The sequence below is a fragment of the Pseudophryne corroboree genome, chromosome 1 (assembly GCF_028390025.1).
Source record: "Pseudophryne corroboree isolate aPseCor3 chromosome 1, aPseCor3.hap2, whole genome shotgun sequence".
Classification (NCBI taxonomy): Eukaryota; Metazoa; Chordata; class Amphibia; order Anura; family Myobatrachidae; genus Pseudophryne; species Pseudophryne corroboree.
In genome coordinates, this window is record NC_086444.1 from 287,390,834 (window position 1) to 287,679,191 (window position 288,358).

At 46.1% G+C, this 288,358-nt stretch overlaps 2 protein-coding genes and 2 pseudogenes across 4 annotated transcripts in view; 2 read left to right on the forward strand and 2 right to left on the reverse strand.

The window, feature by feature from the left end:
- The first annotated feature begins 14,058 nt into the window (after positions 1 to 14,058).
- On the forward strand, positions 14,059 to 169,829 carry TESC (tescalcin). 3 transcript variants are annotated; one of them, XM_063964340.1, is made up of 10 exons: positions 14,059 to 14,643; positions 57,014 to 57,115; positions 57,733 to 57,811; positions 92,117 to 92,186; positions 125,172 to 125,252; positions 137,912 to 138,051; positions 140,336 to 140,397; positions 140,509 to 140,616; positions 149,675 to 149,722; positions 169,130 to 169,829. In XM_063964340.1, the coding sequence occupies exons 3-10, from the start codon at positions 57,778 to 57,780 to the stop codon at positions 169,205 to 169,207; spliced, it is 621 nt and encodes a 206-aa protein (XP_063820410.1). In that variant the 5' UTR covers positions 14,059 to 14,643; positions 57,014 to 57,115; positions 57,733 to 57,777; the 3' UTR covers positions 169,208 to 169,829. The 3 variants fall into 3 exon arrangements, with proteins under 3 accessions (XP_063820410.1, XP_063820409.1, XP_063820408.1); XM_063964339.1 differs by lacking the exon at positions 57,014 to 57,115 and having other exon boundaries at positions 14,060 to 14,643; XM_063964338.1 differs by lacking the exons at positions 57,014 to 57,115; positions 57,733 to 57,811 and having other exon boundaries at positions 14,061 to 14,643.
- On the reverse strand, positions 22,679 to 22,797 carry LOC134934351 (5S ribosomal RNA; annotated as a pseudogene).
- Positions 24,203 to 24,321, forward strand: LOC134934366 (5S ribosomal RNA; annotated as a pseudogene).
- Positions 169,830 to 210,150: 40,321 nt separating the features above from the next.
- Positions 210,151 to 288,358, reverse strand: part of FBXW8 (F-box and WD repeat domain containing 8) — a 435,985-nt gene continuing 357,777 nt past the window's right edge. Inside the window, exons 8-11 of the mRNA XM_063964341.1 lie at positions 280,454 to 280,581; positions 246,173 to 246,346; positions 231,499 to 231,615; positions 210,151 to 210,774 (exon numbers count right to left, since the gene is read on the reverse strand). Coding sequence (XP_063820411.1) covers positions 210,630 to 210,774; positions 231,499 to 231,615; positions 246,173 to 246,346; positions 280,454 to 280,581 — 564 coding nt within the window. The 3' untranslated portion in view covers positions 210,151 to 210,629. The remainder of the gene's footprint in view (positions 210,775 to 231,498; positions 231,616 to 246,172; positions 246,347 to 280,453; positions 280,582 to 288,358) is intronic.

A 288,358-nucleotide genomic window follows, 5' to 3' on the forward strand; every position in this document is an offset into this window, starting at 1 on the left:
TTGGGAGCAGAAGGCAAAGGGTGACACGGAGTGGCTGACAAGGAGATAGTGGGTTACAGGAAAGGCAGTGGGTGATAGTGAGATAGTCGGTGACAGGAAGATAATGGGTGACAGGAAGATAGTACTAGACAGGGAGATAGTTGGAGGCAGGGGTGACAGGTAGACAGTGGGTGACGGAGACAGTGGGTGCAGGGAGAGAGTGGTGGGGGAGTCAGTAGATAACAGGGAGGAGCAGATGGGGAGAGGCAGTGGGTGAATGGGGAGGCAGAGGGGGTTGAGATGCAAAGGGTGATGAAGAAGCAGAGGGTGATAGCAGAAGGCAGAGGGTGACGGAGAGGCAGTGTGAAGGGAGATGGTGACAGGGAGAGAAAAATATGGGTGAGACAGAGGGTGACAGTGGAAAGCAGAGGGTGACAGGGAGATAGTGACAAGGAGATAGTGGGTGATGGGATAGTGTGGAAGGTAGATAGTGGGCAACAGGGATAGATAGATCCTGGCATGAAGTGATGCTCTCATGTCCCTGGTGTCCAATAAGAGGCGCATGTACGTAGTGGGGGGAGGGGGGAAGGGGGAAGAGGCGGAATATAAATAGGAAGAGGGAGGAAGGGGGAAAATATGAGAGCGGCCCTTTTCATCAGCGGCACTGTAATAGGTCAGGATGAAAAAGCAGTAAGAGAGAGGCCCCTCCTCCTATTTCAAACGGACAGTTAGCCCCACAGTCAGCAGTATGTGAGGAGGAGGCGCTCAAGAGGAAAGGGGTGGAGATGGAAGAGCGGCCCCTCCTCACGCTTCATAATCATCAGGAGCACCAGACGCTCGAGATGGGAGGAAAGGAAAGAATGGCCTCACCTTCTACTCTGGCTGCCCGGGACCCGAGTATGCGCTGCTGCCACAACGCTGGTGGCAGCGGCATACAATGAGCCGGTGTGACTCATTGTAATGCTGGCAGCTGTGGGCCCCTTCACTGCGGCGGGCCTTGGTGCAATGCACCGCTTGCACCGCTGCTAGTTCCGCCACTGAACAGCGGATTCCATGTGCACGTCCCCTTTCTCTTGATGTCCCGCACGGCTGATACAGACACTCACTCGCATCCCATTGACAGCCGCTGGCATTCTGGCACTGCGCTGTAGCGCTGTCTGTATGACTGCTGTCAGAGAGTTAGTGGATGCCAGCTATAGCGCTACATATCGGAACAGCAGGGCTGTTTCTAGCCAATTTGGCTCCCAGTGCGAGATTTACAAATGCGCCCCCCCCCCTGACATAAAAAAAATGCCCCCCCCCCCCCCCCCCACACACACACACCTAGATAAAAAAAAAAATCTAGCGCGTGGCGTGGTGTCATCTAAATGGGTGTGGCCTCATCTGAAAAGACTACCTCACAATCCACTTTTTGACCCTGCTCCAACAGATCACGACCACCACAGGAAAAAAAAATTCTACCATATTAAGCCCCACACAGTAATGCCCCCTGCACCATATTATGCCACACACCGCAATGCCCTTGATACATTAAATCCCCACACTACGGCAGGCAAGAGTCCCCATTTCACACATTACGGCAGGTGTCCCCATTTTACACATTGAGAGAGAGAGAATACTTACAGAGGCGATTACCGCTCTTCGGCCCGCCTCACCAGTCGCTCCTCGCGCCGGCCTTTCCCTCTTCCTAACTTGGGTCCCCCTCTGTACTCCGCTCGGGGATGGGGAGTTTCGCGGAGTGACGGGGTTGCGTCGTGACGTAACGACGCAACCGCGTCATTCCGTGAAACTCCGCCCCCCGAGCGGGTTACTCGGGGAGAAATAGGAGGGTGCGGTTGCACTGCTCGCCTGCCCCAAGAAACGGCCCTGCGGAACAGCAATTAAGGTCCGAACTGTGGTGGATGACGGGGGGCCCTGTCAGGGAGGGGACCCGGGGTACTTATTCCCTGGCCCCCCCCCCCTTAATCCGGCTCTGGAGTCGCTTTCGACGGTACTAGATTGGCAATCTATCGCCGGTACTAGATTGATACTAGATGTACAATCTAGTACATCGCTCACTTCACCGCAGGGGGAGAGATGTGTGCTGAGCGGTCTGTGATAGATTGCGCAGCACGCATCTCCATGTGTGTACCTCCCTTTAGTTAGTTCTGTGTCCAACGGAGAGGAACTCCTGTGCCTGTGGCCACTTGCAGTGTGCTGATGTGTTTGTTCCGCAAGCAGTGGCTCGTGCTTGCCACTTAAGCGTGCTGCTCACTCCCGGTGCTGGCCTCTTGTGGTACGACTCTGACTCCTGTCAGCGCAACTGTTAATGTCCGGTCCCAGATGCTTCTGCCTGCGTCCCGGCTGCGCTGGTCTCTTTCCGTCACCTGGTGTGAGTGCTTAGTGCCTACTTCCAGGTTTCAGGCTAACCATGCGCGGATAGGCAGTCGGGTCAAGTGATGTTCCTTGCTGTGGTAATCCTTGCTGTAGTACACCTTGTTGTAGTACAGGATTATGGCAGGATACATGACATAGAAGGACATGTACTAAGCAATAAAAGTGGAGGAGTGAGCCAGCGGAGTAGTGGCCCATGGCAACCAATCAACATTGACGTAACATTTCTAATTTGCATACTATAAAAGTATACAGAGCAGCTGATTGGTTGCTATGGGCCACTTCTCCACTGGCTCACTTCTCCATTGTTATCACTGCTTAGTACATGCTTAGTACATGTCCCCCGATGTCCAGAAAACAAATAGCAGACAAGAGCAGCAACCTCTTTCTCTAAGACCAGAAACAACAATGACCAGCTGTGACCTGCCAGTGTACACATATGTACGAGGTGTGGCTATAACGAGACTGTACTTGTAAAAAATAAACCATACTATGCAAATTAAAAGGGAGTGGTGGAACATTGACCTTGGACTATCCCAAAACGGTTTTGTAAGTTTCACCCCTCTCGCACAGATAGTTCGCTGTCACACAGCATTCGAAGAAGTTGTGTTTTTCCTGTGCATCGTAAAAATGCCTAGTTCAAAAGTAGAGCAACATGTTAACTTTAAATTTTGTTACATTAAACAAAACGCCCACCGAATCTTTCCGTATGCTAACCGTGACGGTCGTGAAGGTGTCAAAGATGATGAATTCTCTAGGAGGCCTTGTACATCAAAAGCAAACAAAATGTGAAACAAAACTGAGAAAATTGTTCAAATAGATTATCGACTGCCAAATGATAGCAGAAATGGTAACCATGACAAAGAAACTGTTAGGCAAGTTTTGTATTAATATCTTACCATGACAAAGGTTTGTGCTAAGATGGTTCCAAGGCTTCTCACTGCTGAGCAGAAAGAAAATAAAAAGCATTTTGGAACAAATTTAAGCGGATTTGCATATGTTAGATAAAGTTATTACTTGTGATGAAACCTGGATCTTCCAGTATGATCCTGAGACAAAACCCCAGTCCATGCACTGGAAAACACCATCATCACCATGAATGAAGAAAGCTAATAAAAATTCATAGCCATATTAATTGTTTACTTTGATATCAAGGGTGAATCAACATTACTAAAAAAATGTTTTAGCAACTTTGCAGGAAAGAATCAGAAGAAAGAGATCAGAGTTGAGGAAAGATGGTTTCATCCTCCATAGTGGTGAGCGGGTTCGGTTTCTCGGAAACCGAACCCCCCCCGAACTTCACCCTTTTTACACGGGTCCGAGCCATACTCGGATTCTCCCGTATGGCTCGGGTAACCCGAGCGCGCCCGAACGTCATCATCCCGCTGTCGGATTCTCGCGAGATTCGGATTCTATATAAGCAGCCGCGCGTCGCCGCCATTTTCACTCGTGCATTGGAAATGTTAGGGAGAGGACGTGGCTGGCGTCCTATCCGTTTATGTTGATGCATTGCAAATATTTTGTGCTTGCTTATTACTTAATTGTGGGGACTGGGGAGCAGCTGTATATAGGAGGAGTACAGTGCAGAGTTTTGCTGACAGTGACCACCAGTAATACGTTGTCTGCCTGAAAAACACTCCATATCTGTGCTCAGTGTGCTGCATATATCTGTGCTCACACTGCTTAATTGTGGGGACTGGGGAGCAGCTGTATTATATAGCAGGAGTACAGTGCAGAGTTTTGCTGACAGTGACCACCAGTATACGTTGTCTGCCTGAAAAACACTCCATATCTGTGCTCAGTGTGCTGCTTTATTGTGGGGACTGGGGACCACCAGTATAATATTATATAGGAGGAGTACAGTGCAGAGTTTTGCTGACCAGTGACCACCAGTATATAATATATAGCATTACGGTACAGTAGGCCACTGCTGTACCTACCTCTGTGTCGTCATTAAGTATACTATCCATCTAGATTCTATACCTGTGGTGCATTTCAGTTGTGCAGTTTGCTGACACAGTGACCACCAGTATATATAGCAGTACGGTACGGAAGGCCACTGCTGTACCTACCTCTCTGTCACATTAAGTATACTATCCATCTACATTCTATACCTGTGGTGCATTTTAGTTTTGCAGTTTGCTGACACAGTGACCACCAGTATACTATATATAGCAGTACGGTAAGGAAGGCCACTGCTGTACCTACCTCTGTGTCGTCATTAAGTATACTATCCATCTACATTCTATACCTGTGGTGCATTTTAGTTTTGCAGTTTGCTGACACAGTGACCACCAGTATACTATATATAGCAGTACGGTACGGAAGGCCACTGCTGTACCTACCTCTGTGTCGTCATTAAGTATACTATCCATCTACATTCTATACCTGTGGTGCATTTTAGTTTTGCAGTTTGCTGACACAGTGACCACCAGTATACTATATATAGCAGTACGGTACGGAAGGCCACTGCTGTACCTACCTCTGTGTCGTCATTAAGTATACTATCCATCTACATTCTATACCTGTGGTGCATTTTAGTTTTGCAGTTTGCTGACACAGTGACCACCAGTATACTATATATAGCAGTACGGTACGGAAGGCCACTGCTGTACCTACCTCTGTGTCTTCATTAAGTATACAATCCATCTACATTCTATACCTGTGGTGCATTTTAGTTTTGCAGTTTGCTGACACAGTGACCACCAGTATACTATATATAGCAGTACGGTACGGAAGGCCACTGCTGTACCTACCTCTGTGTCGTCATTAAGTATACTATCCATCTACCATTCTATACCTGTGGTGCATTTTAGTTTTCCAGTTTGCTGACACAGTGACCACCAGTATATATAGCAGTACGGTACGGAAAGCCACTGCTGTACCTACCTCTGTGTCGTCATTAAGTATAGTACTATCCATCTACATTCTATACCTGTGGTGCATTTTAGTTTTGCAGTTTGCTGACACAGTGACCACCAGTATATATAGCAGTACGGTACGGAAGGCCACTGCTGTACCTACCTCTGTGTCGTCATTAAGTATACTATCCATCTACATTCTATACCTGTGGTGCATTTTAGTTTTGCAGTTTGCTGACACAGTGACCACCAGTATATATAGCAGTACGGTACGGAAGGCCACTGCTGTACCTACCTCTGTGTCGTCATTAAGTATACTATCCATCTACATTCTATACCTGTGGTGCATTTTAGTTTTGCAGTTTGCTGACACAGTGACCACCAGTATACTATATATAGCAGTACGGTACGGAAGGCCACTGCTGTACCTACCTCTGTGTCGTCAAGTATACTATCCATCCATACCTGTGGTCCATTTCAGTTTTGCACAGTTTGCTGACCACCAGTATATAATATATAGCATTACGGTACAGTAGGCCACTGCTCTACCTACCTCTGTGTCGTCAAGTATACTAGCTTAGTCACACAGCGACCTTGGTGCGCCTTTTTCTTTGCATCATGTGCTGTTTGGGGACTATTTTTTTTGAAGTGCCATCCTGTCTGACACTGCAGTGCCACTCCTAGATGGGCCAGGTGTTTGTGTCGGCCACTTGTGTCGCTTAGCTTAGTCACACAGCGACCTTGGTGTGCCTCTTTTTTTCTTTGCATCATGTGCTGTTTGGGGACTATTTTTTTGAAGTGCCATCCTGCCTGACACTGCAGTGCCACTACTAGATGGGCCCGGTGTTTGTGTCGGCCACTTGTGTCGCTTAGCTTAGCCATCCAGCGACCTCGGTGCAAATTTTAGGACTAAAAATAATATTGTGAGGTGTGAGGTGTTCAGAATAGACTGGAAATGAGTGGAAATTATGGTTATTGTGGTTAATAATACTATGGGATCAAAATGACCCCCAAATTCTATGATTGAAGCTGTTTTTTAGGGTTTTTTGAAAAAAACACCTGAATCCAAAACACACCCGAATCCGACAAAAAATTTTCGGTGAGGTTTTGCCAAAACGCGTCCGAATCCAAAACACGGCCGCGGAACCGAATCCAAAACCAAAACACAAAACCCGAAAAATGTCCGGTGCACATCACTAATCCTCCATCAGCCTGCACAGCTCTCTCTATGAAGCAGTTTTTGGCCGAGAAACAGATTGCAGTGCTATAATACCCTCCATACTCACCTGATCTAGCACTGTGCGGCTAATGCAAAATAAGAATGCAGCGGTCTGTGGATGCAGAAGGGGAGTGCATAGAAGGGGAACAGAGTTAAAATGGACTTAATATAATTAAACATAAATTGCGAGTTGCATGGTCATGTTTAAATGTATTTGACAAGGGTCAAAGCAACTACCAACCTAGGGCCACACTTGCAGATTGCACTAATTGAAGCATCCACAATAAAGCTTTACTTGCTTAAACATGTAATATACCATTTACTACTGCTTACAGCATTTTTTAAAGGTCCCCATGGAAACAGAAGTGTGTGCAATGGTGGAAAGCAGGATGCCCCAGTACTGGGAGTGCAGCCATCCCATGTAGCAACATATTACCCTTTACCTCTGTAACAACACATTTCCTCACCTCTGAAGAAACACCATCACAACCACATAGCAACAGTAGTTGTGCCCCTTACACATAACGCCCACAATAATAGTGCTCCTTACACAAAATGGCCACAATAGTAGTGCCCCTTACACATAATGCCCACAGTAGTGCTCCTTATACACATCTGCCTCTGTCCCTCCACCTCTCTTGTCCCTCCAGCCCACTCTCATCTTCTCTTCAAGATGCACAGAGCCTGCTCCCTTCATGGCTCTTCTTTACTTCAGCGGCAGTGACAGATAACATCACATATGCCGTGCTGGAAAAGGAAGCCACTGGGACTTGAGGAGAGTACAAATACTGTCCAACAGACACCGCATGTGTGTGAGTACCAGGAGGGGTGGGCTTAGATTGAGGACAATGAAGCCACCAGGACCTGAGGAAGGGCAGGAGGGGGCTGGCCGCAGCTAATCAGTAACACTAGCACCGCCTGCATCATCTATTGACATAGGAGATGGGGTGGGCTTTTCTGTTGACATTACTATGCAGGGCCACGGAGGTGGAACTAGTTCCCCCTACCATTACAGGTGGTGGAACTCAGTTCCACCTTGTCTCTCCCCCCCCCCCCCACATTAACCTGTTTGTCTATAATACAGGTTCTCAAACTCGGTCCTCAGGACCCCACACGGTGCATGTTTTGCAGGTCTCCTAACAGAATTGCAAGTGAAATAATTAGCTCCATCTGTGGACCTTTTAAAATGTGTCAGTGAGTAATTAATACACCTGTGCACTTACTGGGTTACCTGCAAAACATGCGCTGTGTGGGGTCCTGAGGACTGAGTTTGAGAACCACTGGTCTATAATATCTCAATAGATTTTGCTATATATATATCACTGTCATAGCGCTAATTTTGAATGAGCAGCATTTTACTCTTGTTAAGGTCCATACACACTTAACGATATAATGAGCGACGTCGCTCATTTTCCCCCTCCTTGAGCGATGTCGCTCATTTTATCGTTAAGTGTGTATGCCGCCAGCGACAACCGATGCGCGGCCCCGCGGGTCGGCAACGATCGTCGCTGTCGGTAGGGCATGCATGAAGGATGTGGACTGTCGTCCACGACCTTCATGCAGGGCTGGCGGGGGCGTGACGTCACTGAGCGATATGAGCGGTCATATCGCTCAGTGCGTACAGGCGGCCGCCGACCGGCCGGCCTGGGAGGGGGAAACGTTAGACGATGTCGCTCACAGAGCGACATCGTCTAATGTGTATGGGCCTTTAGAGTGGAAATTATATTCCATATATACACAAAATGTGACAATTGATTTGTTTATAGAAATATTGTGTACACATTAAGTGGAATATCATTAAATATTTGCAATATTGAAAACAGATGCTTTCAGGGTGGTACCCACAAATATTAAGGATCCCTCCGATGTACCATGTAGGAGTCACAGCAGATCTATCTGATATCTTCCACGGTCCCTCTAAGTTATACGTTTCTTTGGGGGCTGCTATGCTATCAGATTTACCATGCTCTGGAATGCATTAGCCTATGGATGGCGTAAGCCTATAATAGCCTTTGGGCTACTGTTTTACAAAATGTTCTGGCTCTCTCTCCACCAGCTGCTGGTGATGTATGCGCACATAATGCACATTTTCTGCAGAGGACCCAAACCAGTAAGCACTGTGATAGGTTCCAGCTCTTCTCCAGGATGGGTTCTTATAGGAGCCATCTCCTGACAAGAAAAAAATTGTAAATTCAGGTGAAAATATTGTTTTTAAGTTGTGATCTTACACAAAAATATTTTTCGTATCCGCATTAAGGGGGTTATTCTGGTTGCATCGCAAAGCAATATGACCGCAATTTCCCTGTTGGTGGCACCAGTGCACTCGTGCAGATCCCATCCTGCATGTGCGCGGCCCCTCCAATGTGATAGTATTGCATTGGCTATGAATGCCTCTACCTGATTGACAGGTAGAGGCGTGCGAGTGTTGGGCGGGGGTGGCGACCGACTGTTGCAGGGGCGGCGAGGGGAAAATAGGGGACTTACGGGGTTATTAGCAAAACAAAAAAGTTAGCAATTGGGCAAAACCATGTTGCACTGCAGGTGGGCCAGATGTAACATGTGCAGAGAGAGTTAGATTTGGGTGGGGTGTGTTCACACTGAAATCTAAATTATAATGTAAAAATTAATCAGTCAGTATTTACCCTGCACAGAAACAATATACATACCTCCCAAATGTCCCAATTTTGGCGGGACAGTCCCACCCGCGAGTCGCAGAGTCCCGTGGTGGGGGGCAGTTGGGAGATCCCTCCCCCCCCCCCCCTCCCGCGCCACTCGCTGCTCTGCTTCCCAACAAAGAGGGACAGGGGGCATGACCAGCAGCTGAGCACTGTCCACACCCCTATAGTGATAAAATGGGGGCACTGTGTGCGATCGCTGCGCATGCCGTAAGGCCACGTTCCTTACCGTGAGGCCACGCTCCCTTGCTGTGAGGCCACACCATGTTTTCAGGTGCACGTAAGTGTCTGTCCTTTTGTGCCACAGGAGTTGGGAGGTTTGAATACAACCCACCCAAATCTAAGCCCCTTCTGCACATGTCACATCTGCCTCACATGGTTTTGCCCAGTTGCTAACTTTTTTGGTTTGCTAACAACTCTGAATAACCCCTTTAGTTTTTGATATGGGACTGACTGAGGAATGATTTACTTTGGAAGTCTAAAATAACAATATTAAAATGAAGGACAATTTACCTGTCTTACTGACAATGATTTCTATGTTACATGATATAATAGATATAACTTTGGGTTTTATAATTAGCTGTTTACTTAATAATTGAATAAAGGTTATATTTTGTAACATCACTATTTAATGAGTGTGCCCCGTAGATAATACCTTTTCTTCTATTCTGATGATCATTTGCCAGGAATTACTCAGCTTTTTAGGCAACAACATTGAATCAGTTTTGTATAGCTGTCAGCAGAACAGGTTTTGATTTTATGTATTAAACGCCAAAATGGATTCTCTTATCCTGGTATCTAGCACAGAAAACAGGAGGTGCCCCATTATATCTAATGGCAGCCCTTTATGTTGTGTTTTGAGTTGTGCTGTTCTGTGTTGCTTTCATTGACAGTAGACATAAATTAAGCTGTAGAATTTTTTTTTCTTCCATGATCAGGCACATTTCTAGTTATGTCCTTGTAATTATATATGGTAATGTTACATATATTTGCATATAGTTATTATTAACTCCTTAATGACTGCCAGTGCCAACCACCTTTTTATACCATCAGATGGAAATAGCAGACAGGACTTTCAAACGTAGTTGTCTTTTTTACAGGGCACAGCGATGTCATTCATGTACTGCAAAGTGCAGGTGCAATGCCAGCCCAGCTCTCCAGAGAGACGGTTGCCAACTGTTATTAATGGTTCCCGATTGTTCTGTCATTTCTACACAGTGGGGGTAATTCTGAGTTGATCGCAGCAGGATTTTTTTTAGCAGTTGGGCAAAACCATGTGCACTGCAGGGGAGGCAGATATAACATGTGCAGAGAGAGTTAGATTTGGGTGTGGTGTGTTCAATCTGCAATCTAAATTGCAGTGTACAGATAAAGCAGGCAGTATTTACCCTGCACAGAAACAAAATAACCCACCCAAATCTAACTCTCTCTGCACATGTTATATCTGCCTCGGGTTCACTACGGCTGGCCGGCGGTCGGGCTCCCGGCGACCAGCATACCGGCGCCGGGAGCCCGACCGCCGGCTTACCGACAGCGTGGCGAGCGCAAATGAGCCCCTTGCGGGCTCGCTGCGCTCGCCACGCTACGGGCACGGTGGCGCGCTACGCGCGCCACACTATTTTATTCTCCCTCTATGGGGGTCGTGGACCCCCACGAGGGAAAATAAGTGTCGGTATGCCGGCTGTCGGGCTCCCGGCGCCGGTATACTGAGCGCCGGGAGCCCGACCGCCGGCATACAGAAGACCACCCTCTGCCTCCCCTGCAGTGCACATGGTTTTGCCCAACTGCTAAAAAAAATCCTTCTGCGATCAACTTGGAATTACCCCCAGTGTTCAATAGAATGCTGTGCGGTGTATACAAAAAGTAGTACTTGCACATCATTCATCCTCCTGGTGATAAAGAACATGAGGAAACACAACTGTTGTTTTTTTTTTTTAAATAGCTTGAAGCAGTGCTGGTATGTCAGCTCCACTTAGACAAACAGTTGCTGCAAGTATATCTAGGGTGCAGGGGCTAGCTGGCAACTTTAACTCTGGTTGGCAAACAAAAGTAAGGGGCCCTGGCTTTCTACTAGTGCATTGCAATGGAAAAATGTGCGTGACAACAACCTGTAGGCTTGGCTTATCTAATGTGGGGATGGTTTAAATAGGTAATAATATATATGAAAAATTAGTGTCAAAGCACTATAAACAAATAGAACATCTATGAGCCTGATCTGAAAAAAATACACCAGAGAATATTGTAGTGACCAGTGATAAAAACAGTGCATTCCTGGAACAATACAGGAAGCATTCTAGTGGCTGATGTATACCGTACAACACAGGGACAAGGCTAATTATAAATATACAGGGACCGATTGGGAATTTAGAGTAGTCCTGGAAAATATTCTAAATACATCCACGCATTATGTATGTATTCATGGTCCCCTATTATATATCACACCATTCAACTTACTGTACTGTATGTTGCCACTGGTGAGTGTGAGGCTTTCCACTCTCACAATGTTTGTGTAAACCAAGGCACACAAGCTAAACCACGTGGTAACAATTGTAGAGTTAAAAATGATTTATTTCAAAAGGTCACTTGAATATATAAAATAAAATTGAATGAACAATTAATGTAATTGCAATCAGTCAATACATGGAATTGACCATAAAGCATAATGAATAAACATACACGGCAGTAAACATGAGACAAATTTTAAATACATTTAGGCAGAATATGTATAGAATAATATTCAAGGTAACATAAATAAATAAATGTGTAGGTAATGATGGTGAAACGAGGTAGAAAATTGATACAGTGATTCCTAATGCTCCCATTATTAAAAGAAGGTACTATCTGTGCAAAAAGGTCCAATTAGCTAAACGTATGTCCAGAAAGAAACTGGGGGCATGAAGCTGTGTGGTACTAAGAGTCAGGGAGTCTAGGATAATACATGGGTTCAAGTAGTAGGTGAAAACAGGGGAAAGTCCTTAAAGTCGTTTTTCATCTGCATGCATCGCTTATCTATCCAGACAATCCTTGCTCACCTTGCACGACTCTAGTGGTTCCCCACTCTGCGTCCCACGGGTTGCTCCTGGGCCATAGTTCCTGATGCCCTTCCTCTGGGCCTACTGTTTGTATTATTATTACAGGGAGGGAAGGAACAGATGAACCCAGGCACTGGCGTGCGCAGCACATTTTATTAGGGGGTGCACCGTCGGAGGGGTGTGTCTAGCACCGCCTTTTGGGCGTATCTAGCACCATCTATTGATGGTCAACGCATATAAAATATCCACCTTTGTACCAATCCTAATAAAGCAGATACATTGTCAGATGTTGTGGTGTGCTCCAAACAAACACCCCTGATGGCACTCACTGCAATTACACTGTTCCTCCTCAGCCTGGTCTGGCTCTCCCTCTCTTTCCCCTGCAAGATGCAGCAGCTTACTTACAAGTCAGTCTCTCACTGACACTGACAGTCGCAGACTAGTATTGCCGCTGCTGGAAAAACAAGTGACGTGTCCATGCTGCTGCCGGCCGTCTGCCAGTATTGAATTTGTCTTCCTAAGAGGAACGCTGGCTGCATGCTGCTCCTCATCAGTGGCTGGCGTTGGCATAGCATAGAAGGAGAGAGGTGGGCGTGTGGCGGGTGTGACGGATGGGCGTGCGAGCAGCATGACGTCACATAACACTGTTTTTATACATGGAGGTGGAGCTGGGAATTTGAAAGCCGGTGTCAGTGGCACCCTTGATTAACCCAGGCGTCCGGTCAGTAATGCAGTCCTGACAGGGTGCAGTGCAGAGGGGACAGTAATCAGCCTGCTCGGCGATCGCTGCATCAGGCATGTGAGATTGGGGTGCCGGACATTAGGGGGTGCCTATGCGCACCAGGCACCCCCCCCTGCGCACACCTATGAACCCAGGGCTGATCCTCACAGCCCTGTAGTAGGAAGATAAATGATGGAGCACTTATCAACAGCCCATCTCTTCAAATGAAAATACTAAATTCCACCCTGGAGCCAGCAACGCCACCCTCCTTCCACCTGTAACTTTGGCAGTGATCATACTGTCAGCGTTATATGTCCCTGTTCATATGCAAGCTGAGTGCATTGGCAGCCCCAAAGTTGCAGATGCCACCCTGCCCCCCAATCCATCACGTCCCTGCTGGGATCAATATACACACTCACATACAGCAGGTCAGAAGTCAATTAACCTGGACTGTGGGAGCAAATTAAAGAGCATACAAACTCCACACGGATATATCCGTCCCCGACCTGGGTAATTGTACACAGTTTCAAGCCGCATTGCAGCGGGTCTTACCTCTGCCGATGTTGGAGATGACACCACAAAATCAACTTTTTCGTTAGTTTATGTACCCCAAATTTAATGAAAGTATTTCAATGAAAATTGTTTTTTAAATTATTTAAAAATGAAAGTGGCCTCAAATTCCTTTTTTTTTTTTTTACTTTTTGAAATCCGTAAGCTTTTTACATTATTTTATTTTTTGTTATTATTTTTTTTTAAATGCACAAATCAGCTTTCCTTATGCCCACTAACAGACTTCTATATGGTCCTGCTAACGAAGTTGCCACTTTCGGGGTCCAGAAAGGTCTACCCCACTTTTTCTTGCTCTTTTCCATATTACCTACTCTCCTGGAAGTCGCGATAGACTCATTAATGGGTTTACAGCAGCATTAAGTGGGCAACAACTACTTAGTTATTATTAGATAAGGTTGCTTTAGAAAAGTAAATAAACATACAATATATATTTTCCTGGGAATTTATTTTATTTTTAAAGCAACAGGTTCCCGCAGCCCGGGCACACACCGACATTACCTGCACATACTGCACAGGAGGAGCCAGTAAAACTTGTTCAGCCTGAGCGCCAGCTCCTGGGCTATCTGGCAGGTATGTACATGTCTGGTATCTTCCCCTGTACCTGGAGGCTGCAGTGCTATGTATTCTCTACGGGTCAGGGATGAGGCAGGTGTGTCTGTGTAGACACAGGCGAGGCTGAACACGGCAGGCACTGGGACCCATGGGATATGTTATCTCTGTTCTAATTAGTACTGCAAGTACTGCAAGAAGCTTCCTGGACACAACGCAAACCTATAGAAAAAGACAGAGAGGAACTGCACTTGTGTAATGCTGGACTGTGACACGGAGACGGCGACACGGATCAGGGGGCTCCCGTGCTGCTGGATAGGGACACAGGGGAAGTGCCCGGGGGGCTTCTGTGCTGCTGGATAGTTACACAGAGGAACTGCATCTGGGACTGTAGCTCTGCCCCACAAGTAGCACCGACAGGAGTCATAGGACCGCCCCGTGTTCTGCTCTGCGGGGGACACAGCACCCTGGTTGCTACTTGGCACGGCAGTGAGTCCGGGGGCCGCTCCCGCGCTGCGACCCTGGGCTGATAAATCAGGATAGACCCTCCTGCGAGATCTGTTTGCAAGGTGACCCTGTCCCCGCTTCTCCCCACCGGACCACGGCATGGGGCTGTCACAGTCTCGATCTCTGGTGACCCGGGAACTGATGGAGAAGACGGGCTGTAAGTAGCACACATCTTACTGGGACATATAGGTACAGCGGCTGCCTGGCATGTGGCCACACATCCATCACACACATCCTGTCACTGTGCCAGCCTTACATACAGTACCCCGTGTTATGTGACTTCTCTTCCCTACATCTCATGCTATGCTGTATGGTGCCAGTAAGAGTGCATGTGTCTTGATGTGAGTACTACTGTATAGAAGTAGCCGAGGAGCTTACATGACATTATACAGCTGGGCTTCTTCTCAGTACAGTACGTAGCTGTTTCCTTTACACTGCACTACATTCAGTGGTATAAATGATCTGTCTGTGATATTACACGTAACTTGTTTTACAGTGTATATAATAGGATTTAGCACTGCGGTCACATTGGTGAGGGGATGGGGGGGGGGGGGGGGGGATCAGTTGGTGAAAGGATAGGAGAGGTGTTACTTGTACCCCTTTTTCACCAACCCCTCCCCCCAAAAAAACCTGATTTATGTCCTAGGTGATTGAACAGGTGGTCTTCTGTATGCCGAATGTTGGGATACCGGCGCACAGTATACCGGCGCCGGAATCTTGACACCCGGCATATCGACAACTATTCTCCCTCATGGGGGTCCACGACCCCCCTGGAGGGAGAATAAAATAGTGTGCCCGCAGCGTGGCGAGCGCAGCGAGCCCGCAAGGGGCTCCTTTGCGCTCACCACGCTGTCGGTATGCCGGCGGTCGGGCTCCCGGCGCCGGTATGCTGGTCGCCGGGAGCCCGAGCGCCAGCATACTGTACAACACCCGATTGAACATGGTTTCAAACTTGAAATCCCCTTCACACCGCTGAGGGGCGGCTTTAAGGGTGAGGCCGCCCCTCGGCACAACAGTAACGGCCGCCCCCACCTGCCTAATTATATTATTTTTAATGATTAGTTATAAGTCCTAATTTGATAATAGCCAAATTAATAGAATAATAAAGCTACTATGAATTTTCTTTATGTTTAATTACGCTCACATATTTACTAAGCTTACACTCCATTCATGATGACATATGGTACAGTACAGTAGAAATATTTTGCAGTTACTGGTAATTTTTGGGCTGACAGTACCAACACAAGCATCCAAGTGCTGCTCCCAAATAAGTGCCATCCCTAGGCATGTGCCTCACGTGACTAATGGGAAATTCGCCACTTACCGCAGTCTGGACCCGAGTTATCACAGAGTCTTCCCTGACATCATCTCCAAGCACCGGTAATCCGGCTCTCCCTCGGGTGAACCGAGTCATATGTTTACACCTCACCATTTCCCTGGTTTGTGTCAGGTTCGACCCTGCTAGCTACACGGATCGTATTCCTGGGTAACGTGACCCAAGTTATTTTTCTCAGACCCTTCCCACCGGCAATAACCCGAGTTATAAGTTTGGTGGAAAAGGGGTATTGGTGAGAAGATGTTGGAGGATTCAGCTGAGAAGATGGGGGAGGAGTCAGTGAGAAGATGTGGGAGGAGTTGGGTAGAGGAAGGGGAGCAGTCAGATGGTGAAATGATTGGAGAGGAGTCAGTTGTTGAGAAGATGGTTGAGGGGTCAGTTGGTGAGAAGATGGGGAGGAGGCAGTGTGAAGATGAGTTATTTGGTGAGGATGAGAAGTCAGTTGGTGGGAGGATGGGGGAACACTAAGGCCAGGTACACACTACGCCGATATCGGCCTGATTTGTTGTTTCCTGGCAAATTGAACATCAAATCACGCATATTGGGCAGTGTGATGTCTTCTGGTCGGCCCTGCTGCAGGGTCACTCAAAAGACATACAGTAGCTAACGATGCCATGCTGCATGGCATCCTCCATCACTCCGTCGACTCTCTGCATCAGCAAGTGTGTATGCATTTGACGATACAGGGTCCCGTCACCCACCGGATTGGCTTGCTGCACATCGTTCTGATGTGTAGCCAGCCTTAGTTGGTGAGAAGATGGGGAGGAGTCATTGTGAACTGATGAAAGGATGAGAAAGCAGTTAGTTGGTGAAGAGACAGGTAGTAGTCAGTTGGGGAGGGGGAGGAGTCAGAATAGGGAAGAGTTATTTGGTGAAAGAATGGGGAAGAGTTATTTGGTGAGAGGGTGAGGGAGGAGTCAGTTGCTTAGAGAGAAGGCAGTAAGTTAGAGAGTTAATAAGAGTCGTTTATGAGGTGGGAGTGAGTTGTTAAGGGGTTGGGGAGTTGGGGAGCGGAAAAGTGCAGGAGTATTTTGGTGAATGGGAGGTAAGAGTTCATTAGTTGAAGAGTTAATGAAGAGAAACAGGATGTTTGGCAGGTGAAGTAAGTGAAACAGTTACCTAGAGGAGATATTAGGAGGAAATATAGACAGTCATGAGGTTGTAAATGAATAGTTGTAAGTAAATCAGTAAATTAACAGTTGTTAGTTAGCTAGTCATTAACGGTCAGCCAGTCAGAGAAAACAAAAGTGGTTAAGAAAAAGTGACAGACTAAAAAAAAATGATGGTGCGTAAGAGGGAGAAGTAAGATGATCAAGCGGGAGCAGTTAGTAGTAAAGAGCAGAGAGGAAGCCACAGTAATAGTGTCAAAGGACGTCAGAACCAGGGCCGGTGCTAGGGTGTTTGGCGCCCCCCTGCAAACTATAAATTTGCGCCCTCCCATATTCCTTTGGCACGCGCCGGGAAAAGGGGTGTGGTCTCACAAGTAAGGAGCATGGCCACACAACAGTACCCCCATTTAAAATTACGCCACAATGTAGCACAATCTTATTAATCTTGTACGTAATGCCCCACCCGTAGTAGTAGCGTCCTTATATGTAATGCCCCCCAGTAGTAGTAGCGTCCTTATATGTAATGCACCCTAGTAGTAGTAGCGTCCTTATATGTAATGCACCCCAGTAGTAGTAGCGTCCTTATATGTAATGCACCCCAGTAGTAGTAGCAGCATCCTTATACATAATGCCCCCCAGTAGTAGTAGCAGCGTCCTTATACGTAGTGCACCCCCAGTAGTAGTAGCATCCTTATACATAATGCCCCCCCGTAGTAGTAGCGTCCTTATACATAATGCCCCCCAGTAGTAGTAGCAGCGTCCTTATACGTAGTGCACACCCAGTAGTAGTAGCATCCTTATACATAATGCCCCCCGTAGTAGTAGCGTCCTTATACATAATGCCCCCCAGTAGTAGTAGCAGCGTCCTTATACGTAGTGCACCCCCAGTAGTAGTAGCATCCTTATACATAATGCCCCCCGTAGTAGTAGCGTCCTTATACATAATGCCCCCCAGTAGTAGTAGCAGCGTCCTTATACGTAGTGCACCCCCAGTAGTAGTAGCATCCTTATACATAATGCCCCCCCGTAGTAGTAGCGTCCTTATACATAATGCCCCCCAGTAGTAGTGCACCCCCAGTAGTAGTAGCATCCTTATACATAATGCCCCCCGTAGTAGTAGCGTCCTTATACATAATGCCCCCCCCCGTAGTAGTAGCGTCCTTATACATAATGCCCCCCCAGTAGTAGTAGCAGCATCCTTATACATAATGCACCCCCAGTAGTAGTAGCATCCTTATACATAATTCCCCCCCGTAGTAGTAGCGTCCTTATACATAATGCCCCCCCAGTAGTAGTAGCATCCTTATACATAATGCACCCACAGTAGTAGTAGCATCCTTATACATAATGCCCCCCGTAGTAGTAGCGTCCTTATACATAATGCCCCCCCAGTAGTAGTAGCATCCTTATACATAATGCACCCACAGTAGTAGTAGCGTCCTTTTACATAATGCCCCCCCAGTAGTAGTAGCGTCCTTATAAGGGAAGGTTAGGGTTGGGCAGTAAGGGGGGGAGAGTTAGGGTTAGGCTGTGGTGAGGGAGGGTTAGGTTGTGGAGGGGTGGGTGGGACGGTTAGGCGGTGGAGGGTTAGACAGAGAGGGTTAGGATACTTGCCTCCCATGTATCGGGATTCTGTGTATGGGGGATGCCGCTGTCGGTCTTTTGGCCGCCATCATCCCTATGTCATCCCATATAAAGCATATGCCACTACAGTATTGTGTGAGTAAACATAATAATAAATACATTTTTGTAAAAAGCAGTCAGAGTGTGCAGTCAGTTGCATAATATACACTGTATTCTGGTGCAAGCGGACTCAGATCCACAGTTCAGGCCCACATACATAAGTTAATATCTGACACTGCACAGGTAAGCACTGGCTGGTTTTTGGTCTATTGCTATTTACTACACTTGCAAAAGCTGGTACCTTGCGGTGGCCAGATGGATTTGCAGAGTCCGTGTGTTCTTGAACCCCACTATGCTTCCAAGTGCTAACAGCATGGTCCACTACCCGTACACCCCCAAGAATCTAGCGGTCGGGGGAGGGGTGGTTGCTTTAAGCAGCGGCTGTTCTGTCTAGCGGGTGGGAGGGGGTGTTCTATCCTCCGCGCTGCAGTCTCCGTTCTCCAGCGAGCAGGGATTGTTCTGTCCAGCAGGGTGGGTGGAGTACGTCCACAAGCCTTCCAATGGAAGAGGCAGCCTAGCTCTGCCCAGTGCCCTCTCCTCACTTTTTGCGCCGGGGACGTCATGATATCAGACGTCAGCTGCCGGCCAGAAGCCACAGTGTCAGAAGCGAGAGGGGAATGGAAAGAAGGGGAAGCCCCGGACCACCTCCTTCCGCTTCGTAGAGTCCCGATGCCGACTGCGTTCCGCCGCTGACAGGCACAGGGGGGACAGGCCGCTGACAGCAGCAGGGGGGATAGGACGGCACAGCAGCAGGGAGGGGATGCAGAGCAGGGGGAGCGCCTCTCCGTCCCAGCGCCTTCCTGCACTGCATCCCTTCGCTGAGCGGGTAGCGCCGGGCCTGGTCAGAACCACGGGAAACATAATCTATTGTAGAATGTAGTCTTCAAGCCACATTCCAGAATGTTCTAGTGTGAACAACAGGACATGGGCCTGCCATGCCAACTTGACACTACTGATGCTCCTGTACAGCTAGGTGGTACTACCAGTGCAAAAACACATCTAACTGCAAAGATCTGAGTGATATAATTACTGTCCCACTGACACATATCAAATAGCTTGCTGTGTATAGACAGGCCAACTAACAAGACAACAAAACTCACATTGATTTTGAAATGGGTGATAGGTTTGTTCTAATTAAGGAACCACCTCACACAAACTATGCTAATAGTGAACTAAACTTATCATTTAACAATAATCCCTTAGGATAGAAACTGTAAAGGATTATTTTATCAGTTTCATTGCCTATGTAAATTATTGTGATTATAACAGTGATTTTTTAAATATTTATTGAAGCAGTAATCAGCAAAGTCTGCTCCCTTTTGCATTTTTATTCTCTGTTTTTAATCCCCAATCCAATATTGATTACAGTGGCGTACTCAGGATATTTCCAAGTAACCAACTTTCCCCCCTCCCTCCCCATAAAGGACCAAACATTTTTAGATGGAGGCAGCCTTGTCTCCATATTACACACTGGCTGCAAGGTCCCCATCAGGCAGTGCTGCAAGTAGAAATATTTTCTCAGTGGTACTGAGTGCTAAAAAATGGGCATGGCCATGTGTTGTGAGGGGGCATGTCCACATGCTGCTAGTGGGAGTGGCTACATGACACTAGTGGCATGGTCACATGACAGCCCCTTATTTGGGGGGAATCTGGAGGCAAGGCTAAAAATATATATATTAATGCCTCCAGTATAATAGAAATATATAGTGATACCTCCAGTATAACAGAAATATATAATAATGCCCCCAATTTAATAACAATATATAGTAAGGTCTCCATTATACAGGAAAATACAACCACTGTCGCACTCTTAGTAACCCTGACAAAGTAGGAGGAGCTGTCAATTCTGCCAAGCACTATGGTCTTGTTGCATTGTAGCACATTATAATTGTGGTAATGGCAAAGTGTGTGGCAGGTGGTACTGCGTACCCGCTGCCAAATTCTTAATGGTACTCCGTACCCGAGCGTACCCACATACTTGCACCGCTGCCATCAGGGTTCAGTATGTTTGACCGGCAGACGGGTTGCCGGTGGTCAAAATATCGACGCCAGCATCCCAATCCTTGAAATCCCGAAAGGGGTGAGGTAAGTATGTTACCAACTCTGCCCCAGCTTCATAACCCTAACCTTCTATACCAGCAGCCTAATCCTAATCTCCCCCCTTAGTGCCTAACCCTAACCACCCCTCGGTGGTGTTTAAACCTTACTCCCCCCTTCCTTGCAGTCTAATCCTAACCCTAACCTCCCTTCTCCGCTGCCTTACCCTAACCCCTCCCCGACCACCGCCACCACCGTCCATAACCCACCTGCTATACTTACAGTCAGGATGCCGTAAATTGGTGTGCCAGATGTAGGGATTCCGGTGTCAGTCTCCTGACCCTGTCGGGATTCCGGCATCTGCATTCTGACGGGTGTCGGGATTCCGACAGTAGGCATCTTAACCACATCAGTCAGATAGAGAGCTGGGATCAGCAGAGCTCTCTGTAGTGCACAATTTACAAGTACATGGTCAAGCTGCTCCTACCATGCTATGGGACACTGTCATCCAGTCTCCTCCACTCCTCAGCCCCACGCAGTTGTGTGTTGAGTCCTGTGTGAATAAATAATATAAAGGATCTATACTAAAGGATCTACACGTTCATTTAATAAATATATTTCAGGGTCATCAGTATAGCTATGAGAAGTTAATATGTCTCCATAATCCTCCAACTGTATGGTGTAACAACCAGAATGTACAGTAAGGGGGTTATCCAGAGTTGCTAGCAAACCCAAAAAACATGTTGGGGGATAGGGGGAGGAATAAAGCATGCTGGTGATAGGGTGGCATATACTACATTGGTGGGATAGAAGTCATAAAACATTGGGGGATAAGGGAAGCATAAACACATGTGGGAGGGATTTGGAGAGACATAAAACATGTTGGACGTTATAGGGGAGATTAAAACACATTGGGGGTGTTTGGGGGGAGGGGGGGTTAGGCATAATACACAGACCTAATAATAAGGTTTCTCTGACGTCCTAGTGGATGCTGGGGACTCCGTAAGGACCATGGGGAACAGACGGCTCCGCAGGAGACTGGGCACAATTAAAGAAAGAGTCAGGACCTACTGGTGTGCACTGGCTCCTCCCCCCATGACCCTCCTCCAGACCTCAGTTAGATTTCTGTGCCCGGCCGAGCTGGATGCACACTAGAGGCTCTCCTGAGCTCCTAGAAAGAAAGTATATTTTAGGTTTTTTATTTTACAGTGAGACCTGCTGGCAACAGGCTCACTGCAACGAGGGACTAAGGGGAGAAGAAGCGAACCTACCTAACTGGTGGTAGCTTGGGCTTCTTAGGCTACTGGACACCATTAGCTCCAGTGATCGCGCTGAGCCTAAAAAAAAGTGGGTCCCAGGGACCCCTCATTTTTAAAAATTGGGGTCCTACCTGTCCTATTCTGGGTCCCATCGGAATGAAGGTTATTATTAATCTTATTAATGATTCAAATATGAAACCCCACAACTTGATTTGGACACTACAAAAGTGTTATGCAATGGGAGAGAACAGAAGGCTCTTGTGTGGGCGCACTCTTAAATAGAAGAAGATACTTGAAAATATTAAGGAGAATATTTCAAGATATAACTTTTAATAATAAAGTTAAAACAAGATGAACTTCCCACAAATCTTGTAAAATAACCGGAGATTATTGAGAAAATAAAAATGTTCTGGTCTCTTAATTCATAAGAGTATGGAAAGGGTTGTAGACATAGAATAGTCATACCCCCATTTCCCCTGACCAGTACAGTAATTCTGTATTAATGGAACCGGGGGTTTTAGTCAAAACACAGTTTCAAAATAATTAGGCTGGAACTAGCTGGAATGGTAATCAGTGGTCACCACTCAAGGAATTATACACCTGAGTATTATTTGCATGCCATAGCCCTATTTGCGGGCAGGAATTGTGAGCAGGAAGTTATGGTCAGTTGATATAGATATTGAAAGCAATATATGAAAGAGAAAATAGAATTAGTGGTGATACTGCTGTTGGTGTATGTTGGTCACATAAGAGAGGAAATTAATTCCTAACCTACCACACCAGGTATTCACAGGCAGTCACCTCTCCTGATACTAACCTGGCCCAACGCTGTTTGGCTTCCAAGATCGGACGAGATCGGGCACTGACAGCGTGGTATGGTCGTAGGGATTTATGTGTACACCAATGAGAGTGCACCTATATAAGAAATTGAAATTGAAAGATGATAGAAAAGGGAATTGCGGATGAGATAAGTACGTGAAAATATGTGGATCTGCTTTCCACGTTAGACCCGGTTTAAGAGATTCCACTGGTGTGGTACTCTATCCCGAGAATCGTGAATGAGAGTCCACGAAAATTGGTGAAAAAAAAGGATTACAAAGATTTAAGGTTAGTATCTGTAATTGGATGATGCAAAGGTTAAGCTGTAATTAGGAGGTATAAGAGATACAGGTGGGGCTGAGCCCAATAACCGACCTCAGACGTTCTTAGGCGTCAAAAAATTGTAACCTTAGGCAAATAATGGTTTTTTGTTAACCTTGAGCGATAGAGTGTATATAAGGTTATTTATGAAGATACAGATAATATAACCCCTAAAGAGTAAATAAACATACAAATAAACATAAAAGTGAAAAAAATAAAATTGAAACTGAAGATGAAAATGAAAATGAAAAAGTAAGCTGTATTGGGTAATATGACCCGGTACCGGCAGCATAAAACGAACTGCTCGGTGTACTGTACCATGCAAAATGATGATATTGTTAATACAAATAATGTATCCCTTAAAGATAAGTGATATATGAGATACACATAAACGGAATCTGATGTAAATAATATAACCCCTAATAGAGGAAGCTATATGAGTTGATATAACTGGGTTATATCAACTCATATAGCTTCCTCTATTAGGGGTTATATTATTTACATCAGATTCCGTTTATGTGTATCTCATATATCACTTATCTTTAAGGGATACATTATTTGTATTAACAATATCATCATTTTGCATGGTACAGTACACCGAGCAGTTCGTTTTATGCTGCCGGTACCGGGTCATATTACCCAATACAGCTTACTTTTTCATTTTCATCTTCAGTTTCAATTTTATTTTTTTCACTTTTATGTTTATTTGTATGTTTATTTACTCTTTAGGGGTTATATTATCTGTATCTTCATAAATAACCTTATATACACTCTATCGCTCAAGGTTAACAAAAAACCATTATTTGCCTAAGGTTACAATTTTTTGACGCCTAAGAACGTCTGAGGTCGGTTATTGGGCTCAGCCCCACCTGTATCTCTTATACCTCCTAATTACAGCTTAACCTTTGCATCATCCATCTACAGATACTAACCTTAAATCTTTGTAATCCTTTTTTTTCACCAATTTTCGTGGACTCTCATTCACGATTCTCGGGATAGAGTACCACACCAGTGGAATCTCTTAAACCGGGTCTAACGTGGAAAGCAGATCCACATATTTTCACGTACTTATCTCATCCGCAATTCCCTTTTCTATCATCTTTCAATTTCAATTTCTTATATAGGTGCACTCTCATTGGTGTACACATAAATCCCTACGACCATACCACGCTGTCAGTGCCCGATCTCGTCCGATCTTGGAAGCCAAACAGCGTTGGGCCAGGTTAGTATCAGGAGAGGTGACTGCCTGTGAATACCTGGTGTGGTAGGTTAGGAATTAATTTCCTCTCTTATGTGACCAACATACACCAACAGCAGTATCACCACTAATTCTATTTTCTCTTTCATATATTGCTTTCAATATCTATATCAACTGACCATAACTTCCTGCTCACAATTCCTGCCCGCAAATAGGGCTATGGCATGCAAATAATACTCAGGTGTATAATTCCTTGAGTGGTGACCACTGATTACCATTCCAGCTAGTTCCAGCCTAATTATTTTGAAACTGTGTTTTGACTAAAACCCCCGGTTCCATTAATACAGAATTACTGTACTGGTCAGGGGAAATGGGGGTATGACTATTCTATGTCTACAACCCTTTCCATACTCTTATGAATTAAGAGACCAGAACATTTTTATTTTCTCAATAATCTCCGGTTATTTTACAAGATTTGTGGGAAGTTCATCTTGTTTTAACTTTATTATTAAAAGTTATATCTTAAAATATTCTCCTTAATATTTTCAAGTATCTTCTTCTATTTAAGAGTGCGCCCACACAAGAGCCTTCTGTTCTCTCCCATTGCATAGTCTATGTACCTCTGGCTCTGGGTGCACCACCAACCAGGACTGTATATTATTGATAACATATATTGTTATCTCCCTATTTAGGTCAATACACTGTCCAATTTTGGTCCTTTTTCTGCTATTTTTCTAAATACTGTATGGAAATCAAACCTGTGCCCGATCGCCCCCTGTCTACTTCTTACTACAAAAGTGTTGCAAGGGGAAGAAGGGGGTGACAGTGCTGCTGGGCTGTGTAGTATACAGAACACTGCTCCAGAGCTGTACCTAGACATTTTGGTGCCCTTTGGCAGAAAGTGAATTGGTGGTCCCCCTCCCATATTGGAAAGCATGGACAGTGCGCGCCGAAGGCGCGCATAAAAAATGTAAGGGTCTGGCTTTGTGGGGAAGGGGCTTGGCCACATAATAGTACCAATTCACATTACACCACAGAGTAGCGCCGCTTATACACATTACACCATGTAGAACCACCTATACACACTGCGCCAGGTAGAGCACATTAATACACATTGCACCAGTTAGAGCACATTATACACATTGCACCAGGTAGAACCGCCTATACACACTGAGCCAATACACATTGCACCAGGTAGAGTACATTATACACTTTGCGCCAGGCAGAGCACATTATATATACACATTGCACCAGGTAGAAGCACCTATATACACACTGAGCCAGGTAGAGCACATTATACTCATTGCATCAGGTAGAACCACCTATATACATTGCGCCAGGCAGAGCACGTTATACACATTGCGCCAGGCAGAGCACGTTATACACATTGCGCCAGGCAGAGCACGTTATACACATTGCGCCAGGCAGAGCACGTTGTACACATTGCGCTAGGCAGAGTACATTATACACTTTGCGCCAGGCAGAGCATGTTATACACATTGCGACAGGTAGAGAACGTTACACACATTGCGACAGGTAGAGAACGTTATATACATTACGCCAGGTAGAGCACGTTATACACATTGCGCCAGGTAGAGCAGTATATAATGGCCACTGTGGGTGTGCATGTGATGGTCACTCTGTGGGTATGTGAGGGGGGGGGTATGTTGCCCACAGTGGAAGAATTTGGTGTGTTTATAATGGACACTGAGGAGGTATGGGCAGAGTGTATGATGGGCACTGCCCCATCCTCCATATCTGCATCATTAGCTGCCGACACTCTCTTCCCTCCCACACACATACGCTCCCTATGTTAGTTGATTATAAGTATAACTTACTTAATCCCCCAGGGAGTGCAGCCGTATGCAGCCAGAGAGACACAGGCTTCCTCAATGATTGCGCTGCGCTGGCTAGTGAGCAGCCACTGTGTGTCATAACACAGCCCGCCCCGGCGCCTGCTCGCAGCTGCTTCTTACTGTAGTTTGGAGCAGAACGGCGAGTACGCTGGCGGACAGGGAGGAGGGACGTCACGTCTCAGCCGCACTTGAATGGGGAGACATTGCCGGCAGCGCGATTGGATGGGGAGAAGCTGCGGGCAGCGCGATTGGACAGGGAGAAGCTGCGGACAGCGCGATTGGACAGGGAGAAACTGCCGGCGGCGATTTAATGGCGAGAGAGGCACTGAAGAACGGTATTGGCAGAGACGCACTGGTCAGTTAGAGACAGCGCGTCCTACAGGACCCGCTCATTTAAAAAAAAAACAGTCCCCCTCTGCTTGTAGCACGTAAAAACGCGCCATAGCACGTATTTTGCAATCACTGCATCATACACATTCCACCAGGCAGAGCACAGGGGAAGGGGGGAAGTTATTACACACACAGGGGAAGGGGGATGGGGGGGAGGCAGTTATACACACAGGGGAAGGGGGGAAGTTATTACACACACAGGGGAAGGGGGGAAGTTATTACACACACCGGGGAAGGGGGGTGGGGGGGAGGCAGTTATACACACAGGGGAAGGGGGGAAGTTATTACACACACAGGGGAAGGGGGGAAGTTATTACACACAGGGGAAGGGGGGAAGTTATTACACACACAGGGGAAGGGGGGTGGGGGGGAGGCAGTTATACTCACACAGGGGAAGGGGGGAAGTTATTACACACACAGGGGAAGGGGGGAAGTTATTACACACACAGGGGAAGGGGGGAAGTTATTACACACAGGGAAAGGGGGGTGGGGGGGAGGCAGTTATACTCACACAGGGGAAGGGGGGAAGTTATTACACACACAGGGAAAGGGGGGTGGGGGGGAGGCAGTTATACACACAGGGGAAGGGAGGAGGGGGCAGTTATTATACACACTGGGGAAAAGGGGAGGGGGGCAGTTCTTATATCCCTCCAGTATTACCCTGCTCCTGTGCCCTGTGGAGCTTCAACAGAGTATCGTGGAAGAGGGGAGCGGGTGACAGGGTTTAGATTACAATACAGAGCGGCAGGTTAGAGGGAATGAATGGGGCGGGTCTGGTCCTGCAGGAGCTTCCCCCTACTCCTCTCCAGCCCATATGACCCTCATGCTGTAGCACCCGCAGCCGCCTCTTGTCCCGCCACTTACCGCTGGCATCTTCCTGCTTCCTCCGCCGTCTGACTCCTGTAGCTCGCTGGAGGGGCACCGTGGATTTCCTCAGCCCGCCCGCGGAGGTCACAGCCCTAGCTACGGCCCACACACACAGCAGCATGATTCCTGTCATGTGCGGCGCGCGCGGAGCAGACGGTGAGGGGAGGCGGGGCGGGAGAACACACACACACTCTCACAGGGTCTCCTCCCCTTCCAAGTTCCTCCCTCTGCTGCCGTGGAGACGGAATCTGACTGACAGCGCAGGACAGCGCTGCTGGTCAGAGCGCGTCCTGAGGGACCCTGGGTGTTTTTATTTTTGAGTCCCCACAATCAATTATTGGGTAAAATACGCGCCATAGCGCGTTTTTGCGATCACTGAGCTACAGAGGGATCGCACACAGGACCCGACCTCGTCGTCCGGTCCCGGAGCCGCGCCGCCGTCCCCCTTACAGAGCCAGAAGCAAGAAGTGTCCGGAAAATCGGCGGCTGAAGACTTCTGTCTTCTCCAAGGTAGCGCACAGCACTGCAGCTGTGCGCCATTGCTCCTCATGCACACCACACACTCCGGTCACTGATGGGTGCAGGGCGCTGGGGGGGGGGCGCCCTGAGCAGCAATATTAACACCTTGGCTGGCAAAACTGACACCGTATATAGCCCTAGAGGTTATATAGGTGTAAATTACCCCTGCCAGATTTACACAAACAACGAAAGAAAGCCCGCCGAAAAAGGGGCGGAGCCATCTTCCTCAGCACACTGGCGCCATTTTCCCTCACAGCTCCGCTGGAAGGATCGCTCTCTGGCTCTCCTGCACTACAGAAAGGGTAAAAAAGAGAGGGGGGGCAATAAATTTAGGCGCAGTATATATAATACAAGCAGCTATAGGGGAAAACACTCTGTATAGTGATATCCCTGTGTTATATAGCGCTCTGGTGTGTGCTGGCATACTCTCCCTCTGTCTCCCCAAAGGGCTTTGTGGGGTCCTGTCCTCTGTCAGAGCATTCCCTGTGTGTGTGCTGTGTGTCGGTACTGCTGTGTCGACATGTATGATGAGGATAATGATGTGGAGGCAGAGCAAATGCCTGTGAATGTGATGTCACCCCCTGCGGGGTCGACACCTGTGTGGATGGATTTATGGAAGGAATTACGTGACAGTGTCAGCTCCTTACATAAAAGGTTTGACGACATAGGACAGCCGGCTACTCAGCTTGTGCCTGTCCAAGCGTCTCAAATGTCATCAGGGGCTTTAAAACGCCCGCTACCTCAGATGGCAGACACAGATGTTGACACGGATACCGACTCCAGTGTCGACGACGATGAGACTAGTGTACCTTCCAATAGGGCCACCCGTTACATGATTGAGGCAATGAAAAATGTATTACACATTTCTGATAGTACCCCAGGTACCACAAAAATGGTATTATGTTTGGTGAGAAAAAACTACCAGTAGTTTTTCCTGCATCTGAGGAATTAAATGAGGTGTGTGAGGAAGCGTGGACTTCCCCCGATAAGAAATTGATAATTTCTAAACGGTTATTGGCAGCGTACCCTTTCCCGCCAGAGGATAGGTCACGTTGGGAAACACCCCCTAGGGTAGATAAAGCGCTTACACGTTTATCAAAAAAGGTGGCACTACCGTCTCCGGATACGGCCGCCCTAAAGGAACCTGCTGAGAGAAAGCAGGAGGCTACCCTAAAAGCTATATATACACACACGGGCATTATATTGCGACCAGCGATTGCATCGGCATGGATGTGCAGTGCTGCTGCTGCGTGGTCAGATTCCCTGTCGGATAATATTGATACTCTGGATAGGGACAATATTTTGCTGACAATAGAGCATATAAAAGACGCTGTCTTATACATGCGTGATGCACAGAGGGATATTTGCCGGCTGGCATCAAAAATAAGCGCAATGTCCATTGTGGCCAGAAGGGGGTTATGGACTTGGCAGTGGTCAGGTGATGCCGATTCAAAAAGGCACATGGAAGTTTTGCCTTATAAGGGGGTGGAACTGTTTGGGGATGGTCTTTCAGATCTCGTTTCCACAGCTACGGCTGGGAAATCGACATTTTTGCCACAGGCTACCCCACAGCAAAAGAAAGCACCGTATTATCAAGTACAGTCCTTTCGGCCCCATAAAAACAAGAAGGCTAGAGGCGCATCCTTTCTGCCGAGAGGCAGAGGTAGTGGGAAAAAACTGCAGCATACAGCCAGTTCCCAAGAGCAGAAGTCCTCCCCCGCGTCCGGTAAGTCCACAGCATGACGCTGGGGCTTCACAGGCGGACCCGGGTACGGTGGGGGCCCGTCTCAGAATTTTCAGCGCGCAGTGGGCTCTCTCACAGGTGGATCCCTGGATCCTTCAAGTAGTATCTCAGGGGTACAGGCTGGAATTTGAGGCGTCTCCCCCCCGCCGTTTCCTAAAATCTGCCTTATCAGCAACTCCCTCTGCCAGGGAGGCAGTGTTGGTGGCTATCCAAAAACTGTATTCACAGCAAGTGATTGTCAAGGTACCCCTCCTTCAACAAGGAAAGGGTTACTATTCCACAATGTTTGTGGTACCGAAACCGGACGGTTCGGTGAGACCCATCTTAAATTTAAAATCCTTGAACACATATATCAAAAGATTCAAGTTCAAGATGGAATCGCTCAGGGCGGTTATTGCGAGCCTGGACGAGGGGGATTACATGGTCTCCCTGGACATCAAGGATGCCTACCTGCATGTCTCCATTTACCCTCCTCACCAGGAGTACCTCAGGTTTGTGGTACAGGACTGTCACTATCAGTTCCAGACGCTGCCGTTTGGGTTATCCACGGCACCGAGGGTCTTTACCAAGGTAATGGCCGAAATGATGATACTCCTTCGGAAGAAGGGGGTTTTAATTATCCCGTACTTGGACGATCTCCTGATAAAGGCGAGGTCCAAGGAACAGTTGTTAGTGGGGGTAGCACTTTCTCGGGAAGTGCTGCAGCAGCACGGCTGGATTCTCAATATCCCAAAGTCACAGCTGGTCCCGACGACACGTCTTCTGTTCCTGGGAATGATTCTGGACACAGACCAGAAAAAAGTGTTTCTTCCAGTGTAAAAAGCCGAGGAGTTGTCATCTCTAGTCAGAAACCTCCTAAAACCAGGACAGGTGTCGGTACATCAATGCACGCGAGTCCTGGGAAAAATGGTAGCTTCGTACGAAGCAATTCCATTCGGAAGGTTCCACGCAAGGATTTTCCAGTGGGACCTGTTGGACCAATGGTCCGGGTCGCATGTCCAGATGCAGCAGCGGATAACCCTGTCGGCAAGGACCAGGGTGTCACTACTGTGGTGGCTGCAGAGGGCTCATCTACTAGAGGGCCGCAGATTTGGAATACAGGACTGGGTCCTGGTGACCACGGATGCCAGCCTTCGGGGCTGGGGAACAGTCACACAGGGAAGAAATTTCCAAGGGCTGTGGTCAAATCAGGAGATTTCACTACACATAAATATCTTGGAGCTAAGAGCCATTTACAATGCCCTATGCCAAGCAAGTCCCCTGCTTCAAAACAAACCGGTTCTGATCCAATCAGACAACATCACGGCGGTCGCCCATGTAAACAGACAGGGCGGCACAAGAAGCAGGAGGGCAATGGCAGAAGCCACAAGGATTCTCCGATGGGCGGAAAATCACGTGCTAGTACTGTCAGCAGTGTTCATTCCGGGTGTGGACAACTGGGAAGCAGACTTCCTCAGCAGACACGACCTTCACCCGGGAGAGTGGGGGCTTCATCCAGAAGTCTTCCGATTGATTGTAAACCATTGGGAAAGACCACAGGTGGATATGATGGCGTCCCGCCTCAACAAAAAGCTAAAAAGATATTGCGCCAGGTCAAGGGACCCTCAGGCGATAGCTGTGGACGCTCTAGTGACACCGTGGGTGTACCAGTCGGTTTACGTGTTTCCCCCTCTGCCTCTTATTCCCAAGGTGCTGAGAATAATACGAAGGGGAAGAGTGAGAACTATACTCGTGGTTCCGGATTGGCCAAGAAGAACTTGGTACCCGGAACTTCAAGAGATGCTCTCAGAGGACCCATGGCCTCTACCGCTAAGGCGGGACCTGCTGCAGCAGGGGCCCTGCCTGTTCCAAGACTTACCGCGGCTGCGTTTGACGGCATGGCGGTTGAACGCCGGATCCTGAAGGAAAAAGGTATTCCGGAGGAAGTAATTCCTACCCTGATCAAGGCCAGGAAGGATGTGACTGCAACCCACTATCACCGCATTTGGCGGAAATATGTGGCTTGGTGTGAGGCCAGGAAGGCCCCAACGGAGGAATTTCAACTGGGTCGTTTCCTGCATTTCCTGCAAGCAGGGGTGACGATGGACCTCAAATTGGGGTCCATTAAGGTCCAGATTTCGGCTCTGTCGATTTTCTTTCAAAAGGAACTGGCTTCGTTGCCTGAAGTTCAGACTTTTGTCAAGGGAGTTCTGCATATTCAGCCTCCTTAAGTGCCTCCTGTGGCAACTTGGGATCTCAATGTGGTTTTGGGATTCCTGAGGTCACATTGGTTCGAGCCACTTAAAACCGTGGATCTGAAATATCTCACGTGGAAAGTGGTCATGTTGTTGGCCCTGGCTTCGGCCAGGCGTGTATCAGAATTGGCGGCTTTGTCGTGTAAAAGCCATCATCTGATTTTCCATATGGATAGGGCAGAGTTGAGGACTCGTCCTCAGTTTCTCCCGAAGGTGGTATCAGCGTTTCACTTGAACCAACCTATTGTGGTGCCTGCGGCTACAAGGGACTTGGAGGATTCCAAGTTGCTGGACGTAGTCAGGGCCCTGAAAACTTATGTTTCCAGGACGGCTGGAGTCAGGAAAACTGATTCGCTGTTTATCCTGTATGCACCCAATAAGCTGGGTGCTCCTGCTTCTAAGCAGACCATTGCTCGCTGGATTTGTAACACTATTCAGCTTGCGCATTCTGCGGTAGGACTACCGCAGCCAAAATCAGTAAAAGCCCACTCCACAAGGAAGGTGGGCTCATCTTGGGCGGCTGCCCGAGGGGTCTCGGTACTGCAACTTTGCTGAGCGGCAACTTGGTCAGGGTCTAACACTTTTGCTAAATTTTACAAATTTGATACCCTGGCTGAGGAGGACCTTGAGTTTGCTCATTCGGTGCTGCAGAGTCATCCGCACTCTCCCGCCTGTTTGGGAGCTTTGGTATAATCCCCATGGTCCTTACGGTGTCCCCAGCATCCACTAGGACGTCAGAGAAAATAAGAATTTACTCACCGGTAATTCTATTTCTCGTAGTCCGTAGTGGATGCTGGGCGCCCATCCCAAGTGCGGATTGTCTGCAATACTTGTAAATAGTTATTGTTCCACAAATCGGGTTGTTATTGCGAGCCATCTGTTCAGAGGCTCCGTTGTTATCATACTGTTAACCGGGGTTCATATCACGAGTTGTACGGTGTGATTGGTGTGGCTGGTATGAGTCTTACCCGGGATTCAAAATCCTTCCTTATTGTGTCAGCTCTTCCGGGCACAGTATCTTAACTGAGGTCTGGAGGAGGGTCATGGGGGGAGGAGCCAGTGCACACCAGATAGTCCTGAATCTTTCTTTAATTGTGCCCAGTCTCCTGCGGAGCCGTCTGTTCCCCATGGTCCTTACGGAGTCCCCAGCATCCACTACGGACTACGAGAAATAGAATTACCGGTGAGTAAATTCTTATTTTAAGCAGCATTGCTGCAGCCTGCAGGGCATATAAGCATGAGTAGAAGCACGCTTCAAGTGTATTAGCCTAGGGTGGCCAGAACCCATAGGTTTATGATGCTCCCTGACCACCTGACCATGTTTAAGCCCTCCTCGACTACCGGAGGCATAAATAAATAGGGGGAGATGTACTAAGCAGCGATAAAAGTGGAGACGTTGCCCATGGTAACAATCAGCATTAATGTAACCTTTATCATTTGCATTCTATGAAAGTATGAAAGCAGCTGATTGGTTGTCATGTGCAACTTCTCCACTGACTCACTTCTCTCCACTTTTATCACAGCTTAGTACATCTCTCCCTAAGTTAAGGGATGTACTCACGGAGAGATCCATGCTTAAAATCTAAGCAATCTGAATAGATTGCTTAGATTTTAAGAACAGATCACTCGTGTGTATCCCGCACAGCGATAGAGCGCATCGCTATCGCCGGTGCTAGATTGGCCTGCATGCAGGCTCAATCTAGCACGTCGCTCATTTCACCCGCTGGGTGAAATTAGCGCCCCCCGTCCTCCACCGCATCGCTCAGCACACATCGCGCTGTGCTGAGCGGCGGGAGAGGTTGTGTGCTGAGCGGTTCGCTCAGCACACATCTCTCCCATGTATGTGGCCCTTTATATTGCTACTAGAGATCTGAGTTCTGATTTTATCACCAGTAAAATACTAAATCTGGGTTCTGCATTAAGCTGTAGATTTTAGCAGTTTGGACTTGAACATAACCAGAGATGTGGGAGTTAGCATTAGCTAATGTTCTACAGAACATGCTTAAATTGCACATATACGCCTGAAGTGTGCATAATTTTGAGTCACTCTTACTGTTTCTGTGTCTAGAGCATGTGTCATGCGGGAACACGCAAGCTATGCTCCGCAAACAGAGACACGTTGAACTCACCAGTTGGAGAGTTTCTTTTTTTCTCCCTTAAAATACTGCTAGAAGGTATAAGATGTGTTCTTTCAAAAATCTGGGACACGATTGCCAGTGCTGGTGTAAGAAAGCAGAACCTTTTGTACAGTGGAATGCCTGTGCACGCTCCGCACAGCACAAAATTACCATTACAATGCTGCACAAGATGAAAGACTTGTTTCTGCACTGATCTGCAAACCTAGCTGCATCTTGCAAAAGGGCACACTCACTTCATCCTGCTTCTCTGATCAAGCGGTGGCAACAAGCTGCTGCTATCTTGTCCTGTAAACCTCTATACTTTAATGGAAATGGCTGTTCTCGTAGAGAGCAGCACTTCCAAAGTACTGTATGTTGTGTGGTGCACCTTTACCGAATGCTTTAGTAAATAACCTCTATAGTGTATTCATAGCCTTAAGACATGCAGATGAAAATATACAGTTAATAAAAAAACACTGGGGCATATGTAATAGGGTCTGAGTTTGCTGACGGTGCGGGATGCCGGCTGATATCAAACTTTTTTTTTTTTTCAAACGGCAATCATTTACAAGCCATGGTTTTGCCTTGTAAATAATTGCTGCTGTAAAAAAAGGCCGAGACCGACCGGCATCCAGCACCTCCGGCAAACTCAGACCCTATTTCATATGCCCCATCAAATTTGAACTGAATTTGCTGGAATATGTAAAAAGTTTTTTTTAAAGAATATTAGTTCTGTAGCATAAAGAATTGGATATTGTGCTGAGAAGTGCATGCAGGACTTTAGACGTAGTACTGAGCATTTAGTAAATTTTAAAGAAATGTATGCGACCTGGGGCTACGTCTGAGCTCAGTTTCGTTATATTGACTATTTATGTGGCACAGATAGGACTTTGAGGTTTAAAAGGAGTCACATGTACTTTGCTAGATAATACTGTATGCGCATAAGGTAATTCCGTAGTAAAGGCCAAACAGAGTACATTTTAATAATTTAATAAGTAAACAATAGAATGCTTGTTGGGAGGTTGCGAACTCAGTGGCTTATCACCGTGACACACAGGAAAGAGGCATCAGGGAACTATTGTTGGGAGACACATGTGTAGCCGGCCTGGTAAAAGATCTTTGGTAACCTGACTCAGTGTAGGAAAGACTTTTTGATACTGTACATCCAACAGTTTTGAGTAGTTATTAACTGACTCTAGAACTGTAAATAAATATCCTGTCAAAGCTCAACTACTGCAACATAACAGCTGCTGTTATATACATCCAATGGGTGGTTTATATTCTGCAAGTACAGTACATTGTGGCATGACTGTGATTATCTTGACCATGTGACTATGATTTTGTTTTACGGAGTTACAATACAATAAATCTGTGGAACGCAATCTTTCTTGATACGCTGTGCCTGATTGTGAGGTGGGAATAAAGCAAAAACGTACTGTAACTATGCTCCTTGGTAAAACCATGCTGCACTGCAGGTGGGGCAAATGTCACATGTGCAGAGAGATTTTAGATTAGCAAGGAGTATGTCCAAGCTCAAATCTAAATTACAGTCTAAAAATAAAACTGTCCAGCTTTTGTGGCTACATGCAGAAGCAGCCAGTATTTACCCTGCATGGAAAAAATTAAATGTATATGCTCTCCCGGCATTGCAGCATGGTTTATCCTGTTGCGCAGTTACGTACTCTTTCTTGCTTTACTTTACACAGGACCGCACATGGATGAATGTGAGCAGTTTCTATGGAAGAACCTGTGCTGTAAGAGTATAGGGAATATACAGTGTCTGTTGTTAAAAGTTTTCAATCCCCTAAAATGTTTTTCTTTTTTCAGTTTTTTATTTTTTATCGTTTTCAAATCTGCAGACAAATAATGAGTTTGAAACTTGATATAAGAGCCTACTGGTTTGCAATAGCAATACTGTCTGGAACAATCAATACAAGTGTCATTTGTAATACAGACACATCTTGACTATTTAAGGTGTTGACTACTTGTGCAAGCCAGGCTATATACATTTCTGTATACCTGTATTATACACAATGTTTATTTGGAGAGAATCCAAAAATTAGTTTTTACCCCACCCTACTGTATTTCACCCATCAGTGATTTGCAGCTTATCACAGTCACTTATACCCCTTTTACACCTACGAGCACGGGTCGCAGCCGGGAGCCTGACACGGGAGCTGCCCCCTGCTGCGACCCGTGCTCGGTCCCTTTCCCATTAGCAGTCACAACCCGGCATATGCCGGGTTGGTGACGCTTCTAGCTACACGGCAGGGGCGGCGCAGGGAGATCACATGATCTCCCAGCGCCGCCCATCCATACAGTGTAAACGGGAGCCGTGTCGCATCGACACGGCTCCCGTTTACACTACACCCTACCCGGATCATTCCCGTGTCCTACCCACGTAAATAGCCGGGTAGGATTCACGGGTCACTTGATCCGGGTTTACCCTTTTCCACTTGCCAAAAACACGGGTAAATGCGCGCCCCCGTGCATTTACCCGTGTTTTTTGAGCTAGTGGAAAAGGGGTATTAGTGACTTCTGGATTGGGAAAGGAAGAGCAACCACTTCCTTGTATTTTACAATCACTATAAAAATCTTGCTTGAAGTCATCTTCTAAATTTTGTTATAATCAAATTGATATACTCGTGTCCTCGGGGAGCAATGTGCTGTAACACTGCATGTAAAATGTGTGTCCCAGACAGACTGCTGCCATGAAGGTTTGCCCATTCTTGATAACTATGAAGTTTATTAAATTGAGTTTCACAGTCACTTTAAACCTTTTTAGACATCTACTCTAGACAGTGTTAATTTTAACAAGGATTTTTTCAATTTAGTTTTAGTCTTATTCGCTTAATTAAAAGTGTACATGGTTTATAGTCACATTTTAGTCTTTTTCTTTTTCTTCGTTTTAGTCAAGAGTTAGTCAGTGGATCTCAGTTTTAATTTTAGTCAGTGTTTTAGTCATAACGCTTGCAAACAGTTTAATGATACTGCGATAAATTTTGATGAAAAACACGTCTTCTAAAATTCCCTTGAGACGTTTGCATACCTTTAACTATGTGATAAGTAATCTAGGCTCAGTAGGCAGAGAATGTGATACATACTGAGTTTGACTTACCGTAGTGCTCCTATATATCATTAGTAATCTAGGCTCAGTAGGCTGAGAACATGTGACATACTGTGTCTGACTTACAATAGTGCTCCCATATATCCTTAGTAATCTAGCCTTAGTAGGCTGAGAATGTGGTACATACGGAGTTGGACTTGCTGTAGTATATACTGTAGTATATACTGTACTGTATATAATAAGTGAACTATTGGGGTAATTCTGAGTTGATCGCAGCAGGAATTTAGTTAGCAATTGGGCAAAACCATGTGCACTGCAGGGGGGGCAGATATAACATTTGCAGAGAGAGTTAGATTTGGGTGGGTTATTTTATTTCTGTGCAGGGTAAATACTGGCTGCTTTATTTTTACACTGCAAATTAGATTGCAGATTGAACACACCACACCCAAATCTAACTCTCTCTGCAAATATTATATCTGCCTCCCCTGCAGTGCACATGGTTTTGCCCAATTGCTAAACAATTTCCTGCTGCGATCAACTTGGAATTACCCCCTATGCTCAGTAGGCTGAGAATGTGTTACATACTGTATGGAGTCTGACTTTTTATAGTTCTCCCGTATATCATATACAAATGAATGCCTTAAGTTTGTTAGAACAAATAAGTGCAATACACAATCCTATTTCTTTGATAACTATGAAGTTTATTAAGCTGAGTTTCACAGTCACTTTAAACCTTTTTAGACATCTACTCTAGACAGTGTTAATTTTAACAAGGATTTTTTCAATTTAGTTTTAGTCTTATTCGCTTAATTAAAAGTGTACATGGTTTATAGTCACATTTTAGTCTTTTTCTTTTTCTTCGTTTTAGTCAAGATTTAGTCAGTGGATCTCAGTTTTAATTTTAGTCAGTGTTTTAGTCATAACGCTTGCAAACAGTTTAATGATACTGCGATAAATTTTGATGAAAAACACGTCTCTAAAATTCCCTTGAGACGTTTGCATACCTTTAAATATGTGATAAGTAATCTAGGCTCAGTAGGCAGAGAATGTGATACATACTGAGTTTGACTTACCGTAGTGCTCCTATATATCATTAGTAATCTAGGCTCAATAGGCTGAGAACATGTGACATACTGTGTCTGACTTACAATAGTGCTCCCATATATCCTTAGTAATCTAGCCTTAGTAGGCTGAGAATGTGGTACATACGGAGTTGGACTTGCTGTAGTATATACTGTAGTATATACTGTACTGTATATAATAAGTAAACTATGCTCAGTAGGCTGAGAATGTGTTACATACTGTATGGAGTCTGACTTTTTATAGTTCTCCCGTATATCATATACAAATGAATGCCTTAAGTTTGTTAGAACAAATAAGTGCAATACACAATCCTATTTCCTTCACAGCAGGTCATATTTATTTTCTGCAAATATCTAGAACATATAATTTAATTTAAAACCCTACTTCCAGTGTTAATTCCAGTGTCCTCTGACAAGGATTTTAAATGTAGTTTTAGTCTTAGTCGCTTTTTTTTGCTTTGTTTTAATTAAGATTTACGGGTATATTCAAGTAGTGCTGGTATTTTCGGCATGCCGATAACCCGGCACTAATTCGACTATACTTTTCCGACCATGCAGATTCTTTTATATTTGTTGAATCCGCATTGTCAAAAAAGGGACAGCAAACTGTCGAAAAAACTGCGCTTTCATTGAATAGGTCGAATGCAAATTCGACCTAAAACTTTCGGAAAGTGCTGTTTTTTCCGACTGTTGGAAAAACCGGCACAAATTGAATATACGTCTTAGTCAGTGGATCTCAGTTTTCATTGTAGTCTCATTTTAGTTTAATTTTAGTCCTGAAATAAACTGAAGTCGATGAATACTTTTAGTCAAAGTTTTCGTTGACAAAATGAACACTGATTCTAGAGACATACAAGCTGTCCAATTTTATTCCAAACAGTTGAGCATTGGAAAGTCCACAGACATAAATATATTGAGAGCAGTTAAATACAGTAAATGACAGAAAAGACGAGAGAGAGAGTTACTGTATGATGTAGATGGGAAATTTCCATTTCAAAGAAGCCAAGACAAAGGATTAGAAGGAAGTGGCAGGTGTTTGGAGTGTACATCTATAGAGATTACAGCGCAGGCTCTGTTACTGCTGCTATTAGATAGAATATCATTTTCAAAGCATGTTGGGGTGCACAAGTGTAGGAAAATGACTATGTAATGTATATGTGGATTATGTGCACTGCAACATACGCCTGACATACTGTACATCTCTTGTTTACTTGAATGTGATTAGGTGGGATCATCTGTAATAGACTTAAGGGGGGTACACACGGAGAGATCCGTGTTTAAAATCTAAGCAGTCTGACTAGATTGCTTAGATTTTAAGCACGGATCTGTTGTGTGTATGCCCCCCAGCCGCGCATCGCTATCGCCAGTGCTAGATTGAGCCTGCATGTAGGCTCAATCTAGCGGGTCACTCACTTCAGCGCTGTGTCAAGTGAGCGCCCACCCGTTGTCGTCCCCACTCGCTCAGCACATCACGCTGTGCTGAGTGCGGGGAGAGATGTGTGCTGAGTGGTCTGTGTTAAGATCGCTCAGCACACATCTCTCCCGTCAGTACTGGCCTTTACTGTACACCCAATGTTTCTTTCATAGACTGCTGTGTAACAATACAGTATATACATTGCATCATCGTCCCCTCTTGTTTGCCAAGGGAACAGAGATTTTATTCCATGGGCACGATTCAATTCTGTGCAATGTTAATAGCATAGGGAAGGTGGTCCTGGAGCTATTTAATTGTCCTCGTCAGTAGTCGGGAGATGCCAGTCTTTGCAACTTAAATTGGGTGTTTAGTCACAAGAACCGGCATTATCTGTAACTGCTTGCCGCAATGCTGTTGCGCTAATGGCAGAAAGCATTACACTACTGCTCGCACCTCTGGAGGGATGCAAGCATAAATCCTCTAGTCAGGCGTAACAGAGCGACCAATTGAATAGCTCTGTGTCCTCCTTCCTGGGGCTATTAACATCGCACAGAATTGAATCAAGTCTCATGTGTGTTACACATATCTGTTAACACATACGTGGGTAAGAAGTCTTCCATTAAAAAGTGCACCTTACCTTGCATTATGAGTGATGAATAGTAATGGATTTAGCTTTGGAAAGCATGTAATGGAGCCTGAGGTGTATTATTTAAATTAGGAATCTTTCCATACAGTACATTTTCTTTATTTTGTGATGTGTATTTTTCTACTGGTGCTGATAAAAAGGAAGGTATATCTTTTTATGTTTACTTTTGAATAGTAAGGGTAAGCAGGAGAAAAAAACCATAGTATTTATAGAAATAATTGTAGTTAAGCACGATTATTCCCGTGTACCTCTATTAGGTTATGCTCCACTGTTTTGAAGATATTTTTCCTTATCAGTGATTTCTTTTGATGCACTCTAATAGCCTTTATATCTTTATAGTACCCACATGTTCAAAAGCCTTGTTCAACCTTAGCTGGTAGTTAAGGCGTATCAATCCTCTCAGTGAAGCATACAATAGAACTGCTCCAAAACATGTAGGCAAATACTATTGTCTATGTAGGCAAAACCTATATATCCTACCAGCGTGTCTTTGGACTGTGAGAGGCAACTGTAGCATTTGGAGAAAACCCATATAGACAGAACATGCAAACTCTACGCCGGTAGCACCCCAAGCATTATTATTATAACTACGTATTATCCTGTGATCACTGATGGTGCTCTGGCTGTATGGGTCTGTTGATAGTTGGAAATACGGTAGATGCTTATTTGTGCCTGATTAATGGGGGTCATTCTGACCCGTTCGCACGCTGCTGTTTGTCGCAGCGGTGCGAAAGGGTCGGTTCTGTGCATGTGCGGCGTCCGCATTGCGCAGGCTCATTGTTGCCCGGCAACGCCCGTCGCAGGGCAGCGACGCCACTAACGACGAAAGCGCAAAAAGTTTGACAGGAGGAAGGCGTTCCGGGGCGTCAACTGACCGTTTTCTGGGAGTGGTTCGGCGAATGCAGGCGTGTCCAGGTGTTTGGAGGGCGGATGTCTGACGTCAATTTCCGGAACCTGCATCGCTGGAACGATCGCACAGGGTAAGTAACTCTTACCCTGGTCTTCTTTTACAGGAAACTTTTTTTGCATAGCAAGGCTGCACAAGCGTTCGCAGCCCTGCTATGCAGGTATACACTCCCCCATAGGCGGCATCTGCAACTCGGAATGACCCCCAATATGCGTTGGATTACATTTTTCCTATATTAAGAGTCCCTGAAAGAGGTTTCCATTGGTTATTGTTCAGTTTTTTTTAAGAAAAGTTATTTAAAGTCAGAAGAGATATTGGGGGTAATTCAGAGTTATATCGCAGCAGCAAATTTGTTAGCAGTTGGGCAAAACCATGTGCAATGCAGGTGAGGCAGATATAACACTTGCAGAGAGAATTAGATTTGGGTTATTTTGTTTCTGTGCAGGGTAAATACTGGCTGCTTTATTTTTACACTGTAATTTAGATTTCAGTTTGAACACACCCCACCCAAATCTAAAGGGGGGTACTCACGGAGCGATATTCTAAGCAATATGACTAGATTGCTTAGAATTTAAGCATGATCGCTCCGTGTGTACCCCCTACAGCGATAGCGATGCGCAGCCCCGCGCATCGCTATCGCTGCTGCTAGATTGTCCTGCATGCAGGCCAATCTAGCGGGTCGCTCACTTCACCTGCTGGGTGAAAGCGCCCCCCCCCCCATCTCCCCCCGCACGCTCAACACAGATCGCGCTGTGCTGAGCGGCGGGAGAGATGTGTGCTGAGCGGTTCGCTCAGCACACATCTCTCCCACATCGGCCCGTCTATATAGGCCTTAACTCTCTCTGCACATGTTATATCTGCCTCCCCTGCAGTGCACATGGGTGGTCATTCCGAGTTGATTGCTAGCTGCATTTGTTCGCAGTGCACCGATCAGGCTAAAAACCGGCAGTTCTGCGCATGCGGCGCAATGCGCACGCGCGACGTACGGGCACAACAAACGATGCAGTTTTGCACAGGGTCTAACGATGCATTTCAGTCGCACTGGTTGCCGCAAAGTGATTGACATGAAGTGGGCGTTTCTGGGTGGCAACTGACCGTTTTCAGGGAGTGTTCGGAAAAACGCAGGCGTGCCAGGGGAAACGCAGGCGTGGCTGGGCGAACGCTGGGCGGGTGTGTGACGTCAAATCTGGAACTGAAAAGTCTTAAGAGATCGCAAGCGCTGAGTAGGTTTTGAGCTACTCTGAAACTACACAAACATTTTTTGCAGGCGCTCTGCGATAAAAACGTTCGCACTTCTGCCAAGTTATAATACACTCCCAGTGGGCGGCGGCATAGCGTTTGCACGGCTGCTAAAAACTGCTAGCGAGCGATCAACTCGGAATGAGCCCCATGGTTTTGCCCAACTGCTAACAAATTTGCTGCTGCGATCAACTCTGAATTAGGCCCTAGTAATAGTCTCCCGAGCTAATGATGGATTGGGGGCGATTCAGTTGTTTTTGTACAGTCGGGATGTAATTGTTTTTGGGGGCCCATGCATATCGCGCCCAAACAGACATGGTTTATCTGCATAAACCGGCTATACCCATCTAAAGTCCTGCTTTGGGTGACCTAGCGCACCTTTCTTCTTGCACCTCAAGAGGCTGCGAGAAGAAATGTCACCTGGCAGCTAACTGGCGTCTAAATGGAGCAACAATTGAATTGCTTTCATTTGCGCCCCCGAGTAGTCATTGCAGGGGGAAACAATTGAATCGCTCCCATTGTTTCTTATCTTGAAAATAAGTCAAGGTTCATGGTTGACTGTCCGTATATTATCTAGCCGGACAACCTGATTAAAACTGATTGCGCATAATGGGCTATTTTGAGTAAGTTGGATTCAGGATATTTTTAGTTTCTTTTGAACTACAGTACACTGCATAAATCCAGGGACGAGGGAGCAGGCAAGTATTAATTTAGGGAATTATTAGTTTTTTCTTTGAAAGAGAGCCCAAGTTTATTAATATTTAAAGAACACCAGAAAATATCATAAGGGAGCGACATTTTATTTATAACCTACAGCCCAGGGGCACCAGGGTAGGCCCAGTGGTAGTCAGCACTGTGCCACTCATTAGGTGTTACATAGTGGTCAAAAATGTATTTTTCATGTCTAACCAAAAATACTGCCTACGGTCAGCGGCATAACAAGGGTGCGGAGTGCACTGGGTGACATCAAAGGCAGTGCAGTGGGTGAACAGATGCTGTGTGCTTGTGAGTGGCATCTTCATAGTGTGGGGAGAGTCTTCAGTCTGGGAAGACTGGGAGTCTTCGGAGATAGCTTCCCTTGCTTTGCATGGGGAAGCTAGTTATCATCTTGCTAAACAAGGAAAATGGTGGCACTCCAGAAGGTGCAGAAGGCCCTACTGCCAGCATGTATTGCCATGGTGCATTGCATTGCAAGCATTTCTTGTTATATTGACGCAATTAGGTGTCAATATAAAATCTTCTATCACCACACCATGCATGATAAATAGACCTCTTGGTCATTTACAGGCAAATTGTTATTTACACAGTTTGTGGGGAACATCTGCTGTCCATATTTTTCATGTAGAATGATTCTATTAAATCAGAATTTGATTGAACCAACTTTCTTACCAGCTCATCCAGTTGTTTTAGCTGATTACCAAATAACCAGCAAATCATCCACAGAACCGGTAATTTGGTGATGTAATGTATATGACCATGTATGGAAATATTCACTTTTAATACATTTCTTGGCTTCCATTTTAGATAGCCTGAGCTGATAATGTTGTGGTAATATGGTAGCAGTGCTTGTGTCTTGTGCATATATTTTCCTTTTTAACTGTCTTTAAAAATGTATAATAAAATCTCCTTAAATGTCAGTCTAGCAGATGCACACTAGAGCTTAGAAGAGGCTCCATCCCCAAGGATAGAAGGAGAGAGTCCCATCCCCCCATCTGCCCTAGCGCTAATATGCACTGGGGACTGAGAAATAGAAGCAGTGAAAGCAGAATGGAGGTCTGTACCATCCTGAAGCTACCACTACTGTGCGTTGTGCCCTCTCAGGACACCGCTCTCAAGGGGATGGGGAGTCGGGGGTAGGGTTCGGATAGTAGGGTACATATCCCCATTCTGCTTTCACTGCTACCACTGATCTGCCCTCTGTGTAAGTGGGGGGGATCATAGGGGCTTTTTCTGTAGGGGGGCAGAGTTGAGTGAGAGATGGGGGTAGGAGCAGTGGCGTAACTACTGCCCCCGCAGTCCTCGCGGTGGCTTGGGGGCGAGGGGCTGCGGGGGCGCCACTGATTACAGCAGACTGACATGCGGACGAACGTCCGCATGTCAGTCTGCTTTATTGGAGGGACACGGCGGGCGCAGCGTGTGCCTATCCTGTGTCCCTCCTGAGCCCTGCATCATCTCCGGCGGCCCGCGGGTCTAATAGGGGGAAGTGCCGTCCGTGAGCCAATTAGAGCTCACGGACGGCACTTCCCCCTATCAGACCCGCGGCCGCCGGAGATGATGCAGGACTCAGGAGGGACACAGGAGAGGCACACGCTGCGCCCGCCGTGTCCCTCCAAGTTCTCCAACAAGCGGCGGCTGCACTGCGGCATATCTGTCACGGGGGGGGGAGAGAGGAGAGGGTGTCTGGCACCGGGGAATATATGGCCATTGGGGGGGGGGATGTCAGGCACTAGGGGGGATATCCGGCACTGGGGCATATATGACACTGTGGGGGGGGGCGGGGGATATCTGGCACTAGGGCATATCTGGCACTGGGGAAGGGGGGGGGGGGATATCTGGCACTGGGGCATATATGGCACTGGGGGGGGGGGGGGATATCTGGCACTAGGGCATATCGCACTGGGGGGGGGGGGATGTCTGGCACTGGGGGGGATATCTGGCACTGGGGCATATATGGCACTGGGGGGGGGATATCTGGCACGGGGTGGATATGTGGCAATGGGGGGGGGGGGATATCTGGCACTGGGAGGGAATATCTGGCCCTGGGGCTTATATGGCACTGGGGGAGAATATCTGGCACTGGGGGGGAATATCTGTCACTGGGGATATATGGCACTCGGGGGGAATATATGGCACTGGCGGCATATCTGGCACTGGGGGAATATCTGGCACTGGGGGCATATGTGGCACTGGGGGGGAATATATGGCACTGGCGGCATATCTGGCATGGGGGGAATATCTGGCACTGGGGGCATATGTGGCACTGGGGGGGAATATCTGGCACTGGGGGCATATCTGGCACTGGGGGGGTATATGTGTACCTGGCACATGGGGGGGGGGGCTATATTTGGCACCGGGGGCATGTGAGTACCTGGCACCGTGGGGAAATATCTGGCACTGGGGACATATGTGGCACTGGGAGCACAGCCCTAGCAACAAGGACTACCTCCTAGCAACGAGCATGACACCCAGTGCATGAAACACCTGACAACGAGCATGACACCCAGTGCATGAAACACCTGGCAACGAGCATGACACCCAGTGCATGAAACCCCTGACAACGAGAAGGTAATTGAAAAGTAATTAGAAGCCTTACTGTAGGACTTAATGTGTAATGGGCATTACGGTGTGTGGCATAATGTATCACGGACATTGTGGTGTGTGTCATAATGTGTCACAGGCATTACGGTGTATGGTATACTATATCGCGGGCATTGTGATATGTGGTATAATGTCTCAGGGTCATTGCAGTGTGTGGCATAATGTATCACGGACATTGCGGTGTGTGTCATAATGTGTCAGGCATTACGGTGTGTGGTATACTATATCACGGGCATTGTGGTATGTGGTATAATGTCTCAGGGTCATTGCAGTGTGGCATAATACATAACGGGCATTGCGGTGTGTGGCATAGGGTATAACGGGCAGGGCATTGCGGTATGTGTCACAGGCATTACGGTGTATGGTATACTATATCACGGGCATTGTGGTATAATGTCTCAAGGTCATTGCGGTGTGTGTCATAATGTGTCACAGGCATTGTATGTGCTATAATGTATCAGGGGCATTGCAGTGTGTAGCATAATGTATAACGGGCATTGCGATTCCTGTCATAATGTGTCGGGGGCATTACGGTGTGTGGCATAATGTGTCGGGGGCATTACAGTGTGTGCATATTGTGTCATGTGCATTGTTGTGTGCGGCATAATGTCTAAGGGCCATTGCAGTATGTGGCATAATGTATACTGGGCATTACTATAAGGAGGAAAAATGACAAATAATGTAAGGGGCATGAATCAGGATTATTTTTCTTTCCTGTGGTGGCTAACGTCTGGGCGTGCAGGTTGCAAAACTGGGGTATAAGGTAGTCTTTTCCTGCAATACCACGCCCCTTTACGAGAAACCACGCCCATTCCAACAAAACCACGCCCCTTTTTTTGCAGCGCGCGCCGAAGGCGCGCGCATATTTGTCCCTTTCTTGCTCCCAGTTATGCAGCGGGGGGGGGGGGGGGGGGGGGCGCCAAAAAATTTTTGGCTTGGGGGAGAAAAATTGCTAGTTACGCCACTGGGTAGGAGAGAGGTGGACGGAGAGGGGCAGAGATGAGAGATAGAGATAAATAGAGGGAGGGAGGACAGAGATGAGACAAAGATGGAGGGTTGTTACAGAGATGAGAGAGATACAGATGGGGAGGGCGAAAGAGATGAGAGAGAGACAGACAGACAGACAGACAGGAGAGACAGATATGAAAGAGTGGGACATGGGTGGGAGGGGGACAAAGATGGAAAGGTTAGGGAAGACAGGAAAAAACCCCCAACAAAACCTGCAACTAGAGGCATTTAAATAGCGGCCTGGTGAATTCTGGGTCCAAAATGCCAGTGAAGTTTAATAGATTTATAGATAAAACATAGAGAATCTCTATTTTGTTGATGCAGTCACTGGCTCTTGTGTTCTGTAAATGTCTGCATTTTCTCTGGTACCTGCTGTAGCTGTTTCTCTTACAGCTTTGACAGCAAAATCTATTTATAGTTATTTTGTCGACAGAAAACATATTTTTCTAGGCTTCCAGCATCTATTTCTGACATCTTTAGTAGAAACATTTTTGTAGGAAGACAGTCACACATTAACCCTGACACTAATGAATATATATTTTGTTCTCTTTTGCTTATTTTATTTAGCATTACATTCATATTGGGCAGCTTTGGGTATCTGCTACTGATGATACAATAGGACCAATAGCAATAGCTCTCTACACATAAGCGCCTTGCCTAATATTTAATTGGACAGCTGTAAGCTTTTGTTATATGAGGACACACTTGTCTTAGGCATCAAGACAAGTAATAAACTTTGTACGGCAGCTTACTAGTCACCATGGTCAGTGGTAGATTTCGCACTAGGCATGTGAGGCACGTGCCTAGGCCCTAGGGGGGCAGCACAGGCCCCTTGCATAAGAGCCCTGTTAGGCTGCTGGCCAGATGAGGTAAAGGGACTCTTTTTTTTTATTTTTTTTTATTTTGCAACTGGCAGAAGGGGGGGGGGGCAAATGGCAGCAGGATCATGAAAGGGTTGAAGGGAGCTGTGACATGTTGGGGGGTGACCAATAATGTTCTGTCTAGGGAGGGTCTGGCCCCTAATTTCGCCCCTGTGTATTGCCTGTAGAGCATATTTTAGTTGTCAGAAAGACCTTTGCTAATTTCACTTCGAGGCTCATTAGTCCCTAAAGAAAGAACTGGTTGCTTCTATGAAGTGCTATCCAGTAAGCAGATGCAGATATTAATAGTGTCGGACTGGGGAATAAAGGGCCCAAAGGGGGAATGCAGTGGTAGGGGCCCATGTTGAGGGGGTGTGGCCACTCACCACAGAGGCTTGGCTAACCATTAGCAAGTTCATGGTCTGGGCCCTTTAAAAAATATACACAGTAATTACTGCTAGTGCATGCGTGTTAATGTACCAGATTAATAACAGCAATGCACTGTAGAAAATACATCGTAGTTCTGTGCAGTATAATATAACATATGCATAATGTATAATTAGTGCACAGTTTGGAACCTGATCCCTAGGGGTTGAGGAGGGCCCACCAGGCAGTGGGGTCTACCGGGGGTTTCCCCTGTATCCCTGTGGGCCAGTCCAACCCTGGATATTAATAGTATTGAGTCCCTCTTTATATGATGCACTGCCCACTGGGGGGCAGGGGAGTGGTCACCCTTTCTTGAGGGTGTGGCTGTGCCTCCTCTGCAGCCTAGTCCGTCAGATAAACACAGGCCTGGGTACTTTGTACCTGTTCCATGCCACCTTTGCACATAGCTGTACTGTCATATCTAATTGCTCTAATTAATGCATTATTTGGGACTCCATTTCAGTCACCTGCTTATCAGGTGTTTATTACTATGTGAAATGGGATTTCTATAGAGATAGTTTGAAATCACAATCTTCTTGTATTGGTTTTGAATTAATCACATCCCTAGTCTGTGCTCTAGGAGGAACCTGCACCTTCCACTATCCTAATCTCAATCTGTATGTGGCTTCCTCCTTGCCTCCAGAGATTAACCCATAAACCTCCCCATACTATTTATTTATCAACAGTTTCTATTATAGCGCAGCAAATTCCGTTGCGCTCTACAGTTGGATCCTAAGCACATGAGTATAGATGCTGCAAATAAATAATGAAAAAATATCACAAGCGCGAAAATAGATTCTTTCTTACCCCTGTTTTTAATTAAACCACTGCAACCCTCATGGAACATAGGGGGTCATTCTGACCCAATCGCTCGCTGCAGTTTATCTCAGCGCAGCGATCAGGTCGGAATTGCGCATGCAGCGGCGTCGCAGTGCGCAGGCGCATGCCGGACAGCCGAAGCCCGTCGTTCAGTAGCGATCGCCTCTGCCTGATTGACAGTCGCAAGGCGGGAGGGGGCTGGATGGCGACACCATTTAGGGGTAGCGGTCCGGCCCGTTGGGGGGGGGGGCCGCAGCGCTGCGGCCAGTGGCAGCGACGATCAACTCCCGGCCAGCCACAGGAGCTGCACTGACCGGGAGTTACTCCACAAATACAAAAGCATCACCGCTGTGCGATGCTTTTGTATTTGTGCGGGGGGGGGGGGGGGGGACTGACATGCGGTGCGGACTTGCCCTGTGCTGGGCGTCCCCCCGCATGTCAGGGAAGATGATCGTAGCTGTGCTAAATTTAGCACAGCCATGATCAACTCGGTATGACCCCCATAGACAATGCAGTTAGACATAGACACTTCATTGCACAACAAATATATAGTGAACTGGGAAGATAATGGTGTGTTCAACTTTGTTTACAGGCAATGAGAAAGTGCTAATTAATATGGGTTTCTGGAAAGTTTACAACGTCTGTGATATGTATTGCATAGCCAGCTCCACATGTGGATCTGTTGGGTCCGTGGGGGCGTGTCCAAGTGCGCAAGGTCATGAACCTTACATTAATAGTATTGGGGCATCTTTATATAATGCACTGCCCACTGTGGGGCAGTGAGGTGGTCACGCATTCTTGAGGGTGTGGCTGTGCCTCCTTTGCAGCCTGGGCCCCCGGACCATCACAGGCAGCGGTGCAAGTAGAAAAAATGTCTTACAATGTCTGCCAATGAAAATAGGGGGGGGGGATACCCATACAGGGGAGGGGGGCAGATACACTTATGACCCAATAGTGCCAGATACACGTTGCCTCACAGTGCCAGATATACATTGCCCCATAGTGCCAGATACACAAATGCCCCCAGAGTGCCAGATATAAATTGCCTCACAGTGCCAGATATACGTTGCCTCACAGTGCCAGATATACGTTGCCTCACAGTGCCAGATATACATTGCCCCACAGTGCCAGATACACATTGCCCCACAGTGCCAGATACACAAATGCCCCCAGAGTGCCAGATATACATTGCCTTACAGTGCCAGATATACATTGCCTTACAGTGCCAGATACACATTGCCCCACAGTGCCAGATACACAAATGTCCACAGAGTGCCAGATATACATTGCCCCCCAGTGCCAGATACACAAATGCCCCCACTGTGTCAGATATGCCCCCAGTGGCAGATACAGAAATGCCCCCAGTGCCAGATATGCCCCCAGTGCCAGATACATATGTCCCTGCAGTGCCAGATATGCCCCCAATGCCAGGTACACATGCCTCCCCTTCCCCTGCTGCTTACCTCGCGCTGCTGCTTCCTGTGTGTGAAGGGAGGAGAGTGCAGCACGCGCCTCCCCTGCCACTCCGTGTCTACCTTCAATTAGGCGCCGATCCGTGATCACGGGCCGGCGCCGAATTGAAGGTAGCAGCGGCGCGTGAGCAGCAGCAGGGGAGGGATGGAGCAGCGGCGTGGGTACGGCGCACCCACGGCTAAATTCTTAAGGGTACGCCGTACCCAACCGTACTCGCACACTTGCAGCGCTGAACAGGCCTGGGTACATTGTACCTGTTCCATGCGCAGAGCTGTACTGTTGTCATATCTAATTAAAATAACTTAAAGTTAATGTCTGTAGGTAGACTTCAGGTGTATTATGGCACAAAGGGGGTCATTCGTTCGCTGTGCAGTGATGAGGCAAAAAAACGGCACTTCTGCATATGCGGGACAATGCGCACGCGCGACATACTTTTACAAGGACCGATGTAGTTTCACACAGGGTCTAGCGAAGCTTTTCAGTCGCACTGCTGACCGCAGAGTGATTGACATGAAGTGGGCATTTCTGGGTGTCAAATGACCGTTTTCAGGGAGTGTTCGAAAAAACGCAGGCGTGCCAGGAAAAACGCAGGCATGGCTGGGCGAATGCAGGGTGTGTTTGAGACGTCAAAACAGGAATTGATCAGTCTGAAGTGTTCGCAAGCGCTGAGTAGGTATTGAGCTACTCTAAAACTGCACAAAAAAACTTTGCCGCTGCTCTGTGATCCTTTCGTTCGCACTTCTGCTAAGCTAAAATACACTCCCAGTGGGAGGCGGCATAACGTTTGCACTGCAGCTAAAAACAGCTAGCGAGCGAAAAACTCGAAATGACCACAAAAGACTGCACACGCATGTAAAACATTACATCAAGAGAATTATGGTACACCAGTGGTGCACATTTCCCTGTGCAGCACTGTGGAGGGACCAGAGAAAATGTGTCATGTTGGTGGCTACAAAGTACCGGCATTCCGTCAGTTTCTCTGCTGACAGATATCACTTCTGATTGCATTGCTCTCTTAAAAAGTACTAATGGGAGATTCACAAACTTTTCTTCAGCTCAACCAGCCCCTGGCATCCATCCACATTGGGGGACACGTACTTAACGGTGATAAAAGTGGAGAAATGAGCCAGTGGAGAAGTTGCCCATGGCAACCAATCAGCATTGATGTAACATTTATAATTTGAATATTATAAAAGTATTCAGAGCAGCTGATTGGTTGCCATAGGCAACTTCTCCACTGGCTCACTTCTCCACTTTTATCACTGTTTAGTACATGTCCCCCTAAGTATAGCCAGATGCCAAATGATAGCTAGATCACAGCCGGGTAGTTCTAAATTATCACTTTTTGTTTTTATCAACATTAAGAGGTCTATGTACTAAGCCTTGAAGAGAGATGAAGTGGACAGAGATAAATTACCAGCCAACCAGCTCCTGTCATTTGTCAAAAACAGCAGCCTGTGACATGGCAGGTAGAAGCTGACTGGCTGCTACTTTATCTCTTTCCAAGGCTTAAGGCCCGTATTCACGGGCCGATTTGGGGAGAGATGTGTGCTGAGCGGTTCGCTCAGCACACATCTCCCCCCCGCTCAGCAAAGCGCGATGTGTGCTGAGCATGCGGGGGGAGATGGGGGGGGGGGGGGGGTGAACCCAGCAGGTGAAGTGAGCGACCTGCTAGATTGGCCTGCATGCAGGCCAATCTAGCACCAGCGATAGCGATGTGCGGGGCTGCACATCGCTATCGCTGTGAGGGGTACACATGGAGTGATCGCTGCTTAAAACCTAAGCAATCTTACTAGATCGCTGCTTAAAATCTAAGCAATCTGACTAGATCGCTGCTTAAAATCTAAGCAATCTGACCAGATTGCTTAGATTTTAAGCAGCGATCTAGTCAGATTGCTTAGATTTTAAGCAGCGATCGCTCCGTGTGTATCCCCCTTTAGTTCACTGACCCCTAAATTACAAAAAAAAACACTATACTGTATTCAAATAGCATAGTGCTTAATTTCTCAGTGTAATATTCTCTGGGATTGCTTGTAATAATGTTATCACAGTATAATTGGTTAAGTGTAGTTTTCAGTCTGCTTTTGGTGATGGTTCTGTGGTGACTTCTGAGAAAGGGACAGTATCCTGAACGAAGCACAAAGGTCAGAGGTAACTGTTTTGGAAAGTAACTGTGGGAAATATCTATCCTTTCTCTAGTGAGACCTATAAAAACATAATCACATAGGAATGCACACACTATTAATGATCTCAGATTGTTTTCTCAGAGGCAAAGAGCTAAATAAAGAAACAAGAAAGGAAAAGCTTACTGGAACGTTCCGATAATGCTTCTATCTGTAAATGTAAACTGTAAAGAACATATCTATTGGGAAACCTCCAATAGATCACTATTAGGTAAAAGAACGTAAATGAAGTGTTCAGAAAATGATTGTTTGGATTGCCTAGTTTATGGTCACATTCCTGGAATGCCTGCATACAGTATATGGATGTAATAGTTACTGTATGTGTCTGACAGAGCTCACATAATAGAAGATTTTCATTTTCCTTAAAGTGCTATCAGACTCATTTTTTTTGTTTTTGATCGGTTATTGCTCAGCCTGTGCTACTGTAGTTGATAAGTTCATTATTGAGCATGTTCGCAAATACCGTTGGAAGATTACTACTGATGGACTCTTGCTGCTGATGACACTAAAAGGCCCTAATGATGTATGCAGTAATCTGGCTGTATCTAGGCCCTCATTCCGAGTTGTTCGTTCGCTAGCTGCTTTTAGCTGCCCTCTGGGAGTGTATCTTAGCTTAGCAGAAGTGCTGAACCACTCCTGCGTTTTTATCTGGTACGCCTGCGTATTTTCACACACTCCCTGAAAACGGTCAGTTACCTCCCAGAAACACCCATTTCCTGTCAATCACTCTGCGGTCAGCAGTGCAACTGAAAAGCGTCGCTAGAGCATGTGTAAAACTGCATTGGCTTTTGTGAAAGTACGACGCGCGTGCGCAGTGCGCCCCATACGCATCCGCAGAAATGCCGTTTTTTGGCCTGATCGCTGCACTGCGAACGAAAGCAGCTAGCGATCAACTCGGAATGAGGGCCCTAGTCCATTCTGGCCACCAGGTGTGTACGTACTTAGCTTTCTCTAGTCAACTTGATGAATATATTTTCTTGTTTGTTGTATGAAGTCACGCAGTCCTAATGTCATTTCTGTGAACTAGGGTTATTGGCTGACATGGAAGGCAGTTTTTGGCAGGAGTTTATTTCTTCTGCTTGTAAAAATGTTAGGGGCTTTAGAGTGAAAGATAGGACAAACAGCACCAAGCCCTGGGGTAATGGATTGTGTTGTCAGCATTTGGCATCTATGCGTGAATATGTGCTTGTGCTATAAAGATCGTTCAACCGATTAGTTTTTTATTTGTTTTCTTCTGTGTCAGAGTAAGTAATTCCTGTTCTGTGGCTACGTTTATATATGATTACGTAACTGATGATTGTACAAGTCATGGGAAAATATGTAGTCATGTTAGTACATAAGGCTGTTACTAAGGGCCTGATACAGGTCAGAGAAGACCCAAGGTCACTCCTGATCTGTACATCTGTATAAAGGTCTTTCCAGAAATAGCAGATGCATACATCAGAAGTACTGTAATGCTGTCAGACTGGGCTATAGCTGGGGCCTCTTAAGGTGTATACACACGGTGAGATTCGGGCTAACCCCAATTCTCACTGTGCGATAGGGACTAGGTCGGTATCGCAGGCCTAGATGACTGTGCTTGCGATACTGACTATGTATGATTTTGGCTGTCAATTTTGACTATACTTTTATACTAGATACATACCCTCCAACTGTACCTTTTTAATAGGTACAGTACCTTTTTTTTATGGTCTGTACCTATTTTTGGCTCTCCAAACTTCCATTGAAAGTATAGGAAAAGGGGCGTGGTCACGCCCCCCCCCCTTACCCGTGGCCACGCCCCCTTTTCTGATTTGTACCGATTTTTGTGTGTAAAATGTTGGAGGGTATGTAGATAGTCAAAATTGACTTGCCTGCACAGTCTATCTAGGCTTGCGATACGGACCTCACGGGACCGCGCCAAGGTATTGCATTGGGATCGCAGGGTGACTTTCACCTTGCGATCTGTACTAACTTTTCTTGTGATTTTGACTATATAGTCAAAGTCAAAAGCAAAAAATCTTACCATGTGTACACACAACTGTGATCTCAGGGTGGATGGATGGCAGAGGCTGTGCATGGTGTGCTTCAGGGATTGCAAAGTCACGTTATCTTGTGTGTTGGGCAAATGAGTAGCATTCTTTTGGATACCAATATTGAATTAGCCATAAAGGCAGCTGCATCCCTGCTGTCTCTTCAGTTCAATTTACTGTATGGCAATTACCATACAAATGCTGGTTACATACCATATATCCCTATATAAGTTTTATATGTAAAATCTATCTATCTATCTATCTATCTATCTATCTATCTATCTATCTATCTATCTATCTGTCTGTCTGTCTGTCTGTCTGTCTGTCTGTCTGTCTGTCTGTCTGTCTGTCTGTCTGTCTGTCTGTCTATCTATCTATCTATATATCTATCTATCTATCTATCTATCTCCTAATTGAATCCTGTGCTGGTTGTTTCCTACTGTCAGCACAGCTCACTGTAACTGCTTTGCCTTTCTCCAGAGATAAAATGTCTCTATCCTGATGTGCGGCCCTCTCATCTTCCTTTCAGAATATGCAGGATTACCACACTACAGAGTGTGAAATAGAAAATGATGTTCACATAGATAAGGGAAGAATGGATATGGAGAAATAACAACAGGGAAGAGGAGTACAGCACACTGTGCCTTTATTGATTAGGCCAACAGAGAATACAGTCTGTCCTCCAACTAGAAATATGTACAGAGATAAACATTTGTACAATACTGCATGTGCCTATGCGAGGCCCCACTCTGTGGAAAGGACACTTTGTGCCACAATTAGAGTGGCACACTAACAGAACACATGTAACAGTTTTTATTTTAAAGAAAAAGTGAACTCAAATGTATAAGCATACTGTATGTTACATATACAGTATATGGTGACAAAAGGGTAAAAACAAATCTTACATTTACACAAACATTTACCTTTGAACGTTTCAACCTGGGGATTTGAAAGTAAAGGTGCATATACACAGTGCGATATATCCTTGCGATTTTGACTATATAGTCAAAATCGCAAGGAAAGTTAGTGCAAATCGCACAATGGGGGTAATTCCAAGTTGATTGCAGCAGGAATTTTGTTAGCAGTTGGGCAAAACCATGTGCACTGCAGGGGAGGCAGATATAACATGTGCAGAGAGAGTTAGATATGGGTGGGGTGTGTTCAATCTGCAATCTAATTTGCAGTGTAAAAATAAAGCAGCCAGTATTTACCCTGCACAGAAATAAAATAGCCCACCTAAATCTAACTCTCTCTGCAAATATTATATCTGCCTCCCCTGCAGTGCACATGGTTTTGCCCAACTGCTAACAAAATTCCTGCTGCGATCAACTTGGAATTACCCCCAGTGTGTACACAGCTTCCGATAGCGATGCACGGTCCTGCGGGGGTCAGTATTGCAAGAAAAAAATAGACTGTGCAGGCAAGTCAATTTTGACTATCTAGTACAAAGCATAGTCAAAATCGCACATAACCAAAATCGCAAGCACACATAGACAATATTGAATAGTCAAAATCGCACATAAGCCAGTATGCACCTTAAATTTTAGTAACCAGTGCTGGTGGTTACAGCAGACATTGTGCATGTATTGTGAGAGGCTGCATAGACTTCTCTGGGAATTGTAATTAGACTGATTGTTGTAACTGGTTCTAATTAAACAATGTGATTTAATGATGATAGATCTTGGTAAGGTAATCACAGGAGTCAATGGTTACACTACAACTACTCTACAGTAAGGTTTCATTTAAAGACTTGTTTTTATCTATAGCTGTCTGGCCTCTATAGTTCACACTACTGAGGTTATTTTACTAAGTGCAATATGCAAAACGTGAGCCCCTGTGCAACATCAGCTCTGCACCCAAAACTAGATGATGACATTTGTAGAGCAGTGTGAATTTGCATGGGCCTAATGGAGTTGTATGGAGTAAGCCGGGTATGGAGTAGGCACACTGCGGTACATGGTTTTGCAGATACTGTAAGTGCACAGGGAACACTTGGATAAAAGGATTGAGAGGCCTCTTTATAGAGACATTCTTTACTGTGCTGAGAGAGGCTCAACCAGTCCCACGCTGCAGAAGGACTTGAAGTTTACACCAATAGTGTTCCAGTTTTTTGTCTTTTCATATATTTTTAATGGGATCCATGATGTGCCTCCTATTGCACATCAGCGAGTTTTGTGGGGTGCACCATAAACGAGCCCCCCCTAATAATCGCTCACCCTTTTATTCTCCTAAATCAGTTCAGCAAACGTAAAAAAAAATTCTCTTACATCCTAGAGGATGCTGGTGTCCACATTAGTACCATGGGGTATAGACGGGTTCTTTGGGAGCCACTGGCACTTTAAGAGTTTAATAGTGTGGGCTGGCTCCTCCCTCTATGCCCCTCCTACCAGACTCAGTTTAGAAAATGTGCCCGGAGAAGCCGGTCACAGCTAGAGGAGCTTTTAGGAGTTTTTCTAGTTTTATTTTTTTTCTAAGAGTGTTAGGTACAAGGAGACTGCTGGCAACAGCCTCCCTGCTTCGTGGGACTTAGGGAGAGAGTAGGAACCAACTCTAGAAGTTAATGGTTCTTTATCTCCGCTGACAGGACACTGAACTCCTGAGGGTGCTGATCGCAAGCCCACGAGGCGACCACTCACTCCCACAGCACGGCCGCCACCCCCTAACAGAGCCAGAAGAAAAAAGAGTGGTGAGTACTGTGTCGGTGGCCTGGTTAGCGGGTGGCTGGCGGGAATGGAGGCACAAAGATGGGAGCGCAGCTCTGGCAGGCTGTGCTCCATAAAGGCTCAGCAACATGTGTATGTAGACGCTGCTGAGGGGCGTCCTGGGCCAGCAAGATCACCTCAACACTGGTGTATATAGCTAACAGGGGCTAATCCCGCTGTTAGCACCATGAGACATCAGACCAGTATAATCATTGTGCGGGAAGCCGTACAGCCTTACAGGGGGCGGGGCTTCTCAGAGCGGATCCAGCACTCACCAGCGCATTTTCTCCCTGCAGAACGCTGATCAGGACGTTAACAGGGAGCGCTGAACCCCACATAACTCCAGTTACTGCGGTACCAGGGTGTTATAGACAGGGGGGGGAGAGTGTAGTTAGTACTATTCAACCTATTAAGGTTGATTAGTCAGCGCCTGGCTTTTATCATAATAACTGTCCACAGGTGCGCTGTGTGACTAACTCCTTATACTCTGTGACTCTCTGAAGGTACTGTACTCTGGGGGAAACTGACATTTTCCTGTATGTATGTGTGAGTGTATATATCCACATTACCATGTCTAAGGGCTCTGTATCATGTGTTGCAGAGTGTATCTTCTCCAGAGGAGTCTATTCTATGTACTCAGGATGCAATGTGCTTTCCCAGCCTTCTGGATCTGAACCCCGGTAGGTGGATTCTTTAAGGGAAATGATATCCCAGGTTTCATCAAGGATGTCCCATAATGAGAAAGAGACGCAGTTTTTGAGAAAATCTGTTGAGGGGTTGCAGCATTCAGCTCCCACTACTTCCTCTACTAACACACCTACATACCTAAAAAAGAATACACTTGCCCAAATCATGCAAGTTGATACTGATACCGACTCTGATACAGGGGACGGTGATGGGGATATGCAGGGGGGGTGATGCATCCCTTGCTAAGGGGCTGCAGCTAATGATTGAAGCCATTAGGGATGTTTTACATATTTCTGAGACTGTTCCTGAACAAGTAGAGGAATCTTATTTTACGGAAAATAAGAAATCCTCGCTCACCTTCCCGGCTTCTAAGGAGTTAAATTCTTTGAAAAATCCTGGGAAACCCCAGAGAAAAAATTCCAGATCCCTAAAAGAATTCTCATTGCTTTCCCATTTCCTGAGGAGGATAGAAAGAAGTGGGAAAACCCACCTATAGTAGACGCTTCTGTTTCTAGGTTGTCTAAAAAGGTGGTTTTACCTGTCCCTGGTTCAACCGCCCTAAAAGAGCCGGCTGACCGCAAGATTGAGACTACGCTCAAATCACTATACACTGCTACAGGCATGGCTTTAAGGTCCACTATTGCTTGTGTGTGGATTTCTAAAGCCATAGTAAAGTGGTCAGGCACATTACTAGAGGACTTAAATACTATGGATAGGTGTGACATTGAATTGTTTTTGCGTCACATACAGGTTTCTGCTGGGTTCATGGTGGAGGCCATGAAGGACCTTGGCATGCTGAATGCGAGGGCTACTTCCATGGCGGTTTCGGCGCGCAGAGGACTCTGGCTACACCAATGGACTGCGGATGCAGAATCCAAGAAAAGTGTGGAGAACCTACCCTTCACAGGTCAGGCTCTGTTTGGGGATGCATTGGATGCATGGATCACCACGACAACTATGGGTAAGTCAACCTTTCTCCCCTCAGCAGCACCACCAACTAGGAAATCTTATCCTATGTCTACACTGCAGTCCTTTTGGACCGCAAAATTGAAAAAATCCAAATCCCCTTCCACCTTCTTTAGGGGTGGTCGGGGAAAATACAGAAAACCTGCACCAACAGGTTCTCAGGAATAGAAACCAGGTTCTGCTTCCTCAAAATCTTCAGCATGACGGTGGACCTCCCAGCCTGGACATCGGGCAGGTGGGAGCGAGACTAAAAAATTTCAGTCCCATCTGGGCGTCATCATGCCTACCCCAGGGTGACAGACATTGTTACCCAGGGCTACAGACTGGAGTTTCATGAACTTCTTCAAATCAGGCTTACCAGTTTCGCTGACAGAAAGTGCTATCCTGCAGGAAGCCATTCAAAAATTGGTCCGAACAAATGTTATTGTTACAGTTCCACCTCACCTAAATCACAAGAGCTATTACTCAAACCTGTTTGTGGTACCGAAACCGGACAGTTCGGTAAGGCCGATATTAAACCTAAAGTCATTGAACCCCTACTTGAGGGAATTCAAATTCAAGATAGAGTCTCTGAGAGCGGTGATCTCAGGTCTGTAAGAGGGGGAATTCCTAGTATTCCTTGATATCAAGAATGCGTACCTTCACATTCCGATCTGACCGCCTCACCAGGCTTACCTCTGATTTGCTCTGCTGGATTGTCACTATCAGTTCCAGGCACTGCGTTTTGGCCTCCACAGCACCGAGGGTGTTCACCAAGGTCATGGCAGAGATGATGCTACTCCTTCCTTATCTGCTGATAAAAGCATCTTCCAGGGAGAGGTTGTTGCAGAGTATTGCTCTCTCAGCTCGACTACTCCAGGATCATGGGTGGATCCCAAACCTTCCAAAGTCACATTTGGAGCCGACAAGGAGACTGCCCTTCCTGGGGGTGATACTCGACTCAGAAATGCAGCGGGTGTTTCTGCCAGTGGAGAAAGCGTTGGTGATCCGATCAATGGTTCGGGATGTCTTGAAGCTAGCCTGGGTGTCGGTTCATCAGTGCATTCACCTTCTGGGGAAGATGGTAGCCTCCTACGAGGCTCTACAATACGGAAGATTCCATGCAAGGTTCTTCCAGCTGTATCTCCTGGATAAGTGGTCAGGATCACACCCTCACATGCACCGGCGGATACGCCTGTCACCGAAAGCCAGAATTTCACTCCTCTGGTGGCTGCAAACTTCTCAACTACTCGAGGGCTGCAGGTTCAGGATTCAGAATTGGATCCTTCTAACCACAGATGCAACTCTCAGAGGTTGGGGAGCGGTCACCCAAGGGGAAACTTCCAAGGAAGGTAGTCAAGTCTGGAATCCATCCTTAAGATAAACATTCTGGAGCTCAGGGCCATATACAACGGCTTTCTTCAAGTGGCGCATCTTCTGCAAGATCGGCCCATTCAGGTTCAGTCGGACAATGTAACAGCAGTGTCCTGCATAAACCGACAGGGAGGAACGAAGAGCAGAGCGGCAATGTTTATTTTGTACTTTCTTGACATGGCTACTAGTAACAAATGCACAGGCCAAATTCTTAAAGCTATGTGTGCAAATGCTAGGAGTTTAGGAGACAAAATTCCAGAGCTAATTGCAATAATGACAAAGGATAACCTGGATATTGTGGGAATTACAGAGTCATGGTGCAGTGAGAATCATGACTGGGACATGGCTATACCAGGATACAATTTATTTAGGAAGGATAGAATGGGAAGAATCGGAGGAGGGGTAGCAATGTATGTGAAAAAAGCATAAATGCTACTTTAATACAAAATATTGAAGACAAAACTGAGGTCCTTTGGGTCACCATAGAAACCGGGGAGAAGGATATTATTCGCATTGGAGTGATCTATAGACCACCAGGGCAGGATTTGGACAGGAACCTATTGTTGGACATCACTAAAATGGCTTTAAAGGGAGAAGTCATAATCATGGGAGACTTTAATTTACCTGATGTATATTGGGAAGGGTCTTTTGCAAGTTCAGCTACAAGTGGCAAATTTCTAAATTCCTTACAGGGAGCATCTCAAGCAATTGGTGAGGGAGCCCACTCGCAAAGACTCAATATTAGATTTAATTCTCACAAATGGTGACAGGATATCAGACATATATGTGGGTGAGCACCTGGGATCCAGTGATCATCAAGCAGTATGGTATAGTATAAAGACAGGATCCAACTCCTGTCACACAAAAACAAAGGTGTTGGATTTTAGGAATGCTGACTTTGCAAAAATGGGGAGATGTTTAAGTGATTCATTGGCGGACTGGAGGGACTTGAAAGGAGTGCAGGAGAGGTGGGAAAACCTGAAAAGGGCAGTACTAAGGGCAACAGACCTTTGTATCAAAAGGGTTAGGAAAAGCACCAGGAAAAGGAAGCCAGTGTGGTTCACAAAAGAAGTATCAACTAGTGTGAAAGCAAAAAAGATGACTTTTGGGAAATACAAACAGACTCAAAATAATAACGACAAAGAGGTGTATCTTGACAGACGGCAGGATGCTAAGAAAGTGATCAGATGTGCAAAGGCAGAAGCTGAGGACAAAATGGCCCAGTCAGTAGATAAAGGGGGCAAAACTTTTTTATTAAGTATATAAATGAAAGGAGAAAATCAAATGGAGGAATAATAAGACTCAAGACAGAGAGTGAGAATTTGGTGGAGGGAGACAAGGCAATAGCAGATCACCTAAATCATTGTTTTTTTGCTCAGTATTTACTACAGAAGGAGAAGGGAAAGGGCCACCGTTAATCTGCAAGGACATTCATAAAAATAAGGTAGATGAAACTACATCTACAGAAGAGAAGGTCTTAACAGAACTTTCAAAACTAAAAGTGGAAAAATCAATGGGGCCAGATGGGATACACCAAGGATACTAAAAAAGATGTGCTGGTGGCACCATTAACAGAATTATTTAACCAGTCACTAAATACAGATGCCATTCCAGAGGACTGGAAAAGAGCGAATGTAGTTCCACTGTACAAAAGAGGAAGCAAGGAAGAAGCAAGTAACTACAGACCAGTAAGCCTTACATCAGTAGTAGGGAAAGTAATGGAAAAACTATTAAAAGAAAGAGTTGTGGAATATCTTAAATCAAACAACTTACAAGATCCAAAACAGCATGGATTTACTGGTGGGAGATCATGCCAAACAAATCTTATTGACTTTTTTGACTCTGTGATGAAAATAATAGATCAAGGGGGAGCTGTAGATGTAGCATATCTAAACTTTAGTAAGGCATTTGACACTGTCCCACATCACAGACTACTAAATAAACTTGAAAGTGTGGGGGTGGATTATAAAACAGTTAAATGGATAATAACCTGGTTGCAGGATAGGAAACAGACAGTTGTAGTAAATGGAGTGCAATCTTTGGAAAGAAATGTTACCAGTGCAGTGCCCCAGGGATCTGTACTTGGACCAGTTCTCTTTAATATCTTTGTTGGTGACATTGCAAATGGTATTAAAGGGAAAGTATGCCTTTTTGCAGATGATACAAAGATTTGCAACAGGGTAGACACACCGGGAGGGGTAAAACAAATGATTGATGACCTAGCTAGGCTTGAGAAACGGTCAAGAACATGGCAACTACAGTTTAATGCTAAAAAATGCAAAATCATGTACTTGGGTCTCAAAAACCCAAAGGCTAAATATAGTATCAAGGGTACTATAATGGAAACTACTGAAGAGGAAAGGGATTTAGGAGTCACTATTTTCAAGTGACTTAAAGGCAGGAAAGCAATGCAACAAAGCAATGAGAAAGGCAAGTCAGATGCTTGGTTGCATAGCCAGAGGAATCAGTAGCAGGAAAAAAGAAGTAATAATGCCACTGTATAGGTCATTGGTTAGGCCTCATCTTGAATACTGTGTCCAGTTCTGGAAACCATATCTCCAGAAGGATTTAAATACATTAGAGAGTTTACAAAGAAGGGCAACTAAAATGGTGCATGGCCTACATCACAAAACTTAGGGTGTGTACACACGGTGAGATAAATCTGTGAGATTTTGACTATATAGTCAAAATCTTATGAAAAGTTAGTGCATATCTCATGGTGCTAGGCAGCTTGCGGAACAGATTCGATCTCGATGCGCGCTCCCGTGGGGTCGGTATCGTAAGGCTAGATAGACTGTGCAGGCAAGTCAATCTTGACTATCTAGTGTACAATCTAGTACAAAGTATAGTCAAAATTGGCACTTAGTCAAAATCGTACATAGACAAAATCTCAAGCACAGATAGTCAAAATCTGTACAATCTGTGCTATCTGGACTCTGGGGGAGTTCAAGGGAAATCGCATAGTCAAAATCGAACATAGCAGGGATCTCACCATGTGTACACACCCTTACCCGGAAAGGCTCAAAGATCTTAACATGTATAGTTTGGAGGAGAGAAGGGAAAGGGGGACTTGATAGAAACTTTCAAATATACCAAGGGTTTTAACAAAGTTCAGGAGGGAAACATTTTTCAAAGGAAGAGGAGTATTAGAACTCAAGGACATACACTAAAACTGGGGGGAGGCAGGTTCAGGGGAAATTTAAGGAAAACTTACTTCACAGAAAGGGTAGTGGACAAGTGGAATTGCCTCCCATCAGAGGTGGTAGAGGCTAAGACTGTAGAGCAATTTGAACATGCTTGGGATAGGCATATGAATATCCTTACAAAGAATTAAGGTTCAAAAAGGGTTGAGATTACCTAAAGGATAAAAAAGGGGCAGACTAGATGGGCCAAGTGGTTCTTTTCTGCCGTCAAATTCTTTGTTTCTAATGTCAGAGGTAACAAGAATCCTCCTCTGGGCAGAAAAGCACGCGATGTCGCTATCAGCAATCTTCATTCCGCGAGTGGACAACTGGAAAGCGGACTTCCTCTGCAGACACGATCTCCATCCAGGAGAATGGGGCCTCCACCCGGAGGTGTTCGCAGAGGTGACAAGCCGATGGGGTGTACCTCAGGTAGATATGATGGCCTCTCGCCTCAACAAGAAGCTTCGGAGGTACTGTTCCAGGTTGAAAGACCCACAGGCAGTGGCGGTGGACACACTGGTAACTCCGTGGGTGTTCCAGTCAGTGAATGTGTTTCCTCCACTTCCACTCATCCCAAGGATTCTCAAACTAATAAAAATAACAAGAGTTCAGGCGATCCTCATTGCTCCGGACTGGCCGAGGAGGGCTTGGTATGCGGATCTTCTGAAATTATTGCTGGAGGAACCGAGGTCTCTTCCTCTTCGTGAGGACCTTCTACAACAGGGGCCGTTCGCTTATCAAGACTTTCCGCGGCTACGTTTGACGGCATGGAGGTTGAACGCCAGATCTTAGCTCGGAAGGGCATTCTGAAAAAGGTAATTCCTACCCTGATTCAAGCTAGGAAGGGAGTTACGTCTACACATTACCATCGGATTTGGAAAAAGTATGTGTCTTGGTGTGAATCCAAGAAGTTTTCAATGGTGGAGTTTCAACTGGGACTGTTTCTCCTCTTTCTGCAAGCAGGTGTGGACGTGGGCCTCTGCTTGGGCTCCATAAAGGTTCAGATTTCAGCTTTGTCCATTTTCTTCCAGAAACAATTGGCTGCCCTCCCTGAAGTTCAGACATTCTTGAAAGGGGTTCTGCACATCCAACCACCCTTTGTGCCTCCTACGGCACCTTGTGATCTTAATGTGGTGCTGCAGTTCCTGCAATCGGATTGGTTCGAAAGTTTGCAGGAGGTAGACGTCAAGTTTCTTACGTGGAAGGCAGTCATAGAGGGAGGAGCCAGCCCACACTATTAAACTCTTAAAGTGCCAGTGGCTCCCAAAGGACCCATCTATACCCCGTGGTACTAATGTGGACCCCAGCATCCTCTACGGACTACGAAGAAAGGATTTACCGGTAGGTAATTAAAATCCGATATATTTTTTTTTACCTTGCAAAGTGAAAGATCAGATTTATATATATGAGAACAATTCTTTGTAAAGTAAGATCCTGTACGCTGCTTGGGGCTTCTTACCTGAGGTATACTGTTGTGCTTGCTTTTGTACCGCCAGCTTATAAAGGTCAAACTGATATTACAGTGATGTTGGGGTAGTAATAATGAATAGTAATAATACATTATTATGCACTTTTATGCAAATAATACACTTAGTAGTAGTCACTTTGGTGCTATAAAGTGGGAATACTGTATATTAATATTTTTGTTACAAAATGGCACTTTGCAGGAGACTGTGCTGTTGTATCTAGAAAGATCATTAGGAAAGCACATATCCTCTGTGAAATGCTTTGACAGAGCCATGAGGCATTATGTCATTCTATGCATTTACCATCAGCAGCCCATTGTTATGTATGATTATACCGATACCATGAGTGGTTACAAAGTACAGCTATGTTATTTAGAAAGTTCTAATTGTACTTTCTGTAAATGGCAGCTCTGTCATACACCCTAATTAAGGCTGTTGTTCACTACATAAGCCCTAATAGTAGCAGCAGCTGCCTTTGTCTGACCAGCATATAAAGAGTTATTTAGGTGTGGTTTTAGAAACCAGTGATTGAAGTGAGGATCAAAATATAGGTGGTCATTCCGAGTTGTTTGTGCAAACGCTAGGCCGCCTCCCACTGGAAGTGTATTTTAGCTTAGCAGAAGTGTAGAAAAGTTTTTTTGTGCAGTTTTAGAGTAGCTCAAAACCTACTCAGCGCTTGCGATGACTGCAGACTGTTCAGTTCCTGTTTTGACGTCACGAACACGCCCTGCGTTCAGCCAGCCATGCCTGCGTTTTTCCTGACACACCTGCGTTTTTTCGATCACTCCCTGAAAACGGTCAGTTGCCACCGAGAAACGCCCACTTCATGTCAATCACTCTGCGGTCAGCAGTGCGACTGAAAAGCTTCGCTAGACCCTGTGTGAAACTACATCGACCGTTGTAAAAGTACTTTGCGCGTGTGCATTGCGCCGCATACGCATGCGCAGAAGTGCCGTTTTTTTGCCTTATCGCTGCACAGCGAACAAATGCAGCTAGCGATCAACTCGTAATGACCCCCATAAAGCAGTACCTTACATTTCTAGTGTTCTAGGTAGTTTCTAATTTTTTTGGGTAAGGGCAGGCTGTGGAAATAGCTGTTCTTTTTTTATTCATATAGGGAGTCACTCACACCTGATCGCACTCTAGGTTTTTTCGCTGTGCTGCGATTAGGTCAACTGCGCATGCATATGCACCGCAATGCGCAGGCACGTCATACGGCTACAAAGCGAATCGTAGCTGTGCGATGGGTTTTACGAAGAATCCATTCGCACAGCCGATCGCAAGGAGATTGACAGGAAGAAGGCGTTTCTGGGTGTCAACTGACCGTTTTCTGGGAGTGGTAGGAAAAACGCAGGCATGTCCAAGCGTTTGCAGGGCGGGTGTCTGACATCAATTACGGTCCTGAACAGGCTGAAGTGATCGCAGCGGCAGAGTCCTGAGCTACTCAGAAACTGCACAAACTCTGCTTGTACCACTCGGCTGCACATGCGATCGTACACTTGCAAAGTTAAAATACACTCCCCTGTAAGCGGCGACTATCTGATTGCAGCGCTGCAAAACATAGCTAGCGAGCGATCAGGTCTGAATGACCCCCATAGTTCGTGTACAGTATATTGCCGCTGCACAGCTGGTCGCCTAATAAACTAACATTTCCCTCACATTTTAGCCTTCTAAGCAGTGAGACGAATGCACTACAGTATGATCAAATTATTATTAGCCAGTATCTAATATTTCTCTAACGTCCTAAGTGGATGCTGGGGACTCCGTCAGGACCATGGGGAATAGCGGCTCCGCAGGAGACAGGGCACAAAAATAAAGCTTTAGGATTAGGTGGTGTGTACTGGCTCCTCCCCCTATGACCCTCCTCCAAGCCTCAGTTAGGTTTTTGTGCCCGTCCGAGCAGGGTGCAATCTAGGTGGCTCTCCTAAAGAGCTGCTTAGAAAAAGTTTTTAGGTTTTTTATTTTCAGTGAGTCCTGCTGGCAACAGGCTCACTGCATCGAGGGACTTAGGGGAGAGAATTTCAACTCACCTGCGTGCAGGATGGATTGGATTCTTAGGCTACTGGACACCATTAGCTCCAGAGGGAGTCGGAACACAGGTCTCACCCTGGGGTTCGTCCCGGAGCCGCGCCGCCGACCCCACTTACAGATGCTGAAGATTGAAGGTCCGGAAACAGGCGGCAGAAGGCTCTTCAGTCTTCATGAAGGTAGCGCACAGCACTGCAGCTGTGCGCCATTGTTGTCACACACTTCACACCAAGCGGTCACGGAGGGTGCAGGGCGCTGCTGGGGGCGCCCTGGGCAGCAATATTTAATACCTTTATGGCAAAAGAATACATCACATATAGCCATTGAGGCTATATGTATGTATTTAACCCATGCCAGTTATCTAAAACTACGGGAGAAAAGCCCGCCGAAATAGGGGGCGGGGCTTATTCTCCTCAGCACACAGCGCCATTTTCCTGCTCAGCTCCGCTGTGAGGAAGGCTCCCAGGACTCTCCCCTGCACTGCACTACAGAAACAGGGTAAAACAGAGAGGGGGGGGCATTTTTTTGGCGATATTTTGATATATTTAAGCTGCTATAAAGAACAACACTTATATAAGGTTGTTCCCATATATATTATAGCGCTTGGGTGTGTGCTGGCAAACTCTCCCTCTGTCTCCCCAAAGGGCTAGTGGGGTCCTGTCTTCGATAAGAGCATTCCCGGTGTGTCTGCTGTGTGTCGGTACGTGTGTGTCGACATGTATGAGGATGATGTTGGTGTGGAGGCAGAGCAATTGCCGATAATGGTGATGTCACCCCCCAGGGAGTCGACACCGGAATGGATGGCTTTGTTTATGGAATTACGTGATAATGTCAGCACATTACAAAAATCAGTTGACGACATGAGACGGCCGGCAAACCAGTTAGTACCTGCCCAGGCGTCTCAGACACCGTCAGGGGCTGTAAAGCGCCCTTTACCTCAGTCGGTCGACACAGACCCAGACACAGACACTGAATCTAGTGTCGACGGTGATGAAACAAACGTATTTTCAAGTAGGGCCACACGTTATATGATCACGGCAATGAAGGAGGCTTTGCATATCTCTGATACTGCAAGTACCACAAAAAGGGGTATTATGTGGGGGGTGAAAAAACTACCTGTAGTTTTTCCTGAATCAGAGGAATTAAATGATGTATGTGATGAAGCGTGGGTTAACCCAGATAGAAAAATGCTAATTTCAAAAAAGTTATTAGCATTATACCCTTTCCCGCCAGAGGTTAGGGCGCGCTGGGAAACACCCCCTAGGGTGGATAAGGCGCTCACACGCTTATCAAAACAAGTGGCGTTACCGTCTCCTGATACGGCCGCCCTCAGGGATCCAGCTGATAGGAGACTGGAAACTACCCTAAAAAGTATATACACACATACTGGTGTTATACTGCGACCAGCCATCGCCTCAGCCTGGATGTGCAGTGCTGGGGTCGTCTGGTTGGATTCCCTGACTGAAAATATTGATACCCTGGATAGGGACAGTATTTTATTGACTATAGAGCAATTAAAGGATGCTTTCCTTTATATGCGAGATGCTCAGAGAGATATTTGCACTCTGGCATCGAGAGTAAATGCGATGTCCATATCTGCCAGAAGGAGTTTATGGACGCGACAGTGGTCAGGTGATGCGGATTCCAAACGACATATGGAAGTATTGCCGTATAAAGGGGAGGAATTATTTGGCGTCGGTCTATCGGATCTGGTGGCCACGGCAACTGCCGGAAAATCCACCTTTTTACCTCAGACCCCCTCCCAACAGAAAAAGACACCGTCTTTTCAGCCGCAGTCCTTTCGGTCCTATAAGAACAAGCGGACAAAAGGACAGTCATATCTGCCTCGGGGCAGAGGAAGGGGTAAGAGAGGGCAGCAAGCTGCCCCTGCCCAGGAACAGAAGCCCTCCCAGGGTTCTGCAAAGCCCTCAGCATGACGCTGGGGCCTTACAAGCGGACTCAGGAGCGGTGGGGGGTCGACTCAAGAATTTCAGCGCACAGTGGGCTTGCTCACAGGTGGACCCCTGGATTCTGCAGGTAGTATCTCAGGGTTACAGGTTGGAATTCGAGAAGTCTCCCCCTCGCCGGTTCCTAAAGTCTGCTTTGCCAACGTCTCCCTCAGACAGGGCGACGGTATTGGAAGCCATTCACAAGCTGTTTTCTCAGCAGGTGATAGTCAAGGTACCCCTCCTACAACAGGGAAAGGGGTATTACTCCACGCTATTTGTGGTACCGAAGCCGGACGGCTCGGTAAGACCTATTCTAAATCTGAAATCTTTGAACCTGTACATACAAAAATTCAAGTTCAAGATGGAGTCACTCAGAGCAGTGATAGCGAATCTGGAAGAAGGGGACTTTATGGTATCCCTGGACATAAAGGATGCTTACCTACATGTCCCAATTTGCCCTTCACATCAAGGGTACCTCAGGTTCGTGGTGCAAAACTGTCATTATCAGTTTCAGACGCTGCCGTTTGGATTGTCCACGGCACCTCGGGTCTTTACCAAGGTAATGGCCGAAATGATGATTCTTCTGCGAAGAAGAGGCGTATTAATTATCCCTTACTTGGACGATCTCCTGATAAGGGCAAGGTCCAGAGAACAGCTGGAGGACGGAGTAGCACTAACCCAACTAGTGCTGCAACAACACGGGTGGATTCTGAATTTTCCAAAATCTCAGTTGACCCCGACGACACGTCTGCTGTTCCTGGGAATGATTCTGGACACGGTTCAGAAAAAGGTGTTTCTTCCGGAGGAGAAAGCCAGGGAGTTATCCGAACTTGTCAGGAACCTCCTAAAACCAGGGAAAGTGTCTGTGCATCAATGCACAAGAGTCCTGGGAAAGATGGTGGCTTCTTACGAAGCGATTCCATTCGGCAGATTCCACGCACAAACTTTTCAGTGGGATCTGCTGGACAAATGGTCCGGATCGCATCTGCAGATGCATCAGCGGATAACCTTATCGCCACGGACAAGGGGGTCTCTTCTGTGGTGGTTACAGAGTGCTCATCTGTTAGAGGGCCGCAGATTCGGCATACAGGACTGGGTCCTGGTGACCACGGATGCCAGTCTGAGAGGCTGGGGAGCGGTCACACAGGGAAGAAACTTCCAGGGAGTATGGTCAAGCCTGGAGATGTCTCTTCACATAAATATACTGGAGCTAAGAGCGATTTACAATGCTCTAAGTCTGGCAAAACCCCTGCTTCAGGGTCAGCCGGTGTTGATCCAGTCGGACAACATCACGGCAGTCGCCCACGTAAACAGACAGGGCGGCACAAGAAGCAGGACAGCAATGGCAGAAGCTGCAAGGATTCTTCGCTGGGCGGAAGATCATGTGATAGCACTGTCAGCAGTATTCATTCCGGGAGTGGACAACTGGGAAGCAGACTTCCTCAGCAGACACGATCTACACCTGGGAGAGTGGGGACTTCATCCAGAAGTCTTCCACATGATTGTGAACCGTTGGGAAAAACCAATGGTGGATATGATGGCGTCCCGCCTCAACAAAAAACTGGACAGGTATTGCGCCAGGTCAAGAGACCCTCAGGCAATAGCTGTGGACGCTCTGGTAACACCGTGGGTGTTCCAGTCAGTGTATGTGTTCCCTCCTCTGCCTCTCATACCAAAGGTACTAAGAATTATACGGCAAAAGGGAGTAAGAACGATACTAGTGCCTCCGGATTGGCCAAGAAGAACTTGGTACCCGGAACTTCAAGAGATGCTCACGGAGGATCCGTGGCCTCTACCTCTAAGACCGGACCTGCTTCAGCAGGGACCGTGTCTATTCCAAGACTTACCGCGGCTGCGTTTGACGGCATGGCGGTTGAACGCCGAATTCTAAGGGAAAAAGGCATTCCGGAAGAGGTCATTCCTACACTGGTAAAAGCCAGGAAGGAGGTGACTGCACAACATTATCACCGCATTTGGAGAAAATATGTTGCGTGGTGTGAGGCCAGGAAGGCCCCCACGGAGGAATTTCAACTGGGTCGATTCCTACATTTCCTGCAAACAGGATTGTCTATGGGCCTCAAATTGGGGTCCATTAAGGTTCAAATTTCGGCCCTGTCGATTTTCTTCCAGAAAGAATTGGCTTCAGTTCCTGAAGTCCAGACTTTTGTAAAAGGAGTACTACATATACAGCCCCCGGTTGTGCCCCCAGTGGCACCGTGGGATCTTAATGTAGTCTTGGATTTTCTCAAATCCCATTGGTTTGAGCCACTCAAATCGGTGGAGTTGAAGTATCTTACATGGAAAGTAACCATGCTACTGGCCCTGGCTTCAGCCAGGAGAGTATCAGAATTGGCGGCTTTATCATATAAGAGCCCATATCTGATTTTCCATACGGACAGGGCAGAACTGCGGACACGTCCTCATTTTCTGCCTAAGGTGGTGTCAGCGTTTCACCTGAACCAGCCTATTGTGGTGCCTGCGGCTACTAACGATTTGGAGGATTCCAAGTTGTTGGACGTGGTCCGGGCATTGAAAATATATATTTCAAGAACGGCGGGAGTCAGAAAGTCTGACTCACTGTTTATATTGTATGCACCCAACAAGATGGGTGCTCCTGCTTCTAAGCAGACGATTGCTCGTTGGATTTGTAGCACAATTCAACTTGCACATTCTGTGGCAGGCTTGCCACAACCTAAATCTGTCAAGGCCCATTCCACAAGGAAAGTGGGCTCATCCTGGGCGGCTGCCCGGGGGGTCTCGGCATTACAACTCTGCCGAGCTGCTACTTGGTCAGGGGCAAACACATTTGCAAAATTCTACAAATTTGATACCCTGGCTGAGGAGGACCTTGAGTTCTCTCATTCGGTGCTGCAGAGTCATCCGCACTCTCCCGCCCGTTTGGGAGCTTTGGTATAATCCCCATGGTCTTGACGGAGTCCCCAGCATCCACTTAGGACGTTAGAGAAAATAAGAATTTACTTACCGATAATTCTATTTCTCGTAGTCCGTAGTGGATGCTGGGCGCCCATCCCAAGTGCGGATTGTCTGCAATACTTGTACATAGTTATTGTTACAAACAAATTCGGGTTGTTATTGTTGTGAGCCGTCTGTTCAGAGGCTCCTACGTTTGTCATACTGTAACTGGGTTCAGATCACAAGTTATACGGTGTGATTGGTGTGGCTGGTATGAGTCTTACCCGGGATTCAATATCCTTCCTTATTGTGTACGCTCGTCCGGGCACAGTATCCTAACTGAGGCTTGGAGGAGGGTCATAGGGGGAGGAGCCAGTACACACCACCTAATCCTAAAGCTTTATTTTTGTGCCCTGTCTCCTGCGGAGCCGCTATTCCCCATGGTCCTGACGGAGTCCCCAGCATCCACTACGGACTACGAGAAATAGAATTATCGGTAAGTAAATTCTTATTTTCTGTTATGCCAGACACATTCTACTTTATACTGATAGCTACAGTATGTATGTGTTTCATCTTCATGCAGGGAAATTCTGTCAGTGTCAGTATTTGTCACTTCTGCATTATACACATAATTCACTTTGTATATAATTTCCCTATAAATAACTTTTGCCATGCATTACACAAAATAGATTTAAATGAGATGATAGTGCTTTTATATTAACAATATAATCAAAAATAATAGTACATTGCATATGGCCAAATGAATAGTTTAAAGTGGAATGCCCACCACCAAAGCATGAAGGAATGTATTCAATAAAATGTATTCCTTATGTGCATTTACAGTAACTGATCCCTACCATTTTGTTCCCTTCTTTTTTTCTGCTCTGGCAACCTATTATTTCCTAGACATACTCTCCCATCCCATGTATTGTCAATACGACAAATGGGCCCTACACACTGGGCATTTTTCTCAGAGGTGCCCGACGGCCGATACGGCTGATGGGCGACTTGGCGGTGTGTGCGCGCGGGGGGGAGAGTGAAGTTTCTTCACTCCCCCCCCCCGTCACCTGGCCCCATAGCCCTACATGCTAATATGGACGAGATTGTCCATATTGGCTTGCAGGCATTAGCGAGCTGGCACCAACGATGAACGAGCGCGGGGCCGCACATCGGTCATCGTTGGTGCATACACACTGAAAGATATGAACGGTATCTTGTTCATTAATGAATGAAATCATTCAGATCTTTCAGTGTCATCAGCCAGTGTGGCTGTAAGGCGTGTCTTAGATCATGGCAGCTGGAGAATACAAATGCAGTCACAACATCTCTGTGCTGTTCATCCTGTACTGCAGGGGTTCCCAACCACATCCAAATGGCACACTAACAGTCCAGACTTTAAAGATATCTATACTTGAGCACGGGTAACTTTCATTGGTACCTCAGTTATTTTGATTTAACCATATGTGCTCAAGCATTGATCTCACTAAAACCTGAACTGTTAGTGTGCCATGAGGATCGAGGTTGGAAACACTGCTCTAGTGCAGGGGATGTGGATACTGTGGGGCATGGCAATGCCAATGTCTTTTCCCATTATTCCCAATATGATATGTCCCAAGGCCATAGATGGCGCTCTAGTCCCCTCTGGCCTCTAGCTCTGCTCTCAAGACTGCCCTCTTGTCATGCTAGACTACCTATAATTACTTTTGGGTCCTGCTATCCAGTATCAATTATTAAGAAGTCTTTGCTGTCTCTTTGTGATGTGCGTTAGTTGCCCTGGTGACTTGACTGCATTTTGCTCTTACGGCCTTATGCATCAGGGAATCAGGCAGGGAAAAGACTAGCGGGTACTCAGCCGCTGGTACAAGTTGTGAAGTGATGATGATGATGACCGAGCTGGCAGTATATGAGTCACTGAAAGTGTCTTATAGGCCCTACACACTGGCCGATCCGCCGACGAGCTGCCCGACGGCGGATACGGCCGACGAGTGACCCGGCGGTGGGGTGGGGGGGGGGGGGGGCAGTGACGGGGGGAGTGAAGTTTCTTCACTCCCCCCCGTCACCCGGCTGCATTGAAGTGCAGGCAAATATGGACCAGATCGTCCATATTGGCCTGCATGTACAGCCGACGGGGGACCAGCGATGAACGAGCGCGGGGCCGCGCATCGTTCATCGCTGGAGCCGCCACACTGCACGATATGAACGTTATCTCGTTCATTAATGAACGAGATCGTTCATATCGTGCAGTCATGTCGGCCAGTGTGTAGGGCCCTTTAGACCCACCCAGTTATACAAATATAGCATAATTGCTACTGCTGCTATCTAATAGTGGAATTACAGCGTACTGAACACTTCTGTCTTCCCAGTATGGGAAGGAAATGGATGCTGATATGTTTAGTATTGTGGGCTCTAAGAAACAAAAATTTGATATTTGTGTCTTGTTTGATTTGTGGTAACATGCTCCCTGTTACTTGGCTACTTATTATCTAAGCTATCCGGCAAGTTACAGTGATGTGTATGCATTGTGTGCTGGGTTTTTGAGCATTTATGTACATAGTGAAGTCACAGCTGCTGTCCTAATCCCGCACATCTGCAGGGGACGGGAGGCACATTTGCTGCCTGTGCAGAATTTGCTACATCTCACGTGTACAGACAACTCAGCATAGCTGGCAAAATGCATTTGTGTACCCAGGCACATTTTACATGTACACTGCATCCAGCTCTCAATAAGGTCCAAACTGTCTTCCTGACATGCCCTGCCATCTGGTTCCCTGCCTCAGCCATCTCCCTTTCCCCTGTACTTTCCCCTCTCACAGCCTAGCACTCCACCAACTCACAAACATGAATCAGCATTGAGAACTACCATCAGAAGGGTAGGGATCCCCCTCTCAGCAGCAACCTGATTATATCCCACAGCATGTACAGTATCTGCTTGATGTTATGGGAAACCATATCAAATATCCTAAAGAGTGAAGAGGATAAGTGCAGCAGTTGCCTGTAACATCCAATCAGCTTCCATCTATTGTGTTATAGACGCTGCTGCTGATTGGTTGCTATGGACAACATGTCCACTTGTTTATTTTCCACTCTTTAGAAGGTTTGATACATTTCTTCCTTAATGTGAATGTTTTGACTCCTCCTTAATACTAAATGGAATGGCCAGCCATAATGACATGTTAACAGGTGATAGACAGTTCATGGTTAATCAGATTTATCATAAAACCCAATTTACATGTGAACAAGTCAAAATGTATGGTATAAACTGTTGTTATTACACATTTAGGAATTACACAGATGAACCACTGGTGGTTAGACACACATATCTATATCCCAGGCCCAGAAACAATTTGTGCCAAGTGCATATACATCATGATGGGTGGTAGACATGGCCTATTATCCACCCTGTGCTTGTCCCACCGCTTGAACTTGTAACATCATTATGTCACATTGAGGAGTTAGGGCCAATAGCACCAGGAAAAAGAAGAGTGCCGGAGCACTGATTGACGCTTTGGTTGGCTCTTAAGGCTTCAGGTTGTGTGTTCAGAGCTTCCTCAGGTGGCTGTATAGGCTGCAGGATGTCATTGCAAGAACTATGGAAGCCAAATGCAGGTGTCATGGGGCAACACAGGTACCGGCCTCTAGGCCCTGCACTATGGGCGGTGGCTCCTCTAATAATCGCTCTGGGGGTAATGCAGCTCTAAATTCTGATTTCACATTCATTATTCCTCTAAGTCAGTGTTTTTTCAACCACTGTGCCGTGGCACACTAGTGTGCCCTGAGCAGTCTCCAGGTGTGCCGCCATAGAAGCACAGCCAGGCCCGTCAGTGTTTTACCACTACTGAGGCCCTGGAACGATCAATACCGGTGGGTTTAGTGGTTGCAGAGCCAGTTCTAATTTTGGACCCGGGCAGTGTTGGGTTCTTCTGGCTTTCTCAGATGTGGCTCAGGCGTTACCTATGGAGAAGCTGCGACATGACATCCTAGGACACGCAACTGCACCATGCATCACCATTATATTTGAGTGTGCCTTGGCAATATTTAGATATTGTTCAGTGTGCTGCGAGTTGTAAAAGGTTGAAAATCTCTGCTCTAAGTTATTGATAAAATAAGTAATATGTATTATTGCAATCTGCCTTAAGGATAGATAATAAGTAGAGGATTCATACTCCTAGCTAGATGCATCATCGCTTGGAGAGTGATAAAATTGAGAAAGAAAAAGTGTCAGCCAGTCAGGTCCTAACTGCCATGTCACAGGCTGTGCGAACAAAGGAAGTTATCTAGAACAAAAACTAAGGGCCAGATGTAATTAAGGGGGTCATTCAGATCTGATCGCTGCTGTGCGTTTTCGCACAGCGGGTGATGAGATCCAAACTGCGTATGCACCGCACTGCGCCGGTGCATTGCACGGCTGCAACGGGGATCGCCGGTCAGCAACAGGATTGTGCGAAGGATCCATTCGCACGGGCGTTTGCAAGGAGATTGACAGGAAGAGTCCGTTTGTGGGTGGCAACTGATCGTTTTCAGGGAGTGTCCAGGAAAACACAGGCGGGATCAAGCGTTTTCAGGGTGGGTGACTGACGTCAAATCCGGTCCCGAACAGGCTGATGTGATCGCAACGGCTGAGTAAGTCCTGGGCTGCGCAGAGACTGCACAAAATCAGTTTGTGCAGCTCTGCTACACATGTGATCGCTCACTTGCAAAGCGAAAATACACTCCCCCTGTAGGCGATGACTAACGGATCGCAGGACAGCAGAAATTGCTGCCTAGCGATCAGATCCGAGTTGGCCGGAGGTGCGGGTTCCTGGCCGGACTATGACGTTTTTTTTTTTTTAAAGTGGCAATCATATACAAGGCAAAATCATGCCTTGTAGATGATTGCCGCTTTAAAAAAAACGTCTGACTGTCCGGAAACTCGAACTTAATTAGGTCTGAAGGAGAGTTAAATGTTTCCCTGGTTGCAGAGCGTATCCTGTGTGCATGCTCTGGAGTGGAGTACAGGTGATGCGGAGTTGTACACATTTTAGTTGCATCTCCACTTATGACTATAGAGGGATCAATGGGCTGTAACAGGGTGTTCTAACTTCTAACATAGGAAAAATTCAGGGAAGACGTGTTGGTAGAACTGCGGGCTATGCAGCGTTGGAGGTAAGTGTAAATGCAACTTTTGCAACTAATATACAGGCTACTACACGTGGGCACAGATAATGATGGTGACCAGTAGAAATAATAATGGGAGAGTGCACCTTATCAGGAAGCATCTGTAGATGGGAACATATACACATTTTTTCCAATCAGGGCAATGTGGAAGTGCATATATGCCCTGTTTACACGGAACTCAATGTGGAGTGCAAAACATTTTTGCTTTGCATGGTAACATCTCGATTGTTTGCCGGACCATTCTGGGAAAGTAGTCTAGTACTGTATATACGATACAAAGTCACTGACACTCACATAACTTCTTTACTCTTCTCATGCTGCTCTCTGACCATCTGCATATCTATTATGAGTGCAGGGTTCGCAGTGGACACAGACCCTTGAGATCACTGGGGCCCACACCATGCACCTGTGCTCTTTAACGCCTTTTTTTTATTTTTTTATTCAACAATTTTTATTAGATTTTTTATAGAAATACAAGAACAGGGAAGACCTTCATGATACAGACATACCAAAAACCGGAGAAAAACCGGTATAGTTACAATAATCCATCGTAAGGTGCTTTTAAGCCACATCAGTGAAACCACAGATACATAGTCGGTACTTGTAGGCTTGAGTAAGAGGTAAAGGATAAACAATCTTAACCTACATGAGGTCTAGGAAATGATGAAAACATTACCGACGTGCGTCTTAGCATAAGAAATCACCATATACCTAAGGCTAAGCATACAATTCTACCTGAGGATTCACAGGACATTAGTATACCCGAGAGGTCAATAAAGAAGACAGACAGGAGGGGGGGAGAAACAAATGGGGAAAACAATACAAGTATAATCATATCATGAATGAGTGGCGGCCAAAGAAGTCCTAAGTAAAAATATTAAAGAAGTAATTCAGGCATGGTTAGCCATTCTAACCAAAGAGAAGGTTCAGTACCCATATGGCATCAGACTAAACATACAGCATGAGGGTATTAAAATTAATATAATTGCATTTCCTAAGAAAACAGCAGGGGGTCCCAAAGGAACAGTACATGGCCTAGGTTGTCAAGAGGCCCTATCGATTTGTCTATATAGATACCACGTTGTGGTCTCAAAAAGTTTATAGATGAACGACTGTACATCCGGGTCTAGAGTATCAATATACCTCTCCCACTTCTTGGCAAAACGCCTGACCCCCAATTCAATATCAGGAAGAGTAGCACGCTCTTTAACGCCTTTAAATACCTACCTCTCTCTAGTCCCGCGGCAAACATCGACGTTCTGTGCAAGTGAATCTGTAAAATGGCCACTGTGTCATTTTCCCAGACACCTGCGCAAGCGCAGGAGACTCTAGTACAGCGCCAGAGTCTACTACTAGCTTGTGCTGCTGTTTACTAGTGCTAGAGAGGAGGGTGCTCGAATAGTGACTGCACAGAGGCACCCTCCTCAGGTAATATGCATCTGCCTCCAAAGAAGTACGTAGTTGACTGAAACAAAATAACATCGGTGTTCCAGAACCATTGTTCAAGGATTAAACAACGTTTTGTGACCAATGTTAAAAAATCTGTACCACTGAGGTTTTCTTTTGATGTCCCATCCCTAAGACTGGAATAACTTATTTAAAAGCTGGAACTGTATAAATACTTATTGCTCATAAGGCACAGTAACTGGGTGACAGACAACCTTGATCATTTTGACCTTAGTAAATATGGGCCCTCATTCCGAGTTGTTAGCAGCATTGCACACGCTAGGCCGCCGCCCTCTGGCAGTGTATCTTAGCTTAGCAGAATAGCGAACGAAAGATTAGCAGAATTGCTACTAAATAATTCCTTGCAGTTTCTGAGTAGCTCCAGACCTACTCCTAGATTGCAATCAGCTCAGTCCGTTTAGTTCCTGCTTTGACGTCACAAACACGCCCTGCGTTCGGCCAGCCACTCCCCCGTTTCTCCAGACACTCCCGCGTTTTTCCCTGACACGCCTGTGTTTATTAGGACACTGACGGAAAACGCTCAGTTACCACCCAGAAACGCCCCTTTCCTGTCAATCATTCACGTTCAGAAGTGCGACTGAAAAGCGCCGCACGAACAACAGCAAAACTGCTAAGTTTTTAGTTAAATAACTAAGCGCATGCGCGCGGCGTACCATGCGCATTTAGCAACAAATCGCAGCATAACGAAAATCGGCAACGAGCGAACAACTCGGAATGACCACCGTGGACCATTAGTTACTTCTCAAAATACATGCATTATGCAGGTATCAGTTTGCTTTTTACGTTTGTTTTTCTTAAATTTGTCTCAGTAGATTATGTTTAAATGGGACAGAGCATGAGGGACTTATGCTTATAGCCAGAGCCGAAACTAGGGGAGGGCTAGGGGGGCATGTGACCTGGGCGCCAGACTGGAGAGGGCGCCGAGACTGTCACTTTAATCCCCCCTAACGCCCCCTCCCTTTGCGGCAGCGATACCTTACAGCCGGCGGAGCTCGAACTCTAGACTCTGCTAGTCTGCTAGCTCGCGGGACAAATTACTACTCCCCCCCCCCCCCCCCCCTCACCCCACTGCTAGAGCCTTTAATCATTGCAGCCACTGCTGCAGTGAACAAGAAATTCTAGGTCCGAAAAGGGGGCGGGGCTAAACGGCACTGCCAGCAACAGCGTGGGAGAGAGGAGGGGAGAAGAGCAGCACAGCCTTAACAGTGAGTATAACTCAGGGAAGGGACACTGTATGTTTCTGTGACTGCTATATGTGTGTATGAATGTGTGCATGTGTGTGATTGTATGTGATTAGGTGCGTCACTACATATCTGTATGGGTGTGGTATGCGTGACCGGGCATACCGACGCTGGTATCCCGGGAGCGGAATGTCGTCGGGGGGATGGCGAGCGCAGCAAGCCCCTTTGCAGGCTCGCTGCGCTCGCCACGCTGGGGTGGGAGTGGTCCCTGTTGGTCAGCATACAGGTGTAAGTATATACAGAAGTAAAAGGTGCGGCACTGAAGCTGATTCTCTGTAATTAAGAGACACACACGGTCCTGCGTTTCAAATGCAGGACCGTGTGTGTCTCTTAATTACGGAGAATCACCTTCAGTGCCGCACCTTTTGCTGATATATATATATACACACACACACACACACACACACACACACACACACACACACACACACACACACACACACACTTGAATGCGAGGGGGGGGCGCTAAGTTAATGGCTTGCCCCGGGTGCCAAAACTCCTAGTTTCGGCCCTGCTTATAGCTACCACATAAGGATAAGGTGCAGGCCTGGATCCTCCCTCTCTGCCGCTTGGTCTGCATTCATATTTATTCAGTTCCACAGCTAAGTTAGAGCTAACTTCCTTCACAGAGACTTTTCAGGAAGCTCTCTCTTCCTTTGTGACTTAAAATTGCCGTATTTATCTTAATACGTGCTCAGATAGTACAGTGGAGGAGCTAGATGAACATAGTATGAGAAGTGTTCATATATATCTGTGGGGCCCCTCTTCAGTCACCCCACACAGCAATGACCTGTGACTTCATTTTCATTCCAATTATCTACAACAGACTGGGCCCATGCACCCTTAATTGCTAATATGTATCTCTGCCCCTAGCACAACACCAGGCTTACATCCTGACCTCTATACCCTGCATGTGTCTGTTAACTTCTGGCTATGATTCTATGTCAGGGACGGTTCTTGCCCTTTTGGCACCCCGGGCGGGAAATAGGGGCGTGGCTTCATAAGGGGGCGTGGTCAGTTACGCCCACTGTACAGTAGAGTAGCGCCGCTGAAAAAGAAAAAAAGAATACTTACTATCCCCTCTCCCGACCGCTGCAGACCTCCGCCGGCGCCGCTCCTCTCCTCTCTTCGGATCTGCCATAGACAGACACTAGAGATCAATTATGACCCCTAGCGTCTGTCAGTCCCACAATGCTGTGCGGTGTGCGATGACGTCATCACGCCCTGCACAGCAAAGGTCCTCTCCACGAAGGAAAACTAGACGCGTAGCGTCTAGTTCCCTTCACAGCGGGGAACCAGGGGGACGCAGCGGGGGCACAGCCCGTGGCAAGATCCGCTACTGTTCTATGTGCGTATGTCTGCTTATAAGAAAGTGTCTTCTATATACAATATGCTGCCATCATTTGTTTTTAAATGCAGTGATATTTTCTGTGTGTCCTTGTTCATACAGTGCTATCAGTCTATCTCATTCCAGTGTATCCCTGTGCATCCAGTCTTATCACTATCCCAATCCAATGTATCCATGTGCATCCAGTGTTATCCATCTGGGATGCAGTTAATTTCCCAACAGTCGGGATCACATCGGTCGAAATACCCACGTCGGAATCCCGACAAAAGTTAAAATGCCGGCCGTCGAAATCCCAGCCGCCGCCCATTATTCCCACTAGGGCGTTGGTCCACGCCACCACCCGAGGGGGAATATAATAGTGTGGCGAGCGAAGCTCGCCACCAAGCCTGAAACACGGCAAGCCCGAGAGGGGACATGCTGCGCTCGATGTCGGGATTCTGACTGTCGGGATTCCAGCGTCAGTATTTCATTCGCCGGGATCCCAACTATAGGGAAATCCTAATGAATCCACACCCTCTGTCCCAATCCAATGTTTCCCTGTGCATCCAATTATGTATTTCAATCCATGTACAACGTGCTCCCCCTATCCCAATCCAGTGTATCCCTGTACATCTACTGTTTTCCCTTATCCGTATCCAGTGTATCCCTGTACATCCACTGTTTTCCCTTATCTGTATCCAGTGTATCCCTGTACATCCACTGTTTTCCCTTATCCGTATCCAGTGTATCCCTGTGTATCCCTGTACATCCACTGTTTTCCCTTATCCGTATCCAGTGTATGCCTGTACATCCACTGTTTTCCCTTATCTGTATCCAGTGTATCCCTGTACATCCACTGTTTTCCCTTATCTGTATCCAGTGTATCCCTGTACATCCACTGTTTTCCCTTATCCATATCCAGTGTATCCCTGTACATCCACTGTTTTCCCTTATCCGTATCCAGTGTATCCCTGTACATCCACTGTTTTCCCTTATCCGTATCCAGTGTATCCCTGTACATCCACTGTTTTCCCTTATCCGTATCCAGTGTATCCCTGTACATCCACTGTTTTCCCTTATCCGTATCCAGTGTATCCCTGTACATCCACTGTTTTCCCTTATCCGTATCCAGTGTATCCCTGTACATCCACTGTTTTCCCTTATCTGTATCCAGTGTATCCCTGTACATCCACTGTTTTCCCTTATCCGTATCCAGTGTATCCCTGTACATCCACTGTTTTCCCTTATCCGTATCCAGTGTATCCCTGTACATCCACTGTTTTCCCTTATCCGTATCCAGTGTATCCCTGTACATCCACTGTTTTCCCTTATCCGTATCCAGTGTATCCCTGTACATCCACTGTTTTCCCTTATCCGTATCCAGTGTATCCCTGTACATCCACTGTTTTCCCTTATTCGTATCCAGTGTATCCCTGTACATCCACTGTTTTCCCTTATCCATATCCAGTGTATCCCTGTACATCCACTGTTTTCCCTTATCCGTATCCAGTGTATCCCTGTACATCCACTGTTTTCCCTTATCCGTATCCAGTGTATCCCTGTACATCCACTGTTTTCCCTTATCCGTATCCAGTGTATCCCTGTACATCCACTGTTTTCCCTTATCCGTATCCAGTGTATCCCTGTACATCCACTGTTTTCCCTTATCCGTATCCAGTGTATCCCTGTACATCCACTGTTTTCCCTTATCCGTATCCAGTGTATCCCTGTACATCCACTGTTTTCCCTTATCCGTATCCAGTGTATCCCTGTACATCCAGTGTTTTCCCTTATCCCAATCCAGTGTATCCCTGTACATCCACTGTTTTCCCTTATCCGTATCCAGTGTATCCCTGTACATCCACTGTTTTCCCTTATACCAATCCAGTGTATCCTGTACATCCACTGTTTTCCCTTATACCAATCCAGTGTATCCCTGTACATCCACTGTTTTCCCTTATCCGTATCCAGTGTATCCCTGTACATCCACTGTTTTCCCTTATACCAATCCAGTGTATCCCTGTACATCCACTGTTTTCCCTTATCCGTATCCAGTGTATCCCTGTACATCCAGTGTTTTCCCTTATCTGTATCCAGTGTATCCCTGTACATCCACTGTTTTCCCTTATACCAATCCAGTGTATCCTGTACATCCACTGTTTTCCCTTATACCAATCCAGTGTATCCCTGTACATCCACTGTTTTCCCTTATACCAATCCAGTGTATCCCTGTACATCCACTGTTTTCCCTTATCCGTATCCAGTGTATCCCTGTACATCCAGTGTTTTCCCTTATCTGTATCCAGTGTATCCCTGTACATCCACTGTTTTCCCTTATACCAATCCAGTGTATCCTGTACATCCACTGTTTTCCCTTATACCAATCCAGTGTATCCTGTACATCCACTGTTTTCCCTTATCCCAATCCAGTGTATCCCTGTACATCCAGTGTTACCTCTCTTTCCTAATGTATCTTTATTTGTACATCTAGTGTTATCCCTTTATCCAATTCCGGTGTATTGCATCTGTGAACCTTTCAGTGCTATTTCTCCAAAATCTTCTAACTACCAGCGTATACAATGATGTATGTACAGTTGGAAAATGACACATTTATCCTTTCACAATTATTTGTGCACACAAATGCAACATGTATATCTTGATATATTGTTATGCTGCTTGGGTGCTTTATTACTTTGAAAACTCAGTATTTGATTAATCACAGCCAGCTAGGCTACAACAGGAGCGCGTGTGTTTCTCTGGCGCTGGATATGACATTTTCTTTAAAAATAGTTAGACCTGCCAGATCCTTCTCGCTGATTAATTTGTTATTGTTATCTGCAAACATGACATTGCTTTGTAATGTATCTGAATCGGGGTATGCTTATCTCTCTACACACCCCCTTCCCCAGTCGTGTCCTGTCTTGTGTTTTATTGTTTATTTTCCCTAGCCCAAACTTGTTAATGTTGGGTTTTTTTTTTTATCTCCTTATGCTTTTATGTTATATTGTTATATTCTGTGGTGATGACATACAGCAATACCTTTTGCAGGGTTTTTGTTTTTTTTTTCCATTCCATCAACACTTTTTGCCTGTATATTTGGGTTGGATACCTGACTGGACATATGTGTGATTTTATGTATTCTATGCACCGCCATTTCTGTTGTATGACACATTTTACTGTACTTAAGGGGGGTACACACAGGGAGATGTGTGTTGAGCGATCTATCACAGACCGCTCAGCACATATCTCTCCCCACGCTCAGCACACAGCGTGATGTATGCTGAGCGAGGGGGTGTATGAGATGGGGGAGGATGCTCACTTCACCCAGCGGTGAAGTAAGTGACCTAACTAGATTGTGCCTGCATGCAGGCCAATCTAGAACCGGCGATAGCGACGCACGGGCCGCGCATCGCTAACGGGCATACATACGGAGAGATGTGTGCTTCATTTCTAATCAATCTAGTCAGATTGCTTAGAATTAAAGCACACATCGCTACGTGTGTACCCCCCTTTATGATCTGTCATTATTACCACCATGTAATGTGTTTATACTTTTTGTAAAGCCCAATAAATACATTTAAAGAAAATACTTAGACCAACATGTCCAGAACTGGATCCCACAAACGTATTTTTATTTTTATTAGGGCCCGCACATTATTGGTCTATCTATTACCCCTTTCACACCGCCAATGCCGGATGCCACCCAGGAATTGGAAACGGGTCCTTCCCGGATGGGATCTGGCATTGGACGCTGCTGCTGGCTTCCCCGACCTGGCATTATGCCGGGCGGGTTGCCATAGCGGTGGGGGGCAGAGCCGGCACTGGGAGATGAGATCATCTCTGTGCCGCCTCTCCCTGTTGTAGTAAACGGGTCCCAGGTCGCATCAACCCGGGAGCCCGTTTACGCAGCCATTGACACGGTATTCAACCTGGGAATAACACTGCTTTATTCCCGGGTTGAATTGCCGATTCAGGTGACTCTGGATTTCAGCTACGGTGCTTTCACACTACACACTGACCCGTGTCGACCCGACAATATGCCGGGTCGATACTAGGTTATTTGTGCGGTGTGAAAGGGTTATATATGTCATACCCAGACTTCAGAACATTCCTTTCTTAATTTATTTATTGCTTTATTGTATTTGTTATTATTTAGGTGGTGACAGTCAGAACATATGCCTGTACAACAATAGTATGCCAGTATGTCCTATAAGGAAAAGTCATTTCTGGCTATTGAGCTTTGTGCTCTGTCTTTTCGGAAATGTTCCAAAGTAAATCATATGACAAAACATTGTGGACAGGGCCGTCTTAACAGCAGTGTAGGCCCCTGGGCACAGCAATGCACTAGGGCCCCTACCCATCCTCCAGCAGTAGGGGTGGGGGGTGCTATCAGCGGCTGTTTGATGACCCGCGGGCGGTAGTGGGTGTTCTATCTTCTACTCAGCATGTAGGACCTGGAGCAGTCATTTCTGCTAATTGCTCCTTTACTGCACAGATGGTGGGAGATGCGGTGAGAGGGAGAACACTAAACTGTAGAAGGGGTCATTGGGCTGAATGAAGGGACCCCAGTACTTGACTTCCATGGTGGTAGGGGGTGTTTAATACGCAGGGGAGGGGTAGATAGTGGAGTGGGCTTAATATTCATAATTTTCTGGTGAGAGGGCAGCTTGCTTGATTGCAGATATCTCAAATTCCTAGAAATAGATTTCTTAGCCTACAATGGGATATAAAAGAAGAGAGTCCCACCTTTCAGGAAATACTGGGGACTTAGGTATCAGAGATCAGGAGACAGAGCAATCCACCAACGAAATTATAAAACTGCATACCAGGCATGTGGAGCTGGAGCAGGGACCAGCTGCTGGAAGGCTGATATCTCTGGTTCTGGGCATAGTAGAGACAAGCTGACAGTGTCCAGTGAAAGGGGAGAGTCCCAGCTTTTGGAGTATACCATCAGAACTACTCTAAGTCAGACAGAGCCCGAGATATCTGGGGGGGAAGAGCAATTAACAGGCTTGGATGGGGACCACTGCTTTGAAGTTGGATATCTCTGGTTCCCCAGGGCCGATTTTCAAAAATCTGGTACCCCTGGAAAGAGCGGACCCTCAGCTATCAGCATAGGACCCTTATACTACTGGGGCCCTTGGGCAAGTGTCCATTGAGCCCATACAAAAAGACGGCTCTGATTGTGGATGTAGTTTTTTTCATTAACTGGGTCATCTGCTATAATAAAAATAGGTATGATTACTGGGGGCCCATTTTTTTCACCTGAATAATGAAAACTGGGTCTGTTACATTATTATAATTTGGGAAGGTGGGATCAGAGCTACATTATAGTCTGTTTTAGAATATGCACTTGATTTACATTGATAGATTTTTATTGTCATTGTTTAAAAGAACAACGAAATTTAAGGGGTGTAGTATGGTATGCCGGCGGCCGGGCTCCCGACGACCAGCATACCGGCACCGGGAGCCCGACCGCCGGCATACCGACAGCATGGCGAGCGCAAATGAGCCCCTTGTGGGCTCGCTACGCTCGCCACGCTATTTTATATTTATTTCTATTGGACCCCACGAGGGAGAAAGTGTCGGTATGTCGGCTGTCGGGATTCCGGCGCCGTTATACTGTGCGCCGGGATTCCGACAGTCGGCATACTGAAGACCACCCAATTTAAGATCTGGGACAGTCACATAAAAACGTACAGATCGCCAGTCAAATTAAGACGAAAAATAACAGATGGGAAGAAACTGTTCTTAAAACGAGATGTTCTTGTTCTAATACACCTGAAACTTCTACCAGATGGAAGAAGAGAGAAGATGCAATGGTTAGGATGATAACAGTCATGTACAATGCTATTTCCTTTGCAGAGATAGTTATTAACATAGATATCGCGGATTGATGGTAGCTCACAACCAATAATACTCATAGCTGTATGTACAACATGCTCCGGTAGCTTCTGCTCACCCTTAGTGCTATTGCCGTACCAAACTACAATACAATACGTCAACACGCTTTCAATTACACAACGATAGAACCTAACAAATTTGCCCTGGATAAATTTGAAGCACGTAATTTCTTAAGGAAAAATAGGCACTGCTGGGCTTTCTTCACAATACATGCAATATTAGTAGCCCAAGACAAATCATCTGAAATAACAGTGCCTAAGAGTTTCAAATTTCTAACTCGCTCAACCACTAAGTTCTCAATAGTTAAAGGAACCAGCTCAGATCTCCCCTGGCGTCTGAAATCCAAAATTATCTCTATGGTTTTTTTTCAGATTCAAGACTAAGTTATTGCTATTGCTCCATTTGACTAAGGAGCAATAGCAATAACTTAGTTGAGGATGTTAAAGCTAGGGGTAGGGCTTGGGCTTAGCTCAGGGTAGGGCTTGCTAGGGGTACCTCAGGGTAGGGCTTGCTAGGGGTACCTCAGGGTAGGGCCCTCAGGGTAGGGCTTACTGGGGGTACCTCGGGGTAGGGCTTGCTGGGGGTAGCTCAGGGTAGGGCTTGCTGGGGGTAGCTCAGGGTAGGGCTTGCTGGGGGTAGCTCAGGGTAGGGCAGCTCAGGGTAGGGCTTGCTGGGGGTAGCTCAGGGTAGGGCTTTCTGGGGGTAGCTCAGGGTAGGGCTTGCTAGGGGTAGCTCAGAGCAGGGGTAGCTCAGGGTAGGGCTTGCTAGGGGTAGCTCAGGGTAGGGCTTGCTAGGGGTAGCTCATGGTAGGGCTTGTTAGAGGTAGCTCAGGGTAGGTATTGGATTTAGGTTAGGAAGATGTAGGAGATATGCTGGGTACACACTAGCAGATTGATTCTGCTGATTCAATAAATGTGCACCTGTACACACTGAACAATTTGTAGCTAAATATGTACTTTCTTCAATGGGACCAGGAGGTCAGGAACGAGATAACGTGTGCAGCAGCTCACCAGATCCTGGCCTCCCAATCTGACCCATTGCAGGAGCATTTGAAGCTGTTTATTGGCTAACGTTCCTGCAAAGACACTGTAGCCCAATGCTTAAAGTGGTCCTAGAGAGGTGGTGGGACTCACTCCCCCACCCTCCCCCTCCCCAGCACCTAGTAAAGGGACTGCAAAAAGGGGCATGGTCTCAAAAAGAAAGGAGCAATAGTATCCCCAATTCACATTACGCTGCACAGTATCACAATTTTATTGAAAATACACCACATTATTCATGCTATGACACACAGTAGTGCCCCTTATACACAATGCCCACAGTATTAGTGCCACTAATCATATAATACCCAGAGCAGTAGTGCCCCTTATACAATGACCACAGCAGTATTGCCCCTCATGCAATGCCCACTGTAGTTGTAGTGCCCCTTATGCAATGCCCACAGTGGTAGTGCCCTTTATGCAGTGCCCACAGTGGTAGTGCCCCTTATGCAGAGCCCATAGTAGGGTTGCCCCTTATGCAGTGCCTCTTATGCCCCCAGGAGTGATGCCACTTATGAAGTGCCCCCAGTAGTAATGCCTCCTGCAGTAGTGTGCGTCCAGCAGTAATGCCTCCTGTAGTAGAGCCCCCAATGTTAATGTACCATGTTGTATTGCCCCCATTAGTAGTGCCTCCAGTATTAATGCCCCTTTGGTAATGCCCTTTGTAGTAGTGCCCCTAGCAATGCCCCCTGTACTATTGCCCCTTTGGTAGTGCCCCTAGCTATGCCCCCTGTAGTATTGCCTCTTTAGTAGTGCCTGTAGTAATGCCCCTTTGATAGTGCCCCCTTTAGTAGGGCCTCCTTCAGTATTACCCCTTTGGTAGTGCCCCCTTTAGTATTTCCCCTTTGGTAGTGCCCCTTTGGTAGTGCTCCCTTGGTAGCGCCCCCTTTAGTATTGCCCCCTTGGTAGTGCCCCCTTTAGTATTGCCCCCTTGGTAATGCCCCCTTTAGTATTGCCCCCTTGGTAGTGCCCCCTTTAGTATTGGCCCCTTGGTAGTGCCCCCTTTAGTATTGCTGCCTTGGTAGTGCCCCCTTTAGTCTCCAAATGCTACTGACGGAACGCAGTTCTGCCCCGTTCTGGCTCACTTTAACCCCTGTATAGCCTGATAATTATATAGTGTGTACCTGTCTTTAGAATTGCATATTTGCTAACACCGAAGGGCCCTGTTCTATCAGTATGGGACTTAGGGGGTCATTTTGACCTGATCGCTCGCTGCAGTTCTTCGCAGGACTGTGCATGCGCCGGCGCATGGCCGACAGCTGACGTCTGTCGTTGCCTAGCGATTTCCTCTGCCTGATTGACAGGTAGAGGCGGGAGGGGGCGGCACGGTGGCTGCCGTTTTGTGGGCGCGGTCCGGCCAACGCAGGCGTGTCCGGACCGTGAGGGGGGCAGGCCGCAGCGGCTGCGTGACGTCACATGCAGCCGCTGCGAGCCGGGCAGCGACGAGTAGCTCCCGGCCAGCACGCAAAAGCTGCCCTGGCCGGGAGCTACTCCTGAATTACAAAAGCATTGCCACTGTGCAATGATTTTGTACTTCAGCGACAGGGCAGGGACTGACATGTGGAGCGGGCTAGCCCTGTGCTGGGTGTCCCCCCGCATGTCTGTGTTCCTGATCGTAGCTACTAAATTTAGCACAGCTACGATCAAGGCCCTCATTCCGAGTTGATCGCTCGCTGGCTAGTTTTAGCAGCCATGCAAACGCTATGCGGCTGCCCACTGGGGAGTGTATTTTAGCTTAGCAGAAGTGCGAACGCATGTGCAGCCGTGCTCTGCAAAATCAGTTTGTGCTGTTTCTGAGTAGCTCTGAACCTACTCAGCGCTTGCGATCACTTCAGCCTATTCTTGTCCGGACTTGACGTTATACACCCGCCCAACGAACGCCCAGCCACGCCTGTGTTTTTTCAGACACGCTTGCGTTTTTTGCAAACACTCCCTGAAAACGTCAGTTGACACCCAGAAACACCCCCTTCCTGTCAATTTTCTTGCGGCCGTCAGTTCGACTGAAAACTTTGCTAGAACCTGAGCACAACCACAAAAGCCTTTGTACCCGTACGTCGCGCGTGCGCATTGCGGTGCATACGTAGAAATGCCGATTTTTAACCTGATCGCTGCGCTGCGAATAACGGCAGCTAGCGATCAACTCGGAATGACCCCCCAAGTAGGTTTATTTAGAGCCTCCACTCTCTAAGCCTGGGGGTGGGGAACCTTTTTTCTGCCAAGGGCCATTTGGATATTTATAAAATCCTTCGGGGGCCATACAAAAATTATCATCTTAAAAATTTGCCTGCCCCCAAGTCAGTAGTTATGCCCCAGTCGGTTGTTATGCCCCCTGTAGTTATGCCCCATTAGTTATGTCCTCTAGTAGCATCCCCGCTCCTGCTTCCGGACTGCTGCCCTCCACCTGGCCGCCGGCTCATCGGAACTCTGGGAGAGACGTCATGACGTCTCTCCCTTAGCACCGCACAGCCACACATGTACACTGCCTGAGCCGGAAGCCGGAGCTCAGGAGTGATCTCCTGCCTCCGGCTTCTGCTGAGGAGAAGGAGCCGGGCGCCCGCTGATAACAAAATCTCAGCGGGTCCCCAGCACCTCAGTTAGGTGAGCCTGGCCGGGCCGGGCCAAGTGGCTTTGCGGGCCCTATACGGCCAGTGGGCCTGAGGTTCCCCACCCCTGCTCTAAGCTCTAAAGGTTGGCACTCTCAGCATAGGTACAAGCCTCTTACAGTGCAGAAACTGGCTTGTCATCACCTATTTTGCGTTAGGCCAGTGAGTGATTTGTTTTAAACAGTTATTATGGGACTGCATGCACAGCTTGTGCTGTGACTTCTATTTTCATTCTAGTCATTTTGCTTTGCTGCTTCATTGCTCAAAATGATACACCGCTCATATTTTCCAAAGAACACATGAACCTGAATTAACCCTAGCACGTACTGTCAATTATACGCTTGATGTAAGCTACATACTCATTTGCTCACCTTGATCATTTCACAGATGGTGGGCGAGATGTGGAACTGGAACAAACTATGGTGGTCTCACCCCCTACATTATATATTGTTTGGACCTGTCTGTTTTACGCTTGGAGAGCTCCTCTGTGACTGAAATATCTGTGATCTGTAATGTGCGACATTGATGCCTATATTACATAGGCTAATCGCACATTAAATTCAGCGACACTTGCCCTTGATTTAAGTCTGTGCTGTGATTGGATAGCTAAAACATTTTACATGGTGTGAACATTCTGAAATTGTGACCTCATTGTGCCAAAAAACATCTAGTTTGTGTTCTTTTTTTGTATGAAATTTGAATAACTAAGAGGATGTGGAGCGCATACACAATATAATTTGGAAGGGCATGTTTGTTATGGCACTCCATCCTTCCATCACTCTGTCACATTAATAAACATTAGCTGCATTTATTATAGGGTAGTCACAATTCCCATGGAGGCATTGCACATAATGCAATACAGGTTGAGTATCCCATATCCATATATTCCGAAATACGGAATATTCCGAAATACGGACTTTTTTGAGTGAGAGTGAGATAGTGAAACCTTTGTTTTTTGATGGCTTAATGTACACAAACTTTGTTTAATACACAAAGTTATTAATAATATTGTATTAAATGTCCTTCAGGCTGTGTATATAAGGTGTATATGAAACATAAATGAATTGTGTGAATGTAGACACACTTTGTTTAATGCACAATGTTATAAAAAATATTGGCTAAAATGACCTTCAGGCTGTGTGTATAAGGTGTATATGTAACATAAATGCATTCTGTGCTTAGATTTAGGTCCCATCACCATGGTATCTCATTATGATATGCAATTATTCCAAAATACGGAAAAATCCCATATCCAAAATACCTCTGGTCCCAAGCATTTTGGATAAGGGAGACTCAACCTGTAATATCATAAACCCGCTTAGAGCAAGTATTATGTAAAAAGAAAGTTTATACCTAATGCTGATGAAAATAACACTGTGACTGCTAGTGAGAGCATATCTGAATGGCAGAGTTAAGTTTCATTTCACTATTAGTCATTCTAATGAGCGAAAGCAGGTTTTCCATCAGATTGGGATACTTGTTCTAGGGACTGTGTTTGAGTGGTTGTCTAGAAATGTGAGGCAGCGTGCCAGCACTGTCATTACTGCCTTATTTCCCTGCTGAGTAACTCCTAGCACTGATATTGGAAATGGGAAAATTGGGACATACTGACTCTGCCTGCGCCAAGGAGAGAAAACGTATGACACAACACTATGGATGACAGTGATGATTTTAACCTTTCCTTCTCCCGCTTGTGTCTCCTCAGTCTCAGCAGAGCAAATTGAGCATCTACATAAGCGCTTCGTCTGCCTGACGGGGGAGAGAGGAGTTCTCAGGTATTGATCTAGTGTCTAACCACATATACTAAACAAGATATCTGTATACTTTGTTTCTGGGAGTAAAGGCCCACTACAAATCTAAAATGTTACTATATTTAATGTGTAATATTAAATATGCATGCAAAAATGACAGTAAAGAGTCTGAACTGGGGATATGTGTGATAAGAGCATGATCGTGGGTGGGGGAGGTTTGTTAGTATGCAGTTATTTAAGAAAGGCCTACAGGGTGGCTATACTGTGTGGGGTTGTTTGCTACCCAAAAAGTTCTCTGACGGTGGCACAACTACCACCATTGCAGTGCAATACTGCACCCTTTCTGGCACCACCACTCTGCTGTTCTGAGTGGGGGCCTCGGGAGAGTGATCCAGATTTGCTGGCACACGCCTCATATTTTGATAAGGGGGTCTTTTTCCATGTCACATTGCCACCCATGTTTATGTTTATCACCTTTTTCTGCCTAGCTCAGAAGAATTATCTGTTTGATGGCTTTATAAAAAATGTACACTTTATTGGATTTTAGTAATATGGATAATCTCTCTCTCTGTCTCTCTCTCTCTCTCTCTCTCTCTCTCTCTCTCTATATATATATATATACACACTGCTCAAAAAAATAAAGGGAACACTTAAACAACACATCCTAGATCTGAATGAATGGAATATTCTTATTAAATACTTTGTTCTTTACATAGTTGAATGTGCTGACAACAAAGTCACACAAAAATTATCAATGGAAATCAAATTTATTAACCCATGAACGTCTGGCTTTGGAGTCACACAAAATTAAAGTGGAAAAACACACTACAGGCTGATCCAACTTTGATGTAATGTCCTTAAAACAAGTCAAAATGAGGCTCAGTAGTGTGTGTGGCCTCCACGTGCCTGTATGACCTCCCTACAACTCCTGGGCATGCTCCTGATGAGGTGGCGGATGGTCTTCTGAGGGATCTCCTCCCAGACCTGGACTAAAGCATCCGCCAACTCCTGGACAGTCTGTGGTGCAACGTGGCGTTGGTGGATGGAGGGAGACATGATGTCCCAGATGTGCTCAATTGGATTCAGGTCTGGGGAACGGGCGGGCCAGTCCATAGCATCAATACCTTCGTCTTGCAGGAACTGCTGACACACTCCAGCCACATGAGGTCTAGCATTGTCTTGCATTAGGAGGAACCCAGGGCCAACCGCACCAGCATATGGTCTCACAAGGGGTCTGAGGATCTCATTTCGGTACCTAATGGCAGTCAGGCTACCTCTGGCGAGCACATGGAGGGCTGTGCGGCTGCCCAAAGAAATGCCACCCCACACCATTACTGACCCACTGCCAAACCGGTCATGCTGGAGGATGTTGCAGGCAGCAGAACATTCTCCTTGGCGTCTCCAGACTCTGTCACATCTGTCACATGTGCTCAGTGAGAACCTGCTTTCATCTGTGAAGAGCACAGGGCGCCAGTGGCGAATTTGCCAATCTTGGTGTTCTCTGGAAAATGCCAAACGTCCTGCACGGTGTTGGGCTGTAAGCACAACCCCCACCTGTGGACGTCGGGCCCTCATACCACCCTCATGGAGTCTGTTTCTGATCGTTTGAGTAGACACATGCACATTTGTGGCTTGCTGGAGGTCATTTTGCAGGGCTCTGGCAGTGCTCCTCCTGTTCCTCCTTGCACAAAGGCGGAGGTAGCGGTCCTGCTGCTGGGTTGTTGCCCTCCTACGGCCTCCTCCACGTCTCCTGATGTACTGGCCTGTCTCCTGGTAGCGCCTCCATGCTCTGGACACTACGCTGACAGACACAGCAAACCTTCTTGCCACAGCTCGCATTGAGGTGCCATCCTGGATGAGCTGCACTACCTGAGCCACTTGTGTGGGTTGTAGACTCCGTCTCATGCTACCACTAGAGTGAAAGCACCGCCAGCTTTCAAAAGTGACCAAATCATCAGCCAGAAAGCATAGGAGCTGAGAAGTGGTCTGTGGTCACCACCTGCAGAACAACTCCTTTATTGGGGGTGTCTTGCTAATTGCCTATAATTTCCACCTGTTGTCTATTCCATTTGCACAACAGCATGTGAAATTGATTGTCAATCAGTGTTGCTTCCTAAGTGGACAGTTTGATTTCACAGAAGTGTGATTGACTTGGAGTTACATTGTGTTGTTTAAGTGCTCCCTTTATTTTTTTGAGCAGTGTGTATATATATATATATATATATATATATATATATATATATATATATAGCTCCATGTAAGAAATGGCACTCAGAGTCGGCGTTATCAGCAAAGAACAAAACTGTATTGAAGTTGAGTACTTTCGGGGACAGCACCCCGTCCTCAGAACCTTACAGCAGATGAGACAGATACAAAAATGACACACTTACCCACAATTTAAACCCCCTGGCTCCAATCCGCTCCGTTCAAGCCTCCCGCGCTACAGCTGGCGTCCGCGGCTGGGACCCGGCAAGCGTGATGTCCATCCGGCGGAAGTGGTCACGTCGTCATGGACACCCACAGGCTTGCGTGCCACCCAGGGCAAGCAGCCTGCGTTCCAAAACGTCCGGCCTCTCTCGCGGCTGTCACTGCACAGCCGGTCACGTTACTGCAGCAATCACAGCGCTGATCACGTGGGTTTCGGACAGGAGATAGATAGAGCCCTGCACCCGAACATACACATAATAGTGACGTATATCAGTACAAAAAAATATTCAAATGTAAAAATACAGACATATTTCATATAAATTAAAAAGACACGAACTAGCAGCAATGAAGTGGAAATTATCACCTCATCTACAGAGAGCAATCCTGATGATCAGAGAAAACGCTGTACACATGGGGCAACAGTGCAAAAGTCGTCAATCACAAGTACAGAATTCTAAACAATAGTACATTCCCATCGATCCACAAATGGACAACTCATGAGTACCATAACAAAAAATACCACTAAATCTCATAGATACACAGCCACCCAGAGGAGAGAGGACATTTAATACAGCCGAACAAGGAACACAGAGGCTAAGTCAAACTATTCCAATTTCTCTAACGTCCTAGTGGATGCTGGGGACTCCGTCAGGACCATGGGGAATAGCGGCTCCGCAGGAGACAGGGCACAAAAGTAAGCTTTTAGGATCACATGGTGTGTACTGGCTCCTCCCCCTATGACCCTCCTCCAAGCCTCAGTTAGGTTTTTGTGCCCGTCCGAGCAGGGTGCAATCTAGGTGGCTCTCCTAAAGAGCTGCTTAGAAAAAGTTTTTAGGTTTTTTATTTTCAGTGAGTCCTGCTGGCAACAGGCTCACTGCATCGAGGGACTTAGGGGAGAGATTTTCAACTCACCTGCGTGCAGGATGGATTGGAGTCTTAGGCTACTGGACATAGCTTCAGAGGGAGTCGGAACACAGGTCACCCTGGGGTTCGTCCCGGAGCCGCGCCGCCGATCCCCCTTACAGATGCTGAAGATCGGAGGTCCGGAAACAGGCGGCAGAAGACTCTTCAGTCTTCATGAAGGTAGCGCACAGCACGGCAGCTGTGCGCCATTGTTGCTACACACTTCACACTGACCAGTCACGGAGGGTGCAGGGCGCTGCTGGGGGCGCCCTGGGCAGCAATATTTAATACCTTTGATGGCAAAGAATACATCACATATAGCCATTAAGACTATATGTATGTATTTAACCCAGGCCAGATATCTCAAAACCCGGGAGAAAAGCCCGCCGAAAAGGGGGCGGAGCTTATTCTCCTCAGCACTCAGCGCCATTTTCCTGCTCAGCTCCGCTGTGAGGAAGGCTCCCAGGACTCTCCCCTGCACTGCACTACAGAAACAGGGTAACAAAGAGAAGGGGGGCATATTTTGGCGATATTTATATATTAAAAGCGCATATAACAGAAACAACACCTTTTAGGGTTGTTTATATACATTTTATAGCGCTTTTGGTGTGTGCTGGCAAACTCTCCCTCTGTCTCCCCAAAGGGCTAAGGGGGTCCTGTCTTCGATAAGAGCATTCCCTGTGTGTCTGCTGTGTGTCGGTACGTGTGTGTCGACATGTATGAGGACGATGTTGGTGTGGAGGCAGAGCAATTGCCGGTAATGGTGATGTCACCCCCTAGGGAGTTCACACCGGAATGGATGGCTTTAGTTATGGAATTACGTGATAATGTTAGTACATTACAAAAGTCAGTGGACGAAATGAGACGGCCGGAAAACCAGTTAGTACCGGCTCAGGCGTCTCAGACACCGTCAGGGGCTGTAAAACGTCCCTTACCTCAGTCAGTCGACACAGGTACCGACACAGATGAATCTAGTGTCGACGGTGAAGAAACAAACGTATTTTCCAATAGGGCCACACGTTATATGATCACGGCAATGAAGGAGGCTTTGCAGATCTCTGATACTGCAGGTACCTCAAAAAGGGGTATTATGTGGGGGGTGAAAAAAAAACTACCTGTAGCTTTTCCAGAATCAGAGGAATTAAATGACGTGTGTGATGAAGCGTGGGTTAACCCAGATAGAAAACTGCTAATTTCTAAGAAGTTATTGGCATTATACCCTTTCCCACCAGAGGTTTGGGCGCGCTGGGAAACACCCCCTAGGGTGGATAAAGCGCTCACACGTTTATCAAAACAAGTGGCGTTGCCGTCCCCTGATACGGCCGCCCTCAAGGATCCAGCAGATAGGAGGCTGGAAACTACCCTGAAGAGTATATACACACATACTGGTGTTATACTGCGACCAGCAATAGCCTCAACCTGGATGTGCAGTGCTGGGGTAGTGTGGTTGGATTCCCTGACTGAAAATATTGATACCCTGGATAGGGACAGTATTTTATTGACTCTAGAGCAATTAAAGGATGCGTTTCTTTATATGCGAGATGCTCAGGGATATTTGCACTCTGGCATCGAGAGTAAGTGCGATGTCCATATCTGCCAGAAGAAGTTTATGGACGCGACAGTGGTCAGGTGATGCGGATTCCAAAAGGCATATGGAAGTATTGCCATATAAAGGAGAGGAATTATTTGGGGTCGGTCTATCGGATCTGGTGGCCACGGCAACTGCCGGCAAATCCACTTTTTTACCTCAGACCCCCTCCCAACAGAAAAAGACACCGTCTTTTCAGCCGCAGTCCTTTCGCTCCTATAAAAACAAGAGGGCAAAAGGACAGTCTTATCTGCCCCGAGGCAGAGGAAAGGGTAAGAGAGGGCAGCAAGCAGCCCCTGCCCAGGACCAGAAGCCCGCCCCGGGTTCTACAAAGCCATCAGCATGACGCTGGGGCTTTACAAGCGGACTCAGGAGCGGTCGGTGGTCGACTAAAGATTTTCAGCAATCAGTGGGCTCGCTCACAGGTGGACCCGTGGATCCTGCAGATAGTATCTCAGGGTTACATGTTGGAATTCGAAAGGTCTCCCCCTCGCCGGTTCCTAAAGTCTGCTTTACCAACGTCTCCCTCAGAAAGGGCGACGGTATTGGAAGCCATTCACAAGCTGTATTCTCAGCAGGTGATAGTCAAGGTACCCCTCCTACAACAGGGAAAGGGGTATTATTCCACACTATTTGTGGTACCGAAGACGGACGGTTCGGTAAGACCTATTCTAAATCTGAAATCCTTGAACCTGTACATACAGAAATTCAAGTTCAAGATGGAGTCACTCAGAGCAGTGATAGCGAATCTGGAAGAAGGGGACTTCATGGTGTCCCTGGACATAAAAGATGCTTATCTGCATGTCCCAATTTACCCCTCACACCAAGGGTATCTCAGGTTCGTGATACAAGACTGTCATTATCAGTTTCAAACGCTGCCGTTTGGTTTGTCCACGGCACCTCGGGTCTTTACCAAGGTAATGACCGAAATGATGGTTCTTCTACGAAGAAAAGGCGTATTAATTATCCCTTACTTGGACGATCTCCTGATAAGGGCAAAGTCCAGAGAACAGCTGGAAGTCGGTGTAGCACTAACCCAAGTAGTGCTTCAACAACACGGGTGGATTCTGAATCTTCCAAAATCTCAATTGACCCCGACAACACGTCTGCTGTTCCTGGGAATGATTCTGGACACGGTTCAGAAAAAGGTGTTTCTCCCGGAGGAGAAAGCAAGGGAGTTATCCGAACTTGTCAGGAACCTCCTAAAACCAGGAAATGTGTCAGTACATCAATGCACAAGAGTCCTGGGAAAGATGGTGGCTTCTTACGAAGCAATTCCATTCGGCAGATTCCATGCACGAACATTTCAGTGGGATCTGCTGGACAAATGGTCCGGATCGCATCTGCACATGCATCAGCGGATAACACTGTCACCAAGAACAAGGTTGTCTCTCCTGTGGTGGTTGCAGAGTGCCCATCTGTTAGAGGGCCGCAGGTTCGGCATACAGGACTGGGTCCTGGTGACTACGGATGCCAGCCTACGGGGCTGGGGAGCAGTCACACAGGGAAGAAACTTCCAGGGTGTATGGTCAAACCGGGAGACGTCTCTTCACATAAATATACTGGAGCTAAGAGCGATCTACAATGCTCTAAGCTTGGCGAAACCGCTGCTTCAGGGTCAGCCGGTGTTGATCCAGTCGGACAACATCACGGCAGTCGCCCACGTAAACAGACAAGGCGGCACGAGAAGCAGAAGAGCAATGACAGAAGCTGCAAGGATTCTTCGCTGGGCGGAAAATCATGTCATAGCACTGTCAGCAGTGTTCATCCCGGGAGTGGACAACTGGGAAGCAGACTTCCTCAGCAGACACGACCTTCATCCGGGAGAGTGGGGACTTCATCCGGAAGTTTTCCACATGATTGTGAACCGTTGGGAAAAACCAAAGGTGGATATGATGGCGTCTCGCCTCAACAAAAAACTGGACAGATATTGCGCCAGGTCAAGAGACCCTCAGGCAATAGCTGTGGACGCTCTGGTAACACCGTGGGTGTACCAGTCAGTGTATGTGTTTCCTCCTCTGCCTCTCATACCAAAGGTACTGAGAATTATTCGGAAAAGGGGAGTAAGAACAATACTAGTGGCTCCGGATTGGCCAAGAAGAACTTGGTATCCGGAACTTCAAGAGATGCTCACGGAGGATCCGTGGCCTCTACCTCTAAGAAGGGATCTGCTTCAGCAGGGACCTTGTATGTTCCAAGACTTACCGCGACTGCGTTTGACGGCATGGCGGTTGAACGCCGCATTCTAAAAGAAAAGGGCATTCAAGAGGAAGTTATTCCTACCTTGATTAAAGCTAGGAAGGAAGTGACCGCACAACATTATCACCGCATTTGGAGAAAATATGTTGCGTGGTGTGAAGCCAAGAAGGCCCCAACGGAAGAATTTCAATTGGGTCGATTCCTACATTTCCTGCAGGCAGGATTGTCTATGGGCCTCAAATTGGGGTCTATTAAAGTTCAAATTTCGGCCTTATCAATCTTCTTCCAGAAAGAATTGGCTTCAGTGCCTGAAGTACAAACTTTTGTCAAGGGTGTACTACATATACAGCCCCCGATTGTGCCCCCAGTGGCACCGTGGGATCTAAACGTAGTTTTGGATTTTCTCAAATCTCATTGGTTTGAGCCTCTCAAATCTGTAGATTTGAAGTATCTTACATGGAAAGTAACCATGCTACTGGCCCTGGCTTCAGCCAGGAGAGTTTCAGAGTTGGCGGCTTTATCGTACAAAAGCCCATATCTGATTTTCCATTCGGACAGGGCAGAACTGCGGACACGTCCTCATTTTCTCCCTAAGGTGGTTTCGGCGTTTCACTTGAACCAGCCTATTGTGGTGCCTGCGGCTACTAGCGACTTGGAGGACTCCAAGTTACTGGACGTTGTCAGAGCATTGAAAATATATATTTCAAGGACAGCTGGAGTCAGAAAATCTGACTCGTTGTTTATATTGTATGCACCCAACAAGATGGGTGCTCCTGCGTCTAAGCAGACGATTGCTCGTTGGATCTGTAGCACAATCCAACTTGCACATTCTGTGGCAGGCCTGCCACAGCCTAAAACTGTAAATGCCCACTCCACAAGGAAGGTGGGCTCATCTTGGGCGGCTGCCCGAGGGGTCTCGGCATTGCAACTCTGCCGAGCAGCTACGTGGTCAGGGGAGAACACGTTTGTAAAATTTTACAAATTTGATACTCTGGCTAAAGAGGACCTGGAGTTCTCTCATTCGGTGCTGCAGAGTCATCCGCACTCTCCCGCCCGTTTGGGAGCTTTGGTATAATCCCCATGGTCCTGACGGAGTCCCCAGCATCCACTAGGACGTTAGAGAAAATAAGAATTTACTTACCGATAATTCTATTTCTCATAGTCCGTAGTGGATGCTGGGCGCCCATCCCAAGTGCGGATTGTCTGCAGTACTTGTACATAGTTATTGTTACAAAAATCGGGTTATTATTGTTGTGAGCCATCTTTTCAGAGGCTACTTCGTTGTTATCATACTGTTAACTGGGTTCAAATCACAAGTTGTACGGTGTGATTGGTGTGGCTGGTATGAGTCTTACCCGGGATTCAAGATCCTTCCTTATTGTGTACGCTCGTCCGGGCACAGTACCTAACTGAGGCTTGGAGGAGGGTCATAGGGGGAGGAGCCAGTACACACCATGTGATCCTAAAAGCTTACTTTTGTGCCCTGTCTCCTGCGGAGCCGCTATTCCCCATGGTCCTGACGGAGTCCCCAGCATCCACTACGGACTATGAGAAATAGAATTATCGGTAAGTAAATTCTTATTTTATCTTATCATTAAGCCCCCCTGGCTTAATAGTACCCAGCCTCACAATCCAACGGGATTCTTTAAGCAATAACGCCTTAGCTCTATCGCCTCCTCGAAGTGACACCGGTACATGATCAATCATGAAGTATCTAATATCCTCTAATTTATGCTTAAATTCCTTGAAATGACGAGGAACCGGTTGATCAATATCTTTGCCAGCTAATGATAAGCGTATCGCTGATCTATGTGCATTCATGCGTTCCTTGAACTTACGGGTAGTCTGCCCTACATAGAACAACCCACAAGGACAGACCACCACGTAAACCACAAACGACATGTTGCAGGTTAGGACAAACCTCATATCGTACATCTTATCTACATGTGGGTGTTTAAACTTGGTACATGGGACAATAAAAGGACAGGTAGTACAGTCGTTACATGAGTAACACCCAAAGGGTTTCCTATACACATTAGGGGTCTGTGGTAGATTGCGACCTGTTATGTCCGTGTGGACAAGAAGATCTTTAAGGTTGCTACCTCGTCTAAAGGACGCCACCGGTCTTTTGCCCCTAAACATAGGGAGTTCATTATCAGAGCTCACAATAGGCCACAGAGCTTTGGTGGCCTGTTTGATTACCGGACTTGCCACTGTGTAGTCACTGGCCCATGGCAGGATCTGATCTTGATTCCTCATACGTGGGCTTAATAATTCAGATCTGGACATATTCAACACCCTAGACTTTTGAGCCAAAAGGGTCTTCCTCTCATAACCACGAACCAAAAATCTGTCAACAACTTTGTCCAGTTCCGAAGGAACCGTAGCGACATCACTAGAAATGCGAGCGACTCGCATCATTTGGGAGAGTGGTAAACCTTGTTTTAAAGCCGTCGGGTGGTGACTAGATGCTACCAGTAGCGTGTTTCTATCGGTCACTTTTGTGTATACCTCTGTGATTAATCAATTGTTAGATAGTATCACATGAACATCCAAGAAGTTCACATCCGTATTACTTGACGTATACGTGAACTTAATTGGAGTGTCCAACCCATTAATATCCACCATCATGTTTTCAAATTCATGTTGACCACCTGTCCATAACAGGAACACATCGTCTATGTAGCGCTTATAGAGTAGGATGTTCCCCCCGTACCGGCTATTTTGGAAGAACATCCGACTCTCAAGCGCAAACATAAACACATTTGCATAGGAAGGTGCTACGGGAGAACCCATAGCACACCCCCTTAGTTGCAAATAGAAACAACCATCAAATAAAATAATTCCGGCATAATGTCAACTCAAGCAATTGCATAAATAGGGCATGATCAAACTCCTCCTGCGGCACACAAGACTGTATAAAACCCCTCATAGCATCAAGACCCCCCTCATGAGGAATACTGGTGTATAAACTACTAATGTCCAAACAACACAATAAAGTTCCAGGTGGGACATCCTGAAAATCATCTAAAAGCTTCAAAAAAGTAGTAGTATCTTTGAGGAAAGTGTCCTGAGCCATGAGATGGGGTTGTAGTACACAGTCCAACAGCTGAGAGACAGTCGTGTAAAGAGAATCTCTGGCCGAAATGATCGGCCTTCCAGGGGGTTTCTGGCTATCCTTATGTAATTTGGGAATCGTATAGAGTACTGGGACTCTAGGGTACTTCACACATAGTACTTCAAAGATCTTACTAGTAATTTTGTGACTTTGAACTGCCTCTTTGAGAATAGCAAACAGTTCACTCTGAAATTTAGCAGTGGGGTCGTTCTGTAATATCTTGTATACAGATTGATCAGAAAGTTGCGACATTACTTCATTTTTATAGTCCCCCAAATTTTGGACGACTATAGCGCCCCCCTTATCTGCAGGCCTAATCGTAATGTCCTCATAGGATTTAAGCTGTTGTAATGCCCTAAACTCAGACTTAGATAGATTAGGTCTAATTTGATGTGGTACCTGAGTAAATTTATTAACAGATTCATCCAATAATCTGCTAAATGTTCTGATGGATGGATTATTTGAAACAGGGTCAAATGTAGATCTGGATGATTTTTTCAAAAACGAAGAAAAAACTGGGTTACCGCTATCAAATTGCTTCCCATGAAAATGTTCTTTAAGTCTCAGTTTGCGTGAAAACTGATGAAGATCCCGCTTCCAATTAAACTCATTGAAGAAATTTGTAGGTACAAAACTCAGGCCCCTATTGAGGACTTGTAGTTCTAGCTGGGTTAGGGTCCGATCCGAGAGATTGAAGATTAAGTTTTCTTCTTGTCTTGTACTTTTCTGGTCCCTCTGGTTCTGGCCACCCCTGCGGGTGGGAGGTCGTCTTTGATCTTTGACGTGTCCTTTTTTGCTGCACCTAAAGGGACTGCACCAGACCTGTTACCCTCATCAGATTAGGAGACCACAAAATCACTATCAGTACTCGATCTAATTTCAGTATTACGTTGATTAGATCTATTCCTCTGCCATGGTCTACGTTTAGACAAGGAAAGAGAATTACCTTGATTGCCACCCCCGGCAAACCAATTATATACACGATTCTCATCGTAGTCGGCATCCACTGCAAACCTTTTGCTCCTCTTAAACTTCAGGAGCTCCCTACGGTATTGGTCACACTGGGATTCCAGTCTCTGCAGCCAATTGCAACTGGTGTCCTCCTCCAGCGTATTCTTATGCTCCCTCTCATAAGTGGCAATTTTCTGTCTTGTGATGTGTAATTCTCTGTTTGCCTCTTCAACCACTAAGATAATGAGGTCGAAGGCACACTTATTGAGTATGGCAACCCATTTACGGACAAAGTCCGGGTTGTTACGTCCTATTGTGGGGACATTTCTCACCCTAAACCCCCAAGGGATTTTCCGGTCTCTGTAATAATCAGATAGAGAAATGCTATGCAGTAAAAAATCAATTTCACGGCGTTTTAATCTCAATAACTGGCGATATACATCATCCGCATTAAACGCCACATCATCCACTGATAGCACTTCTTTAGACAAAATTCTTTCCACTTCAGTACTGCTAAAACTAAAAGTCTCTCCCAAAGGGATCGCGGTGGCTCCAATGCCACCAGAATGGTCTGCAAGAGCTGGGCTGGCTATATCCGGCTCCATCATCACAGCAAATCCACCAAAAAACAGAATAAATACGCCCAACACAGTGTAGGTAGAGGAATACAGTCTCTAGAGGGTAACAGTGGTACAAACGGAACAGGTGCCCTGCAACATGTGCTATGCAGCACAGTCACATAAATCCATATATTGCCGGCACTCACTTGACCTGAACAGCATGCCCTGGTGCAGCATAATCCAATTTACAGCTCCATGTAAGAAATGGCACTCAGAGTCGGCGTTATCAGCAAAGAACAAAACTGTATTGAAGTTAAGTACTTTCGGGGACAGCACCCCGTCCTCAGAACCTTACAGCAGATGAGACAGATACAAAAATGACACACTTACCCACAATTTAAACCCCCTGGCTCCAATCCGCTCCGTTCAAGCCTCCCGCGCTACAGCTGGCGTCCGCGGCTGGGACCCGGCAAGCGTGACGTCCATCCGGCGGAAGTGGACACCCACAGGCTTGCGTGCCACCCAGGGCAAGCAGCCTGCGTTCCAAAACGTCCGGCCTCTCTCGCGGCTATCACTGCACAGCCGGTCACGTTATGTTATATGTCTGTATTTTTACATTTGAATATTTCTTTGTACTGATATACGTCACTATTATGTGTATGTTCGGGTGCAGGGCTCTATCTATCTCCTGTCCGAAACCCCCATGATCAGCGCTGTGATTGCTGCAGTAACGTGACCGGCTGTGCAGTGACAGCCGCGAGAGAGGCCGGACGTTTTGGAACGCAGGCTGCGGACGCCAGCTGTAGCGCGGGAGGCTTGAACGGAGCGGATTGGAGCCAGGGGGTTTAAATTGTGGGTAAGTGTGTCATTTTTGTATCTGTCTCATCTGCTGTAATGTTCTGAGTACGGGGTGCTGTCCCCGAAAGTACTCAACTTCAATACAGTTTTGTTCTTTGCTGATAACGCCGACTCTGAGTGCCATTTCTTACATGGAGCTGTAAATTGGATTATGCTGCACCAGGGCATGCTGTTCAGGTCAAGTGAGTGCCGGCAATATATGGATTTATATATATATATATATATATATATATATATATATATATATATCTATCTCACTATTTTTCACTTACAAAGCTTTAAAATTTCCCTTACTGACTAGACAAAATACAAGTCCTACACTTGGCCTGATTCAGAGCCAGATGTAGTCCCTATTTGGTCGATATTTACAGATGTTTCTGGGACTGATCCTGCGCCAGAGATGCACTGCGCATGTGTCAAGAATGTTGCTGTGGCTCTGGGCACAGGGCTTGGTGCATTGTCAGGACCCATTGTGCGCATGTGCAAAACAGGTCCTGCATGATCGCTCACAGCCCTCATGATTGACATGCTGCGGTATTTGTGAGGCAGCGACCAGGACCATTTCTACAAAACAGGGGCCATATCACCTCCGTTTTGTAGGCATGCTGAGCCCAGGGTCTGCATACCTCCCAACATGGCCCTCTCCAGGAGGGACAGAATGCTCCGCTCCTGGACTTTCCTCTTAATTTATGATTGCCATCACCTGTGCTGAAACATCTTTCTTATCCATTAACCAGTTCAACACAGGTGCCGGCAATCATAAATTAAGAGAGAAGTCCAGAAGCAGAGCATTGTGTCCCTCCTGGAGAGGGTAATGTTGGGAGGTATGGGTCTGCAGTATCAGATGCAGACTTCCTGGACCCGGCAGAGCAGTTCCGACGGCCAGTCTGAGTAAGCCTTAGCTTATGCAGATGGCCGATGGTTGCTATGATGATCCGAGGCTGTGTCTTAGGATGCAGCACTCAGATCGCAGATGATGGTAGGAGGAGTCTTTATCATAACGACACCTCCTTACCATATTAGTTGTACAGTATTCCTCAGCTGTTTTACCATGTCTGTGCAATACTGTACATATCGGAGTCAGGCCTGCAGTGCCTTGTTAGTTGCAGCCTGATTCACAGACTGCAGGTGTTTGGGTGCGGCGACGGGGAGTGCTGTCGTTTTTCGGTGGGTGTCCAAACTAGCAGCGGCCCAGCTTTACTGGCCTCTGCAATTCTCAGCAACCCTAGGAGGTCATTTGCTTATACGATGCTGCGTCTTCACACAAATGCCGCAGATCAGAGAAGCCGGCAGTGGGCATCCTTTTATGCAAGACACCTCCTGTAATGTTTGTATATTTTTGCACATTGCGGCGACGACATTTGCATCAATCTCAGAATCAGATACATGGGGGGGGGGGGGTTCAGATGTGGACGGAGTTGCTTTTCATGTAGCAGAGTACCGATTATTGGTATTTTGCACATGCGCAGGACCCATTCTGCGTGTGCGTGAACGGGTCCTAAGACGTCGGACGGTGATTAGCATCAGGCTGTCAGTGATTGACAGTCACATGTCATATGGGGGCAGCGATGGCCTCCGTTTGTAAAAAAACAGAGGCTTGTCACCACCGTTTAGGGTGAGGGAAGAGTCCAAGGATCTCCGTTGCATGGAGAGATTTGCTTGCCACTACAACGGGTGGCTTGCATGACACCATAGCTGCCGCAAGCCACCCGATGGTGGATGCTTTGATCCCATGCTGCATCCCAGGACGCAGCTTGGATCACTACTGCAGCAGGAGGTGTCAGTCTGTAATAGATGCCTCCTGCTACATCACCATACAGCACTATCACTGCAAGGAAGTGATAGTAACTCCAACCATGGGCCGGATGTAATGAAGTCCGAGTTCGCCGAGTGCAGTATGCTGTCCGAACTCAGAGTTTTTTAAAGGGGCAATCCTTTTAAGGCTAAGTCATGCCTTTTAAATGATTGTCCCCTCAAAGAAAAATGTGCGAGTTCGGCTGGCATCCGACTCGGCCACCGAGCTTGGACTTCATTAAATCCTGGACCACATCTGAATGATCTTCACTGTCCCTATTCCTCTCCTTGGTCATATAGTTCAATTAAATGTTTCACTAGTGGGCAGCAAAGATCATTGCGATGACTGCACTGTGAACCATTACTTGTTTATCTACTATACATATACTACATACATACATTCATACATACATACATACATACATACATACATACATGAGAGGGAACAAACTTGTGGTATTCGGCGGTTCCCCATAATTGTAAGGAAATAACTTAGAAACATAGAAACATAGAATTTGACGGCAGATAAGAACCACTTGGCCCATCTAGTCTGCCCCTTTTTTATTTTATCCTTTAGGCAATCTCAACCCTTTTTTAACCTTAATTCTTTGTAAGGATATTCATATGCCTGTCCCAAGCATGTTTAAATTGCCCTACAGTCTTAGCCTCTACCACCTCTAATGGGAGGCTATTCCACTTATCCACTACCCTTTCTGTGAAGTAATTATAGAAACATAGAATTTGACGGCAGATAAGAACCACTTGGACTTAGCTGCTGAGAACGCCCCCAGGACCTTATCAGCTGAGACTCATATGTTTACACAGGAATGTGTGACTGTGACTATAATGCAGCACTGTATAATGCAGGATATAGCTACTGTAGCTTGTCACAAGATGCTGGGCCCAAACCTATATCCCAGATAACTGCATTCATTGTACCATGCACAGATATTCTGTTTTAGTATAGGTTTACTGTTGTTGACTTTTTTCAGTTGAAGCATACATAATTAGTTTCCAAGAAGAGTGTCTTAAAAACAAATTGTGGCATTTTATTGAGACTTTGGGATATGAGTTCCTGGTCCCCAGGCTCTACCTATATAGTGTTATACAGCATCCTCTAGTAGTGGCCGGCCACAGTGACTACAGGTGTGTTCTACTATAGTCTTATTTGTGTTGTAGTAGAGTTAATTAGTGTTATCCAACTATTTACATTAAAATGACTTCAGTATGTACTGTAGGATGTGGTATGATACTGTCAGTGATGTGTAAGTGATGTGGACCACATAAATACAATTTTAGGAGGATTGCATCTGATCCATTGTTTCTAATTGGCTGCTCTGATGTAAGGGGGTTATTCAGAGTTGTTAGCAAACCAAAAAAGCAATCAAATAGGCAAAACCATGTGCACTGCAGGTGGGGCAGATGTAACATGTGCAGAGAGAGTGAGATTTGGGTGGGTTATTTTGTTTCTGTGCAGAGTAAATACTGGCTGCTTTATTTTTACACTGCAATTTAGATTTCAGTTTGAACACACCCCACCCAAATCTAACTCTCTCTGCACATGTTACATCTGCTCCACCTGCAGTGCAACATGGTTTTGCAACATTTGCTTGGTTTGTTAACAAACCCGAATAAGGCGATAAATGAAGTTATCTAAAAAATAAAGTGTGTTTCTTGTGGCAGATTTTGTTTCAATACTTTTGGATAGTCAAATATTTTTAAGCTTTGTACAGTGCACGCGGAATGCATTCACAGCGCTTCACTTTTTCCACATTTTGTTATGTTACAACCTTATTCCAAAATGGAATAAATTATTTTTTTCCCTCCAAATTCTACACAGAATACCCCATAATCACAACGTGAAAAAACTGTTGTTTTTTTTTGTTGCAAAATTATTAAAAATAAAACACTAAGAAATCACATGCACATACAGTAAGCATTCACAGGCTTTGCCATGAAGCTCAAAATTGAGCTCAGGTGCATCCTGTTTCCACTGATCATCCTTGAGATGTTCTTACAGCTTAATTGCAGTCCACCTGTGGTAAATTCAGTTGATTGGACATGATTTGAAAAGGCACACACCTGTCTATATCAGGTCCCACACTTGACAGTGCATGTCCGAGCACAAACCAAGCATGAAGTCAAATGAATTGTCTGTGGACCTCTGGGAAAGGATTGTCTCGAGGCACAAATCTGGGGAAGGGTACAGAAAAATATCTGCTGCTTTGAAGGTCCCAATGAGCACAGTGACCTCCATCATCCGTAAATGGAAGAAGTTCGCAACCATCAGGACTCTTCCTAGAGCTGGCCGGCCGTCTAAACTGAGTGATCGGGGGCCCTAGTCATGGATGTGACCAAGAACCCGATTGTCACTCTGTCAGAGCTACAGCATTCCTCTGTGGAGAGAGTAGAAACTTCCAGAAGGACAAACATCTCTGCAGCAATCCACCAATCAGGCCTGTATGGTAGAGTGGCCAGACGGAAGCCTCTCTTTAGTAAAAAGCACATGGCCACCCGCCTGGAGTTTGCCAAAATGCACCTGAAGGACTCTCAGACCATGAGAAACAAAATTCTCTAGTTTGATGAGACAAAGATTGAACTCTTTGGCGTGAATGGCAGGCGTCATGTTTGTAGGAAACCAGGCACCGCTCATCACCAGGCCAATACCATCCCTACAGTGAAGCATGGTGGTGGGAGCATCATGTTGTGGGGATGTTTTTCAGCAGCAGGAACTGGAATACTAGTCAGGATAGAGGGAAAGATGAATCCTGGCTGAAAACCTGCTCCAGAGCACTCTTGACCTCAGACTGGGGCGAAGGTTCATCTTTCAGCAGGAGAACGACCCTAAGCACAGAGCCAAGATATCAAAGGCGTGGCTTCAGGAAAACTCTGTGAATGTCCTTGAGTGGCCCAGCCAGAGCCTAGACTTGAATCTGATTGAACATCTCTGCAGAGATCTGAAAATGGCTGTGCACCAACGCTTCCCATTCAACCTGACGAAGCTTGAGAGGTGCTACAAAGAGGAATGGGTGAAACTGCCCAAAGATAAGTGTGCCTAGCTTGTGGCATCATATTCAAAAAGACTTGAGGATGTAATTGCTGCCAAAGGCACATCAACAAAGTATTGAGCAAAGGCTGTGATTACTTACGTACATGTTATTTCTTAGTTTTTATTTTTAATAAACTTGCAAATTCACATTGTCATTATGGGTTATTATTGTGTGTAGGATTTTGAGGGAAAAAATTAATTTATTCCAGTTTGGAGTAAGGCTGTAACATAACAAAATGTGGAAAAAGTGAAGCGCTGTGAATACTACTTTTATGCTCTGTACTACTATAACTGTAAGAATCAAATCCCAGAATGTCAGCTCTGAAAAAAAGTAGTGGACGGATCCTTATAATATCACCAGAAACGCACCAAAGCTATTCTGTACTGCAATGTCAGCACCCTTTGTTGTGTAGTATAAAAGGCTCTCCCTCTGAATGTGCCACCAGATGACCCTCTGGCGTCTTTGGCTCATTACACACTTACTACTCATTAATTAAACAGTAGTGCTAATTGATAACAAAACTTACATTTAGAAAGCCTGACTAGAAGGTCTATTTACCCACTAAGTTTTCCACTGTTCCATAAATAGATCAGACCCTGTAGTCTATGGGGGGTATGCAATTAGGTCTGATCGTTTTGGAGCTAATGAATTCACCCTCCTAAGTATTCAATAGCCACCATTTCCGTCTGTTTTGAAGGCATTTTCGTGAATGCCTTTTCACCTTTTTTTTAAGTGAAAAGGCATTGGTGAAAAATGCCTTAAAATAGTGGAAAATGGCCCGCGCTTCGACGGAAAACACATGGATCCTCTGATCCACGCGTTTTCCGCCCCTGCCGCATTTTTCGCCTAGGTGAAAAAATGGCCCTGACATTGCATAGGGTGAATACTCATTTGCCCTTAAAATAGTGAAAAGCTCTGTTTTTTCACCTAGGCGATTAAAACAGAGCTAATTGCATACCTCCTATGAGGGGGCTGTGCCCAGTGATAAAAAGCAGAACCTCAAGGGAAGCCAGTTGGAATATAAGCAGTGATAACCCCTCTTTCTACCGTGCTAAACCTGGAGAAAAAAGCATAGTGGAAGGCAGTCCGCAAAAGTGCAGAAGTGAGATAATGGCAGAGACTGCAAGGATAACAGAATGAAACTGACAGGCTATTATAAAAGTCACAGTTGTGTCTTTACATTTGCCATTTTTTTAAAACTACAACAAAGGCTAAAAATAAATAATACAGAGGAAATGTAAGATTCTTATAACTTAGCTCAAAAGTTGAAAGAAGAGGGGATCAACTTAAACATGCCATACCTTTTAGGGAGCAGTACTGCACGGAACAGGAAATTGAGCTTTGCTTGGATGGTTACGTTAACTTAAGACCTCAGATGGGGTGTACGCATATTTGTCTTTCATCCTGGTATCCCCAGATACTTCCTGGTACCAGACTCAGACACCAACAGGATCCCTCTAGGAGCCCTGGCAGATTAATGGGCAACAGCATGAGAGGATATTTAATAATAGTAATAATAAATAATACACCATATTCTCACTGTGGTTTCAGTATGTAGCAAAGTTACAGTAATATATATAGTATAAATACACACAATCATTGGTAAGAAATTGTTCTCCTACAGTATGACAGCAAGCAACCACTGTCTGGTCTGTGTCTGTAGACATGCTTCTGCTACCTGGTGACCCTGAATGAGGACCAAATGTATCCTGATCGTACAGTACTTCCTTTCGGACACATCTACAAGCTCCTGAGTTGGTACGATTAATGCTACTGCAATTGCAGCCCCTACTGCCAATGTGTACTAATGCAGCTGCTAATAGGCTGTCTACTGAGACACCCTGATTTGTAGCACCCTTGAGTGGACATTGGCTGCATCATCAAACATTAGAGCAACCCTGTCTAACAGTACATGGCCATCAATGCCAGTGGAGTTTGTGTTTTTAGACATAGTACCTGAGACTAACACGCTCCAGAGACACCCACTGACAAAAGTTACCATCCAGGAACACTTATCAGAATTGTATGGATCCCCATGCAATTCTGATCAGACTTACTGTATCTGCAGCTTTAAAACACTGGGTGCTTGTGGTTTTGACAATCAACCTGCCATTGATCTGTAGCAATATCCATCAGTATCAACATGCGACCGAACCAGTTGCTCAGAAATTTTGCTCAAAGGGTTAAATTTGGACCGGTACTCATTCCATAATCATAAGTAGCAACTGGTCAAAGTTTGGAATCACCTCTGAAGATACAATGGTTGGCATTTCACTTTCTCTCATTAACAAAAATTAATATATATATAATTGAGCTAAAAACAATGTATACACAATTTACTTCAGTTGTAATTAAAATACATTTTAATTTCTAATTTTGTCGGAAGGATATTGTGTGTGTAAGTGTGTGTGTATAGTGTTGGTGTATACTTGTGTGTATTTATGTATATTATCAGGAACTAAAATGCTGTAATATGTAATTATGTAACAGAATACAATCATAGAAGCTTAGTAGAACTCAGGGGATTTATGGAGCAGCACCTCTAGTGGTCAGGACTGGGACTTGTCTATTACAAAAAAAAAAGGTAAAAGTTTTAAATATGTTCCATGGAAAAGGAGTGAAATGATCATTATAATTTAGATGGCAGAACACAGAGAAATGGAAATTCCTGCAATTATTATACACGCTGCCTGGCTGGCTTGTCTTGGGCACTTTTGTGAACTATCATAACAAATTGTATTTTATGAAGAATGATTGCACTGACTGATCTTCATTAAGTTGTTAATTATTTCAATCATGTTCTCATTTCCCGAGCTGCTCTAATTAACAGAGCATTTGGAGATCCAGCTACTACTGATTTCACAGTCTTTGTAATCCCATAAGGTAGAATCATCTATTTCCATTCAATTAAACGTCCGCCATGAATTATACATTTCTAATTCAGTAGCACATGGAAAACAAGCCATGTGTCACACAGAACGTTTCTTCATATTAATATTTCTTTATCAGTCTTCTGTGTCTCTATCACTGTGGTTCCCTAATGCCAATGACACTTCATGCAAATCAGGAGGAGGAGCACTATAATAAGGAAAGTGCATTCTCCTGCCAAAGATGATGTGGGAAAAGACGTTTTAATACAGAGCCAACAAGAGGACAAAGATGAAAGAATTCAGGCTCTAGCAGCATAACATTTTGTAATAGATTGCCAACAATTTGCTGATTCCATTGTCCTCTATAAAAGACTGCCCTTGTGCACTGTACACTGTAGACCTGGTGCTTTGGGTCTCAGAGACTTGTAAGGATGCTAGAGTTGGAGAGAACTGCATATTTATTTATGCAACTTTATGGCTAACATTCTTGAAAGTTTTCTTTCCTCACAGTATTGGTCTGTTATGGTTGAAATGCATTTCTTTTAAAGCTAAGGAGTAGACAAGTAGAACACAGGTTCTCAAACTCGGTCCTCAGGACCCCACACAGTGCATGTTTTGCAGATCTCCTCGCAGAATCACAAGTGAAATAATTAGCTCCACCTGTATACCTTTTAAAATGTGTCAGTGAGTAATCAATACACCTGTGCACCTGCTGGGTTACCTGCAAAACATGCACTGTGTGGGGTCCTGAGGACCGAGTTTGAGAACCTATGAAGTAGAATATAATCATTACATTTATTTCATGGCTCAATGTATATTATATTTTATAATCATTAATTAGAGGCAAATAGAGGAACCCATCAGGGATGTCCCTTATCTCCCCTTTTATTCAATCTTACTCTAAACTAGGGTTGGGTAAAATACGGCCCGTCCCTTTCTCCCACCAGTGCACAATGACAAGCAGCCCGACCGGCTGGGCTGCTTGTCATTGCGCTACAGCAGGTGGCCAGGTGCACGGTGCGGGTGCCGATGAGGAAATCCTGGACACATCACGAGCATTGTCGGCTCGGCTTACCTTGCCACGTCAGGTGCTGGGCGCTATTGGGGGCGGAGCCAAAAGCAGAGCTTTGATGCGGGCGGCGGGAGGCTTGAATATGTGAAGTGTTGTAGTTGCACTCACAGCGGTGAAACAGCACTTAAGGTAAATGCTTGGCTGGCGGGTGGCAACGGGAACTGCCTGGCAAGGGGGGGCAGGGGTGCCCGGGGTGGGGAGCTGGTAACTCTGCGTGTGGAGGAAGGGAGGATGGGAAGAATCTGGTAACCGGGGAGCTGATAACTTTGCCCAGAGGGGGGAGGGAGAAGCTAAGTCATTTTGCCCAGAGAGAGAGGGGGAGCTGGTAACTTTTCCCAGGGAGAATGGAGATGCTGATATTGATTACATCATTATACTGGATACTATTTCTTTGTTTTCAGAACTGTTTTTTTTTGGGGGGGGGAGGGGTTAATTACTGGAATTACTGGTTTATTGTGGCTTTTAGACATTATTTATTTTGCCTGTAAATATTTACAGATGTAATGCATATAGGGGAGGGGGGTGTTTGTTTATATACCAGTATATAAATATTAAGGGGCTTATAGTTGGCTGCAGTTGCATCTTGCTGCGCTGCCCACTTATTATATTATGGTAATTGGTGGGATGCACTAAGAGAAAAATGCTGGAAGAAATAAAAAAAAATTCCCGCATTTCCATATGCACTAAGCCCCGCATCCCGGGGCTTCAGTGCGGAGAGTAGCTGGCATTACCCTATACAAGCCTATGGGCTTCTTTCCACACTGTGCTGTGCTCCCAGCATCCCCCATGACAGCCGCGTCACTCTGCACATTTTTTGTGATAGGCATTGTATATACAAGACATTTTGTGTGCGGCCCTTGAATATTCATTGAAAAGTGTTAAGTGGCCCCCCAGCTGAAATAATTGCCCACCCCTGCTCTAGACCCTTTACTTTGAATGATAAATTCTTGGCCGACCCTGCTGGGCATCTGTGTAGGCAGTGTTGAAATTAAAATTACTGCTTTTGCGGATGATGTCCTGAGTTTCCTTTCTAACCCAAAGTCATCTCTACGACCTCGCTTAGATTTATGAAACACTTTTGGACCAGTTTCTGGTTTCTTTATCAAATTTGATAAATCTCAAGCTCTTAATCTCAAAAGTGGCTGCATTTCTTCAAATGGGCCAAAGGTCAGATGTATTTAGGGATCACCCTCCCCCAAAACATTACTTGTCTACATAAATGTAACAGGTAATATAATGTCTAAACGCATCGGGGACTTCAGGGATTTGAGCCATCTCCAGCTTTCATATTTAGGAAGAGCAAACGTTTTGGGGATGATTTACTTTCCGAACCTTTTATACCCATTACAAGTGCTCCCTATTCTATTGTCCCCAACAGATGTTTTATCTATCACTCGGTTATTCCGAAACTTTATATGGAATAATAAAAGGGCAAAAATCGGTATGATCAAATTATACCAACCAAAATGGAACGGAGGAATTAACTTTCCAGATATATTAACTTACAATTACGCTGCACACCTTCATTACCTGAAGGACTGGATGATAGCTCACCAAACCTATATCAACATGGTATTGGAACAAAATTTCATGCCCTGAATTTCTTTAATAGCCTTCCTGGACATGACTGATAATGAGATCCCACGGGAGGTTCTAGATACCTCCCTACTTATGACCACCAGAAAATGTTGGTTACTTATACGGCATAAACATAAAGTAAATCCACATGCTTCTGTCCATTTACCTTTCGTACATAGGGCCTAATTCAGAGTTGATCACAGCAGCAAATTTGTTAGCAGTTGGGCAAAACCATGTGCACTGCAGGGGGTGGGGGGCAGATATAACATGTGCAGAGAGAGTTAGATTTGGGTGGGGTGTGTTCAAACTGAAATCTAAATTGCAGTGTAAAAATAAAGCAGCCAGTATTTACCCTGCACCGAAACATAACCCACCCAAATTTAACTCTCTCTGCAAATGTTATATCTGCCACACCTGCAGTGCACATGGTTTTGCCCAACTGCTAACAAATTTGCTGCTGCGATCAACTCTGAATTACCCCCATAATCCACAAATTCAAGATAGAGAAGCGTTCCAAGTCTTCTTGAATTGGGCAACTGGGGGATTGTGTGCGGTAGGACAATTGATAGACTCTCATACTCATAAACCCCGTTCTTATTCTGCGGCTGTGGCTAAATTCCCGGTCATAGGTGGCTCTATTTTTCTCTGACGTCCTAAGTGGATGCTGGGACTCCGTAAGGACCCTGGGGAATAGCGGCTCCGCAGGAGACTGGGCACAACTAAAGAAAGCTTTAGGACTACCTGGTGTGCACTGGCTCCTCCCACTATGACCCTCCTCCAGACCTCAGTTAGAATCTTGTGCCCGGCTGAGCTGGATGCACACTAGGGGCTCTCCTGAGCTCCTAGAAAGAAAGTATATTTTAGTTTTTTTATTTTACAGTGAGATCTGCTGGCAACAGACTCACTGCAGCGAGGGACTAAGGGAAGAAGAAGCGAACCTACCTGACTGGAGATAGTTTGGGCTTCTTAGGCTACTGGACACCATTAGCTCCAGAGGGATCGAACACAGGACCCGACCTCGATCGTTCGGTCCCGGAGCCGCGCCGCCGTCCCCCTTACAGAGCCAGAAGCAAGAAGTGGTCCGGAAAATCGGCGGCAGAAGACCTCGGTCTTCAACAAGGTAGCGCACAGCACTGCAGCTGTGCGCCATTGCTCCTCATGCACACCTCACACTCCGGTCACTGATGGGTGCAGGGCGCTGGGGGGGGGGCGCCCTGAGCAGCAATATAAACACCTTGGCTGGCAAATCATCACAATATATAGTCCCAGGGCTATATATGTGATAAATTACCCCTGCCAGAATTCCTGAAAAAAGGGGCGGGGCTAACTCCCTCAGCACACTGGCGCCATTTTTTCTTCACAGTGCAGCTGGAAGACAGCTCCCCAGGCTCTCCCCTGTAGTTTTCAGGCTCAAAGGGTTAAAAAGAGAGGGGGGGCACTAAATTTAGGCGCAATATGTGTATACAAGCAGCTATTGGGGGAAAAATCACTCAGTTATAGTGTTAATCCCTGCATTATATAGCGCTCTGGTGTGTGCTGGCATACTCTCTCTCTGTCTCCCCAAAGGACTTTGTGGGGTCCTGTCCTCAGTCAAAGCATTCCCTGTGTGTGTGCGGTGTGTCGGTACGGCTGTGTCGACATGTTGGATGAGGAAGGTTACGTGGAGGCGGAGCAGAGGCCGATAAATGGGATGTCGCCCCCTGTGGGGCCGACATCAGAGTGGATGGATAGGTGGAAGGTATTAACCGACAATGTCAACTCCTTACATAAAAGGCTGGATGACGTAACAGCTGTCGGACAGCCGGCTTCTCAGCCTGCGCCTGCCCAGGCGTCTCAAAGGCCATCAGGGGCTCAAAAAACGCCCGTTACCTCAGATGGCAGACACAGATGTCGACACGGAGTTTGACTCCAGTGTCGACGAGATTGAGACATATACACAATCCACTAGGAACATCCGTTGCATGATCTCGGCAATGAAAAATGTGTTACACATTTCTGACATGAACCCAAGTACCACATAAAAGGGGTTTTATGTTTGGGGAGAAAAAGCAGCCAGTGTTTTGTTCCCCCATCAGATAAGTGAATGAAGTGTGTAAAGAAGCGTGGGTTCCCCCGATAAGAAACTGGTAATTTCTAAAAAAAGTTACTGATGGCGTACCCTTTCCCGCCAGAGATAGGTCACGTTGGGAGATATCCCCTAGGGTGGATAAGGCGCTCACACGTTTGTCAAAAAAGGTGGCACTGCCGTCTTAGGATACGGCCACTTTGAAGGAGCCTGCTGATAAAAAGCAGGAGGCTATCCTGAAGTCTGTATATACACACTCAGGTACTATACTGAGACCTGCAATTGCCTCAGCATGAATAGTGCTGCTGCAGCGTGGTCTGATACCCTGTCAATATTAATACCCTAGACAGAGATAATATTTTGCTAACATAGAGCATATTAAAGACGTCGTCTTATATATGAGGGATGCACAGAGGGATATTTGCCGGCTGGCATCCAGAATTAAGGCAATGTCCATTCTGCCAGGAGGGTATTAGAGACCCGGCAGTGGACAGGTGATGCTGACTTTAAAAGGCACATGGAGATTCTGCCTTATAAGGGTGAGGAATTGTTTGGGGATGGTCTCTGGGACCTCGTATCCACAGCAACAGCTGGGAAGAAAATTTTTTACCTCAGGTTTCCTCACAGCCTAAGAAAGCACCGTATTTTCAGGTACAGACCTTACGGCTACAGAAAAGCAAGCGGGTCAAAGGCGCTTCCTTTCTGCACAGAGACAAGGGAAGAAGGAAAAAGTTGCACCAGACAGCCAGTTCCCAGGATCAAAAATCTTCCCCCGCTTCCTCTGAGTCCACCGCATGACGCTGGGGCTCCACAGGTGGAGACAGGTGCGGTGGGGGCGCGTCTCGGGAACTTCAGGGACCAGTGGGCTTGCCCACAGGTGGATCCCTAGGTTCTGCAAGTAGTATCACAGGGATACAAGCTGGAGTTCGAGGCGACTCCCCCTCGCCGTTACCTCACATCAGCCTTGCCTGCTGCCCTCGGAGAAAGGGAGGTAGTACTGGCGGCAATTCACAAGCTGTACTTCCAGCAGGTGAAATCAAGGTACCCCTCCTTCAACAAGGCCGGGGTTACTATTCCAAAATGTTTGTGGTACCGAAACCAGACGGTTCGGTGAGACCCATTCTAAAATTGAACTCCTTGAACACTTATATACGAAGGTTCAAGTTCAAAATGGAATCGCTCAGGGCGATTATTGCAAGCCTGGAGAATTTCATGGTATCACTGGACATCAAGGATGCTTACCTGCATGTCCCTATTTACCCTCCTCACCAGGAGTACCTCAAAATTGTGGTACAGGTTTGTCATTACCAATTCCAGACGTTGCCGTTGGTCTGTCCCCGGCACCGAGGGTATTTACCAAGGTAATGGCCGAAATATTTATCCCGTACTTGGACGATCTCCTTATAAAGGCGAGGTCCAGGGAGCAGTTGTTCGTCGGAGTAGCACTATCTCGGGAAGTGCTACAACAGCACGGCTGGATTCTGAATATTCCAAAGTCGCAGCTGGTTCCTACGACGCGTCTACTGTTCCTGGGTATGGTTCTGGACACAGAACAAGAAAAAAGGGTTTCTCCCGGAGGAGAAGTCCAAGGAGTTGTCGTCTCTAGACAGAGACCTCCTAATACAAATACAGGTGTCGGTGCATCAATGCACGCTAGCCCTGGGAAAGATGGTAGCTTCTTACGAAGAAATTCCATTCGCCAGGTTCCATGCAAGGATCTTCCAGTGGGATCTGTTGGACAAGTGGTCCGGGTTGCATCTTCAGATGCATCGGCGGATAACCCTGTCTCCAAGGGCCAGGGTGTCGCTGTTGTGGTGGCTGCAGAGTGCTCATCTTCTAGAGGTCCGCAGATTCGGCATACAGGACTGGGTCCTGGTGACCACGGATGCCAGCCTTCGAGGCTGGGGGGCAGTCACACAGGGAAGAAACTTCCAAGGACTATGGACAAGTCGGGAGACTTCCCTACACATAAATATTCTGGAACTAAGGGCCATTTACAATGCCCTAAGTCAGGCTAGACCCCTGCTTCAACACCGGCCGGTGCTGATCCAGTCAGACAACATCACGGCGGTCGCTCATGTAAACCGACAGGGCGGCACAAGAAGCAGGATGGCGATGGCAGAAGCCACAAGGATTCTCCGACGGGCGGAAAATCATGTGTTAGCACTGTCAGCAGTGTTCATTCCCGGAGTGGACAACTGGGAAGCAGACTTTCTCAGCAGACACGACCTCCACCCAGGAGAGTGGGGACTTCATCCAGAGGTCTTCCAAATGTTTGTACACCGTTGGGAAAGGCCACAGGTGGACATGATGGCGTCCCGCCTCAACAAAAAGCTAAAAAGATATTGCGCCAGGTCAAGGGACCCTCAGGCGATAGCTGCGGACGCTCTGGTAACACCGTGGGTGTACCAGTCGGTGTATGTGTTCCCTTCTCTGCCTCTCATACCCAGGGTAATGAGAATAATAAGAAGGAGAGGAGTAAGAACTATGGCCCTCATTCCGAGTTGTTCGCTCGGTATTTTTCATCGCATCGCAGTGAAAATCCGCTTAGTACGCATGCGCAATGTTCGCACTGCGACTGCGCCAAGTAACTTTACTATGAAGAAAGTATTTTTACTCACGGCTTTTTCTTCGCTCCGGCGAACGTAATGTGATTGACAGGAAATGGGTGTTACTGGGCGGAAACACGGCGTTTCAGGGGCGTGTGGCTGAAAACGCTACCGTTTCCGGAAAAAACGCAGGAGTGGCCGGAGAAACGGTGGGAGTGCCTGGGCGAACGCTGGGTGTGTTTGTGACGTCAACCAGGAACGACAAGCACTGAAATGATCGCACAGGCAGAGTAAGTCTGGAGCTACTCTGAAACTGCTAAGTAGTTAGTAATCGCATTATTGCGAATACATCGGTCGCAATTTTAAGAAGCTAAGATTCACTCCCAGTAGGCGGCGGCTTAGCGTGTGTAACTCTGCTAAATTCGCCTTGCGACCGATCAACTCGGAATGAGGGCCAATACTCATTGTTCCGGATTGGCCAAGAAGAGCTTGGTACCCAGAACTCCAAGAAATGATCTCAGAGGACCCATGGCCTCTGCCGCTCAGACAGGACCTGCTGCAGCAGGGGGCCTGTCTGTTCCAAGACGTACCGCGGCTGCGTTTGACGGCATGGCGGTTGAACGCCGGATCCTGAAGGAAAAGGGCATTCCGGAGGAAGTTATCCCTACGCTAATTAAAGCTAGGAAAGAAGTGAGCGCAAACCATTATCACCGCATATGGCGGAAATATGTTGCGTGCTGTGAGGCCAGAAAGGCCCCAACGGAGGAATTTCAGCTAGGTCGATTTCTGCACTTCCTACAGTCAGGGGTGACTATGGGCCTAAAATTGGGTTCCATTAAGGTCCAGATTTAGGCTCTATCGATTTTCTTCCAAAATAGAACTGGCTTCACTGCCTGAAGTTCAGACTTTTGTTAAGGGAGTGCTGCATAGTCAGCCCCCGTTTGTGCCTCCAGTGGCACCGTGGGATCTCAACGTGGTGTTGGATTTCCTGAAGTCGCATTGGGTTGAGCCACTTAAATCCGTGGAGCTAAAATACCTCACGTGGAAAGTGGTCATGCTGTTGGCCTTGGCGTCGGCCAGGCGTGTATCAGAATTGGCGGCTTTATCATGCAAAAGCCCTTATCTGATTTTTTTTATATGGATAGGGCGGAATTGAGGACTCGTCCCAATTCCTTCCTAAGGTGGTATCAGTGTTTCATGTGAACCAACCTATTGTGGTGCCTGCGGCTACTTGGGACTTGAAGGATTCCAAGTTACTGGACGTAGTCAGGGCCCTGAAAAATATATGTTTCCAGGCGGCTGGAGTCTGGAAAACTGACTCGCTATTTATCCTATATGCACCCAACAAGCTGGGTGCTCCTGCTTCTAAGCAGACTATTGCTCGCTGGATCTGTAGCACGATTCAACTTGCACATTCTGCGGCTGGACTGCCGCAGCCTAAATCTGTAAAAGCCCATTCCACGAGGAAAGGGGCTCTTCTTGGGCGGCTGCCCGAGGGTGCTCGGCTTTACAATTTTGCCGAGCTGTTACTTGGTCGGGTTCAAACACTTTTGCAAGAGTCTACAAGTTTGATACCCTGGCTGAGGAGGACCTAGAGTTTGCTCATTCGGTGCTGCAGAGTCATCCGCACTCTCCCGCCCGTTTGGGAGCTTTGGTATAATCCCCATGGTCCTTACGGAGTCCCAGCATCCACTTAGGACGTCAGAGAAAATAAGATTTTACTCACCGGTAAATCTATTTCTCGTAGTCCGTAGTGGATGCTGGGCGCCCATCCCAAGTGCGGATTGTCTGCAATACTTGTATATAGTTATTGCCTAACTAAAGGGTTATTGTTGAGCCATCTGTTGAGAGGCTCAGTTATATTTCATACTGTTAACTGGGTATAGTATCACGAGTTATACGGTGTGATTGGTGTGGCTGGTATGAGTCTTACCCGGGATTCAAAATCCTTCCTTATTGTGTCAGCTCTTCCGGGCACAGTATCCTAACTGAGGTCTGGAGGAGGGTCATAGTGGGAGGAGCCAGTGCACACCAGGTAGTCCTAAAGCTTTCTTTAGTTGTGCCCAGTCTCCTGCGGAGCCGCTATTCCCCATGGTCCTTACGGAGTCCCAGCATCCACTACGGACTACGAGAAATAGATTTACCGGTGAGTAAAATCTTATTTTTCTTATTTGCAAGCCCAACATTATGTGAGCAAAATTTCTCGCCTTCTTCGGGCCGGAGATTGGGACAACGCCCTGGACATTTCCCAGACAGTGGCGGTCATTCCGAGTTGTTCGCTCGTTGACGATTTTTGCTATGCTGCGATTTGCTGCTACATGCGCATGGTATGCAGCGCGTATGCACTCAGTTATTTAACTAAAAACTTAGCAGTTTTGCTGTTGTTCGTGCGGCGCTTTTCAGTCGCACTGCTGATCGGTGAATGATTGACAGGGTGGTAACTGAGCGTTTTCCGGGTAGTGTGCTAAAAAACGCAGGCGTGTCAGGCAAAAACGAAGGAGTGGCTGGAGAAACAGGGGAGTGGCTGGCCGAACGCAGGGCGTGTTTGTGACGTCAAACCAGGAACTAAACGGACTGAGCTGATCGCAATCTAGAAGTAGGTCTGGAGCTACTCAGAAACTGCAGGATATTATTTAGTAGGAGTTCTGCTAACCTTTCGTTCGCTATTCTGCTAAGCTAAGATACACTCCCAGAGGGCGGCGGCCTATCGTGTGCAATGCTGCTAAAAGCAGCTAGCGAGCGAACAACTCGGAATGACCACCAGTATCCTCTTTAACTAAAGGAGCAATATCTGCATATTATAAATTCCTTAGAGTACCTTTGGAACATTCCACATTGTGTACGGGCCTTTCGCAGTGGCGGGAACAATTCCCTTGTGTGACAATAGAAAACCTTCTAAAAGCGCTGGACTTTTCGATTACCACATTTTCAATGGCCAAATTCTTAGAAATGTATTTGAATATTTTCCATCGTGCATATATATCTCCTCTGCTAGGGGGTACCAAATGGGAATTACAGAAAGCTCTGCTTGTCTTAAATGCTCCCATGAAGTAGCAGATCTACTTCATTGTTTTTGGATATACCTGTATGTCAAACGGTTCTGGCAACAGATTTTTCTTAGTTATCCAATACTGTTGTATATTTTGGTTCGTATCTCTGATATTTTCAAAACGTGATGTACACATTGGAAGATGTTGAAACACCTGACATCCCCGTTCTCAATGCAGACAATTCTAACTAACTCAAAAGATATGTTGTATTTGTTGTTTTCTTGTCATGTACTGAATCTTTATTAAACAGAAATTGTTTAAAAAATATTTAGAGGCAAATACAAAGAGAACCAGCTGAATGCCAGAGTCACCTATATCACTGGGATTTTATACATGTACCATAAAAATCAATTTAACAAAATAACTTCCCTTACTTATAATAGTACTTTGGTGAGGATAGGAGATGTGCATGATGGAAACCGTAAAATGACAACTTCAGATTATGTATCAGTTTTTCTCCTAAAGTACTGCTTGCATAATCCTTAATTTCGTATGAAAATGATCGGACATGTCACTATAGTACATCTCAGTATTGTTGTTACATCAGAGGCCTTGCAGTTTCTTGTACAAGGTGCACCTAGCAGGTGGAAATTGCTTACCATTAAAGTGTAATGTGTAAGGCCTGGTTTGCATCACAGTCAAGCATATGTAAGAAAATAAGTCCTTTCGCGGGGAGTATATGCTAATCTGGTCAGAAGCCCAACTGAGCATAGAGACGCCCACTGCTGTTGCATCGTTTCCGTCCGACAGCATACAACAGCTGTTACATCGGTCCCATCGTCATATATAAGGTCATCACACAGATTCCAAGTGCCTCTGAAGACACGCAGGCTGAGCAGTTCTCCTGGGACACAGAGGGCTCTCTATTAGCAAGTAAGATCACAACTGCTAAATTTATACATGCCCATAAAATGCCATCTGAACGGCCATGCGTTTACCTGACCACTCATTGCAAGCGCCATTGCAGTTCAATCGATGCATGTGCTCAGTGTGGCTCAGAGACTGGCGCAGTAAGAAAACATTGACCAACCTGTGTGGTTTAGTCCCTTTGCGACCGCATCTGAATAAGGCCCATTGTCCGAAAGTGCTAAATTATCTTGGTGTATAACTGGGATCCGGTCTGAAGATCGACAGTGTCTAGGTCGACAATGTTTAGGTCAACCACTATAGGTCGACAGTCACTAGGTCGACATGGATGGAAGGTCGACAGGGTTTCTAGGTCGACATGTGCTAGGTCGACAGGTCTAAAGGTCGACATGAGTTTTTCACATTTTTTTATTTTTATTATTTTTTCATACTTAACGATCCATGTGGACTACGATTGGAACGGTAAAGTGTGCCGAGCGAAGCGAAGGCACCATGCGAGGGGACGCGGTGCACTCATTTGGGATCCCGGTCACTTTACGAAGAAAACGACACAAAAAAAAAAAAAAATCCTCATGTCGACCTTTAGACCTGTCGACCTAGCACATGTCGACCTAGAAACCCTGTCGACCTTCCATCCATGTCGACCTAGTGACTGTCGACCTATAGTGGTCGACCTAAACATTGTCGACCTAGACACTGTCGATAAAACGAACCACACCCGTATAACTAGCCCAAGTGGAGATTGAATTGGCTGCTATCAGTTAATTTTGTTTGGATTATCCGTAGGCAGAACACGCTTTGGTGATATTAATGCGTACACACACCAGTCTGTATTCACAAATACATGATTTTATTATTACTTGGTACATATGTTATTCCCTAGACCAGTGGTTCCAAAACTTTATTGAATCACGGCACCCTAGAGTATCAGCATTTGTTTCATGGCACCCTTAATATAAAAGTTTACTATTGATATATTTTTGAAAAAAAATATTGAATTAAGTAAATTGTGCCTACTGTACCTGTCATCCTTAAGTTCAGTCATATGGTGGTGTGCAGTTGTGCTTCTTATTGTACACATGTTTTGTGATTGGCAGCCACTAGCACTGTTTTGCCTATCACTTTGACCATAAAAAATTTGGGGGTCTATTCATGAAGCAGTGAAAAGAGTGGAGAAGTGAGCCAGTGGAGAAGCTGCTCATGGCAACCAATCAGCTGCTCTGTATAATTTTATAGTATGCAAATTATAAATGTTAGTTCAATGCTGATTGGTCGCCATGGGCAACTTATCCACTCCTTTCACTGCTTCATAAATAGACTCCTATATTTGGTCCTTGACCACCAAACCGTGGCACTCCTGCATGAGCCTCACAAAGTTTGAGAACCATTGCCCTAGACTCAGATGCGTATTGTATAAGATTTAAGATTAAGATATTGTAATTTTTTACTTCATTGCAATTATTATCATGCCATGAAACATTTTTCTTCTATACTTTTTTTTCTCTTCAAGTAAAAGAGATTTGGAAGCAATTGAAGATCTGAAACAGAATCCTATTAGAGAGAAAATAAAAAATGCATTTTTTGATAGAAGGTAAGCTAAAGACATTTCATTTTAAATAATATTTTATTGTCTTATCTTACCTTTGGTTGGATATGTTACACTATTCCAGATCACAGACTTGCTTGACACAATACACAACCAGTGGGTCCTTCCCTTTCTGGGCAGTAACTTTATCAGTTTCCACAGAGAAAGTGTACTGTACCTACATAAGTTTCTGACAAACCAGTGGTGTACACTGTAGGGTTTTGAAATCTCTGCGTGAAAAGATTCTACTTATGGCCCTAATTCAGACTTGATCGTAGATGCGCGAAAGAATGCGCATCTAAATCTAAAAATCTCTGACATGCAGGGGGACGTCCAGTACAGGGCTAGTCCGCCCCGCAGTCCGGGTCCTGGCCATCCCCGCAGACATGCGAAAGCCCTGCCGAGTAGCTCTCTGCCTACGCAGCCTAGCTGGGAAAGCAGGCGGCTACCCGCCATGTTTTTTGGATGCATGCCGCGACCCGTCCCGCAAACGGTCCAAACACGCCTGTGTTGTCTGGACCGTGCCCTGAAAACGCAGCTGCAACGCCACTGTCATGCCACGCGACCGCCTCTGCATCTCACCGTGTGCACATACGCAGTGCGGCTGCTGCACATGAGCACACCTCACTGGGCTTCAGCCTGCGACTGCTGTTGTAGCAGCGTGCAGGTTTGAATTAGGCCATATGTACACTTATGTTTTTATGTTTGACATATATGAAACACACAACAAGTAAATGTACTGTAGTTACACACCTCAATCACATCATACCTTCGCTGAGGCTCTGACAAATAAACTAATTACTCCTCATCTCTTTTTCTCTGACGTCCTAGTGGATGCTGGGAACTCCGTAAGGACCATGGGGAATAGACGGGCTCCGCAGGAGACTGGGCACTCTTAAAAGAAAGATTAGGTACTACATCTGGTGTGCACTGGCTCCTCCCTCTATGCCCCTCCTCCAGACCTCAGTTAGAATCTGTGCCCGGCCAGAGCTGGGTGCTCCTAATGGGCTCTCCTGAGCTTACTAGTAAAGAAAGTATTTATTAGGTTTTTTATTTTCAGTGAGCTTCTGCTGGCAACAGACTCACTGCTACGTGGGACTGAGAGGAGAGAAGCAAACCTACCTGCTTGCAGCTAGCTTGTGCTTCTTAGGCTACTGGACACCATTAGCTCCAGAGGGTTCGAACACAGGCACCTGTCCTCGATCGTCCGTTCCCGGAGCCGCGCCGCCGTCCCCCTCGCAGAGCCAGAAGAACAGAAGCTTAAAGACGACGAAATCGGCAGCAGAAGACTCCTGTCTTCATTTAAGGTAGCGCACAGCACCGCAGCTGTGCGCCATTGCTCCCAGCACACTTACACACTCCGGTCACTGTAGGGTGCAGGGCGCTGGGGGGGGACGCCCTGGGCAGCAATTGAAGTACCTTTTGGCAATAAAAATACATATATACAGTCTGGCACTGTATATATGTAAAAACCCCCGCCATTTTTTTACACAGAAAGCGGGACAGAAGCCCGCCACTGAGGGGGCGGGGCCTTCTTCCTCCGCACTCCAGCGCCATTTTCTCTCACAGCTCCGCTGGAAGCAGCTCCCCAGGCTCTCCCCTGCAGTATCCAGGTACAAGAAGGGTAAAAAAGAGAGGGGGGGCACATAAATTTAGGCGCAAATAAAACATATAAGGCAGCTATTGGGTAATCACTTATTATAAGTGAAAATCCCTGTGTTATATAGCGCTGTGGTGTGTGCTGGCATACTCTCTCTCTGTCTCCCCAAAGGACTTTGTGGGGTCCTGTCCTCAGTCTGAGCATTCCCTGTGTGTGTGCGGTGTGTCGGTACGGCTGTGTCGACATGTTTGATGAGGAGGGTTACGTGGAGGCGGAGCAAGGGCAGATAAGTGTGGTGTCGCCCCCGTCGGGGCCGACACCTGATTGGATGGATATGTGGAAGGTCTTAAACGATAATGTAAGCTCCTTACATAAAAGGTTTGATAACGCTGCAGCCTTGGGACAGCCGGGGTCTCAGCCCGCGCCTGCCCAGGCGACTCAGAAACCGTCAGGGGCTCATAAACGCCCTCTATCTCAGATGGTTGACACAGATGTCGACACGGAGTCCGACTCCAGTGTCGACGATGATGAGGCACATTTACAGTCTAAAATGACCAAGGCCATCCGATACATGATTATTGCAATGAAAGATGTATTACACATTTCTGAGATTAACCCTGTTAATACCAAGAGGGTTTATATGTTTGGGGAGAAAAAGCAGCCAGTGACTTTTCCCCCATCTGATTAATTAAATGAATTATGTGAAGAAGTGTGGAGTTCCCCTGATAAGAAACTAGTGATTTCTAAGAGGTTACTGATGGCGTACCCTTTCCCGCCAACGGACAGGTTACGTTGGGAAACATCCCCTAGGGTGGACAAGGCGCTGACACGCTTATCTAAAAAGGTGGCCCTGCCGTCTCAGGATACGGCCGCCCTAAAGGAGCCTGCGGATAGAAAGCAGGAAGCTATCCTGAAGTCAGTGTATACACACTCTGGTACTCTACTGAGACCTGCTATTGCTTCAGCCTGGATGTGTAGTGCTGTAGCAGCATGGACAGATACTCTGTCAGACGACATAGATTCCCTCGACAGGGATACTGTTTTGCTAACCCTGGGCCATATAAAAGACGTCGTCTTATATATGCAGGATGCTCAGAGGGACACTTGCCTGCTGGGCTCTAGAATTAATGCTATGTCCATTTCTGCCAGGAGGGTCTCATGGACTCGGCAATGGACAGGAGATGCTGATTCTAAAAAACACGAGGAGGTTTTGCCTTATAAGGGTGAGGAATTGTTTGGGGACGGTCTATCGGACCTCGTGTCCACAGCGACAGCTGGAGAGTCGACTTTCTTGCCTCAGGTTTCCTCACAGCCTAAGAAAGCACCGTATTATCAAATGCAGTCCTTTCGTTCTCAGAAAGGCAAGAGGGTCAGGGGTGCATCCTTTCTTGCCAGAGGCAGGGGTAGAGGTAAGAAGCTGCACCATGCAGCCAGTTCCCAGGAACAAAAGTCCTCCCCTGCTTCCACTAAGTCCACCGTATGACGTTGGGGCTCCACAGGCGGAGCCAGGTGCGGTGGGGGCACGTCTCCGAAACTTCAGCAACCAGTGGGTTCGCTCACAGGTGGATCTCTGGGCTGTACAAATTGTATCTCAGGGATACAAGCTGGAATTCGAAGCGACTCCCCCCCCGCCGTTACCTCAAATCAGCTTTGCCAACTTCCCCCATGGAAAGGGAGGTAGTACTGGCGGCAATTCACAAGCTGTACCTCCAGAAAGTGATTATCAGGGTCCCCCTCCTTCAACAGGGAAGGGGTTACTATTCCACAATGTTTGTGGTACCGAAACCAGACGGTTCGGTGAGACCCATTCTGAATTTAAAATCCTTGAACACTTATATAAAGAAATTCAAGTTCAAAATGGAATCGCTCAGAGCGGTTATTGCAAGCCTGGAAGAGGGGGATTTTATGGTGTCGCTGGACATCAAGGATGCTTACTTGCATGTCCCCATTTACCCACTTCATTAGGAGTACCTCAGGTTTGTGGGACAGGACTGTCATTACCAATTCCAGACGTTGCCGTTTGGCCTGTCCACGGCACCGAGGATATTTACCAAGGTAATGGCCGAAATGATGATACTCCTTCGGAAGAAGGGAATTATAGTAATCCCGTACTTGGACGATCTCCTCATAAAGGCGAGGTCCAGAGAGCAGTTGTTGATCAGCGTAGCACTCTCTCAGGAAGTGTTGCAACAGCACGGCTGGATTCTGAATGTTCCAAAGTCGCAGCTGATTCCTACGACGCGTCTGCTTTTCCTGGTCATGATTCTGGACACAGAACAGAAAAAGGTGTTTCTCCCGGTGGAGAAGGCCCAGGAATTAGCATCTCTGGTCAGGGACCTCCTGAAACCAAAACAGGTATCGGTGCATCACTGCACGCGAGTCCTGGGAAAGATGGTGGCTTCATACGAAGCCATTCCCTTCGGCAGGTTCCATTCAAGGATCTTTCAGTGGGATCTGTTGGACAAGTGGTCCGGATCGCATCTTCAGATGCATCGGCTGATCACCCTGTCCCCAAGGGCCAGGGTGTCTCTTCTGTGGTGGCTGCAGAGTGCTCACCTTCTCGAGGGCCGCAGGTTCGGCATACAGGACTGGGTCCTGGTGACCACGGATGCAAGCCTCCGAGGATGGGGGGCAGTCACTCAGGGAAGAAACTTCCAAGGGCTGTGGTCAAGTCTGGAGACTTCTCTACACATAAATATACTGGAACTAAGGGCCATTTAGAACGCCCTGAGTCAAGCAGAGCCCCTGCTTCGAAACCGGCCAGTGCTGATTCAGTCAAACAACATCACGGCAATCGCCCATGTAAACTGCCAGGGCGGCACAAGAAGCAGAATGGCAATGGCGGAAGCCACAAAGATTCTTCGGTGGGCGGAGAATCACGTGCAAGCACTGTCAGCAGTGTTCATTCCGGGAGTGGACAACTGGGAAGCAGACTTCCTCAGCAGACACGACCTCCACCCGGAAGAGTGGGGACTTCATCAAGAAGTCTTCACACAGATTGCAAAGCGATGGGAACTGCCACAGGTGGACATGATGGCGTCCCGCCTCAACAAAAAGCTAAAAAGATATTGCGCCAGGTCAAGGGACCCTCAGGCGATAGCTGTGGACGCCCTAGTGACACCGTGGGTGTACCAGTCGGTATATGTGTTTCCTCCTCGTCCTCTCATACCCAAGGTACTGAGAATAGTAAGAAAGAGAGGAATAAGAACAATACTCATTGTTCCGGATTGGCCAAGAAGGACTTGGTACCCGGAACTGCAAGAAATGCGCACAGAGGACCCATGGCCTCTGCCTTTCAGACAGGACCTGCTGCAACAAGGGCCCTGTCTGTTCCAAGACTTACCGCTGCTGCGTTTGACGGCATGGCGGTTGAACGCCGTATCCTAGCGGAAAAAGGCATTCCGGATGAAGTTATTCCTACGCTGATAAAGGCTAGGAAGGACGTGACAGCAAAGCATTATCACCGTATATGGCGAAAATATGTTGCTTGGTATGAGGCCAGGACGGCCCCTACAGAGGAATTCCAGCTGGGTCGATTCCTGCACTTCCTACAGTCAGGGGTGACTATGGGCCTAAAATTGGGGTCCATAAAGGTCCAGATTTCGGCCCTATCCATTTTCTTTCAAAAAGAACTGGCTTCACTGCCTGAGGTTCAGACGTTTGTTAAGGGAGTGCTGCATATTCAGCCCCCTTTTGTGCCACCAGTGGCACCCTGGGATCTTAACGTTGTGTTGGATTTCCTGAAATCCCACTGGTTTGAGCCACTTAAGACCGTGGAACTAAAGTATCTCACGTGGAAAGTGGTCATGCTGTTGGCCTTAGCATCGGCTAGGCGTGTGTCGGAATTGGCGGCTTTGTCATGTAAAAGCCCATATCTGATCTTCCATATGGACAGGGCAGAATTGAGGACTCGTCCCCAATTTCTCCCAAAGGTGGTATCATCGTTTAATTTGAACCAACCTATTGTGGTGCCTGCGGCTACTCGGGACTTGGAGGACTCCAAGTTGCTGGACGTAGTCAAGGCTTTGAAAATATATGTTTCCAGAACGGCTGGAGTCAGGAAGACTGACTCGCTGTTTATCCTGCATGCACCCAACAAGCTGGGTGCTCCTGCTTCAAAGCAAACTATTGCTCGCTGGATCTGTAGCACGATTCAGCTGGCTCATTCTGCGGCTGGATTGCCGCATCCAAAATCAGTAAAAGCCCATTCCACAAGGAAGGTGGGCTCTTCTTGGGCGGCTGCCCGAGGGGTCTCGGCTTTACAGCTTTGCCGAGCGGCTACTTGGTCGGGTTCAAACACCTTTGCAAAGTTCTACAAGTTTGATACCCTGGCTGAGGAGGACCTTGTGTTTGCTCATTCGGTGCTGCAGAGTCATCCGCACTCTCCCGCCCGTTTGGGAGCTTTGGTATAATCCCCATGGTCCTTACGGAGTTCCCAGCATCCACTAGGACGTCAGAGAAAATAAGAATTTACTCACCGGTAATTCTATTTCTCGTAGTCCGTAGTGGATGCTGGGCGCCCGTCCCAAGTGCGGACTTTCTGCAATACGTGTATATAGTTATTGCTTAAATAAGGGTTATTGTTATGAGCCATCCGTTGAGTGAGGCTCAGTTGTTGTTCATACTGTTAACTGGGTAAGGTTATCACAAGTTGTACGGTGTGATTGGTGTGGCTGGTATGAGTCTTACCCTGGATTCCAAATATCCTTTCCTTGTAATGTCAGCTCTTCCGGGCACAGTTTCCCTAACTGAGGTCTAGAGGAGGGGCATAGAGGGAGGAGCCAGTGCACACCAGATAGTACCTAATCTTTTCTTTAGAGTGCCCAGTCTCCTGCGGAGCCCGTCTATTCCCCATGGTCCTTACGGAGTTCCCAGCATCCACTACGGACTACGAGAAATAGAATTACCGGTGAGTAAATTCTTATTTTCTCTTACGTCCTAGAGGATGCTGGGGACTCCAAAAGGACCATGGGGTATAGACGGGATCTGCAGGAGCTTGGGCACACTGAAAAAAATTTGACTGGGTGTGAACTGGCTCCTCCTTCTATGCCCCTCCTCCAGACCTCAGTTAGACTTTGTGCCCAGGATTGACTGGACACTCACTAGGGGAGCTCTCCTGAGTTTCTCTAGAAAAGACTTTATGTCAGGTTTTTTATTTTCAGGGAGACCTGCTGGCTACAGGCTCCCTGCATCGAGGGACTGAGGGGAGAGAAGTCAGACCTACTTCTGCTTTGTTAAGGGCTCTGCTTCTTAGGCTACTGGACACCATTAGCTCCAGAGGGTTCGATCACTTGGTGCGCCTAGCTGCTTGTTCCCAGAGCCGCGCCGTCACCCCCCTCACAGAAGCCAGAAGAAAGAAGCCGGGTGAGTATGCAGAAGACAGAAGACTTCAGCTGCGCTGTACCTCGTTACTGGAGTCTTCTGCCGTCACTGAAGTCTTCTGTCTTCTGCATGCTCCCACACACTTCACCAACGGCACTCACAGGGTGCAGGGCGCTGGGGGGGGAGTGCCCTGGGCAGCATGTTACTGGGTCTGGGAAGCCTGCAGAAGGCTTTTCGGTGCCTCGGCACTGTTTTTCAGACCCCCGCCGGCATTTTCATTTTTCAAATTTTAGCGGGCTGAAGCGCGCCGGGAAGGTGCGGGGCTTAGCCGCACAGCTCACCAATGCCATTTCTCTCATCCACGCCGCTGCAGAGAACGCTGGCCCGGGACCTCCAAGCTCCACTACAAGTAACAGGGAGCTAACCAGGAGGGGGGGGGGGGGGGCACAGTTATTGGTACATAATTATTGTTATTCATAACAGCGCTTTCAACATATATTGTTTTCTGGGATATATGGGCGCCGGGGTGTGAGCTGGCATACTCCCTCTGTGTTTCTCTATCTGGGCTTCCTTGTGGGTCTGTCCCCTAGCTGGGGCTGTGTGTGTGTCGGTGTGTCGATACTCCGTGTCGGCATGTCTGAGGCTGAGTGTTATTCCCCGGAGGAGGTTGCTGGGGGAGCAGATGTGGGTCTGGAGTTGGCCCTGTCGGCGCAGCCAACACCTGATTTACTTACAATGTTAAGTACGCTTAATACAAGTGTGGCCTCTTTGTCTAAAAGGTTGGAGAAATCGGAGTCTCAGACTCGGGTATGGAGGAAATCCATGGAGGATGCTTTGTCTCAGGTGCAGACCCCATCAGGGTCGCAAAAGCGGCCTTTTACTCAGTTGGTAGATACGGATACCGACACGGATTCTGATTCCGATGTCGACTTCACTGAGGCTGCTTTACATCCACGGTTAGTTAAGAGTATTCAGTACATGATTGTGGCTATAAAAGATGTTTTACATATTTCTGACGAACCTGCGGTGCAGGAAACAAGGATTTGCTTGTTCAGAGGTAAAAAAACCTGAGGTGAAGTTTCCCCCCTCTCATGAAATGAATACTCTTTGCGAAAAGGCTTGGGAGTCGCCGGATAAGAGGTGGCAGATTCTCAAGAGAATTTACATGGCGTATACTTTCCCCTCTGATGACAGGGAAAAATGAGAGTCATCTCCAAATGTCGACATGGCTCTATCCCGGTTGTCTAAGAAGGTGGCGCTTCCGTCCCTTGACACGGCAGCTCTCAAGGATCCGGTGGATCGCAAGCTGGAGACGTCTCTGAAGTCCATTTTCGCTAATACGGGTGCATTGCTCAGACCTGCTGTGGCGTCGGTATGGGTGAGTAGTGCTATTGATAAAGATAATGTTCTTTTGACTCTTGGTTATATCAAGGACGCTGCGGATTACCTGAAGGATGCGGCGAGGGATGTTGGTCTCTTGGGATCAAGAGCCAATGCCATGGCGATCTCGGCCAGGAGGGCGCTGTGGATTCATCAATGGAATGATGCCGACTCCAAGAGGGCTATGGAAGCTCTCCCCTTCAAGGATAATGTCTTGTTTGGTGTCAGCTTGGCTGACCTGGTGTCTACCGCGACTGCGGGTAAGTCGTCTTTTCTTCCTTATGTTCCCACACAACAGAAAAAGGCACCACATCAGCAGATGCAGTCCTTTCGTCCGAATAAATACAAGCGTGGAAAGGGTTCGTCCTTCCTCACTTCAAAGGGTAGAGGAAGGGGACGAAAGTCACCTGCAGTGTCAGGCGCCCAGGACCAAAAGTCCTTGCCTGCCTCTACCAAGTCCACCGCATGACGCTGGGGCTTCCCTGGGGGGGTCCGGACAGGTGGGGGGGCCGTCTGCGGATCTTCAGTCAGGTCTGGGTTCAATCAGGCCTGGATCCTTGGGTCCTAGCTATAGTATCTCAGGGGTACAAGCTGGAGTTTCAGGAGGTGCCCCCTCACCGGTTTTTCATTTCGGCCTTACCAATGTCTCTTCCGGACAGAGAGGTGGTACAGGCAGCAATACAAAAGCTGTGTCAACAGACGGTCATTGTTCCCGTCCCAACGGGGGGAGGGGTTCTACTCGAGCCTCTTTGTGGTACCGAAACCGGACGGTTCGGTCAGACCGATTCTGAACCTAAAATCCCTCAATCCATACTTGAAATTTTTCAAGTTCAAGATGGAATCTCTTCGAGCTGTGGTCTCCAGCCTAGAAGGGGGGGGGGTTTATGGCGTCAGTAGACATAAAGGATGCCTACTTACACGTCCCAATATATCCTCCGCATCAAGCCTTCCTCAGGTTTGCGATACAGGATTCTCATTACCAATTTCAGACGTTGCCGTTTGGGCTTTCCACGGCCCCGAGGATTTTCACCAAAGTCATGGCAGAAATGATGGTTCTCCTTCGCAAGCAAGGGGTTACAATTATCCCGTACTTGGACGATCTCCTGATAAAGGCGAGGTCCAAGGAACGGTTGCTGAGAAATGTGAATTTGTCTCTGTCGGTTCTGCGACAACATGGTTTGCTGCTAAATTTGCCAAAGTATCAGTTGATTCCGACCACTCGGTTGCCCTTTCTGGGCATGATTCTGGACACAGGTTTACGGAAGGTGTTTCTTCCGGAAGACAAAGCTCTGGAACTGCAGACGATGGTCAGGGAGCTTCTGAGGCCGAATAGTGTGTCGATTCATCAATGTACTCGGGTTCTGGGAAAAATGGTTGCGGCGTACGAAGCCATTCCGTTTGGCAGGTTTCATGCCCGGGTGTTTCAGTGGGATCTGCTGAGCAAGTGGTCCGGGTCTCACCTGCACATGCACCGGAAGATAAGTCTATCTCCCAGGGCCAGGATTTCTCTCCTGTGGTGGCTACAAAGTTCTCACCTCCTAGGAGGGCGCCGATTCGGTATCCTGGATTGGGTCCTGTTGACAACAGATGCAAGTCTCCGGGGCTGGGGTGCAGTCACTCAGGGAAGAAATTTCCAGGGGAAATGGTCGCTTCAGGAATCTTGTTTCCACATAAATGTTCTCGAGTTAAGGGCCATTTACAACGGCCTGCTACAAGCAAGAAGCCTTCTTCAGGGTTGGCCTGTCCTGATACAGTCGGACAACATAACAGCGGTGGCGCATATAAACCGTCAAGGCGGAAAAAGGAGCAGGGCGGCTATGGCGGAGGCCAAAAGAATCCTTCGCTGGGCGGAACAGCACGTGAGCGCTCTATCAGCAGTCTTCCTTCCAGGAGTGGTCAACTGGGAAGCAGACTTACTCAGCAGAGACGATCTCCATCCGGGAGAGTGGGCTCTTCACCAAGAGGTATTTGCAGAAGTGACGAAGCGTTGGGGAACTCCGCTGATCGACATGATGGCGTCTCGCCTCAACAAGAAGCTTCCGGGGTATTGTTCCAGGTCAAGGGACCCCCCAAGCCAGTGCAGTGGACGCCCTGGTAACTCCGTGGGCGTTTCAGTCGGTGTATGTGTTCCCTCCGCTTCCTCTCATTCCAAAGGTACTGGGAATCATTCGACGAGCAAGAGTGCAAGCGATTCTTGTCGTTCCAGATTGTCCAAGAAGGGTCTGGTATCCAGATCTTCAGGAATTACTTGTGGAAGATCCTTGGCCGCTCCCTCTAAGAGAGGACCTGTTATTGCAGGGACCATGCGTGTTTCCAGACTTACCGCGGCTGCGTTTGACGGCATGGAAGTTGAGCGCCAAATCTTAGCTCGGAAAGGTATTCCCGGGGAGGTCATTCCTACTCTCCTTAAGGCGAGGAAGGAGGTTACGGCGAAACATTATCACCGTATTTGGAGAAAGTATGTTTCGTGGTGTGAGACTAAAGCTGCTCCTGCGGAAGAATTTCACTTGGGTCGGTTTCTCCATTTTTTGCAGGCAGGATTCGATGCCGGCCTGAAATTGGGTTCCATCAAGGTGCAGATTTCGGCTTTAGCTATCTTCTTTCAGAAGGAATTGGCTGTTCTCCCTGAGGTTCAGACTTTTGTGAAAGGAGTGATGCATATCCATCCTCCGTTTGTACCCCCGGTGGCACCATGGGATCTTGATGTGGTCTTACAGTTTCTTATGTCTTCCTAGTGTGAACCTTTGCATAAGGTTGAGTTAAAGTTTCTCACTTGGAAGGTGGTCATACTGTTGGTTCTGGCATCTGCCAGGCGGGTGTCTGAGTTGGCAGCCTTATCTTCCAAGAGTCCGTACTTGATCTTTCATTCGGATAGAGCGGAATTGAGGACTCGTCAACAATTTCTGCCGAAGGTGGTTTCTTCGTTTCACATTAACCAACCTATTGTGGTACCTGTGGCTACAGATACTGTGGCAGTTCCAAAGTCTCTTGATGTTGTGAGAGCTTTGAAGATCTACGTCGCCAGAACGGCGGTGGCCAGGAAAACAGAGGCGCTGTTTGTCCTGTATGCTTCCAACAAGATTGGTCATCCTGCTTCGATGCAGACTATTGCACGCTGGATTTGTAGTACGATTCAGCAAGCTCATTCTTCGGCTGGGCTACCGGTGCCGAAATCAGTGAAGACCCATTCTACCAGGAAGGTGGGCTCATCTTGGGCGGCTGCCCGAGGGGTCTCGGCACTTCAGCTTTGCCGAGCAGCTACGTGGTCGGGTTCAAACACCTTTGCTAAGTTTTACAAGTTTGATACCCTGGCTGAGGAGGACCTCATGTTTGCTCAATTGGTGCTGCAGAGTCGTCCGCACTCTCCTGCCCGTGTTGGAGCTTTGGTATAGACCCCATGGTCCTTTTGGAGTCCTCAGTATCCTCTAGGACGTAAGAGAAAATAGGATTTTAGTACCTACCGGTAAATCCTTTTCTCCTAGTCCGTAGAGGATGCTGGGCGCCCATCCCAGTGCGGACGGTTACTTGCAGTGTATTCTTACTAGTTGCATTGGTTTACACACGGGTTGTGTATTTGTTGTTTCAGCTTGTTGCTGTAGTTAAATTCATACTGTTATCTGGTTTACTGTTACTCCGGTTGTACGGCATGTTGTGGTGTGGGCTGGTATGTTCTAGCCCTTAGTTTGAACAAAAATCTTTTCCTCAAAATGTCCGTCTCTCCTGGGCACAGTTCCTATAACTGAGGTCTGGAGGAGGGGCATAGAGGGAGGAGCCAGTTCACACCCAGTCAAAGTCTTTTCAGTGTGCCCAAGCTCCTGCGGATCCCGTCTATACCCCATGGTCCTTTTGGAGTCCCCAGCATCCTCTACGGACTAGGAGAAAAGGATTTACCGGTAGGTACTAAAATCCTATTTTTTTTCATTCAGGGATGATCTGTAGCTTTAACCCAAATGACTAAATTAAAAAATATTTCCCTAATTACATTTTGGCTAGGCAATGCCAACCTGGGTCCAGGCTGCAGAGTAAACAGGTGACCCGAGACCCGTTAAAAGCCTATGGAGAGCCAGCTCACTGGCGCTTGGAGATGATGTCATCTCTAAGTGCCGGCAGAGGGAAGACCTGCCACTAACCGGGGTCTGGCCTGCGATGTAAACAGGGTTTCAAACCATTGAAACCCATGTTCACTTACCTAGGTCGGATCCATTTTTTTGGGAAAAGGGGTATCAATGACAGTGTATTCCAAATGTTTTTGAATCTAATTAAAATGGACCGATATATTAGTATACTGACTCCTTGCTCTGTCTCTTTGCCATGTGCATAATTCTGGATCTCACCTTGTCCTTTAACTTGTGCTCTCTTGCAGGAATCTTCGGACAGGATCTCATGGATTTGAAACAGAAATTAACTTTGAGCAGTTTCTCATTATTATGTCCTATTTCCGCCCGATGGGTCAGATTGTAGATGAAGAGAGCATTAGCTCATGTCGCAAAGACAAGCTGAGGTGTAAGTAGCTCTCAGTGACTACCAAAGAATATGCATGGATTAAGCTTACAACTGAACAGTATATGCATAAAAGAATGCATTTATTGAATGATGTGTTTAGAAAGTAAGAAAAGTTTCATTTCTAATGTACTACCTTGTACTTTAGACAGCAATCCTACATGTATTTTTATTCTGTAAATAGCAAGTTCCAAGTAGCTTTTGTGCATGCACCTGTCATTTTCTTCGACATCTACCTACAAAACATTATCTCCTTTTCTTAGTCTCTTTGGAGAGAAACAAGTATGGCTGCCAGACACAGGCACTTGGCATGTCACGTGATGGCATAGGGCGAAGGAGAGGGAGGATATCACAGTGAAAACAGAGCTAAGTGGGATGTTCCAAAGCCTCTCTGCTCACTAAATGATGTTGTTGCCATGGTAATCACATAACATTGTGGAAAGCCGGCATAGCTATCAACCATTAACACTAGTTTGAGGAAACATGGGATTACATTGCCACTGCCACTCAATACTTGCTAACTTTCCACACACATATCCATTAATTTAGTCATCCCATACAATCCATTGTAATGTGATGAGATAATGGGCCTAATTCAGCATGGATCGTAGATGTGCGAAAAATCACACATCTACAATCCATTACACTAACATAAGGGGGGACAGCCAGCACAGGGCAAGTTCGCCCCGCATGCGGGATCCAGCCCCCCCTCCCCCTGCACACATGTGAAAGCATCACGCAGCGGCGATGCTTGCGCATGTTTAGGGTAGGCAGACAGCTACCTGTCATGTTTTGGGTCGCAGCAGCTGCATATGACGCCACACAGCCGCCGCGGTCCACCCCACAAAAACGGTCCGGACACGCCTGTTTTGTCTGGACCGCCCCCTCCCAATCTGCGAACGCCGCAGGCTAAGGCGTTCGCAGATGTGAGATGCTGTTGCATCTCAATGTGTGCACGCGCAGTGCGACTTCTGCACGTGTGCACATTTCACAGAGCATCAGCATGCGAGCACTGCCGCAGAAGCGTTCTATGCTGAATAAGGCCCAATGAGAAGATATCTGCACACACACAGGGGATACTGGTTATCTACAGACCCTAAGGGGGGAATGTAAGAGGGCGTGAGAATCAGGATGTGAGAGATTTTGTAAGAGTTTTCCTGTTGTTTTTTTGTTAAGTGGTAATGATGTACATGGCAAAATCAGCCTGGTTTAGCCATGTAAATGATTGCCACTTTAAAAAAAACAGGAGAACTCTCAAATCCTCTCACATCCCGATCTGATTTATTGTGATTGGACAAATCTTGGTCATAATATAACATTTGGGTCACAGTCATGTAGATATCAGACCAATATTTAGATATCACTGATGTGCAAGCTCAGACCACCATCTTTTCAAACTCACTTGTATGTAATATTCCTGCTTGCTAGTTGATAGGTTAGACAGAACTTCTATGTAATCTATTTTTTCCTCCCACAGACTTCAGACAGGTTATTAACAATGAAATGCAGATCAGTCAATTGGGGGATGTAGGAAAAAGATATATATGGGAACAGATACATACACGAAACCTTTTCCTAAGCCACAAATATGTAACAATTAATATAGCCAGCATGTATCTGCTTAGTATCATTCCGTCACTTTTCTCTTTGAAGCAATAGTAGGAACCAGTTATTCCTGCTCCACAGGTTCCGTCATTCTCAGCAAGTGGCTAATTAAACATCTTGCTGCTTGTACCATTTGGTTTTCTATATATATTCAAATAGTATATATTCTGCCTCGCAGTGAAACACATAAAAATTATTTCATGAAATTTAGCAGGCATTAATTAGATCTGGTGATTAAAGTAGATAGCTGTGCCAAATCTAAGGCAAAGTGATAGCGGTTGTTTTTTTACACAATATGTAGACAACCTCCATTATGTAGAGATACAATAGTCCTTATGCTATATTGTTAGGAAGTAAATTATCTGTCGGAAGCTCAGCAGCCTATGCTGAGTCCACTGTTCCTATACAAGCATCTTGTCTCCATCTTCCGACTCATCTCATGGTCATCTTTGCGTCTTCTCTACTGTGAGGTTGGCAGTCTCAAGTTCAATAGGATGTGAACAGCCTTAACATCATGTCCGGGGAGCTACACGTCATATACAGAAAGGCTGTATATAATAAGATTATGTTATTAAAAATATAATTTTTTGTTTTTGTTTAAGATAAAGAATCTTTGTTTCATGTATAAGATAGTCACAAGCTTATTCATTAGGTAAATAGTAAACTCTGGTCTTTGTTTCAGTTCTCTTCAACATGTATGACAGTGACAATGACAGCAAGATTACCCTGGATGAATACAGAAATGTATGTATGGGTTTCTATACTGAGCACAGGCCAGATTCCATGCCAGCTACTGTCACTGCACCTGTGTGCATTACCTCTGCTCAGATTAATCTGACATTGCTTCTTCTGCAGGTGGTGCAAGAGTTATTATCAGAAAATCTCCACATTGAGGTTGAGCATGCAAGATCTATTGCCGACGGAGCAATGTTGGAAGCAGCCAGCATGTGTGTGGGGCAAATGGTAATGTATTAGCGATCAGCTGTCACATGCTATAGTGAGATCATCTATAACATATTGCCATTTCTACAGAAGATGTGTCTGGCCTAGATGCAACTTATCATGTTCTTATATGAACAGTATTCTTTAATGATATTATTAAACATATGAAAGATATGTCATTTACTGTATGAATCTGACACATGTTGTATGTCTTAGCCCTTCCACTGCCCCCCTCACCCACACGCACACAAAAAAAATTAAGTTTACCTTTAATCAATTCCCCTATATAACAACCCCAATGGGCGTCAAGCAATGCAAGTCACTTTTCTTTTTATTGCATTTATGAGAATAGGATTATTGAAAATGGGCAAAGGGATCTTTGGCTAAGCAAATTAGAAGGCATTCATAATTTCTTCCTCAATGCTGGTGGTCCACTCAGATCCCACAGATCTGTGATTCCACACCCTTTCCCTGATAGGCTGCACGCTTTAGCACCAGAATTCTACATAGTGGTCTGGAATAGGCAATACTAATTATACAAAAATACAATATAAAGTGGGCGCTAAAAATTATTAAATAACAAATAATAAGTGGCTGCTCACACAAGGAGGATCTGGATATCCTCCCAAATAATGAGACACTGTACCCAAGAAATATAGTTAGAAGTGTGAGCGCACATAAAATTATAAGTTTTGGTTAATTAAAAGGCTGCTGGAATAAAAAATTTCTTTATTTAAAAACAACAAACTAAATAGACATTACTAAATAAAACGGAACATCACAATGGAAATCACAATGTACAGATAATTATGTATCCCCGCTCTGGCCAGTTTAACTTTGTAAACAATTAGTAGTTTGCATGCATGCCAATTGATTAGTAATTGATTGTAACAAAGCACAGTCCTTAAATGCAGTCTTATTGGTTAGAAACTGTTTTCTCCCTCCAAGGAATTTTGTGTTAGTAGTATTAGTATTGATTAATAAAGTTATTTGTGCTATATAATTCCCACTCTTTGAAAAGAAACACAGTCCCTTAATAAAAGTTGATAACACAGTTCGTTGATGTATAGCTGCTTTGCTCAGAAAATTTAATGTGATACCAGCTCATACTGGTCAAGGATGCAATGCTGATAAATTAGGTGATCAATTAATCCCCCGTCGGGACACTCATATGGGCAGTGCTTACCCTCCCACTCTGCGGCGGTTCTGGTGTCTCCGGCTGGGCTAGATCACACTGGAGGCGTACCGCTGTAACCAGCTGAGCGGTGACACGCTCAAGGCGTGTGGTGAAGCAGGGTGCGCTCGGCCGCGTGCCGTGGCTTCCGTGTTGGTCGGAGCTTCCGGTGCGTTCCACCTGACGTCCTTTAGTCACCTGATGCGTTTCTCCGCCTTCTGTGGGTGGCGGTTTCTTCAGAGGTTTGAGAATCCACTAGCACAGTCTCTATTTATCGGGGACTTCTCATTGGTCACATATTTATTAACCATTACTCTAGGACTTCTCATTGGTCACATATTTATTAACCATTACTGATAACATCTATTAAGTCCTTCCCAGGGATACCCTGATTCTACCAGCTGTTTCCATTCGATTATACCATTTGTATATATAAATCATATAGGTAATATATTCATTTAAAAAAGAAACAAAAAAATATATATATTCTTATAACCACAGTGAGGAGTCATACCGGTCCAAATAGTACTTATACATACAAATTGATTTATAGCTCAAATATTAAAGGCCGTTGCCCACAATTAATTATACCTATAATTGATGTTACAAAGAGAAGTGTTTTAGAAACTTAATTGGTCAAAGAGAGATATATCTCAGACCCATTTGGTCCTTACTTGAAAGCCATAAATATGCAGGACAGCAGAGATAAAATAATAGCATATGTATACACACATATTTAGATATATACTAGTACATATATAGATAGACATATACATTTAATATATTTAATATAGAGGTCTGCTGAGAGAAATGTAATATAAAATAGGTATACAAATCCATAGTAGAGACACATATATAAATGAGAGATATCTACTCATATAGTGTATAATAAAATGGCCTATTTTTATTTTTATACATGGGGTCAGCCATTCATAACTACCCCTTCCATTTAATCTCTCTACAGATGATATCGTGCATATGGTCTAGGGCAGAGCTGGCCAAACCAGTCCTCGAGATCTACCAACAGTTCACATTTTCCAGACCACCTAGCTGGTGCACAGGTGTAGTCATTACTAATTAAGATGTGCTGCATTCATTCCTAACTGACAATTCTACAGATCTCCAGGAGGCCTAGAAAATATGAACTGTTGGTAGATCTCGAGGACCGGTTTGGCCAGCCCTGGTCTAGGGGATCACCCATTGAAAAAGGAAGTTACCAACCTCATATTTACAGTTACATCTAACCCCGCTGGTACTCAGCCCTAGAAATGGCATTAGCCATATCCATTCGTACATTCTATATAGAGATAGTCTATACTAAACAGTACCTAGCTAGCAGAATATAGAGACCACAGTATAGATATATAGATGTAGCGGAGAGTTGATTGGTCTAATACTTATAATTAGAGAGTTCTAGAGAGCACAACTAAAATACAGAATATTTAAATAGAGAAAACATATCAAGAAATAGTTTATATGGATCCTTCTTGTTGTTATATATTATTTATTTCTATATTTTCATTTAGACCCTGGGGTTCCAGGGTCTTTAGACGAAAAATCCAAAAGGCTTCTTTTCTACATAAAGTATTAAATCTATCGCCTCCCCTTTCTGTTAACCCAATCTGTTCAAGAACTTTTAATCGGATGTTAGAACTTTTTCCCTGTTCACACTGATTTGTGTGTCTTGATACACTATGTAAGGTCCTTTTGTTTAAAATGTTTCTTCGATGCTCAAGAAACCGTACTTTCAGCTTTCTGATGGTACGTCCTACGTATTGGTACCCACAACCACACTCAACAAGATAAACCACATAAGTTATTCGTATTGACCGATTTAAAGTATGTTTCTGTGTGTATATTTTTGCCGTCGGACAATAGAGCAATATCCAGGAAAGTGATGTAGTGGGGATCGCAAGTGTGAGTAAATTTCAATCCATAAGTGTTGGTATTCAAATGTGATAAAAATAAAGTGATAGAATCAAGATCCCCATCCCAAATAAAAAATAGATCATCTATATACCTGCCATAGAGGACCAGGCTCCCCCCGAGGTCCACCCGCCAAATGAGCTCCTCCTCGAGTGCACCCATATAAAGGTTGGCGTAACTCGGGGCGAACCTGGTCCCCATGGCAGTCCCCCGTGACTGTAAATAATACTTGTGATTAAACGTGAAATAATTGTGCTCAAGAATAAATTTTATGGATGTCACTACCAGGGTCTTTAAATTATCATCAACCGATTCATCTTTTTTCAAGATATCGGTTATAACTTGTAGTCCTTTCTCATGTGGTATATTAGAATAAAGAGGCTCTACATCACATGTTAGAAAGTGATATGTATTTTGTCTTCAACATATTTAAGAATTGAGTAGTGTCTTTAATATATGATTTTAATTGGACTACATGTCCCTGGAGGTGAGCATTCACAAACTGCGACAAATTAGAAGTGATTGACCCTATACCAGAAATGATTGGACGCCCCGGGGGTGATGTGAGTGACTTGTGCGGTTTGGGCAAATGATAATAAACCGGAGTAATGGGATAGGGTATAAACAAGAATTGCCATGTATCCCTAGATATTGCTCCACTGTCCAACGCCTCATCCAACATAACCTTTAATTCACCTTGAAATTTGGCAGTGGGGTTGGAGGATAAAACCTCATAGAAGAGGGTATTATTCAACTGTGTATTAGCCTCCTTGATGTAGTCTGCTGTGTCTTGCAGCACTACCCCGCCCCCTTTGTCTGCCATTTTGATGGTAAGATTCTCATCTGCCATCAAAGTTTTAAGAGCTTTTCGTTCATCATAAGATAAGTTATCCCTTAAAGGTTCTCTCTCTGCGCTCTCACATAACCTCCTGAAATCTTCAATGGTTATATTATAAAAACCCTCAACAGAGGGGCCCCTAAATTGTAGGGGATAAAAATCTGATTTCTTTTTGAAAACTTTATCTTCTTTTTGAGCTTTATCTATATTATATAACTGAATAGTCCCATCATTTTCACTCTCCAGTTTTAACTCCTCTAAAATATTTATTTTGAGCTATAAATTTGTATGTATAAGTAAGTACTATTTGGACCGGTATGACACCTCACTGTGGTTATAAGAATATATATATTTTTTTGTTTCTTTTTTAAATGAATATATTACCTATATGATTTATATATACAAATTGTATAATCGAATGGAAACAGCTGGTAGAATCAGGGTATCCCTGGGAAGGACCTAATAGATGTTATCAGTAATGGTTAATAAATATGTGACCAATGAGAAGTCCCAGAGGGGGATAAATAGAGACTGTGCTAGTGGATTCTCAAACCTCTGAAAAAACCGCCACCCACAGAAGGCGGAGAAACGCATCAGTTGACTAAAAGACGTCAGGTGGAACGCACCGGAAGCCGGAAGCTCCGACCAACACAGAAGCCACGGCACGCGGCCGAGCGCTCCCTGCTTCACCACATGCCTTGAGCGTGTCACCGCTCAGCTGGTTACAGCGGTACACCTCCAGTGTGATCTAGCCCAGCCGGAGATACCAGAACTGCCGCAGAGCGGGAGGGTAAGCACTGCCCATATGAGTGTCCCGACGGGGGATTAATTGATCACCTAATTTATCAGCATTGCATCCCTGACCAGTGTGAGCTGGTATCACATTAAATTTTCTGAGCAAAGCAGCTATACACCAACGAACTGTGTTATCAACTTTCATTAAGGGACTGTGTTTCTTTTCAAAGAGTGGGAATTATATAGCACAAATTACTTTATTAATCAACACTAATACTTCTAACACAAAATTCCCTGGAGGGAGAAAACAGTTTCTAACCAATAAGACTGCATTTAAGGACTGTGCTTTGTTACAATCAATTACTAATCAATTGGCAAGCATGCAAACTACTAATTGTTTACAAAGTTAAACTGGCCAGAGCGGGGATACATAATTATCTTTACATTGTGATTTCCATTGTGATGTTCTGTTTTATTTAGTAATGTCTATTTAGTCTGTTGTTTTTAAATAAAGACATTTTTTATTAAACCAGCAGCCTTTTAATTAACCAAAACTTATCATTTTATGTGCGCTCACACTTCTAACTATAATACTAATTATACACAGGAACCGATTGATGAGAGACTTTTTGTAAGGCTACCTAGTCATGGAAGTAGATGTGGACACATATGAAATACACAGGTTTAGTTTAAGTAATTTACACATATTCTGAATGCGCAAAATAAACTGCAGCCATGCAGCATGCATATATAATAATGGCTGTGCAGCCATGCTGCATGCATATATAATAATGGCTGTGCAGCCATGCAGCATACATTTATAATAATGGCTGTGCAGCCACGCAGCATGCATATATAATATGGGCTGTGCAGCCACTCAGCATACATATATAATAATGGCTGTGCAGCCACGCATCATACATATATAATATGGACGGTGCAGCCATGCAGCATACATTTATAATAATGGCTGTGCAGCCACGCAGCATGCATATATAATGTGGGCTGTGCAGCCATGCAGCATACATATATAATATGGACTGTGCAGCCATGCAGCATACTTATATAATATGGACTGTGTAGACATACAATATGCATATATAATAAAGGCAGTGCAGCTAAACAGCATACATTTCGAAATATTGCTGCGCAGCCATGCAGCATACATATACAATAATTGCAGTGCAGTCATGAAGCATAAATATATAATAATTGCTGCGCAGCCATGCAGAATTAGAATTTTCGTATGTAACTGGATAAACATGGCTAATACTGCATAAAGACATTATGCTTGGTGCATACTCCGCAGGAACATTCTAGAAAGTTCTGTTCGCTTATGAATCTTGCCAAAGGAATTTTGAGGTTATTTTGGCAAGGATAACAGTATGTACAGTTTCCATCACATCCATCCAGTCTTTCACACAAATTAGCAATGACAGTTATTGCCAATTATAAATGTGAATAGATGGGCAGATGGACCTTAACTTCTGTGAGCAATTGAGTTAAACAGAAAATTGCATGATGGTGTAGTCTCAGAGTAAGTCTATTTATTTCACAGGTGGAAACCCTGACTTTCTCTTCTAGTGCCCCTGTCCTTCATAATCATCACCTTGTGCAGGTCCATGTCAGGCTGATATACACATAGGGCTCTATAAAGGTTGGCGTTACCCATAGCAGTGTCTGTACTGTACTAGCACAATCCTATAAAATGACAGAAAATGTCTGGATTATATTTGCCACAACCGTCCTTTCCTATATGATGTAAATGTAGAATATGGAATAACGGCCCTCATTCCGAGTTGTTCGCTCGCTAGCTGCTTTTAGCAGCATTGCACACGCTAGGCCGCCGCCCTCTGAGAGTGTATCTTAGCTTAGCAGAATTGCGAACGAAAGATTAGCAGAAATGCTAATAAATAATTCTTTGCAGTTTCTGAGTAGCTCCAGACCTACTCCTAGATTGCGATCAGCTCAGTCCGTTTAGTTCCTGCTTTGACGTCACAAACACACCCTGCATTCGGCCAGCCACTCCCCCGTTTCCCCAGCCACTCCCGCGTTTTTCCCTGACACGCCTGCGTTTTTTAGCACACTCCCGGAAAACGCTCAGTTACCACACAGAAATGCCCCTTTCCTGTCAATCACTCACTGATCAGCAGTGCGACTGAAAAGCGCCGCAGGATCAACAGCAAAACTGCTAAGTTTTTAGTTAAATAACTAAGCGCATGCGCTCTGCGTACCATGCGCATGCGCATTTAGCAACAAATCGCAGCATAGCGAAAATCGGCAACGAGCGAACAACTCGGAATGACCACCAACCTGCACTGCCAACTTTCACTGTTTTACTGGCACACTGTTCCTTAGCTGCATATGTTACAGAACTGTACCCAAATTTCTTTAAATTCTAATTCTATGGGAACAGCTAGGCCCATAAGATCATCAGGACAGAAAGTCGGATATTAGTGGTCATGAGAAGGATTTCCATGGTAGTTATCAAAGTGAATCTGGGTTCATTTATGCGGGTGGTCTTCTGTTTGCCGGCGGCCGGGCTCCCGACGACCAGCATACCGGCGCCAGAATCCCGACCGCCGGCATACTGACATCTTTTCTCCCTCTTGGGGGTCCACAACCCCCTGGAGGGAGAATAGCGCGCTACCGTGCCCGCAAGGGGCTCATTTGCGCTCGCCCAGCTGTCGGTATGCCGGCGGTCAGGATGTGGTAGTGTATGCCGGCTGCCAGGCCTGGGAGCCGGCATACACTACCACACCCCAATTATGCAATATGCATCATTCTATTAGATTAGCTTATGTAACATAGGGCAAGTACTGTACATCCTAATTATACGTTTGTTTTCTGTTTATGTTCTGTCTATAAATGTTTGGTAAAACATAAAAGCATAGGTTATTCTGCACAAGCAATAATTACTATAATTACAGCCTTTTATAAACCTTTTGTAGAATACAGTTGTTCTATGTACACTATAAGGGAGAAAATAACATACAGCATATACATGTAAAAGTGTCAGAAGCTCTAATTATGGGTAGGGCTTCTCACTATGCACATCAGGCTTCCTTTCTGTAAGCCTATTGCAAAAGTCTTCAGGCAACTTACGGCAACAGAAATTGTAAACAAGAGACGTATAACAAAGATATAGGAATTCAATTAGCCGCGGTAAGTTACCACGGCGAACCCGCAAAATCACATAGGTCTGTGAACCTATCATAAAGCATTGTGATAAAATTGCTGTAAAACGCTTCTGTCTCAAAAAATTATCGGGGCTAACTGTTCCTTATTGCACAAGACATGTTATGTGTTCCAATGTGGTAACCTATGGTTTCTATGATTTTGGTCGGGATCCCGGCTGCCAGGTTGCTGGTTGGGGGGGCGAGCACGACGAAGCCCCTTGTGGGCTCGCTGCGCTCGCCACGATGCGGGCACGGTGGCTCGCTGTGCTCGCCACGTGTTCTATTCCCACTCTGTGAGTGGCGTGGACATCCACAAGTGGGAATAGCCCTGGCCTCCTGCAGGCCGGGATCCCAGCGTCTGTATGCTGACCGTCTGTCACCTGACTACATCCCATTTCTACAGATATATGTAGACAGCTACCAGAACTCTGTGACTCACTCATTTTCTCTCTCTCCCTGACTGTGATTCTCTGCTATCATGCCCCCAGTAGAGAGGAGATCCTACTCCTCACAAAGTAATTATGTGTGGAAGGCCAAACGTGGGAAGAGAAACAGGAAAATATCTGCACAGGCAAAGACGGTTGTTCTCTATATAGACTAAATGGAAGAACTAAGCACAAAAAAAACACAAAGAAAGTGACATGAAAATCATTATAAGGAAACCGTTTTTTCCATTACACTGAAGAAATAAGAATGTGTACAATACGTTATTGTCTGAGGGAGTTGGCATAATGCCGGGTCGGCGTGCGGTGTGAAAGGGGCATTGCCGAAATCACGGGTCGCCTGACCTGGCAATTCAACCCGGGTATAAAGCAGTGTTATACCCGGGTTGAATACCAGGTCAGTGGTTGCGTAAACGGGCTCCCGGGTCGATGCGACCCGGGACCCGTTTACTAGATAGGGAGAGGCGGCGCGGAGATGAGCTCATTTTCCAGCGCTGCCGGCTCTGCCCCTCCGCTGCTATGGCATCCCGCCCGGCTTATTGCCGGGTCGGGAAAGCCTGCAGCAGCTGCCAATGCCGTATCCCATCGGGAAGGACCCGCTTCCAATTCCCGGGTGGGATCCGGCATTGGCAGTGTGAAAGGGGTATTACATAGAACCGTATTTCCCTAATACCGTCTTCCAGTCCCCCACATCCAGAGATTCAGTTGGGAGATTACAATATTGCATGATGGTGCACAAACTCATGTTACACATTACTGATTGCTTCGTTCTCTGCTTTAACAGGAACCTGACCAGGTGTATGAAGGAATTACATTTGAAGACTTCCTGAAGGTAATAAAGTGTTAAAAGATATACCAAATCCAATAACTTCTTCGTTACACTGAACTCCTAACGAGTGCTGCTATTAAACATACGAGTATATGTAGAAGGTTCATGAACTAAACAGAATGTAAAACTTTTGAGGTAAGAGTTTGATTATAGGGAGACTTCTTACTCTGTAATTCCTGTCAGAATGCCTATTACAGGGCATTGGAGGGAACATTTGGTACCTAAGAGGACCAGTAATAGAGGACATGGTTATATATAAAAGAAAAATCTTTAATCCTGTCAGGCTATAAGTACTTTACAGATAGTCCTGTCACCTCTGTGAGGCTCCCAGTTACCTAGATGCAGATAATGAATATTTCATTCATCGCCTGTGCAGTGTTCGGGAGACCCGCATACATAAAGTAACCAGCACCGACAATAGCTGTGCTGATTGCTTTCCTCCCAGCCGGCTGAAGTCCAGACACTTTGTTAAAATACAGAATGTTTTTTTTAGTTTTTTTTTAAGACTAAAAATAAAATATACTCCGAGTATTGTACAGTAAGTGCTGTTTTCTGCACAAGGTTAAATACACTAAAATGTAGTTTGCTCCCTGTCACTTCTGTATTGAAGTCTGGTTAGCCTATGGTGAGTGTAAACAAATACAAGTCAATGTACCTAGGGAGGCCAATCCCGGGATCGAGATCGGCGGGATCCTGGGATTTGGGCCCAAAAATGCCGGGATTTGAATCCCGGGATTGGAGCCTCCAATCCCGGGATTCAAGGGATTACAGTGCGCATGTGCGGGAGGGTTGGAAGCGGCGCGGGAGGGCGGGTGGGTGTAAGTAATAACACTTAGTATCAGGCGGCCGCGGCAGCCATGGACACGCTGAACGCAGCGGCAATTCAAATGAAGCGCCGGCCGCCAGCCAATCAGAGCTGGCGGACCGGCAGCCAATCAGGGAAGCTGTCGCAGCAGCGGCAGCCAATCAGGAGCGACTGCTGCGGCAGCTTCCCTGATTGGCTGCCGGTCCGCCAGCTCTGATTGGCTGATGGCCGGCGCTTCATTTGAAATGCCGCCGCGTTCAGTGTGTCCATGGCGGCCGCGGCTGCCCGCCTAATAGTAAGTGTTATTACTTACACCTACCCTCCCTCCCTCCCGCGCCGCTACCAACCCTCCCGCACCACTACCTACACCCACCCTCCCGCACCGCTACCTACCCCCATAGGTGTGCGCAGACACTGACAGGCGGGTGCCGCTCTGGACCCCCCCCCCTCCACGGCACGGCATTATAGTGTTCTATCACCTCCCCTGTCCTGGATATAGACTGCTCACCTGGGCCGCCCAGGTGAGCAGTCTATATCCAGGACAGGGGAGGTGAGAGAACACTATAATGCCGTTGGGGGGGGGAGTCCGGAGCGGCACATGCCTGTCAGTGTCTGCGCACACCTATGCCTACCCCCTCCCTACCTCCGCACCGCTACCTACCCCCTCCATACCTCCCGCACCGCTACCTACACCCTCCCTCCAGCGCTGCTCCCTACATCTTTCACTGGTCCCTACTGCAATCCCGGGATTTACATCTTTCACTGGTCCCTACGGGAATCCCGGGATTGACCGTTTTTCAATCCCGAATCCCAGGATTGAAAAAACGGCCCGGGATTGGCCTCCCTAAATGTACCCTTATGCTGGAAGACAAAGGCAATCTTGTATAGGACCCCAAAGTGACTGTGATGCCCAGTAAAGATCTTGTGACCGTTCATGTTGGTAAATGTGGCAGTAAGATGATTGTTATCCATCTGTGTGTCATCATCTTCCAACAGAGTTTGCTGCGTGTAGCATGCCCACGGGCTTGTGCACTGTGTACGCACAAGTGAGCCATAGGATTGCACCGGGTACATTCGCTCTCGTAAATGGGACGCACATGGGTGCGGCTAGTCACAATCGTGATGCAGCTGCACATGCGATCCATTTGTGGGGAAGCAGATGGTGGACCCATCTGTATATCTCACCACTTGATAGGTGCCATTTGAGTATGATAATCAATCTATATAGGTTACACACCCAGCCGATGGTGGCGCAGGTGAGCCGATGCAGGAGGCGTCTACTTTTATCAGACATCTCCTGCTGCATTACCATATGTGTGTATGGTTGCTGCTTCCAAGCAAGCATCAGCGATGCACCCTACAACCACAAATGCAATAGGCCCTATATTCCCTACCACATGTACACAAGTTTGGTTTTTTGGAGAGGAAATGCAAACAAGGAGAGAACATACAAAGTCTACACAGTTAGGCCATTGGTGTGAATTAAACCCAAGACCACAGTGCTGTGAGGCAGTAATGCTAACCAATACACCAACCATGCTGTCCTAATTTGTATAGATTTAGCCTAAGTTTAAATATAGTTTTCTAAACTTTTCTGTACACATTCGAAATGACAGCTAGTTCTCCATCCCCCACCTTATAACTCCAGCCCCATTTGTAAAAATATGTACCAAATCCATCCGCAGCTCACAACAGACCTCCATAAACCCACTTCCATAGAAGTGCTCTGATGTATAGTTAAGGGCAGTCTGCAATACATTTGTATCTCGGTGAGAACCTGTAGTGCTTCACATTTCAGGTAAGGGTGGGGTAGTGGATAAAGGGAAGAATTCAAGAATTTGTTGTACAGAGGTAAAACTATTTAATTAAATAACTTGTCTGTAAAGAGCCAAGCGACTTTATCAGTTATTTGGCGATATAGTTGTCAGGTGGTAGCTATTGTTACTGCTGATACCCATTCAGGAGGAGTGCGGGTGTATGTATTAAGGGCTAGGCAGATAAAACATACAGATTGACACAGTACAGCTCCTATCCAAAGTTAACTCTTTATATGTGTCTTACTGAAATGTATAGAATTTTTCCAGTAAAAAAATAATAGAAACTTGTCACATAAATTGATCAAAGGGAAACTAATATTAGAAATTAGCGAGTCCAGCAGTACCGCACTTGTGCCACAAGCAGACTCGTGGCTAATAGGATTGACCCATAGAGTATCCCCTACACTGAGATGCAAACTCCAGAGTGGAAGAGAAGGAAAACAATTGCTGCTGTTCAGTGAGATTATCACAGCTATAGAAAGGGGGTGTGGTTTAAAAGGTTGACCCCACATGGTTGAAAAAGTTGACACAATCAAAAGGTTGACACAGAAATGTTTTTTTCTGGGGGGTGTCAAATTATAGGTTTCAGTACATGAAACCCCAATTAGTGTTCTGTGTTTGCGCTCCATGCTTCGGGAAGGTGTTAGTCCATGTGGATGGTAAAGTATGAAAAAGTTGAAAAAAAAAGCATAAAATAAAAAAACCTTGTGTCGACCATTTTCATGTTGACCAAGTGAACCTGTCGACCTATTGACTGCCGACCTATCATTCGGATATCATAGAAAGGATCAGCAGTTACCAAAGACAGTCCTCGCATTAATAGATGTATACATAGAATATTTAGACAGTATCACTTCCACCAACATCCAGACTGCGGCCAACTGTAATACATCTTATTTAAAGATGACACAAACTTTAAATTGACATTTAACATATCACGTTATTAATTTCAAGGAATGCATTAAATGTCACTTTAAAATGTGGTCCATCACAATATATGAATCACACAACTGTAATGATTTAAGAAAAATGTTGTGCAAATACAAACTACTAATATAATTCTGTCCGAAGAGAAATTTGTAAGTTAAATATTAGGGTGGAATTCAATTAACCCCTACACTGGCACTTATCGGGAATTTATCTTTTTTGGGACCCCCGATAAGTGCAGTGTTTTCATGGTCACAATCGCAAAACACATAGGTCCGAGAACCTACAGTATGGGTTTTCAACCGAAAATGGGATTTATTTTGGGCGAAAAAACAGGCTTGGATTGTATTGCTGGTAAAAAAACATTGGGCAAAATATTGCGGTAAAACCCATTTTTCTCACCTGAAATTTTTTCAGGCACAATTGAATTCCCCCCTAAATATCTGTATTTGTTTACAATTGTTTGTTAGTATTTAAAGATCTGTTACTTTGTTGCTCACGGCTATAATTTGTGAAACAACCAGGACTTTCTCTCACTGGTCACCTTTATGTTTTAGCATCAGTGTTTATTAGGCACAGATAGGGAAGGCAATCCCGGGCCATTTTTTTCAATCCCGGGTATCGGGATTGGCTTTTAACTATGTGGCCGTCCCCTCGCCCCACACACATAACTCGCCATATACCGGGGGCGGGCGGGTGGGGAACATCCTCCGCTCTCTCCTGGCAGCTCCCAGCGGTGTATGACGGTGCAGAGTGACCTCTCACGCTGCACTAGGCAGCCGGAAGAAGGAAGCCGGGCAGCATCCGAGCGTCCTGTGTACGCTCAACGCTGATCCCTCAATCCCCAGGATTTCAGCTTCCAATCCCAGGATTGAATCCCGGCCCTAAATCCCGGGATCCCGCTGATCCCGATCCCGGGATTGGCCACCACAGGCACAGATATAACACATGTATTAAATACATTTGGAATGTGACTAATGGAACGGTTTTGTTTTATCAATATTAATGATATTAGCGGTGCTTACTTCTACTAAATTTTCAGTTTCTGCTTGTTTTAGGATCTTAATTAGTGTAAATTATTATAATGGGATACAATATGTGATCCTCTGAGTGGTAATATTTTCTATAAATTATTTATATTTGTATATGCAGTGTTCTTTATCACCACTGAATTATGTGTGCCATCCTAAAGGCAATCCATATGCAATACTACATCCTCTCCATAGACCATAGAAGCTATGAATATAGGTTAAGTGCAAATGGACAGGACTCAAAGGGTGAAAAAGATGAGAAGTGTGAATTCCCGGCGCACGGAATCTCGGCATTTGAAATACAAACGCCGGGATCCCGCTGGTGAAAAAAACGACCCCCACCAACCTAACCTTCCCTACCTGTAGCCTAACCACCCACCAGAGGTGCCTAAAGCTAACCCCTCATCCCTGATGCCTAAACCTAACCCTCATTACCCCCCGCAGCCTAACCCTAACCCTCCAGGGTGGGAGCCTAACCCACCCCGCACCCTAACCCTCCAAGAAATCTCGGCATTTGAAATACCAACGCCGGGATCCCGCTGGTGAAAAAAAACGACAGAGGGTGAGTAAGGGGTGTTCTCTCCTTTCCCCTCTCCCCACCAACCTAACCTTCCCTACCTGTAGCCTAACCCTAACCACCCTCCAGAGGTGCCTAAAGCTAACCCCTCATCCCTGATGCCTAAACCGAACCCTCATTACCCCCCAGCAGCCTAACCCTAACCCTCCAGGGTGGGTGCCTAACCCACCCCGCAGCATAACCCTAACCTCCGGAATGCAGCCTAAAGCTAACCCTTCCCCCCCCTCCCCACCACCACTTACCTCCTCTCCAGCACCGTGGTGTGTCTTCATTCGGCATTCTGGCGCCGGGATGGTGCACCCATTCTGGATGCTGGTGTCGGCATTCAGAATAGTGTCAGGATTCCAGCGTCGGTATTCTGACTGCCGGGATCCCGACAGCAGGGATGCTGACTGCTTCCCAAAAAGATATGTCACCATGTGAGAGGTGTTTTTATTCATACATGTGACAAGAACACATAGGCATGTTACAGCTACGTCCATCAGGGAATCTGACACTTTGCTGACTTTGAGACGTCCTACAGTAACGGCAGTTTGCATGTTTCTATTTAGGTACACACACACACACACACACACACACACACACAGTGTAAACATAAAACCCTGGCATAATGGAATGAATGGGCTTTCACACCTATTTACACAATGTTGCTGGTATGTGCCTATTTCTAAAATAAGATTGATGCTCGTAAGGAAAATGATTTATACAGTTTCAAGAGATACAATATTCTCCTTGTGACAATTCTCTCCATTAAAGGATTTTGCAAAGTTTGTAGTGTGAGATAAGAAATTAATTTACATACAGTTGGCACGGGTACCTAATCTATCTCCCTTCAGCCAGGTATACACTACTGTTTCCAAATTCCTCACTCATAATAAATTATGTTGGGAGGCTTCTCAGGATTTCCAGCTTCTTTCACATGAGTTTGACATATTCAAGGAATATTGTCCCAAATGGAAAAACAAATATTAAAATGATAGCATGGTTGAGTTCATCTTTGAAATTTGGATCTTTGTTTTTGTTTTCTTTAAAACCTCCATGAAAATACAATTTTATCTTTATTAATTTTTTGTTATATACTACATAGGGGAAAATTAGACAACATGAAATAAAATCAATTTTAATAATTGTTGTAATAGTTATGTTATTGTAAGCCATTAAGCAATATTGTAACAGTTATCCCACAAATTTAGTTTGCTCAAAAACAGATGTTTAGTTTAAAAACGTCCCCCCTTGATGGTATGTCTTACGGTATGCAACATCTAAACAGAAGTGACCCTTTTACTTATAAATATTTAGCCTGTGATTACAGTATGTGTCATCTCAGTACGGGACGGATAAGGGATACTCAACCTGTATTATTAACTTCTTCTAATGAAAACATATCACGCAGAAAGTTACAGAGAATGGCTACCAGCCCCCACCATGGAGCTTATGGGCTAAACTCCGTGTGTGCGATTCCTAGACATTCTTATTTTTCTTTTCTTTTTTGTTCTTTTTGGATTTCATTTTTGTTTTGATTTTTTTTATATATTTGTTTTCCTGTATTGGGGGACATGTAAGACGTGATCCTCAGCAATATTAGATCATTTGCAGAGTAATAAAATATTGCGCTTGATGCAGTGAAATAAGGAGAGTTATGGTAGACTTACCATTGTTAACTCTCTTTCTGCGAAGTACATAGGTTCTACAGAGAAACATCGGGGTGTAGAGATGGGTCTGGATCCAGGCACCAACAGGTAAAGCTTTAGCTGTCCCAGGATGCATTGGGGGCCTCCTCTATAACCCCGCCTCCAAGCACTAGGAGCTCCATTTTGTTAACCAGTCCAATTCAGGAAGCAGGCAAGAGAGAAGGAAGATGTTAGTCACATAAGAATACATTCTCACGACAGGAAAAGGAACCAGTGGCTAATGCCATACAAACCCAAAGAAGCTAGGTGCGTCAGGGTGGGCGCCCTGTGGAAACCAGTGTACCTTGCAGAAAGAGATTTAACAATGGTAAGTCTACCATAACGCTCCTTTTCTGCAGCAGGGTACATAGGTTTCCACAGGGAAACATCTGGGAAGTCCTAAAGCAGTACTCAAGACAGGGGACGCACCTGAGCGGATTAGAATCCAGCGTCCAAAGGAAGCATCCTGGGAGGCTACGGTATCAAAGGCATAGAACCTAAGAAACATGTTCACTGCGGACCACGTAGCCGCCTTGCACAATTGTTCTGCAGACGCGCCAAGGGGGGCCGCCCAAAAAGGTCCAACAGACCGAGTAGAATGGGCCTTAATCCCAACTGGTACTGGAAGTCCAGTTTGCGTATAAGCATGTGCAATCACCATTCTAATCCATCTGGCCAAAGTTTGCTTATACGCAGGCCAGCCACGTTTGTTGATTCCGCACAGGACAAAGAGGGCATCAGATCGTCTAATAGAGGCAGTCCTGTCCACATAGACACAGAGAGACCTAACCACATCTAAAGAACGTTCTTTAGCCGACAAGTCTGAATAGATAAAGGCCGGGACCACAATCTCTTGGTTAAGGTGAAATGATGACACCACTATAGGCAAGTAACCAGGTCGAGTTCAGAGAACCATCCTGTACGGTGGAAAATCAGAAAGGGCGGGCAACAGGACAAAGCGTCTAAGTCCGAGACCCTTCTTGCTGAGGCAATAGCCAACAGGAACAGGACCTTGGCCGTGAGCCATTTGAGGTCCACTGATTCAAGATGTTCAAAGGGAGACTCTTTAAGGGCTTTCAATACAATAGACAGATCCCATGGAGCCACTGGAGAAACATAGGGAGGCTGAATACGCAGAACACTCTATGGCACTTATAGTTTGTTTTATATATATTTAACACTTTCACATCATTTTCTTTCACTCCTCACATCACTCACACATGCAGCATTAGCTGCTCCTACTTCTTTAACCCTTTATTTGTATCACTCTTGCGGTGCCATGGGGTTGTGTGGCTGGGTGGCTCTGGGGTGTCCTGCACCCCTATAGTTAGTGTTAGGGACTTACCCAATGAGAGGATACCTTGGCGCGGTGGGTAAGCTCATAGCCCTGGCCAGGATTATGCTAAATGCCTCTGGTTATTACAGGTTGAGCTAGTGTGAGATAGTGCACCTGCACCTCTTTTCCCTTGTATACTGTATTAAGTCTCAAGCAGAGTAGCACCTCATTACTTAATTATGGTGCGCAAACTAGGACCCCCCTTCCCATTTTACTTAGAACACTCTGAATGAACGTGTTTGCATCAGGTATAGAGGCAATCTTGCGCTGGAACTACAGCGACAAGGCAGATATATGAACCTTGAGGGTAGCAAGATGAAGACCTAAGTCGGACAAAGGCCGGATTGCCAGCCTTCAGCATAGTCTGCATTAAAGTCTCAGAGAACCCTTTGTTCCTAGGAGTGATGCTTCAAGAGCCATGCCGTCTAAACCAGTCTGGCCAGGTCCGGGTAAAGACATGGGGCCCTGCAGTAAGAGGTCTTGACGCTGAAGAAGTAGAAGGGGATGCTCCGTCAAAAGACCATGTAGGTCTGAGAACCATTGATATCTGGGCCACTCTGGAGCGAACAGAATCAGTATTCCTCCTTCTTGCTTGAACTTCCGAAGTACCCTGGGCAGGAGTGACACCGTACGGAATATGTAAGGCAGCTAAAAGTTCCATGGAACTGCCAAAGCATCCGCGAACGCTGCCTGAGGATTCCTGGTTCGTGACCCGAAGACCGGAACCTTGTGATTGAACCTTGAGACGCCATGAGGTCCACATCTGGTAGACCCCATCTGTTCACGAGGAGTTGGAAGACTTTGGGATGAAGACTCCTCTCTCCAGAGTGAACATTCAGGTGACTGAGGAAGTCTGCTTCATAGTTTTGGATGGCTGGAATGAACATTGCCAATTTGGCCGGTATATGGCATTCCACCCAACAGAGGATTTTGGACACTTCCAGCATAGCCATTCGGCTTCAAGTGCTGCCTTGATGGTTGTTGCAGGCCACTGTGGTGGCATTGTCTGATTGTACCTGAACAGGCCTGTTCCGTACCAGAGGAAGGGCGAGAGACAGTGCATTGAACAATTGAACACTGCTCTCAGCCCCAGAATATTGATTGGAAGTAGAGATTCTTCCTTGGTCCAACGACCTTGAAACCAGTGTCACAACAACACAGCTCCCCAACCCCGAAGACTGGCGTCCGTTGTCAGTAGGACCCAGTTGGAGATCCAAAAGGGACGGCCCCTGCTCAATTGCTGGTCCTGTTGCCACCAGGTCAGCGACAGACGAACCTCCGGAGTCAAGGAGCCCATTTGAGATCTGATCCGATGAGGTAAGCCATCCCACTTGGAGAGGATCAACCGTTGTAGAGGGCGGGACTGATACTGAGCGTACTCTATCATGTTGAAGGATGACATCATCGGGCTGAGGACTTGCATCGTCGAGTGCATTGACACTCTGGGGCGACGAAGGAAGTGCCTTATACTGTCCTGAAGTTTCAGGACCTTGTCTGAAGACAGAAACAATCTTTGACTGTGCATGTCCAGGAGTGCCCCTAGGTGCACCATGCTCTGAGCTGGGACCAGAGAGGACTTTTTCCAATTTATCAGCCACCCCGGGGGACTTAAAGGAAAATCACCGTCAGGTGGAGCTGACTGAGGAGAACCTGTGAATTTGCTAGAAAAACAGGAGATCATTCAGGTAGGGTAGGATTCTGATTCCCTGGCCATGACCTTGGTGAAGAGCTGAGGCGCCGTAGCCAGTCCAAACAGCAGAGCCTGGAATTGGTAATGAAGGTCGCCAATAGCAAACAGCAGGAACTGCTGATGCGAGATGGCAATAGGAATATGCAGATATGCATCCTGTATATCCAGGGATACCATATAGTCTCCGGGTTCCATAGCCAGCACTATTGAGCGCAGTGTTCCATACGAAACTTGGATACTCTCACAAACTTTTTTCAAAGATTTGAGGTTGAGTATAGGCTGGTATGACCCATTGGGTTTCGGAACCAGAAAGAGTCGAGTGGTAGCCTCTGCCCCTCTGGGACTGAGGAACCAGCACCACTACTCCTGTGCTCTGGAGGGAGTTGAAAACTGTTTGTAGAGATTGCGCTTTCAACGGGTCCGATGGGAGGGTTGTTGTACAGAACTGGTAAGGGGGATGTCTCTTGAATGAGACAGCGCACCCGTGAGAGACAACTTACAGCACCCAAGCATCTGAAGTGGTCGTGAGCCAGACCTGGGTGATCTGCAGAAGTCGGACTCCCACCCTGGGGTCCCCCAGGGGAAGGCCAGCACTGTCATGCAGCAGGCTTGTCATGTTTTACAGCAGGCTGTCGGGCTGCCCAGGGCTGTTTTGCCTTGAGTTTGGATACGCGAGACTGTCTAGGGTATGACTGACCCTTTGCTTTCCCTTGACGCCGAAAGGAGCGAAAAGTGGTGCTTTTTGCCTTCTGAGAAGGATTCGTAGTGGGAAGAAAAGCTGTCTTAGCAGCTGCCAGCTCAGACACTATCTTATTTAGGTCTTCACCAAACAGAATGTCCCCAGTGAAGGGGAGGATTTCCAACGTTTGTCCACTTTCCACGACCTCTGGGGTTGTCCAGGTTTCCCACCTGATGTCCACTAAATGATCAGAATTGGGTAACACAGTTTTAACCACCTTCTGCTGTTTAAGTTTTCTTTGCCACTGTAGTGGAATCCTCCTCATCAGTGAGTTGGAGGATATGCTTAAGAGCAATTACTAGGGCAGGGACATCTATTGATAAGGGAGATTCCTCATCTGCGACACAAGAATCAGTGTCAGACAGGACAGTACGCTCCCCCTCCTCTTCAGATGAGACATTAGAGAGGTTTGGACTGTGAGAAAGCAGCAGCCCGCTTAGACATACCCGAGACATATTTGTGCCCTGAGGGAGTTTTCCAGATACTGATTAACCTGTTACAGATGGTTAGACAAATTTTCCACCCACAGCGGATTTTCCATAGGTACAATTTGTGGGGGTAGTGCTACAGGCGGCCCCATAGGGGTAGCAAGGCATTCTACCAGTGTACCCAGTAGGGTAGTAAATGCTGCCCATGGTGGCTCCTGACTAGGTGCAGGAGCTGCGGACTGACTGGGAGGTTATGACAAACAGTACAGAGGCCATCATGTAATGCTGCCTCCTCTGTCAAACCCGCGGAGCACACTCTGCATGATGCTGCTGCAGGGGCTTCCGCCGGTTTACTGCTCTTTTTTTTTTTAGACATTGTGGGAATGTAAATAACTGGACTTACACAGTACAATAAATAGCCAGACAATATTACAGTAAGCTGTGAGTTAATAACACAAAGGGGGTCATTCCGAGTTGATCGTAGCTGTGCTAAATTTAGCACAGCTACGATCACTCACACTGACATGCGGGTGGACGCCCAGCACAGGGCTAGTCCGCCCCGCATGTCAGTGCGGCCCCCCCTTCCCCCGCAGAAGTGCAAAGTCATCGCACAGCGGTGATGCCTTTGCACTTCAAGAGTAGCTCCCGACCAGCGCATCTTTAGCGTGCTGGCCAAGAGCTAATCATCGCTCCCCGGCCCACAGCGGCTGCGTGTGACATCACGCAGCCACCGCGGACCGCCCCCCAACGGTCCGGCCACGCCTGCGTTGGCCGGACCACTTCCCCTAAACGGCGGCTTAACGCCGCCGCCCAGCCCCCTCCCGCCAAGCGACCACCTCTGCCTCAGAGGTGATCGCTAGGCAACGAAGGCTGCCATGTGCCGGCGCACTGCAGCGCCGGCGCATGCGCCGTTCCAACCCGTCCGCTGCGCTGCGATAAACTGCAGCGAGCGATCAGGTTGAAATGACCCCCTAGGTACAGTGTGACTGCAACACAGATATAATATACTTATGCTGTATATACATATAGATATACACAGGCTTTAACTATTATTCTTGACCCAAACGCACCTAGCCCAGGGTTAGAATATAGGAATAGTTAGAGCTGGGAAACACTGAAAGTGAAACCACATAGCAGTGTAGGCACACACAGTCACAAGCAATGTAGAAATTATATTACAATAATGCTGCACTGGACTCTTATATCACAGCGTGGTCTGGAGACCAGAGGATATAGCAGAATACTCGTACAATATAATCTGCAATGTACACAATGCTCAACTAACACTGTATGAGAAGACAAGTAGGATACTCAAGTGTATTATAAAAAGCAGTCCTGTATACAGGTGTTTTTACATAGAAACCTTTGCCCAGCAATCCCGGAGACCTGCTGCTACTATGCTGTCAAGTTTCTGTGAGGGAAATGGAAGAGAATAAGGTAGCTCCAGGGCGGGAAATCTGCAGTAGATGGCGCCCAGAGCCGGGGGAGGGGCTACAGGTCAAGCGCCGCCTCCCCTATTTTGGTCTTCCACCACAGGTACCATAGGGCCTTATTAAACAGGTGGTAATACACCTGGCCTGTGCCCATCTGCCCTGGTGGTCTAGTGGGGTCCCTGCTCGGTGCCAGCGCCACGGTGCGTCTCTCTAATGGTGGGTCCCCCTAGGAGACCCTCGTACCTGCCTCCCGGTAGCAGTCATGCAATCCTGGAGAGTGGTCCGGGACTGTGCCTTTGCCCGCGAATGTCCCCACCGCAAGTACCAGGGCAAGCCAGTGGGAATATGCGGCGCTGCTTGGGAGGTGATGGAGCTGCAGCGGTGAAGTCACCCTGACTTACAGTGCTGCTAGCTCAGAGAAAAAAAGTAAATTTTCAGTAAAAAAGTAAAAAGCTTTCAGGGCTGCCAGCATAGCCCTCCTGTTTAGTGACTTGCTTTGCAGGCACCAATTTCAAAACTGAGCTCCTAGTGCCTGGAGGCGGGGTTATAGAAGGGGCATCCTGGGACAGCTAAAGCTTTACCTGTTGGTGCCTGGATGCAGATCCATCTCTACTTACACCCCGATGTTTCCCTGTGGAAACCTGTGTAGCCTGCTGCAGAAAACTATTCTGAGCAAATCATTAGATAATGCCCACTTATTTTTTTACTACACAAATACAAAGTGAACAGCACTATATATGTAATGGGAAAAATTTGTAATAGCATGCAGATCTGTATAAAATAAACATTAATTAACATATGCTCAATAACATAGTAAAATAAGTTACAATGGCATAAAAATGCACCATACATTAATAATAAGGCAAAGTAAACATCACAAAAGTAAATATGGGGTCTAAGCATCACAATGTAAAAATCCAAACTCAAGTCAAGTAGTCATTCTTAGAAAAACATCCATGTATGATATAATAAAAGACCGGTAGATCCTAGATTGCAGAAATATTAACAAGTGCGGAATCATAAACAGGCACCTCTGTGCAGCGTTGTAACACTGATAGGCATTTTTCAGAAGTGGTTGGTATCCATGGAGACCTCCAGAAAACGATCCACAAATAACTGTTTAGGGTTGGAGTGAATGGTATCCAAACAGATGATAGATTCTCAGTAAACAAACCTGTAAAGTGGCAATAAACCCGAGACATCCATTGTCTGGTATCCTACGTAACAAAATCTTGTTTTCTTTGCAATTTCAGATTCTTTGAATGCATGTATCATGTGGCTAATATATATTGGTTCACTGTTGTTTATTTCTCTAACGTCCTAAGTGGATGCTGGGGACTCCGTAAGGACCATGGGGATTAGCGGCTCCGCAGGAGACTGGGCACAACTAAAGAAAGCTTTAGGACTACCTGGTGTGCACTGGCTCCTCCCACTAAGACCCTCCTCCAGACCCCAGTTAGGTTCTTGTGCCCGGCTGAGCTGGATGCACACTAGGGGCTCTCCTGAGCTCCTAGAAAGAAAGTATATTTAGGTTTTTTATTTTACAGTGAGATCTGCTGGCAACAGACTCACTGCAGCGAGGGACTAAGGGGAGAAGAAGCGAACCTACCTAACAGGTGGTAGTTTGGGCTTCTTAGGCTACTGGACACCATTAGCTCCAGAGGGATCGACCGCAGGACCAGACCTTGGTGTTCGTTCCCGGAGCCGCGCCGCCGTCCCCCTTACAGAGCCAGAAGCATGAAGAGTCAGGAAAATCGGCGGCAGAAGACTTCGGTCTTCACCAAGGTAGCGCACAGCACTGCAGCTGTGCGCCATTGCTCCTCATGTACACCTCACACTCTGGTCACTGATGGGTGCAGGGCGCTGGGGGGGGCGCCCTGAGGGCAATATATGACACCTTGGCTGGCAAATCTACATCATATATAGTCCTAGAGGCTATATAGATGTAAAATTACCCCTGCCAGTATTCCAGAAAAAGCGGGAGAAAGTCAGCCGAAAAAGGGGCGGGGCTTCTCCCTCAGCACACTGGCGCCATTTTCTCTTCACAGTGCAGCTGGAAGACAGCTCCCCAGGCTCTCCCCTGTAGTTTTCAGGCTCAAAGGGTTAAAAAGAGAGGGGGGGCACTAAATTTAGGCGCAATATATGTATACAAGCAGCTATTTGGGGAAAAATCACTCAGTTATAGTGTTAATCCCTGCATTATATAGCGCTCTGGTGTGTGCTGGCATACTCTCTCTCGGTCTCCCCAAAGGACTTTGTGGGGTCCTGTCCTCAGTCAGAGCATTCCCTGTGTGTGTGCGGTGTGTCGGTACGGCTGTGTCGACATGTTGGATGAGGAAGGTTACGTGGAGGCGGAGCAGAGGCCGATAAATGGGATGTCGCCCCCTGTGGGGCCGACACCAGAGTGGATGGATAGGTGGAAGGTATTAACCGACAGTGTCAACTCCTTACATAAAAGGCTGGATGACGTAACAGCTGTGGGACAGCCGGCTTCTCAGCCCGCGCCTGCCCTGGCGTCTCAAAGGCCATCAGGGGCTCAAAAAACGCCCGTTACCTCAGATGGCAGACACAGATGTCGACACGGAGTCTGACTCCAGTGTCGACGAGGTTGAGACATATACACAGTCCACTAGGAACATCCGTTACATGATCTCGGCAATGAAAAATGTGTTACGCATTTTCTGACATGAACCCAAGTACCACATAAAAGGGGTTTTATTTTTGGGGAGAAAAAGCAGCCAGTGTTTTGTTCCCCCATCAGATGAATGAATGAAGTGTGTAAAGAAGCGTGGTTTCCCCCGATAAGAAACTGGTAATTTCTAAAAAGTTACTGATGGCGTACCCTTTCCCGCCAGAGGATAGGTCACGTTGGGAGATATCCCTTAGGGTGGATAAGGCGCTCACACGTTTGTCAAAAGGTGGCACTGCCGTCTTAGGATACGGCCACCTTGAAGGAACCTGCTGATAAAAAGCAGGAGGCGATCCTGAAGTCTGTATTTACACACTCAGGTTATATACTGAAACCTACAATTGCCTCAGCATAAATAGTGCTGCTGCAGCGTGGTGTGATACCCTGTCAGATAATATTAATACGCTAAGACAGGGATAATATTTTGCTAACATTGAGCATATTTAAGACGTTGTCTTATATATAAAGAATGCACAGAGGGATATTTGCCGGCTGGCATCCAGAATTAATGCAATGTCCATTCTGCCAGGAGGGTATTAGAAACCCGGCAGTGGACAGGTGATGCTGCCTTTAAAAGGCACATGGAGATTCTGCCTTATAAGGGTGAGGAATTGTTTGGGGATGGTCTCTGGGACCTCGTATCCACAGCAACAGCTGGGAAGAAATTTTTTTACCTCAGGTTTCCTCACAAAAGCCTAAGAAAGCACCGTATTTTCAGGTACAGTCCTTTCGGCTTCAGAAAAGCAAGCGGGTCAAAGGAGCTTCCTTTCTGCACAAGAGACAAGGGAAGAAGGAAAAAGCTGCACCAGTCAGCCAGTTCCCAGGATCAAATATCTTCCCTCGCTTCCTCTGAGTCCACCGCATGACGCTGGGGCTCCACAGGTGGAGACAGGTGCAGTGGGGGCGCGTCTCGGGAACTGCAGGGACCAGTGGGCTTGCCCACAGGTGGATCCCTAGGTTCTGCAAGTAGTATCACAGGGATACAGGCTTGAGTTCGAGGCGACTCCCCCTCGCCGTTGCCTCACATCAGCCTTGCCTGCTGCCCTCGGAGAAAGGTAGTACTGGCGGCAATTCACAAGCTGTACTTCCAGCAGGTGAAATCAAGGTACCCCTCCTTCAACAAGGCCGGGGTTACTATTCCAAAATGTTGTGGTACCGAAACCAGTCGGTTCGGTGAGACCCATTCTAAAATTTAAATCCTTGAACACTTATATACGAAGGTTCAAGTTCAAAATGGAATCGCTCAGGGCGATTATTGCAAGCCTGAAAAATTTCAGGGTATCACTGGACATCAAGGATGCTTACCTGCATGTCCCTATTTACCCTCTTCACCAGGTGTACCTCAAAATTGTGGTACAGGATTGTCATTACCAATTCCAGACGTTGCCGTTGGTCTGTCCCCGGCACCGAGGGTATTTACCAAGGTAATGGCCGAAGTACTTATCCCGTACTTGGACGATCTCCTTATAAAGGCGAGGTCCAGGGAGCAGTTGTTCGTCGGAATAGCACTATCTCGGGAAGTGCTACAACAGCACGGCTGGATTCTGAATATTCCAAAGTCGCAGCTGGTTCCTACAACGCGTCTACTGTTCCTGGGTATGGTTCTGGACACAGAACAGGATAAAAAGGGTTTTCCCGGAAGAGAAGTCCAAGGAGTTGGCGTCTCTAGACGGAGACCTCCTAATACAAATACAGGTGTCGGTGCATCAATGCACGCGAGCCTTGGGAAAGATGGTTGCTTCTTACGAAGAATTTCCATTCGCCAGGTCCCATGCAAGGATCTTCCAGTGGGATCTGTTGGACAAGTGGTCCGGGTCGCATCCTCAGATGCATCGGCGGATAACCCTGTCTCCAAGGGCCAGGGTGTCGCTGTGGTGGTGACTGCAGAGTGCTCATCTTCTAGGGGGCCGCAGATTCGGCATACAGGACTGGGTCCTGGTGACCACGCATGCCAGCCTTCAAGGCTGTGGGGCAGTCACACAGGGAAGAAACTTCCAAGGCATATGGAAAAGTCAGGAGACTTCCCTACACATAAATGTTCTGGAACTATGGGCCATTTACAATGCCCTAAGTCAGGCTAGACCCTGCTTCAACACCGGCCGGTGCTGATCCAGTCAGACAACATCACGGCGGTCGCTCATGTAAACCGACAGGGCGGCACAAGAAGCAGGATGGCGATGGCAGAAGCCACAAGGATTCTCCGATGGGCGGAAAATCATGTGTTAGCACTGTCAGCAGTGTTCATTCCCGGAGTGGACAACTGAGAAGCAGACTTTCTCAGCAGACACGATCTCCACCCGGGAGAGTGGGGACTTCATCCAGAAGTCTTCCAAATGATTGTACACCGTTGGGAAAGGCCACAGGTGGACAGTATGGCGTCCCGCCTCAACAAAAAGCTACAAAGATATTGCGCCAGGTCAAGGGACCTTCAGGCGATAGCTGTGGACGCTCTGGTAACACCGTGGGTGTACCAGTCGGTGTATGTGTTCCCTTCTCTGCCTCTCATACCCAGGGTAATGAGAATAATAAGAAGGAGAGGAGTAAGAACTATACTCATTGTTCCGGGTGGCCAAGAAGAGCTTGGTACCCAGAACTCCAAGAAATGATCTCAGAGGACCCATGGCCTCTGCTGCTCAGACAGGACCTGCTGCAGCAGGGGGCCTGTCTGTTCCAAGACGTACCGTGGCTGCGTTTGACGGCATGGCGGTTGAATGCCGGATCCTGAAGGAAAAGGGCATTCCGGAGGAAGTTATACCTACGCTATTTACAGCTAGGAAAGAAGTGAACGCAAACCATTATCACCGCATATGGCGGAAATATGTTGCATGCTGTGAGGCCAGTAAGGCCCCAAAGGAGGAATTTCAGCTAGGTCGATTTCTGCACTTCCTACAAGTCAGAGGTGACTATGGGCCTAAAATTGAATTCCATTAAAGTCCAGATTTCGGCTCTATCGGTTTTCTTCCAAAATAGAACTGGCTTCACTGCCTGAAGTTCAGACTTTTGTTAAGGGAGTGCTGCATAGTCAGCCCCCGTTTGTGCCTCCAGTGGCACCGTGGGATCTCAACGTAGTGTTGGATTTCCTGAAGTCGCATTGAGTTGAGCCACTTAAATCTGTGGAGCTACAATACCTCACGTGGAAAGTGGTCATGCTGTGGGCCTTGGCGTCGGCCAGGCGTGTATCAGAATTGGCGGCTTTGTCCTGCAAAAGCCTTATCTGTATTTTATATGGATAAGGCGGAATTGAGGACTCGTTCCCAATTCCTTCCTAAGGTGGTAGCAGTTTTTCATGTGAACCAACCTATTGTGGTGCCTGCGGCTACTTGGGACTTGGAGGATTCCAGGTTTCTGGACGTAGTCAGGGCCCTGAAAAGTATATGTTTCCAGGACGGCTGGAGTCAGGAAAACTGACTCGCTATTTATCCTGTATGCACCCAACAAGCTGGGTGCTCCTGCTTCTAAGCAGACTATTGCTCGCTGGATCTGTAGCACGATTCAACTTGCACATTCTGCGGCTGGACTGCTGCACCCTAAATCTGTGAAAGCCCATTCCACGAGGAAAGTGGGCTCTTCTTGGGCGGCTGCCCGAGGGGTCTCGGCTTTACAAATTTGCCGAGCTGTTACTTGGTCGGTTTCAAACACTCTTGCAAGAGTCTACAAGTTTGATACCATGGCTGAGGAGGACCTAGAGTTTGCTCATTCGGTGCTGCAGAGTCATCCGCACTCTCCCGCCCGTTTGGGAGCTTTGGTATAATCCCCATGGTCCTTACGGAGTCCCCAGCATCCACTTAGGACGTTAGAGAAAATAAGATTTTACTCACCGGTAAATCCATTTCTCGTAGTCCGTAGTGGATGCTGGGCGCCCATCCCAAGTGCGGATTGTCTGCAATACTTGTATATAGTTATTGCCTAACTAAAGGGTTATTGTTGAGCCATCTGTTGAGAGGCTCAGTTGTTATCATACTGTTAACTGGGTATAGTATCACGAGTTATACGGTGTGATTGGTGTGGCTGGTATGAGTCTTACCCGGGATTCAAAATCCTTCCTTATTGTGTCAGCTCTTCCGGGCACAGTATCCTAACTGAGGTCTGGAGGAGGGTCTTGGTGGGAGGAGCCAGTGCACACCAGGTAGTCCTAAAGCTTTCTTTAGTTGTGCCCAGTCTCCTGCGGAGCAGCTATTCCCCATGGTCCTTACGGAGTCCCCAGCATCCACTACGGACTCCGAGAAATAGATTTACCGGTGAGTAAAATCTTATTTTTTCTCTTCTAGATTTGGGAGGGAATTGATATTGAAACCAAAATGCATATCCGATTCCTGAACATGGACACTATACCTTCCTGTCACTGATGTTTAGCTGACGCTGGAGATGTTTCAACATTTTTCAACTTTTTGACCTGTTTATCACTTGCTGGAGATGAATGTGTTGTTTATTTACAGCGGGTATCTTATTTCTCTAGTTTAATGTTTGTTTCAAACTCAATAAACATATATTAAACAAACCTGTAACCAGGTGGTTTCAAACACGGTCCTCAGGGCACCCCAGTAGTCCAGGTTTTACACTTATCCATGCTTGGCCACAGGTGACTTAATTAGCACCTCAGACAATTTGATTTAACCATCTGTGCTGAGCCATGGATATACCTAAAACCTGGACTGTTGGGGTGCCTTGAGGACTGGGGGGCAGATATATTAACCAGGAGAAGGCATAAGGAAGTGATAAACCAGTGATGATTGGCTGGTGCGTTTATCACCTTGCACTTAACTCCAATTTGTAAACTAGCAGTTAGGAGCTGATTGGCTGGTGCATTTATCACCTTGCAGCACTTATTACTGGTTTATCACTTCCTTATGCCGTCTCCAGAATAATACATTTGTCCCCATGTTTGAGAATCTCTGATGTGACTATTTTTGAGAAAGTAAAGTGGCAATATATTGTATTCAATAAATAGCATTTTCTACCTATAGACAATGATTGTCTGGCATTGTTTTACATTTGTTTATTTGAATCAGACAGGTGGCATGCTAGCTTTATCCAGGATCCTCCCCCCTATTTGTGTGTGCCAAAGTTATGTTTGATGGACAGCTTGTACTCTGAGGGGTAGATTTACTCAAGCTTCTAAAATAGAAAAGTGGTGGTGTTGCCCATAGCAACCACATTTTATAATTTTTAGACTGCAAGAGAAATGATAGACAAAATTTGATTGGTTGCTGTGGGCTAACACCACCACTGGTCTGTTTTAGAAGCTATAATAAATGTACCCTTGTCATAGAAAGAAAACCTGAAGCAAACAGTAAGCAAAATGCAGGATTGGTGTAGGCATTTTGGGTAACAATTTCCAAGTGTTGTGTACCCTCACAAGGCAGCCATCTAGGGCCCACTGCGTGGGATTACCCTGGGTGGAATGGTCCACCCCTAGAAGAGATGACACAAAATGGGGATATTGTGGCATCTTAACGCTCAGAGTAGGGTCCCAACAAAACCACCAAGTCCATGTATTTCTCTGACGTCCTAGTGGATGCTGGGAACTCCGTAAGGACCATGGGGAATAGCGGCTCCGCAGGAGACTGGGCACAACTAAAGAAAGCTTTAGGACTACCTGGTGTTCACTGGCTCCTCCCTCTATGACCCTCCTCCAGACCTCAGTTAGAATTTTGTGCCCGGCTGAGCTGGATGCACACTAGGGGCTCTCCTGAGCTCTTAGAAAAAGAAAGTTTATTTTAGGTTTTTTATTTTCAGTGAGATCTGCTGGCAACAGACTCACTGCTACGAGGGACTAAGGGGAGAGAAGCGAACCTACCTGCTTGCAGCTAGCTTGGGCTTCTAGGCTACTGGACACCATTAGCTCCAGAGGAATCGAACACAGGCCCAGCCTCGGTCGTCCGGTCCCGGAGCCGCCGTCCCCCTTACAGAGCCAGAAGCAAGAAGAGGGTCCTGGAAATCGGCGGCAGAAGACTTCGGTCTTCATCAAGGTAGCGCACAGCACTGCAGCTGTGCGCCATTGCTTCCCATGCACACCTCACACTCCGGTCACTGATGGGTGCGGGGGGGGGGGGGCGCCCTGGGCTGCAATATTGAGTACCTTGGCTGGCAAATAACACATAATATAGTCATAGAGACTATATATGTGTAAAATACCCCTGCCAGATATACATAGAAAAAAGCGGGAGAAGTCCGCCGAAAAAGGGGCGGGGCTATCTCCCTCAGCACACTGGCGCCATTTTCCCTCACAGCTCCGCTGGAAGGATCGCTCCCAGGCTCTCCCCTGCAGTTTCCAGACTACATAGGGTAAAAAAGAGAGGGGGGGCACTAAATTTAGGCGCAATATTGTGTATACAAGCAGCTATTGGGAAATATCACTCAGTTATAGTGTTAATCCCTGTGTTATATAGCGCTGTTGGTGTGTGCTGGCATACTCTCTCTCTGTCTCCCCAAAGGGCTTTGTGGGGTCCTGTCCTCAGTCAGTGCATTCCCTGTGTGTGTGCGGTGTGTTGGTACAGTTGTGTCGACATGTTTGATGAGGAGGCTTATGTGGAGGCGGAGCAGGTGCCGATAAATGTGATGTCACCCCCTGCGGGGTCGACACCTGAGTGGATGGTTATGTGGAAGGAATTACGCGACAGTGTCGACTCCTTACATAAAAGGTTTGACGACATAGCAGATGTGGGACAGCCGGCTTCTCAGCCTGTGCCTGTCCAGACGTCTCTAAAGCCATCGGGGGCTCTAAAACGCCCGCTACCTCAGATTGCAGACACAGATGTCGACACGGATACTGACTCCAGTGTCGACGATGATGAGACTAGTGTACATTCCAATAGAGCCACCCGTTACATGATTACGGCAATGAAAAATGTGTTGCATATTTCTGATATTACCCCAGGTACCACAAAAAAGGGTATTATGTTTGGGGAGAAAAAACTACCAGTGGTTTTTCCCCCATCTGATGAATTAAATGAAGTGTGTGAAGAAGCGTGGGCTTCCCCCGATAAGAAACTGGTAATTTCTAAAAGGTTACTAATGGCGTACCCTTTCCCGCCAGAGGACAGGTCACGTTGGGAGACATCCCCTAGGGTGGATAAAGCGCTCACACGTCTGTCAAAAAAGGTGGCACTACCGTCTCCGGACACGGCCGCCCTAAAGGAGCCTGCAGATAGAAAGCAGGAGGCTATCCTGAAGTCTGTATATACACACACAGGTATTATACCGAGACCGGCTATTGCTTCAGCATGGATGTGCAGTGCTGCAGCTGCGTGGTCAGATTCCCTGTCAGAAAACATTGGTACCCTAGACAGGGACACTATATTGCTAACCGTAGAGCATATTAAAGACGTTGTCTTGTACATGAGAGATGCACAGAGGGATATTTGCCGGCTGGCATCTAAAATAAACGCAATGTCCATTTCTGCCAGGAGAGGATTACAAGGGTGAGGAGTTGTTTGGGAATGGTCTCTCGGACCTCGTTTCCACAGCGACAGCTGGGAAGTCAGCATTTTTACCCCATGTTCCCTCACAGCCAAAGAAAGCACCGTATTATCAGGTACAGTCCTTTCGGCCCCAGAAAGGCAAGCGGGTTAGAGGCGCGTCCTTTCTGCCCAGAGGCAGAGGTAGAGGGAAAAAGCTGCAACATACAGCCAGTTCCCAGGAACAAAAGTCCTCCCCCGCTTCCTCTAAGTCCACCGCATGACGCTGGGGCTCCACAGGCGGAGCCAGGTACGGTGGGGGCCCGTCTCAAGAACTTCAGCGACCAGTGGGCTCGCTCACGGGTGGATCCCTGGATTCTACAAGTAGTATCTCAGGGGTACAAGCTGGAATTCGAGACGTCTCCCCCTCGCCGTTTCCTCAAATCTGCCTTGCCGACAGCTCCCCCGGACAGGGAGGCAGTGCTGGAGGCGATTCACAAGCTGTATTCTCAGCAGGTGATAATCAAGGTACCCCTCCTTCAACAAGGACGGGGTTACTATTCCACAATGTTTGTGGTACCGAAACCAGACGGTTCGGTGAGACCCATTTTAAATTTAAAATCCTTGAACACTTATATAAGAAGGTTCAAGTTCAAGATGGAATCGCTCAGGGCGGTGATTGCAAGCCTGGACGAGGGGGATTCCATGGTATCACTGGACATCAAGGATGCTTACCTGCATGTCCCCATTTACCCTCCTCACCAGGAGTACCTCAGATTTGTGGTACAGGACTGTCATTACCAATTCCAGAAGTTGCCGTTTGGTCTGTCCACGGCACTGAGGGTATTTACCAAGGTAATGGCCGAAATGATGATACTCCTTCGGAGAAAGGGAGTTTTAATTATCCCGTACTTGGACGATCTCCTTATAAAGGCGAGGTCCAGGGAACAGTTGTTGATCGGTGCAGCACTAGCTCGGGAAGTGCTACAACAGCACGGCTGGATCCTGAATATTCCAAAGTCGCAGCTGGTTCCTACAACGCGTCTACTGTTCCTGGGGATGGTTCTGGACACAGAACAGAAAAAAGTATTTCTCCCGGAGGAGAAGGCCAAAGAGTTGTCATCTCTAGTCAGAGACCTCCTAAAACCAAAACAGGTGTCGGTGCACCACTGCACGCGAGTCCTGGGAAAGATGGTGGCTTCTTACGAAGCATTTCCATTCGGAAGGTTCCATGCAAAGATCTTTCAGTGGGATCTGTTGGACAAGTGGTCCGGATCGCATCTTCAGATGCATCAGCTGATAACCCTGTCTCCAAGGACCAGGGTGTCGCTGTTGTGGTGGCTGCAGAGTGCTCATCTTCTAGAGGGACGCAGATTCGGCATACAGGACTGGGTCCTGGTGACCACGGATGCCAGCCTTCGAGGTTGGGGGGCAGTCACACAGGGAAGAAACTTCCAGGGACTATGGACATGTCAGGAGACTTCCCTACACATAAATATTCTAGAACTAAGGGCCATTTACAATGCCCTAAGTCAGGCTAGACCCCTGCTTCAACACCAGTCGGTGCTGATCCAGTCAGACAACATCACGGCGGTCGCCCATGTAAACCGACAGGGCGGCACAAGAAGCAGGATGGCAATGGCAGAAGCCACAAGGATTCTCCGATGGGCGGATAATCATGTGTTAGCACTGTCAGCAGTGTTCATTCCCGGAGTGGACAACTGGGAAGCAGACTTTCTCAGCAGACATGACCTCCACCCGGGAGAGTGGGGATTTCATCCAGAAGTCTTCCAAATGATTGTACACCGGTGGGAAAGGCCACAGGTGGACATGATGGCGTCCCGCCTCAACAAAAAGCTAAAAAGATATTGCGCCAGGTCAAGGGACCCTCAGGCGATAGCTGTGGACGCTCTGGTAACACCGTGGGTGTACCGGTCGGTGTATGTGTTCCCTCCTCTGCCTCTCATACCCAAGGTACTGAGACTAATAAGAAGGAGAGGAGTAAGAACTATACTCATTGTTCCGGATTGGCCAAGAAGAGCTTGGTACCCAGAACTTCAAGAAATGATCTCAGAGGACCCATGGCCTCTGCCGCTCAGACAGGACCTGCTGCAGCAGGGGCCCTGTCTGTTCCAAGACTTACCGCGGCTGAGTTTGACGGCATGGCGGTTGAACGCCGGATCCTGAAGGAAAAGGGCATTCCGGAGGAAGTTATCCCTACGCTTATTAAAGCTAGGAAAGAAGTGACCGCAAACCATTATCACCGCATATGGCGGAAATATGTTGTGTGGTGTGAGGCGAGGAAGGCCCCAACGGAGGAATTTCAGCTAGGTCGATTTCTGCACTTCCTACAATCAGGGGTGACTATGGGCCTAAAATTGGGTTCCATTAAGGTCCAGATTTCGGCTCTATCGATTTTCTTCCAAAAAGAACTGGCTTCACTACCTGAAGTTCAGACATTTGTTAAGGGAGTGCTGCATATTCAGCCCCCTTTTGTGCCCCCAGTGGCACCTTGGGATCTCAACGTGGTGTTGGATTTCCTAAAGTCGCATTGGTTTGAACCACTTAAAACCGTGGAACTAAAATATCTCACGTGGAAAGTGGTCATGCTGTTGGCCTTGGCTTCGGCCAGGCGTGTGTCAGAATTGGCGGCTTTGTCTTGTAAAAGCCCTTATCTGATTTTCCATATGGATAGGGCGGAATTGAGGACTCGTCCCCAATTTCTCCCAAAGGTGGTTTCAGCGTTTCATTTGAACCAGCCTATTGTGGTGCCTGCGGCTATTCGTGACTTGGAGGACTCCAAGTTGCTGGACGTAGTCCGGGCCCTAAAAATCTTTGTTTCCAGGACAGCTGGAGTCAGAAAGACTGACTCGCTATTTATCCTGCATGCGCCCAACAAGTTGGGTGCGCCTGCTTCAAAGCAGACTTTTGCTCGCTGGATCTGTAGCACGATTCAACTTGCACATTCGGCGGCTGGACTGCCGCATCCTAAATCTGTAAAAGCCCATTCCACGAGGAAGGTGGGCTCTTCTTGGGCGGCTGCCCGAGGGGTCTCGGCTTTACAACTTTGCCGAGCAGCTACTTGGTCGGGGTCAAACACATTTGCTAAATTCTACAAGTTTGATACCCTGGCTGAGGAGGACCTAGAGTTCGCTCATTCGGTGCTGCAGAGTCATCCGCACTCTCCCACCCGTTTGGTGGCTTTGGTATAATCCCCATGGTCCTTACGGAGTTCCCAGCATCCACTAGGACATCAGAGAAAATAAGATTTTACTCACCGGTAAATCTATTTCTCGTAGTCCGTAGTGGATGCTGGGCGCCCGTCCCAAGTGCGGATTGTCTGCAATACTTGTATATAGTTATTGTTTAACTAAAGGGTTATTGTTGAGCCATCTGTTGAGAGGCTCAGTTATATTTCATACTGTTAACTGGGTATTGTATCACGAGTTATACGGTGTGATTGGTGTGGCTGGTATGAGTCTTACCCGGGATTCAAAATCCTTTCCTTATTGTGTCAGCTCTTCCGGGCACAGTATCCTAACTGAGGTCTTGAGGAGGGTCATAGAGGGAGGAGCCAGTGCACACCAGGTAGTCCTAAAGCTTTCTTTAGTTGTGCCCAGTCTCCTGCCGAGCCGCTATTCCCCATGGTCCTTACGGAGTTCCCAGCATCCACTACGGACTACGAGAAATAGATTTACCGGTGAGTAAAATCTTATTTTTTCATCCCATCCACAAGCGTACCAGATGAGGCAGCCATGTTGGGTGCACTATAAAGGTTACACTGTGGGAGATTAACCATACATGAGAAATATGAGCATACATGAGAAAACTGACATTTGTGTAGTAGCAGCAGCAGTAGTAGTAGAAGTATAATATAACCTGTATGGAAAGATCCACATGTAGAACATCCTGCCCGCATAGGAACCATCTGAGGCCACCATCTGGGGTGCACTGCTAGGTGTGCAAACAGTGGAGGTACATATTATAGAAATAGCACAAAGTAGGGTGGAAGAGAGGAGAAAAAAAAACACATGGTAAGAGAACCAATGGACAGGGAAATTAGGATAACGTGTTTTGTTTTGTTTTTTTATAAATTCTTTATTTTAAATGTACATTTTACCAGAACATAGAAGCAGTACATGGATCATATACAGCAAATTATACACTCATCGTCTCCAAAAGCAGAAATAAAATAGAAATGCATGTGTACATAATCCACATTCACAATGAACTGACATCTCCCCAAAAAATTGGTAATAGATGAACCGTATCAAGAGATATCAAACAGAAACATGTTCGTAAAAGAGAAGAGCGAGAAAAAAGCTGAGAGAAGAAAGGAAAAGAACAAGTAAAAGAGTCATATAGTAAGAGAGGGGAAAGGATCCACCCAGCTGGGGGACACCACTAATAATCAGTTTGACACATCAAATAAAGCATTACAAACTTAAAGTAGTAGGCCGAGCAAGTAAACTAAACATAATTCTAACACGCAGGAGTTCGAGGCACCAGGGCCAAATAAGATGGAGACATCTTAAACTCCAGCCAACTGTGCCATAATGCCACATACAGTATATACCGTGCTTCTCAGGTGTGGAATAATATATTTCGTCCATAGTCTTATAAAAATCCATGTGTTGACACCTATACCACAAAGTAGGCAGAGAGGAGGAACGCCAGCGAATTGGGAGCACAACTCTAGCAGCGTTATTAACATGTCGCAAAAGGGATTTCTTTTCTTTAGAAATGTGGATATTTGAGTGAAAAAGCAACCAAAAATCAGGACCTGAGGGTACAGGGAAACCCAATATCTCTGCAGCTTGCTTTTGTACCCCAACCCATAATGGTACAATCGCAACGCAATCCCACCATATATGCATTAACGTCCCGAGTTCAGTACCACATCTCCAACACAAAGGAGATACTTCAGGATAATATTTATGAACTATGGTCAGACAGTGGTACCATCGAGATAATAGTTTAAATTGGGTTTCTACTACATCCAAGCTGGTTGAACAAGCACTAGTCACCTGATATGTCTTGTTCCAGTCCACCTCAATTCCCTTATGCAAGAAATCTCTATCCCAAGAATCTTGGTAAGTCGGATTATGTGGTAAAAGTGCTGTTAGGAGAATTTGGTATATAGTGGAAATAGCAAAGTTTCTTGAACACAGTCAGGCCTTTAACCCACACAGTAGATGTTCCAAACGAGGAGATAAAGTGATGAACCTGTATATAAAATCAATAATCCGACTTATTTAGGCCTACCACCTCTGACAATGTCTGAAACTATATGAGACGACCATTTAGAATTAAATGAAATATTCTGGTAACACCTGCTGCCTGCTACGATACAGTTGCTTTTTCCACAGTACCTGGTGGGAACAAAGGATTATACACTACAGGGATCAATTGGGATAGGGATGTTGAAATATTACGTTTACTCCGCAGCATCTTCCACATCAACAAAGTAGGTCCTACCGTCGGAAGATCAATATGACCTATTTTCAGAGATCACTGTAAAAAGTTAAGTTGTGAATTAGTGGAGATAGATTCTATGGACATCCACTGATTGACTCGCTAGTCTCTTGTCCATTCTAGGACCCTGCTCAACAGTGAGGACTGATAGTAGGCAGACATAATTGGCAATTGCCTAGCCCCTTGAGATTTACGCCTAGATAGAATGTGGTGCTTGAATCTGTTTTCTACCTCCCCACACAAACTTTCTTACGAGATACTGCAATGTAGAAAGGAAACGTGGAGGAAGGTGTATTGGGATTGTTTGGAATAAATAATGAAATCTAGGAAACACATTAATTTTTATAACATTGATACGACTGAGCCATGAGATTTTCTGCGGTAGCCAATGCGCTAGGTCCATCTGCACCTTCTTGAGCATGGGTTCAAAATTCAACTCATACAATTTAGCCAGGTTATTTGGAATTTGAATCCCTAAATATTGTAGATGTAAAGAGGTCCACTTAAAGGGAAATGATTTAGGAAGAGAGTCAACTTTCTCGCCCACGGCAGAAACATTTAAGGCCACTGATTTGGAGTAATTCATCTTAAAATTTGACAGACTACTAAAATCTGTAAATTTCCTTCATCAGATTCGGAATAGAAATCACCGGACCAGTAATGGCAGCTAAAAGGTCGTCTGCAAAAAGACTCAGTTTGTATGCCTGTGACCCTATCCTCACCCGAGAGATATCAGGATTAGCTCTATTTGCTCTCGCTAGTGCTTCTATACAAAAGACGAAAATTAGTGGTGAGAGGGCAACCCTGTCATGTGCCATTCGTAATATGTAGGACTTTGGATAAGATACCATTAATTCTCACCTGTGCTGACGGTGCTCCGTATAAAGCCAAGACTCTAGTCAGGAGAGTTTCCCCCAGCCCTAGTCTCCACAAAATCCCCTCCATAAATACCCAGTCGATGCTATTGAATGCTTTTTCGGCATCTGTGGACAGGAGGACTAAGGGAATTTGTTAGGAAGAAACATACGAGATCAAATCTATGACCTTAGTAGTATTGTCCCTAGCCTCATGACCCGGGACAAAACCCACTTGGTCCGAGTGAATGAGGTCAGGGAGGAGTGTCTTCAGACAACCAGTCATTAATTTAGCATAAAGTTTAATATCTAAATTAAGGAGATTGGCCTGTAACTTGCCGCCAGACAAGGGTCTGTACCCTCCTTGGGGATTACAGTAATATGTGCGGATAGGGACTGGTCAGAGAACTGCGACTGGGGTGAGACAGCATTACATGCCCGTAGTAGTAATGGAATCAGCCTGTCCTGAAAGATTTGTAATAAGCATTCGGAAACCCATCAGGACCCGGGCTCCTTCTATTAGGTGACGTCTCTATAGCTTCCCTTAATTCATGTTCCGTAAATGGGGAGTCCAGAACTTGTGTCACCGCCTCAGGGAGAGAAGGAAAATCCATTTCCTCAAGAAACATCTGAATCTTAGTCCTATGACTCGTGGTAAGCGAGCTCGTACGCGTCAGGGTAAGATTGTACAATTCTGTGTAATAATCATGGAAGACAGCAGCAATATCCTCGTCCGTAGCACGCACAGTACCCGAGGCATCTTTCATTTTTTGTATATATGTCAAAGTTCTTGGGGCCCAAAGTGCCCTTGCCAGCATCTTTCCAGGCTTATTGCCCCAACGGAAATAGGTATGTCTGCAACATTTATATGCCCTCTTCACACCCTCATTAAGCAATGAGGTCAGATACGTTCTAGCAGCATGCAATTGTACCAAGACGTCTGAGTCTCTGGAAGTTTTATGAGCTAATTCCAAAGATTTAATTTTAGTCAGAAGAGCTTCCCTGCATTCCGTTTTCTGTTTCTTAAGATACGTTCCCAGCTGGATGCAACGGCCCCTCACAACACATTTATGAGCTTCCCAAATTGTTAACAGTGATACATCAGCAGTGGCATTGGAGTCTATATATTAGTCAATAAATCCCAAAAGTTAGGCTTTACATTGGGGATCCGTAAGGAGTTGCTCATTCAACCTCCAATGCCACCGTCGAGGCTTAGGGGAGTCAATGCGTATGGTTAAAGTAATAGGCGCATGGTTAGAACCTGTGATCTGGCCAATTGTTGCCTCAAGCATTGCATCCAAGTTGGAATGACCCACACACAAATAGTCAATTCTTGAGTATGTATTGTGTGGGGGTGAAAAAAACGTGTAATCCCTCTCTGGAGGATGTAATAATCTCCAAGAATCAACTAATTGAAAGTCATGTAAGATCGCTCTAAACCTTCTCGCCTCTATAAAAGAGGATCTTGGCGCTTCCTAGGAAGTATTTAAGAGTGGTTCAAGAGTCCAGTTGAAATCTCCCATCACTATCAGTATCCCTTCAATATGAGACTCAATAAGCTCTAGAGCAGCCTTTTTCTACAGGTGTGCCGCCACCCATCACACAGACCATACACAACCCGCACACAGACCCGCCACCGCCCGCACACAGACCCACCGCTACCCACCACACAGACCCACCGTAGCCGACAGCCAGATATGCCTGCTCGCCGGGCAGCGTTGCACTTACGCGATAGCCAGGCCGTGACCGCACGTCTCGCCTTCAGTGCACACTCACTTGCTGCTGCTCCTTCACGCTGCCTCGTCCCGGCGCTCCTCACTCCCCACTGAGAGGGAAAGTTTTAAGGTTACAAATATATATATATATATATATATATATATATATATATATATAACAAAAAGCAGGTGAATAGGCACTCCCATAAATAAGTTAAACGGGTACCGGTGCCATCCCAATGAGGAATTTTCACATAAAAAGGAAGAAAGAGTGGCACTCGGCATCTTGAAGTCAATATCTTGTATTTAAACAACACATAGAATGTCCACCGTTTCGGGGCTCACATGCCCCTTTGTCAAGGTGTACAACAGTGAATAACAGTATAAAACATACCTTTATAGTGTAGAAACCCCTTATGTGCATGCAACAAGCGCCAAACGGAGCCGCCGTTCGGCGCTATCAAGTGACGTCATCATCAAGCGGCCGCCCGGAGCCATGACAACCTGGGCTCCGTCGTTGCCACAGAGCTTAACGGGAGTTGTAGTGCGCTGTGAAACAATAAAAAAGAAAGAAAGGAAATACAGTACCCTGCACCTAAAGCACAGAACAGGAAGTGTACATCAAACTTAATAAGTCCTTAAAGTTGGTATATGATGTAGTAAGATAGACTGTTTGGGGAAAACTTAGATTAAAACACAGATGTTAATAGTGTCAACATAAAGGATAGTATCCAACATACTAGTAAGGACTATATGCCAAAGGAAGGGAACTGCCTGTAATGTGTCTACGGCCTTTTTTTCCGTCAGAGAACAGGGTGTGCGATGGGGAGTAACGTCTCCCCATCCTTTGCCAATATTTTTATGTTCAAGGAGGAAATGGAGATCTTCTTCAAAGACCCAACAGTGGCTCAACATATTCTTTTATATACCCGCTTCATAGACGACCTGTTCATCATGTGGACCGGCCCTTTGACTCTCTTTGAGACGCTGATGGCCACAGCGAACTCACGTGAATCCTCCATCAAGTTCACCTATGTTACCAACGAATCTTCTATTAACTATTTGGATGTCCAGGTAACTGTCAAGGATGGACAGATCCAGACAAGCCTCTATACTAAACCGACGAACCAGAATACTCTTCTCAGGGCCAATAGCCACCATCCTAAAGGCTTAGTCAATGGACTCCCTAGGTCACAGATGATAAGGATAGCTCGGATTACCAGCGACCGATCCAAACTGGAAGGAGAGCTAGATAGACTTATCATCAAATTCTTACAAAGAGGTTACGACCGTAAAAAACTGCAGGCTCAAAAACTGGAGGTCCTGGCCATCCCCAGAAGCAATCTTATTTCTCCTAGCACTAAGAAGAATAGAGGGGAGGTGATCCCGTTTGTTACTCAATACAACACAACGAGTCCAGTCATTCCACGTGCCTCTAGAGCCTTGTGGCCATTAGTATCCTCTGATAATACTTTACCTTTTAAAAATAAACGACCCATGGCATGCTACACCAGAAGACAAAACATTAAGGACATTGTGGTGCACACAGATGTGACAGGCTTTAAAGAGGAGGTAGAACGCCCACCGAGTTTTCTGTCCAAAGCACTCGGGTGCTACAAGTGCCCGAAATGCACCACTTGCTCTTACATGATGACTGGATCCTCGTTTAGACATCCCCATGAGGACCGGAATGTGTCCATCAAACATGTTCTTACATGCACTTCCTCTTATATCATCTACATCATAGTATGCCCGTGCAACTTGGTATACGTGGGCAAGTCCATTAGAACGATGAGGGAACGAATGGCCCTCCACCGGTCTGCAATCAAGAAAGACACCTTGGGAAAAGTTGCTGATCAACCAGTCGCTAGACATTTTGTCGAAGCAGGACACTCCTTAAACGATCTGAGACACATGGCCATTGACCATGTAGAAAAGTCTCTGAGAGGAGGTGACCGTGAGAATAAACTTCTCCGGCTAGAAGCTAAATGAATCCACAAATTAGGCACCATTAGGCAAGGGGGCCTGAATGAGATTATGCCATGGAACTTATTCATTTATTAACAAGCCATGATTTATTGTGGTTTAAACGGCATTGTTCCCTCAGATTCAATATTGTCTTTGATTGTTCAGATTCTAACGTACAACCCCCTACTGTCTGGTGGTTTTTCCTGTTACTCACAGTTGGTTATTTAGTATATTGCCAGCCATTAGGGTGCTGGGTTTCTTATAATACCAGACTTTTCTCTTTTGTTTATTTTATCTTATTTTGTCAGTTACTCTATTTTAATGTGCGTCTTCCTCTTTTTTAATATTATTTTTATTACTATGCTCTCGGTCCCAGGAGGGGTGGTCTTCTGTTTGCCGGCGGTCGGGCTCCCGGCGCTCAGTATACCGGCGCCGGGAGCCCGACCGCCGGCTTACCGACACTTATTTTCCCTCGTGGGGGTCCACGACCCCCATAGAGGGAGAATAAAATAGTGTGGCGCGCGTAGCGCGCCACCGTGCCCGTAGCGTGGCGAGCGCAGCGAGCCCGCAAGGGGCTCATTTGCGCTCGCCAAGCTGTCGGTAAGCCGGCGGTCGGGCTCCCGGCGCCGGGATGCTGGTCGCCGGGAGCCCGACCGCCGGCCACCCGTAGTGAACCCCCCAGGAGCACTGTTTATCCACTCTGATATATTTTCCTCATTCTCTGTAGACACATTACAGGCAGTTCCCTTCCTTTGGCATATAGGTGGTCATTCCGAGTTGTTCGCTCTGTAATTTTCTTTGCATCGCAGCGATTTTCCGCTAACTGCGCATGCGCAATGTTCGCACTGCGACTGCGCCAAGTAAATTTGCTATGCAGTTTGGTATTTTACTCACGGCATTACGAAGTTTTTTCATCGTTCTGGAGATCGTAGTGTGATTGACAGGAAGTGGGTGTTTCTGGGCGGAAACTGGCCGTTTTATGGGAGTGTGTGAAAAAACGCTACAGTCTCTGGGAAAAACGCGGGAGTGGCTGGAGAAACGGAGGAGTGTCTGGGCAAACGCTGGGTGTGTTTGTGACGTCAAACCAGGAACGACAAGCACTGAACTGATCGCACTGGAAGAGTAAGTCTCGAGCTACTCAGAAACTGCGAAGTAATTTCTATTCGCAAAATTGAGAACCTTTCGTTCGCAATTTTGATAAGCTAAGATTCACTCCCAGTAGGCGGCGGCTTAGCGTGTGCAATGCTGCTAAAAGCAGCTTGCGAGCGAACAACTCGGAATGAGGGCCATAGTCCTTACTAGTATGTTGGATACTATCCTTTATGTTGACACTATTAACATCTGTGTTTTAATCTAATTTTTCCCCAAACAGTCAATCTTACTACATCATACACCAACTTTAAGGACTTATTAAGTTTGATGTACACTGCCTGTTCTGTGCTTTAGGTGCAGGGTACTGTATTTCCTCTCTTTCTTTTTTATTGTTTCACAGCGCACTACAACTCCCGTTAAGCTCTGCGGCAACGACGGAGCCCAGGTTGTCATGGCTCCATGCGGCCGCTTGATGATGACGTCACTTGATAGCGCCGAATGGCGGCTCCGTTTGGCGCTTGTTCCATGCACACAAGGGGTTTCTACACTATAAAGGTATGTTTTATACTGTTATTCACTGTTGTACACCTTGACAAAGGGGCATGTGAGCCCCGAAACGTTGGACTTTCTATGTGTTGTTTAAATACAAGATATTGACTTCAAGACGCCGAGTGACGCTCTTTCTTCCTTTATATATATATATATATATATATATATATGTATGTGTGTGCGTGAGGAATTACTATGGTGGGGGGCAGGTGTGTCGAATTACTATAGAGGGGACAGGTGTGTGGAATTACTATAGGGGCGGGTATGTGGAATTACTATGGTGGGGGGCAGGTGTGAGGAATTACTATAGGGGCGGCAGGAGTGTGGAATTACTATAGGAGGGCAGGTGTGTGGCATTAATAGAAATCTGTTTTATTACAGTGGGAGCCAATGTGTTTTATTACTGTAGGGTCAAAGCATTTGTTTTATTTATGTGGGGGTCAAAGCATTTGTTTTATTACTGCAGGGCCAATATGTTTTACTACTGTGGGGCCAAAAAACTGATGGTGTGCCTTGGCAATTTTCAAATCTTGTTCAATGTGCCACGTGTTTAAAAAGGTTGAAAATCACTGCTCTAGAGCCTTGCTCAAGAACTGAGGTTGACCTTTATTAGGCAAATATAAATTAACCAGAGTGTAACGTCTAGACGCAATAGTCACCTTCACCAATAATCCTCTACCGTCACCTATTGGAATTTCTTGCACATCTTATAATTGCAGATATTTGGGGAATAAAATGGCAACCCACCCTAGGCTTAGCACTAGTAAAATTGTTAAAGTGGCCCATTGGGTAGTACCTAGAAGACAATTTTGGGGCATGGCCCCTCTTAAAATGTGTCTCCTGTAAAAAGACAATATCAGTTCTATCCATATGTAGAGTATGTAATAAACGTAAATGTTTCTCAGGAATGTTAAGGCCTTTGACATTGTTTGACAATATCTTTAACTTAGCCATTGAGTGAAAGAGTGAGAGCATAACACATATCTATCTACGCAGTGCTCTACTCCCAAGCCGGGTGGAAAGAAAGAAAAGAAAGACAGAAAGATGAGGACATAAAGACAAAAGAAGGGCATAGTTAAAGTCAGCAAGACCGGTATAACCACACCCTCCAAAAAAAATCAGAGAATCAAAAGTAGTAACCATAAAGTACATGAAAAAAGAATCAGAATCCACAAATAAGGACTCCGAACCAAAACGTCCTCCGTAAAAGATGCCATGGAAGCCCCTAATGGGCCCATGGGCAGCTTGTATACAACTGAGGAAGAAAATAGTGGGGGGAGGACCTGGGTGGGAATAAAAAAAAAAAGGGGGAATCGTGACATCAGCATACAGCTAACAAATCTAGAGATCTGTACAAGAGAACAGAGACAGCTAACACTTCTAATGGCTGCAATTAGTTGTGAGAATACCCAATAGCCACTTTACTAATAGAACAACAATTATAACAACGAGACTGACATATATTCTTTAGGAAAATTAAAACGGATGGATAATCAATAAAATCCTAACACTCTATGAAATGATGCCTGGCAGCAACAATTATGCTAGTAGTAGAAATAAAGAGAAACCTGCCATAAGTATATCTATAGCTTCATCAATTAACTCCAATGTAATAATGAACAAAGTCCCACTATATTCTAAAAGGACCAAGAATAATCAAATTTAAGGATACAAGCGTCAATAAGGGAGTCCCTCTTCAGGTGTTTTCTGCAGCTTCCACAACTTGAGAACCTCGCCTCCTCCGCCTGGAGGTATGGGATGTTTGCCATCTCTACCTTCAAGGCAGAGGTAAAGTAGAGGAAAGAAGAAGGTCTAACCAATTAGGCAGAGTCACCATAGGAATACCCAATGAGGAGCAAAACGTCGAAACATCCTCCAGGGTATGTATTGTATAAGTAGTTCCTTCATGCGTAGCAAGAATACTAAGGGGGTACCTCCAGCAGAATTTAATGTTCTGCTTGTGGAGTTCCTCAGTTAAAGATCGGAGCCTTTGTTGCAAGGTGTGCCAAGACAAATCTTGAAATATCTGGATGGAGTTTCCATTGAAAACAACACCTTGAGTGCGGCAAGCTTGTTGCAGGATTTTGTCTTTAACCATAAAATAGCATAGACAACAAATAATGTCCCTGGGTGGTTCAGAGGATATGCCCTTAGGACGTAGGGCTCTATGAGCATGGTCAAATTGCCACTCCTCACTGGGATCTGATTCCAGTAATTTGTTTAAAAATTTTTGTAAGAGCATCAACAATGCCCTCCTGTGTGACATCTTCCGGAACATCCCTGACTCTCAAATTATTGCGATTCCCCTTATTGTCCAGCTCATCAAGTCTCATTTGCATATCAAGGAGGCGATTCTAACAAGAAATCATTTATGTCCACCTCAGTTAGCTTGGAGTCAACCGACTCATTATGATCCTCAAGCGCTACCACACGGTTTCCCACTTGAGTTAGATCGGTTTGAATAGAGTCTATGCGTACCTTAACCGCCTCTTGTATGCATTGCTCCAGAGATTGCAGGTCCTGCTGCAAATCTTGTCTAGTAAGAAGGGAGCACAGATGATTCAGTATTTCTGAAATCTCTGTATTCACCGTCTGAGACCTATTGGAAGGAGAACGGGTCTCCGGAGTATGGGAACCCTCCGAACCCTCAAAGGCCATTATAGGAGACAACCGGTCCGTAGATGTACTTGCAGGTGTAAATGGAACACCAAAAAGGTTTTGGAAGGTAGCCATGGAGGCAGATTTAACAGGAGTAGCCACAGGCATCTTACTTGCACGTCGTCACTGCATAAGGGGAGTAGGGTTATTCTTTCACATATAACTTGACAGAAGCTTGTAATAAGCGAAAAAGATGTCACTCCTCCCAATCTCCCCATCAGAGCAAATGCATATTCATGATCCAGCAGACATCTTACAGCCTGTGAAATTCAGTTCAATGCAGATAGATATAACAGCAAGGGAACCCATGGCACCAGATCAATTCATAGGAAACTCAGCATAAGCAGATGAGCAGTGAAGCTGTGCTTGTAGAAGAAGTCCTTGGAGGAGGCACCAGGGGTAGCCTGAATGAGAATTCTACTTGTAGGTACTAGGAGACAGTGAAATATGTCTACAGTGAGACTGGGTCAATGTTCTATATAGAGGCTCAAGTCCTCACTGTAAAGCTGGGGACAATGCGGGAGAGCAGAAAATATGTGCTAAAGTGGACAATTGGTATATTAGAAACGTCACACTAACTGTATTTGCAATGTATATAGATACAGAGAGGAGGGTAGAGGGAATATAGCAGAGGTATGGCGTACCCTTCCCCACCCTCACCACTTTTTGGGCAACAATATACTCCCCACATGGCTGTTTTACTGGGATCCAGATCTGCTGGGACACTGTGCAAGCCGATGGCGGTCCGCAGACTGCGGCTGATGACAAACGGGAGCTGCTGCTGCTCACCTCCGCACTGTTTCAAGATGGCCGCTGCTCGAATCCAGCAGTCAGGACCTGCTGCAGCAGTCTGCGCCGCCCACTCTCCATGGCAGCCTAACTGCAGCGTGGAGTGCCGCCTCGTAACTCCAGGTGCTCGGACACAGCTCCGTCTCCCCAGAAAGGCAGCTGTCTAGCAGGAGTAAGTCCGCTGCAGTCTCCTGTATCTCCGGACCACCCAGCAGGGGGATGCCAAATTAAGGACCCGGCTCCTTAAAGGAGGGTAGGCCACAACCTGCTGGGACAGGAAAACCTATCCCCCGGTTCCGCGACCCAGCCCCACCAAACGTAGACACAGGGCAGACTAGGACTGCTAATTATATAGCAAGAGTGGGCTGGAATAAGAGGTTCAAGCCCCTTTCAAAGTGGAAAGTGGAGGAGCTCTTGTTAGGCACGTCAAGCCACGCCCCCAGGATAACATTTTGATAAAATTATAAATGTCCTGGTCTCATGGGAGCAGAACAGGTGGGTATGAGAACGTGGGGAGCACACTCAAGTCTGATAGAAATTTCGCTGCTGAGACTGCACCTGGTGTTCTCCCCCCACAACTCCCTACTCATCTTGAGGGTTAGGTCCGTGGGCAGCCGGAGAGGTGGTAAGACTGGTCCTGGAGTTCTCATTGCAGAGGTGTGGAGAGGCCACATAATAACTCTGAGCTTTGAGGTTTTAATGTAGTCCTTCTGTAGTAATGTTGGTTTGATTATTTGCCTTGTGTTTTCCTTTGGTTTAACACAGGTATAATGCTGGTATTGATTTTTAGCTGCCACTTTATAACTAGCCACTTCATATACTAGGCACAGTGATGTCCTAAGGGACAGGCGTCCTAACCTATACTGAATAAATAGGACTACTGCAACATGTGTTCATCCTGATTACATACCTCACACAGCAATGCAAGAAAAAAAGGTGTTAATCAAATCTAACAAATGTAAGGTCAGTAAGCCACACTCGATCACTGTAAATTCTTAACATAGTACAGCTATGAATCCACTTATAACAGCTTTATAAAGTTTTAACTATGCAATGTAATCACTGCTATGATATAAAAACACAGATCACTTTAATCCAATGAAAGTATTAGTTGATCAAATTATCTAGTAATACTTCATTAACAGCAGTTGAAATTGACTGAAATAGTGATCTGAATAAGTTTACCTGTTGATGTGGAGGAGAGAGGAGGAGTCAATTTGCAATCAATATCAGTTGAATATGTAACTAATTACATTAAGGTATAACAATGGTATTGATTTTTTGCTGCCACTTTATAACTAGCCACTTCATATACTAGGCACTCTAGCATCCTAACCTATTCTCTGGGTTGCGCTCCAGTGTCTCTACGCTACTGCCAGGAAGATCCTTTGATAAACAGAACAATGTATTGAAGAGAATCGCTAAGGCTTGAAAACTAATAACTCAGTGTCTGGAAACAATTGCTATGATGCCTGTTAAGGTGCATACACACGGTGCAATGTGTGCTTACGATTTTGACTATACAGTGGGGATTGAAAGTTTGGGCACCCCAGGCAAAAATTCATTTTAATGTGCAAAAAGAAGCCAAGGAAAGATGGAAAAATCTCCAAAAGGCATCAAATTACAGATTAGACATTATTATAACATGTCAAAAAAAGTTTGATTTTATTTCCATCATTTATACTTTCAAAGGAACAGAAAACAAAAAATGGCGTCTGCAAAAGTTTGGGCACCCTGCAGAGTTAATACCTTGTACTGCCCCCTTTGGACAGCTGAGACCTGGCAGTGTCATGGATTGTTCTCAATTATCGTCTGGAAAGACCAGGTGATGTCAATCTCAAAGGTTTTAAAAGCCCAGTCTCATCTGACCTTGCTCCAACAATCAGCACCATTGGTTTCTCTAAGCAGTTGTGTAGAACACTGAAACTGAGAATAGTTGACGCTCACAAAGCAGGAGAAGGCTATAAGAAGATAGCAGAGCGTTATCAGATGCCCATATCCTCTGTTCAGAATGTAATTAAGAAATGGCAGTCGTCAGGAACAGTGGAAGTTAAAGCAAGATCTGGAAGACCAAGAAAAATATCAGACAGAACAGCTCGCAGGATTGTGAGAAAAGCAAGTCAAAATCCACGTTTGACTGCACGATCCCTCCAGGAAGATCCGTCAGACACTGGAGTTGTGGTACACTATTCCACTATAAAGAGATACTTGTACAAATATGGTCTTCATGGAAGAGTCATCAGAAGAAAACCTCTTCTACGTCCTCACCACAAAAATCAGCGTTTGAAGTTTGCAAATGAACATATAGACAAGTCTGATGCATTTTAGAATAAAGTTCTGTGGACCGATGAGGTTAAAATCAAACTTTTTGGCCGGAATGAGCAAAGGTACGTTTGGAGAAGGAAGGGCACAGAATTTAATGAAAAGAACCTCTGTCCAACTGTTAAGCGTGGGGGTGGATCAATCATGCTTTGGGGTTGAATTGCAGCCAGTGGCACATGGAACATTTCACGAGTAGAAGGAAAAATGGATTCAATAAGATTCCAGCAAATTTTGGACGCTAACTTGATGCCATCTGTGAAAAAACTGAAGTTAAAGAGAGGCTGGCTTCTACAAATGGATAATGATCCTAAACACACCTCAAAATCCAAGGTGGATTACATCAAGAGGCGTAAACTGAAGGTTTTGCCATGGCCTTCACAATCTCCTGACCTCAACAAAATTGAAAATCTATGGATAGACCTTAAAAGAGCAGTGCGTCACAGACAGCCCAGGAATCTCAAAGAACTGGAAGACTTTTGTAAGGAAGAATGAGCGAAGATACCTCAAACAAGAATTGAAAGACTCTTGGCTGGCTACAAAAAGCGTTTACAAGCTGTGATACTTGCCAAAGGGGGCAGTACAATGTATTAACTCTGCAGGGTGCCCAAACTTTTGCAGACGCCATTTTTCTGTTCTTTTGAAAGTGTAAATGATGGAAATAAAATCAAACTTTTTTTGACATGTTATAAGAATGTCTAATCTGTAATTTGATGCCTTTTGGAGATTTTTCCATCTTTCCTTGGCTTCTTTTTGCACATTAAAATGAATTTTTGCCTGGGGTGTCCAAACTTTCAATCCCCACCGTATATATATATATATATATATCGATGGTTTTGGGCTCCAGGGAGTTCAAGGGAAATCGCATAGTCAAAATCTCACAGTGCGTATGCACCTTTACTGTTTTGCCAGCTTCAGGAGTCCTGGATTCAATTAAAATATGTTCTTGATCAATGTATATGTCTTACAAACATCATGTAGCCATATCTGACCCTATGTACAGTAAGGAAATAAATATCCTCCAAACACCAGGAATTTTAGTTAGTTTTTATGAACAGTAGCGGTGACTATATTTCTTGTTCAGTAAGACAAATTAATAAGGTAAGGTAAATGTGACAATTGTTTATTATATAATACTTAATATTTAGTTCTTGTTTAGACAATATATTAAGATGTCAGTTTACCTGCACCTGACACCATGAAGACAGCCTTTTTGTAGGTTTAATCAATATTCCTAAGAATTAAACTATCAATGCAGAAGGAATTTGTGACATCCCTGAGTTATTTTAAGACCAATAAATAAAGTGTAACTGATACTCAGAGGGCACTGGGTCTTAGTGAGTTGACTACATGTCTATGAACATTGTCTCACTGCATCTGGAAGGGTTAGGTTAAGGCTGCAGTAGGGGAGGGTTAGGATTAGGCAGCAAGAGGGGAGGGTTAGGCTGTTGGGGAAGTGTTATGTTTAGGCTTCAGCAGGAGAGGGTTAGGGTTAGACTGCAGGAGGGGAGGGTTAGGATGCCGGGAGAAATGTTATGGTTAGGCGTGTAGGAGGGGAGGGTTAGCGTCAGGCTGCAGGAAGGGTGGGTGAGACTGCAGGAAGGGTGGATTAGGCCCTAGGGGCAGTTTTAACAGAGCCTTAATACCCATAAGGCTGAAGCCTAGGGGCCTGTCAAAATTAATTTAGACATTTTTAAAACGAACAAAAGACAGCCAACATGTACACACACAATTCAGGATTTAAAAAGAAAAGGAAGAACGACTGCAATGTGAGAAAAGAGGTCAGCAGACTTTATTTCAACTGGGTATCAGTTTCAATACTGAAAGCATAAATGATGGCATATGCTCTACTTCAGAATCGCAAGCTGTAGTGAGGGGATCCGAAATAGCTAGGAGCCCGGCCCCGGCCATGGGGTAATATGGCCATGAGTCTTAGGATCTGCCACTGGATCAGATGTCGACTGGACCATCAGTGTCAACGTGATATTAGCAAAACATACCCAACCCGCTTAAAATACACAGGATATCTCCCATTACAGCTTTTACTGCATGTACTGCACAGCCTTCATCCTATATAATAAAAGGCTAACGCTGCTCCTCACCTCTGTGGGGAGAATTCAAGTGTTTTGCACACCAGCGGCCACTAGATGGCACCAAACTGAGCCAATTCAAGTATTGCTCCATTCAGGCGCACACAGCCACCGGTACTAACATTACTGTTATATTGTTCCGTCATTTTGATGGGCTTGGCACTAGTAAAACATAACATTTTAAGAACAGTAATAGTTTTAAACAATAGCAAACATTTATATACATATTCAGACTTGGATTAAAATGTTATGATGCCCTAGTAGACCCTTTCTGTGCCACCCCATACTTTCAGCCCTCCATCACTAAAGTTCTCCATGATCCAACTCTGCTTTAATCATTTGCCTGCCGCGAACACTTAATTTACATACCAAAACAACAATTAGGTACAAAGTGAGCAGAGAGCCATCGGTGTACCGCTACAGCCCTTCAAAAAATCCAGGCCCATCTACACAGTACAAAAGTGTGTGCAATATTTGGATGACTTCCTAACCTCCTGCCTTCAGAATGTAATCTGGTCTTGCTGGCTGGCACTTCTCCTTGTCAGCAGCTGGTATATTTGGGCATCTCTTACAGAACATGGACAGAGAAGTAGCTGGAAAATGTTTTTAGAATTTATAGCAGTGGTTCTCAAACTGTGTGCCATGGCACCCTGGGGTGCCTCGGGACACTTGCAGGGGTGCCCTGGGTTGGTGGTCCAGGACAATTCAATTTATTTATGGTCAATGTAATAGGCAAAACCAGTGCCAGTCATAAAATATGTGGACAAACAGAAGCAAATCTTGTTCCTCACCACCCAAGTGAACCTAAAGACGATATAGAAACACAATTTACTTAATTTATTATTTATTTCTAAATGTCTCAATAAGAAATTTCTGGCCTAGGAGTGCCGTGAAAAAAAATGTCTGATACTGTAGGGCGCCGTGCTTCAAAAAAGTTTGGGAACCACTGGTTTATAGTATGGCCACAGATGTAGTAGGTTTTCTCTTTGGTTATTTTATTATTGGTTTATTAAAAGTATAAAATAAACATTTATACCATGTGCACAGGGTGTGGTATACAAGTTAGACAGTTACAAGATAGACAGTCTTTAGGTTGACACCATATGGGTCGACTGTCAAAAGTTCGACAGTTAAGATGTTGACACAAAAAATAAATAAATTGTGTTTTAACCATTTTTTCTCCAAATGTGTTGAAATTCGTTCGCTCTCCATGCTTCGGGCTTGGTGGCTCACTCTGCTCAGGTAACTAAAGGTAATAATTTGTGACATGGATAGTAACTGGAAAATAAAGTTGTAAAACCATTATAAAAAAACCTGTTTAAAAAAACCTGTCGCCCTTTTGACTGTCGACCATATGGTGTCGACGCAATGACTGTCTATCTTTTAACTGTCTATCAACCGTCTCCCATGTGTACGTGTGGCATTAATCAGCTATTTACAGGTCACAGGCAGTAGACAATGTATATCTGGAAATGTTCTTAGTGGATGTTTGATAGCACTGAACATGCATTCAGTATACAAAAATAAATCTGTTTTCTAATTTTAATCCTACATACTGTATATTGTGAGACTGATGACAGTTTCAAAAGGTCAATTGTCTTGTCTGCCTCACTACAAATAAAAGGCACATACCACTGCATACAGGGGATCTATAAATACTGTATAAATGGACATTAAAAGCAGACATTTGTTTACAAAGAGTGCCAAACTCTAGGCTGCCGTGGAACATCCTCCTCTACCATATTAAAGGAATATGTTAATTTTTAAACAGCTATGTAAATAATAAAATGAACTTGAGAGCTGTATATAATTATTACTACACTACATCAACATTTTTCACCTAACAATACTATTTCAGATGGATTACACCGTTACAGCTACATAACGCAGTGATGGGTAATGTGGTATTTTACAGATTTAGAAATCATGCACAAATGCACATGTATGCCCCACAATGTTTTACAAGTGTAAACAAACAGTAATAAATTAGACTGGGTATGACTAAACAAAGGAGGTACAGTAAGAGGGTCCTGCCCACATGCTTATAATGTGTATTTAAAATAGATAATAGATATACTGTATGAGGCTAAGTGCCACAGAATACATATCACCACAGCCAGATTTCAATGAAAAAAAAAGAAAAAGCATTTACTGTAGTTGGGCTACAGTATGAGACAGTGTTGTTATATAGCCCAACTGCAGTATTGGTAATGGTGGTCAGGCTCGAACAGAAATCCGCGTTAACTGCATTCTGTGGGGTATAATTGAATTAAATGCAGCTAATTGAATCCGGCCCTCAGGATGTTAGAGAGTTGTTTGGGAAACTGATGACTTGCCTAAAGAGGGGAGTATTAATAGAATTCTTGGATGGTAAGAGACTAGGGGAAAGTCTTGTGGTACAAGGAATGGGATTCCACAGGAGGGCTGCAGCTTGAGAGAAGTCATTTAACCAAGAATCAGAGAAAGTAATGTGTGTTGATGAGATTTGGAGATCTTGAACAAATTGGAGGGGTTGAAATGAGTGACATTTTAAGAAAAGAAGTATGTTGGTACAGCTTTAGTAATGGCTCAATGTATGTTGGAAGTATTTTATACTGTATTCTGTCAAATACAGGCAACCAACATAGGGAATGGGAGAGTGAAGCAGCAGTTGGATATTTAGAGAGCTGTATGGGTGAAACGTTAGTTAGAGGAAGACCAGTAAGAAGGGAATTGCAGTAATTAATGTGGGAGAGTGTAACTGCAGAAATTCCAGGTTTAAATACAATATGTGTATGTTCTAAAAAGGTTTCCTAGAAGTATGTAACAGAATATGGGTACACACTGTATCTGGGGACCAAAGAACAGCTCCAAGTCAAGGATAAGACCTAAGCAACTAGCCTGATTATTGACTTGTTGTCAACAGATATAGACAGGGTTGGACTGGCCCTGCACAACTGCCTGGGGCCCTACCTCCTCCTCTAAGTATCAGGTTCCAGACTTTGCACTAATTTATATATTATACATGTTATCTTATACTGCACAGGACTATTGTGTATTTTCTACAGTGCATTGCTGTTATTAATCTACTGTAGTACATTATCATGCATGCACTAGCAGTATTTACTACATCTATTTATTAAAGAGCCCAGTCCATGCACTCTGAATCAGATTCTAATGGCTGGATGTAATGAAGTGCGAAACGTTTTTTTTAAAGCAGAAAACATTTGCAAGGCAACCAACCAGAGCGCACGCACAAAGGTGCTTTGGTGATTGAGATGAACGGTATCAAATGTTGTGGAAAAGTGATTGGTGTTCCTGGGCAGTGACTGGGAGGTGCCTACAAATGCAGCATGATAAAACGTGCTATGGGAGTGTCAATGTAGGATCCAGTCAGCATACCGGTGTCCGGGATGCTTGCAGTCGGAATACAGATGCCGAAATCCCGACACTGGTCAGATGCCTGACGCCGGGACCCCGACATCGGTCACAATGCTGGTGCCAACATCCCGAGTGTAAATATGGCAGGGTTAGACCGTGAGGAGGTAGGTGGGATGTGCACTAGAGGGGAAGTTAGGGTTAGGCTGTGAGGGGGGGGGGGGGGTTAGGGTATGCTACGGGGAGGGTTAGGTACTAAGAGGGGAGGGTTAGGCATCGGGGAGAGATGGTTAGGGGGGTGGAGGGGGAGGTTTGGAATGCTAGTAGGTGTCTGAACTCTTCGCGTCGGGATGCCACTGTTGGCATTCTGACCGCCAGCATTCCAAGCGTCAGGATCCTGATAACATCCCTGTCAATGCAAGCGGATGCGGTCACAGGCATAGGCAAAAGAGCCCATAGTCAGATGGAGAAACTGCACCTGCCATATGGCTTGTGCATGTTTTGATGGTGGCGTATAAGAATGCACCAATCGGTATTACACCGTGCATGAACGATAAAGATGGGCATCTCACACCGTGCACATTCCGTAGCACGGAAATAAAAAAAAATCTGCTTTTGTATACAGTCACAGATGGGCCAATAGACTTTGCTGCGAACAACTCAGAACCAGGCCCATGGTGAGGCGAGTTACTATTGCGGCGTCTCAGTTGTTCAGCTGCTCTATATCGCATATCTAAGGAAACTGTTACTGCAGTAATAGAGTCCAGTTATTTCTCATGTTTATCCTTCTGTGTGAAGCTTTTGAAAACCTAATTTTAATTCCACTTACTTCAAAAATTATATGCTTGGTTTATGCAACTATATTGGTTTATTGACACCATCTAGCACCAGGCTTTTACAATTCTTTTTTTTTAATAAATGGCAGCAGTGCTGCATGAATAAGGTTCTCTCTAGTAATGACCTCTGCCTATTACAGTACATCTGATTCCCACACAAAGTGTGCTCTGCTGGGGGATTACAGTAAAGGAATCAATGGGAATAATTTTCACATATATGTGTAACTTCGATATATGTAACAATGATAAGCAAACAGTTTATACAGCAGAGTATGCAAGAGAGTATGCAATTTTAGGAGCAGACAATAAGAATACATTCACACGGGACAACACATAAATATAGAAATAATTTACTCTCCACTGTTTTAGGGGTCTATTCAATTTATCCGACAAGTTGGAAAAACATCTTTTTCCAACTTTTTTGGTTGAATCTGGATTCGACCTATTCAAGTAATTTGCCATTTTTCTGACTTGTCGGAAATTCCGACTCGGCGGATTAGCCGCAGATCCACGTATATTTCTCGAATTTGTGGGCATTTCCAACAGGTTTTTGTCCCGTTTTCGACAACACCGATCCGACTTTAAAAAAAGTCGGATCGGCATTGGCGAAAACGGGCTAAACCTGTCGGAAATGCCCAGAAATTGAATAGTGCAGTGTCGGATCCGACACCAATTGAATACACCCCCCATGTATCCAACTCCAACTTCTTTGTCTCAACCCCACCCAAATGCCTTTCTTCTTCCAGCCTCATCCCCGTGGGGGTTCTAACGTCCCCCTCCTCCCCACTGGAGCAGCTACTGGCATTGTTATGCATGTGCCCTGTTTATAGCATTCAGAGGGGGGATTTCAAATGTTTGAAAAGTCAGTAAGGTGTTTGTTTTTTCCTATCTAATAGACAGGAAAAAACAGACACCCAACTGACTTTTCAAACATTTGAATTTCCCCCAGAGTGTGTGTCTCGTGTGCTCAGAACTGCTAAATCAGCCATGTGGCCTGGGTACTTAAGTGGGTGTGGCCAAATTGGGAAGCACTGCCACACCCCTTCCTTACAAAAAACCCCAAGGGAAAATACCGGGTGCGATGCCAGGAAGCGGAGCCTTGCATTGCAAACGGGGTTATTGGCCCCCTGCTCAGCAGCTAACCAGTCCCCTCAAACAGGCCTGGTTACTTAGTACCTGCCCCCGTCCTCTCTGCGCCCCTACATGTGCTAGGGACTCACCTGGTACCAGTTGCAAATTTAACAAACAAGCTGTTGCTGCATGGTTGCTATAAATATAATGCAGCAGTTGCTTGGACCAAATACCCATGTGACCTAGGTGCCTCCTTTATCAGGTACTTTATTCAATGATAGCTTCAGTCTGTTGCCAGGCTGACGTGCTTGGCAGATTTAGAGAAATTAAGTTCCTTACCTGTGTATTCGGAGCAACTGTTTGGTGGAAGATGGAAATACTGGAGTTGCGTGCTCCTCCCCTGTCTGTCAATGGTTTATCTGCCTCATGCCTGTAGCAGAGGAACAAACTGAGATGCTTGGGAAGGGATGTAGACTAGAAAACGGGAAGGCAAACTGTTCGCTAGTATATTAACTATACGTAGATGCCCAGTACATTTATGTCACAGGGTTCATAAGCTTGTTAAGATCTGATGTTAGGGGCGGGATGTAATGAAGTCTGAGTTCGGCGGCCGTGCGGGATGCCGGCCAAACTCAAACTTTTTTTTTTAAAGGGGCAATCATGTACAAGGCATAGTTTAGCTTTGTACTTGATTGCCCCTTTAAAATAAAAACATGTCCAGGTGCAAACGCAGGATTTAGCAAGGGGGTTTTCCGTGGGTGTGTATGTATATATGAATGTGCGCTCTCTCTCTCTATATATATATTATTATTTTTTAAATATATTTTATATATATATATATTTTTTTTTTAAATATATATATACATATATAGCACACATTCATGTATACATACACAAACACAGATATACTGTACACAAACACACATCCATCCATCCATACACCAGCGCGCAAACACACATCCATACATACATACAAATACACACAAACTCAAAGTTCAAACTTACATGATCTAGCAGGCAGGCGGTGGGAGCAGAAGCCAGGGCGGCAGTGTGATAGGACGGTGGGAGCTGCTGTGGCTGAGTATGCGCAGCCAGCAGCTCCCCCGGACGTTCCATAGACAGAGAGCTCCATAGCTCTCTGTTGCTGCTGCCACTCCGCGGTCGCGAATCGCGCCTTTTGCTGAGACAACAAAGCTGTCTCCGTCTCAAAATTGAAAACTCAACTCATCAGGGGGGTGGGGGGGTTCCAGGTACTCGGAAACCCCCCCTGCGTGCGCCACTGATGTCAAGAGTTCAGCCAGCATCCCGCACGGCTGCCTAACTTGGACTTCGTTACATCCTGGCCTAGGTCTTAAATAGGTGTATGCTGGGAATTAAGGACCAGATTAAAAAAATGGATGCATGCCACACATATATAGACTGCACACGCATTAATGGGCAGCACAAGATGTATGCAAAGAAGCAACCGCTTGGAGTGTCGGCGGACGTCCGTACTCACCTGAAGCATGCATATGGCAAATTGATGCCTGATTCAGAAGGATCATTTCAACCCAGGATGGCGTGGGTGCCAATGCTGCGGATAGCATTTATGGAAGGAATGTCATGTAGATGCCAGTGAAGGTCAGAGTGATTAAGTTCCCAGCTGGAAGACATTCATTAAGCAATTGATTAAGGCAGCATGCATGGCAGCTTACGAGCTGGTGAGTGACCACATTTCCATATAAGAAATTATTACAAGTTGAACTTCTATCTGAAATGTTGTTTTCATCGCTGTGTACAATAGTTTTCAGCTTCTTCAAATGTTTGGGTTTTTTGGTTAATAGGACACAAGCACAAAACAGTGACAGGTGTTTGTAACTGATGCACTGAGCTGTGATATTTAGCTCTGTTGTTTTTCATTTGCTGCAACATGAACCCTTCACAGAATAAGGTAAGGTTTGAACAAATGTATGCAGGAGTCAATCTCACAACAGTCAGAAGACAGATAGCGGGATCCCAACAGACTGAATCCCAACAGATCCCGCTCGCGAGTAGTGGGGTTAGGTGCTATGGGTGATGGGGCGAGGTTAGGGTTAGGCTGTGGGAGGGCGAGGTTAAGGTTAGGTGGCGGGAGAGCGTGTTAGGGTGAAAATACTGGAATCCATCAGGATTCTGTGGCATTCTTCTGTCAGGATCCCGGTACCAAACTCGCCATAATCTCTCTCATATTTAGCAGCTGGGATTGTTCAATAACTTTTTCCAATTACTTTACACAAAATCCCTTCATGTAAGTATATTTTTAAATAATTTACATATTTTTTCTATATTACGACACTCCCAGGGAGAAATGTATTAGGGTGTGAGAATCAGAAAGTGAGAGATTTCGGTCACATTCTCCTGTTTTTGTTAAAGTGGCAATCATTTACATGGCAAAACTAGGCTGATTTTGCCATTTAAATGATTGCCACTTTAAAAAAACAGGAGAATGTGACCAAAATCTCTCACTTTCTGATTCTCACACCCTATTACATGTCCCCCCCAATGCTTGATTTGTACTGTATTTCACATTTATTTTTTTACTCATTAATAACACTATGTTAAATAGGAAAAAAAAAAAGAATGTGCGTTTACAATCACTGCAACTTCAATACAAACAGACTGATGTCCAGATCAAAAAATGGTTTATTCTTTTTATACACATGCAAAACAAAAAACACAATTTTTTGACCTTCATGTTTTTAGTGCCATAACCACCCTGCAGCCTCATGTGGTTCACAGAAGGCCCTTTTGTTGAAGACTATAGCAGTTGTACAACATTGGCCCTTTTAAAGACTATATTTTTGTACACCTGTCTAGTAACACAACAAAAATATTACAGTAGCAACACGATGGGGCACGGACTCCACAAGCATTTTGATAGCATAACACTATGCTTCCTAAATAATGGTCTAATATTTATTGGTGGTGAAATGCTGCCATTGATGGCACAGTGAGCTGCATCACATGTTCTATTGGTTTGAGATACAGCGAACAAGGGGTTCAACTTATTATGCTAAACTCAGAGGAATGCTCCTCCAGCCATAATCTGGTGGCTATGGACCTGTGTGGTGGTACACTGTTGTCCTGAAAGAACCCTTTCCCATCCAAGTAAAAGTATACCATGAACAGATGCAAATCATCCACAAGGATGGTTACGCAGTGTCTGCCAGTCAGTGATATCTGCAGTTAGTCAGGGATCCTAATGTGTGCCAGCTGACAACACCTCACACGATTACAGAGCCCCTGCCACCCCGGTCTCTTCTTGGCATGTGGGGTTCAACTGACTCATAGGATTTTCTCCAAACATTTAATTGTCTATCTTCCTGAAATAGTTGGAACCTCGACTTGTTGGACCAGGCTACGTTCCAGTTATCATGAGTCCAAACAATGCACAAAGTCTTGTAATGTGGGTTAGCAATGGGACCAGAGTGCATTAGTCAAAGGCTGATCTTACTTGTGGAGCCAGCATTAAATGTTGCGGTTATCAGAGTGCCAGACAACACTGTCTACTATCGTTAAGGGTTTCATTGGCCACAGTAGTGTTGCAAGATGAATGTCTTCTCTAATTTTGTGTAGTCACAGTACACTCTTAAAATTGTTGCACAGGAAGGTAGTTATTTCGTAGAAAGAGTAACCCATGTTTCTGGCACCTACTATCAAGCCTTGTTCAAAGTCGCTTAAATTGTGATACACTATCATCTTCACTATGAATTATACAACAAAGGCTTGCAGATATATCTGCCTCTATATACAGGACTACTTAAACTGCGGAATATACTATTTAATGAGTGTGTGTGGTGGCACTGGCATGCACTGGGAAGCGGCTGTCTCGGTTTCTCTGGCACATGAATGTATATTTCTGTTACATATTCTTTTGAAATTCAGCTAAATTATCAATTGAAATTTTAATTTCCACCAGGACATTACCTTTATTGACTTCTTTTACTGTAGCTCTTGCAGCAAAACTGCTGATGTTGTTCAAGGGACAGTTTTCTGCTCTTGGGTCTCTGCATTACCACACAAGTTTTTTTGTTTTTGATCTTGTGTTGTGTCATAATCTACATACAAATTTTTTTTAAAATAGAGACACATCAAAATTTTCCTTATTTCACCTCCCTCTCCGCATAGTGTATTTTTTGTGTGGAAACTAACGTGAATCTTTCGCTGAATCAGGTAAAGTTGTTCATATGGGATGGTATCGGGATGCCGGCAGTTTGAATACCAACAGCGGCATCCTGACGTGCAGGATCCCGACACCTGTTAGGTACAGTAAGTACCCTAACCCTCCCCACCCCTGCTAACCTTCCCTGAGGGTGCCTAAACCTACCTCCCACCCCGCAGTTCAAACCTTACCCTCCCTACTCCACAACCTAACTCAAACCCTCCCCGGTTGTGCCCAACCCTAACTCTCCCTTCCATGCAGCCTTACCCCCTAAGTTCCCCCGGCCTTACCCTCAACAGCCCCAGGCATACTTACCTTCGGGACACCGGTGTTCGGGATTGCGGCACTGGCATTACGATCCATCTTGGCACCCTGGCGTCAGGATTCCGAACAGTGTCCTGACCGGATCCTGTTAAAGTTGCTATAGCTGTTATAACTAATATGATCAACACAGTAATATACCATACCATCCTATCTGCTCTTTTCCCTTATAAAGTTTGTTTTATTACTGTATATATGTTAATGTGTTTTGAATAGAAATCTAAAGACGTACAACTGGTAGTTTGATGTAGAACATAAAATATTCATGGTTTTTTTGTTTACCTCTACTTCGAATGACGATTTCTTCCCATATTTAGCGTTTCGCAAGAGCAGAAAGTTACCTGCAATTACGGTGTAGTCTTTCAGCTTGCATTGTTACAAGCACTTCTAGATTCTTCTGTGCGAAATTTGGCTGTTTGTTCATAGTTGGCAGCAGACTGGGTTTAGAGTGGTCTTGCATCAGGATCTGCAATATTAGTCACCTTTTTCTGTAGCTGGTCCCAGGAGTGTGGTATGGTGGTGGTGGTGCAGCTACAGTATTACCCACAATGGCTTTATAAGAAGCGGCTATCTGGCCAATTCCCAGGAATGCTTCAGAGATGCTGGACTGCTTTGACATTTTCCTTAAATAAATCCCAAATATCACTAAACACATACAGGAACCAGGTCCAACAGAGGTCATCAGATGGAGACTTTAAATAGTGCTGGTTCTCCTCATGGACGTACGCATTTATACGCAGCAAGAAACACGCTATACAAATGCCTTGGTGAACACAAGGACAGAAAACATGCTGCTACATGAATACCCATATAAAGCATACTGAACCTGGAAATACCATAACTTATCAACTGCCATGCTGCTTGTAATGGACCTCACCAAGGTTGAGCTGCTCATCCTGATAGCCACTTTGGAGGCTATCGCTCCGTGCAGGAGGTGCCTATACCTGGAGCTTGAATCCTGGCATAATGTAGGCTAGTTAGAGAGGTGCTAGAGTAACCTCCAGTGCTGCAGTTGGAGCTCCTAAGGTGACTGTGCCACAAGACTGCAATTTATTAGTTTGCACAACTGACAATCAAAAGTATGCTTTCTGAGAATATCCTATATAATAAAAGGCCAACGCTGCTCCTCACCTCTATGTGGGGAATTTAAGTGTTTTGCATGCCTTTCATAGCAAACACACTGATCAATTATGTAAAGAACAAAAATAATGTAAAAAAAACCAAAAAACAAGACAACACAACAAACGGTTTATAATGTACTGCACGAAACACGTTTCACACAAAAACACATACCTGCAAGTGTACTGATGTAACTTATAATTTATTTTCTATTAAGGGTTATAAAGGTGTAATTTAGCTAATGCTGTTAAAAAAACGTAATAATGGTGTTTTTCTGAATAGATTTTTATGGTATAGATCATAGGTATACCACTACATAAACAGACATATAAAAAAAAACACATGGACAGATTCTTGTTTGATTTCTAGCGTTACAAAGGAAAGTAGTACAGTAATTACTGATCATTAGGTTAATTGAGTTTAATGTCTGATTTTACTTTTCAGCTTAAAAAAACTAACATGAAAATATGTTTTGCAGAATATGTGACTATCAGCAAGTGGCCATCAGCGCATTTGCAAAGGAGCGCCCTGTAGGTGTGTCTTGGTTTTCCATGTGTTAACTATTGCCCAAATACGCTTACTGCTGTAGGACCGCCTTGTAGGTGTGTCTTGGTTTTCTAAATGTCTGCTACTGCATGAGTACGCTACGCTTACTAGTGTAGAACCGCCTTGTAGCTGTGTCTTGGTTTTCCATGTGTCCACTATTGCAGAAGTACGCTTACTACTGTAGTACCGTCTTGTAGGTGTGTCGTAGTTTTTCATGTGTCCACAATTGCTCAAGTACGCTTACTAGTGTAGGACTACCTTGTAGGTGTGTCCTGGTGTCCATGTGTCCACTATTGCCCGAGTATACTTAATACTGTAGGACCGCCTTGCAGGCGTGTCTTGGTCTTCCATGTGACCACTATTGCATGAGTACGCTTACTACTGTAGGACTGCCTTGTAGGTGTGTCCTGGTTTTCCATGTGACCGCTATTGCACTAGTACGTTTACTAGTGTATGACCGCCTTGCAGGTGTGTCTTGGTTTTCCATGCGTCTGCTACTGGACGAGTACGATTACTACTGTAGGACCGCCTTTTAGGTGTGTGTCTTGGTTTTCCATGTGTCCACTATTGCATGAGCAGGCTTAATACCGTAGGACTGCCTTGTAGGTGTGTCTTGGTTTTCCATGTGTCCTCATAAATGAGAAATGATGCAAGCCAATTGTTCATTGCTTATGCTCTATACAAATCTTTCTCCTGCAGGGTCCACAGGGTATCCACAGTATATATTGGGATATGGATGAGCGACAGCGTATCTTGCACCAATCGGTCAAAGCTTTCGGGCCTCCCAGCATGCAGCGGGTCCATCCATATATCCCCGCCTCCTGGCTCAGGCAAATCAGTTTTTTGTTGTTTGGTGCGATAGGAGTCGGACCATGGTCTAAGGGTTGCTGGTTTTTAGCACCCATAAGCTTTTTTTTTTTTGTTTTGTTTATAGTCTTACTATTTTTTCTGAGTGATTTTTTTAAACAGCATCTTAAACGTACCTTAGAAAGAGTCGCTCCAACAACTCCCCACCGGGTCGCAACAACGCTTACCCACGAGTACAGTGCTGTTTCGGCGGGCGTCTGTGTCGGATAAAACTGGCAGGTCCAGCAAACCTTACCAGGCTGTGGCCAGAGCCCGGGGTGGGTGGGTGGGGGGGGGGGGGGTGGGGGGTGTCAGCAGTGGGGAGTCAGACGCTCCCTGGTCGCCCATCCCCCCGATTCATGACCAGTTTCCTCAGAGTTTCCTGCCATGAACTGAATTCCCACTTCCAACCAAGATGGTGTGTACTAAGGGACCCAGTCTCAGCATAGGCGTCTGTGTGACTGGTGCGTCAGTGTTCGCTTGCGCGTTTGTGTTCACTATAGGTTCACGGAGCGGAGGTGTACACTTATAGCGTCTGGATCCACTCAGCGCTCGCAAACGTATTGATCAATCCTGGAAGCGGGGTAAGTCTCCCTGTATAACACTCTCCTGAGTATGGGCTATACAGCACTAAGTCTCTATCTACTTTTGAGTACGAATAGTTGGATAAGTGCTTCATGCATATGAGTTTGATAATATTACTGTGGTTTCTTTCGCTATGCATCTGAATACGGTTAAAACTTTTTTCTAAAGTAATGCAGTAATATGTTTCTCCTACATACTTGAACTGTATCTGAAGTTGAATATGTGCTCATATTGCTTATTATACTAATGTATAACCTGTGACTGACTGCTAGTATGATTGTTGACTTTGCTATATATTCTGTCAGTTTTTTCTGTTTACTCCAATCCTCAATGCTGGTGCTAAGCAGGGTAAGGTCTGATTGTATGTCACTTTAACACATCTTAAAGTGATTACAGTCACAAATTGTGTTTTACACTGTGAAAGTGTCTGATTATTTATCATGTCGAAGAGCGGCAAAGGTGAGGAAAATGCACTCACAGCAGCACAGACACTCATATCTTATTTGTCATGTAAAGCTGGGTTAACCTCTCAGGATCTGGTTCAGGATGGGTTGTGTGCAAACTGTTTTAGCTTTCACCAAGGTCTCTTGAAAAATTCAAGGCAGACGCAGGTGGAAGTTGATCATCCCCCATGGGCTATGTTTGCACAGACATTATCCAGTATAGCTGAGCGGATAATTCCAACTTCAGTACCAGCGATAGGTTACACTATTAACCCTTATGTGCAGCATTCCACCTGCGGTTTATCATTTCCAGCAGGGGAAGCAGTAGCCTCTCAACAGAAACAGGCTGAAAAGCCAGTGGTAAGTAAATAATTTAGACACGAAACAACATCTTCACAGTCTACACGTTTCAGATGAAGATTCATTACAAAGGACGAAGACTCATTACACTCTGGTTCTGCATATGAGGATGAGGTAGAAGGTCTCAGCTCAGTGGACATATCTGTGTTGATTACTGCAATGAAATCCATTTTATCCTTAGAAGAATCAGCAGAATCTGTGTTAAAATCCAAGGCACCTGTATTTAAACATCCCAAAACAGTTAAGACTGAGTTTCCTGGATCAGAACAGCTGACGGAAATTTTGGAAGAGGCTTGGGTTACGCCAAGTAAGAAATTTAGAATTCATAGGAAATGGAATTCCAATTATCCTTTTCCGATTGGGGACTGTTTAAAGAGGGAGGTAGCCCCCTAAAGTAGATATGCAGGTGATTTGCTTAGTGCGAACATCTACATTACCTCTGCCTTCAACTTCTTTAAATGATGTCACGGATAGGAGAGTAGATGGTTTGCTAAAAAACATTTTTTCTCTGACTGGGGCAATCATTAGACCAGCCATGGCCTCAGTCTGGATGGCTAAAGCAGTGGCTGCCTGGGCAGATGCAATGGAAGAGGAAATTTCAATGACATCTAAAAAGCAAAAATCCCATGTGGCACATATCAAACAGGCTGCAATATTCTTGGAAGAAGCAGCCTTAGATATGGGTACTATTGTCTCTCAAGCATCAGCCTCAACAGTAGCCGCTCGCCGAGCAGTTTGGCTACGCCCCTGGAAAGCTGATTCAGAAATCAAAAAAGTTTTGGAATCGTTACCTTTTACTGGAGAAATTCTCTCTGGTAAAGAGTAAACCAGTATTTTGGAGTCAGAAGCAGACTCCAAGAAAGTTAAGTTTCCTTCTACTTACAAAGTTAAGCCTAAAATTCCAGCTTTTCGGCCTCAAGGAAAATCAAAAGGAAAGGGTGATAGCAAACAGTCCCAGTATATCAGGTCTGGTAAGACTAAAAAGCATTGGGCAATCAGAGGACCGGCTTCCAAAACAGGGTGGGAATCCGACATCTTCATTTTGCACAAATCTGGCAGCAGTCTACCACGGATGCCTGGGTGCAAGAAGCGGTATCTCACGGTTATGCATTTGCTTTCAAGATAAACCCCCCTCAAATGTTTTTTTGTACCAGCCCGTCTTTGGTAGAGACGAGGGCCAGGGCTTTGCAAGAGGCAGTTCAGGAAATGCTTCAGTCAGGAGTAATCATTCCGGTTCCTCCTGCACAACGAGGACCGGGTTTCTACTCAAACCTGTTTTTAGTCCAGAAGCCGAACGGGTCGTTCCGGCCCATAGTCATTCTAAAAATTCTGAACAAGTACATTTGAGTACCTCGGTTTCATATGGAGACTTTACATTCCATCATTTTGGCTATGGAACCAGGGGATTTTTTAGTGTCCCTGGATATACAGGATGCTTACCTACATGTTCCTATAGCCCTGTCCCATCAGCGCTATCTCAGGTTCGCTATCCTCCAACAGCATTTTCAGGCTCTGCCATTCGGGTTGGCTACAGCCCCCAGAGTATTCACCAAAATGATGGAGATTATGGCAGCTTATCTCCACCAGCAGGGGATAAGAATATTTCCATACCTTGACGATCTTTTAATCTTGACACCGTCTCAGGAATGGCTTCTGTGTCATCTGCAACAGACAGTAGAGTGTCTGCAGAGCATGGTTGGCTCATAAATTGGGCAAAATAGTCTTTGGTTTCGTCACAACGGATGACTCACTTGGGGGCTGCATTGAATTCGAGACTTCAGAGGGTAACTTTACCGCTAACAAAAATATCCAAACTTCATTTAAGGATCCAGAAGTTTCGACACAGTTGAAGAGTATCCATTCACGCAGCAATGCGTGTGATGGGATTAATGGTGTCAACATTCGACATGGTAGAGTATGCTCAGTTCCAGTCAAGGCCTCTGCAACATCTGATCCTTACCAAGTGGAATGGTTTTCATCAGACAATAAAAACGCAAACTATGGATCTTCCTCTGGAAGTAAGGAGGTCATTAGCCAGGTGGCTACAGACAGCCCATCTGGACAAAGAGAGACCCTTTTGGATATCAGATTGGGAAATTCTGACAACAGATGCCAGCCTTCAGGGCTGGGGAGCAGTGTCAGGAAGAAATTGATTCCAGGGACAGTGGACCAATCAAGAAAGTTGCCTGCCAATAAATATATTGGAACTTCGAGCCATATACATGGCATTGAATCAGGCAAAGGACATCCTTCAGGGGAAACCAGTCCAGATCCACTCGGACAATGCAACGGCAGTAGCGTACCTCAACCATCAGGGAGGAACTCGCAGCCGGAAAGCAATGAAAGAAGTAGGTCACACGTTAAAGTGGGCAGAAATTCATCTTCCAGCCTTGTCTGCAGTGTTCGTTCCAGGAGTCCTAAATTGGGACGTGGATTTTCTCAGTTGGCACACCATTCATGTAAACAAATGGGCTTTACACCCGGAAGTCTTCCAGACCCTGGTCGACAGATGGAGTTGCCAGAGATAGATCTCATCGCATCTTATCATAACCACAAGGTGCCCACATACGGATCAAGAACAAAGGATCCCAAAGCGATCTTTGTGGATGCCCTGTCAGTGAGATGGGACCATCGCCCTGTTACCCAGGGTGGTGAGAAAGGTAAAACAAGGAAAAAGTGCAGTGATACTAATAGCTCCGGCTTGGCCCAGAAGACATTGGTACACAGATCTGCAGAGGATGTCGATGGATGCTCCATTCCTACTACCTCAACGTCCAGATCTACTGATTCAGGGGCCTTGTCATAAGACATCTGGATCAACTGTCTTTTACGGCGTGGCTCTTGAGACCTCCATACTGAAGTTAAGAGGATTCTTACAACAGGTAATTCAAACAATGCTTAGAGCAAGGAAACCCTCCTCAACTCGCATTTATCACAGAATATGGCAAGTCTATATTCAATGGTGCAGTGAACGGAAATTTGACCATGGGTCTTTCAGAGTTTCTAAAATCCTAGCATTCCTTCAGGCAGGAATGGATAAAGGTTTAAGGATGGCTTCCTTGAGATTGTAGATGTCAGCACTAACTGTATGGTTGCAAAAGAAAATTGCCAACCTACAGGATGTGCGGTACTTCTTTCCAGGGATTCTCTGAACTAAATCTGGGTATCTTCCTAAGGTGGTGTCTAAATTCCACCTTAACGAAGAAATGGTAGTCCCGGCTTTCCAGGGGCCAGACCTCTCTGCGGGAGATGCATTGTTGTACATAGTCCGTGTCTTAAGGATCTACGTCAGGCATGTCCAACCTGCGGCACTCCAGCTGTTGAGAAACGACACATCCCAACATGCCCTGACACAGCTTTAGCATTCTCTGACAGCAAAACTGTGTCAGGGCATGCTGGGATATGTAGTTTCACAACAGCTGGAGGACCGCAGGTTGGACATACCCGATCTACGTAGATAGTACCAGTGCTATCAGAAAGACAGATTCTCTCTTTGTTCTCTACGGATTTCACAAGAGAGGATGGTCTGCTGATAAGCAGACACTGGTGAGGTGGCTTCGGATAACAATTTCAGAAGCATATTCTCTGGCTGATCTCCCGGTTCCGGATAATGTCTCTGCTCACTCTACTCGTAAGGTAGGTCCATCATGGGCAGCACAACGTGGTGCTTCAGTAGAACAGATCTGTAAAGCAGCCACATGGTCTTCCATTAACACATTCATTAAACATTATGCCGTAGATACCTTTGCCTCTCAGGACGCTGAATTCAGGCGAAGGATTCTCCTGTCTAATCACGAGCATCCCCGCTACTAAATTGCTTTGGAACATCCCATCCCAATGTATCCTGTGGATACCCTGTGGACCCTGCAGGAGAAATATACGTTTCCACAGGTTCCCCAGGGATTCCCACCTTGACGCACCTGATTTGAGGATCCTTTTACTCACTAACCTCTGCCTTCTTGTACGAAAGGGTGTGCATCTGTGTTCTTCTTGCCTGATTAGGGCTCGACATGATGCTCCTGCCTTAAGCTTTGGAAAACAACTGATTTGCCTGAGCCAGGAGGCGGGGATATATGGATGGGACAACTGCATGCTGGGAGGCCAGAAAGCTGTGACCGATTGGTGCAAGATCTGCTGTCGCTCAACCATATCCCAATGTATCCTGTGGAGAAATACCGTTATCAATGGTAAGGTCTTACCATAACATATATTTCAAAGTTAAATACAACTCCTAGAGACATGTACAGAAAGGAGAAAGAATGGTTCCTCAAACTGTCAGTTGGGGGTAACTTACGGTAAATCTAAGACTCTGCCTCAAATAACTTTGATTTCTGTTACATGATTACAAATAAAATAATAACAGGATAAAACATTACAAATATTTTGAGGGGAATACAATTAAGCACAATATTTTTCAGAGCACAAAAAAAATGTTTTTTGTTTTACTTTTCCCCCCCTATTTCTGTGATTTTTTTTGCACGAAAGCATAGAGTCCTTGTTAAGTTCACGGACCTATGTGTTTTCACTGCCAGATTTGCGGAAAAAAACAACCCTCATTATTGGGCATGAAAAAAGTCCCCGATAAATAGCTGCTGTGGCCACCACTTTGGGGCTAATTGTATAACCCCAACGGATCAATTGGCCCGTGGCAAATTATCCCCTTTGCCTCTAAGACTTATTAATACAGTTTCTTGCTTTAAGTTGTATAATAAAACACTCTTTCAATATACTTAAAACTGTTTAATCCACTACTGATCTGGCCTTAGATCAGTCTTAACAATTTAACAGTTGATAAAAAAAACTAAGCAAATGATGATCTAAATGTTCTTGCCAACCTTTAAACATGATGGTATTTTGGCATGTGGCAGTAGGAAGAATTCATTGTCCATTGGCATACTTTAGCTATGAATCATCTTCTACAATGGGTAGACAGACTCACAAGAGTCAAATTGTTTCAAATAGTTCATCCCAAGGATAATCCATTTTAAAAACTATTAAAGTATTTTTCTTAGATGTCTTGTGCTTCAATGTGGTCTGTGAAAGAACGGACGACGTGTAATAAAAGCAGATGGCCCATCAATACTGTTAATATTAGCAAATTCTGTGCCTGTAGTCTGTAATGGCAGTCCTTATCTTTGGCTGTGATGAGAGGTCTATCCAGTGTTTTCCTGAGACAAAAATAGCTGTTCATGTTACTTTCACACAAGGTCATAGGGAACTGCCAAGCCAATATTATAATTGTATCCAGTCATTTCGCTATAAGAGGAACGACAAATTGGAAGGATGCTTTCAACAGACCTCTGATCCACGGAGAACTCGTAAACATTAATCGTGCCACGATGCCTGCAGTTAAAAAGAGAAAGAATAATTATTTTTACCAGGATATATTTTCGGAGAGCTCCTACCGTTTTTTTTATTTAAATAATGTGACCTTTATACTTATGCTAGAGGGTGGTATTCATGTGACCGCCGGTCAGCTGACCGACAGTCACATGACCTCCTCCACCAGCCCGACGGCTCACTATCCCGATGGTCGGCATGCCGACCAACAGGGACTATTTCCACTCGTAGAGTGGGAATAGAACCCGTGGCGACCGCAGGTCGCCACCGAGCCCGCAAGGGGCTTGCTGCACTCGCCCCTCCCTGCCGGGATCCCGGCGTCGGTAAGCTGACCGGCGGTCTCCTGACCGCCGGTCAGCAGTACTACACCCATGCTAGATACTTTTTGCTGAATCCATTGGGGGACAGTGCACTTTGGGGTATATAATGTAGCCTCCTTTTGGGATTTTGGAACTTTACACTACTTTTATGCTCCTTCCTTTTATACCGTCCATGCTCATACTGCAGGGAATCTATTCTTCTAACCAAGCTCCACTAGATTAAAACACAGACAGAAATAACTTCACTCTTTAAACTAAAAATAAAATCTTTTAACCTAAATGGGAAATCTAGAGCATGAATGAGTGGGCGTGCCACGTGCCCCAGTGGATGTAAAGAAATGAGTACACACAAGTATCACAATACAGATTCTCTTTCATTCAATAAGGGGAGGAAGGGGGCGGGGGGCTTTACCCTGGGGCAGTAACAAATCGAGCCATAGTGTGAAATACTTAATTTCGAATGTAAACATTGAAAATCACAGCTGTGATCAATCAGAATGATTTTTTGGAAACAAGCTAACCTACGGTATTTGGTATCATGGAGGACCTGAAGACCAGCTGATATTCTGACATGTAACATCTTTGGGACATAAATCTTGAAGGGCCTATTAACATCCAAAGAGTGAAGGTATCACACTTTTAAAGATGGATCTGACCTAATTTCAGAATTAAAATGTCTTGCGTTAAATTGAAACCACTTTGAAACAAAGGTTTTCTATGAAAAACTGCCCTATTGTCATGAAAGATCTGGTATGAAGAATCTCAAGATAGAGCTTACAGCATCTGGGCAGCGAAGATAGCAAAGAGGGTGGCTAGTGGGGAGATCTACCGCTTCCTCCAGGGCCCAGCATATCAGCAATCTCCTAATGCTGCAACTGTGTCTATTTTGCGTCAGTCTGTGCCCTGGTCTTACAAGTGTATCATGGACTCTACAGGCCCCATCAGAAGCTCACATCATCTACCCCCTCATCCCACCAAGAAAAGAGGAGGCACTATTACATTGTCTAGTGCTGTTGACCTTTACCCTTCGGTAACTGTATCAGCACTCTAGAAGACAACCAACGTTAGGACCTCCAAGTACGGCACCTCCTCAGACTGCTCCACACGACCATAGCAGCAGTAAAATCAAATAAACTAGCAGTAAATGTAAATTAAATAATGAACCAGGATAACATCAGGATCCCGAGCCAGGCCCCGTGCAACTCTGCTAAAATCTGGCCTCTCTTTTGCTCAAAAGGAGTCTTAGGACACACCAGGAGACAGTGCTGATTAATTTGATATAGGGCACTTGTATAGTGTGTGTGACTGAGTCTGTATACCAAGCACAACGGAACGTATATTGGAAGAAAGCTGCAGCTGCTGCATTGTAGCACATAATGTACAGATTCAGAGACTCAGTCGCATACAAATATACAAGTGTCGCATATCAGTTGAATCAGCACAGTCTTCTTGTGCGCCCTAGCTGCATTGCGTTGCAATTAAGATGCATTTTCGCCAAAAAGATGCCCAACACTAGCAGTCTCTCACAGGACCTGGTGCGCAGAAAGGGTCTGTTTGACATGAGCGCAGCAATGATATACAGTGTGAGGGCACATCTGTAGTATTATAAAAACTATGCACCAGATTCCAAACAATTCCCAAACACCAAGAAGAAATGGTGAGAGTGGTGTAAGAATCAAGAGAACCTACAGCCTGCGTCCTCCATTTCATGGAAGCCGCAAAACTTGTGCAATCTACCCAGGTGTTTTCTATCATCATTAACTATTCAATGCCTCAATTACATCTGATTTCGGTAGAAGGTGCATTCAGCTATTGGATGACTTTACAAGGGGGTATCAAAGTTTCAATTATCACTATGAACAGAGAGAGATAGAATGTCGGGATCCTGACATTCGCATCCCGGGTGGCCGGAGCTCATACCGATTCCCCCATCATTATAGATTGCCTTGAGAACCACTGTTTCACTTCCAGAATGACATCATGTGTGTTTCAAATCACCTACTCCAAAGCGTCTTCTTCATCTCAAGGAAGAGAAGAAAGTCACTGGGAACATGTGTCCAGTTTGAAAGTATTTTTTCCACCTCACAACAGTGTCATATAATGGACTATCATCACTATAAATAGCCAATATTTCATCATGGATTTAGCCAATGCCGTTACCCTTGAAATGGAGGAACTTATCCCTATGGGCTTCAATTTTGTCCATCATGCAGGTTATTTAATTTATCACCAGTTATTTATATAGTACACACATATTCTGCAGCGCTTTACAGAGAATATTTTGGCGATTCGCATCAGTCCCTGCCCCGGTGGACCTTAAAATCTATACCACACGCCCACACATTCACGCTAAGGTTACGTTTGTCGGGAGCCAATTAACCTACCAGTATATTTTTGGATTCTGGCGGAAACCGGAGTACCCGGAGGAAACCCACGCAAGCACGTGGAGAATATACAAACTCCACACAGTTAGGGCCACGGTGGGAATCAAACCCATGACCTCAGTGCTGAGGCAGTAATGCTAACCATTACACTGCCATAATTTACTACATTTTGCACATAAAGATCAATGATTACGTTGATCAAATTACATCCAGATATCCCAATTACTTCATGGTAATAATTAAAACTTTTATACCCCTGCGTATTTCTTTAAGTCTGCACTTTCTGTTGTTTATTTATTTATTTTTTTATTAAAAACCAGTATTACACTATCAAGTGTTTCTTCATTCCCTTAGGTCTCCATTGCCACGTGGACATCCTGCACAAGTGTGAGTGCAGTCTTCTGAGGCCTGATCCACTTATATCTGGCAGAAGCACCTAAAGATATTTGATAATGCCTACATAAGCTTATCTTTAGTAAGTGCAACACCTATGAGGCGTTCTAGCATCAGGACATTCAATCTCACAATGGAGTATCCATCACCTATAAAATGTAAATGCACTTAAAGAATACTTTGTATAAAATTGTGAACTTATTTATTGGGGTTGTTTTTTATTTCTTCTGAAGTTACTGCTGCTACAAAAGAAGCACAGAAGGAGAAGACAAGACAAAGAATCTCCATAAAAAGAATATATTACATTTTAGTCAATTATTGATTGTTACTGGTCAGTGCCAGCACAGAAATTTCCTGTATTTCTTTGGTTATTGTTAATTGAGTGTGGGTGACACTTGGGGTATATTGCTATATAGGCTGCAAATTTGCACACTATTATTTCTTACAAAATCCGTTTCATAGGTAACGGTATAAAAAGATATCCAGCACCTTTCGGTATATTGACTTAGTATATGCAATGTTATAAATGGATAGTGACCCAGTATATGCACTGTAATACATGTATATTGGCCCGGTTCATGCAATGTAATAAATGAGTATTGACCTAGTACATGCAGTGTAATAAATGTATATTGACCAGTATATGCAATGTAATAAATGGATACTGACCAGTATATGCAATGTAATAAATGGATACTGACCAGTATATGCAGTGTAATAAATGGATACTGACCAGTATATGCAGTGTAATAAATGGATACTGACCAGTATATGCAGTGTAAAAAATGGCTACTGACTAGTATATGCAGTGTAATAAATGGATAATTTCACAGTACATGCAGTGTAATAAATGGCTACTGACCAGTATATGCAATGTAATAAATAGATACTGGCCAGTATATGCAGTGTAATAAATGGATACTGATCAGTATATGCAGTGTAATAAATGGCTCCAGTATTTTCCACCTAAATCTAGTCCAAAACTTGACATCAAAGTAGACTACATACAGGCCCTACACACTTAAAGATCTAACTGAACGATATGAACATTCTCGTTCATTAATGAATGAGAACTCGTTCATATTGTTCAGTGTGCAGGCACAGACGATGAATGATGCGTGGCCCCGCGCTCGTTCATCGTTGGTGCTGGATCGTTTATGCATGCAGGCCAATATGGACAATCTCGTCCATATTAGCATGCACTGCTATGGAGCCGGGTGACGGGGTGAGTGAAGAAACTTCCACCCCATCCCACCGCAGGGTCACCCGCCAGCCATATTGGCTGTAAGCCACCTCGACGGCACATCGGCGGGTGTGTAGGGTCCAAAAGACCTAACTACACCTTGAACAGTGCATGAACATGATAAATTGACTACATTACACAGCTATAAAGGATCCTACTAAAAATTCACCTTTCACAAATTTGCATGGTACTGTATCTCCTGGAGATACAGTACAGTACATTCAAGCGTATTAATGAGACTGAGAACATTCTATCCGGGCTAGTAAGAGTATGCTCACTATAACCCTGAGAAACATTCCATGACATCATCAAACTAGAAGAAATAATTCAGCCTAAAGTGATGCTCCTGACTGGTCCTGTGAGTTTAATATCACAGGATCTTCAGCCTGTACACATACTGTATACAGCTTATAAAAATAATGGCAAAAAGCATTATTGCAGGAAGTACTGTATAACACCATGAGAGGGCAGTGTTCCAGCACACACACATCTCAACTTGCGGGTCCAGCAAATCGGGACCCTTGCAATTAAGATTGTACTAATCTACGCAATTCATATTAAGTTTATTTAAAACTGAATGACAGATCTGTAAATGTGGACTGTACACACTGCCCTACTATATTCACCAGTTGGGATTGCCATCACCTTTCTGATATTTCCACACTAGTGAAAACGTTCTCATAAATTGTAACATGCTTTCCAACTTTTGAAAACAAGTTTCAGGGAGATTATAGTCTGTAATAGAGTGCAGTGCGCAAAGCATGGCGTGCTGTTGAGGGGGAATGTCATGCTCCACCCAGACAGCGTGTCTAGCTCCACACATGGGCGTGTCTAAGCTTAAAAGCTTGTGGCAAAATATTTCTTTATAACATCAGTAGCAATAGAATTTGGGAAATTTTGCAATTGTTGGTACTAACATTGCTGCCTGCAATACTGGACATCTTATTTGCTGTGATATTTATCAAAATCAGTAGTGGTTCTTGCCACGGGCAAGCAGGCTTTTTGCAAGAGCTGCTACTGATCCCCACTCCCCTCTCCCCGACTGCAGCGGGAGCCGTGGGCTGTGTGGGCACCCGCTGCAGCTGGCTCCACATAATTGACCTCTAGTGTCAGTGCGGCTCTGCTATGGGAGAGATGTCATGACGTCTCTCTCATAGAGAGGAGCCAGTGGCCGGAGATGGAGGGCAGCGCAGCAGCGGTACGGAAGCAGGAGCTGGGCTGGTAAGTATTGTGTAGAGTTTTTCCCCCCCTTTTATTGTGTGTTTTTGTAAGCGGCGCTACCGGGGCACAGCTACTGGGGTTACAGCTACTGGGGGCACAACTACAGGGGGATAACTGTGGCCACGCCCCTATTTTTGGGCGCGCCTTCGGCACGCACCACCTCTATTTTACCGAGGGGGGGGGGGCCCACAATAAGGAAACTTTCGCCCTGGGCAACACAAGGTCTAGAACCGGCCCTGCTGGAAAAAGTGACGCGCAGTGAATACTTTCCGGATGCACTCTACATTGCTGCATTCATCTTTCCTTCTATCCTGACCAGTCTCCCAGTTCCTGCCACTGAAAAACTTCCCCACAGCATGATGCTGCCACCACCATGCTTCACTGTAGGGATGGCATTGGCCTGGTGATGAGCCGTGCCTGGTTTCCTCCAAACATGACACCTGGCATTCATGCCAAAGAGTTCAATCTTTGTCTCATCAGACCAGAGAATTTTGTTTCTCATGGTCTGGGAGTCTTTGAGGTGCATCTTGGCAAACTCCAGGTGGGCTGCCATGTGCTTTTTACTAAGGAGTGGCTTCCGTCTGACCACTCTACCATACAGGCATGATTGGTGGATTGCTGCAGAGATGGTTGTCCTTCTGGATGGTTCTCCTCTCTCCACAGAGGAATGCTGTAGCTTTGACAGAGTAACCATCGCATTCTTGGACACCTCCCTGACTAGGGCCCTTCTCACCCGATCGCTCAGTTTAGATGGCCAGCCAGCTCTAGGAGTCCTGGTGGTTCCGAACTTCTTCCATTTACTGATGATGATGGCCACTGTTCTCATTGGGACCTTCAAAGCAGCAGATATTTTTCTGTACCCTTCCCCAGATTTGTGCCTCTGAGGCTGTGAATACTTATGTACATGTGATTTCTTTTTATTAATACATTTGCAAAAATCTCAAAAAAACTTTTTTCACGTTGTCATTATGGGATATTGTGTGTAGAATTTTAAGGCAAAAAGGAATTTATTCTAATTTTTTTTTTATAAGGCTGTAATATAACAAAATGTGGAAAAAGTGAAGCACTGAGAATACTTTCCTGATGCACTGTACAGAGACATCCTGGATGAAAATCTGCTCCAGAGCGCTCTTGCCTGAGGCAATGGTTCATCTTTCAACAGGATGACCCTAAGCACACAGCCAAGATATCAAAGGAGTGGCTTCAGGACAACTCTGTGAATGTCCTTGAGTGGCCCAGCCAGAGCCCAGACTTGAATCTGATTGAACATCTCTGGAGAGATTATTTATTAATTATTTATTACCAGTTATTTATATAGTGCACACATATTCCGCAGCGCTTTACAGAGAATTGGCCATTCACATCAGTCCCTGCCCCAGTGGAGCTTACAATCTATATTCCCTATCACATGTACACGCACACACATTCACCCTAGGGTTAATTTTGTTGGGAGCCAATTAACCTGCCAGTATATTTTTGGATTGTGGGAGGAAACCGGAGTAACCGGAAGAAACCCACGCAAGTACGGGGAGAATATACAAACTCCACACAGTTAGGGCCATGGTGGGAATTGAACCCATGACCTCAGTGCTGTGAGGCAGTAATGCTAACCATTACACCATCCGTACTGCCCGATCTGAAAAGGGTTGTGCACCGACGCTTCCCATCCAACCTGATGGAGCTTGAGAGGTGCTGCAAAGAGGAATGGGCGAAACTGCCCAAAGATAGGTGTGCCAAGCTTTTGGCATCATATTCAAAAAGACCTGAGGCTGTAATTGCTGCCCAAGGTGCATCAACAAAGTATTGAGCAAAGGCTGTGAATACTTATGTACATGTGATTTCTTAGTTTTTTATTTTTAATAAATTTGCAAAAATCTCAAAAAAAACTTTTTTCACATTGTCATTATGGGGTATTGTGTGCAGAATTTTGAGGGAAAAAATTAATTTATTCCATTTTGGAATAAGGTTGTAATATAACAAAACGTGGAAAAAGTCAAGCGCTGTGAACATTATCCGGATGCACTGTACATGATAAATGTGATGCCCACGCAATAAATAAATAAATAAAAAAACTGTGTTAAATCTTACTTTACTGATCATCTCTTGGTAAAAATGTCATTTTAAAACTTCTTTGTATTGTCCTTTTTGTCTTTTTGAAGATTATTAATAAAACATTCCACAGCTCACACACACTAGCAGCAGCAGACGCTGAGATAAGAAGACACACAGCACAGAGGTCAGGCTAGCTGTATTCTCTAATGCCAGGGGTCCTACAAGGTTTTGCTGAGAGTCATACTCCTTTCACACTGCTGAGGCCGGTTGCACCCGGACGCCTGACACGGAAGCTCCCAGGATGCGACCCGCCGTCGCTGTCTGCAACCCGGAATATTGCCGGGTTGCTGACTTTAGCGGGGACATGACATGATCGCTAAGCGCCGCCTGTACATACACAGTGAACGGGAAACGGGTTGCATCAACGTGGCTCCCGTTCACACTGCACAGCAAGCCGAGATGAACACGTGTTCAACCCTGCTTGTTACCACAGTGAAAATATCCGGTATTTTTCCCCTGGCACCTTTCAGACTGCACATGAACACGGGTTATGTGCGCTCATTGTGCCAATAACCCATGCGCATAGCTTGGTGTCTCTAAGGGGTATTGGAAGCAGAGGCTGATAATCTCAGACAGAAGTCATGCTAGTGACTGCAGCAAATCACTGTTATTTCTCTTAGTGGAACCCTGGTTGCAGCAAAGAATCCAAAGAATTGGGAGATCTGATTAATAATGCAGGGCAGCAGGAGATAAGCACTTCAAATGGGACTCTCCCGCAGGATCTGGGAGGGTAGGAAACTATGGTTTGTAACCACTCACTAAAAGGCAAAGTCCTTTAAAGGAATCATATTCACCTTCCTTATATCTTCAAATGTTCTAAGGAATATCCTTGCTTCTACATGGGGGGTCATTCCGACCCGATCGCACACTGCACTTCTTCACAGCGGTACGATCGGGTTGGAACTGCGCATGCGTGGCTGCTGCTTTGCGCAGGCGCGTCGATGCCTCGCCGGGCAGCGACGCCGCAAACAAAGAAAGCGGTCGCAGCGGCAACCGCAAGAAGATGGACAGGAGGAAGGCGTTCCGGGACGTCAACTGACCGTTTTCTAGGTAGGAATGGTTCGGCGAACGCAGGCGTGTCCAGGCGTTTGGAGGGTGGATGTCTGATGTCAATTCCGGGACCTGCATCGCTGGATTGATCGCACAGGGTAAGTAACTATTACCCTGGTCTAGTTGTACACAAAACTTTTTTTGCATAGCAGGGCTGCACAAGCGTACACAGCCTTGCTATGCAAAGACGACCTCCCCCATAGGCGGCGTCGAGTTGATCGCACGGGCAGCAAAAATTTGCTACGTGCGATCAACTCGGAATGACCCCTAGTATGTACATGTGTGTGTATGTATGTATATGTGTATATGGTGTATGTGTGACTGTGCAGCATAATGTGTGTAAGCGTTACTGCTGTAGGGGGCGTTGCGTGTGTAAGCGTCACTGGTACAGGGGGCGTTGCGTGTGTAAGCGTCACTGGTACAGGGGGCGTTGCATGTGTAAGCGTCACTGGTACAGGGGGGCGAATATGTGCAAGCGTCACTGCTACAGGGTGCGTTACTTGTCTAATCATAACTGCTGTATGGTGCGTTACGCGTGTAAAAGTCAATGCTACAGGGTGCATTACATGTCTAAGCGTAACTGCTGCAGAGTGCGTTACGCGTGTAAGCATCACTACTGCAGGTGGCGTTACGTGTGTAAGTCCCACTACTACAGGGAGCATTATGTGTATAAGCATTATTTGCGTTGTCCTTTTGTAAAGTATGGGAGGGCGCAAATTTATAGTTTGCAGGTGGGCGCCGAACACCCTAGCACCGGCCCTGACTGTATCTGTACCACTGCTCTTACTCTTGTTTATTAAGGTGGGTACACACTGGAAAGATATATCTGCAGATCAATTGATCTGCAGATATATCTATGGACGGATCGGGCAGTGTGCATACACACTGCCCGATCCGTCGGGGACTGACGACATGAACTGGGCGGGCGTGTACACATGCCCGCCCAGTTCAGCTGTCAATCACCGCCAGCCGCCGCAGCATGTGTACGGGCGGTCGGCCGACCGCCGTACACACACAGCGACGCGCCAATATATCGTTAGATATATTGCCCGTCGGCTGTGCTGCGGGGCCGACGCGATACGTCTGTGAACGACAGAGTTCACAGACGTATCGGCCGTACACACTGGCCGACGGACTCGCAATATATCGGCCGTTCAAGAGAACGGCCGATATATCGGCCAGTGTGTACGGGCCTTTAGTCAAACTGGAAATTTAGACATCTTCAAATCGAAAACTGAATGCATGTATCTTATGTTTAGTGGAAAAAAAAAAAGTTACTCTATACAGATCTTACTTAACACTTTTTTCACACTCACCCATTTATGTATCTCTGCAGAAAACTAGATTTCCAAGCTGTTTGTAATAGTGTGATAAGGATTGCTTTCAAATTCTAATCTTGCCATAACTCTCACTTTGTTTGACATGTGTACTGTAAGGCGCTGCATGCATTAACACAAATGTATATATAAAGTTTGGGCCGTATATATTTGGACACGGACATCATTTTTGTTAGCTGTTTACCAAAACATATTTAAGTTACAGTTATACAGATGTGTTGAATGTTGCTGCGAGAGGCAGTGTATCCTGGCGCTGTAGTGCCACCTCTTGCAGCTGCCAGGTCCCCTATTGACTGCTATAGGTAGCAGGAGCATGTGCCTGCCGCTGGCTACAACTTAGAAACCAGGAGCGGTTTTAGGTGCGGGCAAGCAGGGCAGGCGCCCGGGGCACTGCGGCCAGAGGACGCTGCCACAGTCACCCTGCAGACGGCCGCCTGCACCCCCGTCTGCAGTAGGTGCCGTGGACGCTTGCTGCAGCTGACATCACTGAGGGAAACAGTCAGACGCTAGAGGTCCCACTTGATCTCTAGTGTCTGTCTCCCTGCTCTCCTCCAGACGTTAGAGGTCAAGTGGGACGTCTAGCATCTGACTGTCTCCCTCAATGGTGTCAGCTGCAGCGACACCATTGGCAACGAGCATTAGACCCCTGGCAACGAGCATGGAACCCAAAGCAGAGCATGAGACCCCTGGCAAAGAGCAGGTAATTTAAAATAAGAATTTACTTACCGATAATTCTATTTCTCGTAGTCCGTAGTGGATGCTGGGGACTCCGTCAGGACCATGGGGGGAATAGCGGCTCCGCAGGAGACAGGGCACAAAAGTAAAAGCTTTAGGATCAGGTGGTGTGCACTGGCTCCTCCCCCTATGACCCTCCTCCAAGCCTCAGTTAGGATACTGTGCCCGGACGAGCGTACACAATAAGGAAGGATTTTGAATCCCGGGTAAGACTCATACCAGCCACACCAATCACACTGTACAACCTGTGATCTGAACCCAGTTAACAGCATGATAACAGCGGAGCCTCTGAAAAGATGGCTCACAACAATAATAACCCGATTTTTGTAACAATAACTATGTACAAATATTGCAGACAATCCGCACTTGGGATGGGCGCCCAGCATCCACTACGGACTACGAGAAATAGAATTATCGGTAAGTAAATTCTTATTTTCTCTAACGTCCTAAGTGGATGCTGGGGACTCCGTCAGGACCATGGGGATTATACCAAAGCTCCCAAACGGGCGGGAGAGTGCGGATGACTCTGCAGCACCGAATGAGAGAACTCCAGGTCCTCCTCAGTCAGGGTGTGCCCCTGACCAAGTATCAGCTCGGCAAAGTTGTAAAGCCGAGACCCCTCGGGCAGCCGCCCAAGATGAGCCCACCTTCCTTGTGGAATGGGCATTTACATATTTTGGCTGTGGCAGGCCTGCCACAGAATGTGCAAGCTGAATTGTACTACACATCCAACTAGCAATCGTCTGCTTAGAAGCAAGAGCACCCAGTTTTTTGGGTGCATACAGGATAACAGCAAGTCAGTTTTCCTGACTCCAGCCGTCCTGGAAACTATATTTTCAGGGCCCTGACAACATCTAGCAACTTGGAGTCCTCCAAGTCCCTAGTAGCCGCAGGTACCACAATAAGCTGGTTCAGGTGAAACACTGACACCACCTTAGGGAGAAACTGGGGATGAGTCCGCAGCTCTGCCCTGTCCGAATGGACAATCAGATATGGGCTTTTTTGAGACAAACGCCGCCAATTCTGACACTCGCCTGGCCGAGGCCAGGTCCAACAGCATGGTCACTTTTCCTGTGAGATATTTCAAATCCACAGATTTGAGCGGTTTAAACTAATGTTATTTTAGGAATCCCAGAACTACGTTGAGATCCCACAGTGCCACTGGAGGCACAAAAGGGGGTTGTATATGCAGTACTCCCTTGACAAACTTCTGGACTTCAGGAACTGAAGCCAATTCTTTCTGGAAGAAAATCGACAGGGCCGAAATTTGAACCTTAATGGACCCCAATTTGAGGCCCATAGACACTCCTGTTTGCAGGAAATGCAGGAAACGACCGAGTTGAAATTTCTTCATGGGGCCTTCCTGGCCTCACACCACGCAACATATTTTCGCCACATGTGGTGATAATGTTGTGCGGTCACCTCCTTCCTGGCTTTGACCAGGGTAGGAATGACCTCTTCCGGAATGCCTTTTTCCCTTAGGATCCGGCGTTCAACCGCCATGCCGTCAAACGCAGCCGCGGTAAGTCTTGGAACAGACATGGTACTTGCTGAAGCAAGTCCCTTCTTAGCGGCAGAGGCCATGAGTCCTCTGTGAGCATCTCTTGAAGTTCCGGGTACCAAGTCCTTCTTGGCCAATCCGGAGCCACGAGTATAGTTCTTACTCCTCTACGTCTTATAATTCTCAATACCTTGGGTATGAGAAGCAGAGGAGGGAAGACATACACCGACTGGTACACCCACGGTGTTACCAGAAACGTCCACAGCTATTGCCTGAGGGTCTTTTGACCTGGCGCAATACTTGTCCAGTTTTTTGTTCAGGCGGGACGCCATCATGTCCACCTTTGGTCTTTTCCAACGGTTCACAATCATGTGGAAGACTTCCCGATGAAGTCCCCACTCTCCCGGGTGGAGGTTGTGCCTGCTGAGGAAGTCTGCTTCCCAGTTGTCCACTCCCGGAATGAACACTGCTGACAGTGCTATCACATGATTTTCCGCCCAGCGAAAAATCCTTGCAGTTTCTGCCATTGCCCTCCTGCTTCTTGTGCCGCCCTGTCTGTTTACGTGGGCGACTGCCGTGATGTTGTCCCACTGGATCAATACCGGCTGACCTTGAAGCAGAGGTCTTGCTAAGCTTAGAGCATTGTAAATTGCCCTTAGCTCCAGTATATTTATGTGGAGAAAAATCTCCAGACTTGATCACACTCCCTGGAAATTTTTTCCCTGTGTGACTGCTCCCCAGCCTCTCAGGCTGGCCTCCGTGGTCACCAGCATCCAATCCTGAATGCCGAATCTGCGGCCCTCTAGAAGATGAGCACTCTGTAACCACCACAGGAGAGACACCCTTGTCCTTGGAGATAGGGTTATCCGCTGATGCATCTGAAAATGCGATCCGGACCATTTGTCCAGCAGATCCCACTGAAAAGTTCTTGCGTGGAATCTGCCGAATGGAATCGCTTCGTAATAAGCCACCATTTTTCCCAGGACTCTTGTGCAATGATGCACTGACACTTTTCCTGGTTTTAGGAGGTTCCTGACTAGCTCGGATAACTCCCTGGCTTTCTCCTCCGGGAGAAACACCTTTTTCTGGACTGTGTCCAGAACCATCCCTAGGAACAGCAGACGTGTCGTCGGAAACGGCTGTGATTTTGGATATTTAGAATCCACCCGTGCTGTCGTAGAACTACTTGAGATAGTGCTACTCCGACTTCCAACTGTTCTCTGGACCTTGCCCTTATCAGGAGATCGTCCAAGTAAGGGATAATTAAGACGCCTTTTCTTTGAAGAAGAATCATCATTTTGGCCATTACTTTGGTAAAGACCCGGGGTGCCGTGGACAATCCAAACGGCAGCGTCTGAAACTGATAGTGACAGTTCCGTACCACGAACCTGAGGTACCCTTGGTGAGAAGGGCAATTTGGGACATGGAGGTAAGCATCCTTGATGTCCAGGGACACCATATAGTCCCCTTCTTCCTGGTTCGCTATCACTGCTCTGAGTGACTCCATCTTGATTTGAACCTTTGTATGTAAGTGTTCAAAGATTTCCCATTTAGAATAGGTCTCACCGAGCCGTCTGGCTTCAGTACCATAATATAGTGTGGAATAATACCCCTTTCCTTGTTGTAGGAGGGGTACTTAGATTATCACCTGCTGGGAATACAGCTTGTGAATTGTTTCCAATACTGCCTCCCTGTCGGAGGAAGACGTTGGTAAAGCAGACATCAGGAGCCTGCGAGGGGGAGACGTCTCGAATCTCTGTACCCCTGGGATACTACTTGTAGGATCCAGGGGTCCACTTGCGAGTGAGCCCACTACGCGCTGAAACTCTTGAGACGACCCCCCACCGCACTTGAGTCCGCTTGTATGGCCCCAGCGTCATGCTGAGGACTTGGCAGAAGCTGTGGAGGGCTTCTGTTCCTGGGAATGGGCTGCCTGCTGCAGTCTTCTTCCCTTTCCTCTATCCCTGGGCAGATATGACTGGCCTTTTGCCCGCTTGCCCTTATGGGGACGAAAGGACTGAGGCTGAAAAGACGGTGTCTTTTTCTGCTGAGATGTGATTTGGGGTAAAAAAGGTGGATTTTCCAGCTGTTGCCGAGGCCACCAGGTCCGATGGACCGACCCCAAATAACTCCTCCCCTTTATACGGCAATACTTCCATGTTGGAATCTGCATCACCTGACCACTGTCGTGTCCATAAACATCTTCTGGCAGATATGGACATCGCACTTACTTTTGATGCCAGAGTGCAAATATCCCTCTGTGCATCTCGCATATATAGAAATGCATCCTTTAAATGCTCTATAGTCAATAAAATACTGTCCCTGTCAAGGGTATCAATATTTTCAGTCAGGGAATCCGACCAAGCCACCCCCGCGCTGCACATCCAGGCTGAGGCGATCGCTGGTCGCAGTATAACACCAGTATGTGTGTATATACCTTTTTAGGATATTTTCCAGCCTCTCAGCTGGCTCCTTGAGGGCGGCCCTATCTGGAGACGGTACCGCCACTTGTTTTGATAAGCGTGTGAGCGCCTTATCCACCCTAAAGGGTGTTTCCCAACGCGCCCCAACTTCTGGCGGGAAAGGGTATACCGCCAATAATTTTCTATCGGGGGAAACCCATGCATCATCACACACTTCATTTAATTTATCTGATTCAGGAAAAACTACAGGTAGTTTTTTCACACCCCACATAATACCCTTCTTGTGGTACTTGTAGTATCAGAAATATGTAACACCTCCTTCATTGCCCTTAACATGTAACGTGTGGCCCTAAAGGAAAATACGTTTGTTTCTTCACCGTCGACACTGGAGTCAGTGTCCGTGTCTGTGTCGACCGACTGAGGTAAATGAGCGTTTTACCGCCCCTGACGGTGTTTGAGACGCCTGGACAGGTACTAATTTGTTTGCCGGCCGTCTCATGTCGTCAACCGACCTTGCAGCGTGTTGACATTATCACGTAATTCCTTAAATAAGCCATCCATTCCGGTGTCGACTCCCTAGAGAGTGACATCACCATTTCAGGCAATTGCTCCGCCTCCTCACCAACATCGTCCTCATACATGTCGACACACACGTACCGACACACAGCACACACACAGGGAATGCTCTGATAGAGGACAGGACACCACTAGCCCTTTGGGGAGACAGAGGGAGAGTTTGCCAGCACACACCAAAAACGCTATAATTATACAGGGACAACCTTTATATAAGTGTTTTTCCCTTATAGCATTTTAATATATATATACATATCGCCAAATAAGTGCCCCCCCTCTCTGTTTTAACCCTGTTTCTGTAGTGCAGTGCAGGGGAGAGCCTGGGAGCCTTCCCACCAGCATTTCTGTGAGGGAAAATGGCGCTGTGTGCTGAGGAGAATAGGCCCCGCCCCCTTTTCGGCGGGCTTCTTCTCCCGTTTTTCTGAGACCTGGCAGGGGTTAAATACATCCATATAGCCCCCAGGGGCTATATGTGATGTATTTTTAGCCAGAATAAGGTACTATCATTGCTGCCCAGGGCGCCCCCCCCCAGCGCCCTGCACCCTCAGTGACCGCTGCTATGAAGTGTGCTGACAACAATGGCGCACAGCTGCAGTGCTGTGCGCTACCTTATGAAGACTGAAGAGTCTTCTGCCGCCGTTTCTGGACCTCTTCACTTTTCGGCATCTGCAAGGGGGTCGGCGGCGCGGCTCCGGGACGAACCCCAGGGTGAGACCTGTGTTCCGACTCCCTCTGGAGCTAATGGTGTCCAGTAGCCTAAGAAGCCAATCCATCCTGCACGCAGGTGAGTTCACTTCTCTCCCCTAAGTCCCTCGTAGCAGTGAGCCTGTTGCCAGCAGGACTCACTGAAAATAAAAAACCTAACAAACTTTCTCTAAGCAGCTCTTTAGGAGAGCCACCTAGATTGCACCCTTCTCGGCCGGGCACAAAAATCTAACTGAGGCTTGGAGGAGGGTCATAGGGGGAGGAGCCAGTGCACACCACCTGATCCTAAAGCTTTTACTTTTGTGCCCTGTCTCCTGCGGAGCCGCTATTCCCCCCATGGTCCTGACGGAGTCCCCAGCATCCACTTAGGACGTTAGAGAAAAGTAATTATAAGTCTTACTGCGGGGCATAATATGTAAGGGACATTATTGTGTGTGGGGCATAAAATGGTGTCAGGGGCATAACTGTATGTGGCATAATGTGTAAAGGGCATTATTACAGTGTATGGCATAATGTGTGGCATAACATGTAATGGGCATTACGGTGTGTGGCATAAGTTGTAAAGGGCATTCCGGTATGTGGCATAATGAGTAATGGGCATTAAGCTGTGTGGAATAATGTATAATCGGCATTACGGTGTGTAGTATAATGTGAAAAGGGCATTACATAATGTAAAGGGCATGAATCAGGTTTGGTATTTTTCCTATGTTTTTGTTTTACCTGTGTTGTAGAAGGGGCTCTACCTGGTGTAATGTGTATAAGGGGTACTACTGTGTGGTGTAATGTGCCAGACGGAAAGTACTGTGCAGTGTAATGTGAATTTGTGTTATTCTGTGGCCACGCCCCTTCCCCATGAAGCCATGCCCTATTTTATATCTGAATGACCGATGCCGGGATCCCGAGGTCAAAACACCGTCAGGGGTGGGTAAGAGGTGTTCTACCCTCAGCCTACTTCCTTAACCCTAGCTGCCCAAAACCTAACCCTAACATCACCCCCTAGAGCAGTGATGGCTAACCTTGACACTCCAGCTGTTGTTGAACTACACATCACAGCATGCCCTGCATCAGTTTTAGCAAGGCCAAATAACAAAACTGTAGCAAGGCATGCTGGGATGTGTAGTTCAGCAACAGCTGGAGTGTCAAGGTTAGCCATCACTGCCCTAGAGCAGTGATCTTCAACCTTTTTCAATTCGGGGTACGCTGAACAAAATACTAAAATTGCCAAGGCACACCATCAGTACCCCACGAACAACCCGCCCCCCAAAAAAAACAACCCCACACACTTTGGCCCACATGGGGAATTAAAACACACATTGGTCCCCACAGTAATTAAACACATAGGCTCCCCACAGTAACAGTGTTCGCAAAAACGCGCTATAGCGCGTATTTTACCCCAAAACGGAGGATGAGGACTCACTTTTTAATAATGGGAGGGTCCCCGGGGACGCGGTCCGCTGGGATGCACTCTGGCGCTGTGCGCTTGCTCTGAAGTTACTCGTCAGACATGCGCGTCAGGAGTCTGCTGCTGGGCGGGAGGACACAGAGAGTACCACGCTCCCGCTGAGAGGAGCGAGGGACTACATGATCATGCCGCCGACCACTGGAAGCCGCAGTGCGGCTCTCCGGGGAGGGAGGAGGTTCGAGAGAGCCGGAGTCTGTGGCAGAGCCGGAGCCGCGGCCGGGTGACATTACTCGGCAGTGATGAAGTTTGCCGGACCGCCACCAGGAGACAGCTCCCTGCAGTGCAGAAATTGAGGATGCAGGTAGGGCGCTGGGACAGTGGGGAAAGGAGTGTGTGGTGCTGGAGTCAGTGTGCAGGGCCAGGCAGAAACAGCAGCATGCCAATGCTCCCTTCACAGTGTCTGCCCCTTCTCCAGCCCAGTGTCCCCCAGCATTACTGACCCTGCCAGCAGAGCATTTCCCCCTTCCCTCCCCATCCAGTCCACTGTGCCATCTCACTGCCCTCCCATTTAGAACCCTCAATCAGTCCAGACACACTGATCCCCCCCCCCACCCAGTGTCACACCCCTATCTCACTGCCACCTTCCCACCCTGCTCAGTGCCTCCCCATTCATAGTGTCCCCCCATACAGTCCAGTGTCCACCACCATCTCATGGACTCCCTCATCCCAGTCTCCCCTCCCCCAACCAGCCCCCTGCCCCCATCTCACTGCCCCCTCAACAAGAACCCCACCAGCCAGTCCCATTACAGTGCCTCCTCATTCATTCCAGTGTACTCCCTTCTACTGCTTAAGGGCCCTACACATTTAACGATCCACGCCGAGCTGCCCGACGGCGGATACAGCAGACGGGCGACCCAGCGGTGGGGGGCAGTGACGGGGGAGTGAAGTTCCTTCACTCCCTCCGTCACCTGGCTCCACAGAAGTGCAGGCAAATATGGACGAGATCGTCCATATTGGCCTGCATGCACAAGGGAAGGGGCACCAGCGATGAACGAGCGCGGGGCCGCGCATCGTTCATCGCTGGTGCCTCCACACTGAAAGATATGAACGGTATCTCATTCATTAATGAACGAGATCGTTTGTATCTTTCAGTCAGATCGACCAGTGTGTAGGACCTCTTGGTGATCCTGCATCCCACCACCATCTCTCTGCCCCGTCCCCTCCAGACCAGTGCTTTACCTGGCGCAAAGTGTATAACATGCTTTGCCTGGCGCGAAGTGTGTAACGTGCTCTGCCTGGCACAAAGTGTGTAACGTGCTCTGCCTGGCACAAAGTGTATAACGTGCTCTGCCTGGCGCAATCTGTATAACGTGCTCTGCTTGGCGCAAAGTGTATAACATGCTCTGCCTGGCGCAAAGTGTATGACGTGCTCTGCCTGGCGCAATGTGTATGACGTGCTCTACCTGGCGCAATCTGTATAACGTGCTCTGCTTGGCGCAAAGTGTATAACATGCTCTGCCTGGCGCAAAGTGTATGACGTGCTCTGCCTGGCGCAATGTGTATGACGTGCTCTACCTGGCGCAATGTGTATAACGTGCTCTGCCTGGCGCAATGTGTATGACGTGCTCTGCCTGGCGCAATGTGTATGACGTGCTTTGCCTGGCGCAATGTGTATGACGTGCTCTGCCTGGCGCAATATGTATAACGTGCTCTGCCTGGCGCAAAGTGTATGACGTGCTCTACCTGGCGCATTGTGTATAACGTGCTCTACCTGGCGCAATGTGTATAACGTGCTCTACCTGGCGCAATGTGTATGACGTGCTCTGCCTGGCGCAATGTGTGTGACGTGCTCTGCCTGGCGCAATGTGAACTGGCACTATTATGTGGTCACGCCCCTTCCCCATGAAGCCACGCCCCTAATTTTTAGCAGCGCACCTTCGACGCGCAGTCCTTGCTTCCATGCTTTGGAGAATGGGAGGGGGAGCACCTATTCACTTTCTGCTGGAGGGCACCAAAGTGTCTAGTTACAGCTCTGGTGCATGGTGTCCTGTATGCCACACAGCGCAGCAGCATTGTCACCCCTCCTCCCCCATGCAACACTTTTAAGTGTCAAAATCAAGTCTGTGTGTTTTTATATTTGAATCATTTAATACGATTAATAAGAGCCTTCATCCCGATGGGACCCAGAAAAGGACAGGTAGGACCCCAATTTTTAAAAGTGAGGCTCAGCGCGATCACTGAGTAATTGCACATATTGTCCCCCACAGCAATTACACCCCCCCCCACAGTAATTATACATATTGCCCCCCCACAGTAATTAGACATATTGTCCCCCAGCAATTATTCACATTGGCCCCCTACACACAGTAATTACACATACCCCCACAGCATCAGCCGGCAGGAGTTACTGCAGCTGTGAGAAGTGAGGAGCAGCACTTAGCTGGCTGCTGGCAGGCGGGCGGTAATGCAGCCATGAGCAGTGAGGAGCAGCAGGGAGCAGCACTTGGCTGGCGGTGGCGGCAGGCGAACGGCCGGGCAGGCGATGTGTCACGCTGCGTTGCTAAAGTTCACCGCCGTGATGACGGGCAGCGCATCTCTGGCGGCACAACTGAAAGCCACTGGCGGCACACCAGTGTGCCGCAGCACAGTGGTTGAAAACCACTGCCCTAGAGCCTAATCTTAGCACCCCCCGGAGGTGTCTAAACCTATTCCCGTCCCCCTCTGCTCCACAGCCTGACCATAACCCCCTCCTGGGGTGCCTAATCCTAACCCTCCCTCCTCGCAGCCTAACCCCCCCTCTCCTTAGCCTAACCCTGACACCTAAACCTAACCATTCGTCGGGATTCTGAAGGGGGTTGGGATTACGGCGTCGGTACTTCGACTGCTGGGATCCCGACAGCCAGATCTTGACCACATCCCTTTCATGTGATATTTTTGTTCAACCCCTTTAATTAAAGATGAAAGTCTGCACTTCAGTTGCATCTCCATTATTTAATGTCAAATCCACTGCGGTAGAAATATTGTGTCAGTGTCTAAATATATATATATATGGCCCTAACTATATACTGTACATTATTGACTGTCTTTCAGGGATGGATGGTCTCATAAAAACGAAGAAATTATCTCACACAAAACTGTACATAATACTCAAGAGATCACAATACCTGGTTTTAAAATAGCCAGATTTATTTTACTATACAGTATATCCTGAATAGGTATAAACTGACAGTACGGACAAGACAGGAAGAGAGCAGAGAGATCTCTCTATTGTGGCACACCTAGGACCCAATATAATGTTCTATTGGATTAGAAGTGGTTACAGTGTTACCTGCGGTGAGCAGTGAGGTCATCGTCCATGATGCTGGCTCCGCGGGGACTCTTCTCATCAGGAATGTTTGCAGTGATCAAGCTTTGGGAATTAAACCAGATGTAGCGGACAGGGTGTCTACAGAGATGTATACATTGTAAAACAGATATAATTGCAGTCAACGTGAAAGATATTTGCATAACAATAATTGCATTCACCCATTTACACAATTTGGTATTTTATTGTATTTATGATGTATGAATAGAAAATTGGAAGGGATTGTAGCGCACTCAAAAACACCACCACCTATGCAGCTATAATAAAAAAAACAAAAAACAAAAGTAGTACACTAATACTTCATAAACAATTTATGAAGAGAAAAAAAAGTTTTACATAGGGTGCAAAGAGAAGGGTTAATTCAAATCTTCTTTCCCTCGTTAATGTGTGTTCATTTAGGAACCCACGCTAAATCTCTTATATGGTATGCAAAGAAAATAAAACACTTCATAGTCTAGTATTAATCTCTCAAAACAATACCCGTGTCTAACAAGGAATTTGTGATGTGTCATATAAGATAGAAAATAAGTTTGTCCCCTTAACACCAGTATGAAGTAAGTGTTCGCTGCTTCCACATCCAGAATGTTGCAATCATCCATACACAATTTCTTTACAGTCCAATATAGGTCATTCCCTTACTAATATTAAACTGTAAATAACATCTTTGTCAAGTGGGGTATAGATGGGTCCGAGAGATGGTGCACTTTAAATTTTAATGTGTAGAGTAGTGTAGTGTAGTGTAGTGTGTGTGTGTGTGTGTGTGTGTGTGTGCGCGCGTGCCGGCTCCTCCCCTCTATGGCCCTCCCAACAGACCCAGTTCAGTAAAACTGTGCCTGAAGAGAACGGACAAGACTGGAGAGAACAAGAAATTAACAGTACAACAGAAAAACTAGTAACAGTCTGAGAACTGAACAGCAGATACAAACAAGCAACACACAACCAACCCGTCTGCAGGAGTAAAATAGCACCGGATGGGTCCCTATGGACCTTCCGAGAAAAGGATTTATCGGTGAGTACCAAAATCCCAATTTCTCAAGTGTCCATAGGGGATAATGGAGCTGTTGATTACAGTTGGAATGTCCCAGAGCTCCCAATCCGGGTGGGAGGGTGCTGTGCATCCAGCAGAACAGAACGCCCAAACTGAGAGTCAGGCGCCGCCAAGGTATCAAACCTATAAAACTTAAACGCGTTGCTGCCCGACCAGGTAGCAGCACGGCACAAAGTGGAAACTTCCCTGGCAGCCGCCCAGGAAGAACCCACCACACACGTAGAATGAGCCGTAACAGACGATGGCAGAGGCTGAGACTTCCAAGAATAAGCCTCTTGAATGGTAAGTTTGATCCAGCGAGCAATAGATTGCGTGGAGGCTGGCCAGCCAATCTTATTGGCGTCATAAAGGACAAAAAGAGAATCGGACTTTCGAATTTTCGCAGTGCGCTTCACGTGGATATGAAGAGCTCGCACCACGTCCAGCGCCCGACAACCCGAAGAGGCAGAAGAAAAAACTGGAACCACAATTGGTTGATATGGAAAGCGGATACTAGCTTAGGGAGAAATGCCTGTTTAGTGCACAATTCTGCCCTGTTGGCAAGAAGAATGAGGTAAGGAAGTCTACAGGACAGAGCTCCAAATTCAGACACCCTCCGAGCCGAGGCCAAGGCAAGGAGAACAGCAGTTTTCAATGTGAGATATCTGATGTCAGCTGACTGCAAAGGGTCAAACGAGGAACTCTTGAGGAAATCCAGGGCAGTAGGTTCAGTAAACAAGGGCTGTAACCGTACAACACCCTGCAGAAATGTTTGTACCTACGGTAACAAGGCTAAACGTTGTTGGAAAAAGATTGTCAGGGCTGATATCTGTACCTTAAGAGACCCTAATCGTAAGCCCGCGTCCAAACCCGCCTGCAGAAACCGTAAGACACGGCCCAAGCGGAAAACAGTGGAAGGATAGCCCTTTCCCTCACAGCAGACCACATAAGCCTTCCAAATGCGGTGGTAATGCTTGGAAGTGATTTCCTTTATAGTGCGGAGCATGGTAGGTATAAACGATCGTGGATTACCTTTGCGGGCTAGTAATGCCGTCTCAACAGCCACACCCTCAAACGTAGCCGACTTAAGTGTGGATAAATGCAAGGACCTTGCTGAAGAAGATTGTCTCGAAGAGGGAGGGGCCACGAATCGTCAATGAGGAGAGCAAAGAGGTCGACATACCACACCCTCCGAGGCCAATCTGGAGCTATGAGAATAGCTAGCACCCTCTCCCGTTTTATCCGCTTCAGGATTTGAGGAATCATGGGGAACGGGGGTGGGGGGGGTGGGGGGGGGGGGGGTGGAGATGTAGACTGTCCAGAAGTACCAGCGGGTTGTCAGTGCATCCACTGCCACCGCTCCCAGGTCTTGCATCCGGGAACAATACTGGTTGAGTTTGTTGTTGTAGCGAGATGCCATCAATCGATCTCCGGAATCCCCCACCGAGCAATGATTTTTTGGAAAACCTGTGGGTGTAGGCCCCATTCTCCCGGGTCTAGATCCTATCTGCTCAGGTAATCCACCTCCCAGTTGTCTACACCCGGAATGAAGATCGATGAGATTAAGGAAGCGTACGTCTCCGCCCAATGTAGGATTTTGGTCACTTCCCTCATACAGGCTCTGATCTTGGTTCCTCCTTGGCGAATGATGTCCGACTGCACCTGAATGAGATGACCCTGCAGAAGAGGAAAAGCCTGACAGAGAGCGTCGAATATTGCCCTTAACTCAAAAATGTTGATCGGTAGACCAGATTCCTCATTGGACCAGCGGCTCTGGAAGTGAGAGCCCTGTGTGATCGCTCTCCAACCCTTGAGGCTCCCATTTGTGGTCAGGAGAATCCAGTTCGCCACGCTGATAGACCGACTCTGCAACAGGTGTGTGCTCTGCAACCAACACAGAAGAGACACACGAGAGCAGGGGGACAAGCGGACAATCCGGTGCATATGGAGGTGTGACCCCGTCCATTTGGAGAGTAGATCCAACTGAAAAGGGCGGGAATGGAACCTTCCGTACGGAACTGCTTCGAAGGAAGCTACCATAGCTTGAAGTGCCTGGGCCTTGTTCCGAGGCATGAAAATCCGTTGAGACACAGGGCCTAATTCAAACCTGTACATTAGGCTGCGTTTTCCTACAGCAGGCGATCAGGTTTAAATTGCGCATGCACCGCAATGCGCAGGTGCGTCGCACGAGTACAAAGCGGATCGCCGCTCAGCGATCGGTTTGTGCGAAGGATCCATTCGCATGGGCGTTCCCAAGGAGATTGACAGGGAGAAGGCGTTTGTGTTTGGAAGACCACAGGCGTGTCCAAGCGTTTGCAGGGCGGGTATCTGATGTCAATTCCGGTCCTGAACAGGCTGAAGCGATCGCAGTGGCTGAGTAAGTCCTGGGCTATTCAGAGACTGCACAAATTCTGTTTGTACAGCTCTGCTACACATGCGTTCGCACACTTGCAAAGCGAAAATACACTCCCCTTATGGGCGGCGACTATGTGAACGCAGGACTGCAAAAAACCACTAGCGAGCGAACAGGTCTGAATTAGGCCCACAGTGTCGAGGATCATCCCTAGAAAATGCAGTCGTTGTGTTGGTTCCAACTGGGACTTCTGCAGATTCAAAATGTCGGGTGAGCAGATCCTGAGTGAGAGCAATGCTCCGGAGCAGCTGTTCCTGGAATGGTGCTTTTATGAGCAGGTCGTCCAAGTAAGGGATAACATTCATCCCTTGTAGTCGGAGTTGGGACATCATTTCCATCATCACCTTGGTGGAATCCCTGGGAGCTGACAAGAGTCCAAAGGGAAGGGCCTGGAACTGATAGTGGTCCTCCTTGAGGGCAAAACCAAAGTACTGTACGCTTGATGCGGAGGCCAGATGGGGATGTGAAATTATGCATCCTTGATATCTAAGGATACCAAAAACTCCTGTTCCTCTAAACACGCAATGACAGCCCACAGCGATTCCATCTTGAATCTAAAAATCCGTAGATATGGATTCAAAGATTTCAGATTGAGGATGGGCTTGACCGAGCCGTCCGGCTTGGGCACTACAAACAAATTTGAATAGAGGAATAGAAGCCTTTGTTGCGTTGGTGAGTTGGCACTGGAATCACCACTCCCTGAACAAGAAGCTTCTGAATGGCCTGTTGAAGAATAACTCATTTGTCTTGGAAAGCTGGCAAACCTGAAGTGAAGAATCTCTTTGGGGGAGTGGACTCGAAGTCTATTTTGTAACCCCACCGAATGAAATCCCTGGCCCAGGCGTACTGGCAGGTGACATCCCACACGTGACTGAAGTCGAGCACCCACCCTGGTATCTGCCTGGCGGGGAAAAGAACAGTCATGCTGTAGTCTTGGTAACGGACTTCTGTTCAGCTTGAGCAACGGCGTATGCTTGGCGCCCTCAATCTCTGGTACATCGAGAGGTGTGAGAGCCACCTCTGGACGTACCACAAAACCTGGAGGATCGAAAGGACCGGAAGGATGGTCCTTAAGAAGTGCGACGAGAGGGAAGAGCCGCAGACAGAAGATACGTGGATTTTCCTCTGGTAGCCTTCGAAATCCTCTTATCCAGCTCGTCTCAAAACAAAGCCTCCCCTGTGTATGGGAGACCCTCAACCCCTCTCTTAGATTCGGCATCTGCAGACCACTGACGCGTGGTTTACCTCTTGCGCCTCTGGAGGCCGTAGAGGCACCTCTGGATTTTCCTTTAAACCTGGCTGTCCGAAAGGACTGTAAATTTTAAGCTGAATAAGATTTCCTGGCTGGGGGAGCTGCGGAAGGAAGATACATAGACTTACCCGCAGTAACTTTGGAGATCCATTTGTCTAGTTCGTCTACAGACAAGGCCTCTCCTGTGAATGGTAGGCCTTCCATGCCTTTCCTGGAGTCCGCATCAGCAGTCCACTGGCGTAGCCACAAGCCCCTGCGTGCTGACACATTCCCCCTAGACAAGGAATCTAACCCCCTGACCATTTAGCAATGGCTTTTGTGATCCACGCACATGCAATAATAAGAATTTACTCACCGGTAATTCTATTTCTCGTAGTCCGTAGTGGATGCTGGGAACTCCGTAAGGACCATGGGGAATAGCGGGCTCCGAAGGAGGCTGGGCACTCTAGAAAGATTTATGACTACCTGGTGTGCACTGGCTCCTCCCACTATGACCCTCCTCCAAGCCTCAGTTAGGACACCGTGCCCGGACGAGCAGACATAATAAGGAAGGATTTAGAATCCCGGGTAAGACTCTTACCAGCCACACCAATCACACCGTACAACTCGTGATACTATATCCAGTTTGACAGTATGAAAACAACTGAGCCTCTCAACAGATGGCTCAACAATAACCCTTTAGTTAACAATAACTATTTACAAGTATTGCAGACAATCCGCACTTGGGATGGGCGCCCAGCATCCACTACGGACTACGAGAAATAGAATTACCGGTGAGTAAATTCTTATTTTCTCTAACGTCCTAGTGGATGCTGGGAACTCCGTAAGGACCATGGGGATTATACCAAAGCTCCCAAACGGGCGGGAGAGTGCGGATGACTCTGTAGCACCGAATGAGAGAACTCCAGGTCCTCCTCAGCCAGGGTATCAAATTTGTAGAATTTTGCAAATGTGTTTGCCCCTGACCAAGTAGCTGCTCGGCAAAGTTGTAAAGCCGAGACCCCTCGGGCAGCCGCCCAAGATGAGCCCACCTTCCTTGTGGAATGGGCATTTACAGATTTTGGCTGTGGCATGCCTGCCACAGAATGTGCAAGTTGAATTGTACTACAAATCCAGCGAGCAATAGACTGCTTAGAAGCAGGAGCACCCAGCTTGTTGGGTGCATACAGGATAAACAGCGAGTCAGATTTCCTGACTCCAGCCGTCCTGGAAACATATATTTTCAGGGCCCTGACAACGTCTAGCAACTTGGAGTCCTCCAAATCCTTAGTAGCCGCAGGCACCACAATAGGCTGGTTCAGGTGAAACGCTGACACCACCTTAGGGAGAAACTGGGGACGAGTCCTCAATTCTGCCCTATCCATATGGAAAATCAGATAAGGGCTTTTACATGATAAAGCCGCCAATTCTGACACTCGCCTGGCTGAAGCCAAGGCCAATAACATGACCACTTTCCACGTGAGATATTTCAGATCCACGGTTTTTAGTGGCTCAAACCAATGTGATTTTAAGAAACTCAACATCACGTTGAGATCCCAAGGTGCCACAGGAGGCACAAATGGGGGCTGAATATGCAGCACTCCTTTCACAAATGTCTGAACTTCAGGTACTGAAGCTAGTTCTTTTTGAAAGAAAATCGACAGAGCCGAGATCTGTACTTTAATGGAGCCTAGTTTTAGGCCCATATTCACTCCTGCTTGCAGGAAATGCAGAAATCGACCTAGTTGAAATTCCTCTGTTGGGGCCTTTTTGGCCTCGCACCATGCAACATATTTCCGCCATATGCGGTGATAATGCTTTGCCGTAACATCTTTCCTGGCCTTAATAAGCGTAGGAATGACTTCTTCCGGAATACCCTTTTCCTTTAGGATCCGGTGTTCAACCGCCATGCCGTCAAACGCAGCCGCGGTAAGTCTTGGAACAGACAGGGCCCCTGTTATAGCAGGTCCTGTCTGAGCGGTAGAGGCCACGGGTCCTCTGAGAGCATCTCTTGAAGTTCCGGGTACCACGCTCGTCTTGGCCAATCCGGAACCACGAGAATGGTGTTTACTCCTCGCTTTCTTATTATTCTCAATACCTTTGGTATGAGAGGCAGAGGAGGGAACACATAAACCGACTGGTACACCCACGGTGTCACTAGAGCGTCCACAGCTATCGCCTGAGGGTCCCTTGACCTGGCGCAATATCTTTTTAACTTTTTGTTGAGGCGGGACGCCATCATGTCCACCTGTGGTTTTTCCCAACGGTTTACCAGCATCTGGAAGACTTCTGGATGAAGTCCCCACTCTCCCGGGTGGAGGTCGTGTCTGCTGAGGAAGTCTGCTTCCCAGTTGTCCACTCCCGGAATGAACACTGCTGACAGTGCTAGTACATGATTCTCCGCCCATCGGAGAATTCTTGTGGCTTCCGCCATCGCCATCCTGCTTCTTGTGCCGCCCTGTCGATTTACATGGGCGACTGCCGTGATGTTGTCTGACTGGATCAGCACCGGCTGGTGTAGGAGCAGGGATTTTGCTTGACTTAGGGCATTGTAGATGGCCCTTAGTTCCAGAATATTTATGTGAAGGGAAGTCTCCTGACTCGACCATAGTCCTTGGAAGTTTCTTCCCCGTGTGACTGCTCCCCAGCCTCGAAGGCTGGCATCCGTGGTCACCAGGACCCAGTCCTGTATGCCGAACCTGCGGCCCTCTAGAAGATGGGCACTCTGCAGCCTCCACAGTAGCGACACCCTGGTTCTTGGAGACAGGGTTATCAAGCGATGTATCTGAAGATGCGATCCGGACCACTGGTCCAACAGGTCCCACTGAAAGATTCTGGCATGGAACCTGCCGAAGGGAATTGCTTCGTAAGAAGCCACCATCTTTCCCAGGACCCGCGTGCAGCGATGCACTGATACCTGTTTTGGTTTCAGGAGGTCTCTGACTAGAGATGACAACTCCCTGGCTTTCTCCTCCGGGAGAAACACTTTTTTCTGGACTGTATCCAGAATCATACCCAGGAACAGTAGCCGTGTCGTCGGAACCAGCTGTGACTTTGGGATATTCAGAATCCAGCCGTGCTGGTGCAGCACCTCCTGAGATAGTGCTACTCCCACCAACAACTGTTCCTTGGACCTCGCTTTTATTAGGAGATGGTCCAAGTACGGGATAATTAAAACTCCCTTTTTTTCGAAGGAGTATCATCATTTCCGCCATAACCTTGGTAAATACCCTCGGTGCCGTGGACAGTCCAAACGGCAGCGTCTGGAATTGGTAATGGCAATCCTGTACCACAAATCTGAGGTACTCCTGGTGAGGATGGTAAATGGGGACATGCAAGTAAGCATCCTTGATGTCCAGGGATACCATGTAATCCCCCTCGTCCAGGCTCGCAATAACCGCCCTGAGCGATTCCATCTTGAACTTGAATTTTTTTATGTATGTGTTCAAGGATTTCAAATTTAAAATGGGTCTCACCGAACCGTCCGGTTTCGGTACCACAAATAGTGTGGAATAGTAACCCCGGCCTTGTTGAAGTAGGGGTACCTTGATTATCACCTGCTGGGAATACAGCTTGTGAATTGCCGCTAGCACCGCCTCCCTGTCTGAGGGAGCAATCGGCAAGGCAGATTTTAGGAACCGGTGGGGTGGAGACGCCTCGAATTCCAGTTTGTACCCCTGAGATACTATTTGAAGGATCCAGGGATCCACCTGTGAGCGAGCCCACTGATCGCTGAAATTCTTGAGGCGGCCCCCCACCGTACCTGGCTCCGCCTGTGGAGCCCCACCGTCATGCGGCGGACTTGGAAGAAGAAGCGGGGGAGGACTTTTGCTCCTGGGAACCTGCTGTTTGTTGCAGCCTTTTTCCCCTACCTCTGCCTCTGGACAGAAAGGACCCGCCTTTTCCACGCCTGTTTTTCTGGGTCCGAAAGGACTGAACCTGATAAAACGGCGCCTTCTTAGGCTGTGAGGGGACATGGGGTAAAAATGCTGACTTCCCAGACGTTGCTGTGGAAACTAGGTCCGAGAGACCATCCCCAAATAATTCCTCACCCTTATATGGTAACACTTCCATGTGCTTTTTTGAATCTGCATCTCCTGTCCACTGGCGAGTCCATAAGCCTCTCCTAGCAGAAATGGACAATGCACTTACTTTAGATGCCAATCGGCAGATTTCCCTTTGTGCATCTCTCATATATAAGACTGAGTCTTTTATATGGTCTATGGTTAACAGGATCGTGTCTCTGTCTAATGTGTCAATATTTTCTGACAGTTTATCTGACCACGCAGCGGCAGCACTGCACATCCAAGCTGACCTAAGTATAATGCCTGTGTGTGTATATACAGACTTCAGGATCGCCTCCTGCTTTCTATCAGCAGGTTCCTTGAGGGCGGCCGTATCCGGAGACGGTAGTGCCACCTTTTTAGACAAACGTGTGAGCGCTTTATCCACTCTAGGGGGTGTTTCCCAACGTGACCTATCCTCTGGCGGGAAAGGGAACGCCATTAATACCTTCTTAGGAATTACCAATTTTTTATCAGGGAAAGCCCACGCTTCTTCACACACTTCATTTAATTCATCTGATGGGGGAAAAACTACGGGTAGTTTTTTCTCTCCAAACATAATACCCTTTTTAGTGGTACCTGTACTTTAGTGGTACCTGTAACACCTCTTTCATTGCCTCAATCATGCAGTGAATGGCCTTAGTAGGCATCAGGTTAGACTCATCGTCGTCGACACTGGTGTCAGTATCAGTGTCAACATCTGAGTCTGCTTGTGGTAGCGGGCGTTTTAGAGCCCCTGACGACCCATGCGACGCCGGGGCAGGCACGAGCTGAGAAGTCGGCTGTTATATAAGGAGTCTATACGTGCACTCATTACTTTCCATAAGCCCATCCACTCAGGTGTCTGCCCCGCAGGGGGTGACATCCCTTCTAAAGGCATCTGCTCCGCCTCCACATCATTATCCTCATCAAACATGTCGACACAGCCGTACCGACACACCGCACACACACAAGGAATGCTCTGAATGAGGACAGGACCCACAAAAGCCCTTTGGGGGGACAGAGTGAGAGTATGCCAGCACACACCAGAGCGCTATATAATGCAGGGACTAACTGAGTTATGTCCCCTATAGCTGCTTTTTATATTATATATATATATATATATATATATATTGCGCCTAAATTTAGTGCCCCCCCTCTCTGTTTTTACCCTGTTCTGAAGTGTAGACTGCAGGGGAGAGCCAGGGAGCTTCCTTCCAGCGGATCTGTGAAGGAGAAATGGCGCCAGTGTGTCTGAGGGAGATAGCTCCGCCCCTTTTCCGCGGCCTATTCTCCCGCTTTTTCCTGGATTCTGGCAGGGGTATTTACCACATATATAGCCTCTGGGGCTATATATTGTGGTATTTTTGCCAGCCAAGGTGTTTTTATTGCTGCTCAGGGCGCCCCCCCCCCAGCGCCCTGCACCCTCAGTGACCGGAGTGTGAAGTGTGCATGAGGAGTAATGGCGCACAGCTGCAGTGCTGTGCGCTACCTTGGTGAAGACTGATGTCTTCTGCCGCCGTTTTTCCGGACCTCTTCTTGCTTCTGGCTCTGTAAGGGGGACGGCGGCGCGGCTCCGGGACCGAACACCAAGGACTGGGCCTGCGGTCGATCCCTCTGGAGCTAATGGTGTCCAGTAGCCTAAGAAGCCCAATCCGGCTGCAAGCAGGCGAGTTCGCTTCTTCTCCCCTTAGTCCCTCGCTGCAGTGAGCCTGTTGCCAGCAGGTCTCACTGAAAATAAAAAACCTAAATCTATACTTTCTTTCTAAGGGCTCAGGAGAGCCCCTAGTGTGCATCCAACCTCGGCCGGGCACGAAATCTAACTGAGGCTTAGAGGAGGGTCATAGTGGGAGGAGCCAGTGCACACCAGGTAGTCATAAATCTTTCTAGAGTGCCCAGCCTCCTTCGGAGCCCGCTATTCCCCATGGTCCTTACGGAGTTCCCAGCATCCACTACGGACTACGAGAAATAGAATTACCGGTGAGTAAATTCTTATTATTGCATGTGCGTGGATCACAAAAGCCATTGCTAAATGGTCAGGGGGTTAGATTCCTTGTCTAAGGGGAATGTGTCAGCACGCAGGGGCTTGTGGCTACGCCAGTGGACTGCTGATGCGGACTCCAGGAAAGGCATGGAAGGCCTACCATTCACAGGAGAGGCCTTGTCTGTAGACGAACTAGACAAATGGATTTCCAAAGTTACTGCGGGTAAGTCTATGTATCTTCCTTCCGCAGCTCCCCCAGCCAGGAAATCTTATTCAGCTTAAAATTTACAGTCCTTTCGGACAGCCAGGTTTAAAGGAAAATCCAGAGGTGCCTCTACGGCCTCCAGAGGCGCAAGAGGTAAACCACGCGTCAGTGGTCTGCAGATGCCGAATCTTCGGAGCCCGCTATTCCCCATGGTCCTTACGGAGTTCCCAGCATCCACTAGGACGTTAGAGAAAGTGGTTTTCTGGGCCACCCCAGCAGCCGTGTACAATGATTTGAGTGTAGTCTCAATTTTACGATCAGCTGTCTCTTTTAGGTAGGCTGCACCAGGGACAGGCAATACAATTTTTCTTGACAGCCTAGAGACTGTTGCGTCCACTATCGGTGGATTTTCCCATTTTTTCCTATTCTCCAGAGGAAAAGGAAAAGATGAGCGCAACCTTATAGAGAGATTTTAAATTTCTTATCAGGATTAACCCACGGTTCTTCAAACAGGGTATTCAATTCCTTTGACGCAGGATAAGTGGCTGAGGACTTCTTTTTTACATTAAAATAAGATTCCTCACAATTCTGACACCTTATCAGGAATTTGCAGAACATCTCTGATAGCCTCTATTCCCTGTGACAGAGTAGCATCCCCCCCTCCAAATCCACCTCACCCTCCTCCATGTCTGACTCGTCAGCGTCAGAATCAAACTGCAGGATATGGGACAGAGATCGTTTTTGCGAACAAATGGGAGGGGATTGAGACGCTGGTTTGGGGACTGAGTCTCTGTTCAAAAACTCATCCACAGTCTGTCTTAAGTATTGCATCTCTTTCTCATTGCGGGATAGTTTTGTAGAAATATTTTAGATCATTCCCTTAACAGAATTATACAAATGATATTCAGTACTACAATTGAAATAGACTTAGGAGCGCTCCTAAGTCTATATCAATTGTAGTACTGAATATAATTTTTATGGTTCAAGGATAATATTCTGGGTTACCTAGTAGGAGCTGCATGATATATGTAAAAAGGATTGATCAGCAATTACAATCATAAAATTAATTTTTATTCCATATTGTGCCCGATTCAAATTCAGAGCCTGCATTCTCTGTATTGGTTAAATTGCCTTAACGGAATTAACCCACTCTGGTTCAGCCCCGCTATTCGGGGAAGGTGCACTGCCCTGAGTACCCAGTAGTGAGCCCCCTGGTGAAGAGGAACACTCCGCTGTACAAGAAACACACTCTTTGCCTGACATAATGTAAATGTGACAGCACACACACAGGAAAAGGTTAAGCACAATTGACCCACAAAGAGCGCTACAGGGAGACACAGAGTTATTTGGAGCCAGCCCCCACTGCGCCCTTATCGCTAATGCCAAGCTTAGCTGGGTCGCAGCCTAAGTACCCTGATAGGGGACTTAGTACACCAATAACCGCTTCCCCCCTGCTATGACCCCCTGGTACCGCTGAGGTAATCTGGAGTCTTTCCGGAGGAGCTGCATGTCCCTGTCAGTCAGTGACTGTGTCCACTGCAGGGGGAAAATGGCACTGGTGAGCTGCTGGATCCGCTCATAGTGAAGGCCCCGCCCCTTCAATGGCGCGCGGTATTCCCGCTTTTTTTATACTGGCTGAGGTAATCTGGTGCTTAAAATGGAGAGAAAACCGTTTTAAGGTTTTTTTGCCAGTGTGGGTACTGGGTACTTAACAGCACCTCAGATTAGAGCCCACATAAATTCTTCACAGAGTTCATGTAGCAGACAAATCTCAACATCAACTGTTCAGAGGAGACTGCTTGAATCAGGCCTTCATGGTCGAATTGCTGCGAAGCAGCCACTACTGAGGATGACCAAGAAGAAGAAAATTGTTTGGTCCAAGAAACACAAGGAATGGACATTACACCAGTGGAAATCTGTACTTTGGTCTGATGAGTCCAAATTTCAGATTTTTGGTTCCAACCGCCGTGTCTTTGTGAGACGCAGAGAAGGTGAGCCGATGGTTTCTGCATGTGTGGTTCCCACTATGAAGCATGGAGGAAGAGGTGTGATGGTGTGGGGGTGCTTTGCTGGTGACACTGTTGGTGATTTATTCAAAATTCAAGGCACACTTAACCAGCATGGCTACCACAGCATTCTGCAGCACCATGCCATCCCATCTGGTTTGCGCTTACTGGGACCATCATTTGTTTTTCAACAAGACAATGACCCCAAACACACCTCCAGGCTATGTAAGGGTTACTTGACCAAGAAGGAAAGTGATGGAGTGCTGCGTCAGATGACCTGGCCTCCACAATCACCCAACCTAATCCCAATTGAGATGGTTTGGGATGAGTTGGACCGCAGAGTGAAGGAAAAGCAGCCAACAAGTGCTCAGCACCTCTGGGAACTCCTTCAAGACTGTTGGAAAACCATTCCAGGAGACTACCTCATGAAGCTGATTTAGAGAATGCCAAGAGTGTGCAAAACTGTCATCAAAGCAAAAGGGGGCTACTTTGAGGAATCTAAAACATAAAACATATTTTGATTTGTTTAACACTTTTTTGTTTACAACATAGGGCCTAATTCAGACCTGTTCACTCGTTAGGTTTTTTTTGCAGTCCTGCGTTTGCATAGTCGCCGCCCATAGGGGAGTGTATTTTTGCTTTACAAGTGTGCGAACGCATGTGTAGCAGAGCTGTACAAGCAGATTTTGTGCAGTCTCTGATTAACCCAGGAATTACTCAGCCGCTGCGGACACGTCAGCCTGTCTTGGACCGGAACTGACATCAGGAACCCTCTCTGCAAACGCATGAACACGCCCTCGTTTTTCAAACCACTGGATCCTTCGTACAAACCCAACGCTGAGCGGCAATCCGCTTTGCACCTGCGCTTAGCGGGGCATACACATGCGTAGTTTAGACCTGATCGCCCACTGTACGAAAACACAGCCTAACGATCAGGTCTGAATTAGGCCCATAATTACATATGTGTTCTTTCATAGTTTTGATGTCTTCAGTATTAATCTAGAATGTAGAAAATAATGAAAATAAATAAAAACCATTGAATAAGAAGGTGTGACCAAATTTTTGACTGGTACTGTATATTATACTTATCATTAAGAAAGTTTTGAAGGTTTGAATTTTGGAAGAAAGATTCATGATGGAAAAAGGACATTGCTATTCTGATTTCTTGCATTATGTATAACACAGTTGCATGACTCCATCTAGTGACACAAAAGTAGAATGCAGCAGATGAGTATTTTATGCCTACACAGATATACAGTATATGAGCCTGTGTCAGTAATATTAGAATACTACTGTATTTATCAGTTTTGAAATGAAACTATGTTTTTTAATATTTTGATACATTATCAAGCAGAATGAATCTAACATTACAAGCCGTTAAAGGATTTCCTTTTAGATGAGGAACAGACTGCAGTTCCCTGCATACATCTAGCCCCCACTGTCCTGACATCTGCTTAGTGTCCATGCGTTTACCAGTGCAAAAAGCCACTCTCTGTAAGAATTTCAGAACTGCTAATTATGGTACATGACATGAGTGTGGTGGCTGGATGTATGGAGCGAACTGCACGTAATCCTCTTCTCAATAGACAGGTCCTCCAGTTGCATGTAATGCTATATGCATAGCGCTGGAGAGTGTCTCTAACCAATGAAAAAAGGCAGAAACGTGCATTTACAAAACTTACGTTTGCAGCTTAATGAATAGAGCAGTAAATCACACAATAAACAGTACCTTGCATGCATCTCCCATAATTTGGTACCCATTCTCTGATCCCAAGTACAGATCAGACCCTCCTCTCCTCCAGAAACCACCTTCCAGTCATCCATGCGCACGGCCGAGACTCCCAAGTTGTGGGCATACAAGGAACAGAGAGATTTGCTGCATCGCATATCATACACACGCACCCTGTAACACAAAAGATTAACTCAGGTATGCTTCTTATAACTAGAAAAATCTATATTAATTACCACAGCAGAGATTTAGACACCAGTATGTTTGCTACACTGTTATAAGATCCCTCTTAAAAAACTATGTGTGAGAGATTTTCATGGTTGTACATATAAATGAGTCTTAAAATTTGGTAAATCTATAGAGATGTAAATTTGAGACATCTTAATGTAAGTAAATATTAATCCATGGCTCTTGGCATTACCAGAGGCGCACCCGTAGCAGAGACGGTAACATTTTTTGTGGTTTATTAAATTCTACACACCTGAGGTGAAATCCAAATTTTGATCCGATCGTCCGCTTGGGCGTTATCGTTCAACGCAAGCCACGCATCGGTAATGACGTCATTATGTCAACCCCCTTTTTATCCCCTTAGGGGAGGTTTAGTAAAATCCTAATTATGTATTTTCCCTATTTCCCACTTGAAGAACACCTATGTTAAATCTCAGCTTTCTAACATATCGGGAAGTAAGAGATACATGCACACACACAAACATACTGTTCCCAAATATTACATATCATGTAGAATATTTAGAGAAAGTATAATATTTTAAGATCTGAAATAGTAATGGTACATATTTTAAGTGTTGCTCTGGCCATTCACATTTGCACCTTTTGCTAAAAAATGAGATGCACTTTTGTTGTTATTTGTGCAGTGATCCCCTCTATAAGAGACAAAGGGCTTAATTCAGCTTCAGTTGCAATTTTGCTAAATCACAAATGGCCGATTATCAGACAATTGCGCATGCGCAGGAAACGCATTGCACATGCACGGCCCAACATTTGCAATTCTTATGCGATGGCATCTTGCCGGGATGTGATCGCAGGGTGATTGACAGGCAACAGGCATTCATGGGCATACACATGGCATTTGCGGGGAGTGGTTGGGAAAACGGAGGAGTGTCATGGCTATTTTTGTGGCGTGCATCTGATGCCAGCTGCGAATTAAAACATGGCGCTTAGTGTCACATCGTTCTCATTATTCTGAGTATCTGTTGATGGTACTCTATTTCTGTGACTGCATATGCAGTTTTGCAATTGCATTGGTCGGCCTCTTTTACCTTTATGGGCGGCTCTTCACATGCGATTTTTAGCAGAAGCAGGATTGAGAAAATTGCTATTTCTGTCTCAATAGCGATCTAAGCTGAATGAGGTCCAAAATGCTATCATTCTACTAATCCCAGCAATTCGGTGTCATTTTGTTTTTCAGGAGTAGGGTCATTCCACGTGACTCAGTTACCTTTCCTGTTAATTTTTTGAAGTTTAAATGTACCACACACAGAAATGAAGCTGAAATTCTACATTATAAAAATATGACACTAATATATGGGGTAGACAGTCATAATTAATGCTTAGAAGCAGGAAAATATGTAGATACATTTTAATGTTTATATGCGTGACTCATTTTACAACAGACTAAACATAGGAACTGAGGGGACTTATATATTTATTTGAACCTGCTCTCCCAATTATGTTTATGATTGTTATACTATACACTTATAAGACCCTAAACTTATGATTGACACACTAATGCAAAAATTACATATCACATAACCGCTAACATTTTAGTATATTTCTTCAGCTAAAAGATCATACTATATTGTGAGATAATTAAAAATCAATATAATTTTCGCATATCAGTTTCCTGCATGTGTCAACTTTGAACATACTGTATATGGAAGTTGTTGAAGTGGATGCAAAAACAGCCACTTATTTTATATATTATCACCATATGAAATATTTCCTACATCTTCATAATTAATCAGGAAGATAAACAGGCTACATTGATAATTCATGTGGATTCTACAGATTTGAATAATTTGTATCAGAGCCCTTTGAAAAACAGAAATGTAATATGAGTCACGTGTCAAAAATAGGATTTTAATTACCTACCGGTAAATCCTTTTCTCGTAGTCCGTAGAAGATGCTGGGGTCCATATTAGTACCATGGGGTATAGATGGGTCCCTTGGGAGCCATAGGCACTTTAAGAGTTTAATAGTGTGGGCTGGCTCCTCCCTCCTTGCCCCTCCTACCAGACTCAGTCTAAAAACTGTGCCCGAGGAGACGGACATACTTCGAGAGAAGGAAATACACAGAAAGTGGTGAGATTCACACCAGCTCACACATAAAAAGGCAAACCAAGCTAACTAGCTCGAACAAGTCAGCAACGATTGAACAACAGTACTTAATCGAGTAACAATGCAGTAATTAACCAAGGAACAAGGTAGTACCGAACCAAGTAACAACTGCAGGAGAACGAAGCGCTGGGCGGGTGCCCAGCATCTTCTACGGACTATGAGAAAAGGATTTACTGGCAGGTATTAAAAATCCTATTTTCTCTTACGTCCTAGAGGATGCTGGGGTCCATATTAGTTCCATAGGGATGTGCCAAATCTCCCAGTACGGGAGGGGGAACACGGAGGCTCCTGCAGAACCGATTGACCAAACCGTAGGTCCTCAGAGGCCGAAGTAACAAACTTGTAGAACTTAGCAAACGTGTTCGACCCTGACCAAGTTGCTGCTCGGCAAAGCTGTAAAGCCGAGACTCCCCGGGCAGCCGCCCAGGAAGAACCCACTTTACGAGTAGAGTGGGCCTTAACGGATTTAGGACACGACAATCCTGCCGTAGAATAAGCATGCTGGATAGTGACCCTGATCCAGCGAGAAATTGTCTGCTTAGTAGCAGGCCACTCAACCATGTTGGGATCATAAAGGACAAACATAGTGTCCGACTTTCTGGGAAGAGAAGTTCTCTTCACATAAATCTTCGAAGCCCTCACAACATCCAAAGACTTTGAAGTAATTGAGGAATCAGTAGCCACTGGCGCCACAATAGGTTGATTTATATGAAAAGCCGACACAACCTTCGGAAGAAATTACTGACGCATCCTGAGCTCAGCTCTATCTTCATGAAAAATCAATAGGGGCTCTTGTAGGACAATGCCCCCTATTCCGACACACATCTAGCAGACAGTGTGACAGTCTTCAAAGTAAGAAACTTGACCTCAACCTCCTGCAAAGGCTCGAACAAATCCGATTGCAGTAACTGCAGTACCACGTTAAGGTCCCAATGTATCGTTGGAGGCACAAAGGGAGGTTGGATGTGCAGCACCCCTTTCAAGAAAGTCTGAAACTCAGGGAGGGCAGCCAATTGTTTCTAGAAGAAAATGGACAAGGTCGAAATCTGGACTTTTATGGAACCCAGGCGCAGGCCCACATCCACACCGGGTGGTCTTCAGTATGCCGACTGACGGGATCCCGGTGCACAGTATACCGGCGCCGGGATCCCGACACTTATTCTCCCTCGTGGGGGTCCACGACCCCCCTGGAGGGAGAATAAAATAGTGTGGCGTGCGTAGCGCGCCACCGTGCCCGTAGCGTGGCGAGCGCAGCGAGTCCGCAAGGGGCTCATTTGCGCTCGCCACACTGTCGGTAAGCCGGCGGTCGGGCTCCCGGCGCCGGTATGCTGGTCGCCGGGAGCCCGACCGCCGGCCTACCATAGTGAACCTTCCACACCTGCTTGCAGGAAGAGAAAATGTCCAAGTTGAAACTCCACTGTAGGAAACTTCTTGGATTCGCACCAAGACACGTACTTTTTACAAATCCGATGGTAATGATTTGATGTTACTCCCTTTCTAGCCTGTATCAGGGTAGGAATAACTTTGTTCGGAATGCCCTTCCGAGGTAAGATCTGGCGTTCAACCTCCATGCCGTCAAACGTAGCCGTGGTAAGTCTTGATAAACGAACGGCCCCTGTTGCAGAAGGTCCTCTCGAAGAGGACTCGGATCTTCCAGCAGTAACTCTAGATCTAGAAGATCCGCGTACCAAGCTCTTCGTGGCCAGTCTGGAGCAATGAGGATCGCCTGAACTCTTGTTCTCTTTATTAGTTTGAGAATCCTTGGGATGGGTGGAAGTGGAGGGAACATATACACTAACTTGAACACCCACGGAGTTACCAGGTCGTCCACCGCCACTGTCTGTGGATCCCTCGACCTGGAACAATACCTCCGAAGCTTCTTGTTGAGGCGTGAGGCCATCATGTCTATTTGAGGTACACCCCAAAGACTTGTCACCTCTGCGAACACCTCTGGGTGGAGGCCCCACTCTCCCGGATGGAGATCGTGTCTGCTGAGGAAGCCAGCTTCCCAGTTGTCCACTCCCGGAATGAAGATTGCTGACAGCGCCACCGCGTGCTTTTCCGCCCAGAGGATGATTCTTTTTACCTCTGACATTGCAGCTCTGCTCTTCGTTCCACCTTGTCGGTTTATGTAGGCCACTGTCGTTACATTGTCCGACTGAACTTGAATGGCCTGATCTTTTTTTAGAAGATGTGCCGCTTGTACAAGACCGTTGTACACGGCCCTTTTTCCAGAATGTTTATCGGAAGGATGGATTCCAGACTTGACCAACTTCCTTGGAAGTTTTCCCCCTGGGGGACTGCTCCCCAACCTCTGAGACTTGCATCCATGGTTAGGAGGATCCAATTCTGAATCCCAAACCTGCGGCCCTCTAGTAGGTGAGAAGTTTGCAGCCACCAGAGGAGCGATATTCTGGCTTTAGGTGACAGACGTATCCTCTGGTGCATGTGAAGATGAGATCCCGACCATTTGTCCAGGAGATCCAGTTGGAAAAGACCGTGCATGGAATCTTCCGTACTGTAGAGCCTCGTAGGAGGCAACCATCTTCCCCAGAAGGCGAAGGCTCTGATGAACCGATACTCGGGCTGGCTTCAGGACATCCCGGACCATTGTTTGTGTCACCTATGCTTTCTCCTCCGGAAGAAACACGCTCTGTACTTCCGTGTCGAGGATCATCCCCAGGAAGGACAGTCTCCTTGTCGGCTCTAAATACGACTTTGGAAGGTTCAGGATCCATCCATGATCCTGGAGTAGTTGAGTCGGGAGAGCAATGCTCTGTAACAGCTTCTCCCTGGAAGACACTTTTATCAGTAGGTCGTCAGATAAGTAATTATGTTTACACCTTGGTGAACACTCTTGGTGCCGTGGAGAGGCCAAACGGCAGCGCCTGGAATTGATAGTGACAGTCCAGCAGCGCAAATCTGAGATAAGCCTGGTGAGGTGGCCAGATCGGGATGTGAAGGTACGCATCCTTGATATCCAGGGATACCAGGAATTCCCCTTCCTCCAGACCCGAGATCACTGCTCTCAGAGACTCCATCTTGAATTTGAATTACCTCAAGTAGGGGTTCAATGATTTTAGGTTTAATATTGGTCTTACCACACCATCTGGTTTCGGTACCACAAACAGGTTTGAGTAATAACCCTTGTGGTGTAGGTGAGGTGGAACCGGAACAATGACATGATATATGACCTTGGCAATTTTTGAATGGCTTCCTGTAGGATAGCACTTTCTGTCAGCAAAGGTGGCAAGCCCGATTTGAAGAATCTGTGAGGCGGGAGTTCTTGAAACTCCAGTCTGTACCCCTGGGTAACAATTTCCAGTACCCAGGGATCCAGGCAAGAGGACTCCCAGACATGACTGAAATTTCATAGTCTTGCTCCCACCTGCCCTTACTCCTGGCTGGGGGGTCCACTGTCATGCCGAGGATTTTGCGGAAGCAGCATCAGGTTTCTGCTCCTGGGGACCTGCGGGTGTAGGTTTTCGGGATTTTCCCCGGCCACCTCTAATGAAAGTGGATGGAGATTTGGACATTTTTGCTTTAGCGGTCCGAAAGGACTGCATCGCAGACATATAATATGATTTCTTAGTCTGTGGTGCAGCAGAGGGAAGAAAGGTTGACTTACCAGCAGTTGCCGTAGAGATCCACGCATCTAACGCTTCCCCAAACAGAGCCTGACCTGTGAAGGGTAGGTTCTCCACACTCTTCTTAGATTCCGCGTCCGCAGACCATTGGCACAGCCAGAGTCCCCTGCATGCAGAGACAGCAATGGAAGACGTCCGTACAGTCAGATGACCAAGGGTCCTTCATGGTCTCCACCATGAAACCTGTATGTGATGTAAAAATATTTCAATGTCACTTCTATCCATAGTATCTAAATCCTCTAGTAATGTGCCTGACCACTTTACTATGGCTTTAGAAATCCATGCACAAGCGATAGTGGGCCTTTGTGCCACGCCTGAAGCAGTGTATATGGATTTCAGCGTAGTCTCAATCTTGCGGTCTGCCGGCTCTTTCAAAGCGGTAGACCCAGGGACAGGTAAAACCACCTTTTTAGACAATCTAGAAGCGTCTACTATAGGGGGGTTTTCCCACTTTTTCCTATCCTGTTCAGGGAAAGGAAAAGCAATGAGAACCCTTTTTGGGATCTGGAATTTTTTCTCCGGGTTTTCCCAGGATTTTTCAAACAGTGCATTTAATTCCTTAGATGCAGGGAAGGTAAGGGAGGCTTTCTTATTGTCTGTAAAGTAAGCCTACTCGTCCTGCTCAGGTACCTTTTCAGCATTGTGTAAAACATCCCTAATGGCCTCAATCATGAGCTGCACCCCCTTAGCAAGGGATGCCTCACCCCCCGTATATCCCCTTCACCGTCTCCCATATCAGAGTCGGTATCAGTGTCGACTGGCATTATCTGGGCAAAAGCACGTTATTGTGGACATATACCCGGGGATCTTAAGGAGGTATTGGGAACAGAACACAACAAAACCTCTACAGATTTCCTCAAAACCTGTGTTTCAGTCTCATTATGAGTTATCCTAGATGAAATCTGGGATATCATTCCCTCCCTTAATTGAAGCCACCCACAAAGGTTTGGATTCAGCAGGCTGAGACATTATATTACATTCCTGAGTACATGGAATGGATTCCTCTGGAGAAGATGCACACTCTGCAGCACAAGATACAGAGTCCCTGGACATGGCAATGTGAGATATATGTACACACACAGGAAAATGTCAGACATAGTTTCCCCAAGTACCTTCAGAGAGACACAGAGTTAAGGAGCCAGCACACACAGCGCCCCAGTAGGCAGTTATAGAATAAAAGCCTGGCGCTGACTGAGTAACCTAAATAGACTACACAGTTGATATGTGACTAAAAAAAAAACCCCTCCCCCCTTCTATAACCCCCTGGTACCGCACAGGATAGCTAAAGTTATGTGGAGGGTCAGCGCTCCCTGTCAGCGTCTCTGTCTGTGGAACTGAAGAGAGAAAATGGCACTGGTGAGTGCTGGATCCGCTCTGAGAAGCTCCGCCCCCTTGTAATGGCGCATCTTCCCGCACTTTAGAAGATTATACTGGCCTGAGGTAATACATTGCTGGCAGTAGACAGAGTCCCTGATAGCTAGAGTGACCAGTTTGTAGGGTATTGCGCTGGCCCAGGGCGCCCCTCACAGTGTGCCTCTGAGCCCTCCGGAGCACAGCGTGAGCGTGGCGCTCCCACCCTGACGCCGCCATTCTCACCGGCTCCCCGCTTGTCGGGTCACCGGTGTCCTACTCACCACTCTATGTCTTCTGGCTCTGTTAGGGGGTGGCGCAGTGCTGCGGGAGTGAGCGGTCGCCTCGGGGGCTTGCGATCATCACCCTCAGGAGCTCAGTGTTCTGTCAGCGGAGATCGTGGCCATTAACCTCTAGGGTTGGACACTACTCCCCCCCCCCCCCCCCCCCCAAGTCCCACGAAGCAAGGAGGCTGTTGCCAGCAGCCTCCCTGTGCCGAAACTCTTTAAAAAAAACAACAAAACTAAAAACTCCTAGGAGCTCTCCTAGCTGTGACCAGCTCCACCGGGCACATTTTCTACACCAAGTCTGGTAGGAGGGGCATAGAGGGAGGAGCCAGCCCACACTATTAAACTCTTAAAGTGCCCATGGCTCCCAAGGGACCCATCTATACCCCATGGTACTAATACAGACCCCAGCATCCTCTAGGACGTAAGATGAACTGATTTAAAGTATAGTTTGATTACCATACATTTTTCATGTATTGTGTCCTATACTTTATGAAATGACCCATTACAAAAAGTGTCTCACCTGCTTTTTAAAACAGTTTCAAATCCACTATTTGCGTTTTATTTGAGCCATAATTTAAACTTGATCTATGGGAGATGCAATAGTGGTCACAGCATCTCACACAGTGGGATCAGGATGGAAAGGTAACTCAATTAGGAAAATAAAATGAACTACAAAAAAATAAAACAGAAAGGTGTCACCTTTATTATTGTGGACGTCAGCAGGATAAAAGTGATCCAAGTGAAGTGCTAACATGTTTCTTGCCTATTTTTCTATCTATAATACTGCTGCACGCCACTGTCTATCGCAGGCTTCTTAACACAACTAGTAATACAGGGTATACAGTATGTAATGCTTTGAAAATAAATAATAATGATTACACATCTCAGAACACAGTGGGTTATTACGCAAAATATTTATCATTTAGCAATAACATATATATATATATAACAATGTCAAACGGAGGCTGCTGAGGGACATAAAATTTAATTAGATTAGATTTTATTGTTAGGATGATATGACACATTACAAATAATAAAGTTGATTAAAGCAATATGAATTGAGAGGGGTCAACAACAGGATGAATAGATAAATATCAATATAAGGGGGTGGGTTCGCTCTAGATTGACGGGCAGTAGGATACGGACTGCTGTTAATCTGTGAGGCAATTTCTATTGTAGAATAGATCTACAGGACTGAATTGAGATTTCAACTAGTAAGGACAGACATAGTATAATACAGATTCAGCTTGGTTTAGATTTAGTTTAGTTAGATTCCCTCAGTGGCTCAGGGGTAATTCAGACCGCATCTCTGCAGCGGCAGCGATCGCAGTTTGAATTACTTTGTGGACTGCGCAAGCACAGCGGCCGCACTGCACATGCGCATCCCGGAGCCCAGTGAGATGCGATCAGCATTTCAGTGTTGAAATCGCCTTTTCCTGATTGGCAGGCAGAGGCGGTCACAGGGCGGGTGGGGGCGTGCCAACGGCATTAGAACGTCAAACGCAGGAGCTGCTTTGGCAGGGAGCTACTCAGCGGGTGCAAAGGCATCGCTGCTTTGCAATGCATTTGTACCCGTGCAGGGGGGGAGGCAGAGACAAACATGCCAGGCGGACTAGTCCTGTGCTGGGCTTCCCCACGCATGTCTGTGAAACTGATCGTAGCACATCTACGATCAGATATCTACGATCAGGTCTGAGTTAGACCCTCAGTTCCTCAACTACTACTAAAATAGTTATGTAAATTAACTGCAATCTAATAGGTCAAGAAAAGGTCTGTCAATCAATTGTCCAAGTAGAAGATTTTTAGTTGTGAACCTGATAAGCAGAAGCGATAGTCACATTATACAGGATGGAGGTCTGAATAGTCTATGCAGGCTAATTACATGATCTTAGGAATCCGGTCGGTGGGTCACTCCTTGAATAACGGATTTCACTTTCCATGTACCCAAATCTATCAATTTATAGTGATATTATAAACAGGAGAAGATTTTTTTTTATAACATTTTGATGATAGAGGGAAAGGATATGACGTTTGCCTGTGGTGGTATGTGGTGTATATAGTTAGAAAATAAATACTGATAGTTATCATGGTGGAGATGAGATTTATTTTATAGTCCCCTGAAACGCAGTCATAAAATAAAGTTTTGCAACCCATATGTTAGTATAACTATACAAACAGATGTAGGAGCCTAATTCACCCATTTACAGAGTATCACCATCAGCAACAAAGACATTATTGCACACAGATACACAATATTAGCAATAGTTAGTGGCTGCCCTCACTAGAGACACCTGCACTATGTTACTCTAACAAAGATAATGGTAACCATAGATACATACAATATACAGTATGGAGATACTGAGGACCTTATTCAGAGATGACACAGGGGGCGATTCCGACTTGATCGTAGCCGTGCTAAATTTAGCACAGCTACGATCAGGAACCCAGACATGTGGAGGGATGCCCAGCACAGGGCTAGCCCGCCCCGCATGTCAGTCCCTGCCCCGTTGCTGAAGTACAAAAGCATCGCATAGCGGCAATGCTTTTGTACTTCTAAGTAGCTCCCGGCCAGCGCAGTATTTCTCTTTATCTGTGAAAATATAACAACCAAGCAAAACATATTAATGTTCCTGTGTATGATAAAAGAAACCCATATCAGACGTCCTCTTGGTGGTACTTGAGAGCTGGAGTTGAGAACCACTGCTATATATTATATGAATTTCTGATAAATGTTTTATCCACATATAATCTAAACTAAATAAGAATATGCTCTCATATCTACCTGTACATATTCAACAACACTATAATATATATAATAATTCAATGTTCTCATATACCTTAATCTGTAATTTATGTTTGTTCTCAAGGCAGATACTTTTTTTTAGTAGCATATTGAAATAAAATTATTTTGATGTTTGGCTTTGGGCCATTTATACGTTTGTATTTTAGTCACTCCAGTGTGACTCGCTGTATGATTTGGGTCATTGTCCTGCTTAAATATAAAACTTGCCACTTTCTTATGCCGGGTACACAGTATGACATTGTTAACAATGTGGCCAATTCCAACCGATCGGAACGACACATCGTTAAAAGCGTCCAGTGTGTACACACTAGATCGTTAGCGATGCGTGCTCCCGCGGATCGCTAGCTTCATCCCCGGTCGGCTGTACATGGAACTCAATCTGGGGATGTCACTAGTGATGCCATGCTGCAGAACTGCTTGCTGGACACACATATCGTTTAGTGTGTATCCGGTATAACTGTTAACAATAGAGCACAGCCAGACTTTAATTAAAACTGTTTGCGCCAAATTGAATCTCCCCCATAGAGCATTTAAGTCGGGTCGTATAATGAAGACATGTTGAAGCATGCCTGTATACAAAATTTGTGGATGCTCCACAAACAGTTTTAATTAAAGTCTGGCTGTGCTCTATTGTTAACAGTTATATCGGGTACACACTAAACGATATGTGTATCCGGCAAGCAGTTCTGCAGCATGGCATCGCTAGCGACATCCCCAGATTGAGCTGCATGTACAGCAGACTGGGGCTGATGCTAGCGATCCGTGGGAGTGCGCATCGCTAACGACCTAGTGTGTACACACTGGACGCTTTTAACGATGTGTCGCTCCGATCCGTCGGAATTAGCCACATCGTTAACAATGTCGTCTAGTGTGTACCCGGCATAAGAAAATTTGCAAGTTTTATATTTCAACAGGACAATGACCCAAATCATACAGCAAGTCACATTGGAGTGACTAAAATACAAACGTATAAATATCCTGGAGTGGCCCAGTCAGGGCCAAACAACAAATGCATGGAGAAGCTCTGGAGCGATTGGACAACTGCTGTTCCTCAATGGCCCTAGTCCATCCTGATGGTTCTCCAGCAATATGGAAAAAGCTGGCAGAGACTTTACCAATCTTCACAAAAGCGGTCATTGCAGATAAATATATTTATACCAAGTATTAAAGCAAGAAGGATAAATACTTATGTAATCAATTACTGTCTGTTTTTTATTTGTAATTAACAAAAAGCTTTAAAGTATTTCACGTTAATTAATCCTAAGAATCCAGAATAAAGGCATTATGAGAACGTGTCCCTCAGGTGTATGAGTCAAACATTTCCAAAATGAACAGCTTCCCCTATCCTTTTAGCTGATTAGCAAATGCCTTTCCACAGGCACCAAAACACACCCCTGGGTGCACTTTTAGGTACTTCACCACAACTTTCTAGCAAATATATATGACTGGAAACATGGCCATATTCCTCACCATACTCAAACTCCCTTTAGCATACAGTATGACTCTTATTTAGATTACAATTGGTCCACATCACTCATACTGCAGTTTATGTACAGGCAAGTATACATAACTTTTCAGTCTGATCATTTGCGTATTGCTGGGATTTTATGGCTGAAATACATAATACATAATATGTTGCAATAGGTCTTAAAATTTGTCCGGCATAATCTGTATTTGCCTGGTGTTCCTGGCAGAATGAATATGTGTAAAATACAGCAAATTGCTACAGGCTAGGTATCACTGATCCCTATGCCTAAACGTGCACTGCTTTCTCCCCAGAAGGCCCCAACAAATGCTCTAATAGTTCTAATTATAAAGAGGTGAATGCCAAGGCTTGCAGTGTTACATGACACTGAACAGTATTGGAGTAATTCTTGTGTAAGCCAAACTACTGCCTATCAGGCTGGATACTCTGGCATACAAGTAGAAATGTTCAACTTTAACAGCAATAAGCAAATGGGCTTATTATGAACAGGAGAATATGAATTAATAACATGTCAGTGTAGTCCCTTTCTCTTCATAGTAATACAGGTTGAGTATTCCTTATCCAAAATGCTTGGGACCAGAAGTATTTTGGATATCGGATTTTTCCATATTTTGGAATAATTGCATACCATAATGAGATATCATGGCGATAGGACCCAAGTCTAAGGACAGAATGCATTTACTGTATGTTTCATATACACCTTATACACACAGCCTGAAGGTAATTTTAGCAAATATTTTTAATAACTTTGTGCATTAAGCAAAGTGTGTGTACATTCACACAATTCATTTATGTTTCATACACACCTTATATACACAGCCTGAAGGTCATTTAATAGAATACTTTTAAAACTTTGGGGGTCATTCCGAGTTGATCGCTCGCTAGCTAGTTTTAGCAGCCGTGCAAACGCTATGCCGCCACCCACCCTGGAGTGTATTTTAGCTTAGCAGAAGTGCGACCACATGTGCAGCCGAGCTCAGCAAAAACAGTCTGTGCAGTTTCTGAGTAGCTCTTAACCTACTCAGCGCTTGCGATCACTTCAGCCTATTCGTGTCCGGATTTGACGTCATACACCCGCCCAGCGAACGCCCAGCCACGCCTGCGTTTTTTCAGAGATGCCTGCGTTTTTGCAAACACTCCCTGAAAACGGTCAGTTGACACCCAGAAATGCCCCCTTCCTGTCAATCTTCTTGTGGCCGTCAGTGCGACTGAAAACTTCACTAGAACCTGAGCACAACCACAAAGAGCTTTGTACCCGTACGTCGCGCGTGCACATTGCGGGCCATACGCATGCGCATAAATGCCGTTTTTTCACCAGATCCCTGCAAAAATCGGCAGCAAGCGATCAACTCGGAATGACCCCCTTCGTGTATTAAAAAACGTTTGTGTACATTGAGCAATCAGAAAACAAAAAGTTTCACTATCTCAGTCTCACTCAAAAAATTCCGTATTTCGGAATATTTGGATATGGAATACTCAACCTGTAATATTATCACTAGAAACTCCCTGTGAACACCATAACCTAATAAACTTCTGCACTGACATGTATATGAACTGCAGTCCACTGGTACCCTCAAACTAACTGAAGCAAGGCCACATATAAACAAATGAAATACAGCAATCTGCCAGAATGTCAGCAATCTTCATATTTCTTTGAAACATATGCCTCTTCTTCCATTGTGAATGATGTTGACCAAAAAAAGGTAACTGTAGCCCTTTATAGAATCATTGTCAGTTATATTGGGGAGTGGAGTGACACACGGTTCTCTATAACATCATTTAGCAATCTGGTAAAACTGTATTTTGGAGAGAACTCAGACTAAAATGAGAAGAATAATTTATCAAGAATGTCACGATCCAGTGCCCTGAAATAACGAGCTCTGGCACAAACCCAGAGCTTTATGGCATCTTTACTCCCTAGGTTCCGAGGATTGGGGAAGGGTGCAGGTGCCTGGAATAGGAAGGTGGTAAGTGTCAGCTTGAAAAGAGGAAATGTATCTTTGCCAAAACCCAGCACACCCAGCTCAGAAGAGAAGGGGGGACACTTTGCCAAAAGCGTCATCTGGTGACATTCTGTTGTGGTTTACTATTCACACAGTTTAGGCCTGTTCTGAAAGCCTTTGAACATAAACACAGGACATGTATACCTTGGATCATACCATTTTATCACCCAATCTGCAACTCTCACACAAACATTATATGTCTGCAGTGAGTATGAATATTGGCTGCTGCATACTTATAGTTCCCCAAGTCTAACAAAGTGGCCTCTACGTTTCCAATACTACATTTCTGTCCATCTAATGCTCACAACAGGCAATACTGTATATTATTATTTACTTATATATCATCTAGCCCACAGGTTCTCAAACTCGGTCGTCAGGACCCCACACACTGCATGTTTTGCAGGTCTCTACACAGATTCACACGTGAAATAATTAGCTCCACTTGTGGACCTTGAAAATGAGTCAGTAAATTATGAATACTTATATTCTTATATACACCTGTGCATCTGCTGGGTGACCTGCAAAACGTGAACTGTGTGGGGTCCTGAGGACAGAGGTTGAAAACCTATGATCTAGCCAATGAGAATGTACAGTACTGAGAACACATACTTTGTTTTCTGAAAAATTGTGGCAATAGTCTATACGCTGGAGGTAGATGTCCAGGTGGGCCGTGTGAGGGAAAACGGTGCAGTGGGGCTGAGCTACGATTAGTGCAATGGCAGCATTTTTATTTAATTACTTAACTGACAGAATTATGCATTACATTTTTTCCTCAGCTGGAAAACCCCTTTCACATTTTTGTACTATACCACTGGAAACAATATTAACATTTAGACTGTTTACTCTGCGTAACAAAACTATTATCGGCAAAGGGTCGGCAACAGCACCCGGTCTCGCACCCTCGTGGGCTGATTCGCCCTGAACTAGCACAAAAGTGCTCAGAGCCCTATCAAGCCGCCGTAATAAGTAAAAAAAAAAAAAAAGTCTAATATTTAGATGGGATGCAGTCAAAATGCCGGCTGTCGGGATCACGGCATTCAGGAGACAGACACCAGAATCCCGACAGACTGCATTTTACCGACGGCCAGACTACCGACACCCAGCAATAATTACCACTCGGTTGATGGGTCCACACCACCAACCGAGTGGGAATAGAACCAGTGGTGAGCGAAGCTCGCGTCCGGGCCCAATGCGTGGCGAGCACAGCGAACTCGCTGCCAGACAGGATGTCAGTCTCCCAACAGCATCGGACGGGATGCCGCTGTCAGGATACTGACAGCCGGCATCCCGTCTGGCAGTATTATATAACCGATCCATGTAGATAATTCATTCCATAGCTATTTCCCTGTGAACACAAATTTTACTCTTATTATTCTGACGTCAAATGCACACACGCAGTTAAACATCCGCTGGTGTACTCATCCAAAAACTGAGCTCTGCAGGAAAATATCTTCAGGCTACTCCATTAACACAGATTTAATGAAGGAACTCGCCAGTCTAGATTAAACCTTAGAAAATCAGAGAAAGTCCTATGTTCTGGTACACACAAGGGAACAAAAAAACAAAACATAAAACTTTGTACCATTTGAAGTTAGAATAAACATCAAATCCAACCCGTCAGTACCTCCCCATACCACTGGAAGCTGCGCATGCTCCAACATGGAACGATAACACATCTATTTATCAGCAGAAAACTGGGGCACAGCGCATGTATGTTGTAGAGGCCATATTCATTTACCCAATTATCCAAATTACTACTACTACGGGCAACGCATTCTCACCCGTTCACATTATAGCATCAATACGTACACAGCGAGTCCTCGTACAAGTAAATCACCTCCTCATTGTCACTTCCCGAATCAGAGGACATTGGTATGCCAACGACAATCGCTCAAAATACAAATACTGTATATAAACTTAGATTCATAAATACAGTGTTTCTCTAAATAAAGTTCACCTATTTCAAGTAGTCCACAGCATAACTACTAATCCAAATGTCGTCAAATTTTCAGTATGTCTTAATAAGGCCATAGGAAACAAATTCATGCAAAAAATAAAATAAAAATGGAGTTACAAAAAAAATCATCACTGTTTAGGTGGGTATCCAATTAGCCGCTAATTGTGTCGCCAGGGGGCTATCCTGTTAACCCCGATAAGCCGTCGCAAAACATGGCTTCTCAGGGATTTTACCTGCCTCAGGCAGGCGAAACCAAATCACCGGATGGTTTCACCGGAAACAGGGGCGGTTTCTACTGAAAACACACAGGTTTCATTGAACCTGTGTGTTTGAGAGAATTTTTTTTTTTTTTTTTACAGGCAACCAAATTGGATAGACTGTCAAAAAAAGAAATATCTGTGAAACATCTGGAAAAAACTAACATTTTTCGCGACCAATGTGTCTTCTCAGGTAATTGGATGCCCCCTTAGAGTCCTTCTCTGAGGAGAATTTGAAATTGGTTGATTTGGTTGGTTGATTTGTGTTGCTTATTGTTATTAAAATATAAATTGTATAGATTCCACTTTTTAATTGATTTTATTACCCCTTAATTGGACTTTATATGAAAATTTCATACTGCCTAACATGACCCATTCCATAGGTACAAAATGCTCTGTTCCTGGACTTCCTTGCCAGTGGCAACTGCAGAGGTGCGGCTGCAGCGCAGTCCAAAATTCAAAGGGTGGAGCCAAACCAGTAAGTCCCAGACGGCGATGTTTGACAGTGTTTGGGGTGGCAGCAGGTGTGGCGCCTCTAATTGAATTTTGGACTGCGCTGTAGCTCCTCCTCTGCTTGACGTGCTAAAGGATATTTGCATATCTGATACCTTACAGGAAGAAAAACGCTGCCTGCTGGTGATTTTTTTCAACTGTATATCCTTTCCATGGCCTCATTAAGATGTACTGAAAATTTGACAACACTCAGAGAAGTAGTTTTTACTGTAGATTGCTTGGAATAGGTGAACTTTAATTATAGACACCATGTACTGTACATCACATCCATAATTATCCAAACTAGAAAATATACGTTATGGTAAGAACTTACCGTTGATAATGGTATTTCTCCTATGTCCACAGGTTTCCGCAGGATAACAATGGGATATGATGGAGCGACAGCGGATTGGCACAAAACGATCACAAGCTTTCAGTCCTCCCAGGATGCAATGGGCCCATCCATATATCCCCGCCCACTGGCTCAGGCAAATCGGTTGTATTCCAAAGCATTTAGGCAGGAGCATTATTTAGAACCCTATTCAGGCGAGAAGAACCCACGTGCACACCCTTCCATGCAAGAGGGAAGAGTTTAGTGAGTATAAAGATCCTCAAATCAGGTGCGTCAGGGTGGGATCCCTGTGGAAACCTGTGGACATAGGAGAAATACCGTTATCAAGGGTAAGTTCTTACCATAACGTGTATTTCTCCGGCAGGGTCCACAGGTTATCCACAGGATAACAATGGGATTTCCCAAAGCAATTTTTTTTGTGCTGGTGACGCTCCTGATTGGACAGGAGAACCTTACGCCCGAATTCAGCGTCATGAGAGGCAAAAGCATCCAAGGCATAATGTTTAATGAATGTGTTAATGGAAGACCATGTGGCTGCCTTACATATCTGTTCTGCTAAAGCACCATGTTGTGCTGCTCATGAAGGACCTACCTTACGTGTAGAGTGAGCAGAGACATTATCCGGAACAGGGAGATCAGCTTGAGAATATGCTTCTGAAATCGTCATTCGAAGCCATCTTGCTAGCGTCTGTTTAGTAGCAGGCCATCCCCTTTTATGAAATCTGTAGAGAATGAAAAGAGAATCTGTCTTTCTGATGGCACTGGTACGATCCACGTAGATTCTTAATGCACGGACTACGTCCAGCGACGCTTCTCCCGCAGGAAGTCCCGATACCTGAAAAGCCGGGACTACAATTTCTTTAAGGTGAAACTTAAGGGGGGTACTCACGGAGCGATATTCTAAGCAATCTGACTAGATTGCTTAGAATATCAGCATGATCGCTCCGTGTGTAGCCCCCTCAGCGATGGCGATGAGCGGCCCCGCACATCGCTATAGCTGCTGCTAGATTGGCCTGCATGCAGGCCAATCTAGCGGAACGCTCACTTCACCCGCTGGGTGAAGTGAGCGCCCCCCCCCGTCTCCCCCCGCACGCTCAGCACAGATCGCGCTGTGCTGAGCGGTAGGAGAGATGTGTGCTGAGCGAACCGCTCAGCACACATCTCTCCTGCATCGGCCCGTGGGTACTGGGCTTTAGATACCACCTTAGGAAGATAACCAGACCTAGTTCTGAGAACTGCTTTATCTGGATAAAAAAATCAGAAAAGGAGATTTACATGACAGCGCTCCTAAATCTGATACTCTTCTAGCTGATGTCATAGTCAGTAGGAAGAGAACTTTAGCTGTCAACCATTTAAGCTCCACTTTATTAAGTGGTTCAAACGGAGCAACTTGAAGGGCTTTGAGAACCAGACTTAAATCCTAAGGCACTGCAGGGGGAACAAAAGGCGGTTGAATGCGCAGCATTCCCTGGAAAAAAGTACGCACATCCTGTAAATTGGCAATTTTCTTTTGAAACCATACAGTCAATGCTGATACTTGCACTCTCAAGGAAGCCACCTTCAAACCCTTATCCATTCCTGCCTGAAGCAAATCTAAGATTCTGGATACTCTGAAAGATTTTGGGTCCATACTTCTTACACTGCACCAATGATATATGCGAGCTGAGGAGGGTTTCCTTGCTCTGAGCATAGTTTGAATTACCTGTTGTGAGAAACCTATTGACTTCAGGATAGAGGTTTCAATAGCCACGCCGTCAAAGACAGTCGGTCCAGGTGCCTGTGATAACAAGGACCCTGCATCAGTAGATCTGGACGTTGAGGGAGCAGAATTGGAGCATCCATCGACATCCTCTGCAGATCTATGTACCAATGCCTTCTGGGCCAAGCCGGAGCTATTAGAATCACGGCACCCTTTGCTTGCTTTATTTTCCTCACCACCCTGGGTAACAGGGAGACCGAAGGAAACAGATATGCCAGATGAAAGTCCCATTTCACTTACAGTTCGTCCACAAGGATCGCTCCGGGATCCTTTGTTCTTGACCCGTATGCTGGTACCTTGTTGTTCAGACGGGACGCCATGATATCTACCTCTGGCAAACCCCACTTGTCTACTAGAGTCTGAAATACTTCCGGGTGTAGAGCCCATTCGCTTGCTTGAATGGTGTGTCGACTGAGAAAGTCTGCTTCCTAGTTTAGGACTCCCGGAACGAACACTGTGGACAATGCTCGGAGATAGAGTTCTGCCCACTTTAGTATGTGACTTACCTCCTTCATTGCTTTTTGGCTGCGAGTTCCTCCTTGATGGTTGAGGTACGCTACTGCCGTTGCATTGTCCGAGCGGATATGGACTGGGTTTCCTTGCAGAGTGTCCTTTGCCTGAATCAGTGCCATGTATATGGCACGAAGTTCCAACAGGTTGGCAGGCTACTTTCTTCTGTGGTCAACTGTCCCTGGAACCATAATTTTCCGGACACTGCTCCCCAGCCCTGAAGACTGGCATCTGTTGTCAGGACCTCCCAATCTGATATCCAAAGGGGTCTCCCCTTGTCTAGATGGGATATCTGCAGCCACCAGGCTAATGACCTTTTTACCTTTACTGGAAGTATTATCATCTGTTTCTTTATTGTCTGATGTACTCCATTCCATCTGGCCAGAATCAGACGCTGCAGAGGTCTTGAGTGGAATTGTGCCTACTCCACTATGTCGAGTGTTGACACCATCAAACCCATCACTCGCATTGCTGCGTGAATTGATATTGTTTGACTGTGTAACAACTCCAGAATCATTAACTGCACCTTGGATATCTTGTTCTGAGGTAAAAATATTTTCTGCAGACTTGAATCCAATACAGCCCCAAAGTGGATCATCCGTTGTGACGGAATCAGAGATGACTTTGCCAAGTTTATGAGCCATCCGTGTTTCTGTAGACAAGTTATTGTCTGTTGGAGATGGCTCAAGAGCAATTCCTGGGATTGTGCCAGGATTAAAAGATCGTTGAGGTATGGAAAAATTCTTATCCCCTACTTGCAGAGATAAGCTGCCATAACCACCATAATCTTAGTAAATACTCTGGGGGATGTGGCTAACCCAAAGGGTAAGGCCTGGAACTGAAAATGTTGCTGGAGGATAGCGAACCTGAGGTAACACTGATGAGACAATGCTATAGGAAAATGCAGGTAAGCATCCTGTATATCCAGAGATACCATGTAATCCCCTGGTTCCATGGCCAAAACTATGGAGCGTAACGTCTCCATGTGGAACCGTGGTATCCAAATGTATTTGTTTAACATTTTGAGATTGAGAATTGGCCGGAATGACCCATTTGGCTTCTGAACCAAAAACAGGTTGGAGTAAAAACCCTGTCCCTGTTGTGCAGGGGGTACTGGAATAATTACTCCTGACTGAAGCAATTTCTGAACTGCTTCTTGCAGGGCTCTGGCCTTCACCTCTATACGAGCCGAACTGGTGCATAAGAACCTTCGAGGCGGCTGCTTCTTGAAAGGGAAAGCATAACCCAGAGATACCGCTTCTTGCACCCAAGCATCTGTTGTCGACTGCTGCCCTATGTGTGCAAACTGAAGAAGTCGGCACCCTACCCTGGGGTCCCCCAGGCGGAGGCCCATACCATCAGGCCAATGGCTTGTGTTCTGGTTTGGAAGCTGGCCCTCTGGTGGCCCATTGCTTCTTTGCCTTACCAAATTTATTGTATTGGGTCTGCTTAGAATCACTTTTACCTTTTGTTTTTCCTTGCCACCGAAATGGCCGAAAACCCGAACCCCTAGGCCTGGGGTTATAATTGGCAGGAAACCTGACCTTTTCGGATTCTGCTTCTGACTCCAGAATATCTGTCAATTCCTTACCAAACAGGATATTCCCAACAAAAGGCAAAGATTCCAGAACCTTCTTAGATTCTGATTCAGCTTTCCATGTACGTAGCCAAATTGCTCTGTGAGCAGCTACCGTAAAGGCTTTGGAAGCAATAGTACCCATATCTATTGCCGCTTCTTCCAAGAATACCGCAATTTGTGACTGTAATCAATTTACTATGTTTAAAGTGATATCAATCTGACCCCAACCCATGCACCAGCATTGAGGCTCAGAAGAAACCACTGACTAACATAAATAAAGTCAGCAATCACACTAGCAGTCAGTCACGTTATATATTAGTCATATGAGCATATTTCAAAGTATGTAGGAGTACATATTACTGAATTCTGTTCTATAGAGTTCTTTAACATATTCAGACGCATTGCGAAGAAAACCACAGTAATGTACACAGACTCATATGCAATAAGCACTAAAGTTAAATATTCATACTAACAAAAGTAGATAGAAATTTAGTGCTGTATAACCCGTACTCAGTAGAGTGGGATACAGGGAGACTCACCCCACTTCCAAGATCGATCAATACGTTAGCGAACGCTGAATGGATCCAGACGCTACTAGTGTACACTGCCGCTCCGGGAACTTTTAGTGAACTCAGACGCACTGTGCATGCAGACGCACCGGCATCCGGACGCCTGTACTGCGACCCGGTCTCCTCGCGGTAGCTTTAGTGTACACAGACGCAGCCGCCTATGCTGCGACGAGACCCCTTGTGGTAGCGTCTGAGACGGAAGTGAGGCATTCAGTTCATGGCGGGAAACCGGCGGTAACTGGTCATGAAATTGGGGGGGGGGGGGGGGGGGAGACCAGGAGTGCGTCTGACTCCCCACAGCTGACATCAACCCTAGGGATCGCAGCCTCATACTAATCCTGGTGGCTTATGATCCCTAAGGCCTAGCGCTGGAGCACTCGTGATGGCGGCGCGTCAGCTACTGTTTGGTAGTCTCCTCCCAATACAGTGTGGCTGTGTCCGTTATTCCCCTACTAAGTGGTACCGATGCCTCACCTTCTCCCTGTGCTCCGGCCACAGCATGGTAACGTCTGCTGGGCTTGCTAGTTACATCCGACACAGATGCCCGTCGAGACAGCACTTGTATCGTGGGTAAGCGTTGTTGCGACCCGGCGGAGAGTTGTTTGAGCGACTCTTTCCAATATGCGTATAAGAAGCTGTTAGGAAGGATCATTTAGAAATGTAGTAAGACTATAAAAATAAAAACGAGTTTTATGGTAAAAACTTACCTTTGTTAAAACTCTTTCTGCGAGGTACACTGGGCTCCACAAGGAATGGACAATGGGGTGTAGAATAGGATCTTGATCCGAGGCACCAACAGGCTCAAAGCTTTGACTGTTCTCAGAATGCACAGCGCCGCCTCCTATATCCCCCCGCCTCCCAGCACAGGAGCTCAGTTTTAGTTAACCAGCCCAATGCAGTAGCAGGAAAGAGACGACAACGGTTAGTAGCCACAACACAGCATTCTCACAAAAGGAGACGTGTCAGCGGCTACTGCCATACCAACCCAAAGAAGCTAAGTGCGTCAGGGTGGGCGCTATGTGGAGCCCAGTGTACCTCGCAGAAAGAGTTTTAACAAAGGTAAGTTCTTACCATAAAACTCGTTTTCTGCTGTGGGGTACACTGGGCTCCACAAGGAATGGACAATGGGGATGTCCTAAAGCAGTTCCTTATGGGAAGGGACGCACTGTAGCGTCCAAAGGAAGCATCCTGGGAAGCGGCAGTATCGAAGGCATAGAACCCTATGAACGTGTTCCCTGAGGACCACGTAGCCGCCTTGCACAATTGGTCAAGGGTCGCACCAAGTTGGGCTGCCCAAGAAGGTCCAACAGACCGAGTAGAATGGGCCGTAATGTGAACAGGAGCTGACAGACCAGCCCTCACATAAGCATGTGCAATCACCATTCTAATCCATCTGGCCAGAGTTTGCTTATGAGCAGGCCAGCCACGTTTGTGAAATCCAAACAGAACATAGAGAATCAGATTTTCGAATAGAAGCAGTTCTCTTCTCATAGATACATCCATCCCGTACCACATCCAAAGACCGCTCTTTGGGAGACAAATCAGGAGAGACAAAGGCTGGAACCACAATCTCCTGATTAAGGTGGAACGAAGAAACCACCTTAGGTAAATATCCGGGACGAGTCCTAAGAACCGCCCGGTCACGGTGAAAAATCAGATATGGGGAACTACAAGACAAGGCACCCAGATCTGACACTCTTCTAGCAGAGGCAAAAGCCAGCAAGAACACCACTTTAAGGGAAAGCCACTTAAGGTCAGCTGTACCAAGAGGTTCAAATGGAGGCTCCTGCAACGCCTCCAAAACCACCGACAAGTCCCAAGGAGCCACAGGCGGGACATAGGGAGGTTGGATACGCAAAACACACCCTGAGTGAAAGTATGAACATCAGGTAAAGTCGCAATTTTTCTCTGAAACCACACCAACAAGGCAGAAATACGAACCTTAAGGGAGGCTAGACGCAGGCCTAAATCTAGGCCTTGCTGCAGAAAAGCCAAAAGTTTGGCTGTACTAAACTTGGAAGCGTCATAATTGTTAGATGCGCACCAAACAAAGTAGGAATGCCAGACCCTATGATAAATCCGAGCAGAAGCCGGTTTCCGGGCCCGCAACATAGTTTTAATGACACCTTCAGAAAACCCCTTAGCCCTCAAGACGGAAGCTTCAAGAGCCATGCCGTCAAAGATAGCCGGGCTAGGTCCTGGTAGACACAAGGGCCCTGAACGAGGAGGTCTGGGCGTTGTGGAAGTAAAATTGGACGCTCTGACGATAGGCCTTGCAGGTCTGAGAACCATTGCAGTCTGGGCCACGCTGGAGCTATGAGAAGCAGATTTCCTTTTTATTGCTTGAACTTCCGAATTACCCTGGGCAGGAGTGACACCGGAGAGAACACATACGGCAGCCGAAACCTCCACGGCACCGCCAGCGCATCCACGAATGCTGCTTGAGGATCCCTTGTCTGTGCTCCGAAGACCGGAACCTTGTGATTGTGTCGAGACGCCATCAGATCCACGTCTGTAAGGCACCACTATTCCACGAGGAATTGAAACACTTTTGGATGGAGGCCCCAATCACCGGCATGCACGTCCTGACGACTGAGAAAGTCCGCTTCCCAATTCAGGACTCCCGGAATAAATATTGCCGATATGGCCGGTAGATGGCGTTCCGCCCAACGTAGAATCTGTGAGACTTCCTTCATTGCCAAACGGCTTAGAGTGCCGCCTTGATGATTTATGTAAGCCACTGTGGTGGCGTTGTCCGACTGTACTTGAACAGAATGGTTCTGAATTAAATGCTGGGCCAGGTTCAACGCATTGAAGACCGCCCGCTATTCCAGAATGTTGATCGATAGGAGAGATTCCTCCTTGGTCCACCGCCCCTGAAGGGAGTGTTGCTCCAGCACCGCGCCCCAACCTCTTAGACTGGCATCTGTCGTCAACAGGATCCAGTTGGATATCCAGAAGGGACGACCCCTGCACAATTGTTGGTCCCGAAGCCAGCAGTGTAGCGACAGACGGACCTCCGGAGTCAATGAGATCATGTGAGACCTGATCCGGTGAGGCAGGCCGTCCCACTTGGCTAAAATCAGCCTCTGGAGGGGGAGAGAATGGAATTGAGCATACTCCACCATGTCGAATGCTGACACCATGAGGCCCAGCACCTGCATTGCCGAATGTATCGACACTTGCGGACGAGAAAGGAAGCAACAAATCCTGTCCTGAATCTTCAGGACTTTCTTCTGAGACAAGAACAACCTCTGGTTGTGAGTGTCCAACAACGCTCCCAGGTGCACCATGCTCTGAGCAGGGACCAGGGGGGATTTCTTCCAGTTGATGAGCCACCCGTGGGCTTGTAGAAACCGGACCGTCATATCCAGATGACGCAGGAGAAGATCTGGGGAATTTGCCAGGATTAACAAGTCGTACAGATACGGCAGTATCCTGACCCCTTGACGGCGGAGTACCACCGTCATCACCGCCATAACTTTGGTGAAGACTCGCGGAGCCATTGTTAAACCAAAGGGTAACGCCCGAAACTGGTAATGTAAGTTGCCAATAGCGAACCTCAGGTATTGTTGATGTGACATTGCTATAGGAATATGCAGGTAAGCATCCTGTATGTCCAGGGAGACCATGTAGTCCCCAGGTTCCAAGGCCAGAACTATAGAGCGAAGGGTTTCCACACGGAACTTGGGAGACCTTCACAAACCTGTTCAATGCCTTGAGGTTGAGAATGGGCCGGGAGGACCCATTTGGTTTCGGGACTAGAAACAGCGGAGAATAGTACCCCCGGCCTCTCTGAGCAAGAGGCACCTGTACTACGACTCCTGTATCCAGGAGGGTCTGTACCACCGAGTGCAGAGTTTTTGCCTTTGTCTGGTCCAAAGGGACGTCTGTCTGGCAAAATCGATGAGGGGGTCGGTATTTGATGAAGGCTATGGCGTAACCTCGAGTGACGACTTCCCGTACCCAGGCATCTGAAGTTGTCTTCAACCATTCCTGGGTATACCCTAGAAGCCGGCCCCCCACCCTGGGATCCCCCAGGGGGAGGCTCGCCCTGTCATGCAGCAGGCTTATCGGTCTTGGCAGCTGGCTGACGGGCAGCCCAGGCTCTTTTGGGCTTCAGCTTACCAGGTTTGGAAGTGCGGGCCTGCTTATGGTACGCCTGACCTTTTGCTTTACATGAAGGACGAAAGGGGCGAAAGGACGTACCTTTAACCTTCGACACAGAAGGAGCGGTATTAGGCAGACAGGCAGTTTTGGCAGTAGCCAAGTCAGCCACAATTTTATTTAAGTCCTCCCCAAAACAAAATATCTCCCTTGAAAGGGAGTACCTCCAGGGTTTTTCTAGAGTCCAGATCCACAGACCAGGATCTCAGCCACAATATCCGGCGAGCCAGGACTGACGTAGTAGAGGCCTTGGCTGCTAGGATACCGGCATCAGAAGCTGCCTCTTTAATATATCGAGAAGCTGTGACAATATATGGCAAGCATTATCTAGCATGGTCAGAAGAGATTTCAGCTTCTAACTCCAAGGCCCATGCTTCAATAGCCTCTGCAGCCCATGTAGCTGCAATAGTGGGCCTTTGTGCAGCACCCGTGAGGGTGTAAATCGCTTTCAGACAACCCTCCACTTGTTTATCCGTAGGCTCTTTTATAGACGTGACGGTAGTGACACGTAGAGCTGAGGAAACCACCATCCTAGCCACATGTGAGTCTACTGGAGGAGGCGTTTCCCAATTTTTAGACAGCTCTGGCGCGAGGGGATAGTGAGCCAGCATCTTCTTTTGAGGCACAAACTTCGTACCCGGGCTTTCCCAGGGTTCCTGACGTATATCCACTAGGTGGTCAGAGTGAGGTAAAACTTGCTTAACCACCTTCTGACGCTTATCTATCTGGTTTCTTAGGAGGGACGGATGGCTCGGGATCATCCGTAATCTGCAGAATTAACTTAATAGCCTCCAAAAGATCAGGAACATCCACATGTGAACTACCCTCCCCATCAGCCGTATCCGAGTCAGAACCTGAGGGGTCAGTAAATGTGCCGTCTTCATCAGACGAGGTGTCAGTGACAGCAGTGGATTGTGAGGAGATAAGCGCTCGCTTAGAGGACCTCTTGGACTTAGGCGAGCGTAGGTCAGACTTTTTAGTAGTCAAGGACTGGTTCAACTTCTTTAATTGAGCAGATAAATCGTCCGCCCACGGCGGGTTAGCTGCAGGGACCACATACTGTTCTACCGGCATTGGGGGTCCCATAGGGGGAGTTAGTTTATGAACTAGCATATGCAGAAGCATGGAAAAAGCGGCCCACGGTGGGTCAGTATGTGCCTCTGTTGCCACAGTCCCACTGGGGGGCAAGGAGCCCCCAGAACCAGAGCCCACAGCTGCTATATTCTCCTCATATGGCTCCGTGGCGTCAGCAACACCGGCAGTGTGTTCAGCCCCAGAACCGTTACCCTCACAAGCAGACATGATAGAACTTGCAGTATGAGGTTAACACAGGACAATTATCAGCAGCACTATATCTCTGAACCCAAACCCCTGCGCAGTGTAGTCAGCACTAGCAGAAATAAAGGAGAGATATGGTGACTAAATCACAGAGAAAAATACGTAAAATACGTAATACAGTATTTCTTTGTGAAAATCCTATATTAGATAACACCTGACGCACCAAGCCCCCTCAGGTTATAGAATATAGGGATAGCAGGTTGAGTGAAAGACACGAAATGGACACCACTCAGCTATCAAATGCACACACAGAAAGTCACAGTTTGTACAATGCAGAGGTTATTACTGACAATAATACTGCACTGGACTAGCTTACACAGCTATATAACAATAGATATAACAGTACACAGTAAGAACTGGATGTATATCACAGGGTAATTGTACTACAAAACCCTGACTAAGTGCACTCTTTCTTAACTATCACTGTCTAAAAAGGCAGGTAGAATACTTAAGTGTCATGTAAAGGTACAGTGCTGACAACCAGGCGGCTTTACATAGGAGGATTTGCCTAAGCAGTCCCAAGAACAGTGAGCTGAGGGATAATGGCGCCGCAGACACTGACAGGGAATGAGGAAAAGACAGCTATGCAGCTCCAGGGCGGGAACACTTTCTAGAAATGGCGTCCTGGGGCTGGGGGAGGGGCTTCAGGTCTAAGCCTTATCCCCTCTGCTGGCAAAACCACCGGGTACTGTGGGCGATATAAGAATTGGTTTAGTGAGAAAACCTGACCTGCGCCCATGCCCTGGTGATCTAGTGGGATCGCCTGTATCCACAGTGTCTACCACCAGCGTGCGCGGCCCGCCTCCCACTGACCGCGCCGGATCGCGATAAAGACCGGGTCCCGCAAGCGGGACCCACTTACCACCTCACAAAGCGCGGCCACGCGATCCTGGAGAGCCCCAGTCGTGTGTGTCTAACGTGAAGAAAACCGGAGCCTCCGCTGTAGGTACCCGGCAACCAGGGCTCGGGAGTGTACAGCGCCGCTGGGGAGAGCTGGAGCTGCAGCAGTGAATGTCACAAGACATTTACCACCGCTGCTGCCCTTGAAGTCTTCACTTTTTACCTCATGAAAAGCTTTCCTTAGGGCTGCCTGGAGCAGCCCCTCTGTTCAGTGCCTGCTTACTGCAGCACCAACTTACAAAACTGAGCTCCTGTGCTGGGAGTCGGGGTGATATAGGAGGCGGCGCTGTGCATTCTGGGAACAGTCAAAGCTTTGAGCCTGTTGGTGCCTCGGATCAAGATCCTATTCTACACCTCATTGTCCATTCCTTGTGGAGCCCAGTGTACCCCGCAGCAGAAAATAGGATTTTAATACCTACCGGTAAAATCCTTTTCTCCTAGTCCGTAGAGGATGCTGGGATACACTTCAGTACCATGGGGTATAGACGGTTCCGCAGGAGCCATGGGCACTTTAAGACTTTTTCAGAGTGTGAACTGGCTCCACCCTCTATACCCCTCCTCCAGACCTCAGTATAGGAACTGTGACCAGGGAGACGGACATTTCGAGAAAAGGATTTACTTTTAAATTAATGGTGCGATTCATAACAGCTCACACTTCAACCATGCCGCACACATGGCATTCAACAAAACACATGCCAACGGGCATGAACCTTACAGCAACCGTGCTGAAAACATTTTTAACAAAATAACAACTGCAGGTAAAGTACGCACTGGGCTGGGTGCCCAGCATCCTCTACGGACTAGGAGAAAATGATTTACCGGTAGGTATTAAATTCCTATTTTCTCATACGTCCTAGAGGATGCTGGGGTCCACTTCAGTACCATGGGGCTATACCAAAGCTCCAGTACAGGCGGGAGAGTGCGGATGACCCTGCAGCACCGATTGACCAAACTGTAGGTCCTCATCGGCCAAGGTGTCAAACTTGTAAAACTTAGCAAACGTGTTTGCCCCTGACCAAGTAGCTGCTCGGCAAAGTTGTAATGCCGAGACCCCCCGGGCAGCCGCCCAGGATGAGCCCACCTTTCTAGTAGAATGGGCAGTCACCGAATTCGGTATCGGCAATCCTGCCGAAGAATGAGCGTGCTGAATCGTACCTCTGATCCAGCGCGCAATAGTCTGCTTAGAAGCAGGACACCCAATCTTGTTGGGAGCATACAGGACAAACAGAGCCTCTGTTTTCCGTATCCGAGCTGTTCTTACGACATAGATTCTCAAAGTCCTGACCACATCCAGAGACTTTGAAGCAGCGAAGGTGTCAGTAGCCACTGGCACCACAATAGGTTGGTTTATATGGAAAGAAGGAACCACCTTTGGAATAAATTGCTGACGAGTCCTTAACTCAGCCCTATCTTCATAGAAAACCAAGTACGGGCTCTTGTGTGACAAAGCCCCTAACTCAGACACCCGCCTTGCGGATGCCAAGGCCAACAGCATGACCACTTTCCAAGTGAGAAACTTCAACTCTATCTCCTGTAGAGGTTCAAACCAATCCGATTGAAGGAACTGCAACACCACGTTAAGATCCCACGGTGCCACAGGAGGCACAAATGGAGGTTGGATGTGCAGAACCCCTTTCACAAATGTCTGAACTTCTGGAAGGGAGGTCAATTGTTTCTGAAAGAAAACGGACAAGGCCGAAATCTGGACCTTGGCTTGAACCCAATCATAGGCCCGCATCCACACCCGCCTGAAGAAAATGGAGAAAACGTCCTAACTTAAACTCTTCCATTGGAGCCTTCTTGGTTTCACACCAAGACACATATTTTCTCCAAATACGGTGGTAATGTTTAGACGTTACTCCCTTCCTGGCCTGAATAAGAGTGGGGATGACTTCTTTGGGAATACCCTTTCGGGCTAGAATCCGGCGCTCAACAGCCATGCGTCAAACATAGCCGTGGTAAGTCTTGATACACGCACGGCCCCTGCTGCAGCAGGTCCTCGGAAAGAGGAAGAGGCCGAGGATCTTCTATGAGCAACTCCTGAAGAACTGGATACCAGGCCCTCCTTGGCGAGTCTGGGACAATGAGGATCACTCGAACGCCTGTTCTTCTTATGAGTTTGAGAACTTTCGGAATGAGTGGAAGCGGAGGGAAGACATATACCGACTGAAACACCCACTGGGTCACCAGTGCATCCACCGCTATTGCTTGAGGGTCTCTCGACCTGGAACAATATCTCTGAAGCTTCTTGTTGAGACGAGATACCATCATGTCTACTTGAGGAACTCCCCAAAGACCTATCACCTCTGCGAAGACTTCTTGGTGGAGGCCCCATTCTCCTGGATGGAGATCATGTCTGCTGAGGAAGTCTGCTTCCCAGTTGTCCACTCCCGGAATGAAAATTGCTAACAGAGCTCTTGCATGTCTTTCTGCCCAAAGGAGGATCTTTGACACTTCTGCCATTGCCGCTCTGCTTTTCGTTCTGCCCCGACGGTTTATGTACGCGACTGCTGTTACATTGTTCGACTTGATCTGTACGGGTTGAACTTGAAGAAGATGCACCACTCGTAGAAGGCCATTGTAAATGGCTCTCAATTCCAGAACGTTTATGTGGAGACAAGTTTCTTGACTTGACCACCTTCCTTGGAAGCTTTCCCCGTGTGTGACTGCTCCCCAGCCTCGGAGACTTGCATCCGTGGTCACCAGGACCCAGTCTTGAATCCCGAACCTGCGTCCCTCTAGGAGGTGAGAACTGTGTAGCCACCACAGGAGCGAAATTCTGGCTTTGGATGACAGGATTATTCTCTGATACATGTGTAGGTGGGATCCGGACCACTTGTCCAATACGTTCCACTGGAATACTCTGGCATGGAATCGGCCAAACTGTATGGCCTCGTAGGCCGCTACCATCTTTCCCATCAACCGAATGCATTGATGAATCGACACTCTTGTTGGTTTCAGAATTTGTTTGACCATTCTCTGGATTTCCAGAGCCTTTTCTACTGGAAGAAATACCCTTTGTACTTCTGTGTCCAGTATCATCCCCAGAAAGGACAATCTTGTCGTCGGTTCCAATTCATACTTGCCTACCGGACCCTCTCCATGAGGGAGAAAATGCTCTGTTCCTGGACTTTTCTGGTAATGTATGATTGCCATCACCTGTGGTGAAACACCTTTCTTATCAATTAACTAGCTCACCACAGGTGACGGCAATCATACATTACCAGGAAAGTCCAGGAACAGAGCGTTTTCTCCCTCATGGAGAGGGTCAGGTAGGCAGGTATGTTCCAATTGTGACTTTGGAAAATGTATGATCCAACCGTGATGTTGAAGAACTGTCAGGGAAAGTGCAATGTTCTGCACCAATCTTTCCCTGGACCTCGCCTTTATCAGGAGATTGTCCAGGTATTGAATTGTATTGACTCCTTGCTGTCGAAGGAGGACCATCATCTCCGCCATCACCTTGGTGAACACCCTCGGTGCCGTGGAGAGTCCGAAAGGCAACGTCTAAAATTGGTAATGACAATCCTGCACTGCGAATTTCAGATAAGCTTGATGTGGAGGATAAATGGGAACATGTAAGTAGGCATCTTTTATGTCCACTGACACCATGAAGTCCCTCTCCTCCAGACTGGAAATCACTGCCCTCAGAGATTCCATCTTGAACTTGAACCTGTGCAGGTAGAGATTCAGATTTTTCAGGTTTAGAATCGGTCTGACCGAGCCGTCCAGCTTCGGAACTACAAATAGGACAAGGACATGATCCTGACACAAATTTTGTATTGCTGCTGCTACCACTTCCCTGTCCGGGACAGAAGCTGGTAAGGCCGATTTGAAAAATCGGCATAGGGGAATGTCTTGAAACTCCAGTTTGTACCCTTGGAACACTATTTGTACGACCCACGGGTCCAGGCCAGATTGATCCCAGAAGTGACTGAAGAGTTTCAGACGTGCCTCCACCTAAGTGGACCCCCGCAAGGGAGCCCCAGCGTCATGCTGAAGATTTAGCAGGAACAGAGGTTGATTTCTGCTCCTGTGATCACGGAGACACTGTGGACTTTTTGCCTTTTCCCCTTCCTCTACCCATCCCCCCCCTTTTTTGCACCCTGATACTTGATTCAGAAGTGGAGAGGAGGATCAGCGTTTCTTGCCCTGCAGCTGCTGTGAGAAAATGGCGCTGAGCAGTGTGCTGGCTGCCTGACGAAGAAGCCCTGCCCCCTGTTTTGGCTCGTTTTTTCCTCAGCTTTTAGAATAGATATTTATACTGGCCGGGGTGTAGGACAGTGTAAACACAAAGTATGCTACCTTTTGCCAGTGAGAGTAGGTTCCATGCTGCCCATGGGGGGGGGGCATTAGGGCTGCCAAACACCGCAGCCCTGTGACCATGGTCCGGCTCCTGCAGCACCAAACAAAAAGAACTGATTTGCCTGAGCCAGTGGGCGGGGATATATGGACGGGCCCGTTGCATCCTGGGAGGACTGAAAGCTTGTGATCGTTTGGTGCCAATCCGCTGTCGCTCAATCATATCCCATTGTTATCCAGTGGATAACCTGTAGACCCTGCCGGAGAAAACAACAAAACACAATAGATATCACAACGGAAATGCTCACACAAACATGCCATCATCCAAAACACACAATTAAACATCCTCAACAAATACTTTCCAGCAACACACATACACTTCATTTCTCAATACTAATTAATAACTAGTCAACAACTAGTCATAGTGACCATCATACATTAAGCATTATGTAAACAGCCATCAATTAATACATATTTATACTATATAAATACACCTAAAAAGCCAATCATGATAGCGTTGTTTATATAAAGATAAAACTGTTGACTATAAATGGTGAATAAGCTTTTATCAAAACTGCTGAGTGCATTCACTATAGTTTTAGAATATGGTCGGATCCTTCAGTTATTTATTTATTATTTATTACCAGTTATTTATATAGCGCACACATATTCCGCAGCGCTTTACAGAGAATATTCAGCTATTCACATCAGTCCCTGCCCCAGTGGAGCTTACACTCTATATTCCCTACCACATGTACACACAGACAGATTCACTCTAGGGTTACTTTTTGTTGGGAGCCAATTAACCTATCAGTATGTTTTTAGATTGTTAGATCCACCATACTGTAAACAGAATCAAAAACAGTTTAAAAGCAATTTCCATTCTTACAAAGTAAACTGATCTAGGAATGAAGCACTTTGATCAGAAGTACAGTACCAACCCAGCAGCAGGGAACCAGACACCCAGTTGGAAAAGAGCTTACTGTAACATACAAAGGGGGATATCCAATTGTTTGAAAAGTCAGTTGGGCGTCTGTTTTTTCCTATCTAATAGCAGGAAAAAACAGACATCCAACTGACTTTTCAAACAATTGAATTCCCCCCAAAGTGTACTGGAGGAGAACATTTCATTTAAGAATGTACCTGTTGGGGTCAATTCAGAGCTGCACAAAAGTCGGACGAAATTGTATATACATTATGTTCCTAGAACTAAATGTAACTATTTGCTACGTACGCAGAATTATATGAATCTCTGCGAACACTCTGCCCTGTCTGTAAGTTTGCTGAAACAGCCATCATCATTATCAGCACACACTTGTACAAGCCCTATCCTGGCTGCTATAAATCTGAATAGCCTGCAACTCAGTCTACATGCCCTTTGTGAGCTTAGCCTACATGCAAACGCCTCTTTGCCACCCAGTTCTGCCCGTGTAGTCACAGGTGGAGATGCGTACAACTCACTATTACCCGTAGAGGCGTACTCTCGGCTACAGAGCACGCACTGTGCATAAAACTGCAAGATCCAGCTGCAAAATGGACTTGCGCTGAATTGGTTCTAACAAGATCCAATATTATTACAGGGTGTATTATACACAAGGGCCCATGAGGTCTCCTTTGCTTACATGCATTGTACATGTCAGGGGCACAAGTAACATTCTCTATTGGTGATATTCAATCTTTTTTTTTTTGTTAAGTTTGTTTGTTTGCAGGGACATAGGGGAAGTATGTCCAGAGTCACACTGCTGCCCAACTCCGACACCGCCAGCAGCGCTTATTGTGCTGCTGTGTCCGGTGGAGAAGGAGTTAGTACCACTGCTGGGTGGACTGTGCTGTGTGCCGGTGACATAACAATCATCAGTGGGGGTCACCGTCAAACTACATAGTTCTCCCTACAGTGAGCGCAGAGGCGGGAGTTGCTCCTGCGAAGACCAGTGCTGGGTGGTAAAATTGGGGCACCTGCGACCAGAGAAGAACTGCAGGAAGTATATGTGACAGGTGGAGAGTGGGGAGGGAACATGTCATGTGTGTTTACACACTATTTTCCCTTGTCCCATATGACACACACCCTCCTGGAGTAACAAAAGGCCAGAGCTGTACTTGCACATACTGTAGGACCTTTACATCATTTATATTTCCATATAAAAAATGCCTCTAGTCTAACCTACCTTCTGTCCCGGTTTCCAGTAACCAAAAGATGAGGAGGGCTGTCTTTTAGGTTGATACATGTAAAGTCTCCTGTGGAGTTACCCAACGTTGTGATGCACTGACCAGTTTGCAGGTTGTATACATAGATCTGTGAATATATTACATACAGACAGTCAAGATGCCTCCTTAAAATATGCTATAAAACCCATAGGATAATCAGGTGGAACACAAAACGGATTTAAGAGATTTACAATGTAATAAATACTAGAGAGTTCATTTTAGTGTCAAAATTACTTTAGCAACAAAAGTGCGTATTATGAGACTGGGTTTTCACTCCATATATTAGGCATATCTGAAGACGCAACAGAAAAAGTTTATGGTACATGAATAATAGATGCTTCATTTATAAAGCAGCTTGCTGTAATCTGATGTCATTTTTGACAATGAGCCAGAGTGGCTATGGGGCCAGTTTAAGTGAATATAAAATATTGGGTCTGCTAACAATCAGAAAATTGACATCTTATGCCATCCCAAAGGTGAAGAGAAGTGGGCAGCGATAAACTTTCTAGTCCATGGCACTTAGAGATCTTCTATGTACACAGGAATAGCTCTCACGAGGGTGATAACTGGTGTAATGAGTAGCCCACAAGGTAAGGATTCCTAATTACCTTCTCAAAGCTAACATTATAAAGAGAAATACTGCATCTATGCCCCAAGTATGAGACATCCTCCATTACATGTATTATGTAACTTTTACACTTCTGTACAGTATATCTGTTTTTTTCCCAATAATATCACCTTGTTTAACATAGTGTTACATACTTCACCAATGTTAGAGGATTTAGACTATTTTTAATGTATGACTGTTTCATAATGAGGTACACATGACACCATAGTTATCCTGCAGCAGTCTGACAGGAGCCTCATACCACTACTCTGCTGCTGGAAGGACTATCCACTGTTTAATTCTGTCTGTTGCTTTCCGCTTGCCCCACAGCATGGCTCTGTGCCCAATTCAAAGGTGGATACTAATGCAGTAGTGGCTTCGGGTCCGCTGCAATGGTCGCACCATCGACCAGACAACGGCTGCACCATCGGACGTTAGAGCAACCCAGAATGTGTGACAATACATTCTTGCCGATGTCAGTGATCTTCGCATTATCAGACACTGGCACACCCATTCGTCGATGAAAGCCACCCCCAGTCACCTCACATAACTACATGAATCCTCAGGCGTCCCCCAGCGACAACTACAGTATCAGGACGCATGCGTAGATTTAAAACATACGTCCGCCTATGAATCAGGCCATTTAAGTGGATGGTCACTTACTCCCATGAGATCCACACACTCACTGCTAGCAGATGTGATTATTCCTATAAATCAGTGTTTCCCAACCTCGGTCCTCAAGGCACACTAACAGTCCTGGTTTTAGTGATATCAAGGCTTGAGCACAGGTGACTTAATTAGTACCTCAGTTATTTTGATTTAACCATCTGTGCTGAAGCCTGGATATCACTAAAACGTGCACTGTTGGTGTGCCTTGAGGACCGCGGTTGGGAATGCCTGCTATATATGATTGGCTACAGGTTCTTTCCCCAGCCACATGAGGACATCTAGGACAAACAGGAGAAAAAGTCTAATTACAATAAGGTTCCTAATCCTTATAAAGCATTGCATTTCTGACATCTTCTGTACATACTGTATACTGTGAATGTATGCATAATAAAAACGGCTTGCATTAGCAGCTTAATTGCACACATAACAATCTGACAAAGGAGACAATGCAATACAAGCATTCATTTCTTGCCTGTTCTCCTAAGACCCTAAAAAAACAACCTTACATATAAAAATGTAAAATATTTTGCAGTGTAGTCAATTTTAGAAATGTAGTGTGCAAATGAGCATCTTGCCAACTTACACACATCGCTAAGATTGCCGTAAAGGTAGTGGAAATCAAGATGACAATGCGGAATGAAAACAGATTAACGCAGTGAGCAGAGATGTAAAATTATTCATCACTGGTTATTTCAAACACTTTTACCCAAACACAAGATGTGTGTGGATATGGGAAGTGTCCAATCACAAAGCTCTCTTCCTCTTCAGGGTGCAGAGAGTAATTATCCTAAGAGGCGCAACCTGATTGATTTGCAGGGTGATGTCAGCTGGGAAAGCAGTGCCAAGCACCAGTCCCCTGTACCTAGCACACTGCAGCCATCTGGATTACTTCATTTCCGTGGCTATGATTCGTTTACACAGTAATGATTATCTTAACCCATTCAGTGTTATTCATTACATCTGCTATTGTAACAAAATACATTTCTTGGCAACAGGTTTTATCTCTTCGGCTATAAAACCGAGAACAAAGGCGATATAAAAGAACCAGTTACTGAAGATGGATTTATGTATCACGGCACAAATGAAGCAAAATAATTGCTCTAGATGTGGAAGAGCATGCGGCCGCACAAATGTACGCATGCATTCAGCTCTTAGCACAAAGATTCTTTTATTGAAAACATGAAAGAATTAGCAAAATAAATCTGATTCTACTTAAGACTCCAGCACATAGAAAATGCGCATAAGGTCTCTTTTGAAACAGCATATTCTTCAATAAACAGATTATTAATAAAAAGAAACCACCTTGAAAATAAATTAACTGCTTCCTTTACAACTGAGATACAACTAGAAACAAGGTCAAATAATGTGTGCAATGCAAATTAGAGGCAAGAAAACAGAAAATAAAGTAATATTAATGTGGAGAAAATACAGGGAATAATGCTTATGGGAACATCAGAGACCAAGCCCAGATATGTAACACGTTAGGTCTTAGGCCCATTCCACACACAGGGCCTGGTTCAGAGATGTACGCTAATACCGGCGCTGCTGCAGGTGTGTACGCGGTAACTGTGGGAAAATATACAAATATTGCAACTGACTGGATCTGTACTGCAAGTCCCAGAGGTTGTGCCCAAAAACGCAGCATCATTTGCACATCAGCCGATGGTCACATTGCAGGGTGTAAGGCGCCAAGCCATTCCAGCTGCATAGAGGATTACTATCGCAGCTGAGCCCCGCTACCAGAAATGCCTGCATTTTTGTCGCCACTTCCCATAACCACCGCCAAACGGTCCCTGCTAATCACTTTACAAGTAAATCCTCTAGGTAACAGCCGTTGCAAAGCCAGTTGAATGATAGTCGCTCAACTGAATAAAAATTGGGGTTGTGTCCTACTCGGAATCAGTCCCACAGTTATAAAATGATATAAACCCTGGTTATGTGTTGCATTCACAATGCTATGTCAAAATATATTTTGACAGTGTACCTGCCATACAGTTTTGACTGCATCACAGGTACAGCTAACATTAATAGTATAGACTGTACAAAAGCCTAAGGGGTATATGCAATTGCGGTCGAATTGTCGCAAATGTCAAAAAACTGGCATTTTCGACAATGCAATACAGTACTTTTCGACAAAAAAACGGCCGCGCACAGCCAATCAGGAGAGTGCCACGACGTGGCGCTCCCCTGATTGGCTGAAGGAACCCTCTGTGACAGGAGTCACGGGGGGTCCCGGCATTCGGGGAAAGGGGTCCCATGTGTAAACATGGGACCCCTTTCAGTGCGTGGTCCGGGTAATGCGGTTTGTTTTTTTGCAAAGTACGTGGATTAAAAAAAGAAGAGGACAGATCTACACTGGATTATGGTGAGTATAATTTTATTTTCAGGTACTCCGTGGATTCTACTTGGAGAAGTGGACCGAGCCTCGTGTCAACATAGGTAAGTATGTGTGTGTCGGTATGCATGTATGTAATAAAGTTTTACTTTCACGGTATGCGTGTACTGTTTTAATTTGGGAATTTTTTTTGCAGTAGAACAACAGGTACCAGCGGGCCCGGTTTCCGCACCGCATGCTGGTACTTGTGGTTCTCCAAGTACCAACTTGCGGGGGAGGCTTGCTGGGACTTGTAGTTCTGCTACAAAAAACAATATTCTTTTATTTGACACAAGGCTTTCAGACCCCCATCGGCAGCCCTTGGATAGGGGGGACAGCCTCGGGCTTCACCCCTGGCCCTTGGGTGGCTGGAGGGGGGGGACCCCTTGATTTAAGGGGTCCCCACTCCTCCAGGGTACCCTGGCCAGGGTTGACTAGTTAGTGATTTAATGCCAGGGCCGCAGGGACCGATATAAAAGTGTCCCCCGGCTGTGGCATTATCTCTCTGACTAGTGGAGCCCGGTGCCGGTGTTAAAAATACGGGGGACCCCTATGCTTTTTGTCCCCCGTATTTTTTGCACCAGGACCGGACGCAGAGCCCGGTGCTGGTTGTAAAAATACGGGGGATTCCCTGTCAATTTCCCCCCCGTATTTTTACAACCAGGACCGGCTCAAAGAGCCCGAGGCTGGTTATGCTTAGGAGGGGGGGACCCCACGCAATTTTTTTCTGGGTTTTTTAAACACTTTTGTGCCGTCGAAAAAGTCGAATCCAGGACGCACATTATCCGTCAATTGGTCCGTTTTTCGACAGCGGGACTGTCGAATCCGTTTTTTATTGAATATGTCGAATTCGGGTCCCGGCGGCAGGGTGTCTGACTGTCGAATTAAAAAATGGTTGAATTCCAGCCGGAATTCGACCGCAATTGCATATACACCTAAGTGTGATATATAGCTATTCACACACCATTATTGTAAAAATAAGATTTTAAACCGGTAAATCTTTTTCTCCTACTCCATAGAGGATGCTGGGGACTCCGTGAGGACCATGGGGAATAGACGGGCTCCGCAGGAGACATGGGCACTAAAAAGAACTTTAGATATGGGTGTGCACTGGCTCCTCCCTCTATGCCCCTCCTCCAGACCTCAGTTAGAGAAACTGTGCCCAGAGGAGACGGACAGTACGAGGAAAGGATTTTTGTTAATCCAAGTGCAAGATTCATACCAGCCCACACAGCATCCACACCGTTTAACCTGGAATATACGAACCAGTTAACAGTATGAAACAAAACAGCATCAGCCCGAGACTGATCAAAACTGTAACATAGCCCTTATGTAAGCCAAAACTATATACAAGTCTTGCAGAATTTAGTCCGCACTGGGACGGGCGCCCAGCATCCTCTACGGACTAGGAGAAAAAGATTTACCGGTAGGTTTAAAATCTTATTTTCTCTTACGTCCTAGAGGATGCTGGGGACTCCGTAAGGACCATGGGGATTATACCAAAGCTCCAAAACGGGCGGGAGAGTGCGGATGACTCTGCAGCACCGACTGAGCAAACATGAGGTCCTCATCAGCCAGGGTATCAAACTTGTAGAACTTTGCAAAGGTGTTTGAACCTGACCAAGTCGCCGCTCGGCAAAGCTGTAATGCCGAGACACCTCGGGCAGCCGCCCAAGAAGAGCCCACCTTCCTAGTGGAATGGGCCTTTACTGAATTTGGTAACGGCAATCCAGCCGTAGAATGAGCCTGCTGAATCGTGTTACAGATCCAGCGAGCAATAGTCTGCTTAGAAGCAGGAGCGCCAACCTTGTTGGCTGCATACAGGACAAACAGTGCCTCTGTTTCCCTTACCCGAGCCGTTCTGGCTACAGAAATTTTCAATGCCCTGACCACATCAAGGGGCTCGGAATCCTCCAAGTCCCGCGTAGCCACAGGCACCACAATAGGTTGGTTCATATGAAAAGAGGAAACCACCTTAGGCAAAAATTGAGGATGAGCCCGCAACTCCGCTCTATCCACATGGAAAATCAGATAGGGGCTTTTATGAGATAAAGCCGCCAACTCAGACACTCGCCTTGCCGATGCCAAGGCCAACAACATGACCACTTTCCAAGTGAGATACTTCAATTCCACCGTTTGAAGAGGCTCAAACCAGTAAGACTTAAGGAACCGTAACACCACGTTAAGGTCCCATGGTGCCACAGGAGGCACAAAAGGAGGCTGGATATGCAGCACTCCCTTCACAAAAGTCAGGACATCTATCACACCAAGACACATACTTCCTCCACATACGGTGATAATGTTTTGCTGTCACGTCCTTCCTAGCCTTTATCAGAGTAGGAATGACCTCATCCGGAATGCCCTGTTCCGCTAGGATCCGGCGTTCAACCGCCATGCCGTCAAACGCAGCCACGGTAAGTCTTGGAACAGACAGGGCCCCTGTTGCAACAGGTCCTCTCTGAGAGGAAGAGGCCACGGATCTTCTGTGAGCATTTCCTGCAGATCCGGATACCAGGCCCTTTGAGGCCAATCTGGAACAATGAGAATTGTCTGTACTCCTCTTCGTCTTATGATTCTCAATATCTTGGAGATGAGAGGAAGAGGAGGGAACACATAGACCGACTGGAACACCCACCGTGTCACCAGGGCGTCCACTGCTACCGCCTGAGGGTCCCTTGACCTGGCGCAATACCTCGGAAGTTTCTTGTTGAGGCGTGACGCCATCATGTCTATTTGAGGCAGTCCCCACTGACTTGCAATCACTGCAAAGACTTCCTGATGAAGTCCCCACTCTCCTGGATGTAGATCGTGTCTGCTGAAGAAGTCCGCTTCCCAGTTGTCCACTCCCGGAATGAAGACTGCCATCAGAGCGCTTACATGATTTTCCGCCAAGCAAAGAATCCTGGCGGCTTCTGCCATTGCCACTCTGCTCTTTGTTCCAACTTGACGGTTTACACGACATTGTCTGACTGAATCAGAACTGGTAGGTCGCGAAGCAAATTCTCCGCTTGACGAAGGCTGTTGTATATGGCCCTTAATTCCAGTACGTTGATGTGTAGACAAGCCTCCTGGCTTGACCATAGACCTTGGAAGTTTCTTCCCTGTGTGACTGCTCCCCATCCTCGGAGGCTCGCGTCCGTGGTTACCAGAACCCAGTCCTGAATGCCGAACCTGCGACCCTCTAGAAGGTGAGCACTCTGCAGCCACCACAGGAGAGATACCCTGGCCCTGATGAATCTGTAGATGCGACCCGGACCACATGTCCAGAAGGTCCCACTGAAAAGTCCTTGCATGGAACCTGCCGAATGGAATGGCCTCGTAAGACGCCACCATCTTTCTCAGAACTTGAGTGCAGTGATGCACCGACACCCTTTTTGGCTTCAAGAGGTCCCTTACCAAGTTCAGGGGTTCTCGGGCCTTTTCCATCGGGAGAAAAAACATTTTCTGGTCTGTATCCAGCATCATGCCTAAGAAAGGCAAACGGGTCGTTGGAACCAACTGTGACTTTGGGAGATTGAGAATCCAGCCGTGCTGCTGCAACACCCTCAGGGAGAGTGCTACGCTGTTCAGCAACTGCTCTCTTGATCTCGCTTTTATTAGGAGATCGTCCAAGTACGGGATAATTGTGACTCCCTGCTTGCGCAGGAGCACCATCATTTCCGCCATTATCTTGGTGAAAATCCTCGGGCCGTGGAAAGCCCAACCGGCAACGTCTGAAATTGGTACTGACAATCATGTACAGCAAATCTCAGGAACGCCTGATGAGGCGGATATATGGGGACATGAAGGTATGCATCCTTTATGTCCAGGGACACCATATAATCCCCCCCTTCCAGGCTGGCGATGACCGCTCTGAGTGATTCCATCTTGAACTTTAACCTTTTTAAGTATAGGTTTAAGGATTTTAAATTCAGAATGGGTCTGACCGAACCGTCCGGTTTCGGAACCACAAACAGGGTTGAGTAATACCCCATCCCCTGCAGAAGCAGGGGAACCTTGACCACCACTTGTTGAAGACACAATTTTTTAATTGCTGCTAAAACTACCTCCCTCTCTGGGGAAGAAGCCGGTAGGGCCGATTGAAAAACAGGCGAGGAGGCACCTCTTCGAATTCCAGCTTGTAACCCTGGGAAACAATGCCTATTGCCCAGGGATCCACCTGTGATTGAACCCAGATGTGGCTGAAAAGTCGAAGATGTGCCCCCACTGGAGCGG

Bases quoted from the DNA above. Each gene is read 5' to 3' on its own strand.
- TESC (XM_063964338.1), top strand. From the start codon at position 14,586: ATGGGGCTGTCACAGTCTCGATCTCTGGTGACCCGGGAACTGATGGAG. The intron at 92,187-125,171 runs GTATTGATCTAG...TTTCTCTTCAAG, and splicing joins GGGGAGAGAGGAGTTCTCAG to TAAAAGAGATTTGGAAGCAA. The intron at 125,253-137,911 runs GTAAGCTAAAGA...GCTCTCTTGCAG, and splicing joins AATGCATTTTTTGATAGAAG to GAATCTTCGGACAGGATCTC.